This window comes from Doryrhamphus excisus, linkage group LG3 (genome assembly GCF_037039965.1).
Source record: "Doryrhamphus excisus strain RoL-2023G ecotype Guam linkage group LG3, RoL_Dexc_Guam_v1.1, whole genome shotgun sequence".
Taxonomy (NCBI): domain Eukaryota; kingdom Metazoa; phylum Chordata; class Actinopteri; order Syngnathiformes; family Syngnathidae; genus Doryrhamphus; species Doryrhamphus excisus.
This window is the reverse complement of record NC_136359.1, coordinates 7,039,288-7,324,632: the sequence shown is the minus strand read 5'-3', so window position 1 is coordinate 7,324,632 and position 285,345 is coordinate 7,039,288. Positions and strand designations below refer to the sequence as shown.

The following is a 285,345-nucleotide window of genomic DNA, read 5'->3' as shown; positions in this document are numbered from 1 at the left end:
CCGCCTCTCTCCCGAAAACAGCTGTGATAGGCTCCAGCACCCCCCGCAACCCTTGTGAGGATAAGCGGTAGAAATGAATGAATGAATGCTGTACATATATGTATAAATGCTATATGTATATATAATTATAAATGATATATATAATTATAAATGATATATATATATATAACAGAGAAAATGAATGAAAACATAAACATTTTCAATGTTTAATGAATATGTAAATTGACTGCTTCTTGGTGGATCACGTGACAAATCCTGTGGCGACTCGTGCTGCATGTGACGTTGCATTCCACGCGTCCATCTTTGTCAGCCGTCTCCAACACTGCCGCTAGATGGCAGCAGTGTGACGCACCCGAGCTGTCGGCTGCGGTAAAAACCTCCACCGAAGAAGAAGAGAAGCGAGTCTGGAAGCGGAAGTCGCCGTCCAGTGGTGCGTGTGTGGAGTTGGTAAAGGAAAATGGTAAAGGTAAAATCAGAAAAGAAAGAAAAACTAAAAGTTTTTAGGAAAAGTTTTTGACGTTCCAAATGAAGGCAAGTTGTGGGAAGCGGACTGCATAGCTCTCGGCCGACGGCCTGTATAGGCCCGGTATGGCGAGACCTGTGTGCCGCAAACCACAACTTGCTAAAACACAAACAAACAACTGGTAGTGCCAAGAAAAACAAAGGGTGGATGCAACCAGGCTAATATCGTGAGTGTAACAATAAGCTGCAACTCAGAGAATGATAGTGACGAAAGGACTAATGAAATGGAGTATACACCGGTAAAAATGGCAAGGACAATCGTGGTCAGAGGCAAGCAGTGGAGTAGATGACCATGGAAGACAAACTAATAAAAAATGTGTGCAAAAGTAAGCCATAAAGAAGGCCCTGGGGACGAATGGAAAGTAATTGTCACAATGACTAAGATAAAGGACACTTTCACCCAGTACATCTGACCAAAGCAATAGAAAAAGAAATAGGGAAAGTATGCCAAAATGCTCAATCATAGAAGAATACTCATAGCAGCAACTAATAAAAAACAACAAGAGAATATAAGAAAAGGCCCCAGGGCAGACGTAGGACACGCTGGAGAGATTATGTCTCACAGCTGGCCTGGGAACGCCTTGGTGTCCTCCCGGTGGAGCTGGAGGAGGTGGCCGGGGACCGGGAAGTCTGGACTTCCCTACTGAGACTGCTGCCCCCGCGACCCGGACCCGGATAAGCAGAGGAAAATGGATTGATGGAAGATAATATAATGAAACTGAAATACCTTGATGGTGGTCAGATAAAAGTACATATACCAGGAATCGCAGCAGTCAGAGGAGTTATATCTTTTTTTTAAAGTTATATCAAATGTACCATTGGAAATGACAACAGAAGAAGTCAGGAGAGAAATTCGAGGAGGAAAAATAATTGAGGTCAAAAGACTTCAAACCAGCAGAGGAGGAATAAAATCTGTACTAGTTGTCTTTGAAAAAACAACGCCGGCTGAGATCCATATAGGCTGTGTGAACTTTAGGGTGAGGGAATACATCCCACAACCACTGAGATGCTTTAAATGCCAGAGGATGGGACACACCGCACAGCAATGTCATTCGAGGCAAAGATGTGCAAAATGTGACGGAGAACTTGATTATGGGAAGTGTACTAGTGACGTCAAGCTTAAGTGCTGCATATGCTGGATGTGAAGTCCAAAGGCATGCCAAAGAAGTGCAAAGATGTCAAATCGAGAACAAGGTATCGTATGCTGAAGCAGTGAAGAACATAGGTGTGGAAGTAAGCAAAATAAAGCAGTAGACTTGCCGGAAACCAGTAGTGAGTGTACAGGACATGCAGTAGGGCTGCCTCAGAGAACAGGCCCTAGAAAACCTCAAATAGAATGGCCTGCCCCCCAACAGAAATGTAAACGTAAGTGGCCAATAGAAGAAGACACCTTAGTTGTGAAGAAAAAATATAGCATTCATATGCAAAGTTATCGATGTGGCCATTAAGCAAGAAAGGAAAAGTGACAGGATTAAAACGGTTGTGGTAGCAGCAGAACAATTCTTAAACATCAAGGACATAAAAGCAGAGGAAATGCTAACCATTCAAAATGATGTAGATTCTCAACAGGTTCACTAAAATCATAATGGTACTCCGCATCATTCACAGGGCACATATAGACAAACAACCATTCACTCTCACATTCATACCTATGGACAAATTGAAGTCGCCAATTAACCTAGCATGTTTTTGGAATGTGGGAGGAAACCCACGCATGCACGGGGAGAACATGCAAACTCCACACAGAGATGGCCGAGTACTCCACATCTTACAATGGAATGCAAGACGCTTGATAGCAAATGGACAATAACTCAAGAAATATAGAACAGAAATGGGGGGAAAACCTGATATTATACGTATGTGTGCAAGAAACATGGCTCAGACCACACCTAGACTTTATAGTACGTAGATGGATATCAGTCAGTGAGATATGACAGAAAGGAAAACCAAGGTGGAGGTTGTGCAACATATGTGAGGGATGGAATAGCATTTAGTAGATTAACAGAAGTGTACCAATCAAAAGAAGACTAATAATTGTTCATATTTATAACCCATGTAAATGATTAGATATAGAAACATTAGAGAAGTTTGTGACGAAGACAAGCAGATATGGTGTGGGGACTTTAATGCACATAATAATCTATGGGGTAGTAGGCAAACAGATCATAATGGAACTGTTATGGAAGAGTTTATGGATATCAGTATATATATAAATATACAGTGCATCCGGAAAGTATTCACAGCGCTTCACTTCTTCTACATTTTGTCATGTTACAGCCTCATTCCAAACTGAATTAAATTAATCTCTTACCTCAAAATTCTACACAAAATTCTCCATTATGACAATGTGAAAAAAGGTTTTTTTGACATGTTTTGAATTTATTAAAAATAGAAAAAGAAAAAATCACATTTACATAAGTATTCACAGCCTTTGCTTAATACTTTGTTGATCCACCTTTGGCAGCAATTACAGCCTCAAGTCTTTTTGAATATGATCCCACAAGTTTAGCACACCTATCTTTAGGCAGTTTTGCCCATTCTTCTTTGCAATAAGTCTCAAGCTCCATCAGGTTGGATGGGAGACGTCTGTGCACAGCCATTTTCAGATCTCTCCAGAGATGTTGGATCGGATTCAAGTCTGGACTCTGGCTGGGCCACTCCAGGACATTCACGGAGTGGTTCTGAAGCCAATCTTTTGAGATCTTGGCTGTGTGCTTCGGGTCGTTGTCCTGCTGAAAAATGAACCTTCGCTCAAGAGCGCTCTGGAGCAGGTTTTCATCCAGGATATCTCTATATATTGCTGCATTCATTTTTCCTTCTATCCTGACTAGTCTGCCAGTTCCTGCTGCTGAAAAACATCCCCACAGCATGATGCTGCCACCACCATGCTTCACTGTAGGGATGGTATTGGCCTGGTGATGAGCAGTGCCTGGTTTCCTCCAAACATGGCGCCTGGCATTCACACCAAAGAGTTCAATCTTTGTCTCATCAGACCAGAGAATTTTGTTTCTCATGGTCTGAGAGTCATTCAGGTGCTTTTTGGCAAATTCCAGACGGGCTGCCATGTTCCTTTTACTAAGGAGTGGCTTTCGTCTGGCCACTCTACCATACAGGCCTGATTGGTGGATTGCTGCAGAGATGGTTGTCCTTCTGGAAGGCTCTCCTCTCTCCACAGAGGAACGCTGGAGCTCTGACAGAGTGACCATCGGGGCCTTGGTCACTTAGTCCCTTCTTCCCCGATCGCTCAGTTTAGAAGGCCGACCAGCTCTAGGAAGAGTCCTGGTGGTTCCAAACGTCTTCCATTTACGAATAATGGAGGCCACTGTGCTCATTGGGACCTTCAAAGCAGCAGAAATATTTGTGTATCCTTCCCCAGATTTGTGCCTCAAGACAATCCTGTCTCGCAGGTCTACAGACAGTTCTTTTGACTTCATGCTTGGTGTTTGTGCTCTGACATGCACAGTCAACTGTGGGACCTTATATAGACGGTTATTATATTTCCAAATCATGTCCAATCAACTGAATTTACTGCAGGTGGACTCCAATTAAGCTGTAGAAAGAGCTCAAGGATGATCAGTGGAAAAAAGATGCACCTGAGCTCAATTTTGAGCTTCATGGCAAAGGCTGTGAATACTTATGTAAATGTGATTTCTTAATTTTCTATTTTTAATAAATTCAAAAAAAGTCAAAAAAAAAACTTTTTCACATTGTCATAATGGAGTATTTTGTGTAGAATTTTGAGGTAAAAGATTTGGAATGAGGCTGTAACATGACAAAATGTGGAAAAAGTGAAGCGCTGTGAATACTTTCCGGATGCACTGTACGTAGATATAAGTATATTAGTAAGTATAAGTATAAGAAGTGATCATTTCCCAATTCTATGTACAATAAACACTGAAATAAATATACAAGGTAGGCCCAGACATAAAAATGGAGATTCTCTAAAGCAGATTGGGGGAAATTCAGAGAGAAATGCTCAAATAATTCCAATGGAAGGTGGTATTGAAGAATGCGTTTCAAAAATCACAAAACCCATATTGAAAGCAGCAATGGAGAGCATCCCTGGTAGAACAGTCGATGGGGGGGGGGGGGGGGGATTATGGTCCCATGTTGGAATGACAAATGCTCCACGGCCATAAAAGAACGGAATAATGCGCTAAGAATGTTAAGGAAGAATCTCAATCAAGAAAACCTAATAAAATATCAGAGGAAGCTTTAGCTCAGAAAGTAATGAAGAGCAGTAAACAAAATGCATGGAGGGATTACTGCTCTTCTATTGGAAGGGAAACCAAGATGGGGGCTGTATGGTTAATGCTGAAGAAGATGAGTGGGGAAAACCATTGATAAAATACCTGTATTAGAAGATGATGGAGTAATTGCTCTGACTGATTAAGAAAAAGCAAATGTGTTGGGGAAAAAGTTGGCTACTCTACATGGTGATCACCTAGATGATAATCATAGAAGGAGAAAAGAAATAATGATAGTAGATAATAGGACTGTGTATATTAAACAAGATCAAGAAGAAGGTGTGACGGATACTGAAATTAATAGGAATGAATTGATAATAAGATTAAATGGAAGTAAAAACACTGCTACAGGAGAAGACCAGCTGAGTTATGTTATGTTTTAGAAATTGCCGGAAAATATGATGGAAAGAATACTTTACCTATTTAATAAGATACGGGAAGAAGGAAAACTACCGGAATATTGGAAAAGTGCACTAATACCATTTAATAAACCTGGCAAGGATCCAAAGCGTCCCGAAAACTACAGACACATTGCTCTAACCTCACACCTATGCAAGTGGATGGAGAAAATAATAGCCAGGAGACTCCAGTACTTCCTGGAAAGTCGAGAGCTGTATGCACCATACCAGTGTGGCTTTAGAAAAGGACGGTCAACAATGGATGCTGTAGTCAAAGTATGTAATGAAATAGAGAAGACCTTTAAAGTGAAGCAGCTGATGAATATTATATTTTTGGATATGGAAAAAGAATATGACTCTATGTGGCGAGAAGGGCTATTGATCAAGATGAACAGGATGGGAATAAAAGGCAGGCTCTATAACTGGGTTCTTGATTTCTTATCTGAGAGAAAATTTAAAGTAAAGGTTGGAGTCGAAATACCTGGCGAATATCATATAGAAAACGGCATCCCACAAGGCAGTGTTATTAGCCCAGTATTATTTAATATAATGATAAATGATATAATTATGGATATTTATGGAAGGATCGGATCCGCCCTATACGCAGATGATGAGGCTATATGGGCAAGGGGACGAGACCTCTCAAATGTAATCAGCAAAACTAAAGAAGCAATTAAGAAAGTGGAAAAATGGTCGTATGATTGGGGCTTTAGGATATCGCCACTAAGTCTTGCTACATGGTCATAACCAAGAAAAAAGGCATTAAAAACCAGAACCTGAAGCTGTATGACCAAAACATGGTTAAAGTGGACGCATTTAAATATCTTGGGATATGGTTGGATCAGAAAGGTACATGGAAAATACATGTAGAAAAGGTAGTAGATGAATGCAAAAAGATAATAAATGTAATGAGAGCTGTTACAGGTACGGAATGGGGAGCAGATAAACAATCACTGATGTATATAGAGAGCGTTGATGAGAGCAACAATAGACTATGGCAGTTTTGTTTACGGCGCTGCAGCTAAAACACATTTATGGAAAATAGAAAGAAATATATAGAAAGCATTCAGCATTTGTACAGGTGCAATTCCATCAACTCAGATTAAAGCAATGCAGATAGAGGTAGGAGAAGTACCGTACGATCTCAGAAGAGACCAACTTATGCTGATATACTGGAGTCGACTAAAGGATGCCGACACGGAAACTTGGCTAAGCATGTGATCCAGGACTGCTGGCTGTATAATTCAACTAAAGGCAATAACTTTGGATGGAAAATGACAGGCATAGCAGAGGAATATCAATTAAATACTATAGATATTAATAATCTAACACCCTAGTTGTGTTCCTATCTGGCTTTTCCCAAAACCGGAACTAGATATAGATATAAGTAAGTGGGATGATGGAGGGAAAGGAGCTAAAACAAGTCAATATATAAGAAATACACATTATAATTACTTAGCTATTCCATCAGCTCCCTCATTCCCCTCCACTCCAATATGTGCAGGCACCCAGCAGAATCGTATTTCTATTTTCAGCATTCTTAATTGGAATAGGCTTTGGTGTATTTCCAATTATAAATCTTCTCTACTTGATTTCATACTTTTGATACTGTATAGCTGACAAAGAGTCTACGCAACATAGCACTCTCTCTGGTTTAACTTCCTCTATCCATTGCAATCCCATAATGATTGCCATCATTCCAGCTGTATAAACTGAGAGCTGATCTGGTATTCTTTTTGCAATACTATAATTCATTGAGGGTATATAAACTCCAATCCCAACCTTCCCTTCTTCCTTTTTTGAGCCATCTGTAAAAGAGGGACTAGAATGATGGACATGATCAATGTACCTATGGGTAAAGGAGAAATAAAGGCAGTTATCAAAAAGCAAATCATGGAAAAATGGCAAAGCAGAAGGCAATACGACAAAGTACAAAAAGATGTTAAAACACACGGGGTGAAGATGAAAAACAAAAAAGAGGAAACTACCTTAACAAGGTTGGATCATACTGGGTTAAAGCACATTTTTAGTAGGTAAAAGCACATGTGAAGTATGTATAGAATGTAAGGTCATAGAGAATGTGGAAACATGTACTGTTACATTGTAGGAAATATAGGGAAGAGCGAAGTTGGTGAGGGTGTTAGAGATATACAGAGGATGGTGATAAGGTATTTAAAGGACACAGGACTGTATAAAAGAATATAGATTATTAAAATAATGATGACCATTATCAAGATTATAGAATATTAGAATATTTATTAACATAATATGTAATGTGCCCATAGATACATACTCTGGTGCAGTAGGTGGCGGTATGCACCTTTTTTAAAGTCATGGTTGCAACCCGCCATTAAACCAAAGGAAGAAAATGCCGCCGCCGCAAGATGGCGACAGTGTGACGTCACCGATGTGTGGCCGCCGTAAAACCACCGAAGAAAAACAAAGGCAGACGCCAGACAAAGGGCGAAGGCGACGCAGTTTACCGAGTAAAGAAACATACAAAATGTTGAAGGAGCAACTGATGGCGGCGGCCGATGAAATATTGGCGCTGTTTGAAAGAACCGTAGCGTCCTACGAGGAGGAACTTTCTCGAACGAGAGGGGAGAAGGAGCGACAACAGGAAGCCTTTAGCAAGACTGCTAGTGTGTTACACGCTGAAGGTATTTTCACTTTCCTTGTTCTTTATGGCACACTGTATACTGCACGTTTGATAGTAAACGCCCTGTGTGTTAGGAAAAGTGCTTTTATTGTCGATGTCATCTTCCCGTATATCTTGGCAACGTGGGCGCCATCTTGGTGCTTTGGTGTTTGCACCCTGTTTGTTAACTCGCTGTCAATCAAACTCTTCTTTGGACGGAAGTCACCAACGCCGAGGGTCTATTGTTGGGCCACGTGGTTGCCGTACAGGCTGCCGTAAAGTGTGGGCTAAGTATCGCGAGATGTAGTCTTAGCCGTGTGATCCAAGATGGCCGAATAACCCAAGAAGCACAAGTACCGCATCTGTTTCGTGTGCCATATCGTACACTAACAAATGAAACATTTTGGTAGATATTGAAGATAATTCTATGGAGCCTAATGGTGTCATTGTCGTGTCCCGGATGCTACCTGTCTGATGGGTGGACCAAGTCAATCACGGACCTTATGCCATATTTCCCCCCTTGGCCATGCTGGCATCCATTTCAAGTCCTTCACGACCATTCCAGCGCATCGAACGTATAAAAATCCAATTTTTATCCCGGCAACGACCAGCATGACCACAGAAGCTGGCGGAGACCACCGTGGAGGATCCCCAGCAGACGAGGTTTCGGCGCCACAAGACTGGGACCCCACCCAAGGAGGTCTGGGCAGCGAAACGAGGACTCACACGGATGGCAGCCACTCCGAACGCTAAAAGGAAGACTGGTAAAAATGCAACTTGAACCATCAAGTGTTGACCGACGCGGGAAAAACCTTGTGTTGTTCCGTTTGTGATAAAACGTTTACGCATAGGTTGACTTTGATGCAGCAGGAGAAAAAGCTTTTAGTTGTTGGGTTTGTGGCAAACATTTTTCTCGAAACTCACACTGGCTATCACACATGGGAATGCACACACAGCAGCTCATGCCAGAGAAAAAAGCTGTTGACAGCTGACAGCTGTACCGTTTGCGACAAAGGATTCTCTCAAAGGTCACACATGGAATCTCACATGAGAACTCACACGGGAGAAAAACCTTTTAGCTGTTCAGTTTGTGCCAAACGGTTCTCACGAAAGACACACATGGAATCGCACATGGCAACCCACTCCAGAGAAAACTCTTTACAGTTGTTCAGTTTGTGGGGATCGGTTTTCTTTAAAGTCCTTTGACAAGACACCTGAAAACGCACACTGGAGAGAAACCTTTTAGCTGGTATGTAACCATCAATTCTCTCGAAAATCACACTTGGCATTGCACATGACCATTCACACCAGAGAGAAACCCCACAGTTGCTCAGTTTGTGGCAAGACATTTTCTCTAAGGTACTACTTGACACGACACATGAGGACTCGCACTGGAGAAAAACCTTGTAGCTTTTCTGTTTGTGACAGACGATTCTCCCGAAGCTCACACGTGAACTCGCACATGACGACGCACACTGGAGAAAAACCTTTTAGTTGTTCCGTGTGTGGTCGGGAATTCACTTGGAAGGACGGCATGTTGCATCACAGGAGAAAGCACAGAGGATGAAAAGGTCAGCAAGAAAGGGTTGGGCTCGGCCTGGGAGGAGGAGGAGTTAAACCCGGAGGGGGTGTGAAAACAACAAAGCGGTCAGCAGAAACAGGATTGGAACCAAAAACCCTTGGACATTCGGTCGTAGCACATCGGCTACTGTTTGTATCGTTTATTGATGCGCCCATCGTCCTGCTCTCGGACATCAAACTCAGATACTCATCAGACAAGGTGGTGGTTTTGACTCAATGTGATACAACCGATGACCACAAGGATGTTTTTGACGTACATTTTGTTTGTGCATGGAACGGCTGCTTATCTAGCGTACGGGTCAGGGATTGATGATGGAGGAAGAAGCCCCAACTGGGAAGTGCCTGCTCTATTATCCTCTTCTTGATGTCCGTCCATCCACCCACGTATCTGAGGTCGGGTTGGGGGGATAGCAGCCTAAGCAGGGAGAGCCTGACTTCCCTCTCCCTGGCTACTTCGTCCAGCTCTTCCCAGCAGATCCTAAGGCGTTCCCAGGCCTGAAACATTGGAAAAACCAGTTTACTTGCAACCACACGGTCGCCTGGACGCACAGAAAAGGATGCAATGCTCAACTTTTCTTCAGACTTCCTCTGATTGGTCAATCAGAGCAATGCTGTCCAAGCCAAGCTCTACCCACAACTGCAGACTGATGAATATTGATTGTGTTGTCCTTTGGTGTTATTTCACTTTTATTTTGAAACTGCCACAGCACAAACACATTAGCAGTCGAGTGTTAATCCTAATCCTGTGTTAAACAAAAGAACGAGGGAACCGGTGTCACACGTCATCACTTCCTGCTGCGTCACAGTTCCTCCTCTTCCTCTTTAAAGTGGGGGGGCTGGGGATCCTCCTGCTTCACTGCGGAGGCCCCTGCCCGCATCTGAGTGGTACGTTGTTCTTGTCCACCAATCATCTGCTGGACGTCTGCAGGACACAAACACACTTTAGCTCAGGCGCATCAAACTTGACCCAGGAGGACCTGAAAAGGATGGAACGGCTTTGTGGAGCCTTGACAACCACCATGTGGCACGCCGTGCATGACTGACCACCACGGACTGACGGTACACGACCATATATTCCCGGACCTCCAAGCGTGGCTCTTGTTAATGCCGTCACTGGGAAGCACTTGACCCCCCCCCCCCCCCCCCCCCCCCAGGGCAGCCAACGATAGGACGAGAAAATGAAGCGATATAAAGACCAAATTATGGTTTAAGAACGTCATCATTCCGATAAAACGTCAAACTTAGGAGATAAGAAACTAATTAATTTCATTACAATTAATGAGATTAAAAAGTCCAAATTACGTAGTCATTTTCGGCATTCACAGCCGAATTGACCATTTTATGTTGGTTTTGATGGGGGGGGTTATTCCCCAAACGCTTGCGAATTCAGCAGAGGCTGGCGTCTCGGCAATTCGGAGCTGGGCATCGTGTTCAGCGAGTGGTATTACGGTATCATCATCATCATCGTCATACTGCTGTTCTTCATAAACGTACAAACCTCCAGCGTCTTGCAAGGCTTGATGCTGGCGAACATCTTCCAGTTGCTGCCGTTGCCGCTGGTTCTCCTCTCTCGTTCGAGAAAGTTCCTCCTCGAAGGACGCGATCGCTCTATCAAACATGTCGGATATGTCGTCGGCAGCCACCATCAGCCGCTCCTTTACAAACTCTTTGTTAAACGACATTTTGGTGTTTCGCCTGGTTTCGGGTCCTCTTGCTAACTTCCGCCTTTTCTTCTTCTTTTGCTTTAATGGCAGATTCGTGCTTACCGCCACCGACTGTAACGGAGTGTGCGACATGGGCCGTGTAACCATGTAACCCCGCCTTTTCTTCAATTGGGTTGTGCGCCGCCATCTTGCAACGGTATTGAAGACGATTTGTGATGCACACCAATAGCTGCAAGTGTTACGCTGTTGTGTTTACCGCCATAAAGCACATCTTGTGTTCGTGTTGAACAGATTTCCTGCAATAAAGTTGCAATAAAACTGTTGTTGTGGGCCCTTCTTCTCGTGAGCAGTCTTCGACACCGCTGCAAGATGGCGGAAGCGTGGCCTCCTTGAAACTAGGCTGCCGTAAAACCTCCCTCGAAGACGAAAAAAGCGAAAGTTCGCAGCAACACTTCAAAGGGACTTCCGAGTAGCGCCAACAAGACATAGAAAATGCTGAAAGAGTTGGTGAAGAAGCGGCTCATGGCGGCGGCCGATGAACTACTGGCCTTGTTTGAAAGAACGATCGCGTCCTACGAGGAGGAACTTTCTCGAACGAGAGAGGAGAACGAGCGGCAACGTCAACAACTGGAAGCTTTTTGGAAAACGCAAATGGCGATCCACGTTGAAGGCATGTTGGCTTATTCATCCTATCTTCCGTTTAATATTGTACCGGACCTGAGATTACGGTACCAAAATATGTAAATATGTATTCCAAGATGGCGGTCCTGGTACATACGCTACTCGTGTATCAGGTTGTGGGTCTTAGTCTCCGACCTGATGGAAGCCACCCAAATAGCGTAGTGCGTGTGGGGGTCCTGTAGGGTCCTGGGAGCGGGGGGGGGGGGGGTATTTGCTGGGGGGTTACTTGGTATTATATATGGTCGCAGTACAAAGAAAAAGCTCTGACAGGATGGTTCTTTGCTCCAATGATCTTGAGCAAACTCTTGTGATGTGATTAGCGAGTCCGGTCCGGAAGGGTTTGCAGGGCGTCGAGTATAAAACATTAACAAACAAAAATATGTAATCCACAAGGTGAGCTGATGATCCAGAAAAAAGGAAGGCTGAAGTTTTTCCAAACGGCTGAAAAGCAAAGAAGGTAACTTAAGTGAAGTCTTCATGTTGTGTCCCGCAGACGTTGGTCTTCGGGAAAAGGGTCGCCCCCAGACCTCCCACGTGAAAGAGGAAGAGGAGGAACTGTGGGCCACCGAGGAAGGCGAGTATCTTCCAGGGCCGGAGGAGGCCGCACCGACGGGCGTCTCCATGAAGACTGGAGAGCGTGAAGACCGACCCCCCGAGTCCTCACAGCTCCATCACAGGCCGAGCGAGAAGGGAGGGGCGGAGCCTCGGAGCGGCACAGCAGACGCTGGTGGAGACCGTGAGGATGAAGACCACGGGGATGAAGACCGTGGTCCGAGGCCTGAAAAGAAGACTGGTAAGAAACGTCTGACCTGCTCTGTTTGCGCTCAGAGATTCACTCGGAAGGACAATTTGACTCGACACATGAGAACGCACACGGGAGAGAAACCATACGCTTGTTTGGTTTGCGGCAAGCGATTCTCTCTCAGCGGAACGTTGCTGTCGCACATGAGCACGCACACGGGAGAGAAACCTTTCAGCTGCTCGGTGTGCGGGAAAAGCTTCTCCCTCAAGGACAGTTTGAGCCGGCATATGAGGACGCACACCGGGGAGAAACCGCACTCCTGCTCCCTCTGCGGCAAAACATTCACCCGGCACGACGCCTTGACGGCGCACGTGCGCACGCATGACAAAGAGAGCAGCTTTTCCTGTCCGGTCTGCAATGAAAGGTTGTCCGATTTCGGAAGCGTGATGTCGCACATGAGAGGTCATCTGGACAGCCATGACGGGCTGTGCGTGTGACGTCCCTTCGTCCCAAAGCCTGCCCGTCTGCTGCTGGCGGACGCGCCACACTCGCTGGAGGAAGACGCTTGGCCGCCCGATGCCATCATGGCCGCCCTGACCAATGGAGATACCAAATGAAAAAGACGTACTTAACTATGGATTATTACATAAGAGTCAACTGTCATCAGTAGGAAATAAAAATCATGATGTGAGATAAAAGAGTGTAAAGTTTGACATAAAAAGATGAAACTACGAGATATAAAGTGGAGTCTTAGTCACATGGCAGGAAATGCTGCAAACGTTTGACAGGACCAAGCGCCTGTGAGAATATGCCACCTTGACAGAGTGAAAGATGACGTATTCAAGGAAATATTGCATGTTTGTTATATTATTATGATTAAGATTATTATCATCATCACAGTATAATTAAATTTGAACCTTAAGTGCTAAAGAAGACGCTAAAATGCTTAAAAAGAGACGCGTGGGTTCGTGGACTACATTACCCATGCGGTTTAGCGCAGAGAGGAACCCGGAAGTGTGTGGGGTGGGGAGTGAGGGATGAATCAATAAAAGTGTGACTGCCGCTGTAACGCTGTTAATTTGAAATGTATACTTTTATTTTGAACTATAGCAAACTAAGTTCATCACTTCCTAAAGTTAAGGACAGTTACGGCCGTTAGGTGGCGCTCGTGCATTTTGAGAAAGGTATAAGAAGGACAACTGCTCAAGAGATGTAAATGTCACTATAAAAGGATTCTAGACACTGTTAAGAGCAGAGTTTTGTAGAGTTGTGACTCCGCCATTGATTGAGAAGCAGCCTAAAGTGGTGAGTGCTATTTATATTTGTTATTAACTTTGACACGACAGTGCCGCTGATGTTTAACTGCCGTGTGAATTTTCATGTTATTTTTTGTACATTAGTTCTACGAGGTTCCACGACGAAAGGAAATCAACATTTGTAAAAGGAACTGGAGTCTATGGATCAATCGAGTGGCGGCACTGTAGAACACTTCTGCATCGACGAAGACTCGAGTGGAAGACGGCAAGTTACAAGCCGCAACGGGAGCGAGAAGAGCTACATCGAGGTGTTGTGTGAAGGACAAGCTACAAGGTTACACAAGCAAGCACACAGAAGAAAGGTGTCTTGGAAGTAACGCAAGTATTTGCTAGCTGTCATTAAGTTTATCACTAAGACATTTAATTTGTGCTCTTTCTTTAATCAGCAGTGGGCATTTTCTCTGCAGTTAGTCACTAAGAAACAAAGTGCTTTAATTTCTGAGTATCTTAAGTATTGCTCTTCCAAGTGAGTGGTTCATATTATTGCTCATTCAAGTATTTTATGATAATGTGTTATATGTACATTATGCAAAGGTCAAGTTAGGAGACAAGGAGATTTACATTAGCATAGTTTAGAGAAGTGAATTCATTTTATTAATACTTCATCACATCATACACTGACACATTCAACATGCCGTACAAAAAAGAAAAGACCCTTCTGCCAAATGAAGAGGACACACATGCAGACAAAGTGATACAAAGCAGATGACCCTATCACAGTACGTGGATGTGAGTGAGCTCAGTGAAGACACACAATCTCAGGTTGGTATGGATGACGCACAAATCCCTCCTGAAATTAAGAAAATTGGACACACGCGAAAACTCACTGAAAAAGGACGTTCTCTGCTAGATGATAAAGTGACCAATCTGAGCACAAAATTTGTGAAGCTGTATACAAGATGGAAATATCACATCAATTGATTGAAAAGGTCCATTAAGAGCAATGATGCCGAGGACCTGATTGATGAGATCATAAATGGAATCAACACCTTCCAAGTCGACATTGACAATACCTACCTTGAGATAAGATCAATTTCAGGTCCTGAATCTGACATCCGGAAAATGAATGACACATGCCAAACACTCACCAAGATTGCGAATGTAAAGGCTCAACATTTTCAAGATACGTGATGTCCTTTTGGGAGGATGGCTGGATGTTTCACGTGGGGATGGAGTGTTGCTTGTGTTAATCTTCCCCCCCACCCTCAGGATATCTTTGCTGTCAATGAATGGGTCTAACCTGTACAGCTGAGTTGACCCTTTGACCTTTTGTAATCCTTTCTTTTGGACTAGAGACCTGATTTAATCTCTGAATGCATCTTGTTGAACTATATGGATGATGAATTGTTCAGCACTCGTTCTTTCTTCAAGTGTCGTTTCACTGCAACATTTAAGCCTTGCTATGGCCCTCACGGCACTCTTCCAGTCTGAAAACTTATCAAGTCTGTCTACAAGAGACCTTTGTTCTTTTGTCTTTGTTATATGAACCAGTGCTCTTTTGATCTCTGGCTCGTCGTCTTTGAGTTCTCCCACCTTAATTTCTTCCTCTTTAGGAAGTTCATTTTTCCACAAGAAGCTAGGTCCAGAGAACCAGTTAGACTCTGCAAGCTCCTTAGTAGAGAGTCCACGAGAAGCATGGTCAGCCGGATTATTTTCGGAAGCGACATATCGCCACTGACTTGGTTGTGTCCTTAATCTTATTTGCTAGATTCAGTTAGCGACGAATGCATGAAATCTCTTTTCCTCATTATTAATGTACCCAAGGACAACCTTGGAGTCAGTCCCAAAGTATTCCTGTAAAGATTCCATCTCCATCTCTCTCTTCAGCAGATCACTTGTCCTCGTTGCCACTAGTGCAGCTGAAAGTTCTAGCCTTGGGATTGTTGTCATCTTTGTTGGTGCAACCCTTGCCTTCCCCATGACAAGAGCACAATGGACTTCTCCAGACTTGGAAACAGCCCTGAGGTAAGAACACATTCCATAGCCAGAAACACTGGCATCCAAAAAATGGTGAAGTTCATAGCACTGAACTTCCTTGGTTGTTAGTGGTATATAGTGCCGTGGAATCTCAACCTCAGACAGATTAAGGAGGTCTTGGAGCCATGCTTCCCAGTGCGGTCTGAGGTGATCAGGAAGTGGCTCATCCCATCCTACCTTGTCTTGACACATCCGTTGTAGAATCTGCTTACTTTTCAAGATGACCGGTGCCACAAATCCAAGAGGATAAAAAATTGAGGCAACTGTCGACAATACTCCTCTTCTAGTAAAGGTATGATCCTTTATCCTCACACTAAACTGGAACATATCGGAGCGAATGCACCACAGGACCACAAGAACCCGTTCCATTCTTTGTTCTCCCAGGGCCAGATCCAGATCAGCTGCACCTTCTGCCTGTTCTTGCTTTGGGATTGTGTCAAGCAAAACCGATTGTTGGTGATGAATTTTTGCAAGTGGAGCTTACCAGCACTGCACAGTTCTCTTGCCTCTCTGACAAGCTGGATGGCTTCTGCTTTACTGTCCAAACTTGTCAATCCATCATCGTCATAAAGGTCGCGCTGTATAAACCGCACTGTGACTTCACTAAAGTTTCCTGCTCCTTCTGCAGCCAGGTGCTTGAGGCAAAGTTTGTGCATCCAGGTGATGACGCAGCTCCAAACAAGTGAACTTTCATGCAGAACACTGACACTGGAGCTTTTATATTGCCCTGTTCCAACCACAGGAATCGGATGTAGTCTTGGTCTCTTGGTGCATCATGAAATTGATGGAACACCCGCTCCACATCACACATGAGGGCTAATTGTCCTTTGCGGAAGCGAGACAAGACCCCAACAAGGGTATTGGTAAGATCTGGTCGAGTAAGTAGATGCTCATTCAGCGATGTATTCTGAAACTTAGCTGAGCAATCAAATACAACACAAATCTTCCCTGGCTTGTGTGGGTGGTAAACCCCATGGTGAGGGATATACCATGTGGTGTGGTCGTTTCTTTCTGGCTCTGAAACCTTTTCGGCGTCGCCTTTTGCTATTATGTCCTCCAATAAAGGCCACATAATCCTTGTGGTATACGTCATCTTTCCTAAAACGTTTTTCCAGACACCTGAGTCGATGTTCTGCACATACTTTGTTGTTTGGCAGCTTGGGCCTCTCTTCCTTGAAAGGTAATGGCATTTCGTAATGTCCATTTGGCTTTTGCTTGATGCCTTCTCTCATTGTCGTCAAAAACTTAATATCTTCTTGTGATATTAGAACATCTTCACTGAAGCTTTCAGTAAAGTCTGACTCAGATACTTTAAGTATTTCCGCTGGAGTGATAAAGAACTTGAGTTCTACAAACAAACTGAACCTCAGACTTGATCTCATTACTGCTGTAGCCGATAATGCTCCAACCCAACACAGACCTTTGCGCATAAGGCTTCGGGACAGTTGTAGCCGATTAACAATCCAACTTCACAGTCAAGCTCAGGAGACATTTCATCTGTTAAATGTTCCAAGTGAGGCCAGGCCTTTGCAGTTGTACATGTAGGTATATGAGATCTATTAGCTGGTATGTAACTTCTGGTGTAGGTTGTTGGGAGTTTTATTTCTGTGTCCAAGCCGATGCCTCTTACTTTGTAGTCCTTGCACCCTTTCGCTCTTCACCACCTTTGTTTTTGACGTTATTGTGGATACTTTAAGTTTTACTGGCTCTTTCTTGATGCACGTTTCAGCTACATTTTGCAAGATGAAAGTTGTGTCACTTTGACTGTGCAGGAAAGCATACACTAGAACTTTCTTGCCTGGTTCCGTTGACGTGGACACATAGACTGGAACAATAGATGAAGTATGAGTTTCCTTTTTCTCTTGAACAACTCTGTTGGAGGTAACTTGCTGCATTTCTATGGATTCAGACTGCTGTTTTTTCTCTCCTTTGTTTTCATCTGTCGTGGTTTCATTTGTTGCTTGCTTTTTACTTCTTCCTTGTTCTTGAGCTCCCTTTTCACGGTCTTGATGAAGGCATGTGGGGTGACGTTTTCCACATAAGTCACACACACTCCTGGATGTACAGGCTTTGGAGTTATGACCATTCTTGAGACAACCAAAACATAACTTCTCCTGTTGTACAAACTTGAGTCTTTCTTCTGTTTTTTCCATAATTTTGCGGCACTTGTTTTGCTTCCTACAGGAAAGGCATGTGATGTTTGTTCTCTCACTTGCGTTAGTTGTGAAAGTCTTAGCACTTAAGTTTTGATTTCTTTGAAACTTGGACTGTTCTCGTTCTATTGGCTTTGTTCTTGGTCAGTTGGCTTCATTACATTTAGTGATGTAATAGGATTGCATGCGATTCGAGCCTCCATGTTGAGAAATTGCACAAAATATCTGAAGTCAGGAAACATTTTGTGTTAGTCTTGATAAATTGTAACTTCTCTGTTCCAACGCAAGCTCAACCAATCTGGTAGTTTGTCAATAATCCTTTGGTTTTCTACACAGTCGTTGAGTGTTTGTAGGCCTTGAACATATGGCATAGCTGATTCCACACTGTTTAGAAAATCAACAAACTCACAAAGGTTCTCGCTGTCTTTGGGGCCAATTTTGTGCCAAGTATATATCTTCTCACGGTATGCTTTGGCAACAATGAATGGATTACCAAATCTGTCTTCAAGTATGCCCCAGGCAGCATGATAAGCCGTTTCTGTTCCTGCAAGGAAATGGCCTTCAATAGCTCTCTTAGCAGTTCCTCCAACTTACTTGCGAAGAAAGAACAGTTTTTCTTGAGTTGGTAGGTTTTTACGATCAATCAGAGCACAGAAAGACAGCTTCCAATCATTGTACTTGAGGGGATCTCCTTTGAAGATGTCAGGTTCTGGTATTGGAACTCGGTTAGCTATGATTGCTTCAGCAAGTGTCTTCACAAGGTCAATGGAAGCTTCATCAGAGGTCGAAAGGTTGACTGCTTTAGTGGCTGGAACTTCCTTGGTTGGTTGTGCAACAGAATATGAGGTGCGCACAGAGGGATACTGTAGAGCAGAGGTAGGGAACCTATGGCTCGGGAGCCAGGTAGGGCTCTTTTGATGACTGTATCTGGCTCTCAAGCATTTCTTACCACAATAAAAATGTATTTTTGCTAACATTTTAAAGTAAACATCACAGAAATGACTGTTAAAAATATTAAAAATCAACAACTTTTTTATGCATTTTAATTCGTCCATCTATTTTCTACTGCAATACGGCCGACCATATCCATCTTTCCTGATATTTTCCAGGTCAAACACCAAAACTCGATTATTACTGGGTAATGCGGTAGTCTACCTCGGTCATTGAGATGTCAACATGTAAATATAAACTTTTCTCCTTTAGTCAAATAGTCACCTAGCTAAAGCTGCAGAACCAAGCCTTCTGGCAAAGATGGTCAAAAGAATGAAATATACTGAGTATGGTGCAAAATTATGCAGCAGCAGAAGTTGTATTAATGGCAACAAGTATTTGATTTATTATTAGACACTGCGCTGCTCACGAAAGTGTGCTGGCCACACCCCATTGGCGTGCGGTAGTGTGCCTGGTCTACACAATTAGAGCCCATTATCTAAAACTGTTGGTCTTACATAAAAATGCACACATTTTATTGCATTCAATGTTTAAAAAAATGTATATGGCTCTCACAGATACACATTTTAAAATATCTGGCCTTCATGGCTCTCTTAGCCAAAAAGGTTCCCGACCCCTGCTGTAGAGGGAACTTTACCTCATGTTGCTGATGGACTTGACTTGCTTTGGCTGCTTCCACAGGAGGATGGGAGACTTGTATTTGATGTGATGGAAAAGTGGTTCACTTAAAGGGTTAAGTGCAACTGGTGGATGGAGAGATTTTGAATAAACTTGAAGTCTTGCTTGTGCTGCAACATGCCTTTTAAGTTCTTCTAGTCGTTCCACTTCTCTTCTTTTCTTTTTCATCCTCATTTTTCTCTCAGCACTTTCTGCTATAAACTACACTCTTGTTTTTAGCACTTTCTGCTTCAAATTCCCTTTCTTTAGCTTCTGTATCAGCTTTTAAGACTTGTTCTTCCACCTCATGTCTTTGAATTTCTTCCCTTTGTTGATTTTGTACATTTACTATTTTTATCACCTTTTGCGTAGCCAAAGCTTCGGCTGCTGCTTGTTTAGCATTGAGGGACAGAATGGAAGAGTGTTGGGATGATTTGGAAGAAGTCACTGACTTTGCGGTTTGAGCTGAGAATACACTAGACGCTACTGTGCTTCCAAACACTGATTTATCATCAGGCCACGGTATGTCTCCTGAATCATATCCATTGTGAAAATGTTGAGCCTTTACATTCGCAATCTTGCTGAGTGCTTGGCATGTGTCATTCATTCTCCGGATGTCAGATTCAGGACTTGAAATTGATCTTATCTCAAGGTAGGTATTGTCAATGTCGACTTGGAAGGTGTTGATTCCATTTATGATCTCATCAATCAGGTCCTCGGCATCATTGCTCTTAATGGACCTTTTCAATCAATTGATGTGATATTTCCATCTTGTATACAGCTTCACAAACTTTGTGTTCAGATTGGTCACTTTATCATCTAGCAGAGAACGTCCTCTTTCAGTGAGCTTTTGCATGCGTCCAATTTTCTTAATTTCAGGAGGGATTTGTGCGTCATCCATACAAACCTGAGATTGTGTGTCTTCACTGAGCTCACCCACATCCACGTACTGTGATAGGGTCATCTGCTTTGCATCACTTTCTTTGTCTGCATGTGTGTCCTCTTCATTTGGCAGAAGGGTCTTTTCTTTTTTGTACGGCGTGTTAAATGTGTCAGTGTATGATGTGATCCTTTTACAGTGACATTTACACTTCTTAAGCAGTTGTCCTACTCATACCTTTCTCAAAATGCACGAGCGCCACCTAACGGCCGTAACTGTCCTTATCTTAAGGAAGTGATGAAGTTCATTTGCTATCATTCAAAATAAAGGTATACATTTCAAAATAACAGCGTTACAGCTGCAGTCACAACCATTCTAGAAATCCCATCAGTCTTGGAGAGCATTATCCTTCTTTGTAAGGTGAGGTCCTTCTGAATATAGATTTAGCCCTTCACACTTTTGGAGAGAAGTTCTCAGTTAGCCGCTCACTTGTAGACCTATGGATTGCAACCCCAAGATACCGAAGAAAGTTTTTAACTGTAATTCCGCAGACCGATTGCTTGTCTGTCTCATGAATGAACAAAATTCCACATTTCTTTCTATTGATGACTAAACCAGAAGCCTTGGAAAAAGCCTCCAAACCCTCCAAGGCTGATGGGATCTGCTGATAATTTCTTAGAAATATACATGTATCATCTGCTAGTTGACTAATTAATAATGAGTGCTCTCCAATACTGATCCCTTGCACATGAATACAGTTTACAATGTGTAGGTTCAACATCTCAGCTGCAATTAAAAACAAATAAGGAGAAATTGGGCCACCTTGTCTTATACCTCGATTAAGAGGAACCTTCAGATGAAGCAACGCTACGATTAATACCTTTTTATATATAGTCTGGACCACCTCCAAAGCCCAGGTGGCCCAGAGCTGTATATATGAACTCATGTTCCACAGAGGCAAATGCCTTGTAAAAATCTAAAAACAGAATGAGTGCTCCATCATCAACAAGATGTGAATAATCTATCATATCCAGCACTAGACGGACATTGTCAGATATGTGATGGCCTTTCATGAAACCTGACTGTGTAACTGAGATGATCTCTTCCAAACAAGGTCGTATTCTTTTAGCATATAGGGACGTCAAAATTTTGTAGTCTGAATTCAGCAAAGTAATGGGTTTCCAATCTTCAATATAGAGAATATCCTTATTGGGTTTCGGCAAAAGAGTAATGATGCCCTGTTTCATTGTTTCTGGTAATTGGCCTCTAGGTAGAGCTTCACTGAAGACACACAAAAGCAAATCTTTGATCTCATTCCAAAATGTTTTGTCGAATTCAAAAGGTAAACCATCAGGGCCAGGCCAGGACTTTTATTAAGGGGTGCTTTGTTTACAATGTTATCCATTTCATTTATTGTTATGGGGCTGTCACATTTGGCAGAGTTATAAGAAGATATTTTTGGTATGAAGGGATGAATTGTTTGAAAAAATCATTTACATTCCTCACTATCAAAAGATGAGGAGTACAGCTTTTGATAAAAGTTTGACACATATGTTTAAATTGCTTTGTTATCGGAAAGAATATAATTTATGTAAAGTTTATCAATTCTTTTAGTAGACCCACGTTTCTTCTCCAAGCTATAAAAATAAATTGAATTTTTCTCTTGGTAACCCAGATGTCTGAATTGAATGATGTTTTCCCCCTGTCACTTTACAGAGTTAGAGGGAAACAGTTTTTACATTGTATGCTGAGTGACAAACTCTGAAATGTAAAAATCTAACACAGATTTATCCTATCTTCTCAAAATGGACCAAAAGTTATTGCTGAGAGTTGTCATTGATGAAGAAGATATTAGAAAAGTAACTTTAAATGAAAGACCTGATTCCATTGAAGATTTAAAAGTGCAACTGAAGGATAAACTATTGCTGCAGTATGACTTTAAACTGCAGCATGAAGATCAAGACTTCAGTAATGCTCTTTGCAATCTCACTGAAATAACAGACTTGCCTGATAAAGCTACACTGAAAATCATCCCTCTCGTGACTCTGCATGTAACAGCCCTGTCATCACCAACCACAACTTCAGACACAGAGTGCAGCACCGCAAACACTGAGATCCTCTCTAGTGCTGGAACATCACCATTGTTGAGGGAACAGTGGCCAGATTTCTTTGACATACCCAATTTCTCAGGTGATGTTGCATACAGACTCAGACAAGGAGATCTTGCTTATATGAAAGATGGCACACAAACAGCTCTGACAAGAGATATGAAGCATGACATACTGGAAAAGCTTACAGAGACAATGTACTCTTACAAGCCTTATCCTGAAGACGACAACTTCAAAAGCATTGATTAGTAAGCACCCTGGTCTAACTGAGCCTGGTCCTCAGCCTGGATGGTATGGCTGGAAGAACAGTCTTAAATTTAAGATGGCTAACTACCGAACTAAGCTTCGAAAAGCTGGATATGAGGATGTCTCAATCAATGGGGGTAAAAGGAGCAAAGGCATCCCAGAGGGAGACTCATCCAGCAAGAACATTAAACGGCCAAAAAGGAGCGAAGTGGGAGCAGACATAGACGCACACACAGACACACTCCCAGACACACTCTCACACACCCCGGGGTCTATGACCCCAGCCTGAACAGCGGCAACACCCTCCCACTGCCCGCCTGCTCTCTCACCTGCCTCACCTAAACCTGTCTCCCGTCTGTCGCCAACGCCAGCGTCAAGCAGAAGCAGTCCAACCAGCATGGGCGGCTTGGAGGGACACAAGTAGCAGCTGCCTGGCCGAGCAGCATGCGGCGCCAGCTGTGGTCGTGGTAAAAACTCAGGTGTGGAGGAGGTGGTTGGCCTGGAAGAAGTTCTGGCAAACCGTCCAAAGCAGCGCTCGGTCCGCTGTGACAGCGGGGACAGTAGGGGCTTTGAGGCCCTTCTCAATTCCACTGACATACCGTAACCTGAACAGGTAATTACTTGCACACACATTATTATTATTTTATTTATTATGTTATTATTTTATTATTATTATTTTATTATTATTATGTTATTGATTTGCCATTAAAAAAATAATAAATTGGGGGACAACTATTTTACAATGTAGCACACACACCTTATGTGATTTTGTGAAGTCTTTGCATGCAGGCCAGCTTGAGCAGCCTTCGATACATCCGCAAGATGGCGACGGTATGACGCAATGGACGCTCGAGCTGCTGTAAAGCCGCCATAGAAGACGAAAAAGGCGGAAGTCCGCAAAGGAAGACGGTCAAGGCGCCTTGCGGACGAGGGTTCATCGCGAAAATACGACCTTAAAATGCTGCCTACCAAAGACTTTGTAAGGCAGAGACTGATGGTGGCTGCCGATGAAATATTCGGCATGTTTGAAGGAACGATCGCGTCGTACGAGGAGGAACTTTCTCGATTACGGGGGGAGAATGAGCGGCAACGACAACAACTGGAAGCTGTTAGCAAAAGTCCAAATGTTGTCCACGTCCAAGGTATGCTGACATGTGACAACTGTTGTTTATCACAAACACAACGGTGGACCTGTGGCTCGATTCGTGATCGCGTCTGGCTCTCAAGACGTTTATTAACGTTTATTCATAGTTTCATTTCAAACTTCTTAGCCTATGTAGACGTGTTGCCTTGTCCCAAGTGTAGTCCGGGTGCTTTTCTTTGGGCCCACGGTGCATTCTAAAACAACATTCTTCCAAATAAAGAAACAATTTAAATCAGTAGTAGTAACTACCAGAATAAGTAACAGTAACAGTATCGTGATAGTCCAAAATTATGGTGAAATTATGAGGAAAAACGTGTCATTTTAGTAGCACAGCGTTGAAATATGAAATAAAATATGTTTCTTAAAATGCAGTCAAATTATGAGAAACAAAACAAAGTTGGATTTCCAAGAAAGTTGAAATATTTGGAAAAGTAAAAAAAAAAATTTTCATTTTCTGAGTCGAAAGTCAAAATAATAAGAGGAAAAAAGACGTAATTTCACGGTTTAATATGAAACAAATGAATATTTACTTGTCATATTATGAGAATAAAGTAAAAAATATTTTCAGAATAAAGTCAGAATATTTAAAAAAAGAAATAGCTATTTTTTGGCTGACACTTTAAAGTCAAATATCAAAAAGGTCTGTTCAAATATGACAATAAAACTATTTTATTCTAAGTTGTTGGTCATGCTTAAACATGTACACATTTGGTCGTATTCATTGTTCAGAAATGCCATCTGGCTCTCACGGAAATCCATGAGCAGCATAGGGTTAGCAAAGGTTGGCAAAGGTTTGGGATGTTGGGCCCACACCAGTCGGTGAGAAGGATCCGTGCCAGCCTTGTGCGGGTCTGTGACTCCTGCCTCCCGGTCAGCCTCACCTGCCGCAGTGTGACAACACTTTTCGATGGTCTAATGTCCAAAAAAACATTTAACGCTTACATTAATAGTTGCAATTGGAAAACATCTTGATATGATTGCAAATTGTTGTTCTGGAGGGACTATGTCATATTTGTGTTGCTTGTGCCTGCAGGTGTCCAGCAGCCGACTGGTCTCCAAGAAGAACGTCCTACTCCCCAGTACTCCCACGTTAAAGACGAGGAGGATCCCCAGCCCCCCCATGTTAAAGAGGAAGAGGAGGAGCTCTGGATCACTCAGGAGAGAGAGTGTCTTCTAGGCTCGGACAAGGCTGATCTCTCCAAGCTGCCGCTGACCGTTGTCTCTGTGAAGACCGAAGACCGTGAGGACAAACCACTCGAGTCCGCACGGCTTCATTGCAGTCTGGGTGAGGAGAACAGAGGGGCGGAGCGTCCAGAAGCTGATGGAGACCACCGTAGAGGATCACAAGCTGACAACCTCTTAGCTCCGTTATCAGACAGTGACGAGGATGAAGACGGGGACGACACCCGAGAATTCGCAAGCAGCGATACGGACTGTGACGGTGATACGAGGACTCGCGCTGGCAACAAACGCTCTGAATGCGCTAAAAGGAAGACGGGGAAGAAAGATTTGACCTGCTCGGTTTGCGATAAAAGCTTTTCTAAAAAGCGCTATTTGACTCGGCACGTCAGGACGCACACGGGAGAAAAAACCTTTGGTTGTTCAGTTTGCGGTCAAAGATTCTCTCAGCAGACACACGCGCTCTCGCACATGAGAACGCACACGGGAGAAAAACCTTTTAGTTGCTCAGTTTGCGGCGACAAATTTGTGCAGAGTTCCACCTTGACCAGACACATGAGAACGCACACAGGAGAAAAACCTTTTAGTTGCTCAGTGTGTGGCGACACCTTCGCTCAGAGGAACAGTTTGAATAGACACATAAGAACGCACACTGGAGAAAAACCCTTTTGTTGCTCCTTCTGCGGGAAAAACTTTTCCTGCAAGAACAACATGAACGTGCACGTGAGAACGCACACGGTGGAAAAACCTTTCAGCTGTTCAGTTTGTGGGGAACGGTTCTCCCAAAAGTCAAACATGGTGAAACATGTGCGAACGCACACGGGGGAAAAGCCTTTCGCTTGTCCCGTTTGCGGAGAGCGCTTCTCTCAGAAGTCCAACATGGTGAAGCACATGCGGACGCACACGGGGGAAAAGCCTTTCACTTGTTTGGTCTGCGGCGAAAGATTCTCTCAGAAGTCCAACATGGTGAAACACGCCAGAACGCACACAGAAGAGAAAACGTATTCCTGTTCTTTTTGCGCCAAGGCCTTCACTCGGCACGATACTTTGGTGGAACACATGCGCAATCACACAGGATAACGAAATGTTTCATCCTGATCCATTACATTTCATCCCTAGTTAGCCCCTAGAAACACCAATCGCCAATAGAAACACGTTTTCATCTGTAATAATTGGTGGTAAACAATGCTATATGCAACTCCAACCATAACTCAAATTGTATTGAAGGGATATCACATTTGGGAATGTGGGCCATTATTTTGTTCCAAAAATATAATATATAGTTAGAAATCCCACCTTTTTTGCATGTTTAGTGCAAGTGCTGATTTGTCCCACTTTGTTGGACAGTCCTTGAACGCACCTTCAGGGCTAATGTGCATATTGGTGTGGTACACCTCTCTGAACAACAAACTCCAGGCTGGTGGATGCTGTCTCCATATTCATTCTGTTAATTTGATGTTGTTCCTGTCAGTTTTACACAATACATAGTACACAAGATCAGTTTATGGCTATAATGTTTGTATGGTTTGCTGATGTGTTGAAAATCTTTCCCGGTGACGAGCTAGCACGCTGCTAATGCTATTTACACCCATTCTCCTCCTGAGACACCAAAAAACCCACACTGGAGAAAAACTTTTTGTTGCTCAGTTTACAGTAGAGGTTAGTAAGAAAAGTATTGACAGCCCACACAGCGGACAATATAATATATATATATATATATATACTATATATATATATATATATATATATATATAAATTGTAATGTCACACTCAGCTGTGTCTGAAAGTTAGTGTGCTGCTAAAACGTTATTTTGAGTACTGTTACTATTCATATAATTATCATGAAATTGTGTAAGCTGTGGAATTTTTACAATTGTACTCAAATAAACTGAAATAAACCTGAAAACTTCAAAAGTTTGTCTTTTTCAGATGTAGGCTACCTGGCATATTATTGGACAGCTCATATGCGTTCCGTGCATACGTAAGTGGCAAGATATTTCAGAATTTGAGAGCCAGTTTACTTCCCATTTGTATGGAACATGCATTTGTGGAAAAGCACAAGCTGCCGTAGTTGGGAGGGCAAGGTGAGTAGCGGAGAGGAGACGTGAAAACGGCAGAGCATGTGAACATTGTCAGTCCAATGAATGGGAAATTTACATTAAAAAAACCCACATTGACACAAATAAAGTGATGTGCCCTCTTTGACAGGAGTTTGCCTACCAAGTTTAGCCAAGCACATCAACTCCGGTTCTCTGTGAATTTGTTTGTTAGGATGTTTTTCATGATATTATGCATGCTCGTTGGGTTGAAGGCTTTTGCTCTTGTCAGATGCAGATGCCTTTGTGGGACAAATGTTTCCATATTGCCCCGCAGATGGACAGAAAAAGTCCCAAACTCACAAGACGTTGGACCGTGGAAAATCGGGTCGCGGTGGCAGTAAGTCAGTTCACATTTCTCCTGCTGATAAGCTCCATAGTAGCCAGCCAAGTGCTCGTGGGGGCTAATGCACTTCTATTTCCTAAATGACGTGCTAGCTGGGCAGCTAATCTGTCCTTATCACTGTCAGAAAAGCGTATCAAAAATTGAAGGAAAATTGGAATCAACCAAAAAAGGTTGAGCAAGTGATTGCAAAGCATGATTGAAACGCATGGTAGAGTGTCTATCAATGTTAATACTAAAATGACTGTTATTATTTTAGCATTGCTAATGTGCTAACACTTAACATGCCAACACAAAGTGTTTCTCTGATTTATACTTGTATAAACGGTTAAAATTGGTAATGTTAATATTAGCATGCGGGGCGGCACGGCGGTTTAGTGGTTAGAGTGCAGACCTCACAGCTAGGAGACCAGGGTTCAATTCCCCGTGCATGCGTGGGTTTTCTCCGGGTACTCCGGTTTCCTCCCCCATTCCAAAAACATGCTAGGTTAATTGGCCACTCCAAATTGTCCATAGGTATGAATGTGAGTGTGAATGGTTGTTTGTCTATGTGTGCTCTCTGATTGGCTGGCGACCAGTCCAGGGTGTACCCCGCCTCTTGCCCGAAGACAGGATATGCTCCAGCACCCCCGCGACCCTTGTGAGGAAAAAGCGGTAGAAAATGAATGAATGAATGCCAACATAGTAACACTTAACATGATAACAAAGTGTTTCTATGATTTATACTTGTAAAAACGGTTAAAATTGGTACATGCTAATGTTACCATGTGAGCCATGCCAACATGGTAACACTTAACATGATAGCATGAAGTTTTTCTATAAATGGCTAAAAATGCTAATGTTGACATGCAACACCTAGCTTAGTAGCTAAGTGTCTCTCTATGTTGATGCTCATAAAATTGGCACAGAAAGCTATTATTTAAATGTTAACTATCAATGTTAGCATTGTCATCAAAAACGAGAAAGACGAAAGTTCGTAGAGGCTTCTTAATCTTGCCTATGAACATTGGAATACACTATTTAAGAGCCCCAAACATAATGTTTTTTGGGAAAGCGCCGTTTCATTCAATGCCCGGGACAGCAAATCCTTTTCCTGTTTATATTCTAATGTCCAATCACGGAAAAGAACGGCGTCATGTGGGTCTTGTGACGCCTTTGGACTCGCTCAGAATTTTACCCGCATGCATAGGGAATCAAACCGAGAAAAGAACACAATTGAGGTGTTTGCTGGGAAAGAACCAAACATCTCCATTGCAGCTCGTTTGTCTTTGTCAGCGTTCGCCTTGAGCAGATTTTCTTACCACCGCAAGGCGAAAGCAGTGCAGCGTCGTGGATTCTTTTCCCGCCACGAAACGGCAATCGAAGAAGTAAAGGCGGAAGTTAGCAAGACGACCCCGAGAAGACAAAGCCCTCGGTTGACGGAGTCGCGAAAAGCAGCATCAGACATGTTGTTCAACAGAGAGTTCATTAGGGAACGATTGATGCAAGCAGCCGATGAAATATTCGGGCTGTTTGAAAGAACGAAAGCGTCGTACGAAGAGGAACTTTGTCGAATGAGAGAGGAGAACCAGCTACAGCGACAACAACTGGAAGCTTTGTGCAAGACCGTCGAAGGTGTGTTTTTATCATACTTTGTGTCGTCAGTAATCTCAGAGCACCATTTGCTCTTATTCGACAACAAGCAGGCTGTTTAGAGTCCTTGAGTTCAGATGCGTTACGTTTGCTAATGCTAATACTCTCCGGGGGTCCCCAGGAGCCCTCCCATTGGCCGACTGACACGAGTCAGTCACAGACACGCGTTCCAATAGCAGTTCGAATTGTTCCCTCGGCACTTGATATGACGTCACGCGAAGGCCACTTGCGGAGCGGAGGGAAAGGAAATCGGAAAGACTTGGTCTTCGGACTTTACCCAAAAATGGACGCTGACTGAATTCATTTTTCCGATAAGGAATCTCATCCATTACAGAAAGCCAAAAATACCAACACAACTCGTTTTTATAGTTTCAGTCATATTAATTATTAGTTATATGATTCTAGCTTTACACTCACATGAACTATAAAGGCATATAAACTATAAATAAACTATAAATGAAAGGGATTTCTTTTTTAATGGCCGGTTCAGGCTCCCAGGTGTTTCTTCAGGGGGACCTATGATGCTTTTTCCACATTTCTGACCTATAAATGGAGTTAGAATGTTGGGTTCTGATGTTAAACAATGGCAACATTTCAGATAAGGAGGTTTGCACATTTCGAAGTGAGTCTTGAAGTAACCTCTTTTCTTGAGAAACCTGTGCATTGTCCAGCCTCTACTTCCGAATGGGATTGGGGGTCCAAACATGGCTGGATGTTGAAGCCCACATTTTAAAAAGATACATTGTCCTTTATTATCAACAGCTATCAAGTCAGTTTGGCAGCTAGCGGCACAACACCGGAAGTCCTCCTGAGCAGTCGGGAGTGTGACCAACCGTGGTGGAGTGGGCGTGCCTGGAGGTGGAATACATTAAGAAAGACCGTTTTCATGGGAAGCATGACATCCAAAGAAATACAGCCGAATAGGTGCAGACTATGGAAGATCTAGAAAGTTGTGTGTGCTCGGGGGGCACCTCGCAGCTTAAGTCTACAAACGCTTTTCGAGGTAGACGGTGGACTTGGTTCAGTATATTTTTCATTAAAATAGTAGTCATGCCAAAACATCTTGTTGCTGCTGGATGTTCACAGTACCCCTCAATTTTGTTTAAAATTCATCCTGTTTATCTGTGGTCATGAAAGAGTTGCTAAACAACAAATCAAATAGCGGCCCAAGACGATGGCATATTCCTGCATGTGGAGTGGTTGGGACTATATTACATATCTGAGCTAAAGTGCGTTTGTGTCCTGCAGACGTCCAGCAGCTGACCAGTCGCCAGGAAGAATGTACATCCCAGGCAAAGTTGGGTAGCTCCGCTTTGGAACAGGAGGATCGCCAGCCCCCCCACATCAAGGAGGAAGATGATCCCCAGCTCCCCCACCTTAAAGAGGAAGAGCAGGAACTGTGGACCATGCAGGAGGGAGAGCGTCTTGTCGGACTGCAGGAAGCTGACCTGACTGTTGTCTCTGTGAAGACTGAAGACGATGAAGCAGAAAACCTCTTAGCACCACTGTCAGATAGCGACGATACGTCACGCTCCCCTGATGCGGGAGACGGGGACCACGCCCGAGAATCTGTGAGCGGCAATGTGGAATGTGAAGGTTCTCCAACAGGCAGTACGCAGCCTGCTAAGAAGACGGGTAAAGAACGGCTCACCTGCACAGTGTGCGACAAAAGCTTTTCTTATAATTGTGATTTCAATCGCCACATGCGGACACACACCGGAGAGAAACCCTTTGTTTGCGCAGTTTGTGGTCATAAATTTGCGGAAAATTACATTTTGACAGAACACATGAGAACGCACACAGGTGAAAAACCTTTTAGTTGTTCATTTTGCGAGAAAACATTCTCGCAAAAGTCAAACATGGTGTCGCACATAAGAACTCACACGGGGGAGAAACCTTTCAGCTGCTTGATTTGCGGTAAAATCTTTTCTCAAAGGTGCAACCTGAGCTTACACATGAGAACGCACAGCAGAGAAAAACCTTTTGACTGCTCATTGTGCGGCAAAAGCTTCACTCACAAGGTCAACATGCTGTCACACATGAGGACGCACACGGGGGAAAAACCTTTTAGTTGCTCAGTTTGTGACAAAAGATTCACTCACAAGGTGAACATGCTGTCACACATGGGGACACACGCATCGGAAAAACCCTTCAGTTGCTCCATTTGTGGTAAAAAGTACATTTACAAAGTGAGTATGGTATCACACATGAGGACGCATACGGGAGAAAAACCTTTTAGTTGTTCCATATGCGGTGAAAGTTTTTCTCACCAGTGGCATTTGACTCGACACACGCAGGGACACACGGGAGACAAATCCTTCAGTTGCTTAGTCTGTGGCAAGAAATTTGCTCGAAAGGACATCTTGATTAAGCACAGACGAACGCACACGGGCGAAAAACCCTTCAGCTGCTCGGTTTGCTGCGACAGCTTCTCTAATAAGAGCAATCTGAATGTGCACATGCGGACGCACACCGGGGAAAAACCCTACAGTTGCTCGCTTTGCACAAAAACATTCAATCAGAAGGCGCACATGCTGTCACACGTGAGGACGCACACGGGAGAGAAACCCTTTGTTTGCTCGCTGTGCGGGGACAGCTTTTCCTGTAAGAGGAATTTCACTCGGCACATGAGGGGACACACCGGCGAAAAACTCAGCTGCTCCGTTTGTGGTAAGAGTTATTCTTATGAGAAAAGCTTGGCAGCGCACTTGCTGACACATGATGGAGAATAAAGGTTGAATGCCGCACAAGAGAAAGCGCCGAGAAGGTGACCATGTGCCGTGAGTATGACACCCGATAATGGGCACCCCTGATGATTTGCATCATTTCTGTGAATAAACCAATCCTTACTTGGATCTATTATTGCTGTCTGACATATGACATGCTATCTGATGTGCATGCGTGGGATGCAGCAAATCCAAATTAGGGAGGTGCAGACATTTGGGCACCCCTGTCATGTTGATTCCAACACCTCTGTCCACAAGCACCGGTTAATTAGGAACACAAAATGGCTTCTGTGTCCTCATTCAGCCTTGAATTTCTTCGCCGGATGCATCCAATCATTTAATCAAAGGTATTTATTAAGGTTGGTGAAGACGGGCAATGTGGGTGGGGGCTCTCAAAATCAGCTGTCCAATGACCTGAAAGTGAAGATTGTTCAACATCATGGTGTACGTGAAGGTTACAGACAGGCTACCTCAGATTTCAGTTGTGAAGAACATAACAAGGAAACGAAAGATGACAACATGCTGTTATTGTTACGGCCAGAAGTGGTTGGTGAGGTGGTCGGTCAGTGAGGCGAAGGATGGTGAGAACTGTCCAAGACAAGTCACAGACCACAGACACACAAAGAACTCTGACATCACCTTGGCTTCTGTTAAAATGCTGAAAATGATGGAAGTCACCAGAGGTGCCCAAACTTCAAAGGGCCCCAATCCTACTCATTTCAGGGACGTCTAAGATGATGTTGGGTCTCAGTGTGGCACAATAGGAGGTTGCTTTAAAAGGAATCGGCCATAAATCTCAGGCTTTGTACCTTTGGGCCCAAACGCTCTGTTGCCATTGATAAGGGCGTACCCAGCTGTTCTTGTCCTATGGGTCACTACCCCCAGCTTGTGACTGCAGGTAAGTGTAGGAACGTAGAGTAGATTGGAAGATGGGGAAGGAACTCCAGTGCATGGTCCCTGACTTGGAGGTGCTGATCCTGTTTTTAGTACAAAAACGCGTCCAAACCCTCGCACCCTCGTTACCCCGGGCGTGCAAGACCACACTCCTGTTTCAAGCAGCCTGAGCGCTTCGAGCGTTTAAAGGGTCCAGACGTCCAAGTCAGGGCGAGGGGAACTTCCTGTGTAGAGACGGCTTTGTTCCATCCAGATCGACCCCGACCCCAAAAGGGGCTTCCCCTCCACTTTGGTTTGTTGCTCTTGCTAAGGACCTGGGACTGTTTACTCAACTGTTGTTTTTTTTAGGGTATATACCGGAATTGCCTGAAGAGAAGTCTCATTTGTCATAGGACAATTTGTCACTTCTGTGAGAATCCTGTTTGGTTTATTTGTTATTTTGCTAAAACCAAATGGCTCAGTAACATAATGCATCACTTGCATTAGCTTGGAGTCGGCTAGCATAAAAGTAGCTTGGCTCGACCGCAGCTGCCTATGGGGGCCCAATCTGACTTTTTATTTATTTGGACTATTTCTTTTTTGCCACAAGCTCAGAAATCCTGTGGAAGGCACCCCCGCCCCCCTTCATGTCAAGTAACTTATTCTGCTGTTTGTTGTTTTTTTACATGATGTATGTAATGTAATGACATTTTATGTTTGTGCCGCACACGTTCTCTGTAATAAAAGACTTGGACAGTCCTTCAACTCCACCGCTAGATAGCAGCAGCGCGAATTGATTGGCATTAAAGCCGCACGCGAAGAAGCTGGGTGGGGAGGGAAAGGCGGAAGTCAGCAACGAAAGAACAACGCTCGATGTTTCCCTAGTGGAAAAGCTGCTGGAAAATGTTGAGAAAGTTGGTGAAAGAGCGGCTCGTGGCGGCGGCGGACGAAATATTGGCGCTGTTCGAAAGAACGCTAGCGTCGTACGAGGATGAACTTTGTCGAGCGAGAGAAGAGAACGAGCGACACCGACAGCAACTGGAAGCCGTTAGCAAGACTCAAATTGTGCTGCACATTGAAGGTATTTTTACGAACCTTTCTACGTCATCATTTCCTACTAATACATTTAAGAGGGATACTTTATTTCGCTCCTATACGGAGGCGGGAAGACGACATGAACGAGTAGGGTAAATATATAATCCAAGATGGCGGCCAAGATGGTACGCCATTGACGTGTCATGTCGGGTCGCACATTCTGAAAATCCAACAAAGGTCAATTTTCTATATTTTCAACCTTTAGGCCACGTTAGACCTGGTCCCCTTGTAAAACCACTAGCCGTAGTATTCTCAAAATTGGACTGGATTAATAAACAGACCCATAAGGTTCATAAAAACGAACCTTTATTCTACTTGTGAAAATCCAACAAAGGTCCATTTTCTATGTTTTCAACCAAAACTGGACTGGATTAAAATACAGACCAATAAGGTTAATAAAAACAAACCTTTATTCTACTTGTGAAAATCCAACAAAGGTCCATTTTCTCTGTTTAGTTCCCTTTAGTCCACATTAGACCTGGTCCCCTTGGAAAACCACGAGCCTTATACAAACACTCCCCTTACAAACACTTCCCCTTAAGCGCCGAATCGGAAGCCAAGCTCAGCATTGAACAATGAAATCAACCGCAGTTTTTGCCTCCGCCCCCCCCCCAAAGCAAAATCTACATATTGGATGTACGTGTATGATCATGTTATGCACGTTTGAGCTGAAGTGTGTTTGTGTTTTTCATGGGAAGCATGACATCCAAAGAAATACATCCGAATAGGTGCAGACTGTGGAAGATCTAGAAAGTTGTGTGTGCTCGGGGGGCACCTCGCAGCTTAAGTCAACAAACGCTTTTCGAGGTAGATGGCGCACTTGGTTCAGTATATTTGTGATCAAAATAGTAGTGATGCGAAAACATCGTGTTGCTGCTGGATGTTCACAGTATCCCTCTATTTTGTTTAAGATTCGTCCTTTTTATCTGTGGTCATGAAAGAGTTGCTAAACAACAAATGAAATAGCGGCCCAAGACGTGGGCATATTCCTGCATGTGGAGTTGTTGGGACTATATTACATATCTGAGCTAAAGTGCGTTTGTGTACTGCAGACGTCCAACAGGGTCGTCAAGAAGACCGCCCTCCTCCGTCACAGAGCTCCACTTTGAAGCAGGAGGCTCCCCGGCCCCCCCACGTTAAAGAAGAAGAGGAGGAACTCTGGGTCACTCGGACGGGGGAGTCAGAGGAGGTCGACCTCACCAAGTTGCCGCTGACTGTTGTCTCTGTGAAGACCGAAGACCGTGACGACGCATCAGCTGAGTCTTCACAGCTTCATCCCAGGCCCGGTGTGGAGATCAGAGGGGCGGAGCTTCCAGGCAGAAGCTCGCCACAACACGTGGAAGAAGCTGGCGGGGGCTCACACACAGACAACCTCCGAGCGCCACTGTCCGATAGCGACGACACAACATCTCACTCCGCCGAGGTCGGAGACCGGGACCACAGCCAGGAACCTTGGAGCAGTGATGCGGACCGTGAAGGCAGCACCCATTCTGAATGCTCGAAAAAGAAAATGGGCAAAAGGCCCGTGGCCTGCTCAGTGTGTGGTGAAAGTTATGCTTATTACTGTGATTTTATTCGACACATACGGACGCACAAGGGGGAAAAACCTTTCGGTTGTTCGGTGTGTGGCGAAAGATTCTCTCAGCAGTCTGTCATGGTGTTGCACATGAGAACGCACACAGGAGAGAAACATTACCGATGCTCACTCTGTTGCGACAACTTTTCCAAAAAGAGCAGTTTGAATGTGCACATGCGGTCGCACACGGGAGAAAAACCCTTCACTTGCTCGCTTTGTGCAAAAACATTTAAGCAAAAGGCACATATGGAATCACACCTGAGAACGCACACTGGAGAAAAACCTTTCAGTTGCTCGCTTTGTAACGAGAGGTTCACCTGTAAGAGGAATTTTACCCGACACTTGCGGACGCACACAGGAGAAAAACCCTTTGTTTGTTCCGTTTGTTGCAGGAGATTCTCTCAAAAGTCAAACATGGTATCACACATGAGAACGCACACGGGGGAAAAACCTTTTAGCTGCTCAGTTTGCGGTGAAAGTTTTGGTCAAAAGGTGTCTCTGATCGCACACAAAACGGCACACACGGGAGAAAAAGCCTTTGATTGCCCTGTTTGTGGTAAAAGTTATTCTTATAAGAAAAGTTTGACAGCACACATGCGGACACACAACAGCGAGTAAATGTTTTCCTGTCCGGTTTGTGCTGAATGAAGGTCAAACCACCAAAGTGTAATGGAACCTGTCAAAAGTCTATATCATATGATATAGAACATAATGGAAGATGTCTTCATTGTCAAACTCACGTGACTGTGTAGAATGTAAACAAATACATCTTACTCTTGTAAATTACAATTTGGACTGACTTCTTGCAGCTTTTCCTTCCTCCTCAGCTCTCATCTTGAGCAGTGACCATTACCGCCTCAAGATGACAGCAGCGTGATGTCATGCACCCTCCAGCTGCCGTAAAGCCTCCGTCGGTAGACGCAAAAGGCGGACGCTAGCGACGCTGCTCCAATCAGAGACTACGACTAATCTGGTTAAATTTAAATTAATTTAATTTGGTTAAAACAGTAAATAATGCTGAAAGAGTTGGTGAAGGAATATTATACAACCGGAAGCTGCTGTCGACACTTTACGACCCAGCTGCCGTAAAACCCCCTATCAAAGACGCAAAAGGCGGAAGTTAGCTGCCTCAGTGACGACGGCGATGCGGAATCGGGTTCAAATATTACAAGACAAAATGTTGAAAGAGTTGGTGAAGAAGCGACTCATGGCGGCAGCCGAGGAAATATTGGCGCTGTTTGAAAGAACGGTAGCGTCCCACGAGGAGGAACTTTCTCGAACGAGAGAGGAGAAGGAGCGACTACGACAGCAACTGGAAGCTGTTAGCAAGACTCAAACTGTGTTACACACTGAAGGTATGTTTACGTGTCTGCTAAGAAGCTACGTAACCAAAACAAATACGTTAACGATTGTAGTTTTATGAATGAAATCACAGTAGCGTAAATGTCGAATCCAAGATGGCGACCAGTGTATATACAGCATGTACACACATTGTTCTGCTTTGTCCAAGCAGTGATTCCATACAGTCTCTTGTAAAATAATTAATAATTATTCACTTTCATGTAAAAGTGAAAACAGAGTTTTACAACGGGTGTCAAATCATTCCAAATATATCTATTAAGACAAATGTGTATAAAGATTAGTCCCCATGGACCAGAGGATAAAACAATTCGATTTAGTACACATATTTCTGTTTTACATTTAATCTTAGTCCTTGCCTACTTAGAAATACATCAAAAGGCACAACCAATCATGATCGTTCCAACCTATTGCATGTTCTGCATACCGCTGATGGCGCCACACCGCTTGCTGATCGGTCTTGTTTCCGAAAGGACATCATGGGGGTGACACCTCTCCGCTAAACAAAGGAAACAAAGGCTTCTCCGGGTAGATGCTGGACTTTCTTCAGTATATTTTCATCCCAATAGTAGTCATGCCAAAATGTCGTGTTGCTGCTGGATGTATCCCAGTAATAGTCCAAGTTTGTTTTCTTTTTCCATCCCCTTTCAAAATGTGTTTATGGTGTACTTTGAAGACAAATGGTTCTTGTCAATCCATCTGCCTCTTTTTCACTGCACTTTCTTAGCCCATTGTTGTCTTAAAACTTCCTCTTACAGCTGCTGTTTGTGTTGCTTTCATCTGGCAGACATCCAGCAGCCCCCCCACTTGAAAGAGGAAGAGGAGGAACTCTGGCGCACCCAGGAGGGAGGGTGTCTTCTCGGGTCGGAGGAGGCGGATCTCACCAAGTTGCCAGTGATTGTCGTCTCTGTGAAGACCGAAGGCGAGGACGAGCCACCGCAAGCGGCCAACCTCTTGGCGCCACTGTCCGATCGCGACGACATGGCATCACACTCTTTTGGGGATGAAGACGGGGACGACACCCGAGATCCTTTGAGCAGTGATACAGACTTTGAACGTGATGCGAGGACTCCCGCTGCCAAGGAACACTCTGAATGCTCGAAAGACGAGACGGGGAAAGAACGCTTTACCTGCTCAGTTTGTGCGAAAAGTTTTTCTTATAAGAGCGCTTTGACACGACACATGCAAACCCACACGGGGGACAAACCCTTTGGATGCTCAGTTTGCGATAAACTATTCTCTCGAAAGCAACACATGGTACGACACATGAGAACACACACAGGGGAAAAACCTTTTAGTTGTCCCACATGTGGTAAAAAATTCAGCCGAAAGTCTATTATACTAACACACCTCAAAACCCACTTGGCAGAAAAACCTTTTAGCTGCTCACTGTGTGGTAAAGGGTTTACTCAAAAGGCACACATGGTGTCGCACGAAAGAACTCACACCGGAGAAAAACCCTTCAGGTGCTCACTGTGCGACAAAAGCTTCGCGCTGAAGAGCCGTTTGAACGAACACATGTTGACTCACACGGGAGAAAAACCTTTCAGCTGCTCAGTCTGCGGAAAAGGTTTCTGTCAAAAAGTAAACATGATATCGCATATGAGAACCCACACAGGGGAAAAACCTTTTGTTTGCTCGATTTGTGGCCAAAGTTATTCGTACAGGCGCGCTTTGAACGCTCACATGCAGACACACACATGAGAACAAATCTTGTGAGACTCAAAGGTAGCAACAGCAGCCCTTGCAGCCTTTCTGCTGGTGGGCTGGGAGGGAAGGACGAGGGACGGGGAACACGAGCGGGGTTGGGCATCCAGGGTACCCCCACATTCCCATTCTCTCAGGATCGTTCAAATTATTTGATTTTGATGTCTCCTTTTTATGCTCACTTCACCGACAGGAAGAAACAGGCGTGGGACGGAGCAGCCACCATCAGGGAAATCCAACATTAACGACGTCGGTCTAATGCCAACCTCTGTTCGACGTGCCTTCAAAATAAGAGTGTGGGCTAGATCCTCTTAAATTGTGTTTTAAACAATGAAATAGCCCAGTGAGAAATTCCTAATAAAGTTGATTTTATAAAAAGTAGATAATTAATGCAAAAATTCAGACATCACATCCAATAAGAATTGCATCTTAAAAGCGTCAGAATTGAGAATCGTTCGGAACCAGATTGGTTGAAATTCAAAGGATGCCCAACCCTTGACTGAACTTTATTCCAAGTTGATGAGGATGAAGGCAGGCCAAGAAGAAATATTACTGGACAAACATACAGTGCATCCGGAAAGTATTCACAGCGCTTCACTTTTTCCACATTTTGTCATGTTACAGCCTCATTCCAAATTGTATTAATTTAATCTCTTACCTCAAAATTCTACACAAAATACTCCATTATGACAATGTGAAAAAGTTTTTTTTTTACTTTTTTTGAATTTATTAAAAATAGAAAACTAAGAAATCACATTTACATAAGTATTCACAGCCTTTGCCATGAAGCTCAAAATTGAGCTCAGGTGCATCTTTTTTCTACTGATCATCCTTGAGATCTTTCTACAGCTTAATTGGAGTCCACCTGCAGTAAATTCAGTTGATTGGACATGATTTGGAAATATAATAACTGTCTATATATATATAAGGTATATATATATATATATATATATATATATATATATATATATATATATATATAAGGTCCCACAGTTGACTGTGCATGTCAGAGCACAAACACCAAGCATGAAGTCAAAAGAACTGTCTGTAGACCTGCGAGACAGGATTGTCTTGAGGCACAAATCTGGGGAAGGATACAGAAAAATTTCTGCTGCTTTGAAGGTCCCAATGAGCACAGTGGCCTCCATTATTCGTAAATGGAAGACGTTTGGAACCACCAGGACTCTTCCTAGAGCTGGCCGGCCTTCTAAACTGAGCGATCGGGGAAGAAGGGCCTTAGTCAGGGACGTGACCAAGTCAGAGCTCCAGCGTTCCTCTGTGGAGAGAGGAGAGCCTTCCAGAAGGACAACCATCTCTGCAGCAATCCACCAATCAGGCCTGTATGGTAGAGTGGCCAGACGAAAGCCACTCCTTAGTAAAAGGAACATGGCAGCCCGTCTGGAATTTGCCAAAAAGCACCTGAATAACTCTCAGACCATGAGAAACAAAATTCTCTGGTCTGATGAGACAAACATTGAACTCTTTGGTGTGAATGCCAGGCGCCATGTTTGGAGGAAACCAGGCACTGCTCATCACCAGGCCAATACCATCCCTACAGTGAAGCATGGTGGTGGCAGCATCATGCTGTGGGGATGTTTTTCAGCAGAAGGAACTGGCAGACTAGTCAGGATAGAAGGAAAAATGAATGCAGCAATATACGTATAGAGATATCCTGGATGAAAACCTGCTCCAGAGCGCTCTTGACCTCAGTAGACTGGTCATGTACCTTGACCATATAGACAGGAGACATTAGCACACAGCCAAGATCTCAAAAGATTGGCTTCAGAACCACTCCGTGAATGTCCTGGAGTGGCCCAGCCAGAGTCCAGACTTGAATCCGATCCAACATCTCTGGAGAGATCTGAAAATGGCTGTGCACAGACGTCTCCCATCCAACCTGATGGAGCTTGAGACTTATTGCAAAGAAGAATGGGCAAAACTGCCTAAAGATAGGTGTGCTAAACTTGTGGGATCATATTCAAAAAGACTTGAGGCTGTAATTGCTGCCAAAGGTGGATCAACAAAGTATTAAGCAAAGGCTGTGAATACTTATGTAAATGTGATTATTTTGTTTTCTATTTTTAATAAATTCAAAACATGTCAAAAAAAACCTTTTTTCACATTATCATAATGGAGTATTTTGTGTAGAATTTTGAGGTAAGAGATTAATTTAATTCAGTTTGGAATGAGGCTGTAACATGACAAAATGTAGAAAAAGTGAAGCGCTGTGAATACTTTCCGGATGCACTGTATGCTCTGAAAATGTAAAAGCATATGTAAAGAGTGGAAAATGCAGTAAAAAAAAGACAAATATTTTGTCATTATTTCTGTTTCACATGTCAATGCTGAATTTTTAAAGGATATTATTTCCTTGGCTATCTTTTTATTCGATATCGTGAACGTTGCGTTTTACTCCCGGTTTCCCCCCGCACGTACTGTGACAGACTCACCCCGATCCGGCAGTGGGAGCCTGGAGTTTGTTTTCGTTGTTTTGGAACAGGCCATTGTGCTAGCTTGAGGTTGTGAACAGAAGAAATATGCACATTAGCACTCAGGTAACGGAACTTCCAACCTGCTAACCACCAGGCCGCCGTGCAACTGAGATCCCTTGTGAAAAATGGACTTCATCCCGGCTCTGGTGATGGATAACATAAAGTAGCACAAAAGACAGCTGGGATAGGCTCCAGCACCCCGGCGACCCTCATGAGGATAAGTGGTAGAAAATGAATTAATGAATGTTGGAGTCAACAGGCCTCTCCCCTTGAGCAGATAATCATAACAAATCATAGCAAGTCTGTGTGACAATCCTAAAGCATGTCTGTGTTGCTTGTCCTGCAGACGTGCAGCAGCTGATTGGTCGCCTAGGAGAAGCTCCCCCACCCTCATCTGCAGGTGGTGGGCTCCACTTTGATGCCGGATGAATGGAAGTACACATGCAGACACACGGTGCAGAAAAAACATTTTGCTGTTCAGTTTGTGGAAAAAGATTCTCTCAAAAGACAAATTTGGTATCACACATGGCAAGACACACGGGAAAAAACCATTTGGTTGTACTGTTTGTGGTAAAGGATTTACTTAAAAAAATACACTTGGGGTCACACTTGAGAACGCACACTAGGGAAAAACCTTTCAGCTGCTCTGTCTGCGGCAATAACCTTTCTCAAATGGGCAATTTAAATCGGCACATGTGAACGCACAGAAGAGAGAAACATTTTGCTTGCTCAATTTGTGGCGAAAGCAAATTAGTCTTGCATCACACATGCTGAGACACATGCGCTTGCTAATTTTGGTGACTTTTCATGCATGTTAGGGCCCTCAAAAATGGGAGCAAATGTTTCTCAGTGGCTGCTCGGTGCTTATGCCCGAATACAGTGCACCTTACTGGGCCACAGCAGGTGGCTCCTCCCCCTCTATCCTATGGTTTTCCTGGGGGGATATAGTAATTCGTGATATTTGAGGAGGAGAAATTAACAGGTACAGTTTGTCACATTTGTTGGGGTAAATCTTACCTTCAGGTGAGCACAAAGTAGAGTACAATCTCAATGAAAAAGTAGACATGGAATCTGTTATCACGATCTTGAAAAGCAGAAACGGTTTGAAAAAAAAGATATTGTGCATCTCCAATTTCAAGGCCGGCAAAAATGATCCAGTTTATGTTCATTTTTTGTGCGATTAATTCATTGATTTATTATTGACATTTGTTTTCCTGAAGGGAAAATATTTTAATCTTTTTAATCACTTATAATCTCGGGAGATTTCGAGACACGGCCAATTTGTGTGTGTCTTATGTGTGTGTTTATGCTTCCGTTTAAGGAGCATATTATGTAACTGCATACTAAATCACGTTGTTGCAGACAACAAGTCTTCGATGCCGCCGCAAAGTGGCAGCAGTGTGACATCACGACTGCTTTCACGACCGTAAAGCCTCCATCAATGAAGAGAAAGGCGGAAGTTGGGAGGATACAGCCCCCCCCCCCCCCCCTCCCCACACGCTCATCCAACAGCTGAACAGCTGAAAAACATTCAGGGCCGAGAAGTGTAGTCGAGTGGGTCAAAAAAACATTAAAAATGTTGAGAGAATTAATAAGGGAGCGACTAATGGCGGCGGCTGATGAAATATCGGCGTGTTTTGAACGAACGATAGCGCCCTACGAGGAGGAACTTTCTCGAACGAGAGAGGAGAACGAGCGACTTCGACAACAACTGGGAGCTTTAAGCAAGACTCAAAATGTGTTCGGCGGTGAAGGTACGTTGACAAACCTTTTAAATCTTTTCAAATCCTCATCTCTTTTACTCTTACTGTTAAATCACAGTACGAACGTAGAACCCAAAATGGCGGCTACGTTGCACCGTTGACGAGCATACGCGCACATTGTACTACTTTGTGTTTATTAGCAGTACAATTCGAGCATGCTTACAATAGTACACTGTACAACATTAAACGTTCACTATTTTTTTATTTCAAAGAAAAGACAATATCAGATGCTAAAAACATGCTAAAAGATGCTAAAAACAAGCAGCCACCGCCTACTTCCGGAAGATGTCCAAATAATATAATAATAGATTACGTCCAACCGATGCATCCATTACTATGTCACATTCACAATTTCAAAAGGTTAATAAAATCCTACATATCATTCTGTCATTCAAATTACTTTGGTAATAAAGATAATTCCACATAATTTACCAAAAATTTGCTCAGAATCTCAATATTGTTTCAGTCAGAAGTTCATGTACAACATGTACACAGATCATGTACAACTTGTACACAAATCATATACAACTTGTACGCAGATCATGTACAACTTGTACACAGGTCATGTACACAGATCATGTGCAACTTGTACACAGTTCATGTACAACATCCAGTTAGCATTTGCCATCAAACGTCACAGATGTCCAAAAATGAAAACCAGTATTCCAAAGAAAATGCAGCCAGAGTCAAGGCAACATGATACTATTCGACATGAAATAATAATTTTAACAAAGAAAACTGTTGAAAAACACCTTGCTATAATGGAGTTGCAGATGCGTAAACAGTACATTTTTTGCAGTGAACTCCCACTCCCACTTTGCAGTTTGAAATGAACTAAAATACAAATGCAGTTTGATCTCTGACATGATCCATCATATTGTTTCATTTTTGAAAGCGAATGGTAAATTTGTCCAAAAGTGCCATCTTCAGGGTGAGTAAACAAGCGCTTCTGTAGGAAGATGGTGGCCTTGCATTAGCATATTTGTCATCGAAATAGTAGTCATGCCAAAATGTTGTGTTGCTGCTGGATGTTCATAGAATCAGAGTGATACGTGAAGTTTCTTTTCTTTTTCAAAAGAGGGAGTTTTAAGACAACAATGGACGAAGCAAGTGCAGGGAAGGAGAGCGATGGACGCCCACCTCCAGTTCTGTTCTTCCATTTCAGTGATGACTGCTTCAAAGGAACGCCTCGAAAAAATCATATGTGCAAATTGAGTGACTGAAGTCATGGGAGATGCTAAAATCCTAGCAGGATCAATATGTCGTAAGAAGGGCGTCTGCGCGGCCGCTGTGCACCTTATTGCCATAGTTACTTGAACTGTAGAAAACTAGATGGACTATATCTATACATGTCCACTTGTCAAATATTCATATAGTTGATGAACGATATCATATTTGAGATGTCTAAGCTTGCTGGTGTTCCGCAGACACCCAACAGCCCCCCCTCGTTAAGGAGGAAGAGGAGGAACTTTGGATCACTCGGGAGGAGGGAGAGAGTCTTCTCGTGCCGGAGGACGCGGATCTCACCAAGTTGCCACTGACTGTTGTCTCCGTAAAGACTGAAGAACACGAAGACCAACCACAAGCAGACTGCCTTTTTGCTCCGCTCTCAGATAGCGACGGCACAACATCACGCTCTCCTGAGGCCCAAGACAGCGGCGACACCCAAGGAACTATGAGCAGCAACACAGGGAGTCAACCAAGCAACAAACACACGGGATGCTCGGAAAGGGAGACGCGTAAAGAACATTTGACCTGCTCAGTTTGCGCTAAAATCTTTTCCAAAAAGAGCGATTTCACTCGTCACATGCGGACGCACACCGGAGAAAAACCTTTTACATGCTTGGTTTGTGGTAAGAAATTCTGCCAGAAAGAAACTATGGAATCGCACATGAGAACACACACGGGAGAGAAACCCTTTAGGTGTTTAGTTTGCGATAAAAGATTCTCTCACAACGCTTCTGTGGTGTCACACATGAGAACGCACACAGGAGAGAAACCCTTTCGATGTTCCGTTTGCGATAAACGCTTTTCCCACAATGCCACCATGGTATCCCACATGAGAACGCATACAGGTGAAAAACCCTTCAGTTGCTCAGTTTGTGGCGAGTACTTTTCTTACAGATACAGCTTGACCCAACATATGAGAACACACACGGGAGAAAAACCCTTTATTTGTTCCGTTTGTGGTAAAATGTTCTCCCAAAAGGTAAACATGGAATCACACATGACAATGCACACTGGCGAAAAGCCCTTTCGATGTTCAGTTTGTGACAAAAGATTCTCTCAAAAAGAAACCATGCTATCACACACGAGAAAACACACGGGAGAAAAACCCTTTCAATGCTCAATTTGCGATAAAAGATTCTCTCACAATACAACCATGGTTTCCCACATGAGGACGCACACGGGAGAAAGACCTTTTAGTTGCTCAACTTGTGGCGAAAGCTTTGCTTACCGATACAGTTTGACTCAACATATGCGGAAACACACCGGAGAAAAACCCTTTGGCTGTTCGGTTTGCGGTAAAAGATTCTCTCAGAAGGTAAATATGGAATCTCATATGAGAACACACGCAGAAGACAAATGCTTGAGTTGCTCCGTTTGTGGTAAAAACTATTCTTATGAGAAAAGCCTAACCACACACATGCTGACACACAACGGAGTATAAACATTTTCATGTCCACTTTGTGCTAAAACTTTGTCAAATCATGGAAGTGGCATGCAACATGTTCTCTCTCTCTGTATCTCTTTGTACTATGTACATACAGTGTGTATGGAATATATTTTTTAGTATGAAGTACTCTGAAAGGGTTCCTGACAGGATTCATCAACTTTGCTGGCCAGCCGTGATGAGCTAGCGCTCGCTGTTCACTCTCATTTCCGCAAGTACGACCACTCTGGAAAACAAACATGACGGTGTACGAGACGGAGGTCATTTGCACTGATTATCGAAAAGATTTCAGCAATGTGTCAATCATTTTCAAGGAATGGAGAACTTGCAGAACATGGCCTTAAGCCTTAGGACATGAGGATTGGTGGCCTTCCGCCTCGAAATGACCCTTTAAGCTCAAGTCGTTATGTGGATAAAACACCACAATGGGCAAGACCAAAGAGCTGCCAAGGGACCTCAGGGACAAGAAGCATGTGACGGAGGGACCGCTTGTGCAAAATTTCTCCATCTGCCATTAAGACGACGAGAGAGGTGAGGAACCAGACAGGAATTACAAGAGAGGAGCTAGTTAATGATGTCAAGAGAGTTGGGAGGTCATCAAGGAAAGCATTTTGATTTTTAGCATTTAGTGTTTTGGTTTGTTTGAGTTGGACCTTCTGGAACAGATTAATGACGCTAACCAATGCACCACTGTAATGTTAAATAAAGTGTCCAACCACACATCCACGGCTAAATTTGTTTTTCACACCTGCACTAGTTGGAATTGCCGTCAAAGTTCCTCAAGTGGCATTTTTGGTAGGTCAATTGCCGCTACGGACGATTTTTTGGTGTGTCTTATGTGTGTGCTCTGTTGGTAGTTCTTTTTTCATCAGCTCTGGCTTGAAAGGTCTTCAATGCTGCCCCAAGATGGCAGCAGTATTGCCGCGGAGTCTTCAATACCGCCCCAAGATGGCAGCAGTATTGCCGCGGTATTTTCAGTACCGCTCCAAGATGGCAGCAGTACTGCCACGGAGTCTTTAATACCGCTCCAAGATGGCAGCAGTATTGTCGCGGAATTTTTTAATACCGCTCCAAGATGGCAGCAGTATTGCCGCGGCGTCTTCAATACCGCCCCAAGATGGCAGCAGTATTGTCGCGGAATCTTCAATACCGCCCCAAGATAGCAGCAGTACTGCCGCGGCGTCTTCAATAAACGATAACAGTGTTGAAATGTCTTCAATACCACTCCAAAATGGTAGCATCCTTGAGTGCTCGGGCTTCAATGCCGCTGCAAGATGGCGGCAATACTGAAGCGTCTTCAATACCTCTGCAAGATGGCAGCAGTGTAGCCTCAGGACCCTTGTGTAAGCCTTTGACCTCAATCGAAGAAGAAAAAAGCGGAAGTTAGTCACGCTTCACAAGGAGACGTTCCCTTTAACACTCCTAATGCCGAAACCCCCTTAAAGAGGGACGAGAGGTGAAAGCGAGTGAAACTATCACATTGAAAATGTTGCAAGTTGTGATAAGGGAGCGACTAATGGTGGCAGCTGATGAAATAATCGGATTGTTTGAAAGGACAGTAACGTCGTACGAGGAGGCACTTTGTCGAACAAGAGAGGAAAACGAGCGACAAAGACGACAACTGGAAGCTTTTCACAAGACGCAAGTGATGTTAGAGGTGGATGGTATGTTTGCCTGTTGTTAACCTTCCACTTCCTCATTTAAATGACTTTGCATTACTAATAGATACATAGAGCCGAACACACGAACACCGAGGCAGGGACTTGTATTTTAAAACACAGTGCCATACCGGTCAGCAAGTGTGGATGTGGATTGTGGCCTCCCCATGCAAAAGGAGAATCAAAAAGATGAAAAAAAACTTTCTCATAGTTCTCTCTTCTTTAAATACTCTCCAACTGCAAATTTTGCTAAATTTGAATCTAGAAGGCTGGACACAAGTGACTTTGACTCTGACTGTACCTCGTCATCCTGGCGGCGTTTGGCTGTAGCGTTTTTGTATCCTTGTTAAAACTTGTTGCTCCTGCCATGTATTTTCCTCCTCCTCGCTGAACGGAAGACTCATTTTCAGTATTGTGTAATGGCGCCCTACAGCCGCAAAGAAGTCCAACTTTTTGTGTGAAGACTGGCTTCCTCCTCCATTTGGGTGCAGAACGCTTGGTCAACGTTGCAGGTTTTGTTGGGGAGAAACCCTGCAACCACACAGCCTTCGGAGTCACACGCGGTTAGCTTCTCTGCTGTACTGGCGGTTCTTCTTAAAGGGCTAGGCTCGGCCTGTAACATCATTCATATGCTGTTTTACTTCAAAAATCTGCGAAACAGAGTCCACAAAATGTGAAGCGCAATGAAACGAGGGAACAATGTATCTTTATTTCACTTGAAATCATGAAAACTTGAAAGTCTTAGATTAGGTCACGGTGGATTAACAGTTGCATCTATTTTTAAAACGGTGTACTACGCTGGCAGCATGTTTTTCTGATGGGGAAGTGTTGTGTTCAATTCTTTTACAAAGTCACGGCTTGCCTGTTGGAAAAAAGATGCACTTTCATTTGCTGTTTCTATGGCCGGATTCTCTGCTGCAGCCGAGTGAGTGAGGCCGGAAGACCAGCACCTTGCCGGTCTGTGTGTGAGGGGGAGGGGCACGGCAAAGGAGCCAAGAATCTCCTGCAGCAAAAACAAAGTGAACATATCGGTTACATATTCACCAATGTTGATTCATCACCGATGCGTCATCATCGTCCCGATTTGTCAGGCTGTATAAATACTATTTGCCATGTCTGAGCTAACGTGTCTTTGTGTTATTCAACATCCTGCAGATGTCCAGCAGCCCCCCCACATCAAAGAGGAAGCGGAGGAACTCTGGATTGCTCAGAAGGAAGCGCGTCTTCTCGAGCCGGAGGAGGTCAATCTCACCTCTGCTGTCCCTGTGAAGACGGAAGACCCCGAAGATGTACCACGAGCCGAGCGCCTCTTCGCGCCGCTATCAGATAGCGATGACACGACGTCACACTCTCCTGAGGCTGGCAACCAGGGGAGGACCCGAGAACCTTTGAGCAGCGATACAGACTGTGAAGGTGACATGACTGACAACAAACGTTCTGAATGCGCTGAAAGGGAGACAGGTAAAGAACCTTTTACCTGTCCGGTTTGCACTAAAAGCTTTTATAAAAAGAGCGCTTTTACTCGACACATGAGAACACACACAGGGGAGAAACCCTTTACATGCTCAGTTTGTGGTAAAAGATTCTCCCAAAAGGTAAATATGGACGCACACATGAGGACACACACAGGGGAAAAACCTTTTTGTTGCTCAGTTTGTGATAAAAGATTCTGTCACAATAAAAGCATGGTATCACACATGAGGACACACACCGGAGAAAAACCCTTTCATTGCTCATTTTGTGGGAAAAGCTTTTCTTACCGATACAGTTTAACGCAGCACATGCGGAAACACACGGGAGAAAAACCCTACAGATGCTCAGTTTGCGGGAAAAGCTACTTTCAAAAGAAAAGCTTGACAACACACATGCTGACACACGATGGCGAGTAAATATTTTTCTGGGTGATCGAATACTTATTTCGAAATCATTCTAAGCCTTAGTTGATGTTTTTTTTGTATTCTGTCTCTGTTATAATAAAACCAAACTATTCTGGACTGTTTATATCTTTGGAAGTGGGTCGCCACACCAAGCTACCGCGGGGGGGGGCAGCCGGATGGAAGGAGGCGGTGCCCGGCATCGACACCACACTGACCCCCACCTGCGACCTTTTTGTCACCTACCGACAATCGGCCATGATGATCTGGTGAAAATGAAAGAGATCAAGCCATAGGCAAAATTGAGCTAAAGGACTCGAACACAAAACCAACGGCAGCCAAGACTGAGTGGAGCCACCCTGAAGACAAATCTGGTAACAAAGACATTTCTATTTCCTGTGATTTGATTTCTTTGACCTTGCTGCTACTGCAAACGCCACATTGTACGTTCTACGTTGCACGTTCCGTAGGCGCGTCACCACTATCATGGTAGGTGTTGCATTAGCATGTTTGGTGTTAGCATACATTAGCATATTTGCTGCTTGGCGGAGGTCTGCTTTTCTGGTCATTATTATTATAAATGTTCCTATCAATGTAATTAATTATCTTTATTCTCAGCAATGTTATCATTATCATAATAATAATTATTTGTACCCCGCCTCACACAGCTGACAGCTGGGCTAGGCTCCAGCATGCCTGTGACCCTCGTGAGGATAAGCCGTACAGAAAATGGATGGGTTGTTATTATTATTATTGTTATTATTGTTATTGCTCCAGTGCTGAGCTAATTCCAACCAGTGATAAAAGCCTGTGGTTCTGGTGATCGGCTCTGCCGTTTGCATCTCTTATATTTAGGCCAACAATACTTTTGTTGCTGTTGTTGTTTTTTTACTAATATGCCATATTTAACCACAAGACAGCATTATTTATTCATTTGGTTATTTATTTGGGAAAAACCATGATTGTTAGGCCTCCAAATATTGAATGAATGTGGATGAATTGATTGAAGACCTATATTGAGATGGATTAGCATTCATAACCGTGACAGCCCCAATGCTAAATGAGTAAAGAGCTTAGCTTCCAGAAGCCTCAAAGCAAAGAAAGAAAACACACCATGTCCAGAAGTAGTGGGACCATGTGACTGGCAGAGAAGCGCATCATCAGTGTCCTGTCTCAAAATGAAGGACATGGGAGGGTTGTGAGGTCCAGCTAGCTTCCTTGGCGTTGTGGAGCGTCACTGCAGTGGTGTGTGTTCTCTGTGAGCAAAGTAAGCAAGTGTGTGTTTTGTGCTTTTGTTTCAGATGCCCTTGCTTGGCAGTTTGGCACTTATGCCTTTGCACAAGCGGTGCAGAAAAGGCTCCGATATGTGCCACACCAGACTGGAGGGGTTAGTTTGGGTTGGGTTGGGTTGGGTTGGGTTAGGGTTAGGTTGGGTTAGGTTCAGCGAGGCCATGAATGAAATAAAACCTTTTGAAGTTTAGTTCCACTAGTCTGTTGTCTGTGGTTGTACTCCATAAAGCACATTTTCTAAGCCAATAGCATCCTGGCTTTTAATGACATGCCCTATTTCTTCTGGCATCATCATTGCAATATTGAAAGGACCACTAATCTGCAGTCATGCGGGGGCTCCGGAGCCAGTCGCGGCTCTTTTGACCGTATCCGGTTCTGGACGTTTCTTAACACAACAACATGTATTTATTTGTAATTTCCTTTTTCTTCAACTATGTAACTTGTTAGCATATCTACTGCCCGTGTATTGCTTTACAACAGGTGTGTTCAAAGTGTCCCACGGTACATTCTAAAGATACAATGGAACAAAAAAAAACACAGCTAAATTGACGCAAAACTCAAAATCTGGAGAAAGGTTTTCATCTCGTGAGAAAAAGTTGTGTTTTTTACGAGAATGACGTAATAAGAAAAATGTCATTTTAGTAGAAAGCAAACATGTTTTTTCAAAAGTGGTACAATGGAACAACAATAGAGTTGTTGTTTTGGGAATTGAGGTTGCAGGAATGGTTATAAGGTTAGAATAACAAAGACAAAATATTACAGCAATAAAGTCATAATTACGAGAAGAAAGTTGAAATATTTGTAAAATGACAAATGGGGCTAAGTGTGGCGAAATGTCGCTCAGTGTGGTGACAGGTCTGGAGCGCTTCTTAAATCCGTACCTGGTTGCAAGTCGATGAGCTACTTCACGTGAACCCCATGGTAGTGTGGCCGAGCGGTCTAAGGCGCTGGATTAAGGCTCCAGTCTCTCCGGGGGCGTGGGTTCGAAACCCACCGCTGCCAGCCTTTTCCTGACAAAGGGATCAGTGAAGTGAGGTCCTAAATAATTGAAGTACCCGTACATTGAAACACCAACAACTGTTGGTATACGATGGCAGAGAAAATAACGCTGAGCATTTGTGAGGTAGCCACCAAGTGGGGGAAGGGGTCTGCTATGGAGGACCAAAACTGCCAAAATAATAAATAAATAAAAGTGGAAATTGAAAAAAAAAATAAATACAAAAATTAAAAATAAATGTAGAAATAAATACAAAAATAACTATATAAATAGAATTACATATCAATAAATAAATAAAAGCACTCTGCTCTCATATGTATTTATTTCATGCTGCAGACAATGTCAGCTTGAAATGCAGAAGGAAAAACTATTCAAACGAGGGGGCGGTCCTAAGTGTGTCTTGGGTTGAACTGTTCGCCCATTGGTTGATCGACATGTGAGTGCGAAAATCGACTAGGTATGCCTGCAAACAGCCACAGCAAGAGGAAGTATACAGGGAGAAAAGTATATAAAGGATATAAAGAGATCCACGCTTGTGAAGTTCTTCCCTGCACATTACAAATTGGTGCCGAAACCCGGGATTGATCTAAGAGAAAATGAACAGATTGTGAAGAATCGTGGATTTGACTGAAGCTGCGGGGAAAAGACAAAGAGAAGTCATGGCGGAAAGTGGAGCATGACTGAAGAAGATAAGAGGAGCCATGCGGTCTTCTACGACTAAGCTTTTGAATAAGCCACATAACCACATATTCATTGTAAAGTTATACAATATGACACTGTCATGCAAACTCACCTGATACCATGCTCCGCTACGGTGCAGTGTTGTCTCGCTCACACCGAGCAGGTGGGCTATTTCGTGGATTTTCAGACCCGCGAACAAGTAAGTCTCCACGGCTTGCATGGACAGCTCCAGCGGTGGACGACCAACTTGTCCACTGTCACCAGAACTTGCGATTTGAATGTTTAGGTACTACCACAACTTCACACAAGGTCCTGTAAACTACAGGGTCGACCTCTGAGTCTGTTGTTTCATTTGTGTGAATTAACTGCTCCAATAAGGCTGCCACCCGGAAAAGCAGGCAATCCGGGGAAGCATTATCCGAAATATCTGCTAGCAAACGGAGATCCCTGGAGATTGCAGCCATATTTACCGCCATTGAGAGTGGTGTGGTGACTTCCTCTTGCTGTGGCTGTTTGCAGGCATACCTAGTCGATTTTCGCACTCACATGTCGATCAACCAATAGGCGAACAGTTCAACCCAAGACACACTTAGGACCGCCCCCTCGTTTGAATAGTTTTTCCTTCTGCATTTCAAGCTGACATTGTCTGCAGCATGAAATAAATACATATGAGAGCAGAGTGCTTTTATTTATTTATTGATATGTAATTCTATTTATATATTTATTTTTGTATTTATTTCTACATTTATTTTTGTATTTATTTTTGCTTTTATTTATTTATGTATATATTTTTTATTTTTGTTTTTATTTCCATTTATATTTATTTTTTGTAATTTATTATTTTGGCAGTTTTGGTCCTCCATAGTCTGCTTGTGGGGGTGTCATGCAACTTGACGTCAGGAAATGCCAACTATCCATTCAAGTCTTGGAAGCCTGCAATATAAACCTTATTCTTATCATGTGTAGTGTTCAAAAGCACCACCAGGTGACAGCGATGTGACGTCACGGTTGCATGGCTGCTCTAAAACCACAGAAGAAGACAAAGGCGGAAGCTCGCAACTGCCAAAAACGAATGCGACGTCGTGGGATCGACCCAAACGTGAAAATGTTAAAAGAGTTGCTGAAGGAGCGGCTCATGACGGCAGCTGATGAAATATCGGCCTTGTTTGAAACAACGATCGCGTCCTACGAGGAGGAACTTTCTCGAGCAAGAGAGGAGAACGAGCGACAACGACGACAACTGGAAGCCGTTAGCAAGACTCTAAAGTTGACACACGTTGAAGGTGTGCTGATGTGTTTACTGATCTTCTGCGTCGTCTTTTAACACACCTCGTATGTACGCAGCCAGTGAGACGACAAGGAGGCGTTTTATTTCTGGAACCGCAGCACCGTAAACGTGTCACCAAGATGGCGGCCATTGTAGTGGTGATTACAATCACTGCTAATTGTAAAAACTAAACAAAAACATACAGATGTGCTTTGTAGCCTACTTCCAGAAGTTGCAAGTTGTTCAAATACAGACGATTTTTTGTGTAAATTGGAGCTTTGACGGAAATTAGCACTTGAGTCACACTCTTACAATGTACACAGAAGGACGTAAAATGCAGAAAAAACACAAAATACAAAACACGGTAAATGGAAAAAGATAGCAAGGACAAGAAATGACTATACTGCCTTGATCATGCTCAAGGATACTGCAGCCACCTGGCAGTGAATATCCCAATGGAAAAAGCCATCATTTTCAGATCAAAAGTCAATATTTGAGAAAATCCTAACTATGAAATAAAGTCATAATTGCAAAGTAAAAAGTTCTGAAATAGAAAATATGAGATGAGAAAGTCACAACATTAGCTAAAAAGTCTGAATATGAGATATGTATTTGAAATGATAAAATAAAAAGTCATAATTAGGAGAAAACAAATCAAAATTGAGTCCTAATTTTGAGATAAAAAGTCGAAATGACTAATTCAAAAAGTGCTGATTATGAGATAAATGGAGCAGGTCCTTGAACATGCTCAAGGATACTGTAGCAACCAAGCAGCGATAGAAGGTATTTTTTCGCAATAGAGATTGTCCATCAACCACCTCCTTGTTATCCTTGCAACATCCGTGTAGCCGCTGCAATACGGTTCTGATCCTACGATCCTCAGCGATGGCCGCCACATCTGAGTGCCGAGTGTAGCGTGCGTGTAGAAAGCAAGATCAAAGTCCGCTCACTCACACCAGTCATCATAATTAGAGATGTCCGATGCTATCGGCCAGGAAGGCCAATGTCTGACATCCCTGATGATCATAACCAATCGTGTTGATTCCATGTCTGCTGTTCATCCACTTGGAAAGTGTTCATGTTTCCTGCACTAGAGAGGACTTGACGTGTCCGAGCTGAAGGGTTTGCGGTGTTTGTGTCCTGCAGATGTTCAGCAGCCCCCCCACATCAAGGAGGAAGAGGAGGAGCTGTGGATCTCCCAGGAGGAGGCATGCCTCCTGGGGCTGGAAGAGGCCCATTTGACTGTTGTCTCTGTGAAGACCGAGGACCACCAAGACGAACCACAAGCAGGCAACCTTTCAGCTCCACCACCAGACGGCGACGACACCCGAGAGCCTGTGAGGGGTGATGGAGATGTTGAAGATGATACGAGGACTCACAGTGACACGCTGATGCTCTCGAAAAGCGAGAGCCACAAGGAACGGTTGACCTGCTCGGTTTGCACGAAGAGGTTTTCTTTTCAGAGCCACTTAAGCGAACACATGCGGACACACACGGGTGAAAAGCCCTTCAGCTGTTTCGTTTGCGGTCAAAGATTTTCTCACCGTTCGACGATGGCGTCACACACCAGAATGCACACAGGAGAGAAACCTTTTGTTTGCTCCGTTTGTGGCGACAGCTTTTCTCGTACGAGCAACATGACTCAACACATGAGGTTGCACAATGGAGAGAAACCTTTCAGCTGCTCAGTTTGCGGTAAAGGATTCACTCAGAAGGCACACATGCTGTCGCACATGAGAACGCACACAGGAGAGAAGCCGTTTAGTTGTTCCGTGTGTGCTAAAACCTTCTCTAAAAAGGCCAACATGATTGCGCACATGAGAACACACACCGGGGAAAAACCATTCATTTGCCCCGCTTGCGGCGAAAGTTTTGTCGAAAAGGTCTCTTTGATTGCACACAAAAGAACACACACGGGAGAAAAACCTTTTAGTTGCTCAATCTGTGGTAAAAGTTATTCTTATAAGAAGACACTGACGGCGCATGTGCGGGGACACTGTGCAGAATAAACCTTTTCCTGGCCAGTTTGAGGTAAAACCTTATCCTTGTCCTTGTTTTCATTAAAAAAATAATGACGTATTTTTCCAGGGGGCCTTTGAATTGTCTGATGGCGGCCAACAGCCAATAACTTGAAAAATGGCTGTTTAATCCCTGTGATCGTATCGGCCCAGCTCACTCATGGATGATCGGGAGCCTTTTTATCACACGTGATGTTGATTCGGACTTTTCTCTTCTCTCTATTGCAAATTTGAAAGCTGGCACGTGGTCTTCTCTTATGCTGTGATTTTAGCTTGCCTTGTCTTATTTCTTCGTCCTTTTATTTCACTTCCTGTACGTGTGCTTGTAGCGTTGGGTTTGTTCAGCACCCGTTCTTTGCAATAAAGATGCTGACTTCCTTGGAGTGCTACTTTCTTCCTCCGCTGTCATGATATAAAAGAATTACAAATTAAAAAGTCAAAATTATGAGATAAATTTATAATTATGGGATAAAATGTTATTGTGAGAAAATAATTTAAATTCCCAGATAAAAAGTCATTTTATGAGATAAAAAACCTCATAATTATCAAATCAAAAGTCAAACTTGTCAGATAAAGATAGTTATGAGATACAAAGTTGAAATTATGATATGAAAGGTCAAAGTTCTGTGAAAAAAATTCTAAATTACAAAATAAAAAGTCGTAATTATGAGATGAGAAAGTCATAATTATGAAATAAAAACCCAAAATTGTGAGATGAAAAAGACAATTATGAGATAAAAGTGGAAATGACGATAAAAAGAAAAAAATGTGAGATAAGGTTTGTAAAATGAGAAATATTGCAAGAAGTAAATTGATGGAGTTTGTATTATATTTGAAAAATTTGAAAAAAGGGAAAAGCAGAAGTAATTTTCCAAGAATAAATTCAAAATCTAGAAAAAAGGCTTCATTGAGCAAGAAAAAGTCATAATTTTATGAGAATAACGTGGAAAATTATAGTAGTCATTGTAGTACCATGAAGATTAAATATTTAAAAAATAAGATCTTATTTTTTATTAAAGTCGTAATATCATGAAAAAGATGAAGAAGATGAAGATTCCTGAAAAAGAAAATGCAAGTACTTGCTTTGGGAATTGTGATTGTGACCTTCCAGCAGCTCATTTCATCTTCAGCAGTGTTGAAAACCGCCGCTAGATGACAGCAGTGTGACTCAAGTTGATGCTGCCGATAAACCTCCATCGAAGAAGTCAAAGGAGGAAGCGATTAGCAAGGTTTAGGGCGAAATAAACAAAGCCTGAAATAGAAGTCGCCGCTCCAAAACTACCAAGATGTTGAAAGAGTTGGTGAAGGAGCGACTCATGGCGGCGGCCGATGAAATATTGGCGCTGTTTGAAAGAACGATAGCGTCCTACGAGGAGGAACTTTCTCGAACAAAAGAGGAGAAGGAGCGGCATCGGCGACAACTGGAATCTGTTTGTAAGACTCACATTGGGCTGCACGTCGACGGTACGTTCACGACCCCGTTACTTGGAACACTCCTTCCTTTTGGTGCCGTCATTGCTGCGGCTGCGTACAAGAACCTTCAGCAGTAGCGTAGCGACAAACGATAAAACGATACGTTTCCTACTTTGACCTTCAGTGGGGATTTCAGCGACCCGACCCCCCTCCGAAGACCACCACTCTAACGTCACAATTATACCAAAAACATAAACAATATGCAAAATATGGTGTGTGTGCCCCCCCCCCCCATTTTTGCTGTTGTTTTCACTCTTTTCGTAAAATTATGAGGTTATTATTGAGGTCTTTATTTTCATAATATAATCACTCCCCCCAAAAGAAAATAAAATATTATGTTTCTCATGATATTTACCTTTTTTAATTTTATATAATTTTTTTATTTGAATTTTTTGAATGCCTGTCATTTAATATTTGACCTTTACGCTACTCAAATGACACCTCATACCATTAGCATGCTATTCCTATAAAATGACACATTTTGGGCATGAGATTACACCTCAGTATTTTCTGCAGCTGTCAAAACTTTGGAGCAGAGATGTCAGCGGTAACACTGGAGCTTCACTGAGCAGCTCCACTGAAAAGCTCCCTTTTTTAGCTCCCTTTTTTCACTGGAAGTCACCGAATTTTTTTTGAGTGTCTAAAGGATACGTGAGGTTTTATTTCACATGTCTGAGCTGAAGTGTTTATGCCCTGCAGACGTTGAACAGCTGATCGGTCTCCCTCAGTCCCCCCACGTTAAAGAGGAAGAAGAGGAACGAGAGTGTCTTCTCCTGGCGGAGGAAGCCGATCTCACCAAGTTGCCACTGACTGTTGTCTCTGCGAAGACTGAAGACCTTGAAGATGGAGCAGAAGCGGACCACCTCTTAGCGCCGCTATCAGACAGCAGGGACACAACTTCTCGCTCTCTGGAGTCAGACATGGAGCTGTCAGGGGAGGAGGTGGAGGAACGCCGGATGAAGGAGCAGGAAGGTGACGTAGCAGCCTTTGAGGGACCAGGACCTATTGAAGGGGCTCCCCGTCTTCTGTGGACACAAAACCCAACGTAAGCTCCGGTTTTGGACATGTATCGGTTATTTTGGTCTTTCAAACTGTTTTTTCGTACTCATGAGCGTACAGTGATTTATTTAACTAGAATGGAGCACATTTACTTGGGAATGGCTTGCACAATGGGCGATTTGTGCATGTTTTCATACGATTGTCTGTCTACACATTAGCCATACCTGACATCAGGCCAATATCAAGCAAAACATTCCATTCTATCAGCCAGCATCTCACATCTTTGATATTGATACCAGCACGTCCATGATGTCAGCCGGGAAAATCTTGTCAAGCACGAACTTCGCGTGTGGGCACAAAAATGTTTCAAAACTCCCACGGGGTGGAAACAAAAGTCATGGAACGGAAAAGAGCGTGCCCCTGTCGGCGCTCTTCGCGTGTTGGACCGCAGTGCGCCATGGAAAATGTCTTACGGTACAATTCTTTTTTTCCTCAACTACAGACCCTACCGCGAGATGAATCCCGGAAGGCCAAAGCGGCAACCGTCTCCTGAAGCAGAGCGGGAATACGGGAAAAATGCCCCCAAGTCAAAGAAGACGCAAGCAGAGATCCAAAGAGAGTACAGGCTGAGGTTGAAAGCCGATGCTGACAGGTACCACAAGCAGAAGGAGCGCGACCAACTGCGATGTCAGCTATGGCGGCTGAGTCGGTCCGAAGAACAGAAGGAACATGAAAGGAAACTGGCAAAGGAAAGGTCGAGAAAGTACAGGCAGAGGAAAAAGGCATCGGGAAGCGCAACATTGAGAACGCCGAGCAAAAGGCCGACTAAATCTACACAGGGTCAGGTCCAGAAGTGGAGGGAGGCAAAAAGAACTCAAAGAGCATCGATGTCTGCTCAGGAGAGGAGAAGCGTAAATGAAAAGAGGAGACAAAAATATGCAGAGAAGAAGGCTGAGAAGGTCTGCAGAAGTTACCCCTGTGGAGGAAAAGACATGGCAGAAGTATGAAAATCTGTTGTGTGTATGCTAGCAGCCACGCCTCCACCCGCAGAGACAAAGGGCTCGCTCTGTTCATGCCGTTGTTCTGTGCTGAAAGCCTCTTCCTGTCTGGTTGACACGTGGAAGTATGTGCTGACACCCGGAAAACCATCCAGTCTGTCTTCATTTATTTGGTGATGGATCGATTTATGGTCCATGATGAATCTCGGCAGGTCTTGTGACACTCTGAGCAGAGACCGCTTGGTTCTTGGCAACCCCCCAGTAATCCCATGGCAGCTTATCGTCTCTGCGTTCCATTTTAGCAGCAAAGCGCAATGAGATGATTCTTTGTCATCCTTCAATGTGGTTGGAAGTCGGCGTGGCACCACGGCATGAAAAAATATGTACATACGTACATAGACAGACATAATCCCTCCAGCGTGTTTTTCTTGTTGCCGTGTGTTTATATTGGTTTATATTCTTATTTTGTTGCTTTTGTGTTTTTTTCCCCAACAAAAGTCTGTCAAGTGATGTTAAATGTTCCGTTGTCCATTCATTTATTGAGTGTAATTATTTTTTCATTCTTTTCTGCATGTAAAATTTGAATTATTGTCCATAAAAAGTGTTTTTTGTTTACATTTATGGAGCAGATTTTTTACATTTCCATTATTTTCTGTGGGAAAATTTGCTTTGGTTAGAGTCCGTTTTGGTTTCAGTCAGACCTTCTGGAACGAACAAACGATTTTAACCAAGGCACCACTTGGAGTCATTGAACTGTCAGCACTTGTTATTCATTTAAAAGCCACAGTATTCGGGTGTTACATATGATATGTGTTGAATATGGGAATCAGTCACGCCTTAACTGTAAGGGACATTTGATGAGGCATAAATAAATAGCATTTAGGAATGGCTTGTTGTTGGAATATGCTTCTTTCGACTACAAACCATCTAGGGACGATGTCAATAATTTAAACATCGAAAAAAATTATGGGGACTCATCTTGAGCAGACTTCAATACCGCCGCAAGATGGCAGTGGTGTGACGCAATGGGCGTTCAAGCTGCCGTAAAGCAGCCATTGAAGACGAAAAAGGCGGAAGTCGGCAGGAGGAGGAAAAACAAGGCAGAAGTTAGCAACCTTTTCCCGTGTGGTTTCAGTCACCAAAATGTTGAAAGAGTTGGTGAAGGAGCGACTCATGGCGGCAGCCGACGAAATATTCGCTCTGTTTGAAAGAACGATAGCATCCTACGAAGAGGAACTTTGTCGAACAAAAGAGGAGAACGAGCGGCAAAAACGACAACTGGAAACTGTTAGCAAGACTCGAACGGTGCTACACATCGCCGGTATGTTGACGTATTCACTTTCTGTCGCTTATGGTGTGGTTAAAATAGTCGGACACACGAATGTATTCCTTGTATTCCTCCTGCGTGAGGAGGCATTATAGCCCCACCCCCCCACGGCACCCCCCCACATCGAGTTGTTTCCCCTTCAGACTACAAATATACCGAAAAAATAGCGTTTGTGTGTTCTTTGTTTTGGATTACTTTTGTGTTAATTAACTGCATGTACAGAGCGACTGTTTTTTGGGACACTTCTCGATGTGGAAACATTTGACCTTTCACAAACAAACTCTTTTATGAACCTTCTATGGACCTTTAATCTCTGTAGATTAATCCGGTCCAGATTTGAGTAGTCTAAACCAAGTAGTTTTCAAAGTGGACGAGGTCTAATATGGACTAGGGGCGGAAAATGTAGAAAGCAGGACCTTTGTTGCATTTTCACAAATACATAAATTGTGTTTTTATCAACCTTTTGTTCTCTTTGGTGATCCAGTCCAGGTTGAGAGTTCGAGGCCTCGTGTTTTTCAAAGTAGACCAGATCTAATATGGACATGTTTAAATGTGCCTTTATTGGTTTTCACAAATACAGTAAAGATTTCACAAATCACAAACTGTGTTTTCATGAATACGTGCGGCCTGTAGGTTAATCCAGTCCAGATTTGTGAAGTCTAGGTCTAGTGGTTTTTCAAAGTGGACCGGGTCTAATGCAGACAAGTTGCAAAAAAAAGAAAAAAAAAACATCTAATTGCGCCTTTATGGCTTTTTCACACATAAGTGTCAGCTATGTTTTATCTGAAATGGCTCAAATGTTATTGCATTAAGAAGTGAGACAAAAAGCTGGAAGGACCTGGGGCAGACCTAGGACACGCTGGAGGGATTACGCCTCAGAGCTGGTCTGGGGAAGGAGCTGGAGGAGGTGGACGGGGGAGGCTGCTTCCCCCGGGACTAGCGATGGAAGGACGGCAGGATGGAAGGATGGACAAACACGCTCCACCTTACACTTCCCTTTTGGAGCATGTGGACATGGCTGCCCTGTGCGGACCCCCCCCCCCCCCCCCCCCCGCCTTAAGAAGAACATTTTGGAGCTCTTTCCAGAACTAATTTGTGATGATGAATGTTATTATGAATTTGTGCAAATAACAAACCGAAACGTCCCCGTTTGCAGCGGTTGGTTGCTTCCAGACTTTGACTTAATATATAATAAAATGATATCATATCATATACAAAGAGCTCAAGCCAAAAATCAGTATGCGGATCAAAAAGATCTGCTGTGGCCACTCCGTAATCAGGAAAAGCCGAAAGAAACAACTAATTGAATATGCTTGAACTAGTTGTTTGTGTCCCACAGGCGCCCAGCAGCTGTTCGGTCATCAAGACGAAGAAGAAGAAGGGGGGGGGAGCGTCACAGGATCCGCAGAGGATCCACAGCCCGCCTACGTTAAAGAGGAGGAAGAGGAAGTCTGGACCACTCAGGAAGGAAAGTGTCTTCTGTGGCCCGAGGAAACTGATCCCACAAAGCTGCAACTGACTGGTGTCTCTGAGAAGACGGATGCGCTTGATGACAAACCTGCGTCCTCAAGTGAGGAGAACAGAGGGGCGGAGCTTCCGCGCAGTAGCTCACCGCGGCACATGACATCAAAAGCTGAAGGAGACCACCTCTTCGCTCCGCTCTTAGACAGTGATGACGGAACGTCTCAGCATCCAGAGGACGACACCTGGGAACCTTTGAGCAGCGACACAGACCGTGAAGGCCATGCAAGGACTCACACTGACGATAAACACTCTGAGAGCTCTCAAAAGAAGACAGGTAAAGAACGGTTTACCTGCTCCGTTTGTGCTAAAACGTATTCGTTTAAGAGCGATTTGACTCGACACATGCATACACACACCGGAGAGCAACCATTTCGATGCTCCGTTTGTGATAAAAGATTCACTCAAAACGTTACAATGGTGTCACACATGAGAATGCATACAGAAGAAAAACCTTTTAGTTGCTCAACATGCAGTAAAAGATTCTCTCGGAAGTCCAGCATCATCACGCACGTCAAAACGCACTTGGCGGAAAAACCTTTTAGTTGCTTGCTGTGCCGTAAAGGATTCACTCAAAAAGCACACTTGGTGTCGCACAACAGGACTCACACGGGAGAAAAACCGTTTAGATGCGCAGTTTGCGACAGGAGATTCTCTCACCACTCATCTATGGTCTCGCACGTGCGGACGCACACGGGAGAAAAACCTTTTAGTTGCTCATTTTGCGGAACAAGATTTACTCAGAGGGCACACATGCTGTCACACTTGAAAACGCACACCGGAGAAAAACCGTTCAGCTGCTCAATCTGTGGGAAAAGCTTCTCTTATAAGAAAACGTACACGGCACACATGCACACACACAAAGGAGGATCGTTTTAGGTTGGCGAGCATCACCTGCTTCATCTTTACTTTTCAAAGCTCAACGATACATGAAAAGGAAACGCTTCCTTTGAAGGGCCGATTATGTCCGCAGTCGCCACCCCCTAGCTCCGTCCCTTCAGAGGACAAACAGACTTGTTGTTTTAGTGAATTTTCTAACCCTCCGTTATGTCTCACACATATAAGGCAGACTTTTCCGAGGACAGCTGGTCACAGAAAAGCATCAGGTGGATTCAGACACGATAAAATGCTCAGAAAGGGGAGACCAAGATTGGCCGCATGCGGTCGTTCGGGGGGATCTCAGGCAGGGGGGCTCCAAATGATTTCCCAGTGAGGGCCACATCGTGAGAAATGCAAGGATGCAAGTTTTCCACTTTGATGTTTTGTAAATATGCAAAGACATTGTTTTTATTCTTCACATAAAAGCAGAATCTCTGATTTGTCGTCCTGCAGGGGACATTTATTTGTCCCAGCAACTCTGTTGGTGGTTATTTTCCAAATATTCCAACTTTCTTCTTAAAAGAAACCAGAAATATATTACTTTATTTCCATAGTATTCCAATATTTCCCCAAGCTGTCTTTCCGTTGACTTTGTTTTCTTTGTTTCTGACTGAATATTTCAACTCTGCCACTAAAACGGTATCATTTTCACTCGTATGACCACTTTATTCTCCTACAAATCATATTTTGACACTTTTTTCAATTTTCCATCTTCAACTTCAAATTTTCATCTTGTAGTTTGGACTTTATCTGTTTTTTTTAATTTTTCCAATATCTTGCTCATAATAAGACTTTTTTTTTCTTGAATATTTCAACTCTACTCTACGCAACTAAAATGACCAACTGTGTTTTTGTAAGTCTTGGGAGTCCAAGTTTGAGAGGTCTAAGCCTCGTGGTTTTCAAAGTGGACCAGGCCTAACGTAGACTCCAGCCTGGAGAGACAGGAAGCTCTACATTTTATCGCCTTTTCACAAGTAGAATAAAGGTTCCACAAATCACAAACTGTGTTTTTGTGAGTCTTTGTGTTGGGGTCGGTAGTTGAATCCAGTCCAGGTTTGAGAAGTCTGAGCTTAGTGGTTTTCAAAGTGGACCAGGTCTAATCAGGACCAGAGGCTGATTAATACTTAACTGTGTTTGTGTTGCTTGTGTCCCGAAGATGTCCGACGGCCAGTTGGTCGTCAAGAAGAACGCCCGCCTGCGACACGTCAGGAGGATCCCCAGCCCTTCTGTGTGAAAGAGGAAGAGGAGGAACTCTGGACCGCTCGGGGGGGAGAGTGTCTTCTCTGGCCGCAGGAGGCTGACATCACCGAGCTGCCACTGACTGTCGTCTGTGTGAAGACTGAAGATCAAGAAGACAAACCGCAGGCACGATCAGATAGTGACGACACTGAGGATGACGACTGGGACGACACCCAAGAACCTTTGAGCAGCGATGCGGACCCTGAAGGTGACATGAGGACTGGCGCTGACGGCAAACGCTCCAAATGTTGTAAAAAGCGGACGGGTAAAGAACGCTTCACTTGCGAAGTTTGCGGTGAAAGCTTCTCCTTTAAGAGCTATTTGACTCGACACCTGCGGATACACACGGGAGAAAAACCCTTCAGCTGTGCAGTTTGCGGCGAACGATTCGCTCAAAAGTCCAACATGACCACGCACATGAGGAAGCACACGGGGGAAAAACCTTTCAGTTGTTCCATTTGCGGGGAAAGATTCTCTCGTAAGTACACGATGAGCATGCACATGGTGACGCACACGGGAGAAAAACCCTTTCACTGTGCGGTTTGCGGCGAACGATTCGCTCAGAAGTCAAACGTGAAGGCGCACATGAGGACGCACACGGGAGAAAAACCTTTTAGCTGTCCGGTTTGTGGCGAGAGATTCGCTCACAAGTCGAACATGCTAAAACACGCGAGGACGCACGCGGCAGGCTCAGTTGGCTCCGTTCATGACCAAGGTTCGCCTATCGTGAGGATAAGCGGTGGAAAATGAATGAACGAATCATCCCAGCGTCATGTCCAACCTGATCATCTGCTGATCCCAGATTGGGGGTGCAAATCTAAGGATCCGGGGGCCATATGCTGAGATGTTTTTTTCATCTTTAAAGAACAGCCTGGCTCTCAGCTTCGTTAGGGTGATAAAGCGTATTATTGATATGTCTTTTTCCATTCGTATTTATTTTTTCTCTTACAGGTTTCTATATGCTCATAATATTTTTACATTACATTTCCCCCCTCTTTATGCTCATATTTTAGCTTTACTATTGTAATATTTGTAATATTGCAATACCAACATTTCTGTTTATCAGAATATGAGTTTCAAAATATAACATTTTTAGCCATTAATATTTCAACTTTATGCTACTTTTCCCTCCTAATATAATGACTTTTTCCCGACGTTTTCGTTTGGATATTCCTCTTTCTTGTATTTTTGAATGTGCTGCAATCATAACGTCTTACTGAAACATAAACATAAGCGAACATTGGGTCCGCTTGAGAATCCATTCACATGTCATTGTGTAAACAAGTCCTACAGAAACAGTAATACATCTTAACATTCATCACTTTAACGCACACTAACTCATCATAATTCACTTATATGTAAAACGCTCGCTCTTATGGCAGCTAAAATTAAAGTTATTATTTTAAACTGCAGGAGTGTGCATGATTAGTTATGGAAAGGAGTTTGTATTGTCTGAGCTTTTTATCTTATTGTAAAAAAAGCCACTTAAAAAATAAACACGATTCCGATTGTGTGACCTCTTCGCTCTTCTCTCTTTCTCGGTCGCCATGTTGAGCAGTCTTCAATATCGCCGTAAGATGGCAGCCGCCGTGACGTCACGAATGCTTGCGCTGCCGTAAAGTCTCGTTCGAAGAAGAATGGAAGAATCCAAGTTCCAAGAGACGGCTAACTTAGCAACACTCGGTGTGTGTCCGGTGGAGGCGAACATGTTGAGGGACCTGATAAGGGAGCGACTCATGGCGGCAGCTGATGAAATATTCGGCCTGCTCGAAAGAACGATGGCGTCCTACGAGGAGGAACTTTGTCGAACGAAAGAACAGAACGAGCGACAACGACGACAACTGGAAGGTGCTAGCAAGACTCACACCGGCCGACGAATCGAGGGTATGTTCACCATGAGGTCTTTAAACGCACCTTCGTCTTCTAATAAGATCTCGATGGCGAAAGCTTTGACCAAAAGCCCGTTTTTTGAGGAGAAAATATATTGTTCCCGAAACATGGGAGTATGGTTAGTCAACATTATTCGAATCTTCTCGACATGAACACCTTTATACTGGCATTACCTACGTTTGTACATACTAGTAAAACAAGACACACAAAACCTGTTTGCCACCTTCCAAATACACGTTTTAACATGATTAGAGCCCTCTAGACATGAAATAACACCCCTATAGTCACCGTTACACTCCTCTTAGCCAATATAGTTGACAAAACAAGACACACAAAACTTGTTTACCACCTTCTAAAAACAGCCCTCTAGACATGAAATAACACCCCTATAGCCACATTTATATTATATTGAGGAGAAAGATAACATCATTGAGCTGAAAATGACAATGGATGACATGAATCAGAATACAGGGATGAATGACATCATAGTGACAGGGCTGAGGATGAAACCCAGGTCTTATGCCAGTCCAGTCAGGAACGGGGAGGAAGCAGACCAAACGGATGGTGTGGTGTGTGGTTGGTTTGCTAACATTAAAGAGATCGATGTTGACATCCAGTCCATGGACTCGACCCGCTGTATGGCGGGAACAGAACCACGGCCATTGTCGTCGTCAAGTTCACTAACAGGAAATCCAAGACCACTGTAATGAAGCAGAGAGGAAGCTGAAGGTACAAACGTCTTCATGAATGAGCACCTGACAAACATAATGCTGAAATCGCCCAGTATGTGGACAAACAACTACACTCCAAAGTGGTAAAGAATATGTCAGTTGCCATTGACAATATCTTAGAATGCATTACTTATTGGCATTTGTAAAGAAAAAGCAAAGACATGTTCATCAGTTGTTTATAGAGAATAGAAACGTTGGAGGATTGGATCAAAACAACCAATTTCCATATGTGGAGACTTTTAATATTGATCTTCTAAATCCACACAAGAAGTCATGGATGATTTCATAGACCCGATGTACAGCTTGGGTTTGTTCCCCAAATGACCAGACCACTGTGCCTCCTTCGTGGACAATAATGACTTTCCAATGACTTTGGTAACGATACCACTAGTGGCCTGCTAATCAAAGACCTCATGATCACTTCCAGTCTTCAATTTCGAACCATCATCACAACAAACGACCAACCAGAGGATGGAGTCGGTGCCTTCAGGAAGGATCTAGAACAGGGGTCGGCAACCTTTACTATCAAAAGAGCCATTTTACCCCCTCGCTCACTGAAGAAAAATAGAATGGAGCAGCGAAACATAATTTAACAGCAGAATATAGGGGCTGCATAGCAGTCGACTGATCTAGAAGAACCAAAATGGGAGTGTGTGTACGGTGGATGTGGATGAAGCATACAAAGACTTCCTACATGCTTCTATGAAGCTGTAAGATAAGAACCGTCCCTGGAGAGAAAGGTCCAATAAGCAAACGAAAAACAAGCAGCCATGGATGACAAAAGGACTAACCAATACTTGTAGAGGAAGAACAGGAAATTCATCATTCTACAGACGACTCGATTTATTTCATGGTGGGAAACACCCATAATGATGATAATGATGGATGACAGATGAAAAGTTCAACAACTACTTTGTCAATATTGGTCCCAAGCTGGAAGAAGGGATTCCGAAACAGAGAACAAGGGAGGAACGGAATGAAACTATAGAACGGAATCCTAATCCTATGCTTCTGACAAATGTAACAAAAAAGGAAATCAACTGAAATTGTCAAAAATTGTAAAGGAAAAACAATCCAAATGGAAAGTATAAAAACGGTAATCAACGAGATCGGAGATCGCCGTCGTAGATCAGTCATTTATCTTTTCATACCGGAAGATTCCCCCAAGAAATGAAAACGGCTGAGGTTGTTCCAATTATTAAAAATGGAGACAAACACCAATTTACAAACTCCTGCAAAAAATGAAAAATATTTCAATATTGAACAAAGCAAAATTTGTTCTCAATCAGAAATCACTCCACACTCTTTTGCTCTCTGGTTCTACCATATCTTACTTATTGTGTGGAAATATGGGCTAATAACTATAAAAGCAATCTTCACTCGCTAAATGTACTGCAAAAAAGGTCAGTAAGGATAATTCATAATGCCGCCTACAGAGAACATACTAACTCCTTATTTCTAAAATCACAAATACTGCAACTTGCTGATATAGTTCATCTTCAAACAGCTAAAATAATGCATAAGGCTAAAAATAACCAATTACCTAAAAATGTCATCCAATACTTCTCTACAAGAGAGGAGAAATATGATTTCAGGGAAGAACTAAATGTGAAACACTTATATGCTAGGACTACGTTAAAAAGCCATAGCATTTCAGTATGTGGAATCAAACTATGGAATGGATTGCGTAAGACCCTCAAACAATCCACAACGATGAGCCAATCCAAGAAACAATACAAGCAGTTGATGTTTGCTAAATACAAGGATGATGAGTCTTGAACCAGTCATGATGTGCTATATATATCACGATATTGACAGTTACTATGGTACCCATTATGTCATTGTATGGTCATATCACCTCATACTTCAGTACGAGACAAAAAATTACAAAATTAAAAAAAAACAACAACCCTAAACTGTATTATGGAAAGCAGGAAGTGAACAAATGTAACAGTTACTGATTGTAAAAGTATCAGATGGAGGGGTAGGATTTAATAAGCTTTCCTTCTTCCTACTCCTTTTGGACATGTGGAACTGTGAACTGATTATGGGATGCATTCAATTGTAATCTGATGCATCTTCAAATGAAATAAAACCATTACCATTCTGTAAAACGATGCAGAAGCTATTCAACAACAGGTTGGATGCATTTATCCATGCCAGTGAATCAGGAAGTCAGTACGGATGCGGAGCTAACATTTCCACCTCCATGCCTCTGATTAAAATAAAAATTACAGACGGCGGTTCCCAACCCACGGACCGTCTCATGTTCTCATGACTCCCCAGCAGCCAGCAGAGGATTAGTATGTCACTGTTTGCTGCGTGTGGTAAAAGGTAGCATGCTAGCATGAATGGACATGAGTTTGCACACATTATTATATATTAGGGTGGGAGAAAGTGAGATGGTGCCTTCAAGGACCATCTAACAAAGTGGGACTGGTCACCGCATGCAACAAACAACGCAAACATGCAAAAACTTTGGAACTATGTGTAACTATGATACAAAATATGATAATGTTTCTGTAAAATGTGATTTACAAATGTCCTGTGTGTATTTCTTTAAATCCATCACTGCACCTGAAATAAACAATTTCGTGTTAAAATGCTTGCTATTGCTGCCTTTCTTAAAGGGACCTATGGTGCTTTTTCCACTTTTTTGAGCTATGGATGTCATTAGAATATTGGATCCTGGTCTTGGACGTTTCAGATCATGAGGTTTACGTATTTGGAAGTGATCCCTGAAGACATCTGGGATGGCTCTGAATGCTCGCTTTCAAAGGGTGTGGTAAAACTAGACACATGTGATGTCACACATGGGCGGGCTTCCTTTATTTGGCCGTGGCGGTAGGCCCGATATGCTCTCTGGCCTCCCCCGAGCTCTGCTTCCATGTTTAGCGATCGCGCGTGTAGCGGCTCTATAGGAGTCCACAAGTCGATACAAAGGGCCCAAAAAGGAATCATTGGTCCCCTTTAAGATATGGTACGCCGACATTCCGTTTTATATTCACCTCTAGGTTTTATTTTATACTTACTGACGTGAATTCTCTTGTTTTTATATCTCCACCAAGACTGACTCAAATGTGACTACATTTTCATTCAAAAAACTAAATCATACGGAATATGCTTTATTTGAAAGCTGGATATGATATACGTTATATGGCCTATATGATATTTAACATAATTCTAGACTTGAGCTAAAATGTGTTTGTGTCGCTGGTGTCACGCAGACGTCCAGCAGCTGGTTGCTGCTCAAGGAGTTTCCCTTCAGCCGCAGTGGGGCCGCTCTGCTTTGAAGCGGGAGGATCCCCGGCCCCCCAGTGTTAAAAAGGAAGAGGATCCCCGGCCCCCCAGCGTTAAAAAGGAAGAGGGTCCCCGGCCCCCCAGCGTTAAAAAGGAAGAGGGTCCCCGGCCCCCCAGCGTTAAAAAGGAAGAGGGTCCCCGGCCCCCCAGCGTTAAAGAGGAAGAGGATCCCCGGCCCCCAAGCGTTAAAGAGGAAGAGGATCCCCGGCCCCCCAACGTTACAGAGGAAGAGGATCCCCGGCCCCCCAACGTTACAGAGGAAGAGGGTCCCCAGGCCCCCAACGTTAAAGAGGAAGAGGGTCCCCAGCCCCCCCACGTTAAAGAGGAAGATGAGGAGCTAAGCATCAGTCGGGAGGGAGAGTGTCTTCTCGGGCCGGTGGAGGCCGATCTCACTGAGCTGCCAATCACCGGTGTCTCTGTGAAGATGGACGGCCAAGAAGAGAAACCACGAGCAGACCACCTCTTGGCTCCGCTATCAGATCGTGACGCCACACCTCCTGAGGCCCAAGAACCTTTGAGCAGCGATACAAACCGTGTTGGCGACGTTTGGACTCACACTGGCAACAAACGCCCTGAATGCTCCCGAACGGAGACGGGTAAAAAGCGCTTGACCTGCTCGGTTTGCGGCGAGAGCTTTTCCTTTAAGAGCTATTTGACCCGACACATGTGGACGCACACGGGAGAAAAACCGTACAGCTGCTCAGTTTGCGGTAAAAGATTCCCTCGCAAGTCAAACAGCGTGAGACACATGAGGACTCACACGGGAGAAAAACCTTTTCGCTGTGCATTTTGTGGTAAAGGATTCTCTCAGAATACGGTCATGATATCACACATGAGGACGCACACTGGAGAAAAACCCTTTAGTTGCTCATTTTGTGGGAAAAGATTCTCTCGTAAGGCGTATGTGGTGTCACACATGAGAACGCACACGGCAGAAAAAACATACTCTTGTTCTTTCTCCTTGAGTTAAATCGTTCACACAGCACACCAACGTCTTGTGGGTAGGATATCAAAACGTGTGTACAATAAATTGGACAATGACTTTTTTGGACTACTTTTGTCCAATGAAAATACATCTACAGCTGTATTTTATCCATCAGAAAATGATGTATTATCTTGTTTTTTTCTAAAATGAATAAGCTAAAGAGAGTAATAGAATGGGTATAGTGTCAAAATTTGATGGATGGCCCCCTGGAGAACCCAGGTGACCTTTTGACCCCGGTATGTCTTTCCAACCCTGTCAAAATGACATTTATGACCCCCCAGGGCACCCCAAGGGCGGCATCGCATGTGATTTATGAACCCCCAGGAGCGATATTGTTTCCTTTGCTGTAGATTCTTGATCGTCTTGTGATTTACGACGCCCCCAGAGTGGCATTGCACCCGCCGCCGCAGCTGTATCAGGATATGACGTCATCACCCGGCCAAGGCCTAGCATCAAAAACACCGGAAATCAAAGGATGATTCGGATTAAACATTGGAGTTGGCTTAATATATGCCCGTGTGTATGTGTGTGGGTCTCTTGCCCCCCTCTACCCTTTTTTTTAACCTTGTTTAAATTAAACAAATGAATATCAAAATTAAAAAATACATGATTCAATTAAAGAAATAATTCCTACATTACCTTGTAGATCCTCTGGCGGTCCGTCCATCCAGCGTGCGGGGTATAAAGTGTGACAGAATCGCTATCGGACCCCCTACCCTTAACCTAAGAGCCGCCCACTGACACGCCCCTTCGGCTTCAGACCCTCCCACCATCACGTCCCACCGATACGCCCCTCCCACAAACACACCCCTGAGCTTCAGACCATCCAATCAACATACGCCTTAGCTTCAGACCCCTCCTCCCCTCACCTACACCCACCAACAAGTACCACGTCATGGACGCCCCTGATATATGAATATCCGACACATGTTGAAACAAAAACAATCGTAGGCCTCAAGTTGGGATCAAGATGAGTCTCGTAGGAGTGTAAGATATACAACGCACTGTAAGACAAACGAAGCGCTGTAAAATATACGGCGGGGACATGTTTTTTTGTTTTAAAAACAGAGGTGAACTCGACTTGCAGGGATCATGAGAAACTTGTGTGGAATATAACCTTTAGTTTGGCCATTTTGAAGTGAGTAGCAATGATCAGGACTAATACAGTATGTACAACTTTGTTTTTCTTTTAAGACTCAACTTTTCTCAGCAATAGTTTCATATCCGGGGTTCATTTGATTTCTGTTGGGCTCCACTGTTGACAGGCCTTGATGGAAAAGGTTTAATGTATTTTATTTTAAAGGTATAATGTAGTTTTTCTCAGTAGCCCTGCTACCATCATGTTTCTACAATGTGGTTTAATTTGATTTCAACATGCATCAACATACAAGGGAATACATCCCATAATCAGTTCACAGTTCCACATGTCCAAAAGGAGTAAGAAAAAGCAAAGCTCATTGAATCCTACCCCTGCATTGATTACTTTTACAGTCCATAACTGTTACTTTTGGTCACTTCCTGCCTTCCTGGTCTAATTTTTTTTTACACATACAGAAGTATAAGGTGATGTAATCATATAATGATGTTATGGTAACCATAATAACCATCAAACTAGTGATATTTAATAACAAATAAACATAACATGACTGTTTCAAGACTCTTCATCCTTGTATTTAGCAAACATCAACTGCTTGTATTGTTTCTTGAATTCCCTCATCCTTGTAGTTGTAGTCAAATGTAGTTTTCCCCTGAGATCATATTTCTCCTCACTTGGTGAGAAGTATTGGATGGCATTTTTAGGCAATAGATTATTGTTAGCTTTATGCATTAGGTTGTGGGCTAGATCATGTAAACCTGCGTGTTTCTTGCGAGAACTACTTTTACCAAACAAACAGGCCAATAGCTACAAATTTTTGTCCCGTTTATTTTCATAGTTTCAACCCAAACAAGCCAAATATGCGTGTTTCACCAGAACATTAAAAAAATACCGGTTGCCACAACTCACATTTTGTATATCAGAATGCATTTCTTTCTAGCAATCTTACATATCTTACAATCTTACACAATAATCGGAAACCGAAAGAAAAACCATCCCAGGTCATGAGGGCTACCTGCCCACGGGCACCACATTGGCCCCTTTGTAAATGTTTGAAAACGACTTTAGATACAAAACAGTAAAGCTCTCAAAATATTTGCTGGTGAAGTCTATTCTATATTAGTGCTGCTGTTAAGCTCCTACAAACTGGCGTCATTCCTTTTGTGCGTTTCCAAATCCAAATATTTCATTGTTAAGGCATGAGATCTGCTTCTTAGACATGGTAATCCTCTGTGATCCATTCAATGAGCTCGCCGCTCCTTTGTCTGCCACACTGCCGTAGCCCCGACGCCGTGGTCGAGGGCGGTCTGGGGGTGCTATCCCTTGGCGGTCCGTATCTCCCTGGACTCGGGGCCTGGTTGTGGGTCTGGGTCCCCCACCCTATGACGCCCCGGACGCCGTCACGGTGTGTGCTTGCGTGTGTGCATATTGAGTGGATGGGGTGTGCGCGTGTTTATTGTTTTAAATACTTAAATAAATAATTATTAGTTTTATTATAACTATACATTCGGGGGCGGGTCTTGGGGAGTCGGCCCTGGCTTTGCCCGCATGCACGGGGCCAGGGGATCTCTGGCGGTGGGGGCTTGACCTGGCTGCGCGGGGCGGGGTTTACTGGGTGGTAGAAGGCAGTCCCCCCTTTTGTCATTCTCAGTGAAAATTACACATTCACACACACGCATTCACATAGACGAGCACACTTACCACACATATATGAATATATACACAGAAGTACACACCTCCATATGGACACTCACAGCACATGGGTGCTTCTCTACACAATCTACCATCTTATCCCTGATGTCTATATGCTATTGGTATGCTATTATTACAGTAATAATTATGTCAAGCAGTGAGATTTTAATTACTGTAACTAAATGGCTGTAATTGCGTTTACTATCACGGTTCATGTCTTCATTGTTACTATTACTACTGGTAAGTTGGACTGTTTCATTTCACTGATATCATCTCCATTGTGACCCTTAGCCATCATTGACATTTAACTGATGCAGTTCTGTTTGTCACTGTTGTTGTTATGGGAATTCTTGTTGTTGCTGCTGTTTTTGTCTCTCTCTAAATTTTGATATTCATTTGTTTAATTTAAATGAGGTTAAAAAAAAAAACAGGGAAGAAGGGGCAAGAGACCCCCCCCCACACACACACGGGCATATATTAAGACAACTCCAATGTTTAATCCGAATTATCCTTTGATTTCCGGTGTTTTTGATGCTAGGCCTTGGCCGGGTGATGATGTCATATCCTGATACAGCTGCGGCGGCGGGTGCGATGCCACCCTGGGGGGTCGTAAATCACAAGACAATGTCGTCATAGCTACAGCAAAGGAAACGATATCGCCCCTGGGAGGTCGTTAATCACATGCGATGGCGTCATATCGACAGCAAAGGAAACAATGTCACCCCTGGGGGATCATAAATCACATGCAATGCCGCCCATGGGGTGCCCTGGGGGGTCATAAATGTCATTTTGATTACTCTCTAGCTAAATATGCTAAAAGTGATGTTTGTGTCTATTATCGCTATTAAATGATGGTACAAATACATAATCCAAGATGGCGGCTAATGTACACGTGCATGTGTAGCAGATTGGGTTCCATCAGGGGTGCAAAAGCAAAAAAGATGTACTTTTCATTAGTTTTTGCTGTGGGTTGTTTCAACGCTGTAATTATCATGACTTTATTATTTTTGTAAAAGTGCGTCAATGTTTGACTTTATTCCCATAAAATTGCAGCTGTTTTTCTCCTATGCTGTTCCTTTTTTATTTTCCGACTATGCCAGTTTTCTTCTTGTATTTCTGACAATTTTGAATTCATTAAAAAAAATCCAACTTTATTGATTGTTTTTTTTCATCATAGTAGGACTTAAACTCGTATGACTTCATGTAACTGGCCAAATATTTTCCCAAATATTCAATAACAACGATATCAGCCGTATCCGTGTATGCTTTTATGAACCAATAATGTTCATAGAAGGAACAACAGGATGAAGCACCCATGGAAGAACGTCTGACGCTGCGCCATCACCCTGCCACTGACTGGTCTCCCTGTAAAGACCAAAGGCCATGAAGAAGAACCGCAAGGAGACAACCTTTTTGCGCCGCTATCAGACGACACGACGTCACACCCCCTGCGGCTGAATACGCAAGCGATGTCCAAGAACCTTTGAGCAGCGATACGGACTGTGAAGGTGATATCAGGACTGACGACAAACACTCTAAATGTTTTGCCTGCTCGGTTTGTGATAAAAGATTTCGTACACCACTTGATTTAATACAAAAGCAATGTAAAAAATGTAATTAATTGATTTAGTGTTGGAATAATTGTACATAAAGTTATTCTATTTTTACTATATTCTTATGACCTATTTTTACTATATTCTTATGACCTATTTTTACTATATTCTTATGACCTATTTTTCTTTATGACCTACAAACATTTCGTATCACTCACATAACAAAGTAAGATTAACGCTGTACATGTGCTTGATATCACTCACATAACAATGTAAGATTAATGCTGTGACGCCTGCACTCGTGAGTACATCGTGATTAAGGGAAGACAGAACATCCCTCAGCAGATAGTTTTTAACACCCTGAGGGGACACAGGCACGGGTCAGAAGTAGATGACCTCAAAGGGTATGTGTGTATCACCAGAGAATCACATGTCAAGGATGAAGATTGTCCACACATTATGGATAACATGTTGTACAAAGAAACTGGTTTCAACTGGAATAATTAAACCCCCCTTCCCTCAGAAAACTGATTGTAACCAGGGCCTTCCTTCAATAAAAAGGCAAGAGGGCAGGAACTGCTTCAGAGTGAGGTGGCGAATTGTTACTGAACGGTTCCTGATCACTCTTCTTGCAAGTAAAAAGAAACCATCTCTCTGCGTCTTCTTTTGTACAGACAGTGTTTTTACAAGTGTTGGGGTTTTCAACCTGACATTTAGATAAACTTTCAAAGTTGCTAATTTTATTTTTTAAGTTATGTTCAAATAATAATGTTGGCTATTACATGAACTTAATTTAGCATGTCATATACACTCAAATTTTATTGTTGGTAAGCTTAAAACAAAATTTTTGAAGTTGCCATGACTTAATAAAATGAGCTTGGTAACATAATTTTTCTCAACATTAACCTTTCCATTTTAAGTTCCATCTCCTACTGTCACAGTTCTGCTCCTGCCTCCAGCTTGCTAGTTCCTGCCTTCTCCTGGTTTGTTTTTCCATGTTTTCCGATGCCCTCCAGTGGGACGTGGAGAGGCAAGTGGCCGACGCCATGGAGAAGGTCACCCTGCCCAACGGCTGCCCGGCGGGGCGCCTGTTCGTTGTCCCAGGACTCCGACCTGAGGTCCTCCGCTGGGCACACGAGTCCAAGCTGGCGTACCATCCGGGGGCGTTGCGCACCGCCTTCCTCTTGGCACAGCGGTTCTGGTGGCCTTCCTTCCGAGCGGACGTACGGGAGTTTGTGGCAGCCTGTCCCATCTGTGCTCGGAACAAGTCCTCCCACCAGCTTCCAGCTGGGTTGCTGCACCCACTACCCATTCCCTCCCGCCCGTGGTCCCATGTGGCTCTGGACGTCGTCACTTGCCTCCCTCCATCCAATGGCAACACGGTCATACTCACGCTGGTCGACAGGTTCTCGAAGATGGCTCATTTCGTCGCCCTCCCCAAACTCCCGTCTACCCTGGAGACGGCTGACCTGTTGGTCCACCATGCCTTCAGACTGCATGGTATCCCCTTGGACATCGTCTCGGACAGGGGCCCCCAATTTACTTCAGCAGTCTGGAAGGCTTTTTGCAAGTCCCTTGGTGCTTCACCCAGCCTGTCCTCGGGTTACCACCCCCAGTCCAACGGCCAAACGGAGAGAGCCAACCAGGACCTGGAGGCGGCCATCCGTTGCGTCTGCCATCAGCAACCCGCCTCTTGGTCCTTTAATCTCCCTTGGATTGAATACGCTCGCAACTCGCTGGTCAGCTCAACCACGGGCCTCTCACCATTCCATGTGGCATATGGATACCAACCCCAGGCTTTCCCCTCACTGGAGTCAGAGTCTGCTGTCCCTTCAGTGGCAGCCCACCTTAGACGTGCTCGCCGGGCATGGCACAACACCCGGGCCGCGCTGGGCCGCACCTCCGAGCGGAACCAGCGGTTGGCCAACCGCCACCGTTCGGCCGCCCCAGATTACAAGATTGGACAGAGGGTGTGGCTCTCGTCTCGGGACCTACCGCTCCACACGGACTCAAAGAAGCTCCAACCCAGGTACATCGGCCCATATCCAATTGTACGTGTCTTTAGCCCTTCCTCTGTGCAGCTTCGTGGGCGGGAGTGGACTGGGCACACCTGAAGCCCATCTAATCAACTGCCCATTTAAGGCCGCCGCTTGCAGCGGGATTTGCTGGTTCCTCGTTGTTGTTTCCTGCTAACCTATTGGCGCATCAGTGTACCCAGCTCTCCCAAGCCGTCCAGCCAGTCTCCCGCTGTCCTATATGATAATCTCTGTTAGCTGTGCTCTGTGGCGAGATTTTTTGTTTGTCACCGTGCCTTTCCTCGCCACCACCTTGTGTTGCCCTCTGGGCCGTTTTGTCTTGGACTTTGCCTATTAAAAGACTTAAACTGCAACTCCTGTTGGCCTTCCTCTGCATCTGGGGCCCAACCCTGGACAACCCGTGACACCTACAAGACAGTGCAGGAGGCTGAAGCAACATTTCATGGTGAGTAAAATGTATTTCTAATTGTTACTGAAGTGATGGGTTTAAATAAGTCACAGTAGACTTCATTGAGATAAGTAAAATTTAGCTTGTTTAACCATGTGACAGCTAGCTTCTATAGCACTGTTACCACATGTTAGTTGTATTCTTTCCCTGAGCTAGTTTAGCTGTGTTCATTCACATGTGTAGCTGTGCTCTTCCCCAGAGCTTGTTTAACCATGTGACTGCTAACTAAGTTACAGCACTGTTACCTGAGTACCACATTTTTTCTACATATATTTAAACATAATTATATATATATATATATATATATATATATATATATATATATATATATATTTTTTTTTTTCCCACATGTGCAGCTGGACTTTCCCCCAAATCGTGGTCTGATGTTCTTAGAAGAATCAAAGTAGTAAGTAAATTCTTTATCTTGTCTATCTGTTCTGGAGGTGGAAATTTATCATCATGTAAATGCAATGATGTAAACTTACAGTGCATCCAGAAAGTATTCACAGCGCTTCACTTTTTCCACATTTTGTCATGTTACAGCCTCATTCCAAATTGTATTAATTTAATCTCTTACCTCAAAATTCTATACAAAATACTCCATTATGACAATGTGAAAAAAGTTTTTTTGACATGTTTTGAATTTATTAAAAATAGAAAACAAAAAAATCACATTTACATAAGTATTCACAGCCTTTGCCATGAAGCTCAAAATTGAGCTCAGGTGCATCTTTTTTCCACTGATCATCCTTGAGATCTTTCTACAGCTTAATTGGAGTCCATCTGCAGTAAATTCAGTTGATTGGACATGATTTGGAAATATAATAACTGTCTATATAAGGTCCCACAGTTGACTGTGCATGTCAGAGCACAAACACCAAGCATGAAGTCAAAAGAACTGTCTGTAGACTTGCGAGACAGGATTGTCTTGAGGCACAAATCTGGGGAAGGATACAGAAAAAGGTCCGAAAGCCATCAGACCAGAGAATTTTGTTTCTCATGGTCTGAGAGTCATTCAGGTGCTTTTTGGCAAATTCCAGACGGGCTGCCATGTTCCTTTTACTAAGGAGTGGCTTTCGTCTGGCCACTCTACCATACAGGCCTGATTGGTGGATTGCTGCAGAGATGGTTGTCCTTCTGGAAGGCTCTCCTCTCTCCACAGAGGAACGCTGGAGCTCTGACAGAGTGACCATCGGGGCCTTAGTCACCTCCCTGACTAAGGCCCTTCTTCCCCGATCGCTCAGTTTAGAAGGCCGGCCAGCTCTAGGAAGAGTCCTGGTGGTTCCAAACGTCTTCCATTTACGAATAATGGAGGCCACTGTGCTCATTGGGACCTTCAAAGCAGCAGAAATTTTTCTGTATCCTTCCCCAGATTTGTGCCTCAAGACAATCCTGTCTCGCAGGTCTACAGACAGTTCTTTTGACTTCATGCTTGGTGTTTGTGCTCTGACATGCACAGTCAACTGTGGGACCTTATATAGACAGTTATTATATTTCCAAATCATGTCCAATCAACTGAATTTACTGCAGGTGGACTCCAATTAAGCTGTAGAAAGATCACAAGGATGATCAGTAGAAAAAAGATGCACCTGAGCTCAATTTTGAGCTTCATGGCAAAGGCGGTGAATACTTATGTAAATGTGATTTCTTTGTTTTCTATTTTTAATAAATTAAAAAAAAGTCAAAAAAAAAAAACGTTTTCACATTGTCATAATGGAGTATTTTGTGTAGAATTTTGAGGTAAGAGATTAAATTAATACAATTTGGAATGAGGCTGTAACATGACAAAATGTGGAAAAAGTGAAGCGCTGTGAATACTTTCCGGATGCATTGTATATGACTTCAATCAGATTTACATTTGTCACATGTGTCATTGTTTTGAAATATGGGTTGTGAGTGCAAACTTTGTAGATATGATACTTCTACACAAACTGGGTTGCTAAGATATATATATATATAGTTACTGGTACTTAAAAAGCTGTGTGCATTGTTATTATAATTAAGTAAACAACAAATGAAAACTACTTTGAATAAAATGATTAAGTCAGTTGACTTAACATATTTTTTTGAGATACGAACTTTTAATAACGAACAATTATTCACTAAGCATTACTTAAAATAATCTTTGAGTGAAGAGGAAAAGCTAATTCGTGCAATGCTATATTGTTTGTTTGTTCAAAGCAACTTCAAATTAAGTTGTCATAACTAAGGCTAATGGAAATTGTTGGGTTGATTTTTTTTGTTGTTGAGGCTAAACATTTATTTTTTGAGTGTATAAAGGCCAATTTAAACCGACACATGCCGACGCACACAGCGAAAATACCCGCTACTTGTTCCGTTTGCAGTAAAAACCTTCCACAGGAAGTCGAATATCATCACACACGAGGACGCACACTGGAGAAAAACCTTTTTTGTGCTCAATTTGTGGGAAGAAATTTGCTCAGATGTCCACTTTGAAGAAACACATGACAACACACAGTTTAAATCGTGGCCTAAACAAATTGGTATTTACTATATTGTATGATTGTACCCGATTTTACTAAAACTAGACTAAAATGTTTTTGTCGACTAAATCGCTGGTCGAGATGTTTTCCTTTAGCCGCAGCGGGGTCCCTTGGCTTTAAAGCCAAAGGCCCCCCCTCGTCCGGATTATGGTCCCTTGGGCGCTGATGCTCAGCTAAGTATTCCAGGTAGTCACCACTCTTGACTCCATCAACCTGGATGTCCGACCGAGGTTGAAGCTGCTGTCCCAGCTACAAGCCCCCATGTTATCCCTCATGCAGGAAGAGGTAGCGGTCAATCAGCTGATTCAGGAAGTCCACATCATTCCACAGTTGGTAAGTTCTACAACTAAGACTGGGTGCCCTTGTCCATTTTCTTTACTAATGTTTCCAAGCTGGGCCGCTCGCACTGTCGGTGAGGAATCACAAGCTAGGGAACTCGCCACGTCGGAAATCGCAGGAGGTCATTGCTCAATATAAGACGCTAAAATAATCCCACAGCAACTCGGAGTATCAGTATTTAAAATAACAAATTATTTGAACTTTTTCCCATCATGCATTCCATCGGCCACGGCCCTTCTCAACCACAACCCCCCAGCAGCGCTTCCAATGATTTGAGTTCAGTGGGACACGTTTGGCCATTCCACGTCAAGCCGATACTTTGCTTGTCGTACATAAATAAATCATATATTTATATTAACAAAACCTGATTTCCAAAGTCACCGTATAACGATTACTTCGACACCCCATCGCCTCTTTCTTCCCCACCTGTCGTCGTGAGCAGTTTTCATTAAGGCCGCAAGATGGCGGCAGTGTGACACCACGGATGCTGTCGCTCCCGTAAAACCAAAGAAGACAAAAGGCGGAAGTGGGAAGGAGAGATCGACAGTTATTATCGGCGACGCTGTTCAAGTGTGGTCGATAAAGGACAGCATTAAAATGTTGAAAGAGTTGGTGAAGGAGCGACTCTTGGCGGCAGCCGAGGAAATATTCGGGCTGTTTGAAAGAACGATCGCGTCTTACGAGGAGGAACTTTGTCGAACAAAAGAGGAGAACGAGCGACAAAGACGACAATTGGAAGTTGTCTGCAAGACTCACGTTGAAGGTATTTTTATGCGTGCACTGATCTTCTGAATCATTTAAATGGCCTTGTATTCATATTACCGATATTATTCATAATTTAAGGCCAGTGTTGACATATAAGGCAAGATGGCGGCCAGTGTAAACCTGTACAGGACACATTTGTATTGCCTTGTGTTTGTTCGGCTTATACGCATTTAGATACACGGGCTATAAAAGTAACAGAACGATAAAAAATAATTGAGTCATGATCTGCGGTTTTCTATTTCATCTCCGAATGTTTCTTCCTTGGAGAAACTTTGGCTATAATCACTGTAAACATCCCTTGTGTCGTAAACCGCCATGTTCCCCGAGTGAGACTACCCCCATGGCATTGCTTCCGGAAATGAGGCCGAACTTGGAGAATTTGTGGGACAGGGAACGTTTCAAAACACGCCCGCATTGTTTTGGTCCTCAGTTCAGTTGAAAAGTTGGTCCAGTCATTGATTTTCTTGAACCGAATGTTAAAATCTCCTCGTCAGAGTTGTGTGTCCCTAGACTCCCAGTAATCCAAGGTCAAAGTTCACAATAATTCACAATTAATTAATTAATAATTTCATGTAGAAGATCTCTTCGTGAAATATTCCGATTTGTGTGTGGCAGACGTCCAGCAGCCCCCCCGTGTTAAAAAGGAAGAGGCGGAACTTTGGACCCCTCAGGACGGAGGGCGTCGTCTTGGGTGGGAGGGGGCCGATCTTGCCAAGTTGCCACTGACGGTGGTCTCTGTGAAGGCTGAAGACCACGAAGACGAACCACAAGCAGGCGACCTTCTGGCACCGCTATCAGACGGAGACGACACAAGGTCCAACTCCCGCGGCGGGACCCAGGGACCTTTGAGCAGCGACACAGACAGTGAAGGTGACGTGAGGACTCGGGGCGACAGCAAGCACTCTGAATGCTCTAGAAAGAAGATGGGTAAAAACGGGTTGACCTGCTCAGTTTGTGCGAAAGGATTTCCCAAAAAGGGCGATCTGGGCCGACACATGCTGACGCACACGGGAGAAAAACCCTTCATTTGTTCGGTTTGTGGCAAAAGCTTCCACCAGAAGTCAAATATCATCACACACATGAGGACGCACACTGGAGAGAAACCTTTTGTGTGCTCGGTCTGTGGCGATAAATTTGCACAGAGGTCCACTTTGAAGAAACACATGAAAACACATACGGGAGAAAAACCCTTTAGTTGCTCAGTTTGCGGGAAAAGATTCCCTCATAAGTATACAATGGTGTCCCACATGAGAACGCACACGGGAGAAAAACCCTTTAGTTGCTCGGTTTGTGGCGAAAGATTCTCCCAAAAAGCAAACATGCTGAAGCACAGGAAAACACACACGGGGGAAAAAGCTTTTAGTTGCAGCGTTTGCGGGAAAGGTTATTCTTATAAGAAAGGTCTGACAGCTCACATGCAGACACACGATGGAGAGGAAACGGCCATTTTGGGATAAAAGCCACGTAGGAAGGAAGGGAGAGCTGCTGCCGGATTCCCTCTTGGGCTCCAAGATATTGTGGCGCCACAAATGGAAGCTGTATGAATCTACTATTGACAGTGTCACCATTGCTGTTACTATAATTATTACTATTAATCAGGGGGGTCGCAAGAGGTTGCAAGACTAGAACACCCCATCAATGAAAATAGCCTGGATAATTTCGCCGGCCTCCATATGTTTTTTTTTTTATATTTTCCTCGTCTCTGATATTTTTATTCACATTTTTTTCCATGTGTTCTCCATCCGTGAATGGCTTCCAGACTTGGACATTTTCTTGCTAAATCTGGCAACTTTCCAAATCCTCTTGGCGAGTGTGATGGAAAATTTTATATTTCACAGGTATAACATAGGTTACACATTGTGTGAATTACTTTACGGCCTTTTGTAGAGCTTCAACGCTTGCATCCGAGCACATCCTGCTGTTCCTTCAAGGATGGTGGCACAGCAGGAGGCTATCTGTAACCTGGGGTTAGGGGCAGTGTCGGAGGAGGTCATTCTTTGATCAAAGCTCTACCTTCACGGGACAGGGGACATCAAGAGGTCCCACTAAATGGTTGACCCTAGGAGGTTATCTCACATGGGTGTGACAAACCGTGCCAGAGGAATGGGTGTGTAGGCTAACCCCCATACATGAGGGTGGCATTGGGGGAGTGACATGAATGTCTCTTTTCTATTGTAATGTAATTCATTTGCATGCTATGGAGTATAAAAGTTCCCGCCAAGAGGCCACTCTTGGCCAGACACCTACAGACCGCCATGCATACTGTGTGTTGTCTGACCCCTTTGTTTTGCAAAGGTAATAAAAACTGCCAGAGGTATATATTTAGTATTTCAGGCATTCTCTATCCTACTTAGGATGATAGAAAAAATTTCCACAATAGCGACCTTTTTTACTTTTATTTTGTATACTTTTCCTGCTGGCGTTGGGAGATTTCTCTGGTATTTTGAGACGTAAAAGTCCCAGCATGTATTTTAGGGTTGCTGCTGAGAGGTCCTCCTTGTCCTTTCCTCGTTCATCCAATCAGCAGTCAGAATGCATTCACAGACCTACGGTGAGTGGGATAGTTGACTTTCTTTCCTCTTTCAGTATACTTGCTATAGTATTTATTATTTAAAGGTAACGGAACTAAGTTGCTCACCGGGGAAGAAAACATGGAGATGCAGAGTAAATCCAGACGGACCAGCGTAAAAAGTGGTGGTGTGCGTTGAATACAGTTGTAGCAAGCGTTTGACAGACAGTACAGAAAACATATGTCACCAACGCCAATTCCAACAGTGAAAAATGACTTGTTAAAGGAAATATTGCATTATTATTATTATTATTATTCATGATCATAAGATTAGTGGTTTATTTGGTCTCAAAAATGTGGACAATTATATAGTTTTGTATCATTTGTGAGACAATAAACATTTCAACCGCACCCGCCTTGATTTGTTACGCAGTTGCGACATTTTTCTTCATTTCACTTCACTCAAATGAATGTCAAATCTAGTGACTCCCTGAGTATTAATACACTGACATATGCAGTTAATATACGTACATATAGTATGTATAATATACATAATACATTGAAACTGTGCAATTTTGACCTGGCTGTTATAAATCGGCACCAAATGTTTGTCTTTTGCTTCCGTCCAACCTAACAAGCGTTTGTTACGGCGAATAAACCTTCTTTCAGGCCTCACTTCCAAATACGCAAACCTCATGATCTGAAACGTTGGCATGGTTTAACACCAGAATCCAACATTCTGGCTACATTAGTGGACAAAGCATTGTAGGTCCCCTTTAACGTCATGAATCCCTTCCAGACGGTCCGACTCAGTGATGCGGAGTAAACAAAACAAACGCGATTTTTGAGGCTAAACAAGAGATCAAAAACGTTGGAAGTTAACTGAAAAATGTGCTAACTGAGGCGGATGTTAACCAAAGCACCACTATATGAGTACACACAGGAGAAAACCTTTTGATTGCTCACACGAGAAGATCTGCATTTTTTTGGATGCTGAACAAAGAGGGCAAAATTTCAGCAAAAATTTTGATGTTAACTGAAACACTCGCAAACCGAGGCGGATGTTAACCGAGGCGCCACTGTGAGTACACACAGGTGAAAAACCTTTTGATTGCTCACACGAGAAGATCGGCTGTGTGTACGATATGGGATGTGTCCAAGTGTCCAAGTCCGTGTACTAAACAACAACTGAAGCAAATAAGAAATCTGAATCAGAAACTTTACAGGGCTCTACATTAAAAACCAAAATGACTTGCCCATAGGGAATCCTTAAGGTGAGAACTACTTGCCCGAACTTGCCCCATGTAAAATGAAAAGACTGCCATAATGAGAATTTCAAATAAATAAAATAAATAATACCTTACACATCGTAGTCGTAGTAAGCAGTGATATAAGTTGTGCACCACAATGAAACATTATTGAATAGACACATTTGTGTACTAGTAAAGTGTTTTTAATCCAGAAAAAAAAGCTCAATGGTCAAACAATAATTTGTGAAGCAAAGGTGAGGAAAATCCACAGAGAAATGGAAGCGCTAGATTTTGTAGCTTGTGCAAAATCAGCACTTGGTATTGGATCTAATGGGTGGTGTTTCATTGTGACCACTTCAAATTGTCACAGCAATGTGATTCACTCACCTGGGCCATCATTTGATTTGCTGCCGCTAATAAAATACTTGTTTAGGAGGCACTGGTTCATCACTTTTTGCTGTTTCCTTCAGAATTAGACGATGTTGGCCTCGACGCCATGATGGATGTTTTCGTAGTCAAACGATCGCTGATTGGTTGATCGCAAACAACGGGTGTGGGTAAAACGCGGACTGTGGATTGCGGACCGCGGTCTAAATAAACGATTCTGATTGGTCCATTTCAAGATTTGCAAGGATTGGTTTGCAAATTACCACCGGAATTACGCAGTCCGTGTTTTACCAACACCCAACAAGAACCGCTTTAAAAAAAACATGTATGGCATGCTAAAGTGCACTTGCCCGACGGGAATATCACTGATTGGATTTACTTGCCCGAATTTTGTTTTAACTTGCCCCGGGCCATCGGTACATCGTTATTGTCGAGCCCTGCTTTATTGTCTCGGTACGGGACAACCAAATTATGTGCAAACATCTTTCTTGCAAAATAAAAGAAGAAAGACAAATAATAAAACCATTTTAAAAGGAGTAAAGACATATAATAAAAACATAGTTAAAAAAGAGAAAATAAAACGGAATTTATATTCTGAATTAGCTGTGGTGTATGAATTCAGAAATATTGCACATCTATATTAATATTGTACCATGGCGTTACATTAACAGCTCTAAAAACAAAAAAGTTGATTTTCTAACAAGGTCTTCCTTTCAGACTACACGAGTGTGCGTCGAAAATCAGGGCGCAAACGGCTCACATCCTCTGAGTAAACGCAATTTGGGTTGTGGCGATTTGGCGCAGTCTTCGGTGCGGCCGCGAGATGGCAGTGTGCCGTGGCGGATTTTTTTCACCCGCCGTCGAAGGAGAAAAGGGTGGAAGTCAGAAGAGGAAAACAGGCTAAAATTAGCAACCCATCAAGCGGCTGTTTACTGGAATTGATGAGAGGAAACACCAAAATGCTAAAAGAATTGGTGAAGGAGCGACTCATGGTGGCGGCTGACGAAATATTCGCGCTGTTTGAAAGAACGATCGCGTCCTACGAGGCGGAACTTTGTCGGACGAGAGAGGAAAAGGAGCGGCATCGACGACAACTGGAAGCTGTTAGCAAGACTCATATGAGCCGACCTGTGGAAGGCATGTTTACTGTTCTTCTTTTTGCAACACATTTATATTATAATAGGCTTTTCTAAAAAGTCAGTATTAGTGAGATCAAAACTCAGAGAAAAACGTTTGTGCTTCGTCTTCGACATGTTAAAACGGGTGGCAGCCATGCTGACATTTCGATCAACCAATTCTTAAAACTACTCGGTGGTCACGTGACAGCTCTGCTGCTCGTCATGGCAATTCCGGTTCTTTTTAGAGAGCCGGTTCTTTTGGCTCGGCTTATTAAAAAGTGTCTCAATCGTCGCTGCATGCTTAGGATCTTGGACCTCCTGAAAGATGACCCCCCGCCCCACTGAGGTCAGGAGCATTTTTTTGAGTGTCTCAGGTCCTGATGTTGATGATGTTCCCGCCATCGTGCATCACTGTAGGGATGGTACTGGTCAGGTGATGACCAGAGAAGGTCCAAGAGTCCTCCGTTTGCGCCCTGTTGGAGTGCTCGCTCTTGTTCTGCCTGCCTCTCCCGATTGCCCGGTTGAAATGGTTGTCCAGCTCTAGAAAGAATCCTGGTGGTTCCAAACGTCTTTCCTTTCAGGATGTTGGGGGCCACTGCCCCCGTCGGGACCCCCCGTCGGGACCCCTTGTCGGGACCCCTCGTCGGGACCCCTCGTCGGGTTTGCTTCACCTTGTGATGTAACATTCATTGCCCACGGTGGGACGTTATATCGATGTGTGTTCTTTTCCAAAGAGTTCTTGGCTGAGTTTTATTTTTCTGACCTTTTGAGCTGCTCGAACGTATTTGATGGATGATGTAATATTTGACATGTTTGGGTCGCTTGTGCTCTGCAGGCGTCCAGCGGTTGATTGGTCGTCAAGAAGGACGCCCCCCTCGGCTGCAGGAGGATCCCCAGCCCCCCCACGTCAAAGAAGAAAAGGAGGAAGTCTGGATCACTCAGGAAGGGGAGCGTCTTCAAGAGTGGGAGTTCCCACTGACTGGTTTCTCTGTGAAGACGGAAGACCATGAAAAGGAAGCAGACAAGCTCTTCGCCCCTCTATCAGATAGTGACAACACGTCCGACTCCCCCGAGGCTGAAGACGGGGACGACACCCAAGAAGCTTTTGAGGAACCTTTGAGCAGCGGTACGGACTGTGAAGGCAACACAAGGACTCAGACTGGCAACAAACACACACGTAAAGAACGTTTGACTTGCTCCGTTTGCGCTAAAGGATTTCCTAAAAGGGGCGACCTGACTCGACACATGCGGACTCACACTGGGGAAAAACCTTTCAGCTGCACAGTTTGTGGCAAAAGATTCCCGCGGAAGTCCACTGTCATCACGCACATGAGAACACACACTGGAGAAAAACCTTTTCGTTGTTCGTTTTGTGGTAAAGGATTCTCTCAAAATGTCGCAATGGTGTCCCACATGAGAACGCACACCGGAGAAAAACCCTACAGTTGCTTGGTTTGTGGGAAAACATTCTCTCGGAGGTCATACATGGTGTCACACGCCAGGACGCACACAGGAGAAAAACCATACTCTTGTTCACTTTGTGAGAAAACCTTCACTCGGCACAACAATTTGATGGCACACTTGCGCTCGCACAATGGAGAATAACGTTTTCCTAAAAGGTCCAACTGAGCCATGGTCGCCTCGGAAGTCATGATCCTTGTAGCTTCCAACCATGTCTTAAGCTCGTAAGAAACACTGACTTGCTAACAACCTCGGTTCTGATTGGCTGAGGACGACACGGATGGACCTCGGGGCTCCAGACGGCCACTAAAACAGGAGACATGGCGAGAACATAGAATATGTTGGAAAGAGTGACGGCGTCGTACAAGGGGGAGCTTTGAACCAGCGACCACAACAGCGACTGTCGGAATTGTGGGTATCACCGTATGCAAAACACCACAGACTTTTTTTTGTCACTTCGGGGTGGGGGGGGATCCACGTCTTTGCACTGCACCGACACATCAAGTTTATTTCAGCGACTTTACTTGATAAGAAGCTTAAGCAACACTTAATACGGTTCACTGCTGTAATTAGCATCTTCGTGATGAAAAACGTCCGTCTCAGCCTCATCTCTAGAACGAACAAGTCAAGTCCTCTATAGAACGAGTCACGTCCTCTATAGAACGAGTGAAGTCCTCTAGAACTAGCCAAGTCCTCTAGAACTAGCCAAGTCCTCTAGAACTAGTCACGTCCTCCATAGAACTAGTCCAGTCCTCCATAGAATGAGTCCAGTCCTCCATAGAATGAGTCCAGTCCTCTATAGAACGAGTCACGTCCTCTATAAAACGAGTCAAGTCCTCTAGACCTAGTCACGTCCTCGATAGAACAAGTCACATCCTCTGTAGAACGGGTCAGGTCCTCTGTAGAACGGGTCAAGTCCTCTATAGAACGAGTCAATGCCTCTAGAACTAGTAAAGTTTATTTATATAGGCCTTCATCGCAAAAGAGCCTCAAAGGGATATGCCTGCATATGCCAAGAGGAGACCCCCCGCCCCCGCCCATGTTTGTTGTTATTTTCCAAATATATCAACTTTCTTCTTAAATATTCTTTGGAAATGTTGTTTTTGGGATATTTTGGCTGTCATCCCATAATATTATAACCCCCCCACCACCACCACCACCAAAAATGACAACTTTTTGTTTTGTTTGTTTCTCAGAATATTAAAACGTTTCTTGAAAATATTTTGTTATTTAATATTTCAGCTCCATGCTCCTAAAAAGACATTGTTTTAGTAGCATGGTTATTTTGTGTAGAGGGCGCTAATCATGTTAGAAATTGTATTTCGAAGGTAGTAAACAGGTTTTTTTTTGATACCATTACTGCAAACATATGTCTCCAGTTATTTTACCTGAACTAGAAAAGGACAAAGCTTTGGAATTTTCTCGTTGGGCACAGTTAGACCGCCAATTATTTCTACATTTTATTTTACTACCTGTACTGTACCTCATAAGTTCCATTTTGTGCTTATTCTGCATTTATTTCATTGAAATGTGCATCAAATCTAATAAACAAAACAACCAGGATGAACTCTAAACACGATGAAACTGAGTATGCTGCCTATGAAGTAGAGCAGTGATTTTCAACCACTGTGCCGCGGCACACTCGTGTACCTTGAGAAACCGTCAGGTGTGCCGTGAGGAATTATCCAATATCACTTTTTTATCATTAACATTTATTAATCATCATTTGCAAATATTATGTCAATAGCTATGAATATGGACCCAAATATTACAATTGCATTTGGTTTATTTGCTCAAACAGAAAGAATTGAACAGGGATGGAATATTCCATTAACCAATCCGATTGAGGCATCTTGTGCCCGCTCAAACGGAAAGTTGTCAGGGTGTCTTCTTCTTCGTGGTATTTTTCTTCTTCTGTTGTTTATTGGCGGTTGGCAAGCAGCTTTTGTGTGCATTAGCGCCATCTGTGAAACAGAATCTAAACCAGGGGTGGGCAAACTACGGCCCGGGGGCCACATCCGGCCCGCCAAGTGTTTGAATACGGCCCGCCCAATCTTTCCAAAGTATTTCATTTAAACTCAACATACAACCTGGCATCATGGCCTGAGCCAACCTTTTGATGGTTTTATCAATTTCGTTTTTTGACATGGTCTGTTGTTTACAAAGTGCTCCTGAAAAAAGGGACACAAGCACATAATAATAATAATAACAATAATAATAATTATTATTATTAGATTATTATAATTATTATTATAACTATTATGATTAGTATAATTATTATATTAATGCTAATTATTATATTAATTATATATAATATTATTGTTATATTTGCATATTTTACATAATAATAATGTAATAATTATTATTTTAATTTTATTGTAATTATTATAATATTTTATTATTTTTAAAATATTTAAATATAAATATGAAATACTAAATAATAATAGCAGATTGCATGACAATTTTACAGATACAATAATACCAGGTGGACTGTTACGTGTAAAATATATAGTCTGCCCCCCCGTAAATTTTGTCATATCAATGCGGCCGCGAGTCAAAAGTTTGCCCACCCCTGATCTAAACCCTTCTATACTTTATTCACAAGTGCAGTTTTATTAAAAAAGAAAATACATATCTATATAAAACATGTCCTGAGTTTAATTATAAAATATTAGCAAGATTGAATTTGATCTTTTCCTGTTTAAATTTATCCCGGGTGCGTTCTTTCAGCGCATGCTCAGATATGACGTAACACGCAGATCCAGGCGTTCTTCAGTTTTAAAAATGGAGGCGAGCAATCGGCACTGGACTAAGCAAAGTTTGTTTTTGATTCAAACTAAATTTCAAGACTGGACAGACGAAAAACTGACTACAGAGTTATTCCAACAAGTGGAAGAAAACTTGGGGAAGTCGGTATCACGTGATGTTGATGTTTACGTTTTTCTGCGCATGCCCCATTGCCTATTCTGGTTGATTTTCACGGCGCATGTAGACAAGAGATTGGAATATTCCATTCTATGGATACCATTGTTTCCCGAAAGGTCATTTGGAAAGAGAAAAACTGGTCATGTAAAAACGTCGCTACTGTCGAGTGTCTGTGGTGTAAAGACTGGCAGAGCAATGTAATATTGGTCCGTGTGGCAACACCAACCTTGTTCCTCCGATAGACTTATTGGTGCACGTGTGAGGTCGTGGTGACATTTTGTAACATTTTTGGTTAGTGGTGTGCCACAAGATTTTTCCAATGTAAAAAAACGTGCCGTGGCTCAAACAAGGTTGAAAAACACTGAAGTAGACAACGTTGCAGCTGCAATCTTCAATACCACCGTCAGATGGCAGCGGTGCGGCTTGGATGCTTTAGCTTCCGTAAAGAAGAAAACTACGGAAGTTGGCATAACACAAGATAAAAGGCGAAGGTGACAAGGCGGACTTGAGCAAACAATCAAACAAACCACAAAATATTGAAATATTGTAATAGTTGTCGAAGGAGGGGCTAATGGAGGCAGCCGATGAAGCATTCGAGCTGTTTGAAAGAACAATGGCGTCGTACGAGGAGGAAGTTTCTCGAAGGAGAGAGGACGAGGGGCGTCGGCAACAACTGGAAACTGTTAGCAAGACTCAATCTGTGCAACGCAATGGAGGTGTGTTTAACGTGTTCGCCGTCGTTACGGCACTCTTTCGGTCGCAAATATACGGAGCCAAAGAGGCGGCGTTAACCGGTTCTACAGTTCAGTTGGTGTAAACTGCAAGATGGCGGGTTAGACGTTTAAGACCAAAGCTGGAGCTGGCAACATGGCTTCCGGTGCTACCGTGGCACACAGGAACTCGTCAGATGGAATCTGCAGCAACAAAACAACAATGCTATTTTACGTGATGGGTTCACCTGCTGTGGATGCGTTGTGTTGTTTTGTTGCACCACGAGGAAGTATGTCGTTCAGTTTGATGACCTGATGAGAGGCGGCCCCTCTGCCAAGTTCTTTAACCCCCGTGTGCCATCAATTGTAGGCGAAAGTTCACTTGGGGGGGGGGGGGACTTCAGGCTAGTAGAGTATGAATGGAGGGACTCTGTCATCTTTGACATGTTTGACCTAAAGTTGTTTGCATGTCCTGCAGACGTCCAGCAGCCGATCGGCTGTCAGCTGCCGTGTCAGAGCTCCACTTTGAAGCAGGAGGATCCCCGGCCCCCCCATATTAAAGAGGAAGAAGAGAAACTCTGGATCACTCAGGATGGAGAGTGTCTTCTCGGGCCGGGGCCATTGAGTGGTGTCTCCGTGAAGACGGACGACCGTGAAGACGTACAGCAGCTGATGGGTCATCAAGAAGAACGTGCCGCTGAACTGCAGGTGGGGAGCATCCCTGTGAAGCAGGAGGATCCTCGGCCCCCCCACCTTAAGGAGGAAAAGAGTCTTTTAGTGCCAGAAAAAGCTGATCTCACCACGTTGCCTCTGACTGGTGTCTCTGTGAAGACCGAAGAGCATGAGGACAGCCTCTTAGTGCCGCTATCAGACAGCGACGGCACAACATTGCACTCTCCCGAGGCTGACGGCAGCCAGGAAGCTTTGAGCAGCGATGCGGACTGGGAAGCTGATATGAGGACTCACACCGGCAACCAACACCCTGAACACTGGAAAGAGAAGACCTGCTTTACCTGCTCCGTTTGCAGTGAATCTTTCTCTTCTAACAGCGATTTGACGCGACATGCGAGAGCGCATCCTGAAGAAAAACTCTTTAGTTGCTCAATATGCGGCAAAAGATTTTCTCGAAAGTCAGTTCTCGTAACACACACCAAAACACATTTGGTGGAAAAACCTTTCAGTTGTTCAGTTTGTGGTAAAGGCTTTGCTCAGAAGGGCGTGATGGTGGCACACAAGAGAACACACACGGGAGAAAAACCCTTTAGATGCTCCATTTGCGGCCAAAGATTCTCTCGGCATTCGGGTGTGGTATCGCACATGAGAACACACACAGGGGAAAAACCTTTCAGATGCTCAGTTTGCGGCGACAGTTTTTCTCGAAAGCGCAATGTCACGCAACACATGAGAACGCACACTGGAGAAAGACCTTACGGCTGTTCGCAGTGCGGCAAAAGATTCTCCCAAAGGTCAAATTTGGTAGCGCACATCAGGATACACACCGGAGAAAAACCTTTCATGTGCTTAGTTTGTGGCGAAAGTTTCGTGGATAAGGTCACCCTGATTGCGCACAAAGGAATACACACCGGTGAAAAACCATTTCATTGCTCAGTCTGCGGTAAAAGCTATTCTTATAAGAGAGATCTGACGGCGCACATGCGGACACACACGGGAGAAAAAACTTTTAGTTGTTCGCTTTGTGGTAAAAGTTATTTTTATAAGAGAAGTTTGATGGCACACTTGCAGACACACAACGGCGAATAAAAGATTGTCACATCCACCAACGTCAGACGCCTTCGCTACACCGAGCGACGGAGATCCCCGCTATGGAGATATGGCGGTGGAGAGGCTGCCTGGCGGGAGTGAAGCACCAAAAAGACGGTATTAAGGTTGCTGTGTATCAACCATCTTTACCGTCTGTCGTCATGGGAATGCTAGATGGAAGCGCTAACGGCGCTAACCCGTCTGCAGAGACGACCGGGACTGCAGCAAGATTTCTGTATTTATTTTAACAAGATAATATGTACTATTTTATTTCAGCGGCTATTTTTCTCGAAGATTGTTTACATTTTAGTAAAACTTTGCACATATATTTGACTTTTTTCTAAAAATATGGGGATATACGTATATTGATATTCAATATCCCTCTGCCCTACGTCAAACCGCTAAGATTAAAAATAGCTGTGATTTCTGTAAATTAAAAAAATGCTCCAACAGGCGACATTACTCGGAATATGCGAGGGTTTTTTTCCTGCCTGATCACAAACGTTCACTTGAAGAAGAAGGCCCGACGTTGGGCGGAAAACCTTATCCGCCACCTGGAAGTCCAATGCCACGGCATTTGAAAAGTGCAAAAGGTTTGCCTCCGTGGAGTCACGCCGACTGCTCGGCGCATGTGCCCGAATACAGTGCACCTTGTTGGGCCATGCCAGGTGGCTCCTCTCCCTCCATTCTCTGCTTCTCCTGTGCCGGTGGTAAATTCATGATTGATTAGGATAAATCAACAGGCCCCCAAATTTACCTCCAAATGTGCACATAAAATCGGTATGTCAGTCTTGAGAAACAAAGTTATGGGCTTTGTTTTGAGAAAAAGGGATGAAGTACAACATACAAACGACTTTTGCTGTTGATGTTTTATGTTCTATTATCTTGATGTCATGTTTGAATGTATTTTATTTGAGGTTATTATTATTATTATTCGGACATTTTATTCAATTCCTTGTGTACTTCTTTTCCATGCACCGCCATGACTCATTTTATTGCTTGTCTCGACAATAAAGACGGCGACATCTTTCCAACTCGGCTCCGCTTTTGAGCAGTTTTCCATAATGCCGCAAGATAGCGGCAGTGTGTCGTCACGTGTCTCTCGAATCGAAGAAGAAAAAACGGCAGAAGTTTGCGTCTGTAAAAAAAAAACGACAAAAGGGACGAAGTCGACTCAAGTGGGGATCGAGTACATTCCGTACATTGAAAGAGTTGCGGAAGGAGCGACTGGCTGATGAAATACTCGGGCAGTTTGAAGGGACGATGGCGTCGTGCGGGGAGGAACTTTCTACCCCGGAAGCTAGCAAGACTCCCATCGTGCTAAACGTAGAAGGTATGTTTGCATATTCGGTAACCATTGTGTCGCAGACCACGCGAACCGGATTTATATTTGAAATTACCGCACAGTTGTTTACCAAAATCCAAGATGGCGATGTAAACAAATGTGCATCACATTGGGACACGCATGCACCGTACTACTTGGTGTTGGTGGCGACTTTATAGGCAATGGTTCCATATGATCCTACTTGTACTAAACATACTTTACACCAAATCAAACATTAAAGCTAGATAGATGGCTAGAGTAGGTAGATATCCCGCCCACTTCCTGCTCTGACGTGACACGCACGTCACATTCGCTGTCAATTCGTTGTTTTTTTTTTCTTATAATTTTGTGGAATCAAATTTTTAACACGATTTTATGCTGAACATTTTCATGAATTAATTTTTTAATTCATTTTATTGAAGGGGACCTATGATGCTTTCCCCCCTGTTCTGACCTATAAATGGATTAGAATGTTGGATTCTGGTGTTAAACCATCCAATGTTTGCGCCTTTGGAAAAGCAAATGTGGCTTTCCCTTACGCATAGACAATGTTAACACATAAGCAGAGCTTGCAGAGAGACCATTTCATCCAAGAAGAACTCAAGTTAGTCGACTTTTATGACCCCGCCTCTTAAAAGCATCGGATCGAGAATTGCATGGAGCCGACATGGAAACAAGGAAATACAATCGGTGCAGACTGAGTTGTGCCTAAAGCGCATCTGTGTTGTTTGTGTACCGTAGAGGTGCAGCAGGTGACGAGTCGTCAAGAAGAACATCCCCCTGAGCGACCGCGGGTGAGCGCCATTGTGAAGCAGGAGGATCTCGGTGTTGTGCCGAGTTTTGCATGCCTGCCGGTGTTGTGCCGAGTTTTGCATGCCTGCCGGATTTTGCATCCACCTCGGGAGCGCGCACGCTCAGTTAAAACCGAAAATATGTGACGCTGCGGTGTTTTTTCGCCACAGGACTTCACGATAATGAAGATATTATACTTTGTGTCTCCTTTATCAGTTACTATGAGATACCTAAAGCACACAGTATATGAAAACTTCGATTTATTGGCTTGGTATTTGTTTGGTATGTCAAGCATTTGACGCATGCGTATCCAGGAATACGGTGAGTGGAGCGGGTTAGACATTTACAATGTAATTGTGGCGCTTTGTAACACATTTCTTCCGCCAATAATATATTTCTGCATAACTAATGACAAATATGTAATGTGGAAGTATTTACCTATTCATTTTGTGGCCAGGAGCTGACGTAATTTCTATGAGGCAGTCGATCTCACCCGTTTGACATACTTTGGACTGTAAAATGACAAATAAAAGTGTTGAACTTGGGGGCTCCACTCATTCATTCATTATGTGGCAACACCATGGTTATTCCGGCCCTCCAGGTCAAAGAGGAAGAGGAGGAACTCTGGATCGCTCAGTAAAGAGAGTCTATCCCTGATCTCGCCGAGTTGCCACTTATTGTCGTCTCTGTGAAGACTGAAGACCACGACAAGGAGCCTCCCGAGTACATGCAGCGTCATCCACATCCAAGAGAGGAGGAGAATGGAGGGGCGGAGCTTCCAGACGGCGGCTCCCCACACCACACAACGACAGAAGCTGATGGCGACCGCTGTGGAGGATCACCATCAAATAACCTCTTAGCCCCGCTATCCGACAGTGAGGCTGAAGGCGGGGACCAAATCCAAGAACCTTTGAGACACGACAACAAACCCTCTGAATGCTCTCAAAAGAAAATGGGTAAAGAACGTTTCACTTGCTCAGTTTGTGCGAAAAGCTTTTATTCTAAGAGGGATTTGACTCAACACATGAGGACACATACAGACGAAAACCCTTTTAGTTGCTCCGTATGCGGCAAACTAATGTCTCGAAAGTCAAGTATCATCACACACATGAAAACACACCTGCCGGAAAAACCTTTCACTTGTTCCGTTTGCGGTAAAGGATTTACTCAAAAGGCAAACGTGGTGTCGCACTAAAGGACACACACGGGAGAAAAACCTTTCAAATGCTCAGTTTGCGATAAAACATTTTCTCACCGCTCAACGATGTTCGCACACACGAGGACGCACACGGGAGAAAAACCCTTCAGTTGCTCAGTAATCAAAGGCCACACATGCTGTCACATATGAAAACGCACACCGCGGAGAAACCCTTTGGCTGCTTAGTTTGCGGGAAAACATTCTATCACCATTCAACTTTGGTGTTGCATATACCCCAACGCACACAGGCGAAAAAAGGCACATTTGCGCCGTTTGCGGCGACAGCTTTTCTCGAAAAAGCAATGTCACCTATAACACATGAAAATGCACATGGGAGAAAAACCTTTCAGTTGCTCGGTTTGCAGCAAAACGTTCATGAAAAAGACCAACATGCTGTCGCACAGGAGGACACACACGGGAGAGAAGCCTTTCACCTGCTCCGTTTGTCACAAAAGCTTCTCCAAAAAGACAAACGTGGTGTCGCACATGAGGATACACACAGGAGAAAAACCCTTCCTTTGCTCCATTTGTGGCCAGAGTTTTGCTGAAAAGGTCGCTTTGATCGCACACAAAAGGATGCACACCGCACTGAAAAAAATAACTCATTGGACTAACGAAATTAAATTGTTGGCAGAATTTCCATCCAATTAAAATGTTTAGCCCCAAGTCACAAAAAGTATGTTTGTACATTGTAATATATTTGTGTTAGTTGATCGTGTTCTTTTCCTGTTAATCCAACTCAAATTAATCTAAATGAGGTAAAAAAATATAATTGAGATGGGTCTATCAACTCTACAGGTAACACAAATTAATTTCATTAAACCCTCCAAAAAATAACGAATTGGACTAACTCAATTAAATAGGAGGCAGAATTTCCATCCAATAAATATGTTTAGACCCAACTCAAAAAAACTATGTTAGCACATTGTAATATATTTGTGTTAGTTTATCTTTTTTTCTGTTCATCCAACTCAAATTACAGCAATTGAGGTAACAAACTGTAATTGAGACAGTTCTATCAATTTCTACAAAGTACAGTTAACACACAGTAATTTAATTAAACTAATGAATAGTTTTTACTTCATTTTAACTAAAAATGTGTGATTAATACTATTAGTCAAATTAATCCCAAACTCCTGAAGAATATACAGTACAAGGAACTACACCTGACAAGGATTTATTTAAAACAAGGGATAAAGCCACATTTCTGTACAACATAGCCAAAACTTCAGCTTTTTACAATAAACATGTTAGAGATGCACTACAGCTTTCCTTCCAAAATTGTCATTATTAGAAATAACAATCCGAAAATATAATTTAACCAGATCAACCACTGAAAGTGCAACCGCTATCATTTGTGAGTTACAAAGTGCTAATATGTCAAATGCCACATTGTCTGCTCATGATGGGCTGAGGTATATTGTTAATATTGGCGTCACTACTAATATGGTACCTTTACATTTCTACTTATGTGCGGTGGACCAAATGGGACAAAATTAAATAAATCAATCTCTAAAGAACTAAATGTGTCAAATAGTTAATAGTTAAATTTTATTATTTCATGGCTCTGGGGTGCAGCGTCATGAATTATGTATCACAAACACCCATCAAAATCTGTGGGTGTGACTAACGTCAATCTGGTCGAATGGTCTGAAGTCCAGAAGTTATACAAACTCCTAACTTTCTCGGGAGTTGGTGAAAGGTAGGATAAATGAACATTTGAGGTTACTTTTACCTTCACTGTAAAACTGAAGGTGGTGATATTTGATCCCACATTGACAACAGTCACGTCTTCAATTAAGGCAGAAGTAACCTTACATTATTAATTTATTCCTTTCATTGTAGTTTATATTACGCATTTACAATTGTTTTACACATGTAACATAATGTTAACATGGGGTTAACATTTTTGAGAGTCAACCATAGATGGTCAATGTAATGTAGTTCAGTTTGCCAGCCATTTTGTTTAGTTAGCTAATAGGAATTCTAATAAAATTGATGTTTTCTGATAAACATACATCAAGAACAAAGATGGGCAACAATGCATTAACAATACAACAATGTACTGTATGTCAAGGAAGTGAACAAATGTAACAGACTGTAAAACTGGAAGGGTAGGATACAATAAGTAAGGTGATGCGTGTTTAAATTAATTAAACCATGACCATTGTATGATAACCAAAACATGCATGCAATTCAAGGAAAAATTGTACATAGATTTTTGACTAATCCCCCCCCCCCCCAAAAAAAAATTAACACTAACACTGGCAGACACTACCCAATGTTCTGCTATTAATTAAAGAAAACAAAGATTAAACACTGGAACATACTACCAGTGCTAAGACATGCTCTTTTGTTAAAAGTGAAATTTACCAGGTACTCCTTGACGAGGGAAGCTGGATCCTCGTTGAGGTAGATAATCAGGCTCTTCAGAACACACTCCCTCTTCGCATCTATTTCATCACACTGAAACACATGTACATGCATTTGGCGTTAATAAGTGGGACTGTGGCAGAGAAGAGAGGAAACCTCAAATAATTCTGGCCACCTGAGCAGGAGAAGGAGGGGGAAGTGATTTAATTAGGGGACACCTGTGAGCATGGAGAGAACAAAGGGCAGAGGAAAAGGAGATTCCGTGTGTGAAGTGAGAGTGGAAAAGAAAGGAGACGATCAGAACTAATAGCAGATTATTTTTAAGTCATTCAAGATCCTAATCGAAAAAGGAATGAACTCAAGTAAATGTGGAAACTGAAGGAGAAACTGAGACAAGACAAACTATCAGCGGTAAAGAAGAAAGTTTCTTGAAGCAGGTTGGATCTGAGTCTCTGTTGGACCTGCTGTCCGTGGCTGTTTTGTCCCTCCTCTGTTGTCGGCAAAAGCTAAGTCTGGTCTCCTGCCTTTGACTCTCCTGGCTTCCTCCATTTTCCTTTCTCCTCACATTCCCCTTACCTTCTGGTTTCCTCAGCTCCTGGAACATTACAGCTCCCAACCCATACACCTACACTAATCATTGCCCCTTCTTTCATATCGAACTGGACTGAACTGATTGTGAAAGGACTTGTGAACTATTTAACCCCCTGCAAACACTACACACACACATACACATACACACACACACACTCCCACGCCTCACAGAGGGAAAAGACTATCTGGGTTCCTAATTTATCGGACTTAATTAATGGACATTTAATTTATTTTTTGTGAATCCGCTTTTGAGTTTGCAGTAGATTATTTTGTGAATATGACTTTTTTCATTATGAGAATTTGAAGGATTTTTTGTGATTACATTGAATATAAATGATGATTTGAAGGATTCTTTGTGATTACATTGAATATAAATGATAATATGAAGAATTTGATTTTTTTTGAAGGAAGTAAATGCAAATGATGATTTGAATAATTTGAATGTTCTTTTCCTGGATTTGAATATAAATTATATTGACTTTGAGTATCTTATGTATTTTTTTTTTCACTTCTGTAGCACAGGTTAAGCTAGCCGGATGAATAAATCCAAAGGTTATCTTGTAAATTGACAGGTCAGTTTATCTTGTCCCTGTCTGGCGCCCAACCATTGTTCCTATTTTTAATCGTTTTGATACCTTTGGTAAAAGCCTACGCTACAGAAATGGCGCCCAATGTGGGGCTCGAGGCCATGAGTTAAAGCTGCAATTGTTGTTTTGATGTGCTATACTATGCAATGCTTATGTTTTTGCTAATACTCTTGCATGTTTGAATGTTTTTGTCAATGTTATGCATGTTAACTGTTCTTTGATGCTATCCTGCATGCATTAAGGGTTTTCGCAAGCTACTTTGGATTGCTGCTGTGGGTATACTGCTTTGATTGCTGTGATTGACTCTGTAATGCTGCAGTTAATGAAAAATGCACATCTCACCTAATTTATTTTGATATATCACACAACTTACATTATGGATAATCAGCAGACTTCTTCAGTGTCGCCATCAGTTTCTCTGGATATAGAAGCTCCTGATGTTCATACCCCTGTCCATAACTATGGTGCAAATAGTGCACACTTACAGACTTACTTCACAACTCCCCATCAGCCACAAGGTGGAATAACTGACGCCTCTGGCCATTATACGTCTGTTCCCCCACATGAAAATATTTCTTTTGTCCATCAATCTCTCGCTTGGGAATCTGAAGCAGTGTCCTCTTCACCTGATCCAGAAAGCAGACATCTGAATCTCAATGTTTCTCCTTCTTATTCCGTATCTCCAGTACAATGTGATCTTCCACAAGCCATCCCTACTCCTGCTCGGAACTTGAATCAACTGGTAGCAAAAACCCAGGAGGGTTGGGACCGAGTTAATAAAGGAATAGAAGATCAAAGTTTAGCCCTTAAAGACTTAACAACATGTTTGAAAGAAAATCAACATACATCAAATGACCACCTTAAAGAACTTAAAGATCTTATTAGCACAAATCATCGCCAACTCATTACAAATATTGTCTCTTACAAAGAAGGAATGGAAAGAGAAATTGATAATATTGTGAAAGGAACCAAACTGATCCTGGAAGAGGAATTGAAAAATTCTGAAATCTCTCTTCTGTCAGAGATTCGCTTTATGGTAGAGCAACTTCAAGCTGAAGTTCAAGGAGAGCTCAAGTGTTTTCATACAGATACTCAAAAAAGCATCTATGAGTTGTCAAAAATGATACAGGCAGCTAATGTGGAGCTAACAAAGCTGACTAATAATCTGGAGAAAGTAGAAGCTGAGAGTAAAGAACAATTACAACGTCTGGAACAAAAAACCTCTTCTTTGGAGAGAAAACTTGAAGCTATCATGACCAAAGCCACTCTTAGTCCCTCTCAAGAAAGCTCTCTTTCTTGTTCAATAGAAAAACCTTCGATACCTATTCACACCACATCAGCTGTGAAAAGTGATCATATCAGGTTGACCTTTCCAACCTATGGTTCAACTGATGATGATCCTGATCCTCTCAATTATCTTTCCAAGTGTCATGATTTTCTTGCCCTACATCCCTTATCCGACACTGAGATTTTAGCAACTTTCAGAACTGTACTCCAGGGGACTGCTCGTGACTGGTGGGAAATCGCAAGATCTAAAGTGACTACTTGGAGTCAGTTTGAAACTGTTTTCCTTTCTGCTTTCTTATCAGAAGATTATGAAGACGAGCTGGCTGAACGGGTCAGGACAAGAAAACAACAAGAGAAGGAAACTATCAGAGACTTCGCTTTTTCTTACAGAGCCCTCTGCAAAAGATGGAAGCCTACTCTAACAGAAGCTAGCATAGTGAAAATGATTCTGAGAAATATTAACCCTCTTCTTGCCAGTCAGCTCAGAGGCAGAGTTGACACTGTTGAAGATCTAGTCCGCCTGGGTCACCAAATAGAAAAAGACCAGGAACAGCAGTTGGAATACAATCAGAGAGTGAATGTTAAACATGTCAACCCCGTTCCAAAAAATACAAACTCAGGTCAGCCGGTTGACAAAACCAGACACCCTGTTTTATGTTGGAGATGTAATGGTAATCATCCTCCGGGTTCTTGCCCACATTACAGTACACCTGGCCGTTCCATTAATCCCCAGCAGGTGTCCAAACATCCTCCACGAGCTTTAAAACCAAAGGGAATGCCTGGGAATGGTTCTGTATCACTGATAAAATCCAAAAAATTCTTCCGACCAACATCTTCACGAGTCCGGAAAGCCTCAAATGAGGCAAGGTCAGAGGTTAAAGGTGAGCCCCTTGGTGCTTTGTCTAGTCCCCAACAACTCCTAGTGCCAGTTTCAATCGGTACATGGCGTGGAAAAGCCATAGTTGACACAGGAGCTAGTTACACCCTCATTCATGAGTATCTGTGGGTAGAATTAAAGGGCTCAACAGCTAATCTTCAACCATGGGTAGAAGGCCCCTTGTATTTAGCTAATGGGGAAGCAGCCACTCCAATTGGGTGGGAAAACCTTTCTATCGATCTTCAAGGGCACATGACCAGTTTACCAGTAGCTGTACTTGGGCCAGAAGCTCTGGCTTATGGTATAGTTCTTGGCCTTGATTATATTTCTAGCGTCGGAATGATAATCAGTGTGGCTGATAGAGTTTATAGCTTTAAGTCAGACCCCTCTCTTACTTATCCCTTTCAGCCAGGTAATGCATCCCTCCCCCAGAAGAGTGATAAGGCAGGGTCATCACCTCTCCTAAGCCATCAGGGTCAGAAACTTTCGCTTATAAGTTCAGTACCACCTCCCAATCTCTCCCTCGAGCCAGTGCGAATGGAAGTCAAAGATTACATTAACATTGCTGTATCTGAGGCTCATTTGCAAGATGGAGAAAAGAAACACTTAAAACAGATTCTTGAGTCTCACCCACAAGTCTGTACAAATAAACCAGGAAAGACTGATGTTTTACAGCACACCATATATACCACTAATGTCATCCCAATCAAACAAAGACCATACAGGTTGTCACCTGCTAAACAAGCAATCGTTGAGGAACAGTTAAGGGAGATGATTTCCACTGGAGTTGTGGAACCCTCTCATTCTGGATGGGCCTCTCCTGTAGTCCTCCCACCAAAAAAAGATGGTGGCCACAGATTTTGCGTGGATTTTAGAAAAGTGAATGCTGCAACTGAAACAGATGCATATCCTCTGCCTAACATCAATGAAATTCTGGAGTCACTGTCTGGAGCCTCTCTCTTTTCCACTATTGACTTGAACAGCGGATACTGGCAGGTGCCCATGGATCCTGTCAGCAAAGCGAAAACTGCTTTTGTCACCCACTCTGGACTGTACCACTTCAATGTCATGCCTTTTGGTCTAAAGAATGCACCAGCCACTTTCCAAAGACTCATGGAAAGAGTCTTGGAGGGTCTGCGGGGAGAGATTTGTCTAGTTTATCTAGATGACATAATTGTTTATTCTTCATCTGTCACTCAACATTTTGAGCGTCTGCAGATGGTAATAGATCGACTCCAGAAGGCCAATCTGACCATCAATCTGAAGAAGTCCAAATTCTGTCTCAGAGAAATCAGATTTCTTGGTCACATTGTTTCTGGTAAAGGAGTCAGAGCTGATCCTGACAAAGTGGAGGCCATTCAGGCCTATCCAGTGCCAACAAATCTCAAAGAAGTTCAGAGATTCTTAGGACTTGCCGGATGGTATCACAAGTTTGTACCGGACTTCTCAAAAACTGCTCAACCCTTGAATGACCTTAAGAAAAAGGGAAACCCTTTCATCTGGAGCCAAGCTTGCCAGCAGGCCTTTGACCAGCTTAAGTCCAGTTTGACCTCTCCACCTATCTTAGGTCACCCAAATCCAGACTTGCCTTTCTTCGTCTACACTGACGCAAGCAATACTGGTCTAGGAGCAGTGTTAACACAGAAGGAGAACCGTGGAACTGAAGTGGTTCTGGCATATGCCAGCAGGACCTTAAACAGAGCTGAAATGAATTACTCTGTAACAGAAAAAGAATGTCTTGCAATCATTTGGGCTCTAGAAAGATGGCAACACTATCTTGAACCAACGCTCTTTACCGTAATCACAGACCATTCTGCCTTGAAATGGGTCCTCTCATCCACAAAAACTACTAGTCGGTTGATCAGATGGGCTCTGAGATTACAGAGATTTGACTTTATCGTAGAATACCGCAAGGGGAAACTTAATGGTGCTCCAGATGCTCTTTCCAGGATTCCTTGCCACAGCAGATGTTTTCTGTACTCTAATAAAAAAGAGGAGAACCTTCAAATATCCCTTGACCGGGTTTGGGAAGAACAAAAGAAGGACATAAATGTGGAACAAGTCATGAAGCAGCTAGCTGAAGGAAACAAAAAAGTAAAACAGGAGTTTGTCATTCTAGAAGACAAATTGTATCACAAAAAGCAAATGTCTGAAAATGAAATCCACTATAGGCTTTACATTCCTCGCAGTCTGGTTCAGGAGATTCTTCAGAACTATCATGAGAACCCTTTAAGTGGACATGCTGGAATTTTCAAAACCTATAAACGACTTTATGAAGTGGCATATTGGCCTGGAATGTGGACTGATGTAAAAAACTTCATTAAGACATGTCATGTTTGTCAAAGTCTGAAAGCAGATAACCAAAAACCTGCTGGAAAAATCCAACAAACCACTGTCAAAAGCCCTAATGAAATGTTAGGTATTGATCTTATGGGTCCTTTACCAAAAAGTCCTGATAGAAATGATTATCTGTTGGTTGTGGTGGATTACTTTACACGTTGGGTTGAATTGAGTCCATTACGAACTGCTACAGCCCAAACAGTAGCCCGATTCCTGAGAAAAGAAATCTTCACAAGATGGGGTGTACCTGATTACATCTTGTCTGATCGAGGATCACAGTTTGTGTCAGCAGTTTTCCGTGAACTCTGTGAACAATGGACTGTGACTCCCAAACTAACCACTGCCTATCATCCACAAACTAATATGACTGAAAGAGTGAATCGTAATTTGAAATGTATGATAGCCTCTTATCTGGATAATAATCATGCCAGGTGGGATCAATACCTTCCTGAATTTAGATTTGCAATAAATTCTGCTGTTCAAGAAACTACTGGTGTAACCCCTGCAGAGTTGCAAATTGGTAGAAAGCTCATTAGCCCAATAGACAAAGTTCTCAAAGGACAGATTTATCCCCCTGATAAACCAGCCTATGATGTGGTCCACCGCATGAAACAACTCAAAACCGCTGTTGAGGAAAACATAAGAAAATCAAAACTTAGGCAACTGAGAAATTACAACAAAAACCGCAGAACTGTTAGTTTCAGACCTCGACAGAGAGTGTGGGTAAGGAATTTTCCTCAGTCACAGGCAAAGGATAAGTTCACCTCCAAACTAGGAAAAAAGTGGAAAGGACCCTACCGTGTAGTTAAACAACTTGGACCCCTGAACTACAGAGTGGTTTTAGAGGATACAGGTCAGGATGTAAGAACTGTACATGTTTGTAATCTTAAACCTTTCTACCCTATTGCTGAGGACCTGGAACATATGGAAAGACGAAAAGTACTCGATATCCTGCAGGAAAGCTCGGAAGAGGAGGATTTCCCAGGGTTCTCGGACTAGAATTAGACTGATCCACCAATCTCGGCATTACCACTATGCGTGGTCTTGTCAAGGGGGGGAGATGTGGCAGAGAAGAGAGGAAACCTCAAATAATTCTGGCCACCTGAGCAGGAGAAGGAGGGTGATTTAATTAGGGGACACCTGTGAGCATGGAGAGAACAAAGGGCAGAGGAAAAGGAGATTCCGTGTGTGAAGTGAGAGTGGAAAAGAAAGGAGACGATCAGAACTAATAGCAGATTATTTTTAAGTCATTCAAGATCCTAATCGAAAAAGGAATGAACTCAAGTAAATGTGGAAACTGAAGGAGAAACTGAGACAAGACAAACTATCAGCGGTAAAGAAGAAAGTTTCTTGAAGCAGGTTGGATCTGAGTCTCTGTTGGACCTGCTGTCCGTGGCTGTTTTGTCCCTCCTCTGTTGTCGGCAAAAGCTAAGTCTGGTCTCCTGCCTTTGACTCTCCTGGCTTCCTCCATTTTCCTTTCTCCTCACATTCCCCTTACCTTCTGGTTTCCTCAGCTCCTGGAACATTACAGCTCCCAACCCATACACCTACACTAATCATTGCCCCTTCTTTCATATCGAACTGGACTGAACTGATTGTGAAAGGACTTGTGAACTATTTAACCCCCTGCAAACACTACACACACACATACACATACACACACACACACTCCCACGCCTCACAGAGGGAAAAGACTATCTGGGTTCCTAATTTATCGGACTTAATTAATGGACATTTAATTTATTTTTTGTGAATCCGCTTTTGAGTTTGCAGTAGATTATTTTGTGAATATGACTTTTTTCATTATGAGAATTTGAAGGATTTTTTGTGATTACATTGAATATAAATGATGATTTGAAGGATTCTTTGTGATTACATTGAATATAAATGATAATATGAAGAATTTGATTTTTTTTGAAGGAAGTAAATGCAAATGATGATTTGAATAATTTGAATGTTCTTTTCCTGGATTTGAATATAAATTATATTGACTTTGAGTATCTTATGTATTTTTTTTTTCACTTCTGTAGCACAGGTTAAGCTAGCCGGATGAATAAATCCAAAGGTTATCTTGTAAATTGACAGGTCAGTTTATCTTGTCCCTGTCTGGCGCCCAACCATTGTTCCTATTTTTAATCGTTTTGATACCTTTGGTAAAAGCCTACGCTACAGGACATGGTAAACAACATAAAAAGCCAGTTGTGGAGATAATGCCTTTTTCTTATTTTTATCAATTACATAGAACATTGCAGTTTTTAAAGGGTAACTGCAGTTTTTGGAATTTTGCCCATCATTCTCAATCTTTATGTGAAAAATTAACATATTTCTTTCCCTTTTCTGTGCATTATAACACGAGAAAACAAGTTAAAATGAGCTAGCTTACAATGCTGTCATTGGGATACAGCTATTTCAACTATGAATACATCAGTCATCTTCCAGTTTTCAAAGCTCATTTCAATTTAAGAGAAATGGAAATACTTCTGCAGACTGAGATAAAAAGTTCAAGTTAATAATTATCGTGTGCTGGGGATCAACCATAATTACACCAAAATGATCAAAAAGCCAAAAAATTTACAATTGAAAAACATGTTTTGACTTTGACAAAAAATAATGCACAGAGTAGTGAATTCACTTCAAATCAATTCATTCATTCATTCATTCATTCATTCATTTTCTACCGCTTTTTCCTCACGAGGGTCACGGGGGTGCTGGAGCCTATCCCAGCTGTCTTCGGGCGAGAGGCGGGGTACACCCTGGACTGGTCGCCAGCCAATCACAGGGCACATATAGACAAACAACCATTCACACTCACATTCATACCTATGGACAATTTGGAGTCACCAATTAACCAATTCCTGTATGATAATTTGCCACTTGGCATTAAAAATTAAATTTCATACCGGAACAGCTGGGATAGGCTCCAGCATGCCCGCGACCCACGTGAGGGTGCTGTAGAAAATGAACGAATGAATGAATTTGATAACATCAATGTAATTAAAACCCACCTCATCATAGACTGCCAGGATATTCTTCATCTTCTGTCCCTTCGCTCCTCCTTTGGACTTGAAAAGGGAGTTGAGCTTTGGAGTAAAGTGGTCAAGCTGGGCGAAAAACTTTGACAGTAGTGGTTTTGTGGTGATTCTCATGAACTCATCATTCACCTGTGGGGAAAAAAAAAAAAAACTAATTAAATGTAAATACAATCACATACAGCAAGTGTGTGGAACCAGGACCGGACGATCGGACCTAAAGCTAGGAGAAATAACAACAACAGCTGAACAGCTGTCAACAACCCAGTTCTAAACCATATCAAAATGCAATAGTCCACCGTGGTGTATACTTACACCACTCTCCTGAAACAAGGCTGGCCATCGGTCTTTGAAGTCTTCGATCATTGGTCTCTCATCCACAATTTCCAGTCGTCTGTGGGAAAAAGTCTTTTCCATTTTTGTCTTTATCACCACCTCATTGAAGCGTTTCTTCATTTCTGATAGTATACTGATTCGCTCCTCCTCCAGACTTTCTGCAGTCTCGACTTTTGGGTGCAAAGGAATGTAGTGAACTTCTGCCTTCCTTGGCTTCTTTATACTGGCTGCTGCTTTTCCTTGTCCCTTCCTCTTGTGTTTTAAGGAGTTCACATGAATTTCAGGATCACCTAGCCGCCCCAGTTTTGTCCGATAGTTCTGCAGTTTGTATTTCAGTGATTGTTTCCAACCCCAAAATCCTGTCCTGTTCCCCAACTGCCCCAGACAAGGATGGGCTCTAGTTAAGGCTTCAGCCACCTCTTCACACTGATAATCTTTGGGATACTTTGTGTATTTCATTATTTCTTGAGCCAGTCCATCAAGAATTTGTCCTTTAAGTTTTGGTCCTGGGTAGAAATATGCGCCATCTCTCTCAAACTCATCATTTTTCAACTGCAACTCCAAGTCAGCCTCATATGAAAACTTTGGGACCACAAAAATCTTAGGCCAGCAGGAGCACTTGGAGAGCTGTACTTGAGGTGATGAATGTGGTGTTGATGTGTGGACTGTATCATCACTGCTGGATGAAGCCAATGAAGTGGTTTGGGGTAGCAGGGAGTCGGGAGATGTTTCAGGAGGTGAGGTTGGGTGTGGATTCAACTGCCCTGGGTCCACTGGGTACAGCATATGGTAGGTTCTTCAGGCAGCATCGTTGTCGTGCATATTACCTTCACTGTGCCTTTATCTTGAACATCTGACATATCTGTTAGGTTCATGAAAGCATTGAAGTCAGAATCCATATATTGGAGGCGGAAATCTTCTGCCAGCTGAAAAAATGTCTTTAACGTTGTTTGGAGCTCTTCCACAGTTGCTGGAAGTCCAGACACCAGGGGTAGTCTTCTTGAGTCGGAGTCATCACCGAAGATGATTCGCAGAACAGCAGGACATGTCATTTTCAAACACTTCTTACTCTGTGAAAAAATGTTGTAATTTTAGCACATCTATCACTGCAAATAAGCTAGGACTACCTCCTTTCACTTGTATAGTGCTTTTCCACCTCCAAGGCTCTTTGATACTGTTAGCACATTTACCTACTGATGCATCAGGAGCAAACGGGGGTTTAATATCTTGCCCAAAGGATATTTAGAGACATGGGAGGATGGAGGATCAAACCCACAACCTTCAGGTTGAGAGACAACCACTCTACCTCCTGAGCCATGTTGCCTCCTACAGTCAACATTAGGGCTACTCCTAGACTATAATACTAAATGAGGATGAAAAAAGCAGCATTATAAGTTGATCAGTGGCTGATTATTAAAAATGGTACTAACCTCTGACAATGATTAATCTTTTCAATATCAACATCCGCAAACCCCCAACCATATACTCAACAAGGGGATCAGGTCAGCCTCTCCAGTGCTTGATGAAGATAGCTTACTCCATGTGTTAAATGTACAAGGGCAATCGGTGTAGGGACATGGATATCGATAACTACCTCGAAGATGCCCATGCACCTGCCTAAAATGTTTCAACACCAAGTACCTGGTATCCGCTTCCAAACTGCACTCTTTGCAAGTCCACATTTATTAACCTATAAAACAAAAACAACAAATCACACACAGTAAATTAATAGTGTAGATAAATTAAAAAACTATATACCTAAATACTTACAAACTGTGAGAGGCTGCAAAAAGAGAGCTTGGTAACACAGCAAACCATATTGAACATTGAGCATCCATATTGAAAATAGGACAATGAAATAGTGACGTGCAGTACTAAATCCAGGTCAAAAACATTTTGCACCATCAGATTTTACTGAAATTTCATCTGCAGATAGATATTGACGTCAATTTATATCCTACACACTTTTTATCTTGTCCTGAAGCTCTGATTCATTAGTTTCAAAGGCTTAATGTAATGGACTTAATATTCAAAGTATTCTTTTCAGATTATGTGGTCCAACACACAGTATATTTTAAATTGAAGCTTTACCAAACGAACATCTATATATCTTTTCCTGTGAAAGAAATGCATTTTTACCGATGTCCCCTGCACGGACTCGCGCGCTTGCATTGTCAGATTTTAGCATCGCTACACACTTGTCGGCTCAGGCTAAATATGCCTGGGCAAGTTCACAGCAAGCCTGTAAGCAATGACATGCACACGACATGCATGAATGAATGAATGCACATAGTCTTCTTAGCGGACTAGATCCGCTAATAACAAAAACATGTCCACCGTACACGAAACTGCAACGCCATGTTGTTTGAATATACACAATACGTCAGTCTATAAGCGCGCCCACAGGCCCTGCCGTAGCTTGTCGCCGTGGCGTGAAAGCGAGAGCAAAGTACTTGCAGCAAAGTAGCAATGCTAGTGTTAAAATGAAGGGATAACTGCCTTTTATTAAAGTTATTGGACAACGAACTTCGCTTCGAAATTAAATAATGGTTGAATACGTTTGTAAAGCGAACCAAAAGAAGCAAGCATGCACACAGTATAGTCAGAACAATGGCGGTGGCAACTCTAACTTACTGTCCTGCTCAACAACTAACCTCCAGAACATTTCACAATACTAAAATATACTTACCCAAAACACAATGTTGTTTTCCCTGATCCAACGACGCTGACTTTGTAAAATTGCTGAGTCCCAAAATGGCGGACGCGGGTGCTCGCACAAGTAGGGAGAGAATGGCCAAGGTGTTTAGGGGCGTGGTCTTGCCCCGACACAATATTATGGTGTTACAGGTCCAAATGAGATTCTCTTCAGTCACACTTCTTAATTTTTATTGAATTTTATTTGAGGTAATACATTTTCACTGGACTAACAATGTAATAATGTGTTACCTCTAAGAAGGGCTTGAGTCTGTTCTTTTGTGTGACCCATTGTTTTTGTGTTACAGGTCCAAATGAGATTTACTCCAGTCAGACTTATTATTTTTTTTTTAGTTTTTACTGTAGGTAATATATTTTCACTGGACTAATAATATAAAAATGTGTTACCTTTAAGATTGGCTTGAGTCGTTTTTTTGAGTGCGGAGAAAAACCTTTTCATTGCTCAGTCTGCGGTAAAAGCTATTCTTACAAGAAGACCCTGAAGGCACACATGCGGACGCACAACGGATTTCGGTGAGTGCGGACAATTTAAAGGCTTGGAAGGTTTTGACAGCAGAACCTTGGTTAGTGTCATTACTTCATATCCAGATGTTCCGACTCTAACCAAAACAGACTTTAACTGAATCAATTGTTCCTGTAAGAAATAAGATAAATCCAATTAATCTGTTCCAGACAGCCAAAAATGTTCAAAATAGAGATGTCCGATGTCGGACATGCCGATAATGCCCAACTCTCAATTTCTGATATCAATATGTGTAACATCATATACAGTGAAGAAAATAAGTATTTGAACACCCTGCTATTTTGCTATTTCTCCCACTTAGAAATCATGGAGGGGTCTGAAATTTTCATCGTAGGTGCATGTCCACTGTGAGAGAGATAAACTAAAAAGAAAAATCCAGAAATCACAATGCATGATTTTTTAACAATTTATTTGTGTGATACAGCTGCAAATAAGTATTTGAACACCTGTGTATCATCTAGAATTCTGACCCTGAAAGACCTGTTAGTCTGCCCATTAGAAGTCCACCTGCACTCCATGTATCATCCTGAATCAGATGCACCTGTTTGAGGTCGTTAGCTGCATAAAGACACCTGTCCACCCCATACAATCAGTAAGACTTTAACTTGTAACATGGCGAAGACCAAAGAGCTGTCCAAAGACACCAGAGACAAAATTGTACACCTCCACAAGGCTGGAAAGGGCTACGGAGCAATTACCAAGCAGCTTGGTGAAAAAAGGTCCACTGTTGGAGCTATCATTAGAAAATGGAAGAAGCTAAACATGACGGTCAATCTCAATCGGAGTGGAGCCCCATGCAAGATATCACCTTGTGGGGTCTCAATGATTCTAAGAAAGGTGAGGAATCAGCCCAGAACTACACGACAGGACTTGGTCAATGACCTGAAAAGAGCTGGGACCACCGTTTCCAAGGTTACTGTAGGTAATACACTAAGACGTCATGATGTGAAATCATGCATGGCACGAAAGGTTCCCCTGCTTAAACCAGCACATGTCAAGGCCCGTCTTAAGTTTGCATATGACCATTTGGATGATACAGAGGAGTCATGGGAGAAAGTTTTATGGTCAGATGAGACCAAAATAGAACTTTTTGGTCATAATTCCAATAAGCGTGTTTGGAGGAAGAAGAATGAAGAGTACAATCCGAAGAACACCATCCCTACTGTGAAGCATGGGGGTGGTAGCATCATGCTTTGGGGGTGTTTTTCTGCACATGGGACAGGACAAGTGCACTGCATTAAAGAGAGGATGACTGGGGCCGTGTATTGTGAGATTTTGGGGAACAACCTCCTTCCCTCTGTCAGAGCATTGAAGATGGGTCGTGGCTGGGTCTTCCAACACGACAACGACCCGAAGCACACAGCCAGGAAAACCAAGGAGTGGCTCCGTAAGAAGCATATCAAGGTTCTAGCATGGCCCAGCCAGTCTCCAGACCTGAACCCAATCGAAAATCTTTGGAGGGAGCTCAAACTCCGTGTTTCTCAGCGACAGCCCAGAAACCTGACTGATCTAGAGAAGATCTGTGTGGAGGAGTGGGCCAAGATCCCTCCTGCAGTGTGTGCAAACCTGGTGAAAAACTACAGGAAACGTTTGACCTCTGTAATAGCAAACAAAGGCTACTGTACCAAATATTAACATTCATTTTCTCAGGTGTTCAAATACTTATTAGCAGCTGTATCACACAAATAAATTGTTAAAAAATCATGCATTGTGATTTCTGGATTTTTCTTTTTAGTTTATCTCTCTCACAGTGGACATGCACCTACGATGAAAATTTCAGACCCCTCCATGATTTCTAAGTGGGAGAAATAGCAAAATAGCAGGGTGTTCAAATACTTATTTTCTTCACTGTATCTCCTTTGGTGGAATTAACACATGTATGTTGTGAAGCTAATGGATTCAGCATCAGCAATTAGCTTGAAAACAACATTGTACAACTGGAAGCTAACATGAGAGAAGTTTGGCGAATCCTGCGTCTTGCTAGATAGGAAAGGCCTGCTTGTCCAGCCAGGGCGACACGCTCCATGATTTTCCCGATTTGGCCCTGGGAATTGGAAGGATTGATGGACAAATGCTTTGCAGTCATTGCAGACCGTGAGTAACGTTAGCCAGAAGCAAATTAGCTTCTTACTCGCCACCCACGGTTGTTTACACGCTTCAGACGTGCTTTGATGAGGTCATCATCTGCATGCTGGAAAATAGGGGAGCTCGTCGACCGATGTTTAGCATTTTTTAAACCCGACATTACCCGATATTAGACTTTTATTCCAATATTGGGCCAACATTATCGCATCTCACAAAAGTTGTTCTTAGCGTTTTCAATTGTAGTTTGGCATGCGGAAAACAATGGCTAGGCACATAAATGATGAATGAAAGCTGACATTTACCTTCATTGGAAAAAAAACAGGAACATGGTGGAGGTTATAAAACTATAAAAATGTTTGAGAGTCGCGGCGGTGACATCACCATGTATGTAGCGGTTGCCATTGTTTAGCTCGCTGATGTATGTAAAATTGTATATCTGTATAATGTAGCTGAAAATGTATTTTATTGTTAATTTAAAAAAAATACTAAATAATGACTTTGATTGACATGACTTGAAAAAAAAGAAATAACTTTGAACTAAAAGTTTTCAATCTAAGGGAAACACATTGGTAAGTCCATACATCGGATTATTTGACTTGTGAGCATTGCTTGTTCGACAAAAAAAACAGACATATCAGATGCTCTTAATTTGAAGTTTCAACGCAAACATCCGCTCTGAACACGCACGTCCGCCATGTTGGGGAAAGCAGCGAGCCGGGCAAGGTTCAATAAAAAATATGCCCAATGCGTACACTCTGATGAAATGGATGAATGTTATTCAACGAAGATGACTAAATAACATGTCCTCGGTGTACTGTGGAAGTAGCAGTCAAGTAATTTGTCTTACGGGTTGAGTCTCGGGTCTTTAATACCGCTGCAAAATGGCAGAAGCAGTAAAACATTACGGGTGACGCCTGCAGCTGCCGTAAAACCTCAATCAAAGCCGTAAAAAGGCGGAAGTCGAGACTCGAGACGACAAGAGACAGGTCAATATCAAGACAGCATCAAAATGTTGAAAGAGTTGGTGAAGGAGCGACTCTTGGCGGCGGCTGAGGAAATATTCGGGCTGTTCGAAAGAACGATGGCGTCCTACGAGGAGGAACTTTCTCGAACGAGAGAGGAGAAGGAGCGACATCGACGACAACTGGAGGCTGTTAGCAAGACTCACCAGAGTGTGCTCCACGTTGAAGGTATGTTGACTATCTACTTTTTACTACTTCTACTGTTTACTATCCCACTACTTTGTCCCGTTTGCGAACAGGGTCTTTCTGGGAAAAGTTGTCCGATAAAAGTCATTTAGTCACCTCGACACCAGGTTAGGGTGACCATCTAAAGCAGGGGTGTCCAAAGCCAGGCCCCGGGGGCCATTTACGACCTGCAGCTGGGGTAATGTTACAAGAATAAAGACAAAATATTAGGAATAAAGTCATAATAGAAAGGCGGCTATTAAAAATGAGCAGAAAGTAACAAGTACATCCGTCATTCATTCGCCGAACTTCCTTCCTGTGTTCATTGAGTTCACATCCTGTTTTTGCGAATGTTCACATGAGCAAAATACTGGAAGTATTACATGTTATCAAGAATGTACTACTGCTACTACATGCTCACAGCATGGATATAAAACCTTGTTGGGGGGGTTGTTAGAAGGCTTTATAATGGAAATAAGCGTATACCTATTTTGACCAATCAGGGAAAAATACTCAGCTTTGAACTGCTTCAAAGTTGCATTTGACATGTCTGAGCTGAAGTCTGTTTGTGTCGCTTGTGTACCGCAGACTCCCAGCAGCCGACTGGTCGTCAAGAAGAATGCTCCCCTGGGCCGCAGGAGGGGAGCTCCACTTGGAATCAGGAGGATCCCCAGCCCCGCCTCCTTAAAGAGGAGGAGGAGGAGGAAGAGGAGGAACCCTGGACCTCTCAGGAGGGAGAGTGTCTTCTGGACCCGGAGGAGGCCGATCTCGCCAAGTTGCCACGGACTGTTATCTCGATGAAGATTGAAGAGCATGAAGACGGACCACAAGCAGACAAGCTCTTAGCTCCGCTATCAGATCGCGACGACACAACGTCAGACTCTCCTGAGAATGAAGGCGGGGACGACACCCAAGGACCTTTGAGCAGAGATATACACTCTACCTCGACCTTCACAGATATACACTGTGAAAGTCTGACCGCTGAGTGTTCCAAAAATGGGATGGGCGAAAAATGTTTCACCTGCTCAGTTTGTGCAAAAAGCTTTTCTGATAGGAGTTATTTTCCGCTACACACGAGAACGCACACTGGAGAGAAACCCTTTAGCTGTCCAGTTTGTGACAAACGATTCTCTCAAAATTCACATCTGCTTTCACACATGAGAACGCACACCGAAGAAAAACCTTTTAGTTGCCCAGTTTGTGGTAAACGCTGCACTCAAAAGTCAAACATGCTGTCACACATGGTCACTCACACAGAAAAAAAACCTTTTGGTTGCTCATTTTGCAGCAAAACATTTGCACAGAAGATGTCTCTGATTGCACACAAAGAAAAACACACTGGAGAAAAACCCTTCAGGTGTTCTGTTTGCGGCAAAGGCTTTTCTTACAAGACAAGGATGAGAGCGCACATGCTGACACACGATGGAGGAAATGGCTTCAGTTGCTCCATCTGTGGTGAAAGATTCCCCCAAAAGGCAGAACTGCAATCACACATGAAAACGCACACAGGAGAGAAACCCTTTAGCTGTCCAGTTTGTGACAAAGGATTCTCTCAAAACTCACATCTGAGAGCACACATGAGAACGCACACAGAAGAAAAACCTTTTAGTTGCCCAGTTTGTGGTAAACAATGCACTCAAAAGTCAAACATGCTGTCACACATGGTCACCCACACAGAAAAAAAACCTTTTGGTTGCGCAGTTTGCGGTAAAACATTTGCGCAGAAAGTGTCTTTGATTGCACACGAAGAAAAACACACCGGAGAAAAACCCTTTAGGTGTTCCATTTGCGGCAAAGGCTTTTCTTACAAGACGAGGATGAGAGCGCACATGCTGGCGCACGATGGAGGAAATGGCTTCAGTTGCTCAGTCTGTGGGGAAAGATTCTCCCAAAAGGCAGAACTACGATCACACATGAGAACGCACACAGGAGAGAAACCTTTTGATTGTTCACTTTGTGATAAAAGTTACTCTTATAAGAAAACATTGTCAGTACACATGCGGACGCACAATGGAGAATAAACATTTCCCTCTACGGTTTGTTGCTAAAAGATCCATTGATTTAATTTCTGCATTATTTGTATGCATGCTGTTGTGTTCCTCATTTTGTTGACTTGAAAATGCCTTCATAAACTCCTAAAAATGCACCTCAGACATGTTATTTCAGTATGTGTATTCATGTTTAAATACTTACAAATGACATATATATATATATATATATATATATATATATATATATATATATATATATATATATATATAAAATGAATAAATAAAGATAACATAAAATAAGAATACTCACTTGCAGGCATCAATACCGTCGCAAGATGGCAGCAATGTGAATCCACAGTGGTGGTGGCTGCCATAAAACCATCGAAGAAGAACAAGACTGAATAGGAGAAAAGAGGGCGAGAATTAGCAAGGCTCCAAGCGTATTAACCGCCCTCGGTTAAAACGTCAAACATGTTGAAAGAGCCCGCAAAACGTCCCAAGAAGAAGAAAAAGGCGGAAGTTGAAGAGCAGGAGGCCCATCGCTTCACTGTTGGTGCACACGCTAACCAAAACAACAATGTTGAAAGAGTTGGTGAAGGAGCGACTGTTGGCGGCAGCTGACGAAATATTGGCGCTGTTTGAAAGAACGATGGTTACATTTTGTTTTGTTTCTTTCCAAAAAATATTGCGTTGTTATTGTCATACAATTTTCACGTAATATTAAGACTTTATTTTCATTCATTTGCAATCAATTTTGGTTTGTGTGATCTTGTCGTTCTTCCTCTGCGCTCATCTCGACCACAAGATAGCAGTATTGTGACGTCACGGACGCCGTCGGTTCCGTAAACGCCCATCGAAGAGTGACAAGGCGGAAGTGAGCGTGCTCAGGGAGCCAGGGCTAAAATTAGCATCAGCGGCCCTGTTTAGTGTACTTCGTGGAGGACAACGCCAGAAATGTTGAAAGAGTTGGTGAGGGAGCGGCTCATGGCGGCGGCCGATGAAATATTCGAGCTGTTTGAAAGAACGATCGCGTCGTACGAGGAGGAACTTTCTCGAACGAGAGAGGAGAACGAGCGACAACGACGACAACTGGAGGCTTTTTACAAGAATCAGATTGTGCTACCAACGGAACGTATGTCCGCCGGATTTCTACTTCATATCTTCTTGTCTTCGCAACTCGGGTAAAAATCAAGATCAGCGAACCAAGATAAAGGCCTATTATTAAGACTAATTGTCCATGTAAACATGCGTTTATAGTCAAGCCGTAGGTGGCGCTGTGTCGCTAGCTGGGACATCATCTCGCTGTAAGCTTGTTGGCTATCAGATAAGGAACAAACTAAAACTAACTGAAAGAGACGGTTACGTAAGCACGAAAATACATCCGTACGTTGAGTACTATTTAGCATATTTTGTGCTAAATATAATGTCTGTACATTGGAAGACCGTGTGCAATTCCTACTTTCAACCACAAGATGGCACTATTGGCACACTGATGTAATAGTTTACCTGCGGGCCCGAATCCTAACGCAGAAGAAAAAGTGAACAGTGTGTTGCTTGTTTCTCATACTATTAATTGAAATATAATAGCATCTGTTTTTATATTCCAATGCTATGCTCCAAAAATGAATTTAAACATTTTTTTATGTTGCATCCTGCAGACGTCCGAAAGCTGATTGGTCGTCAAGAGGAACGTCCCACTCAGCAGCATTCTTTAATGCGGGGGGGCTGGGGATCCAAAGTGGAGCCCCCCCAAGTTAAAGACGAAGAGGAACCCCAGCCCCCATGCGTTAAAGATGAAGACGAGGAGCTCTGGATCACTCAGGAGGGGGAGTGTCTTCTTGGGCCGGAGGACGCTGATCTCAGCAAGTTGCCGCTGACCGTTGTCTCTGTGAAGACCGAAGACGACGGAGACGAGCCACAAGACGTTTTCTTTGCTCCGCTGTCAGACAGTGATGACGCGGCGTCTCACTTTCCTGAGGCTGAAGGCAGAGACGACGGCCAAGAGCCGCTGAGCAGCGATTCAGACTGCGAGGGCGAGACGAGGACTCACACTCGCCTCAAACACTCTGAAGGCCCTGAGAAGAAGACGGGTAAAAAATGTTTGACCTGCCCCGTTTGTGCAAAAAGCTTTTCCGATAAGAGATATTTCCCTCTGCACATGAGAACGCACACCGGAGAAAAACCCTTCAGTTGTTCCATTTGTGACAAAAGATTCTCTCAAAATTCACACATGCTGTCACACATGAGAACACACACGGGAGAGAAACCTTTCAGCTGCTCAGTGTGCAGCGAGAGATTCTCTAAAAAGTCAAATATCGTCAAACACATGAGAACGCACACAGGAGAAAAACCCTTTAGCTGCTCAGTGTGCGGCGCAAGCTTTGCTCAGAGGTTCACTTTGAAGAGACACATGACGACGCACACGCGGGAAAAACCCTTTAGCTGCTCTGTTTGTGGCGAAGGTTTCACCGTGCAGATGTCTTTGATTCGACATCAGAGGACGCACACGGGAGAGAAACCTTTTAGCTGTCTGGTTTGCGATAAAAGGTTCTCTCATAAGTCAAACATGACGGCCCACATGAGGACACACACGGGAGAAAAAGCCTTTGTTTGCTCCGTTTGTGGGAAAAGCTATTCTTACAAGACAAGTTTGACAATACACATGCGGACACACAATGGAGAATAAACGTTTTCCTGGTCGTTTCCATCTGAGCGATTGTCATATCTTGCCTTCTGTGATCTATGGGCAGCAGTCATTGCCGATGGGAGTTTTTTTTAACGCTTCAAGAGATATATTTGAAATAGTTGTGGGTTTCCTGAAGTGTGTGTGATGTTTTGCTGATGTTTATCATCAAGGGAACGGAAATGCAATTATATGCTTCATGCTTCATGGCCAATCGGATGACGAGGTTATTAACAGCAGTCTAAAACATGTTTGTGGTGATTCCATATATCACTGTAATAAAACTCACAATAGTAACAGGAATGTTTGTTTCATTTTGGGGAGTGCTCCGGGAATCCATGATTGGTGACGACCCTGGTGCCAATCTGTCCTCCTGCAACTGGAGGAGGTGCCTCGGTCTCAATGTCCAGCCTGTTCCCGGTGAACTTTGGCCCCCGCCAAGGCTGCCCTTTGTCTCTCATTCTGGTCATCATTCTCATGGACAGAACTTCCAGGCGCAGCTAAGGCGTCGAGGGAGTCCGGTTCCTAAGGGGGCCTTAGGATCTGGATGTTTGCATCAGAGTGTGAAGCTTCTGAGATAGGACTCAGCCGCTCCACATCCAAGGCCATGGTTCTCAGTCGGTTCTCAGGGTGGAGTGCTCCCTCCGGATTGGGAATGTGGTCCTGCCCCAGGCGGAGGAGGTCAAGTATCTTGGGGTCTTGTTCACGAGTAAGGGAAGGCTGGAGATGGACAGGCGGATCGACATGGCTCCTGCAGTAAGGCGGTCCTCCCAGACCGTTGTCCACAACTTTCTTACTTCAGCGGTCGGTGTACGTTCCTAGCCTCGCCCACTATGACCCCACGTCTTGGGGTATTAGCCACTGGAAGGTTCCTCTTCAGGGTGGCAGGATGTATCTTAAGAGGGAGGAGCTCTAAGTGGAGCTGTTGATCCTTCACATCGAGAGAAGCCATGATGGCTGATGGCAGTTCACCATTGAGGTATCAAACCATATCAACTGTCTTACTTTCACATGCTGGGATGGACAACAGATGGACAGCAACCCGCATGCGTATGTGAGCAGTATTCCAAGCCGCCGGGGAATGGCGACAGTGTGACGCTACCGTAACGGTAACGACCGCAAAACGTCCGTAGAAGAAGAAAAAGGCGGAAGTTGAAGGAAAGACGAGGCCTATCGCTTCACTGTTGGTGCAGACGCTAACCAAAACAACAATGTTGAAAGAATTGGTGAAGGAGCGACTGTTGGCGGTAGCCGACGAAATATTCGGGCTGTTTGAAAGAACGATGGCGTCCTACGAAGAGGAACTTTCTCGAACGAAGGAGCAGAACGAGCAGCAACGACAACAACTGGAAGCTGTTAGCAAGACTCACATTGTGCTACACATTGAAGGTATGACAACGTGTTTCCAACATTTTACACATTTGTCCATGAAAACGCCTTTTTGTAGTCATACAAAACTTGCTCTCCGACATTTTCGTGCTAAAGTCGAAAACCAAAATCCACAAACTTGGGCCTGTACGCACGGGAATTTATTCAGGCTGAAATAGCAAAGTGTTTCATCGCCGTGGGTGAAACGGTATTTTATGAAAGCGGCTCCAAAAGCCGCCAACTCCATCTCGTCGTTTCTTGTTCGCTATCGTCTTCTTCTTGACTCGGGTGTGGAGCGGGGAACGGCGGGTCGTATGCGCATGCGTTCTGCCAGTGTGCTTTACAGCATTAGACCGTCAACACGTGAAGTATTTACAGTATTGTTGATTTTTACGGGAAAGTGAAAGACAAATAAACCCTTTCATTCTGCCAACTTTCTCCTGCGGGTAGTCTTGCCTCGGCGGAGGACTTCATCTGTCCCCTAGGCGTGGCGAGTGCCCCCGAGGGGGGAGTCAGGTTCCATCAGCAGCGACGATAACCAAATCAATTTTCCCCATAAGAAATAATATAAACAATTCTAATTTGACATGCAGAAACCAATTCCAAATGAATATGCATGATGAATGAAAGGAATACATGGACATTTCCTGACTTTCCTGACAGCTCCCTGACTTGATTAACCAGCTTTGCTTCAACATCATTTGTAATGGTGTTTTACCTTCTTCGATTTTTAGAAAGTGAACGCTAAATCAGGAAAAAATGGCGTTTATAGTTCGTGACGCCAGCCATGACGAGCTGGCTCTCGCTTTTCAGCCTCATTTGCGGAAGTGACGCCGTCGGGTCAACAAAGATGGCGGTGTTGCCATGTGTCCACAGTTTACTAGGAAGAAACATGTGGAGTTGAATATAGAGAGCCTGGAGAACATGGACTTAAACCGTAGAACATGGAGATGAAGATTGGTGGCCTTCATAGCACAGAATGGCAAGCATAACCGAGGTTGCTTTTTAATGAGCTTGGGGGGGGTCTTTATAGCCTGTTTGATTGTATATGTGGATATTGTAGACGTTCATAGAAGACGTATAATGCTTTGCAGCCTTGTCGCTATCATGGAATATTGTTTAGAAGACATTATTCAACACAACATGACTTACTCGTTTGTGCCAAGTTTCTACATAATAGTCGTTTTTTTCCCGTGTATGCTTTTTGTTAAGGTGTTCCTTCTTAGCAGTCATCAGTGAAATGATCAATACGAAGAACGGAGCTGCAGGCGGGCGTCCATCTGTCTCTTGCTCGCTGCACTTGCTTCGTCCATTGTTGTCTTAAAGCTTCCTCTTTTGGTAAAGAAAACTAACTTACAGTATCGCTTGGACAATGTGAACATCCAGCAGCAACACCACATTTTGCCATGACTACTATTTGTATGACAAATATACCGGCGCTGCTCCAGCATGGCCCGGGAGAAGCCTTTGTTTCCTCTGTTTAGCCGAGAGCTGTCACCCCCAGGGAGTGACTTCCGGAAATGGGCCACACTGCGAGCTCGTTTCAACTGTAAATGTCGTTTTGAAAATTTACAGTTGGCTTTCAAAAATGGCGAACATAATTCCAAACATATTTAAGCAAAGTTTACATTCACGTGATTCTCGATGCAAGTGATTCGAAGACGCAATGAGGCAGTGAGGCACCACACGGACACCACCTTCCTGTTTTGCTATGAGTTATGTCTTCAATTTAATCGTATTTCTCACCCCAATGAGCCAAAATTGAGCCACAGAAAGTTTAGGGGTTTGGGGAAGGTTTTTAAATATTTAGCAATTTGTCCTGTTTTGAAACGGGATTTTTGATACGTGAGCTTGCTTGCGTCCTGCAGACATCCCAAAGCTGTCCAGTCGTCAAGAAGAACGTCGGAGCTTCGCATTGAAGGAGGAGGAGCATCCCCAGCCCCCCTGCATTAAAGAGGAAGAGGAGGAACCTGGGATCGCTCAAGCAGGAGGGTGTCTTCTCAGGCCAGAGGGGGCTGATCCGACCAAGTTGCAACCAACTGGTGTCTCTGTGAAAACTGAACAGTGTGAAGACAAACCACCTGAGTCCTCACGACTTCCTCACCGTCCAAGTCCTGGCAGCAGCTCACCACGACGCAACACAGCTGATGGAGACCGCCGTGAAGGATCAGACAGCGACGATGCGAGGTCCCTTGCGCCCGAGGATAAACACGCAAGCGACGCCCAAGAACCTTTGAGCGGCGATACACACTGTGAAGGTGACACAAGGACTCACACTGACAACAAACATTTGGAACGCTCTCCAAAGACGACAGATTTTGCGCTACACTTGAGGACACACACCAGCGGAAAAGAGAAACCCTTTACTTGTTCAATCTGTGGTCAAATATTCTCCCACAAGTCAAACATGTTCAGACACATCAAAGCGCACAATGAAGCCAAACCTTCCAGTTGTTCCCTTTGCGGTAAAATGTTCTCCACCAAGTCCAATATGCTCAAGCACAAGAAAAGACACACGGGAGAAAAACCATATTCCTGCTCACTTTGTGCGAAAACCTTTACTCAGCGCAACTATTTGATGGACCACATACGGATACACACGGGAGAGAAACCTTTTAGTTGTTCAGTCTGCGGTAGAAGATTCTCTCAAAAGTCCAGCATGATGTCGCACATGAGAACACACACGGGAGAGAGACCTTTTTGTTGTTCGGTCTGCGGCAAAAGATTCTGTCAAAAGTCCAGCATGACGACACACATGAGAACGCACACGGGAGAAAAACCATACTGTTGTTCATTGTGCGCTAAAACTTTCACGCGCCATGACAATTTGACAACTCACATGCGGACGCACAATTGAGATGAAACAGATGCTAAAAGTTGGCAAACCGTACAAGCGTAACGTTAGATGTGAGGCGTTGCCTAGAAAGTGATGATGTGCCGTGTGCATGATGCCGCATTCCCTCATCACGAATCCATCTTAGCGTTATTGTTATCATGTCCATGATAATGAAACGGTATTTGTGTTGGGAGAATACTCTGTGGTTTGAACTTTTTGGAAGGTGTATATCCCATTACATCTGACGTAAAAGTAACATCATGGTAAAATACGGTGGTGGTAGTGTGATGGTCTGGGGCTGTTGTGGTGCTTCAGGGCCTGGAAGACTTGCTGTGATAAATGGAAGCATGACTTCTGATGAAGGAGAATGTCCAGCCATCTGTTGGTGACCTCCAACCAAATGTAGACTTTGGTCTGGCCTCGTCTAAGTCTTGACCTGGATCCATGCTGTGGCATGACCTTAAAAAGCCTCCAATGTGGCTGAATGACAACAATTCTGCTAAATTCCTCCACAGCTGGAAGAGACTCATTGCAAGTTAACATAAACGCTTGATTGCAGTTGTTGCTGCTAAGGGTGATTTAAAAACGGCATATTGTTCAGCTGTGTTGTCACTGACTAATATGTAATGAAATAATGTTTGTGTCGTGGCATTTTTATGATACAGTCATAAAACAGAAACAAAACCTGTGGTATAGCCGAGTGTCTAAACGTTTTTCAGCAATGGCCACGGAGGAAGAATGAATGCCACTTTGAAAAAAAAGTGCATTTCTGATTTGTCATAGAGTGGAAAAAGATGATTATTAATATCAACTCCACTCTTTGTTCGCTCTTTCTCCCCATTTTGCTCTTTTTTCCTCCAAAATATTTTAACTTTCTTAAATAATCCTTGTCATTTTCTTCATGTAATATTATGACTATTTCCATAATATTTTATTCCATTAACCTTAAGAATTAGAACTTTATTTGTTTTGGATTTGTTTCTCTCTTCTTTAATATTTCAACTCTGTGCTACAAAATAACATTATTCTCATAAAATGACAACATTTTATGAACTTTGTAGAATTATTTTATCTCAATAGTTTGCCTTTATTCTTGTAAAACTACTGAATTTGCTTTTGTTGTTTTCTTGTAAAATAATATTTTTAGAAAACCACAACGATCTGGTGGCACTTCCTCTCCAGTACCAGGATGTGGTCTACCTTAGCAGGAGTCCCACAGGAGTTGGAACACACCCTAAAGGGGAACCAGGATGTTCATGCAATGTTGTCAGCCCCACAGCGTCCAGGGCCTTGAGGAACTCCAGGCAGATCACATCCATCCCCGGGCCTCTTCACTGAGGGCCTTTTTGACCCCCTTGGCAACCGCAGTCTCCCCCGGAGAGTCCCCGGACTTAGTTTCCTCGGTGGAAGACCTCCTCCACGGTCGTGGTTCAGGAGGTAGAGCAGATTGACCAGGAACCGTAAGGTTGGCGGTCCGATCCTCGCTCACTCCACCTGGTCGTTGTCATTTTGTCCCTGGGGAAGGACACCTCACCCACCTTGACCCGTATGGGGTACAAATGTTTCACTGTACAAATGTACACTTGTTTCATTCAAGGAGATAGGAAATATCGTTGAACTTTGTGCAGAGTGTGCAGCATGTAGAGAAGGAAGAAATCTGGAAAGGAGTTTGAGCAAAGAAGAAGTGAAACGTGCCAGGAAGAGAGGATCAGACAACCGAGACTGTAAAGTCCGGTACGACCGGAAAGAAGAAGAAATATTGGAGAATGATGTTTGGGTACATCAAAATAGGACAGCATGTCGAACCACACTGCTTACCACAAGGTGGCGGTAATAAGCACCACAAGATACCTGCCAATTAAAAATAGAAGAGGAAGAAACAACTTTAAGTCGAAGAAGAAAAGGCGGAAGTTCGACGTCGAGCAAGAAAACGAGAACGAGAAGGACAATGAGCAAATACCTATGCTCGCCATTACGCTATTCGCCCCAAAACAACATTGAAATGTGGAAAGCGTTGATCAGGGAGGCGCTAATGGCGGCGGCTGATGAAATATCGGCGCTGTTGGAAACAACGATCGCGGCGTACGAGGAGGAACTTTCTCGAACGAGAGGGACAAACGAGCGACTACGACGACAACTGGAAGCTGCTAGCAAGACTCGCACCGAAGGTAAGTCGACAAGTCTCTAAACTCTCGACTTTTAACCCAAACCACACTTAACTATTTGTCCTTTGTAGTCTAAAGTCACGCGTGAAGACAGTCCAGCATAACTTTGTCATCTACACGTGTTGCCTTCCAAATATCAAAGTAGCAAATTTACACATTTGGAAAAGGTTTGGCCACCCTTGCCCCCATTAGGCTAGCAATTTGTCCACCAGATGGCGCTGGTCCGGTCTTGCTGTGAATAGGAAGTGTCAGCATGCTAAAAGTAATGTAGAACGACCATCCCGTAGATCGGGCCTAGAGACGAGTACTTTCCACGACATTACAGCAGGCCGGGAGAACGCAAGCGGTACTTGATGTTGCTTGTGTCCTGCAGACACGCAGCAGCTGTTTGGCCTTCAAGAAGTACTTCCCCTTCAGCCGCAAGGGGAAGAGAGCCCCGCTTTGCAGCAGGAGGAACCCCGGCCTCACTATGTGAAAGAGGAAGAGGATCCCCATCCCCCCACCGTTAAACAGGAAGAGGAGCAACTCTGCATCACTCAGGGGGGAGAGTGTCTTCCAGGGCTGGAGGGGGCCGATGTCGGCAAGTTGCCACTGACTGTCGTCTCTGTGAAGACTGAAGACCATGAAGACCAACCACCAGAGTCCTCCCAGCTTCATCACTGTCCGACTGGGGAGATGGGAAGGGCGGAGTCTCCGAGCAGTAGCTCACCACAACACACGACAACAGAAGCTGGCGGAGACCCCAGTGGAGACCCCCATGGAGGATCGCAAGCCGAGAACCTCATAGCTCCGCTGTCAGATAGCGACGAGGCGACGTCATTCTCCTGCGGGCCTGAAGGCGGGGACAACCGGGCTCACCTCGACTGCCAAGCTTGTGCGAAAAGCTTTAGCGACAAACAAGATTTGACCCGTCACATGAGAACACACACAAAACCTTTTACCTGTTCGGTTTGTGGCAAAAGATTCTCTGACAAGTCAAATATGGTAAAACACACGCAGGCACACACTGGAGAGAAACCTTTTAGTTGTTCCGCTTGTGGCGAAAGATTCTTCCAGAAGTCCAACATGTTGAAACACAGGAGAAAGCACACCGGAGAAAAAACGTTTAGTTGTTCTGTTTGTGGCGAAAGATTCACTGAAAAGTCAAGTATTGTAAATCACATGCGAACACACACTGGAGAGAAACCTTTCTGCTGCTCGGTTTGCGGTAAAGGCTTCTCCCAAAAGTCAAACATGGCCAAACACGTGGCAACACACAAAGCTTACTCCTGTCCGATTTGTGCGAAATCGTTTACTCAGCCGGCCAAGTTGACAGCTCACACGCGCATGCACAATGGGGAAAAGCCTTTTCGCTGCTCCGTCTGTGGTAAAGGGTTCTCTCGAAATGTACATGTGGAATCTCACATGCGGACGCACACTGGAGAAAAACCTTTCTGTTGCTCAATTTGTGGCAAAGCGTTCAACACCAAGGTGTCTCTGCGCGGACACCAAAGAACACACACCGGAGAAAAACCTTTTAGCTGTTCCGTTTGTGGTAAAAGTTTCTCTGAGAGGGCAAACGTGGCATCACACATGAGGACGCACACGGGGGAAAAACCATACTCCTGTTCACTCTGCCCTAAAGCGTTCCGTCGGCAGAGCAATCTGACCGTACACATGCGGACACACAGGTCAACAGGTCAAGCGATGTTGTCCCGTCCAGTTTGCGCTGAAAGGCGTCAAATGGTACTTGAACCGTACAGGTGTCATGGTCCCCGGAAAGTATGATACCAGATTCCTGCATGACTTCCAAATCCGCGTGCCTCCAGTAAAAGTCAATAATTCACAGCACAACTGAAGCAGTTACCCTAGTGGAGCATGGAAGACGGTGTGGGGGCCCGGAGGATTAGGGTATTTAAATATGGCTATGTAACTTTCAAGGGGGTGGGCGGGTCCCAAAGACTGGGTCCGATAAGCATTGGGAGACCACTCGTGCCAACCATACTTAATTGAAAAATTCCAACATCCAGTAGCACGTATTGGAATACTATGAACGGCTATATCGTTATATCGTTATGGGAAAAGATCATGGGGGTGTCACGGGGTGTCGGGCAGGAACGAGGCAGCCAGAAGTCAATCAGACCACCTTGTCTTGCTACCGCGAATGAAAATACGTGTTATATAGTTCGTATTGTTATTTTGTCATCGATACGGAGTGCCTGTGGGCCAGGCAGCATTGGAAGCATACATTGTTTTGGACGCTCACTAGAAACCGTCCAATCATAAAGCCATCGTCATGTAGGGTGACGCCCCCACTGAGTCAGACTGTGTAATATAGAAATATTTCAAGGGACTGTTTGCAACTCTCAAGGTCAGCCAAGAAATGGAAGAACGTCAGCATGTTAGCCATGGTGCTTTCAAAGAGAAACCATTGAGTTGTCCTAATTGGCATCAGAATGATCTGATATTGACTGACAATCTGGAATAGATTCGATGATAGCTAACATTTGCAGCTAAACTGAGTGGTCTAACATAGCTGAGGCTTACAAGATGTATTACTGCAACACCTTCCAAAGTTCCAAAGCGCCAAAGTTGGCCTGGTTAGGTTGCAAGCAGTCCCTTCAGGATTGGATGTGAAAAGTACACGGAAACATTCAACATCACATGTGAATATTTAGACTTTCTCATAAAATTAGCTGCTGGAGATGTAGAAGATGAGTTGAAGTCCAACAAGTGATTGAATGGTAATGCGGAGTTGGTTGATCTTGTAGTGAATGGATTCCTCTCCTGTGTGATCGTTTGTTTGTTCGCTCCTGAACTGAATGCAAATAGTCCCAGCTGTTTGGTCTCTGGTCTTGTAGATTGTTTGTTGTTGTGCACGTGATGATCTTTCAGCACATTTTCAGTAAATGCATACAAAATCTTTGAGTTCATTGCCTGTGAAGAGATCGGGAAGGGTTGTTAAAATCTCCATGAATCCTGAATGCATCCCAGCAATCTCACTTGTGAACCAGATCTCCACGCAACAGAAGCGTCTGAGATATTGGGCTGGTCTTCTGTCCACCCAGCATCCTCTGCGGACGTCTCTTAGTGCTCCTTCACGGCAAACAATATACTATAACACATATGAGCAAAGTTGATGTATCATGTCAGGGATCCTTTATTGGTACAAGCGTACCTTTCATGGTTAGATTCCTGGCCTGGGTTGCATCAGGAAGATGATTTGTCTTGCTGTGGTGACCCCTGGAAAAAAGGGGGAAAGCCAAAAAGAGAGGTTGATAATAAGACATGTTGACTTGGTTGGAATTGAAAATGGAATGTGGAATTTTGGAATGTCAACAAGACCTCGTCAATAAAAGCACATGGAATGGTGGGAAGACACCGGAAGAAAAGCAGCCAACAATATTGACTCAAACCACGATATAGGGAGGGACAACATTAAAGAAAAACATTGTTGTATTAGTGCACAGACAATTTCTAAGCGGTTTCCTTCTCAAGCAAGTCTTCAATTCTGCCACCAGATGGCAGCGGTGCTGCGCCAGCCATGTCTCCGTTGGCTCCCCCGCGCTGCCATTGGCTGTCTTGCCAGCGAGTCTTGGTGTCTCAATGGACGTCAATCACGAGCACGTCATCACCGCCGGGTCGTTTTCCAGTTTTTCAATCCTTTTGGCCAGAAGTTGACACAATTCGGATGGCTTTAGGACAGATTAGACTAGGGTTGTCTTTTTTTCCAGAGAAGGCTGACTAATTTTGGTGGGCTTCCGATCTTTGGGATGATATTGACAAGGTCCTGTCTGCTGACCAGATCAAAGCTTTGGTGATGATGAAGGCGGCATACGATGTTCTGTTCTCCTGGAGTTGGCGGATGGAGAATATCATGTCTGCCGTTGACCGATTGAGAGACACGTTCGGCAAGGTTCTGTAGACAAACTCATATTTTGCTCGTATGACTTCAATACATCACCTTCATTCGACTGAATTGAGGTTATTTTTCCTCTTTGCATGACATTATTCTCAGAGAATGCCGACTTTGGACTGATTTTTCAATTTTTTTAGTTTGCTTGTTAAATTCTATTCTTGGAATCCCGGGCAGCGCTTTGGCCAGCTCTGGATTAGACCATCGCAAACATCACAGGTTCCTCATTCAGACAAGTGTAGTCCAAAACAAACAACAACATCGATCCAACGTTACCACATTTATTGGCTAAAATAGGACAGAGACCTCATCCAGCAGACATACGTTTCCTGCCCTTTGGAGGTGTGCTATCAAGGGTTTGTGTACTTCCACGTCGCCGATAAACACCCAGAGAGCGAAGAGCTCCAGCGTCTGTGTTGGTTCGGTGCAAGCGTGGAGCGGCGACGTTTATTCTCCGCCATGCGTCCGCATGTGCGCCGTCAGACTCCTCTTTTGGGAGTAGCTTTCGCCGCAGGTCGAGCAACGGAAAGGTTTCTCTCCCGTGTGCGTCCTCATGTGTCGTTTCAGAGTGGACGTCTGGGAGAACGTGTCACCACAGATGGAGCAACTGAAGGGTTTCTCCCCAGTGTGCGTCCGCATGTGCGACAGCATGTGCGCCTTTTGAGTGAAGCCTTTGCTGCAAAATGAGCAACTGAAGGGTTTCTCCCCCGTGTGTGTTCTCATGTGCACGGTCAGTATTTTCTTCAGGGAAAACGCTCTGTTGCACAGCGAGCACGTGAACGGCTTTTCCCCCGTGTGCGTCCTCATGTGTCCGATGAGAATCTTCTTCAGGGAGAAGGCTTTGCCACAAACCGGGCAGCTGAAGTGTTTTTCTTCTTTGTGCGTTTCCATGTGGAGATTCAGGGAGAACCTGTGAGTGAATTTTTCGCCGCAAACGCCACACCTCAGCGCTTTTCTCATCACGTGCGTTCTCTTGTGTGCGACCATTTTGGACTTGAGGGCGTAGCTTTTACCACAGACCGAGCAGGCGAATGGCTTTTGTCCCGTGTGGATCGCCACGTGCTTCACCATGTGGATCTTCTGAGAGAAAAGCTTGCCGCAGAATGAGCATCGAAAGGGTTTTTCTCCGGTGTGCCTTCTCATGTGTCTGTTCAAGGTGGTCTTGTGGGCAAACCTGTCGCCACAAACGGAGCAGCCGAAGGCTTTCTCGCCGCTGTGTGTCTTTCTGTGTTCGATCAAGATGTCCTTTCGGGCAAAGGTTCGGCTGCAAACCGAGCAACCGAAGGGCTTGTCCCCCCTGTGAGTCCGCATGTGGCGAGTCAAAGCGCTCCGGAAAGAAAGGGTTTCGCCGCAAACCGAGCAGATGAAACGTTCTCTCGCCGTCGCCGCCTCCACGTTGGTGTGTTCAGAGCGTTTGTCGTCGGCGTGAGGCCTCACGTCGCCCGTCTCTCCCCTCAGCGTCCCGGCAGCCCTGCCCTCGGCCTCGCTGTCGGATAGCGGCGCCATGAGGGCGTCCGCCTGCGGCTTGTCTTCGTCGTCTTCGATCTTCACCGAGACGACAGTCAGCGGCAGCTTGGTGAATTCAGCCTCCTCCGGCTCGCCCTCGTGGGTGATCCAGAGTTCCTCCTCTTCCTCTTTGACGCGGGGGGGCTGGGCGGCCTCCTGTAGCAAAGTGGAGTCCCCCTCCACCTGCGCGGGACGTTCTTCTGGACCACCGATCAGCTGCGGTACATCTGCGCGTTACACAAACAACACGTTAGCCCGTTCGCTCCGTTCTCATGCACTCATTTCCTCTTTCTACTCAGTTGTTCGTATCCGCCTTTGGGAATTCAACCCACCATCCACAATCCTTCTCTTTTGTGTGTGTTCTAAAGATATACAAGCAGCTAAAAAGAGGCAACAATGAATGCACCTTTTTGTCATATTAGCGGAATAAAGGGGTAATAGTCCGTGACGTACATGTCAGAGGGAAAACTACCCGCTTGCTTCAGGCAAGCTTTTATTTATAAGGTGGGTAGCATGGGTTAGCATCGCCTCACTTCCGCTTTCCCACTCCACATGACCAAGGCCAAAAGTCACATTCTTATTCTCTTAAATTTACAAATTTTATTCTTGTAAGTTGATGCCTTTATTCTAGTAAATTAATGATTTTTTTGTAAGTTTACACCTTTATTCTCCTTAATTTATACCGTTTATTCTTGTTTGTTTATGTGTTTATTCTAATAAATGTATGACTTTTTTTCCTCAGAGATTTACGACTTTATTCTGGAAATGTCAGATAATTTAGTACAAGTACTTTGTTGTAAATTCTTCTATTTAAATGTTAATATTTGTAGATATTTATGTCTAAACTAAACTAATATTTATGAGTTGATTTAGGGATCATTTAGGTGTAATATCCCAACTGACTAAACCCTGTAACCTTACATAATCGTGTATTGTTAGTGTTTAACAATCTAATTCCTTGTGCCAAGCAATAGTAGTTTTTGCTTTTGTTGCATTATTGATCGCTATTACACTGAAATAATAGACGGGAATAAGGGAATGACGACTATTTTATTGATCAAATGACTGAGTTTTTGCTGTCTTGTGCTTCATCGTGATTGCAGTCATGATCAACAGATGAATACCAAAGTCCTTCAAAGGAAAATGTCAAATAAAAAGGATCAATATCTGCAATCCTGGCCCTGCATTTAATGGGCATTGAATCGATACACGCCCACGTCTATCACGCCCAGACTCATTAGCATTAAAGCTACAGACACAAAAACGTCGTTTTCTCCATTAGTGCTAACTAAACGTACTTTTAAAGTGTGTATATACTCCAGCGTCGACGCTTAATACACTAATGCGGAACCTCTGGCGCCATAATTAGCGTAAATACTAGCATATAGGCTCTTAGCATAGCTAATAATAATGTCGCCTCGTTGTTAGCGATTTGTGTAAATGTGTTCGGAACATACCATCGACGTGTAGCACAGTGTGAATCTTGCTAACAATTTCCAATCGGCGTAGTTGTCGCTCGTTCTCCTCTCTCGATCGACAAAGTTCCTCCTCGTACGAAGCTATGGTTCTTTCGAACAGCGCGAAGATTTCGTCAGCCGCCGCCATGAGTCGCTCCCTCACCAATCTTTTGAACATTGTGATGCTTTTCAGTCGATATGTTCGTCGCCGTCGCCCTTTGTCTCATCCGTATATGAGCGTAATATGACAAGGCAAACGGATCCACGGGCGGAAAATACTACGGCAAAGCCGCTGGGTCAATCGCCAATAGTTCAAATATCGCATTTGCCATCAAGTACATACGCAAACCCCGAAGTTGTTTTGTCAACTACCACGCACCGTAGATACTTTTCCAACATGGCGGCGGAAATACGCATCCCCAGTTGGTTCGTTGACCCGATAGCACACGGCTGCCATCTTGGAACGGTGTCGAGGGCGCTCTGTCTCGGCGTCCTGGTTTCAGTGCATTTTAACGTCGGGGTGACCACGTGTTACATTTTCTCCGTTTATGTTCACTTTGTGAATCATATAAAAAAGTCGCCTCATCTCGTTGTCATCCAACTCTCCGTTTAAGTGCCGTCCCGTTACCGTGTTGTCATCGGCGACTATTTAATGCTACTATTGGTGGGTTTTATACGCATCAGTAAAGTAGCGCCGCTGATTGGTCGAGCCGGTCTATTGCATGTCCAGTTGGTACGGCTTTTGCGCGTACATTTATTAGGTTATTCTTGTACATTCTTGTATTTACAAATTTTTCATCGTAAATGTGCGCCTTTTTGCGACTTTATTATTGTAAATGTCCATCTCATAAATGTATGTCTTTTTTTTCTCGTAAATTTATGACTTTATTCCTGATGCCCAAAATATCCCGCTGTGGCCGTAATACTCTTATTCTACTCTCTAATACGACAATAAATTCGTAAATATATGTCATACACCCAAAAGCGGTTAAATATACATTTTTGGTTGGTCTAATACAACAAAATCTCAGAAGTGTATTTTATTCTATTTATACTGTGAAAATGTAAAACTAATAATATTATGCAGTGTGAGCAGTACTCGGGTGGAACCTTTGTTTCCGTAACTGTTGTGCCAGGGTTGCACTGGGTGTGGACTTCCGGCATCGCCCAGACACAATCTGGACGAAGAAGTTGGTGCGCCGTGTCTAATATTAGTATCTAGTATTTAGTCTTGTATTGGTGGTGTTTTATGTAGTATTTGATCTTGTACTGTTGGAGTTGTATCTAGTATCTAGTATTTGATCTTGTATTGGTGATGTTTTATGCAGTATTTGATCTTGTATTGGTGGTGTTTTATGTAGTATTTGCTCTAGCAGTGTTAGTGTTTAACAACACCATGGAGTACTTCCTTGTACCCAAGCAGCCTTGAAGACAATAGTAGTATTGAGACAATAGTAGTATTCAGTCCTTCTTGAACTAGTGATTTAGTCATGTGACAGTCATGTGATGATCCCAGGATACGGCTTCGCCAGAGCGGCAGTGTTTGACATGATTATAGATTTGACACGATCACAGATTTTTGACATGAATTAGTATTTAAAAAACCCATCAGAAATATGTTCCTCTTGGTTTGTGCTGCTGTATACAAACGTGTGTACCGCATAAAGAAGTACTGTAGGTAGAAACGTCTACACCGGAAGTCAAGCGTCTGACACTCCAGATGATGTCATGATATGTCTACATGACTGTTTAATAGCCAACAGCAAAGAAAATCTGCTCCACACCAACGACTCTGTTTGGTCTGATGTGCGTGTGGCTGTTTTCCCCCCATGTCGACCCTGTATAGCCCAAACGACACTTCCACGCCTAGACCATCTTTTGGTGTCTTATTCTCCATTGTGTTTCCGCATGTGCGCCGTCAAAGTGTCGCGTCGAGAGAAGGTCTTGGCACAAAGCAAGCAGGAGTACGGCTTTTCCCCCGTGTGCGTCCTCATGTGCGACAGCATGTGCGTGTTCTGGGTGAATCCTTTGCCGCAAAATGAGCAACTGTAGGGTTTTTCTCCCGTGTGCGTTCTCATGTGCATGGTCAAAATTTTCTTCAGCGCGAACGATCGGCCGCATATGGAGCAGGCGACGGGCTTCCTGTGGCGCGTCCGCATGTGTCCGTGCAGACTGGAGCGGTACGAAAAGCTTTCGCTGCACACTGAGCAGCTGAAGGGTTTTTCTTGGTTATGCGTTTCCATGTGAGCGTTCAAAGACAACCTGTGAGCGAAAGCATCGCCGCACACAGAGCAACTGAAGGGCTTTTCCCCCGTGTGCGTTCTCTTGTGCGCAATCATTTTGGACTTTTGAGAATAGCTTTTACCGCAAAGCGAGCAGGCGAAAGGCTTTTCGCCCGTGTGCGTCCGCATGTGCGCGACCATGTGGATCTTCTGCGAGAACGCGTCGCCGCAGACGGAGCATATGAAAGGCTTTTCTCCGGTGTGCGTCCTCTCGTGGGCCAGCAAGTTGGACTTCTGAGAGTAGTTTGCGCCGCAAATGGAACAGGTGAAGGGTTTCTCTCCCGTGTGAGTCCGCATGTGTCGAGTCAAATCGCACTTGTAAGAAAATCTCTTAGTGCAAACGGAACACCTGAAGGGTTTCTCTCCTGTGTGCGTTCTCTTGTGCGCAACCAAAGTGTCCTTGCGAGGGAATCCTTTGCCGCAAACTGAGCAGGCGAAACACATTGGACCGGCGTCGTGTCTCTTTGGCATTTGGGAAGTCGTCTCTTTTTCAGAGGATGTCGTGTCGTCGTCCGACAGCGGTGCTAAGAGGTTGTCCTCTTGGGATTCGTCTTCGTCGTCTTCCGTCTTCACAGACACAACGGTCAGCGGCAAACTGGCGAGGTCAGCCTCGTCCGGCCCCGGAAGACGCTCGCCCTCCTGAGTGATCCAGAGCTCCTCCTCTTCCTCCTTGACGTGTGGGGGCTGGGGAGCCTCCTGCTGCTGGACGTCTGCAGGACGCAACACAAACCCACTTTAGCTCAGACAATCCAATCAAATCTCACTAAAAATCCCAATCGGAATCCAATTGGAATCCCTGCAAACAAAACGATAACTTTTGTCATTTTTAGAAAATTTAAGGTATAAAGTCCTAATTATGAAGACATTTTAAAGAAGAAAGTTTTTGTGGAAAAACAGCTGTAATTTTATGAGAATAAAATCTAAATATTACAAGAAAAATGCATATTCTAACAAGAAAAAAAACTTGACATATTCCCAGAATAAGGGCTTAATATTATAGAACTTGAAATAGAAAAAAAGCAGTACAAACAATTCCCTCAGATTCAAAGGGAAACAACCTGAATAACCTTGTTATATTATGGGGAAAACTACTTCATTTTAGTAGCTTAAATATTAAAGGGCAAATGTGTTACTTTTTCAAAGCTGCTCTTATGAGAAACAGAACAAAATAAAATTGTAACGTTTGGGAAATTAGGTTAGCGAGAAAGTGAGCATATTGTGGGAATGAAGTCAAAATATTCTGGTCAAATGGAGTAGTTTTCCTGCTTTTTGTGAGGAGTGTATATTACAGCAAAAACAGTAGTACTGCATGCGCACCGTCATGACGACGAAGTGGTATGTGTTGACATTTTGAAGGCATCATTTTAGCAGTGTTGGGGGGGGGGGGTCAACGTGAAAAATCACCTTCCGTTTGCGGCAAACTGGCTTCCAGTTGCTGTCGTAGTCGCTCCTTCTCCTCTCTCGTTCGAGAAAGTTCCTCCTCGTACGAGGCTACTGTTCTTTCGAACATGGCGAATATTTCATCGGCAGCCAGCATCAATCGCTCCCTTATAAACTCTTTGGTAGACGCCATTTTAGGAGACGCTTCCCTGCCGCGACCGAACCACTTTGTCTTCTCCGGTCCGCTTGCTAACTTCCGCCTATGTCTTCTTCGCGGCTAAAGGGGCCAATGGCGTTACACTGCTGCCAACTGGCGGCAGCATTAGAGACTGCTTCATAAGAGAAGAGTTGCACAATGCCTACCATTTCTCAAACGAGAAAAAAAGTTGTAATTGTATTGCCCGGTAATATTATGAGGATACAGCAGAAGCGGGAAAACAGATACTTTTACGAGAATATATTCGTGACATTAAAGAAAAGGATTAAGGAAAAGAACGTCATTTTTTAGCATAGACTTTGACTATTAAAGAAAAAAAGACATACTTTTTAAATAGTCACATTAGAGTAACAAAACAAAGTTGTAAACTTTGGAAAATCAGGTTGAGGAAAAAGTTGTTTTAGTTTTGGAATTAAGTAAAACTATTATCAGGGCTCGACAATAACGATGTACCGATGGCCCGGGGCAAGTTAAAACAAAATTCGGGCAAGTAAATCCAATCAGTGATATTCCCGTCGGGCAAGTGCACTTTAGCATGCCATACATGTTTTTTTTAAAGCGGTTCTTGTTGGGTGTTGGTAAAACACGGACTGCGTAATTCCGGTGGTAATTTGCAAACCAATCCTTGCAAATCTTGAAATGGACCAATCAGAATCGTTTATTTAGACCGCGGTCCGCAATCCACAGTCCGCGTTTTACCCACACCCGTTGTTTGCGATCAACCAATCAGCGATCGTTTGACTACGAAAACATCCATCATGGCGTCGAGGCCAACATCGTCTAATTCTGAAGGAAACAGCAAAAAGTGATGAACCAGTGCCTCCTAAACAAGTATTTTATTAGCGGCAGCAAATCAAATGATGGCCCAGGTGAGTGAATCACATTGCTGTGACAATTTGAAGTGGTCACAATGAAACACCACCCATTAGATCCAATACCAAGTGCTGATTTTGCACAAGCTACAAAATCTAGCGCTTCCATTTCTCTGTGGATTTTCCTCACCTTTGCTTCACAAATTATTGTTTGACCATTGAGCTTTTTTTTCTGGATTAAAAACACTTTACTAGTACACAAATGTGTCTATTCAATAATGTTTCATTGTGGTGCACAACTTATATCACTGCTTACTACGACTACGATGTGTAAGGTATTATTTATTTTATTTATTTGAAATTCTCATTATGGCAGTCTTTTCATTTTACATGGGGCAAGTTCGGGCAAGTAGTTCTCACCTTAAGGATTCCCTATGGGCAAGTCATTTTGGTTTTTAATGTAGAGCCCTGATTATGTAAATAAAATCATAAGTACAATTTGAAACAATGTAGTAAATTCAGTGCCATGCATTGCTGCCATGTAAAACCGAACTGCAATTGTTCAGAAATGCCATTAGTACAGTTATTAGTAGTACAGTACTAAGGCATGCCTGCAACTGAGAGTGAACAACTTTATCCGACAACTTAGAAAGAAAGAGGAGCTTAGAGATTGGCCTTAATTGGACAGCATTTTGGGGTCCAAATTGGGCTTTTTAATGAGCTGTTGCAGTGTAGCCTGTTTAAAACATGGAGGATCACAGCCTGAAGCAGGAGAGGCATTAGCCTCGGAATATAAGTCAGAAAACTCTTGGGTAAAATTGTTACTAAAGTTGGGGGGGGGCTAACGGTTATGATGGCAACACTGACGGACAAACTGAAGGATGAACAAATTGTTGAAGTTTCGCTTCAATTCTTAAATCTGACATGTCGAGATGTTCTCTGTTTCTGGAGCAGTGATGGCTTTTGACCACGAGAGGCAGCAGTGAGCTTGCCGGAGAACACGACCTACAACATGGCGCAGGTAAAATATCATTATTTATTATTTCATTAAATTGACTTGTATGAAAGTGTAAAAATAATGTAAAACTTTATAAAGCAGTGTAAAAAATAGAAAAATGCATTTTGAATTACTTAAATAAAAGTGTAGAAAAAAATAAAACCCTTTCTTGTAGAAAATAATAAAAAATAAATGAAAAGTGTCGAAAGTAGTTAAATTAAAAATGTAATCTGTAAAATATTTACATATGTCGCAAGTGCAGAAAATATATAAAAATAACGTAAATAAGTGTCAAAAGAATTTAGAATAACATGAAAATAACTTAAGAGGATTTAAATAAAAGTTTAAAATATAAGGTACGATAAGATCCATAGGTATGAATGTGAATGTGAATGGTTGTTTGTCTATATGTGCCCTGTGATTGGCTGGCCACCAGTCCAGGGTGTACCTCACCTCTCGCAGCTGGGATAGGCTCCAGCACCCCCCGCGACCTTCGTGAGGATAAGCGGTAGAAAATGAGTGAATGAATGAGTGAAATAAAAGTGTAAAAAATAATAAAAACTGAAGTGGGTCGCAACTAAATGACCATTGGGAAATGTGTTGAGACCATCTCTAGATATTGTGAAATATCACACACATGGAAAAAAAGCAAGTCGTAGGAAAAGATCTCGTTAAGTGGACTTCCAAGATCAAGCATCTCCATGAAGATCTGGATAAAGGACTCAGCTTGATTGTTCTGTGGTTGGAGAATCATCATCAGTCTTTTTCCCCGAGCGCCCCGTGCGTCCGTGTGCGCCCTCTGAGACCTTCTGCTCCGTGACGCATGCCTGGGTCAAGGCGGGTGGTGGTACGCTTATGGGCGAGATCGTTATCCTGGGTTACCGCGGGCAACGGAGGTGAGGGCGGTCTAGTGTGACGTTGTTGATGCGGGAGGGGAAGGTGAAGCCCTTTCAGCCGATGACTTCCTGTGTCCATGGCCACATGTCATCCTTACACGAAGCCTCCATGGCTTCCCTTCCATGTGTTACCTTGTGCACGCTACACGGCTCCATGCTTTTCCACTTCCTGCTTGCTCGGAAGATGCATGCCGAGCTTTTACTGATTTACTGACTTTTACTTACGCCACCTTGTGGCCGTTTTTACGGCTTGAAACCAAACATGATCTCTTCTATCATGCACTTGCATCATCATCTTGCGCAAAGCAACATATACGTACAAATATGTACGAATAGGAGTTCATGTATTTGTATCACCACACATCCGTGCTGGCTGCTCCTGAGCTTGTGGATGCATGGAAACAGGAAGCGGAAGTCAGCTCTGTTGTGCGTCTATGATGTCGGCAGCCTTAATAGACCCAATGACAGAGTTAAATGAACATCTCTGGCTACTTCACGGAAGACGTGGCCATTCCCAAAGACACAATGCGGCGGCGAGATCAACGGACACCACCTTCCTGTTTTGCCACGAGTCACGTCTCCCATTGAGTCGTGTTTCTCGCCTGAAACTCTCAGTGGCGCCATTCCGGGTGATGGACGTGAGAATTCCAGAAATAAGTCATAGCAAAACCAGAAGGTGGAGTGTCTCTTGGGATGTCCCCCGTCTTTAGTGAAGGTAAACGTGACCTAAACGTTCATGCATTCCTTTCTTTCATCATTTCTATGTACTTCCATGGTCTTCTGCATGTGAAATGATGCAAGCCAAGGTTCCACTGTAGCTAGTTATGCTAACATAGCAAATGATGCGTTACTGCGCAATGTTTGTTGTCACAATGAGGTAGCTCTCTTGTAGCTCAGAAGATATTGACCTACATGGGGTTGGTTTAGCATCAGAATAAAGCTTTTTCGGCCGCGGTTTCAAGGTCTGTGGCGGCGCTGATTAGAAAGCAGGTCGGCATGAGGAAGCAAAGAAGATCCACCGAGGCTTTCTGGGGTGACTTTTGGATAGAAGTGCGTCACGAGTTACACAAGGCCTCGTTGTCATGGTTTCAATTCCTGTACATGTGGCAGGTCAGCAAGAGAGACACAGCCTGTTGGGGGGGGGGGGGGGTCATGAATCACCTCCCACGCGGAGAGGAGGGTTCTTCTTCTTTAGCTCAGTGTGAGTTCAGTACGATCTGACATTTGTCACCGAGACATGAAAATTTTTGAGAGCAGAGTGGACGCTTGTCGCTGTTTGGATAGCGATAACGCCAACTAGCACGCACATGTGCAGCAATGTGGGCTATTTGGTTACAGTGGGCTGGGCTAATATGACACAACCAATAGCATGCTCCACATGCTCCAAGTTCACTGCTCGCCGTGTTGACTTCACCAGCACCTGCACTGCATGCAAACACTAAGCCCCCCCGACTCCCTCGTTGGGTTATTCCAGCATGTTGGATAAGGTGGGGAGCACATATTGGACTTTCCCGTCAGGGGGTTGTTGTGGAAAGATGAGTGTGGAAAGAAATGTTTGGAGATCAGCAATGTAGCCGTTGAAGTGTTGGGTTATTTATGGCTGTGCTTGTAGTTTGCATCTCTCGCTTTCGCTTTACAAAGCGATGTGCAGGTGTTCCAAATCTTACGATTAGTCGATCTTTGAGGTTGCAAATGCTCCACAATTGTACTCTTATTTAATCAAACACGTACAAGGTAGCGGGATTGTTCACTGTTTGTCATAAACGTGCACACCCTCGGTTATACGAATCCTTCAGTGGCTGGATGGTTCCAAACCTTCCAAAAGGGTCGTTCCAAAGGAGTGAGAGAAGCCGAGTCACTCCTCAACCTGGCGGGACAGCGCCAGAAAGATGGAGCGGACTTTTTTTCTTGTCATTTTGATATGGATATGCATTTCCTGTGGTGTACTGCATGTCAAACTGTGTTTGTGTTAAGCTCTAAGGATTGTGTTCGATTTTCATGATTTCTTATGGAAAAACTGATGATGTTTGCGATGGTTTTGGGGTGAGTCGGCCCTCCTGGAAGGCATCAATGACCCCCACCAAGGTTCCTGGGTAGGATGTAGCAACATCAGCTTGTCATTTTCCCCATTTTTGCTTTAATGTTAGCCTTGTAGTCGACGTAACAAGATACTAGCTTGCAGAGTTTGTCTGAAAACAGATGTTCCTTGTCTGGATGATGAGACAGGAAAATTTCAGGAATGCCACGCCCCCCAACCCCCACTGTGTCTCAGCCAAGCATACGTGGAGACTACGGGGGTGAGGGCTACATACGTAGTACATGCTGCAGGGTCACGAGGGGGGGACGGCATGGTTATGGAGGACCCTTGGCCATTCTTTTTCTATGCCACTTATCCTCACTGGGGCCTCAGGTATCTTATCATATATCATACCATATACCATATACCATATACCATATACCATATACCATATATTATATATTTCAATGTTATACTACTAAAGATTACATAAATATTCTCATAATGTTATGACTCGATTCCCATCATATGTGGATTTCATTCATTCATTCATTTTCTGCCGCTTTTCCTCACGAGGGTCACGGGGGGTGCTGGAGCCTATCCCAGCTGTCTTTGGGCGAGAGGCGGGGTACACCCTGGACTGGTGGCCAGCCAATCACAGGGCACATATAGACAAACAACCATTCACACTCACATTCATACCTATGGACAATTTGGAGTCACCAATTAACCTAGCATGTTTTTGGAATGTGGGAGGAAACCGGAGTACCCGGAAAAAACCCACACATGCACGGGGAGAACATGCAAACTCCACACAGAGATGGCTGAGGGTGAAGGGTGGAATTGAACCCTGGTCTCCTCGCTGTGAGGTCTGCGCGCTAACCACTCGACCGCCGTGCCGCCCATATGTGGATTTTATTTTCATAATTTCATAATATACATTATACATGTATTATATTGTCTACTGTAGTCTACTGTAGTTTTAGCATTGAATTGTACGTCCGTCACCCCCCCCCCCCCACACACACACACCCCGCCAGTCAGGGCAAGTTGGAGCAGTTGAGGTCGTGACTGCACTTTTTCTGAAGGTGGGGTGGGGTCATTTCCTGGGGGGAAAAACAGAGCTGTAATTGTAGGACTGGGAGAGCAAAAAAGGGCAACCGGTCATTTGGGTGTCAGAGGGTATTAGTGGGGGGGTTAGAACTACAAAAACCAACCGAGCCAGTTTGAACTGTCTCGGGCAGTGTTGCCGTCGCCCCCACGCTGTTGATTACGTCTCATGCAGGTCACGTGATGAGATTGATTGATTGGGATTGATTGGGACGTGGACAATGGTGACGCCTTTGCTCCGCCTAGTCACCCACAAAGCGTCTTACAGGAGATCCAAGCATGCCATCGCCCCCTCCTTAAGCCCCAAAGGGGTCAGGTGACTCACTAAGCGGGTTCGGCGTCACATGACATCCTTCTCACCACCTTTGACCTCCTGTTTGATCAGCTGCGGTTATTCTTGTCGCCTGCATTCCAACTCGTAATCGGGGAAGTTTTTGTCTGGCTGCTTGGAGAAGTTAAAATTTCCCTTCCATGTGTTACCTTGTGCACGCTACACGGCTCCATGCTTTTCTACTTCCTGCTTGCTCGGAAGATGCATGCCGAGCTTTTACTGATTTACTGACTTTTACTTCCGCCACCTTGTGGCCGTTTTTACGGCTTGAAACCAAACATAATCTCTTCTATCATGCACTTGCATCATCATCTTGCGCAAAGCAACATATACGTGCAAATACGTACGAATAGGAGTTCATGTATTTGTATCACCACACATCCGTGCTGGCTGCTCCTGAGCTTGTGGATGCATGGAAACAGGAAGCGGAAGTCAGCTCTGTTGTGCGTCTATGATATCGGCAGCCTTAATAGACCCAATGACAGAGTTAAATGAACATCTCTGGCTACTTCACGGAAGACGTGGCCATTCCCAAAGACACAATGCGGCGGCGAGATCAACGGACACCACCTTCTGTTGTTCGTGTTGACGATGCCATTGCAAGTCTCAGTGAGAAGCAAAAGTCGGTCCTACGATGCAGTCCTGCAGAGGAAAGCACAAACTCTCAATGTGACATCAGCAGAGCAGATGTGTCTCTAAAGGAACTTCAGCGCTGAATGCATTTTGGAAGAGTCCAATTAGTAACAGCCTCCGCTTTCTCATGCACTCCAGTCATTATTGAAGCCAAGGACCGGCCAGGTCTGCATGGTGCTAGCGTTGACGCCTGGCTTGCCAGGTTATTGTGGTGTACTACTGCACTTCCGTGAACTCATTGAGCAGATGAATGACTTCTGATGGAAAACTAAACCCCAAAACAAAACACAAAAATGTTTTGAATGATGTGATATGAGAAACAAAAATATGGTTGTAATTTTTAAATATTAGGTTGCGGAAAAAGGAAGAATATGAGAATAAAGTTGATGTTGCCCCAATGGGAGTAAACGTTTGCACCCCCCACTAAAAAGGGTTTTCGTTCTCCGGCCCGGTCCTAACAATCTGGTACGAGTGAGACCCTGTTGAGTGTGGTGAGCTCGGCGCCCAGGGCGAACGTGTGCGATGATAGCGTTTGGGTAGCTCCCAGGTTTTAGCGAGTGGGGTGGGACTGCCAGGAAAGTGCAGCATTATGTAAGAGGAGCACTTCCTGGAAGCGAGGAAAGGAGCATAGACTGCCAACACGACCGCTGGCTGCACTTCGCCATGATTGCCCTGTTGTGGCTCATCACCGTTGATTCGCAGGGACACCTCTCTAAGCATGCTATCGCTCATCTCCATTTTGCTCCACATAGACACTCCTCTTGGAATTGCATCATTTCCTGGGTCGTTATGTTTGCCACTGATATAGTGGCATAACTTTATCCTTGTCTCAAAACCTGAAGCGTGATGCAATGAAGACCAAAAAATGCGATGCAAAAGTTTTTTTAATGCAGTAAATTAGACAAGGAGAGCACGCAACGTATAGAAGGTGCGGACATGGAGCGACCTACAAGCAGAATACAAATAAATACTATTTCATATTTAAATGATCACCCCCCCCCACAATTGACTGAAACACCGGATTGCGCCAACAAAACATTTGTGAGCAATCAAATCCTCGGCAGTAATAAAGCGACATTGCAAACTCATATCTCCCATGATGCATTGCGGCGTGGCTAGCAGTTAGACCTGCTGTAGTCCGAGATCACGAGGTTAGCTAGCAAGTACGAGCAGGTGCCACTGACCGGTTAGCTAGGCGCTACATGTATATATAGTTTTTAAATGGCAGATTGTTTGGGGGTTCAGACACTAATGAGTTGGGGAAAGAGTTCGTTGGCGAACATGTCGTCCCACGGGCTCTCGGAGCACAGCGGCGATGACATGTCGCTGAAGGGGGAGGGGGAGCCTTCATATCCCGAGTCGCTGTAGGTGTCCGCCAGGCAGGCTTCCTTGTCCAGGCCGCTGAGGGCGGGCGAGGAGGCGGTGCAGAGGAAGTCATCATCCATCCGGCCGGGGATGACCACTTCCTCCGGCTCATCTTTCACGCAGACGCGCTCGTCCTCCTCCACCACCACCTCGGCCACAGGGAAGGAAGCCATCCCGTCTTCATGGTCGCTCTCCTCGCCGGCCACCTCCACCGGCTTTGTGTAGAGGTGGTCAAAATGGATCAGCCCATTAAGGGCCTCCAGCCTGACTGGTGGGGCCCCCAGAGGCGCAGGTGTGGCGGCAGGTACTGGGTCCCCCCCTCCGACCAGCAGCACCCGCGGGTCCTGGCACTCCTGCTCGCAGGTCTTGAGGAAGAGCTCCGGGTCGAGGATGTCCAGAATGCCCAGGAGCAGATCAGACTGTAAGGGGGCGCAAGACCAGATTAGCCTCTTCACTCACCCCCCCCCCTCCCCCGAAATGTCTCATAAATTGGCTGTTTTTTATTCCACTAATTTTGACATTTTTAATGTGACATTGGTGGAAAATTAATATTGATTAATTAACTTAATAATGAATTATATTTGTACCCCCCCCCCAATTTACCTAATTTACATTTGTCTAATTTACCAACTTGATTATTTTTATTTGTTAAGCATGGCATTCCGAGGCCGGCCTACCTCATGGTCTGTAGCGTCAGGGCCATCTGCATCCATTGGGAGGTCTTCAGACTTGGGAACTGCTGGGCCTGCACCTGCTGCGGAGGCACACATAGCCTGAGTGCTGCGGACTCAGAAGACCCGATTCCCAAACCTGCGTCGTTCCCGGCGGACACAAACACCTGAACCTGGAGTTTAAAAAAAAGGGGGGGGACGGTTAGTCTCCAAAAAGCTAACCCCGTCCCTTTGCAGTCTCACCTTCTCCTTGGATTCAAGGGTGTGCAACCCAAGTCTCTGCTTCAGTTCCTCATTTTCGCTCAGCAAGCCGCTGGTCTTTTCCCGGAGCAGCCTGTTCTCAATGTGAAGTTTCTGGTTCTGGGAGGGGGGGAGGGGGGGAGGGGGTTAGCGGCTGTGCTATTACATACTAGTTTATCCTGATCTGGAAGACAGGAAACGGGCAGGTTCCTGTATAAAAGTTGCTAAGGCAGATTATACTGTAGTTCCATTAAAATGGGCGATTGCAAGGCGGAATGTAGCTACACCCACAACACGTCACAACATCAAATTAGCACCTCAAGCTCTAACTCCAAGACCTGCTGTTCCAGTTCCCCCATTTTGGCCTTTTTCCTGTCCCTGGCGGTCTGGGCTGCAACTCTGTTCTTCAGTTTCCTGCAAAGAGGGAGGGGGGGTTGGGTGAGGAATAAGTGAAGGCATTCTTTCCATGATGCCGAAAGCAGCAATTGGCGCAGATGGAACGACCATCGCCGGCCATGTTGCTGCCACGTAGGCACGTCAAAGTCCCGCTCGGTCGGGTCCACGTAGCTCAGGTGATAACCGTCACACAAGTTTAAAGTCCAACTGCGCGGGCTGTGAGCGTCGAGTAACATTCTAACCAACGGTTGTGGTGTTACAATTCAAAATACGAACAATGTTGCCGGGAAGTACAAGTTTCCCCTCGTCAATAATCTTTGAGTGAAACGTCACCGCCATTTTGTATGATTAAATCATTACCCTAGCTGCCCACTCGTCACTATCAAGACAAAATGTCGACCCCCCCCAAAGACAAAATCGTATTTTATTACCTTCGAAGTGCTTTCTCCTCGGGACTCAAGTGTGTAAGCCGCTGCCTTTTCCGCACCGGCGGCCCAGCGGAGCTGCTCGACTCGGAGTCTGACGACGCCTGGCTGCAGGCGGACGGCAGGACTACCGAAATGGGCCGGCCGAAGTTCGCCGACGAGGAGCCGCCGCTCTGCTTCCCGGAGATCAGGAGCAACTTGGGGGCTCCCCCGGTCGCTGCTGCTGTTACCACCACCATGTTAGAATGATAATCCTTCTCGGTTTAAGATCCCAAAATAAACGAACGAGTGTCCCCTCTGGCTTCGCGGAGGCCTCCTTCACAGGCCGAGGAGGTTCGTTGGCTTCCTTACTGACGAGGAGAGCTGCTATGGCGATCTTTTCTACTGTCGTGGTTGCATCTGATTGGCTGCGAGTGGGAGGAGACGTCACAGACATTCGGCCTGTGATTGGACGAGGCGGTGACGTAACCTGCCTTTCAAGTTTCATCTTATTGCAACAAAAATGCCCCAAAGTTCAGTTCCCTTCTTAATCCAACTTGTTGCATCAGCCTTTATGCTTGCATTTTGTGCAGGGGTGTATTTAGGTTTTTAATTTTACATGTTTGCAATTTGAAATCTGTTACAGTTACCTGTCACCTTGAGTTGCTAGTTAAATAGCCATGTTTAAATACCCCCTCCAAAAAAAAGCACAATTTGAAATATGAATGTTTTGCATCTTCTGGCGAGTGTGAATATGAGGAAATTCTTCCATTTCCTGAACCAGATAAAGTGCTCATTGTGGAACACCACATTATGTCATAATATGTAATGCATTTGTATATATATGTATATATTCTATCTATTTATTCTCCACATTATTATTATTTATTATTACTTATCTTCTTTTGTGTCTGTTATTATATGGGAGCCAGGCAACGACATTTTGTTGGCAATTTCTGTGTTTTTGTGCAATGACAATAAAGGGAGTCTATCTATCTATCTATATGGAATACATGTAATACATTATGTCATCATGCCCCATTTTGTAATAAATTTATTTTTATGTAAAAAGTTATTACAAAATGCAAATGCTGCATTTTGCTGCAGTTTGCCAAAAAGTTATTATAAAATGCAAATGCAGCATTTTGCTGCATTTTGTCATAACTTTGCAATATGTGACAAATTGTTACAAAATGTGTCGAAATGTATGTGAAATTGAACGTATTTTGTCAACATTTTGCTGCATTTTGTCATAATTTTGGGATATGTTACAAGTTCTTCCAAAATGGGAAGATGTCAACATTTATGCAAATGAAGCAAAATGTTAACTTGCTGCATTTTGTAATAAATGTTTCCACATTTTGTTACACATCTGGATGATTGAAATTTCAAGTCAATCCGACTGTTTAACAACAGCGCAGTGGGGATCTACTCTACGTTCTAATTCTCCACGATTCATGCCACTTATCCACTGTTCTACTACTGTTCTACACTGTTCTACTAAGTTTCTATTCGAGCAGGGGTGTCCAGTGTGCGGCTCGGGGGTCGTTTGTGGCAAAACAGAATAAAGTAGTCATTTTTGTAAATTTAGGTTTGGGGGAAAAAAGTTAGGATGTTATGGGAATAAAGTCAAAATACGAAAGGAACATTGATGAAGATTATTTAAGAAGAAAGTAAAAATATTTAGACTTGTTTTCAACTGTAATTTCTGACACATCCTGCACTCTCATAATCTGCCTTGGAGGGCCCAGCATTGTGTGCACAACAAACTGAGACCAACACACACACAAGATGACTTCCTAACAGCAGAGGTGGTGATCCACCCTGCGGGGCTCAACGTGTCATTGAAAAAAAATATTGTGGAAATAAAATCTGAATTATGAGAAGAAAATCGACAAGAGGAAAGTTGAAATACAGGCGCCCCCCGTCATATTGTTGTGTTTCCCAAAAAATAATTAATAATAATTGACCAATTATTACCACTATTATTCTGCCAATTATTCCCTCCTCGTATTCTGTGTGGAAGTGGTAATTTCTTTGTGTCTTTGTCCTTCCCTCCCCCTCCGCTTGAAACACTTCCTTAACTTTAGAATAAGTCAGTTGGAGAGGCTAACTAGTGAGCTTGCTAGCTTGCTCTCCTAACGGCGGACGTGTGTGTGTCCCTGCAGCGATCCCGTAAAATAAAAAAATATACATTTTCTCATAATATTACCATGTTTTTCTTTTCAAATTGCCCCTTTTGTCTTGCAGGAATACTTTCTTCTCTGTTATGATATTTTTCCAAGGTGCCTGTGTGCAGTTTGAAGTGGCATGAAATGAAGAGTCAACAACAACACCCATGTATGCACACTGAGGCGTGTCCCGGTGTAGTCAGAGGGTCCCGCCCTGGGACACCGGCCAGCTGCAGGGGTGGGGGTAGGGGGATTCATTTTGTTTGCTAACCTCCTCCAACATTTACACATTGCACTCCCTCGCCAGCATAGACTGGGGTGTTGTTTGCTTCGTCTGGGGTTTTCCCACAGCCTCTACTGTGTACAGTATCTCCATCATTTACCATGCTCTATCCCTCCATCATTTACCCTATACTCTATATCTCCATCATTTACCCTGCTCCATCCCTCCCCATGCTCTATCCCTCCATCATTTACCCTACTCTATATCCCCATCATTTACCCTGCTCTATCCTTCCATCATTTCCAAGAGACTCTGCATTAAGGATCGACCGATACATCGGCCGGCCGATATTTGCGTTTTTTCCTTGTATCGGTATCGGCCATTATGCACGTGGGTTCGCCAATGTATTTTTTCACTGCATGATTTACAGTCAGGCATCTGCCAGGGCTGCAGAGTACCCCACCCCCACTGTTGAATCCATCAAGAGCGCGTTTTCACAAGTAATAGAGTTAGCTTGCTTTTAACACTTTACCAAGCCCATCACATTTCACTGGGTGATCGCTAGGCATAACAGTTTAAGTCATGGTGTGACAACAAGAAAGCCCAAAAACATCACATACCAACGCAACAGACGAATAAAAGCACTCTCACTAGTTGAGCAGAACAAGAATGAACAACTATGCAACTTTAAATGCGCTCTCTCTGAGTACGCACACACACACAGAAGGAATTGGAGCAGCCGTGTCTGCTTATGAGAGGTCTTTATCGTGCACAACACGAACTTTAATGATGAGAGAAATGTTTTATATATCGTACTAAATTGTGTCAGTGTGATGTGTTTGTGTGTGTGGAGGCGGGGGGAGGATGCGCGTCACGCTGGGATGAGCAGTCATCACATGATGCTAGATAAATTTAAACTACGACAGAAATGTTTTGCACATGGTTGAATATTTATTCCTTTTAAAGTTGCTAATGCAGTTTAAATGTGTGTTTAAGAAAGCTGAATCCTACTGTGTTCAGTGTTTACATTTCAATAAATATTTGTTTAAACATGAGACCTGTAATATTTGTTATCATGGTCATTTTTTCATGGAAATTGAGGGATCAAAAGCAGTATCGGCCACAAATATCGGCCCAAGCAAAATCGGCCATCGGCGAAGGGTGATGGAAAAAATCGGTATCGGTATCGGCCCCAAAAAACCATATGGTCGATCGAGCTAGAAGTGATACTTACCGTCTTACAACGACATGTTAGCAGAGATGCTGATGGGGAACTGAATAGGTCGTGCTGCTCTCTGGTGTTTAAAACATGGAGCTACCACGGAAAAAGGACAAGGTGCCGCTTTTGGTGCCCTGAATAAATAAGATGAAAATGATTGATTTTATTCCTGTAATAATACATCTTTTATTCTATTTTTAACTTTTTTCTCATTAATGTACAACTTTATTCCTGTATTAATACAACTTGTCATTAACGACTTTATTCTCCTAAATTTATGAATTTATTCTTCAGAATTTACAACGTTATTCTTGATTTCACCTTTTTGTAAATTTGTGACTTTATTGGTAAGTCGGAAATGTACATAGAGTCAGGACTTTATTCATTTATATTATGGCTTTTTTCTTATAGATTTCCCACTTTATTCTTGTGATTCTATCCCTTTGTGTATCATGAAATTACCGCCTTATTTTCATATATTTTCAACTTTATTCTCTTATTACGCCTTTTACTCGTAAATGTACACATTTTTACTATTTTAATTCCCATTATATATGACTTTTTCCTGTATATTTATGATTTAATTTTTGTGATATTACACCTTTTTACATGTCAAGTTGTGATTTAATTCTCATAAATGTACACATTTTTATTTGTGAATTCATGACTTTATTCTCATAAATTGATTACTTTATTTTGGTAAATTTAAGACTTTATTGTCGTTATATAATGACTTTTTTCCTGTAAATGTATGAGTTTATTCTTGTGATATTATTGCTGTTATATGATATTTTTTATATATTTTTAAAATTCTCGTAAATGAACACATTTTTACTAGTAAATGTACGACTTTATTCATAAGTCATAAATGTACGTAAAGTTACGCCCTTTTCACGAGCATAAGCTGATCACGTGCTTGGCCGATGGATGGGAGCATTCCTACTTCCAACTCCTCCACAAGCGCCGAGATGGGACCTGTCCGTGCTCGCCAGCCTTCCCGGTCTGCACTTTAAAGTCCACTTGCACCTTGAAGCCAGATCCGGGGCCGCCCATCAGGGTGGTTTGATCTTCAAAGCTTCCAGGCGCGGAGGGATGTCTGATAAAGAAAGCACGGTTCCTTTCCAGGTCCAGACCCAAATTACAGCTTGGCTTTGGACTGAAGAGTCCGCCGGGTCGGTCCAGTTCTGGACTTTGAAGCCACTTGCTTCACTCAATCGTCTCTTTGTTGGCAGGCCTGTTCCGGCCGCTGACGGTAGCTGGAACCAAGAATGACGGGATCAGGAAAGGGGGTTGGGCAACTTGTCATTACATAAAGCAATTCATAGGGGGTCCTCGGGATCCGCTGGGGCCCGCTGGATGATGTGTGATGCTTGGCCCACGATGGTGACCACACTCCCTGAGTATGTGGCATGTTAGCCATGATGTCATGGCGGCACCGTGGGAGGGGGCCCCGGGGCCTGTTGCCACGTGACGTCCATTGTTGGAATATTTCAAATAAGCCTCAGAGGTCCCACTATGATGGATTGGAACTGGGATGTCCAAATTCCAAAATGTTCCCATTTGTGTGTCTGTAGCTTTAATGCTCATGAGCTGCGTTTGTCCATGCCCACAAGGTCTCCCATTATGCTAATGTCGAAGTCCGAACACTGGGGTGTCCTTTTCTTAACTTGCTATTGATAGGCTGACCTAGCATGATGTTGCTGTTACACTGTGGTTCTAATGTTAGCATGGTAGCACACATAGCCATGCTATTGGTAGGCTAACCTATAGCATGATGTTGCTGTTACAATGTGGTTCTAATGTTAGCATAGTAGCACACATAGCCATGCTATTGCTAGGCTAACCTAGCATGATGTTGTTGTTACAATGTGGGTGTAATGTTTTGTAGTTAGATTGTATGACACAAACACGGCTTACTAGCATTAAAGCTACAGAATACACAAAAGGCAGGTTGCCATATTTGGCCGACCAGTAGAGGGGGGTGTCGTACGAGAGATGTCCTTCATTCCCGGCGGGCGTGACATGTTGAACTCAGGCACTGATCTCCATCACCGAACCGCCAAAGTGACGTTTCTAAAGTTCCACTTTCCACGCCACACCGCAGGATGCTGGCGTGACAAACATGACGCAGACGTGTGGCGTGCACGTTTGGCACGTCTCCCTTCCAAAGACGTGTGGACCATCACCCCATCTTCCTGACAGTTGTTTTCAATAAGTGACAGCAAGATGAGCCGATGGGCTTTTGATGAGCGCCGCCGGGTTTGTTTTGCTGTAATTGGAAGCAGACTTTTCCATTTCTTGACGTTTTCTCTGCTTGCAGATGGAGGAAGGTCTTGCAAGGCGCTGGCGGGCTGGCGGCAGCACGGATAGGATTTTTTAACTACTATGACGACTAATGGCCATGACAGCGGCGGTGATGTGGTGGTGAAGCTGTGTTTGTAAACAATCTAAACAAAAGTTAACATTTGGGGGGGGGTCTATTATGCGAATAAAGTCAAAATAGTATAGATAGAGATATAGTAGAAAATGCAAAAGGATTATTTAAGAAGAAAGTTGAAACATTTGGAAAATAATAGCAGTAATGGAAAAAGCAGCTGTATTTTTACAAGAATAATGTCAAAATATCAAGAGGAAAATGTTTTACTCTCATGGGGAAAAATACATTTTATGAGAATAAACTCATAATATTATGAAATCATGCAATGAGGAAAAGCAATGAGGAAAATATCATTTTGGTCGCATAAAATGAAAGTAGTAAAGAATTTATAAAAAAGTAATGACAAACAAAACCAAATAAACTTTTCATTGGATATTAGGTTGGGAATATTTTTATAATATTATGGAGATGAAATAAAAAATATAATGACAGAACATTTATGGAGATTATTGAAGAAGAAAATGAAATTGAATTGAAGAACGGGTTTTAAAGGTTCTTTGTCACGTCTTTTTTTCCGGAAATAGTTCAACTCCTCATAAAGCCCACTGATAGCCAACAGAATAGCACTACTTGCTTTTCTTTCTAGGTTTCATATTGGCTCTTAATTTCTTTTGACGGTTTGGAGCCCAGATAACCGCTGCTATAAAATACTTTGGGGCATAAAAGAGTGTGAAACATTGCCCTCTTGTGGCCACTTTACCCCACACTATAGTAATGTGATTGAAAATTAGCCCTGTTCGTATCCTGAAGTTTATTTTAAGGTGGAACGGTATGGTAAAAGTCAGAGTTGCACTAAGACGAGAATATTCTCCCACCAGAGCGACATCTATAAGATTAGATATGAAGTTATGATTATTCCTATTGTTTGTAGTTTTTAACATTTTTTGAAAAACTTCAAAGTTTGAAGATAGCGGCGCCTCCCCCCACGAGGGCCTCCTTAACCCACTCACTTGAGCGTGAACGAGGGCGTGGTCACCAAGATTTCTGGGCGGTGCCTTTTGCAGTGGGAGAAGAAGAGAAAAAGCTAAAAATCACGTGTTTGGAGATCAAAGCAGCCGCGCTTTGTAGAGAAGGAGAGGGAGGGGTGAGAAAGAAAAAGGGGTGGAGGAGGGAGGGATTGCGGGGTGGTGGCGGTGGGGGGTGCAGTGTCATTGACAAGACTCCACTGGTGAAATAAACACGCTCCTCCACGGCGCACTCGCTGCTCGCCTTTGCGCACATTTTCGCTCCTTTTTTCGGCGCAATCGGTCGGACCTCGAACGCGAACTGTTCGAACTCGGGTTCGAAATTATGTTCCGATCGGCGCCGCAGATCCTGCCGGCGAGGAGACGATGACGACGACGCCGATCGTAAGGATGATGATGATGGTGGTACCGCGGGGCGGCTCGGATCGGGACCCCGGCGGCGGCGCCGTCCTGCCCCTGCTGGCCGTGGTGGCCGCGTCTCTCCTGGGCGCCGCACTGGGCAAGGATACGGCCTTTGTGGAGGTGGTTCTGTTCGAGTCCAGTCCCAGCGGGGATTACACCACGTACACGACGGGCTTGCAGGGACGCTTCTCCAAAGCCGGAGCCACCATCAGCGCCGAGGGGGAGATCGTCCAAGTATGTGTGAAGTGTCCCCTTTTTCCCCCGCCTCGCTTTTTTTGTCTTGAAAACTTTGACAGGAGTTGTGTGTGCGTGCGTGTGGGCGCGTGAGTGAGGATGGTAAGACTTTGCGGCCCAATGCGGTCACAAGATGGCTCCTATCCTGTGAAATTCATTGACGGGGCAACACGCTGCTTTGCTTTGCTGCAACTTTTAAATTCCAACTTGCAACTTCTGGTTTGCTCGTGGGGCGCAATGCTGCGCTCATTCACGGAAAAAGTGTGCGCGCGTTATCGGTGCACACTTGCTTGCAAAGTTGCCAACTTTGTTTGTGGACTGACCCAGTGTGTGTGTTGGGGAGGGGGGCTACTTCCGCCATGTAGGCTGCTTTCAAAGTTACGTCTTGTCTGATGGAGTGTGTGGGTGTGTGTGTGTGTGTGTGTGTGTGTGCGCGCGCGCGCGTGTATGTGTGTGTACAACTACAAAGAGAACCCCCCCCCCCATGCCAAGTGCTAATTTGTACTTTTTATGATGGTTGCTTCATCATCTTGGCCACTGTGGCTTTTGATGTTGCAACTTCCTGACCTTCTTAGTGTTTGATTTGAGGCTGATAGCTGGGAGGATCAAGACCAAAATCATTTGGAGTTTTCTGACTTGTCATCCTAGAGGAGGGCACACACTGTTGGGTGTCGTGCTGGAATGTATGTCCACAGTTGGTTAGCATTGGCGTGAGTGTACTTCTGTTAAAAAGTACTATGGGTAGTTACCCTGGCGAGTAGAGTAGGTACGGTGCAGCGGGGAAGCGGCTTTAGTCTTCTTCTGTGTTGCTGGTGTTGTGGTATATTTTGTTGGTTTACTCACTGGGAGGTCCTCCGAGGTAAACCAAGGGTCTGGGGTTGCAGCTACATATTTAGAAATGATCTGTACACCTGTAAGATACCATGTTTACATCATCATGTACCTCCAATGGACCATGTTTACACCATCATGTACCTCCAATGTACCACATTTACATAATAATTAAGGTACCTGTCATATAGTACATGTACCTCATATTTAGCAGTCTATCCACTTCTAACCATACGTCATCCTGTACAACTAATGTACCATATTTACATCATATTTTATGTACTTCTAATGTACCATATTTACATCATGTGTGCAGCTGAGAGTCAGAGTAGTGACTGCGTCGTCCAGCCTACACAGTATTGTTGTTTGCGCATGTGGACGTGTGTCGCTTGCGCATGTGGACGTGTGTCGCTTGCGCATGTGGACGTGTGTCGCTTGCGCATGTGGACGTGTGTCGTTTGTGCACGTCGACGTGTGTCGTTTGTGCACGTCGACGTGTGTCGTTTGTGCACGTCGACGTGTGTCGTTTGTGCACGTCGACGTGTGTCGTTTGTGCGTGTGGATAGTGAGCTGCTGACGCCCTCTGTGCTCCATAAAGCTCCATTGTGTCTCCATCCATAAAGTGCATTCTTGTCCTCAAGAAAGAGCGAGTGACGTGCGTGGATCAAAGAGCCACTGCAGCCAACAAGGCCCTTGTTTATGCACGGCGATGACCATTTGGCGCCACTTGCAGACCGCACACAAGCGGCGGACGTCAGCTTTACATCGGAAAACCACGTCTATTTAGGTTTGCTTTCTTTTGCTAGCATAGCCGGTGACCACTTCGAGGCGGCCCGTGTTTTGTCTCACTGTAATGAGCGGGGGGGTGTCCAGCGCGGCGCTCCGTCTTGACGTTTTCTCCCTGAAGATTTATGAATCTGCAGACGAGCGGCAGCCATACGACCTGAGGAGTATAATCATGACTTGCTATGGAGTCGAACGCTCGTGGAGCGACACGGAAGATGCTGCGGTGCTGTGACGGCTATCGTGTGGCTCTAGCAAAAATACTTGGCTTCCTTGTTGCAGTTGTCCGTCCTGACCTCTTTGGACGGTGCTGCGCGTGCACGTGGGCCGTCCCTGGAGGTCGTCGGACACGGGGATGGCTGATCCAGGAACCCTGGGAGCTTAATCACGGCGGCGGTCCTGCATCCAAAAAAACAACCTTGCAAGTTTGGATTGCATTAAGCCTGTTAAGTGTCGCCATGACGCTAGCAAATCAGCCCGATGACGTCGCCGAGGTTGTAGAGAGTGGTTGGTGCACTCTCTTGCTTTGACCTGTAAAGCCTGAAGCTTTTAAAGAGGACGCTGCAATTAGAGAGAGGCCCAAGTTACCTTTTTAAAAATGATTTGGGGTGCATGAGAAAGTGGCACAACAGAGTAGCAACAGAGCCAGTGTTGTAATAGGTGCTATTACTATCACAAACAATAGTTTTATTTTAAAGTGCATGTAGAGGTTGGCAAAGATGATTAAAATACCTACATCAGGAGTTTGCCAACAGCCACAGTTGGTAGTTGTATTCCAGCTAAGGTTATCGGAAGACAATTTGCACATAGACCACGTGTCCCATGCATCAAAGACAGCCAGCATGAGCAAGCAGTAGGCGACCGAGTCAAGGAGAAAAAGCCTCCAAAGTCACATGACTTTTGCTGAGTTGAGGAAGACGGCGGAGCTGCTACCTTGGAGCTGGCACGACTTGTGTCGCGCCGCATTTAGACTATAATGAGGGCTCTGGTGGTTGAAGGCATGCAAGCGCTCCTTCTTCACCGCACGCTGGAAAGCCCGAGAGGCCAGAATGGGGCTGGTCCCAGACGGGAGGTGCCAGGGAGCTGACTACTCCCAAAGCAGCAGCAGCAGCAGTAGCACCGCGAGCCTCCTTTTTGAATGTCAAAAAAACGTAAAAGTGCTGCTCGCCATTTATCGGTTTGGCAGTCACAGTTGTATTTTTTTTGAAAGTGTGATCGTCTCCGAGTCGCCACCCTCTTTGATTTTCATGTCCGGGCCAAAGTCATTTGAAGCTGAACCCCCAAATGGCAGGAAGTTAGTTAGCGTTATTGCTGGTTTCCCCCCGCAAATCCTGCTTCTGCACAGTACAGGTAGCATGTTAGCATCCTCGACTGTCATACAAGTGTAAAAAGAAGTTAACCGTTGAACCGTTCAAGCAGACTTTTGGCTGCGTTGGCTTTAAAATGGATGCCCCCCCCCTCACTCTTCGTATTGCCAGCGGGTGGAAAGACATTAAACGCTCAGGCAGGAGACAAGTTAATACAAGAAAGTTAATAGAAGCCGCCTCTCCCCGCCGTCTCTCCGAGCTTCCCATTCCCGCTCTTCAACATGAAACAGGTGCACATGTCGGTACTGGCGGCCCCGGTGGCTATGGGAGCTGGTCTACGTGAAATGAACTGGGACTCGCCCCTGCCTGACCCGCTATCGATCTCCTGTCAGTCTGAGCTCGTTTGAACGAAGCTCTTATTTTTTTGATGACTGTTTTCTTTGAAGCCCTTTGAGGCCAAAGGCTTGTCCAACATAGCGTGTCTCACATCGTGAGCAACACATGCTGGCTTTGGGCGCCACAGCGATAACATTACATTCACATATTAAGCGACATCCGGCTAGGTTACTAAGCTAGCTGTTAGCCTAGTCAATATATTTTTTAAAGATGATTAGAGAAGCCTGCTTTTTTGTACGACTTTCTAGGGACACAATGTTAGCAAGAGGAGCATAGTAGCTTTGTGCGCTACAGTTACACTCATATAATTAGCATTAATTGTATTTTTAAAGCTGTGTAGCAAAGCCTGTTTTTTGTATGACTTCCTATGGAAACATAGGAAACACCTTTGGCATTGTGTAGAGAAGTCTGCTTGTTATCGCCCCGAACCAAGTGCTTGCAGATGGAACCAAATACTACAAGGAGCAAATACTTGTGTGGATGATATGGTAGATATTTTATGTGAAAAGGCGACGTTGAGCTGACTTCTGAGCTCCGGGCTTTGTTTTAAGATGTCTAGTGAAGCCTGGCTTTTGGGCGTGCACATGTGACGTACAGTGAAGAAAATAAGTATTTGAACACCCTGCTATTTTGCTATTTCTCCCACTTAGAAATCATGGAGGGGTCTGAAATTTTCATCGTAGGTGCATGTCCACTGTGAGAGAGATAAACTAAAAAGAAAAATCCAGAAATCACAATGCATGATTTTTTAACAATTTATTTGTGTGATACAGCTGCAAATAAGTATTTGAACACCTGTGTATCATCTAGAATTCTGACCCTGAAAGACCTGTTAGTCTGCCCATTAGAAGTCCACCTGCACTCCATGTATCATCCTGAATCAGATGCACCTGTTTGAGGTCGTTAGCTGCATAAAGACACCTGTCCACCCCATACAATCAGTAAGACTTTAACTTGTAACATGGCGAAGACCAAAGAGCTGTCCAAAGACACCAGAGACAAAATTGTACACCTCCACAAGGCTGGAAAGGGCTACGGAGCAATTACCAAGCAGCTTGGTGAAAAAAGGTCCACTGTTGGAGCTATCATTAGAAAATGGAAGAAGCTAAACATGACGGTCAATCTCAATCGGAGTGGAGCCCCATGCAAGATATCACCTCGTGGGGTCTCAATGATTCTAAGAAAGGTGAGGAATCAGCCCAGAACTACACGACAGGACTTGGTCAATGACCTGAAAAGAGCTGAGACCACCGTTTCCAAGGTTACTGTAGGTAATACACTAAGACGTCATGATGTGAAATCATGCATGGCACGAAAGGTTCCCCTGCTTAAACCAGCACATGTCAAGGCCCGTCTTAAGTTTGCATATGACCATTTGGATGATACAGAGGAGTCATGGGAGAAAGTTTTATGGTCAGATGAGACCAAAATAGAACTTTTTGGTCATAATTCCAATAAGCGTGTTTGGAGGAAGAAGAATGAAGAGTACAATCCGAAGAACACCATCCCTACTGTGAAGCATGGGGGTGGTAGCATCATGCTTTGGGGGTGTTTTTCTGCACATGGGACAGGACGAGTGCACTGCATTAAAGAGAGGATGACTGGGGCCGTGTATTGTGAGATTTTGGGGAACAACCTCCTTCCCTCTGTCAGAGCATTGAAGATGGGTCGTGGCTGGGTCTTCCAACACGACAACGACCCGAAGCACACAGCCAGGAAAACCAAGGAGTGGCTCCGTAAGAAGCATATCAAGGTTCTAGCATGGCCCAGCCAGTCTCCAGACCTGAACCCAATCGAAAATCTTTGGAGGGAGCTCAAACTCCGTGTTTCTCAGCGACAGCCCAGAAACCTGACTGATCTAGAGAAGATCTGTGTGGAGGAGTGGGCCAAGATCCCTCCTGCAGTGTGTGCAAACCTGGTGAAAAACTACAGGAAACGTTTGACCTCTGTAATAGCAAACAAAGGCTACTGTACCAAATATTAACATTCATTTTCTCAGGTGTTCAAATACTTATTAGCAGCTGTATCACACAAATAAATTGTTAAAAAATCATGCATTGTGATTTCTGGATTTTTCTTTTTAGTTTATCTCTCTCACAGTGGACATGCACCTACGATGAAAATTTCAGACCCCTCCATGATTTCTAAGTGGGAGAAATAGCAAAATAGCAGGGTGTTCAAATACTTATTTTCTTCACTGTAACTTGTGGGTGGGAGGCGGTTCCTCAGCATCACGTTTGAAGCGGTGTTTGGAGCTCATGTTGGAACCAGCAGACATTTGACCGCCGCACGTCCGACGTCCACTTCACCGGTGATGGCTGGCCACGTTTCCATGCGGGGTGGGGCTGAAAGAAAAGGCGGGATGGGGTGGAGGGTTAGGAGATGACAAAGCTCCCGGCGGTCCGTCCAAGCAGAGGCATGCTTTCTTGTCCGCCAGGAATGTGCTGACTAACAGCCGAGGGCCACAGCGCCAGCCGCCTCCATTGTTTTTCTTTTTGGCCCGATGGACTGGCGAGGTAGCGGCGCAGGCTTATTGCTTTCATGCCGCGTCTTATCGCCCATGTGGGCTGCTTACTCAAGTTCAAGAACATCAGGTTCAAAGGTCTTTCTTTTGTGTACATCGTTGCATAAGAATCATCCCAAGTCAAAGAAAAAAAGGCAGCTTTTTGTCCTATTGTTCAGCGCGGAATTGCTTTCCTTATCATTTCCGAGGCCTCGTTGCTCTGCTCATGTGCACGCTTAATTCATCATATTCATGGGGGGGGTGCCATTATTCTTTCTCCGCCTTTTGTTTCCTTGCGTGGATCCCCACACAATGGTGGCAAAGGTCATCTTACAGTGGTGCCACACGGGGACACGCCCTCCTTGAGGGGCTTCCGGGGGCTTCCGGGTCTTGATGGATGGTGTCAGCTCGGTCTGAAGGGAACAAGCCGGGTGTCTGCCTGCGGCAAAAGCGTCCATGAGTGTCCCGTACCCCCCCAATTTCTTTTGCTGAAAGTACGCCCTAGTTTTTTGTTTGTTAATGATGCATAGCGTCATCTTTCCGGGTCACGGGGGACGGATGGGAGGCTTTCTGTTGGCGGCCGTTGTTTCCTACACAAATACAAAAAGTACAACTGATGATTTCTGCTACCGATATTTGCCATAAAAAACATGAACTAAGTAAGCATAGGCATAATAATCACGTGTATTGCTAATTGCTCAACTGCAGGGAGTGCCAGGGATCGGGGGGAGGCATTTTATTATTATTTTCACAAATTTCCGTCATTTAAGTTGCATAGAGTGGATATATGAAAAAGTTTTCTAATGAAAAGTAGATGATTTTTTGGAAAAGTCGTAATATTGTGACAAAGAAAATAAATTTTGTAAAAGGATATTATCATATTATGGTCATAAAGTGAAAATATTATCGGAATCTAAATTTACAAAGATTATTACGTCCCGTCTCAGCATCTCCACTTGCTTTCGTTCCCTATTGGCCCTCGCTGGGAAAAGTCTGGACACCCCCGGCGTGGACCTACCAACCCCTGAACCCTGAACCGGGGCGGGGCCTGCGGGGCTGCGGGGGCTGTCGAATAGCCGGCGGGAGGCGTGCTGCGGGTGTGAACCACATGAATGTGCAGATAGGATCAGGCAGGGCGGAGGCCCGGGAGGCCATGATGCTCGGCGCTGCTCCACGCGCTGACATCAAAGACGGTGCCGTAGGGCGGAGAAGGGCAGGCGGAGGGGAGGAGGGAAAAAGGGGAGGGAGGGCGGTGCGAAACTCTTCAAAGTCCTCTCGCAGTAATGGTGATCGTGATACACGTCCCTGCAAAGGCGAAAAAGCAGCTCTGTGATGATGTAATGCCAGGTAAGCTTGCCAGGTAAATGTGGAGGGAAACACATTTGGACGCGATGGTGTGACAGCGTATCTCGCAGTTACAAAAAGCATTTTTGCCAGTGACAGGAGTCATGTGTCTTGTGTCTGGACTCTCTCACACAGATCCTCAAAGCCGGCATTTTGCAGAATTTCAGAAAGAAAGTTAAAGGGAGAGGCGTACCAAAGGCGGGGCCGCGCCTGTGGCAGCTTGTCACTCAAGATTCTGCTCTATGTAGATCAAAAGCCGGGTTACTCTGTGTTATGCCAGTCATGTGTCATGGTAGACCCTTTCACACAGCCGCTAAAAGACGGCAAATTTGCTGAACTTGAGGAAGGCAATCCACCCGCCATGTTTCCGGCTTTGGAGGAAGCACCAGAGACAGGATGGCGTGTGTGGAATTTGTGTTACATGACGTCCCAGTAGAACCTTTTACACAGCAGTTAAAAATCAGCTTTTTGCAAAAATGTGGAAAGGAAGTCCCCCCGCCAATATCCTGACATCTGCCGTGATATCAGAGCTGCATCAGAGGCGGGACAGTGCCTGTGTAAAAGGGTATCCTCAAGCGTATTACTCAGCATCTGGAATTTATATTGCGCAATAATGTGTCACAGAAGACCCTTTCACACAGCAGTGAAAATGCCATTTGCCCGAACTTGAGGAAGGAAGTCCACCTGCCACTTTTCCAGCTTTAGCGGGATGCAGTGTTACGCGAGTGATGTGTCACAGTGAACCCTTTCACGCAGCATTTGCAACACGGCATTTTCCAGAAATGTGCCGTAGCAGAGAGGCGGGACGATGCCTGTGCAAATGCATATTCCTCGGCGTAATCCTCGGCATCTGGAATTTGTCTGATGGGAGTCTGATGTGTCTCCGTTGACCCTTTCACATAGCAGTTAAAAGCCAGCAATTTGCTGAACTTCAAGAAGGAAATCCACCACTTTTCCGGCTTTGGTGGTAATACCAAAGGCGGGATGGCGTGTGGGGGATGTGTGTTATGGCATTGATGTGCCACGGTAAACCCTTTCACACAGCATTTTACCAATTTCCTGACTTCTTCGGGACAGTGCCTGTGTGAAAGCCTATACAGCAGAGAGGGTAGTAGTAGAGGCGAGACGGTGCTAGCTTCCGGAATTTGTGTTACACAAGCAATGTCACAGAGGAAGACCCTTTCACACAGCAGTTAAACCCGAAATTTGGCAGAAATAGGAGAAGTAAACCTGCTTTGAAGACCACAGCCGCACAGCCGCACTCTGGTGCCTATGCCAAAGTTGTCAATGTGCGTTCTGTGTGAAGTGCACAGGTAAATAAATGCATCTCCCTTTGAACTTCCAGTGGATAAAGGGCCAGCATTTCAGAGCGCATAGCACAGCAGTAGCCCGGCCGTAACGAAGCAGCCACATTATTTGTCCTTTGACGGATGGCCGATTTTTGGCTTGGCTCACACTAGCCCGACAGCGTCTGATTCTCTGCGTAGAAGGCTCTAATGGTTCTAGCAGGCTGATCCAGGAGAACGGGGAGTTCCCCGACTCAGGCTTGGGTGGCAAATGAATTTTCTAGTAAATGAACCAACTTTAGAGAAGTTCACAGATATGTGTGTGTGTGTGTGAAGTCAATAATGGTGTGAAAGCCTTTGAAAAAAGGCCCCCGCGATGTTCCGGCTGATAACTCATTGACAGCTCTTATGACGCCGCCGATTCGCTCTATCAAAGGTTATTTGCTGGCCTCTGTTTGAAGCCGCGGGCCCGCCCCTTGCTTTGTGATTGCGCGTCCATCCGTCCTCGGCGTTAAATAAGCGGTAAACAGCTGCGCTCGTATTTATTCAGAGTTCACGGCGAGGTCGGGCCGGGTAGTCGGGGTCTGCAGCACAAAGCCTTTGTTGGCGCCTTGTAAAGAGCTGAAGAGCCGCTTGTGTGCCGCAGCGTGTACGTCACAGGAGCGTCGGGCCCGCTGGTGGCCCGTGGCCGCAGACAGAAGACGGCTAATTGTCACATTTAGCTCGCATTTAGTTTATTGGATGGGTGCTGTCCAAAATCTACCCCGGGTGCCGATATTGGGACAGTGGAACATGTCGTGTTGGGTGTCTGTTGCGTTTATGCTAATGAGCACGGAATGTTTCTCCTCGAAGTGCCATTGCAGCCCAGACACGTCCTTTAGCTCCTTCGTTTTTCATTTATTGCATTTAAAATTGTCTTAGCGGCCATCCATAATTTTCAACATTTTCACGAGCGTACAAACCGTACTCTTTTGAGCAACCCCCCCCCTAAAAAGAGTACAATCCCAAATGAAAAATGTTGATAGGTCCATGACCAACTGACCCAATACAGCCAGGAAATTCGAACATATCCAATCCAATCCAATAGTGTTCTCTGGCTGTATTTTGGGACTCTGGTCAATCAGTCACTGCCCATCAACATTGTATTGAACATGAACAAGATAAAAAATTATATCAAATGCCTCTTTTTTGTACAGCAAACCTCGTACGGTTTGTACACTCGTGAAAATGTTGAAAATTATGGATGGCCCCTTAGTCTGTTTGAGAGTCAACGTTATGTAACTTCCGATTCCGGTTGCCATTTTTGTTTGTGGGCTGATGCGATGCTAACAAGGAAGGAAGTTTTCTGATTAAAAAAAAATAAATTAAGAACACGTATGGACTAACAAAGTTTATTAATAACACGTAAAGATGTGCGTCATATTGTACGCTAACCAGAGATCGAGGCAAAATTGTGGCAAAAATATTCCTTGTTAGCCCAAAAAACATGCTAACCAGGGCGGACGCTAACTGAGTTTCATCAATAAATGTAATTTAACGGACAGACCTTTTACTCACTGACACAAAAGGCAACTAAAATAAACATAAAAGGTAAAAAATAAATGGAATTTGGGAGGGAAAAAATGTTTTTGATAGACGGCTACACAAGCTGACAGACGCACGATATTAGGTTAGCAAGAAAAACGTGTTTGGAGCTGACTCACGAATGGCTAGCATAGCGACAGGTTGCATTTTAAGATGTGTAGCGAAGCCTGCACAGTGCCCCAAATGGCCCTCAGGCCGCACTTTGGAAACCTTAGCTTAGCGTTTGAGACCAAAAATGGTTCCCAGGTCAGCTTTTGGTTTGCCAAATGCAGTACGCTGTTTTAATCATCAGTCTTTGACTGAAGGCTTGTGGTGTTGTTTTGTTACCGAGCTAGCTGTTTGCTAATTTATTAAGCAAAAAATTATCATTAGCGTGTGGAAACAAATACGTCATTATCCGAAACGTCTCCTTCACCTGCAAAGCTGCATTTTTCAGCAGTCCAGAAAGTAGCTCTCAGCTTGTTTGTTGGAAGGATGCTAATTTAGCGCGGAGGGAAAAGCCTGCGTGGATGAGCGAATACGGGAAAGGATGGACGGAAAAAGACGGGCCAAGACAGCCCTTTGCTGTGTTTCCATCTGCATCTCACAGGCATGTGACACGGCCAAATTGTCACCCCGAGGGTGACACGCATCCCGCAAGCATCTGGAAGTAAACACAGCCAGGAATGTGACATTTGGATTGCGGCTGCCTCGGCCGCTTTGAAGCGCCTCTCGCTCGCGTACAAAAGATCAAACGAGCAAGAAGGAATCTTTCATTTGCACGTCGCAGATTAAACACTGGAGATAATGCTCAAATATAGCTCCCAGTAGAAGTGAGGGCATTTTTAGAAATTCTCCTTTTGTTCTTTGGAAAGTTTGAAGGCCGCTTCGCCGAGCCTAGCGGGGGTGTCCAAACTTTCCCAGCGAGGGCCACGTAGTGAAAAATGAAAGAATGCAACTTTGTCACTTTGATATTTGCCAGATATGTGAAGAAGCTTTATATATTTCAAGAAAAATTAACCATTATAATGAATAATTTGTCTTTAATGTGTGATTTCTGTAATATTTCAAGGCTGTGCTAAGATGACCTTATTAAACCTCATGATATGGCCTGCTCATTCTCCTCAAACTGTTTCCTTTTCCTGCCTAATATTTTGACTTGATTTTGACAACTATTTCAATTTTTTCTTGTTATTTGACTTTCTTTCTTAAATAATCTTGGTCGGTTTTCTCTTTTATTTCCATGATATTTTTACTTGAATCCCATAATATTATACATTTTTCTAAAAGGATTGTTTCCTAATATTCACTTTCATTAAAATAGACTATTTTTTTGTTAGAATATGACTTTATTCCCATAATATTTTGACTATATTCTCCTAACATTACAACTGTTTGCAAAAAACGACAACTTTCTTTGTTATTTTGTTTCTTTCTCATAAAATTACTTCAGATTCTTCCATATTTTTGCCTTTTTTAAATAAAACTTGTTGAATTATTTTTTAGAATGTGTCAAAAACAGGTGCCACACTCTGGACACCTCTGGCTCGGCCAGAGCAGTTTTGGCTTGTTTACACATTTTGTCGCATTTAGCATGCTGCCTTTGTATGTATTCCACTATATAGTGTAAGTATTTGATCTGTAATTACACAAATGACACATTCTTGTGGGCGTGGCCATGTTGTGCTGAGCAGCCAGGACAGACTGCTCTATGATTACCCCCACCCCCCAAACCCTTAACCTTTATTGAATGTCAAGATGCATGATGACACTTTGGGCTCTGGATTTGTCTCTCCTGTTGTCTTCTCCCCTTCGTCCCACCCCCCATCCGTCCCGTCCAGCCAGCCAACACATGCCACACCCCCGTCTCGGCTTAGAGGGTCCTCTTTAACAAGAGGATATCCGGTATGCAAAGAGCCCGTGGATTCCTGACACGAGTGGCCGACTCAAAGGTGACTTTCAGGCTGGGCAGACAACTGCTGGATTAGCGGGACACTTTGCTTTGACTCTCGGCCAGCGGGAGGGACGGCGTCCAAAGGCTTGGCTAATAGATCCTATTTAGATGTATTTTTGATTACACTCATTCCTGGCATCACTTTTTGTTTGTGAAGATGAAAGAAGAAGCTCTGTGAGGGGTGGTGGGGGGCGCACCAACAGGACCAACTGGTTTGGCGTCCATCTTGAAAGGGGACACCGCTATGGGATGCATACGTCCCGAGAGGGGCGGTGGGTGGCGGCACCTGTCCCCTCCACTCTGAGCCCACGTCAACAGCTCCCATTTATTTACATTCACGCCAGGAGGAAGGCCACAAGAAGGTTTTCAGGGTTACTAGGAAAAAAAGGGGACAATACTAGACAAGGAAACTGGAATTATGCTGTAGAGTAGTCAGTGTGCAGCTTGTATAGATAGCAGTGTAGATTTCATGTCCACTGAAGGTGAGCCAACAGCCAGACGTTATCTAATTAGCAAGAACACCTCATGGTCAACAGTGTGTCCTTATTCCCCTTCGCCGGTAGCACTCGTGCAGCCCCAAACTGTGATGGTGCGACCACCGTGCTTGACGGGAGAAAAAGTCACCAGTTTTGTTGCTATTGACAACACTGTTTCATAATCTCACAGTACATGTTGGAATTCCACCGGTGATGGCAGCACTCGTGCAGCCCCAGATCACCATGGCTGACTGTAGTCTAGACAAATTTGTTTTGAAAAGTCGCTATTGACAATTGAATTCAGCAATATTGAGGAAATGTGTTTGAGTATGCCCTCAATGAACCACAGCTCCCCTGGTGATGGTAGCATCCCCAGACTGCAAAATTCTTGCCACCTCGACTGACTGTAGACGCAGCACATTTTTTAAAAATGTCACCAGTTTTGTCACTATTGGTCATTTAGGTCGGCAAGATTGAGGAACAAAGTATGTCTGGAGACATCAGGAAGATGATGCATGATATGCTGCATGCTGTTGTGCCTCTGTAAAGTCAAAAAGTTAAATGAAGGGTCATGATGCTCTGCGCCATGATGTAACGTGTTGGAATTCAAGTTACACCTCAATGAACAGCAGCTCCACCAGTGCCAGCAGCACTCGTGCAGCCTCATGTCATGACGGTACGACCACATATTTTTAAGAAAGTTGCTATTGACAACTTGGCTTCATAATGTCAGCTTACATGTAGAAATTCAGGTTACCCCTCCTCTGTGGGGGATTTATTTACACCAAGCTACTCTCAGTATTCACATCACTGCCGTATGATAATTATATGGCAGTAATGTGTGATGGCAGCACTCGTGCAGCCTCAGACCACCATGCCTAACTGTAAAATATTGGCACTTTGGTTGTTATTGACAATGAAAGTGTGTTTAGTGAGCGGCTATGTTAAGACGATGCTAAGATGATGCATGGTATGCTGCATGCTGGTGTGCCTCGTTAAACTTGAGAAGAAAGGGCGGTGATGCTCTGCTTCAAAATAATGCCACAGCAGCTCCTTCAGTGACGGCAGCACTCGTGCAGACAATAGACAATGTTGACTCATTCTCTGTGGTCAGTTGCATTAATTACACCCACAGCTTCACACAGACTACTCTAAGTTGGGTACAACTTGACTTTCTTTGAATTGATGATGCGTTCGTTTAGCCTTCATGTTAACGGGCCTGAGCAGACTCTTCACAGCTGCGAGGTAGGATGTTGTTGAAAAAGGAAAACACACGCCACCCGTGTGGTTGTCCCGCTGCAATGCCCCCCTTGCACACTTAAACATGCATTGTAACATCAAGCATCATGCAGGCCAGTTCATTCCTCATGCATGTTTGCTTTGCTGCAGCGTCTCAGCATGGAGGTATCGGAGCGGAGAGGAAACGACCTGAAGGACAAAGCCCGGGCGTGCAAAAGCCTCAAATGATATCGCTCTTTGATAACTTTGGATTCTTGGAATGCCTCGCATGGCTGCTGTGTACGTTTTGTCTTTGTCTGCTGGAGGATGAATAGAGGCCTCTGTGGTGGCGATGACAGGCCTCTCGGGCTGGAGGTGGGATGCTGGTCGCCGGCCTTGCTTTTTCCTGACAAAGGAGGCTCTGTTTTAGCTTTGTCCCTTCCTAAAACCTCCTGTACCTGGCGAAGAAACAGGAGAGTGTTAATAAACTGCTCATTGGGTTGTGTGAGTCACTCGCTCGCATGCTAGCAGTGCTTCCCGGGAGCGCTTAATGACCAAAGCTAGCCGTGGTCTTTTCCATGTTTTTTGGAGTTATTAACAAAATTAAGCTAAGGCAAGATGTACATTTTCCAAGGAGGTGATGTAGCGGATCAAAAAGAGCCGCTGTGGCGACTCCGTAATCAGGAAAAAGCCGAAAGAAACAAAAGACAATATCAATTTTGTAAATATTGTCCATTATTTTATTGAAAAAATAATATACAACTGGAAACCCTGCGGTATTTGCATGTTTGTTGTTTGTTGCGAGCGGTGAGCCGGCCCACTTTGTTCAGTGGTCTTTGAACGTACCATATAACTTTCTCCCACACCCACGCACTGAGCCGGATGGCGGCGGGGGCTGGCGGAGTGTGGTGAAGGCGGGAACGAGTGGCAGTCAGTGGGTCCAAAAGGTTGGGGACCACCGCCAAATGTCACGGACAACAACGTAACTTTTAAGGAGTGGTACAGGAAGACACGAACATTAGCGACACTAGCATAGCGATGTATGAGACAGCGCTAACAATACGGTTACATTTGAACACTTTCAGCTCCCATGTCTGCAGCTGATTGCAATTGGCAGAGCCGCAGGCTGCATTGTAAGATGTGTAGCGAAGCCTGAACTTGCTGTTGGTTGGGGGGTGCTGCCTGGGGCTGGCTGCCACAGAGTGTTGTTGCGGTGGTCGGCGGTGCCCATGAATGACCCTTCTCGGGGAACAATGGCCGCTAACGGGTTGTTTTGGCACCAGCAAGGTGAATGACCCATCGATGTTTAGAAGTGAGCCAAATGCTCCCGGAGGTCAGAATCAACGCTAAGCGGTTCCTTGTCTCGAATAGAATCTAATAACGCAGATCCTCATGGGTTTAAGACGTTCAAGTCTTGAGCTCTGTGGCTGGATGCCTTATAAAGGCAAGGTCGTGGGAAGGACTTTTACTGGTACAATTTGGTAGTGGGTCCAGGAGCCTTGTCAACAGCACTTTCGACTGTGAAATGATCTGATCTACAGAGGTTGGCCGTTATCTTTTGTAGCACACCGGGCAGGAAGTGCTTGGGTGGTTTGATGTTTAACTCCTCGGGGGCGTTTGTCTCTGGGGTCCGCTTATTCCCAGACCCTCAGGTCCACAGTTAGCCTCATTCTCTTCAGCCCAGTCAGCTCAGACCTCTGGCAGGGTGGCCAGCGAGAACAGAGGGAACAATACAGCGTTTGTGCGCGGCTCTGCACTCGGCCTGCTCCTAAACAAATGTTCAGAAGAATCCTGGTGGTGGGACTTGCCCTCCGGCCCAGGCTGATCCACAGTGACTTCATAAACCCACACATGAGTCTTTATGGGGAGCAACTGTATGCGCACTGCGGTGATTTCACGCGACTGGTTATTTTGCTCCTGTGGTAACAAACCTTTATCTGCGGGTGACGTGGGGGCACAGTGACACGGAATTTGAAGGAAGAGCTTCTGCCTTCCACCCCCCACGGTGGAATGTACACAGTCCAAAGCTCCTGTCCGCAGGCGCTGGTGTGGCCTGACAGGGTTTGCCATGAAGTGGGGATTGAATGGCTGGGCGACACCGATCCACACCCAAACCCTGGGCCCTCATGTCCCTGAGGTGATCGCTGAAAGGATACATCCCAGCAAGAAAAACTCACTAAAACCCCAAGAGCAGATCCTAAAAGTTGGGTCGCCAAAAACATTTACTGAATGGTCGATGTTCAAATGAGCGATTTTTGGCCGATTCAGCACCAAGTCCTTAAAAATGCCGACTACATCAACGTTGAGCCTGGAGTCATTATTGAGTCATGTTGATAATCTTTAGGTTTTAAGAATACCTGATCTTTTCCTGGGACGCTCAGTCGTCAAGAACGGTGATGAAATGAAAGTTCGGAATTAGCACGAGTAATGGAGTATTTTCACTTTGCAAAAGTGACTGTTGGGTTATTATTCTGCCTCTGTGGAGTGTGACCTCATCCAAACTAAATCTCTTCTTTGCCAGCCCGGGCTTTTTTTCTTTCCCCTTTTGTCCACAGCGCTGACCTCCGAGCCCACAGCGAGCGCACCTCAACGAGGCCTGGCCCACAGCCGGACGCTTGATGTGGACATTGTTGGAGCAGCGGGTTCCCCTCACCCGGGCAACCAAGCCCCTTTTTGAGCCCTCACCCCTTGCTGTTTGCCCAGTGCACTCTTTCCGTCTTGAGCCCCACTCATCCACCCCCCCACTGCCCCCCTCACCGTGGGACTGGACCAGATCTTGAGCGATGTTGTTTTGTGCTCTGTTGGGCTGCTGGTGGCCGGCTTCCTACGGAGCACCAAAGCCTCACATTCACTTTTTCTTTTCCTTTGACCTCCTCTGGGGAATGGACCGCTGTTTGATCACATTAGGGGGGCGTACAGAGGGACCTCAGTGGTTGGACATTCCCGCTCATGTTAGCTAGCTGTTTTAAAGTTTGCTCAGGTGTGCAGAAGGGGATATTTTAGCTGATTTGCTCCAGCAAGTGGTCTCCGGAAGCACTGATTTTGTAAGACAACTGTTGTGGACTACCCTGTACCACGCCTCACAAGTCAAAGCAGTTTGATGTATCGGTCCAAAAAATGTGTTGTTCTTGTGAAAAAACAATCTTGTGCCAAAAAATGGTCGTCCACAATGTAACCACCCTGAATGTCAATTTAGGTCATTTTTTACCCTCACAAAAGCCCTGGACTTGGAGGCTGTGAAGCAGAAAAAAGCTGATGTAATGGGTTTAAGAAAATCTCCAGGGGAGTCAAACTTCAAACCCCCCACCCCCACCACCACCAAGGACACCACCCTGTTTCAACTTTGAAGCAGTCACCACCCCTAATATGGTCACTTGGATCCCCAAAGTTGAAGAGAAAAGAATTTGGAGCAAGGGTTTAGACGGCAGTGGCGCTAGACGAAAAAACAAAGGACAAAAAGGTTTATAATTCGCTGATTTATTGTTTTGGTTTGTAGGGGGGAAGGGGAACAGAGGATGAAAAAAAGAGGGGCGGGTTTAGAGAAAAGAAATCCCAGCCTCACTGCGCACACACAAACACACACACACACACACAGAGCACAAAAGAAACCTGTAACGCCTCCAGATTCCTTCTAGTCGGGTATCAAAGACATGCTTTGCTTTAGAACAAGAGACTAGCGGGTAAGATAGCACCAAGCGAGCCAGTGAACCAGCACTGGCCCGGCTGCGTGCTGCCAGTTAATCTCTCAGATAGGATTTTCCCCCTGTCACTCCCTCCCTCCCTTCTTCTTCTTCTTCTCCTCCTTTTCTCTCTCTCTCGTTGGGGATATCGCTGTTACGGCGAGGCTGTGAATGGAGGGACTTGTCTAACCTGATCACTTGTCAGAGTGAGCATAGGGAGAGGCTCCCTCACCATGCAGCCATGGAACAGTTTTCATAATGAAAAGGTGGCAGATTGTCAGCTCGTAGTTTAGTTCAGTTACTTAATCAGCATCTTGCCGAAACCATGAAATGTACCCACCTGCAGTCCAAAAAATTCCCCAAATATCTGGTTCTAGCGTGGCCTCTGCTCCCAGTTTGGCGTGAATGGTACAAGGTGGTCCTCATCCTGATCTGTGTCTTATACATCATGTCTTGGGTCTTGTCAACATGGTAGCCTTCACCTAACTGGGGTCCCTCACCCTCATCCACCTCCAGTCCAAAACATTATCTGGTTATATCTTGGAACATACTTCCCATCCGTTTGGTGCAGATAGCCCTGGGTAACTCCACTCCACCTTCAGTCCAAAAATGCCCCACCCTGACTGTACTTTGTGGGGGACCTAAATCTGGCCAACATCAGTCCTGTCAGTCTTTCCTTTATCTGCATCAACCCTCACTCCGAAAAGCCAAAATGGGGTTTGTCCTTTGTCTTTACTCCGCGTTTGGTGGAAATAGTCCCAGGTGGGCAGTATTCATCCACATCCAGTCCCAGCCCCCCTATCCCCAAATATCAGGTCCTACCTTGGCCTCAACTGCATCACTACTCTACTTTTTGGTGGGCTTCGTCTGAAGCCGTCATCATCCTCTGGCCATCATCAGTCATGGTACGCTTCCCTTCATTCATATCTCAAATCCCTCACCTGGTCTCTACTGCAGGTTTAGTGCAAATAGTCCAGGGTCATTCTTATCACTGGTATCTGGTTCTACCTTAGCCCATACTGTATCTCTTTGCTACTTTCTGGTGGGCCAATGTTGTCTTAACCCTCGATGTCTGGTCAACATCAGTCCTGGTAGTCTTGGTTGATGCAGTCCCTGTATCTGCATCAACCCTCACTCCAAAATCCTCAGTCCGTCTCTAGCACTGATTTAGTGCAAATAGTCCAGGGTCATTCTTTTGACTGGTAGTATTCCTCTTGTCCTTGTTCACTTTCAGTCCGAGGTAACCCCAAATATATGGTTCTCCCTTGGCCCATACTGCACCTCTTTGCTACTTTTTGGTGGTCCAAGGTAGTCTTCACCCTCAGTCTTTAGTGTGGTCAGCATCAGTCCTGGTAGTCTTTCCTTTATACGCATCAACCCTCACTCCAAAACCCCCACATGGTCTGTACTAAAGTCATTCTTATCCCTGGTGGTCTTCATCTTCCTTATTTGCTTTCAGTCCAACCAAATACCTGGTTCTACCTTAGCTCGTACTGCACCTCTTCTTTTTGTTTGTCCAAGTTTGTCTTCATCCTAACCCTTTTTACCATGGCCCAGACTACCCCTCTTGTCCAAGTTCTTCCAGCATAGTCTTAATCCTTCACAAGCCAGTATTTTTGATCTTCTTGCAGTGTTCCTTATTTGCGAATGATGCAAGCTTGAGTCTCAGTGTGGAGAACCTGCATTGCTTCCGGTGCTGCCGTTCTTGCCACTGAAACGTGTATCTTTTTGAAAGCTGAACCCGGAAGACATCTTGTCCTGTGCGGTTCTAGCAACTCAAGGTATCTGGCATGACTCCTGGAAAAAAGACCCCAAATTTGTTTTCTCACATTGTCATTTCCTCTAAAAGATCATTGGCTCCTCGGAGGTAGCTGGAGCTACTCAAAGGAGCTTTCCTGCTGTCCCCCCAGGTTGACTTGAAAGGTGATCAGTCAGCCATTCACAGGCAAAGAAAGACGGGGTGGGGGGGCGGATGGACCATGTCACAACTTGAATTCTACTAAGTTTGCACAAGATAAATCAACACTTGATCCTCTTGTTTTTTGCGTGTGTTTGCGTAAAAAGAGCTACAGAGTGCCACAGTGTGCAGAATGCTGCAGAGTTTTAAAACTTTCCACATGTAGTCCAGTCGCACTCCAGGTCTTCTTCCACCCCACCCCTCTACTTCATGACCTCGGACTCCAACCCGGAAGCTGTGTAGGTGAACACTTCCTGCAGTGTGCTTTGGAGCCCCAGTAAGAAAATAATGAAGCAGGAGCATGTGAAAGCTGAAACCAGCGCTAATGCTGGCTGGCCTCACTGAACACTCTGGCCTGGAGGGGGGGTGGGGGGGCAGAGTTGCTTGGGCTGGATGGTGCTCCCTGTCAGATCCAAATCGTGGACGGGCGGATACACCCACCACTTGAGTAGGCACACAGAGGATGATGAAAATATTGATGGTGTCTGGAAAAGTCACTGTTCTATATAAACAAAGTTTGGTGGTGTAGTGGCACACACGGGTTGGATTCCTGGGTTGCGTCAGGAAAGGGTCATCCAGTGTAAAAACTTGCTGGAAGCATTCATGTGATTGGGGGGGGGCAGACCAATTGGCAATTTTCTGGCTTGGAGCGTAGCATCTGAGGCGAGAGGCTACGCAACACCTCCCGCCCTGTTTGATCACATTGGGGGGGGCATACAGAGGGACCTCAGCGGCCTGAAGCAATTGTCATTGTGTGACAAGTATTTGTCGTCAGGCGTCTTAGCGTCCCATCGCTGGAAGCTGAGGCACGCAGTTGTCCTGACAGGTTTTATTAAGATGTGCAGCATTTTCGTCGTCATTAGTGGAATATTCTCCTTCATCCGTGTCATTGTGTTCTCATGGCTTTGAATCATCGATCCCAACTGGGCTGTTAAGGTTTGGGACTTGTGGTGAAAAGCTGTAACTTGAAAAGTGAGCACCTGAGCGCCTTGTCTCTCAAAAGTACAGCACACGGATTGGATGCTCATAGACGGGATCTAAGTACACATAGAACACCACTACAACATCACTTTCGCACAAGTGTGGGGCATTGAATGAGTTTCCTCTTGGCCCGCAAGTTTTGTCTGCGTCTTAAACCTTGGCTTAATGGTAAAAGTTTATATAATCCTGATCACAGAAAATGTATTCAAAGAAATGTATTCCAACATTCTATAAACTAGTACGAAGCCAAACTATAAAGACAATGTTGCCTCCATGTTGTCCAGTGAGGGGAGGAGGAGGTGGCGAAGGAAGGGCAGTTTGAGCCCGTCCTCTAATCCCATTCCAGGGGGCAGAGTAGCAGCAGCTTGCGCCACATTCCACAACTGTGGGGGCTTTTGGGATGGGGGTTGGGGTGGAGTGTGGCGTGGCATTCCTCCACAGGCCGGGGCCATCAAAGAGGCAGCGCTGCTTCAAAGGCCTGTCAGAGCCTAGGTGTTGATGACTGCAATCCCCCAACCCTCCCTCCTCCTCACTGTGGCTACTTTTAGCTTTTGGTTTTGTTTTTTTGTATTATAGTGAGCAATAGCTGACTTTGTTTTGCGGGGAAAAATAACAATGGAAGGAAATATTTGTCCAGGCTGAACATTGAGTGCTTGCTCTTGAAAGACCCGGGTTCAATTCCACCCTTGGCCATCTCTGTGTGGAGTTTGCATGTTCTCCCCGTGCATGCGTGGGTTTTCTCCAGGTACTCTGGTTTACTCCCACATTCCAAAAACATGCTAGGTTAATTGGCCACTCCAAATTGTCCATAGGTATGAATGTGAGTTTCAATGGTTTGTCTATATGTGCCCAGTGATTGGCTGGCCACCAGTCCAGGGTGTATCCCGCCCAGGGTGAAGACAGCTGGGATAGACTCCAGCACCCCAGCGACCGTCGTGAGGATAAGCGCGAGAAAATGAATGCTCTTGAAGGTGAAACCATATACTTCTTGTCATTAAGTTTTTTGATTAAATGTTTTTTTTTTAAGTTAGCTAGAGTTAATGTTGTTAAACAATATATGTTTATGGTTGTCAGGGGGATTAATGTAACCAAAAACTTGTCCCCACATTTTTTGATGACGCAATATTGTTTTTGTGCATTAAAGTGTGGTAGAATCGACCTATCTTTTGCATGATAAAAACCTACGAGTCTCTTTAGTTTTAATGGAAATAATACTTTAAAGCTGTTTTTTGGTTGTCAGCACTAAAACTCAGGAGTGTGCGAATGGACAGATGGAACCCAATACTTGTACCGCAAAGTTCTTTGATGACATGATCAGCTGGAATTTACTTTGTTGTAATTGGCAAGGAAAAATGCATGCAAATGGATAAATGAAACCAACTACTTGTCAACACAAAGTTTTTTGATTGTTTTTGTGGATAAATGGAAGCAAATACTTAACAAATACCACCAAGTTTTATTGTGATAGGATTGTCATAGGTGATAGGATAGTTTTTTTTTGTATGAAAGTGAGCTACAGTTGACTTTGTTTTTGCAAGAAAAAAATCATTGGTTCATGGTTTGTTGTTTTTTTAAGGGTGACTTTAAAGCTTCAGACTTGATTTTAAGATGAGTAGCGAAGCCTGCTTTTTTTGTGTGGAGCAAACAAAAACAGGCTCCAGGGATCGTCATGATCATCAGTTAAGTGGAAATATAAGACGTTTCCCAAGAGTCTGCTTGGTTTTGTATGCCGGATGTTAGTATGCTAATGAACGCGAATGATGCTGCCAATCCTTGTCCTTGTCGTGGGGTGGCAGCAGTGTGTTCTCAATGCAAAGATGCTGTGATCTCCTCAGGATGCTCCCTTCCTCACAAAAGAAGTTTGGCATCCCGCCCGATGTTGACCTCTGAACTTTGTCGGCTTGTCCTTTGTTTGTGTCACTCTGGATTTGAAAGCATGAAGAGCTAGAAAGTGACACCACACGCACGCACACACACACCATGGGTACTTCCTGTGAGAGAGGCACAGCCCATGCATGTTAAGGCACAGGCCATGCATCGTCGTGGTGCTCAGTGTTAAAGCTGTGAAGCCTCTGTGGCGCATATCAGGACATGGACAAGATATTTGGTGTCCTCTCTTGCCTGTGAAACCGTGACACTCATTTGCTTGTTTGTCCATCACCGTGGATACCACCTCACCCTCGCCAACGCCTGTCGGCAAGCTGGCATACCCCTTCAAGCGCAACATCATGTCCGTTTGTAGTCGTCAAGACGATACCGTTTGTTTACACTGAATGAGCTCACAGTAAAGTGAAACCCGGTGACTTGTAGTGCACATGGCTAGGCTAGCCCAGCTAGCAGGTGGAAGTGTTGCTTTTTGTGACGAATCACCACAAAGTGCTTTATCCCCTTGGACTGTATCCAAAAACATCTTTAAATTTCCTCAAAAGTTCATCACCAAGCTTACTACTTGTTATCCTAGAATCCATTTTGCTATTTTGCCGAATACAAGCTAGCGTAGCATCCCAAACTGAACGATTTTTAGGAGGTGGGAGGGAAGGGTCAGCGGAATCAGGAAGTGGTTGAGCTAGGTTTCTTCTTGGTGGGGTGAACTTGGTAGTGAGACTGCTGGCCTGCGGGGAGGCAGGTGGGTGGGAGGACTGGCGCCTGGCCCAGGTTTGTCCTTCCCGAGCTTTTTGTGTGCGTGCGAAAAGGGTGCCAGCATCCCGACAAGAAAAGACAACACGTTGCTTCCACTCTTCCAATCCTGCTTCTCTGTGGTTTTTCTCTCCGTGATGATACACATACTGTAACATACAGTTAGTGCCGATGCAATTGCTAACAGCAATAGCTGGTCCACCAAAACCAGCCACCAAAGCAAGCGGGCCTGGGGCTTGTCAAGACAACAACGCTGTCTCAACACCTCTCCTTAATGCAAGCCAGCATAGCATCTGTGTGCAAGTTGCTAAACTAGGTTAATTATTGCTAAATTAGCTTAATAAAAATTAGAAGAGCACCCAAACTGTTTCAATGTTATTAAGCTAGCTTAATGCAGCTGAAATGCCATGCAGCATAGCATTCAAGTTGTTTAACTAACTTAACGCAAGCTAGTGTAGCTAGTAGATTCAAGAACAAGAACAGCAGAGTGCTCCTGTCATGTAGAGGATCTCTGAGTAGTGTAAACATACGGCGTGTGTTTTCATGAATTATGTTATTTATGAGTATGTTAGACATTTGCTGAGGTAAGCATTTTACAGTATCTGACTCACTCTTGTGCATTCAGTTGAATAATAAAGTTGTGTTTGTTTCTTTCGGCTTTTTCCTGATTTTAGAGTCGCCACAGCGGATCAAGTATGTAACGTATTTGTAACATATAGGTAAGGTATAAGTAACATATAGGTAAGGTGTAGGTCACACATAGATAAGGTATAGGTAATGTGTATGTAATACGTAATGAATAGGTAAGGTATATCATTAAAACCCTTAAAAGTGCAGTCTCTGCGCTGATGTATAGGTATGGTGTATGTAAGGTGTAGGAGACATATCGGTAAGGTATAGGTATGGTGTAGATGACGTATTGGTATGGTGTATATAAGGTATAGGTATGGTGTATATAAGGTGTAGGTGACGTATAGGTATGGTGTATGTAAGGTGTAGATGACGTATAGGTATGGTGTATGTAAGGTATAGTTAAGGTTTAGGTAGAGTATAGGTATGGTGTATGTAAGGTATAGCTATGGTGTAGGTGACTTATAGATAAGGTGTAAACATGGTGTATATAAGGTGTAGGTGACGTATATGTATGGTGTATATAAGGTATAGTTAAGGTGTGGGTGACGTATAGGTATGGTGTATATAGTTAGGTATAGTTAAGGTGTAGGTATGGTGTATATAAGGTATAGGTATGGTGAATGTAAGGTATAGTTAAGATATAGCTATGGTGTGTATATAAGGTATAGGTATTGTGTACATGCAGGGCTCCTTCGGCTGCTAGCGAGCTGTGTAGGGAAGATGGTGCATCCTCCCAGCCGTGTTATTGAGAAAGTGTTTGGAGAAGCTTGTGTGGGAATTTGCAGGCAGCCGACTTTGCAAGTTTTATCTTCTTCTCTGCTAACATTTGTCGGCGTGTGGGAGGGCCGAGTAGGATGGGGACGAGCGTGTCGGCACGCAAAGGCGCCCTGTTTCTTCAGCGTGTCTGATGCTCCTCATCATCACAAGGCATGGTGTGAGAAACCCCCGCCACATCAGAGGGAAAGGCCAACTTTCTCCAAAAAACACTTCTTCCCTTCCCTCGTTTATATTTCATCCCTACACCTCATCCTCTATACGTATGTCCTCGCTCAACAACAAAAAGCCCAAACCCTCCAGTTAGGTTCTTGACCCCTTGGCCTGCTGCACCACCAATCTGCACTTGGTGAGATAAGATGGGGTTCAAAGGTCGGGGGGTCCCCAGAGGGAGAAGGGTACCATCCAGGGTCATCTGCAATCACATCAGAGCGGCTGCCAGGGTGTGGCGCCACGATGCTCCTGCAGTAGGAGTTTAGCGCTAATGCTAATGGTACTAATAGTTTGTCTTTACACTCATTAATCCATCATTCTGGAACTTCAATCATCATTTAGTGTGCATGAGAAAGTGGAAAGGGAACCATACCGCCATGACAACATTGTTTCTGTTGTTGCTATATTGTGCAACATATCCAGTGGCGACACTCCACTGTCCACGTTCTCATGCACTCCCAGCGCTTTTAGAGCTCAGAAATGAACTTGTACATAAGACTTTTCACATTGAGGAAATACCCACCCCTCTACAACAACCCCGCCTGCACTGATCCCTCCTTTTATGGCGGATAATCAGAGATGATCTTTGATTAGCTTTTTTGCAGTAGGTCCTTAAGAACTGCAGAGTGCAGAGTGATCTTTGACTATAGAAGATCTTTGACTAGGCAATCCTTAAGAGCAGCCGATTTCTTCTGTCCTGAAGAGATAGCCGTAGGTCCTTCACAACAGCAGAATGTCATATTGTATAGATAATTTCTGACCACAGAAGATCTTTGATTAGTGAGTTATTAAAAACAGCAGTGTACTCCTGTTGTATATAGGATCTTTGAGCATAGAAGATATTTGATTAGTGTATTCTTGAGAACATCACAGTGCTATTTTCATATAAAGGATCTTTGGCCATAGACACTCTTTTGATTGATTAGTGTTGTTGCAATCTCCCTAAGAACTGCAGAGTGCTGCTATCATATAGAGGATCTTTGACTCATGATTTTGCAGGAGGTCCTTAAAACCATAAAAAAACATAGGGCTCCTCTCATATAGAGGACCTTTGACTGTAGGGGATCTGTGATGAGTGCCTTTGCAGTAAGTCCTTAAGAACAGCGTGAGTGAGAGTGTTTCTGTCATGTGGAGGATCTTTGACTTGCATTTTCTTAAGAACATTAGGGTGCTCTTGTCTTGTCTAGATGATCTTTGACTTGAGATACTGCAGTAGTTAAAACCTTTTGCAGTAAAACCTTAAACACCAACAGAGGGCCCCTGTCATGTAGAGGATCTTTGACTACAGAGGATTTGACTAGCATTTTTGTGATAGGTCCTGCATCAGAGCACCTCTGCCTCATGGAGGATCTTTGACTGCCGTTTCTTTAAGAAGAGCAGAGTGCTCCTGTCATATAGTTTTTTTGTATCTTTGATATCTGTATGATCAGCATGTTTTGGGCAGCAGTTGCTCAGGGGTAGAGCAGGTCAGTCGGAGTCTACCCCAAGGCAACGGTAGCTAAAGATGGAGATCACCAGCAGCAGCGGGGGGCCGAGAAGTGAATGAATAATGTGTTGAGTGGGTACCTTGAAAGGCACGATATAAATCTAATCCATGAATACATGTTCTTTCCAGATGCACCCTTTGGGATTATGCAACAACAACGACGAGGAAGACCTGTACGAGTACGGCTGGGTTGGGGTGGTCAAACTGGAGCAACCGGAGCTGGATCCCAGTTGCCTGACTGTGCTGGGAAAGGTAACCACGGCAGCAATGCACGCGTGTTTGTCTCTGAGTGGGAGAATTACAGGAAATGTGCAGGCTTGAGACTACAGAAGTGTTCCTGTCGTTTAGAGGATCTTTGACTGGCGTTTGTGGCGTGTGGACGTGCTAATGGCAAACTTTGACTGGTGACGGATGCTGATGTATCTTTCTGAGCAGGCATTCTTAGGAAAAGATTTGACCAAGGAGTAAATGTTGAGTTCTGTCAGTGCTCAGGCGGGTTTAGTCAAGGCACCGGTCGTCACACAAGCGTAAAAAGTTATAAACCACTCCTTCTCACCGGAAAACATTGCTCACATTTTGACTGAAAAGATTGGGATTGGGATTGATTTAAGGCTAGCATGGTGTGTGGCTACCGCTGTTAGCATGCTAGGATGATCAATCCACCACAGGAAGCATAAATGCTACTTTTTCATTTATTTGCCTCCATTGTAAAGTGGGCGGGGTCTTTATTGAAGACAGGTTATTGTTTACATTTATATTTATTTGTATTTACAGTATGCAAATAAAATCCCCACCGTCTGCTCGGTGGAAGCAGGATGGCCATGGAATGGCGTATTGGCGCCATCTCTTTCCTCGTAATTAGAGGCGGGAAAGCCCATTGTTGCATCTCGACAGAGCGCAGGCCGGGCCCTGGACACAGCTGCACGTCTTTGCCAGACCAGCCCCCCCCAAACATGCCCCACCCTGGCCCGGATACCCAGCCGGCTCCCACTCCCACACAATCCTTGATCCTTCCAGGACCATCCGCTCGCCCGCCCACACTGGGCCACTTTGCCTAGCTGGAATCTTTTCTGGTCAGTCTGGGTTAAATTCAATTACAACATTCTTCCTGCAAGAAAAAGGTAAATGAGTGAGAAAAAAGGCTGTTTATGCTGAGCCCTGGCTAAAAATAAAACGTGTCTGGGAACACAATGCCCCCCAGCTGTGCTTCGAAGCTTCGCCACATAGCAGAGGGCATTTGCCCCTCTATTTAAAGTCGCCTTTCTTTTAAGTGGCCCAATTGGCTGATGCATATGCTCAGATACCACAGGGTGACATCCCACTCTGATGTATATGGTCAGACACCAGAGAATGACATCCCACTCTGATGATTAAGGTCAGACAACAGAGGATGACATCCCACTCTGATGCATATTCTGACATACCAGAGGATGACATCCCACTCTGATGCATATGGTCACATACCAGAGGATGACATCCACTCTGATGCATATTCTCACATACAGTGCATCCGGAAAGTATTCACAGCGCTTCACTTTTTCTACATTTTGTCATGTTACAGCCTCATTCCAAACTGTATTAAATTAATCTCTTACCTCAAAATTCTACACAAAATACTCCATTATGACAATGTGAAAAAAGTTTTTTTGACATGTTTTGAATTTATTAAAAATTTATTAACATTTTTTTTTATTAAAAAACAAAAAAATCACATTTACATAAGTATTCACAGCCTTTGCCATGAAGCTCAAAATTTAGCTCAGGTGCATCTTTTTTCCACTGATCATGCTTGAGATATTTCTACAGCTTAATTGGAGTCCACCTGCAGTAAATTCAGTTGATTGGACATGATTTGGAAATATAATAACTGTCTATATAAGGTCCCACAGTTGACTGTGCATGTCAGAGCACAAACACCAAGCATGAAGTCAAAAGAACTGTCTGTAGAACTGCGAGACAGGATTGTCTTGAGGCACAAATCTGGGGAAGGATACAGAAAAATTTCTGCTGCTTTGAAGGTCCCAATGAGCACAGTGGCCTCCATTATTCGTAAATGGAAGACGTTTGGAACCACCAGGACTCTTCCTAGAGCTGGCCGGCCTTCTAAACTGAGCGATCGGGGAAGAAGGGCCTTAGTCAGGGAGGTGACTAAGGCCCCGATGGTCACTCTGTCAGAGCTCCAGCGTTCCTCTGTGGAGAGAGGAGAGCCTTCCAGAAGGACAACCATCTCTGCAGCAATCCACCAATCAGGCCTGTATGGTAGAGTGGCCAGACGAAAGCCACTCCTTAGTAAAAGGAACATGGCAGCCCGTCTGGAATTTGCCAAAAAGCACCTGAATGACTCTCAGACCATGAGAAACAAAATTCTCTGGTCTGATGAGACAAAGATTGAACTCTTTGGTGTGAATGCCAGGCGCCATATTTGGAGGAAACCAGGCACTGCTCATCACCAGGCCAATACCATCCCTACAGTGAAGCATGGTGGTGGCAGCATCATGCTGTGGGGATGTTTTTCAGCAGCAGGAACTGGCAGACTAGTCAGGATAGAAGGAAAATGAATGCAGCAATATATAGAGATATCCTGGATGAAAACCTGCTCCAGAGCGCTCTTGACCTCAGGCTGGGGCGAAGGTTCATTTTTCGGCAGGACAACGACCCGAAGCACACAGCCAAGATCTCAAAAGATTGGCTTCAGAACCACTCCGTGAATGTCCTGGAGTGGCCCAGCCAGAGTCCAGACTTGAATCCGATCCAACATCTCTGGAGAGATCTGAAAATGGCTGTGCACAGACGTCTCCCATCCAACCTGATGGAGCTTGAGACTTATTGCAAAGAAGAATGGGCAAAACTGCCTAAAGATAGGTGTGCTAAACTTGTGGGATCATATTCAAAAAGACTTGAGGCTGTAATTGCTGCCAAAGGTGGATCAACAAAGTATTAAGCAAAGGCTGTGAATACTTATGTAAATGTGATTTTTTTGTTTTCTATTTTTAATAAATTCAAAACATGTCAAAAAAACCTTTTTTCACATTGTCTTAATGGAGTATTTTGTGTAGAATTTTGAGGTAAGAGATTAATTTAATACAGTTTGGAATGAGGCTGTAACATGACAAAATGTAGAAAAAGTGAAGCGCTGTGAATACTCACATACCAGAGGATGACATCCCACTCTGATGCATATGGTCAGACACCAGATAATGACATCCCACTCTGATGCCTATTCTCACATACCAGAGGATTACATCCCACTCTGATGCATATGGTCAGACACCAGAGAATGACATCCCACTGTGATGTTATTCTCACATACCAGAGGAAGACATCCCACTCTGATGATTAAGGTCAGACACCAGAGGATGACATCCCACTCTGATGCTATTTTCACATACCAGAGGAGGACATCCCACTTTGATGCATATGGTCAGGCACCAGAGGAAGACATACCACCCTGATGCCTAGTCTCACATACCAGAGGATGACATCCCACTCTGATGCATATGGTCAGACACCAGATAATGACATCCCACTCTGATGCCTATTCTCACATACCAGAGGATGACATCCCACTCTGATGCATATGGTCAGGTACCAGAGGATGACATCTCACTCTGCTCAGGCACCAGAGGGTGACATCCCACTCTTATGCATACGGTCAGACACCACAGGAAGATCATTTCTCAACACCTTTGCTAGAGAGTAGGAGTGTAACTGCTTGCAGTGGTGCCTTAAAAACAGCTGAGTGTTCTTATCATAGAAGGGATCTCTGGCTAGAGGATCTTTGACTAGCGTTTTTGCCACACATACTTCCAAAAAGACAAAAGTGCCTGTATATAGAGGATCTTTGAAAAGCATTTTTGCAGTAGAGCCTTGGAAACAGCCGAGGGCTATAGGATCTGTGACTAGTGTCTGTGCCAAATGTTCTCAAAAAGAGACAAATGCTCCTGTTACATAGAGGAGTACTGTCTTCGGAGGGCGTTCTTAAAAACAGCCAAGCCCTCCTCTTGTATAGAGGATCTTTGACTAGCGTTTTTACAGCACATCCTCAAAAACACTCCCATCCCAACAGCCGAGCGCTTTCCACTATTGGACTAGTGGATCTTTGACAAGCATTTTGCAGCACATGCTTAAGTATGGCAGATCTTTCCTGTCCTATCAAGGATCTTTGATGGGATGGTCTTTTTTGCAGGACTTTTTTTTACTAACAGCCGAGTGCCCCCGTCAGGTGGAGGATCTTTGATGACCGTTTCCGCAGCACATCCTTAAACATAGCAAATCTTTCCTGTCCTCTAAATGATCTTTGATAGGATGAACTTTGCTAGCGTTTTTGCAGAGCTTTTTTTACAAACAGCCGAGTGCTCCTGTCATATGGAGGATCTTTGTCTCGCATGACGAGCATTTTTACTACAGAGTGCTATCGTGGTATAAAGAATCTTTGACTCGTGTTCTTGTTGAGGACTTTATTGTTGTGTGACGTGCTGGTGAAGTTGGGCAACGCTGTGGGACATCCTGGTGAAGTTGGGCAACGCTGTGGGACGCGCTGGTGAAATTGGGCTACGCTGTGGGACGTCCTGGTGAAGTTGGGCTATGCTGTGGGACGTGCTGGTGAAATTAGGCTACACTGTGGGACTTGCTGGTGAAATTGGGCTACACTGTGGGATGTGGTGGTAAAGTTGGGCATCGCTGTGGGACGTCCCGGTGAAGTTGGGCTACGCTGTGGGACGTCCTGGTGAAGTTGGGCTACGCTGTGGGACGTCCAGGAACTTTTTTTAGGTTGCAGGTGTGAAATTTGTGTTCCCAAGTTTAGTGCTGCTGCTGCGTGCCACGCAGCAGCAGAGCAAAGGGAGTAAGCGGGCGGCCGGCATGTGCTTCCCACTGGCTCAAAGATCCTTGCCGGCCGGGCTGGCATGTCCAGCGCTGGTATGTGCATGTTGTGTGTGTGTGTGTGGCCTGGGGGGGCGCTGCCCTTCACCAGCACCATCGGTTCCACCGTGAATGTGCGCCAAAGACAACATTTCATCGTGGCATAGCGCAACTGGGCCGGGCCTGGCCACTACAAAGTGCTTGAAAATAACCGAGGAGAAGAGTTGAAGAAAAAGATTCCTCATGACATCTCCTCCCAGAAATAAACACACGCCGCTTTCAAGTTCCTGCCAGAGGCGTACGACCATAAAATGTGCATCCTGCATGGGGCGAGTCCTAAAACCTGGCTTGCCCTGGAACAATGTGTGTGGGCAAAGGAGCGGGATTTCATCCAACGGTCTTGACTCTACTTGACGCGACGTGCGTCCCTGGCCGAGAAATTTCTTTGAACCCTCTTGTGAAAAAAAAACACCTTGCTAAACCAGCTTTGGTCTTCCAGAGGAATGTCTGCACCTCCTTTGACAACATAAAGAAGCCAACGCCGCCCTCACAGTTCATTTATTCTGTCATGTCAAGGATAATTCCATAGAAATAAGCTAGGACCGCATCTTGTATGGCAGGATACATTTGCTATCCGCTGAAACTGAGCATGTCTCAGCTTCTGGCAACACACGTGCATGCGCCTCACAGTGTCGACATTTCCCTTGGTGCTCCGCAGTTCCTACCGTTGCTGGCAGCACTCGTGTCACGCTGTGACCGCCGTTCTTGAGAAGACACAGTACAGTCGTCTCTGGCCACTTCCTGGTTGGAGAAATATATTGACTAATAAATCATGCTGTTTTGTGGCGGAATATGGCCTGGAATTGGACGTGATTTGACATCCCGTCTGGAAGTTTTTGGTTTCTTTGTTTCAGAAGAAATAAATTCAAGGCTAAGTGGATAGCTTGATAGCTTGCTTGTTTGTCATATAGCTAGCAAGGTAGCTAGAGTCGCTGCAGCATCAGAATTGTGCAATACGTTGTAAGCCTTGAATAACAGGAGTGTAAAGGTGATTGTAGGGGTGTTACTTCAGGTCTACGGGGCTCTTACACCAGCTGTGGGCCACGAATGGCCGTTGGGCTGCACTTTGGACACTCTTTGTATTGTATGGATGCAATGTCCACTGAAGCTGAATCAACATGCAGCCATTGTTGTCTAAACATCTCACGCCGAACAAATTATGTGCAATTACCACGCCAGTGAATTGCAGCTCCCCCTGCACTCATGCGGCCCCAGACGGAGGCATTTGATTGGAGCCAAGGCAGAGTTATCATGCCAGCTGTTTAGACAAAGTAAGGGTGTGTTGATAGTAAACGTGTACTGCTGTACAAGCAGTAGGTAGTGTAGTATTACCCAGGACAAGGTACTTTGGAAGCTGGCTGAAACGGGCAGGCTGTACGGCCATCAAATCAAACAGCCGCTGCCTCTTGGTGCTAAGTAGCTTTGGGCGTGAAGCCTGGCATGTCCCAAAAAGCCAATAAAAGCGTATGGAATGTTGTGGGAATGATGAGGAAAAGTGGACTGAAGGAGGGAAGACGTCAGCAGACAGACAGGATGGAGCGTGATACGCAGGAGATGGGCTCGGAGCCTGCGGCAACCTTCTGATGTCCTACGCACTCAGGTGTGTGTTGGAGGTCGTCTGGAGGCCACGGCGGTGCCAGTGGAGTGTCATTCCCACTGAGCGCATTGGCCGACCAGGACTGGCCCGGCTCTGACCTTGTTCTTGAGACGCCTCCTGTCGCGCTTGTTTGTCGGCCACGGTCGGCAGCGCCGTCTGCTGGGTGGGCGTCATGAGCGTGTGCACGCGTTAGCTGGTCTGCTGCTTGTCGGCGTGGCGAAGGCGAGCTGGGAAGCCTGGCTGATGGCTTTGTTTTCATGCTGGATGACTCACTGCGGTGTCTCGCCATCCTCTGGCGCTCCCTTTTTGATGCTCCTTCCTTCCATCACTGCAAGAAGGCGAACTCAGTGCAGTCAGTCTCTTGATTTTATTTATTGGGTGTCCAAACGTTTGCCAGCGGGGGCACATGGTGAAAAATGAAGGGATGCGACTTTGCCCCTTAGATATTTAGCACATAAGCTAAGAACTCATCTTTGTCATTTACTGCTGCTAAAAAAAAAACTATTTTTATTAGCAACTTTACTCTTTGCGCTTTTTTAAAATTTTCTAAATATTTCTTCTATGACTTTATTCCTGTAATATTAATAACTTTTCCCCAACCTAAATTGTTCATCATAATGTTACAATTTTATGAACATTTTCTATTTGTTTTCTTTAGTATTTCAACTCTCTGCAGCTAAAATTACATATTTTTAAAAATTAGAATATGACTTTATTCTCGTTTTAACTGTTTTTTTTTTTTAGATTTGGGCTTCATTCCCATAACATTATAACTTTTACCACCACCTAATTTTCCAAAAATGCCAAGTTGGTTGCTCTGTTTTCATTTATTCCAACCCACGGCCCGCCTCCAGGCATGCCCACTCTGCTGCGATTGGCCCCATTCGGCTTGTATATAAGGAAGTCGACGGCTGGAGGGCTCATAGTGAGCCAATATTAAAATAAACTTTAGTTTATGGTGACATGGGTTCATCATGGCAGAAGCGACAACTACAGTCTTGTACACAGCATTAAAGGGCAATTATGATGCTTTTTCCACTTTTCTGACTTATGTCATTAGAATGACAACCGCTTACGTCGACGTGGGAGGTGGAGGGGGGCGTTGACATGAATGGTGCCAACTTGCAATGTTGTTCATCACGACAGAATGTTGTTAACGTGGATTCAAAACCGATAACGCTAACGCTAGCTCCTGGGCCGCCACTTCACATGCCCACACGCTGCGCTGGTGAACCCGGGGTGCAGGGAGGACGAGGAATTGATAAAGAGGGGCATCGGCAGCGGGAGGTGCCCCACCCCCCCCAGGATGAGAAAGCTTCTCCTCTCTTCAATCACGGGCCCACGAGAATCCCACTGCGCCGGTTTCCATGGTCACTGGGAAGCTTCATGTGTCATGCGGCTCCAAGTGAGCCGTCCCCGGTGCCGATTCCCCGCCTTTTGATGCGGGGGGGCAGATGCATGAAGGGAGGAGAAAGGAGCCCAGGTGAAGTGGAGCTAGGTGAGAAAGTGGTGCCTTCATACTTTGTTTTGTTACATGCCAGTGGAACACCACTTTCATCTCAGCCGGAATGTTGCAGCAGATCAAAAGCCCGGCTGTGGAAAAAGTCAATCTCTGCAAAGATAGGAGCAGACGTTTAACCCAGTCCCGGCAAAGCCCCGTCGTTCCCTCCCTTTATCTCCACCTAAGCCCGCTGCTTTGTTGGGGAATGTGCATGAGAATCCTTGTGGCCCGCGCCCCCCTGTGTCCGGCCTGGCATGGGATCTGGAAGGGCCCACCGCGCTGCTAATCTGAGGCCTCTCCTATCTAGAGATGCTTCCACCACTCCAGGATTAGTGGGGGCGTGAATGGCATCCTGCTCTTGTGCTGCTTTTATGCTCAGCCAGCGAGCCTGTGTTTGCCCGGCAACATGTGATGGGGAGGAGGAGGAGGAGGAGGAGGTGCTGTGTGGGTCGATGAAGAAAGCATGCAGAGACAAGGCCAATTGCTTTACACGGCCAGAACATTAGGTACACCTGCATGGTGTTATGCCTTCGCACTGGCAGCTGTTGCTAATATTCCTGATCCTTAGCAACAGTCCTTTGCAGGTGATATATAGATATGATATGATATTAGAATATTCTTATATATCTTATATTATAAGAATATATATATATATATATATATATATATATATTATATATATATATATATATATATTATAAGAAAAAATGTAAGTGAAACGTAGGTTTAGTTTGGTTTAGTTAAGTTTAGTAAGATGTCTCATGTCTGAGAAAGAGTGGGATTATTCAATCCTCTGGCTGAGACGGACATGCCATGACTGAGATCGAATGAAAAATAGGTTCTCCTCTCATGATGTGTGGAAGTGGTATGTTTTTGTCTTTGTTGTCCTTTGTTCCACTCCTTTTGAAACACTCTTAAGTCTAGAACAAGTAGATTGGAAAGGCTAACGAGTTAGCTTGCTGGAGAGAAACCGTGACCTGCATAATGTTATGTCAACAAAGAATAAAAATGGACTCTTGTGTGTTATTTTAAGTCTACAGGGCTCTAGTAATGTTACAATCAGTGTTTATTCTGTGCTCTAACTGTGAAAAGATTCCACTGATTATTATTGAATCATACTTGGTGGAAATTCACCTATCACTGTCGAGTCTGGAACCATTTAATCGTGATAAATGAGGGACAACTCTCCACAAATTGTAAAAATTGTCCCCCTCCCCCCACCACACCTGGTCAACAAGTCTGGTTTATTACCGGCGGCGTTTCCTGCTCTGATGTTAATCTTTATGGGGAGGAGAATACACACATGAAAAGGAGTACTGTCCGCCTTGGCTGATTAGATCTTCTTTCATCACTCTGGCCTCATTGTGCTCACTGTGATCACAACAAACAATGAGAGCATTTAAGACAGGTGAGGCGGCCACCTCCCATGTCCCAGCTGCTAATGTCTGCCAATTATTTCTTTGGGAGAAATGCATTTTGGTGTGGTGGAGATGGCATCCACTCTCTGGAACGGATGTCCATTTTTGTAAATCCGTCTCCAAATGTTGTCCACTGGATTTAGATGTGATGCCTGTGACATCACTTAGCCATCTGGTGTTTGACGCCCCTGCACAACCTGAAGCTCCATTTTTCCACTGATGGATCATGATGGTGCCCACTCCGCTGTGCTGTGTCGGGTGGGTCTCCTTGCCATGGCAGGAACCTTGAAAGCCAGCAGAACTTTCTTCCACATTTCCACTTGTCCCACGTTTGGCGCTCTCCTGTAAACGCCCAATGTTGTGACCTTGAAAAAGATGACCTTTCTTCTCTGGCAGATGTTATCTGATGCTATTTGTTCCACCCTCGGTACCAGCAACAATCTTCATTTGGGCCGAGGATGGTCAGCCAATGGGATCATCCGGCCTTTCTGTTCCACGAGTCCAACTCCAGTAGCAATGGCGTGCTGCGAGAGGCCTTGGTGATGCAACAACCCCACCGCGCTGTGGCGTTGCCATCAAGAGATCATGGCGGTGGGAACACCTGACACATTTTGGCCAAGATTTGTTTTTGTGAAGTGTTCCCGACAAGGACGAGGGTTTTCAAGGCCTGGCTTCTCCTTGGCACTGTTGCTAGCTGTGACTCTGTGACTCTTAAGCAGGGCTGTACTGTATTTGTTTACGATTGTTTACAGCAAATTAAGGCTTCATCAAACCTGTGCTAACATCATGGCCGCTGCACACTGGCAGCCGTGTAGTTTTCCATGGCAGGAACTTGTCTGAGCTATGGGGCGATCTCGGTGTGTGTGTGTGTGTGTGTGTGTGTGTGGGTGGGCAGGCTTAACGGGGGCCCGCAGCTCGTTTTGCCCTGTGACCTCGTCGCAACGCAACCATTAAGGCCTCATGTGCCCTTTTTTAATTTTTGTCAACGCCGTAGAGTGACTCTGTGACTGTAGTATTTTTCTTTATTGGGTCGTGCTGCTGGCATAAGCTGTTATCCACACCTGATAACACGCTCAGAATGCTGTATTACATCACACATGCTATTCTACGCAACGTATACTGTACAGTACGTGGCCTATGAACAGGACTGAATGAGTACTTTGAGGATTGTCATTGTAAGAATGCTACTGCAAATGGGAACACATGCACAATACAAGTCGTCCCTTGCTATATGGTGAAAAAATCATCTCTGTTTTGTGGTTGAAAATATATATACTAGAAAGACAAGTTATATGTAGCGTTGTGGCCACTAGGAATCACTAATGTTATGAGACATGACTTTAGATGCCTTACCTTTCACACTGCATAGAGACTGGCTACTGAGCCAGCAGAGCCCAGCCTACATGCCATGGCCAAGACGGACGTGCCATAGCTGAGACGGACTTGCCATAGCTGAGATGGATGTGCCATAGTCGATATGGACATGCCATATTGCTGAGACAGACGTGCCATAGCTCAGACAGACGTGCCGTAGCTCTGACAGGTGTGCCATGAATGAGACAGACGTGCCATGGCTGAGACAGACGTGCCATAGCCGAGAAGGATGTGCCATTGATCATTTGTATGTTTGGCTCACGTGATGGGGGCTTAAACCGACGTTCTGTGGGAGTGTATCAGAGTCAGTTTTCGTTTTATGGCAGTTGTCTTGGAAATGCCTGAAACTGAAATGTACGTTTGTTTGCGATGTCGCTGTGCCGTAAAAAGGATGAATCTTGTTTGGATCCAAGTGTTGATGGGCTGTTCTTGAACGTAACACTGACATTGCAGCTTCCTCCTCTTCCATCCCATCTGGCAAACGCTCGGGTAAAACTATTTCTGGCCACAGATTGGGATTTTCTAGAATTTGTTGTTGCATATTGTTGATTCTAGCCTGGAATGGAGTCGCTGTCATGAAAACGTCCTCTCGTCCTGTCGCAGAAGAGGCCTTTTAAAAAAGCGTGTTTGTTTTCCTGTAAACCCCAAAGACAGGCCCTGTAGCGGTAAGAAAACAACACAGGAGGAAAGTGGAGGAAATTGAATTAGCGGCTGCTCCACGACTCTGTAGTCGGCGCGCTCGGGTCAGCGCGCTCGGGTCGGCGCGCTCGGCCTGCTGTGAGCGTGTGAAGTGAGCCAGTGTGACGCCGGCGAGCACTCAGGGCGTCCGCAGAGGCAGGAAGCGGTGCCCGTGGTGGGCTGCAAACAAGACATCATGTCTTACTCAAAAAATCCTGGCAGACAAGAGGCAAGCATTCTCTAGCGCCACCCACTGGTGATGACTGGTGACTGAGGTCACGGTGACCTCACTAACCTCACAAAACATTTCTATTATTCTACAAATCAAACGTCTAGTATCATTCATTCAACACTGTCGTCGCACAGTCACACCATATTAACATATTTGCAGTACTGTTACAACACTGTAGTACAGTGGTGTCCAAAGTGCGGCCTAGGGGCCATCTGCAGCTCGCACCACATGTTACAAAAAAAAAAATGGAAAAATCAGCACTAATTTTACAAGAATAAAGTCAAATTAATAAATAAATGAACGAGACCTCCGTGGCGTCACACCAGCTGCTCAGAGAGTGTGTCCGAATGCAGTGCACCTTGCTGGGCCCTCTGCTGTATACTCTGGTTCTCCTGTAGTAGTCATTGACTTACCTGGTGAAATAAAAGTACAGTACAAGATTACTAAGTAATATTATCTGTCTGGGGGCATATTCATCACACAGTAGCCATCAGCCAATCACTTGTACCACATGTTCATAACGCTAATGGAACGTAGCAAGAACATGCTGCTACTTCATAATGACAGTGCAACATGTATGCGTGATATTTTAGGAGTTTTCTGCTTCCCATCTTTCTGACTTTGCTGAGTGCTGCTGGGAGCCTCTCAGAGGTGTTCCACCCCCTCCCTCACCACACACACACACACACACACACACATACACACACACACACTGTGTTGGATAGCATGGTTCACTTGGATAATTGTGGTTATGCAATGGCCAGTGAATGGCTGCCCCACATTGTGTGCTGAGGGAGGAGGAGGAGGAGAAGGAGGCTGGTCAGGAAAAGTTGGGGCGAGCGAGAGGAAATGACACGGAAATGAGCCGTGTGTTTTTGGAAAAACTTCAGACAAAAAGTAGTGAGTGGAACATGTGATGACATGTGATTTTTTTTTTCCGGTTGTGATTCCATCTGATTAGGCAGCGACGCGCTGCTGCTGCCCACATCGCAGGAAGCTAGCGTAGTGTAGCACGTAGCCGTCGTTGACAATCAATTGGAGGACAGGTTTCACGTCTGCTTTTTCTGATATCAGCAACGTCCACTCAGCCCTGTGAGGAACTCAAGTGTCCTTTCCTTTTGATGTTTACATTGGCTTCGCGCCAAGCTAAACTACTCCACATTGAAATGTATCCTCCAAGTGTGACAAGATAAACAAGTCCAGCCTACTGATTCTGCTCGAGAAATATGTCCACACGTGAAAGCAGCTGAAACTGCAAACATGAGGTGTAACGTTATATGCATGTTGGAAACACACTGAAAGCATTAGCATTAGCATTAGCAACTTCACTCCTTCACTTCTCTTTACGCCACTGTTCATGCGATTTGTTGCATGGTTTGTTTAATTGTCTTCCAAATAACATGCCACAGATTAACATGCTTGCGTCTCATAATACGGTAAAACTTGTCACCCAGCAACACTATAGCGATATGATAGTAACACTCTTGGGGTTCTAGTTCTACCATTCTCAGGATTCTTGTAACAAGCTATTAATACCATTGTAATTCTAGTAATACATTAACACTTTAAGACTGCATTAATGTTCTTAACTGCTACTGATGTAGCGCAAAGTAGGATAGGAATACTAGTAGCATGCTGATAACATGCGCACCCTCCATGTATAACTCAAGACCACAAGTGGTGCTACTATAGTAACCATGTGTTACATGCTAACAACTAGTCATACCAACATAGTACAATTCAATACCTGTCAACTCCAGCAGCATTGTAGTAACACTCTCAGGAGTGCTTCTAACATGTCAGTAACACATTTAGGGTAGTTGTAACCTGTTAGTAATACATTTAGGGTACTTCTAACATTCTTGGAACACTATAAGGGTGCTCCTAACATTCCAGTCACACTCGTAGAGTGCTTCTAACAAGCTAGTAAAACTCTTAGGGTGCTCATAACATGCTAGTAGCACTCCCTGGGTACTCCTTAACAAACTAGTAGGACTTTTAGGGTACTTGTAACATGCCAGTAACACTTTTAGGATAATTGTAACATGCTAGTAACACTCAAAGGGTGCTCCTACCATTCTAGTCACACTCGTAGAGTACTTAGTGGGCTTTTAAAATGCTAGTACACTAGTTTTAGTTTTAGTTAGTTTTAAATTTAGTTTTAGTTTTAACTCACTAGTTTTAGGGTACCTGTAACATGCCAGTAACACTCTAGGGTACTCCTAAGACGTTAGTGACACTCTCAGGGTACTCCTAACATGCTAGTAACACTCTTTGGGTGCTCCTAACATGCTAGTAAAACGCAACACTTAAGTAATACAGTTGAAGTAATCCATTAAAGGTTCTTGTAACATGCTGGTAACACTCGTAGAGTGCTCCTAACATGCTAGTAAAATGTTACTGTATTACTAATGTGATGCTTAAGTAACAGAGATATACAGATGATATAAAAAAACAACAACAACTGAGATGAATGAGACGTAGGACTTGCACAGCGTCACCAAAATTGTTAACTTAACAAAGCAAAACAAAGATTGGCAAATCATGGCCGTCCTGCTCTGGCTGGCGCTGCCACATGCCGATGTTGCTTTGAAGCGCTTTGTCACCATGATGTTAACAACAGTAGAAGTTACTGGCAGCTTTCTGGGTAAAGTTGCGGGAACCAGGAAGTTGGCGCGGAGCCATCACTCAGCTCATCAAGTTGTGTCAGGTGTCAGTGAGCGGCATTGACGAGCTATGACAGGCTAATTGGCCGTCGATATCCAACGGGCTGAGACGGCGCCGCGTCACGTGTTTTAGTGGCGCGTTGGATGGATGGCATGGCATCGCTTGATTTTATTTTGGTGATCTGTGGCTGCTCCGAGAGGGCAAGAAGGGGGAGCAAAACACTTGACCACATGTGAGAAACACCCGTGGGAGAAAAGTATGCCTTTATCTTTTCATAAGGCCAGGAGGCAACATGGAATTACAGGATAATAGCAGTCGAGAGTCTTCTGAAGACTTAATTGCCTTAATTATAGCAGTGACTGGTGGAGGGAGGGAGGAAGGGAGGGGAGTGGGAGGCGGAGCCACGGTGAAGAAGAAAGTAGGACTTACAGAGGGAGTGATGTGCAACATGATCCAGATGTTGCAGGTGTAGTCCAGGTGAGCGTGTTTCTACGTACGCTGGAGTAAAGGACCGTGTCTAACAAGATGCTGGCAGCTGCACCGAGGGACGCTAAAGATAGTGCTCAATTTCCTTGCTGTCTAGACGCCAGCTTTGCGGCGGCTGTGGTTTGCGTCTTCTCAAGAAAAAGATTGTGCTCTTGATTGTCGGGCTGCCCAAGCCAGCGGGAAGTTGGTGCGGCCTGCTGGAGCGCAGCGGAACTCCCGAGCTCGACTTAGCACAGCCCTTCCCATGCCCGACACATGGCTGTTGTCCAGACGAGCAGTGGAATCATTCGGAGTGGGTCTGTGTTTTGTGAAATAGGTTGTTACAGGTCCGGAGAGATCGCAGCAGAGAAATGATCACAAACAACGACTGTATGTACATTAATGATATTTAATGGTAAAACACACAGCAGTTCACAACACTTCCCCTCAAGTTATTATGCTAGACACAAGCTGATCACCCCTATGCCCCCACATAACACTCCATCATGAGTTATGCTAGACACAAGCTGATCACCCCTATGCCCCCACACAACACTCCTTCATGAGTTATTATGCTAGACATAAGCTGTCACCCCTATGCCCCCACATAACACTCCAATCAACACAGTTCGAATCCAGAATAGCATACCTTACCGTTGACAGAGGGCGGAGAGCCAAAAACCCCGGTAGAGTAATCTGGAAACCGAAAGCTGGACACTCGTGCACAGTTCACAGCAGACTCTCACCGGGATTGAGAAAACAAATGCTTTATATGCTCGCTCGTGCGAAAACAGGTGGCCAGCCTGTCTCCGCAGGAGGGGAGTCATCGCCTCCATCCTCTGTCTCAGGCACCTCAAGGTAACATTTTTCTCACAACCTTCTAGTTCGTTTCTCACAACATTCACAACATTCTATATGGGCATAATATTTATCCCGTTGCCGGGACCAGTGAATATTTAAGTGTGTGAAGTCAAAACAAGTCAAAAAGTGTGCAAAGCAAGTTACATAGCTGTAATAGCTGTAATAGCATAGCTGCAAAAGTACAAAGTTATATAGCTGCGAAGCAAGTTACATTCAAAAGTACAAAACAAGTGGTATAACCATTGGTATATAACCATGTGGTGGGTCAGCACAGGACAACACACCTAAAAATCTCTTCCTTCACTCCACCCTGTGGCCTGAGCTGAAACCACCACTTAATTGATAAACCGTTCAGGTCGATCGTCTTAATTTTCAAACATCCAATTAACATAGGCATCCCCCTGGAGCAACAACACCATGATGTCATGATTCCCGTGTAACATGTGCCCAATAACAAACTGATACATAGAAATACGATCAGGAAACGTAAAATGCAGGGGGTCCGAACGCCTTGGCCACCAGGATGCATGATGACCCGGAGGGTCAGCTTTCACAAACATCTTTGTTATTTCCCTCCCAAACGGCCCCAAATCATCGTATAGTTCTATTTTCATAATTCAAGAAACTGCGTTATAAATGCGTCGCGACAACATAGCTCGGGTGCGTCTAATATACCAAAACATGCAGAAGTTAACCAACGTTAGTAAAGCTAAGCATATGATAAGAACCAATAATGGAGGGACTAAGTGTCGTCGTGCTGTTATCGACATTCCTGTAAATATATCCCACCAGTGATGAGCCGAAGATTGCTCAATTGTCCTGGTGGCATGTACCACCTCATTCCGGGCGATCATGGTGGACACCTGCAACCTGGACACATCTGTCAAATGAGTTTTAACAAGATGCTTAAGTGTCTCCGAACGGTTCAGTGCGCTGCTGAAGCGTGTCAGATCCACCTGCCAAGGCAGCGATAGGGCTTGCCATTGCACAGTAGACAGTCGGTTTGTCCAACTGAAATCTGTCAATCGAAACGATTGATTGTGCCAGGTAAACAGATGCACGTCCCATAAACATCCGGAAAACGGTGTCGTTGGCAACTGGGGATGTGGATTCACTGTTGCTACACAAATAGAGTGGGGCCCTACCTGATATAGCAAGTCCTCAGGCTTCTCCACATTCCAATCACACAGTGCCGTGTCATTCGTAAAACATGGGTCTCGATATATTTGCATTTGTAAGCATACAGTCCCCTTGTCCATTACGTCACAACCTTCCAGATCATAAGTCAGATTAGTCTGTGGACTAAACCAGTCCCCATGCGTTTTCAAGAAATAATAATGGTTTCCCACTATTAATGGCAAAATCCGATATCTGCATATGGTCATGGGTCGGGTTACGTTTACTTCCAACCACATCCCTTGACAGTGTGTTTCATTGCACTGAGTCAGGCTAGGTTTAACTTGTAACCATACGCGGTCCGATATGTTCCATAAGTGTCTCCACGGCTGCACTGCTGAGGAGGTCAATGTTCTCAACAGACGTTCTTGCTGAACTTTAGCACTAAGCATTTGCAAGGTACATTTGGTACTATTCAACGTTGCAACCTTGTGTAAAACTTCTGATGTTGCATCCCACATATCAACGTTCCAACCCAGAAATGTGTCTACTACATGAGCTCCCCCTTTCTGTATTTCTACAGTGGTAGGCATCCATTGTGCCACCCTGCGGAACCCATGAGCTGTCGCCTGACCTGTAGATGATAACATAGATCGTGTCACTTCCCCATCAATGGTGTTGAATATTCCTAACAAAGTTCCTGTTCCCCCTAACAGTGTATCATACCATGCTCGTTTGTTCCTTCGTGGCTTGCAGGTTGGTATCGATGGTAACCTTATCTCCCAATGAATCTCATTATGTGTCGCCTGGTAAGCCATGTGTGTGCATGATGTCACTATTGGCACTAACGTAGGGTGTGTCACCTGCTGATGTGGTGGTACTACCAAGATGACCCAGATTGTTGACCTGCGTCCCGTGATCTCAGTTGAGTTTGAAATCCAGATGTCAGTGTCGCCTGACGTTACCGTCCATTGAGTCCCCTTGGTCGATGAGCATGATACGTCCTCACGAAGTGTGAAGGGATGTTCCGTCAGGAAGGGATTTCCTGTTAATCGACAGAGGCTTACTTCAGCTTCAATGGTAACGTTGCATCCCGTTCTCAGGATCATGGACCACGCATGTGGTCCTGGGTAGGGGTCGCAGTCCATGGTGATGTTTGCAGTCTGGCAGACGGACCACGCAGGGCAGCGGAAGTTATCCTGCGTGCGATTATTGGTGCTGTTCTTCCATCCCACTCGAACCACGCGAGGCAAGCGAGGAGCTCCTTCCACCGGTGTCACCCAAGAGTGGGCGTTCCTTGGGCCGCATGCAGGCAGGACAGCCAGGAGAGTGCCCCAACAACCGACATGGCCATCTCCTGGGTGGGACCCCATGGTACGATGATCCTCGGGCCCCTTCTGCCAGACGTCCCACCAGCAGCCTCAACATCCACACTCCAACGCTCGCCACCAGGCTGTGACTGAAAAACAAAACACATGCTCCTCCCAGTCCAATCATGGATATTTTCGGTCCCTTGAATTTAGCAGGATTGCCTGAAATTATCGTGGGCTCCGCCCTTGTATCAACTAAAGCTCTTACTTCCTGATCTGAGCTTTTCCAATGAATAATCATATTTACATGAGGCCTAGGGTCTTCTTGTGACCAGCGGGGTACAAATTTGGCCGCTGCCTCCGGGGCTTGACCCCCATCCTATTCAAACTTGGCTAAGGAGGGGTAAAGACCACCGCCTTCCGAAAAGGGGTTCTTATTCTGCCTCCCCTTCCGATTCTGTTTTTTGGCCTTACTCTTTTCTTTTCTTTCTTTGCATGCTCGCTTTAATGCAGCTATTTGATGCTTTTCCCGTTCGCCTTCTGATGTAGTTGAGTCTGAATCGGAATCATCAGAGCTTCTAACAGGCACACCAACCTCCTCCTCCCTTGGTGGCGGATTGGCACGCATCCATTTACACAGTGCATCATACAACTGCTGACCTTGAGCATCGGTCACCCTTTCCTCAGCAGGGGGCATCGCTCTTTGTACGCGTCGCCGACGCTGTACAGGTCTAGCTACACGAAGCTCACCATCACCCTCCCCCTGCTCTGGGTCAGGATACAGATCAGGGAAAAACTTCTCCCAATCCTCCTCTCGATCCCAGGCATCGGGATTATCCTCCCCACTTATCACAAAAGCTCGTATTTTCACCTCATCACCCCTGAGATTTTTCCTCTGCTTGCGAGTAACATGCCTCGTGCTAGCAACAGCCTTCTCACACATCCGCTGTAAATTAGCTTTTTTGCACTCCAGCAATGTTATTTTGGTTTGTAACATCTGATTCTCTATTTTTACTCTATCAACTTGTTCTCTTAGTTTCAACGTTTCATGCTCCGGGCTAGTATATTTTTCTGGCTGAATTTTCCATGCCTGCGCGCATGCCCACATGCACTTAACAGCTCCTCCAAGCGGAGCTTTGGGTTTCACCACAACCCTAGGAACACCAGCGGTATTTTCTGTCCATGCTTCCGGACCAGAACTTCCCGCTTGCAACAACTTATCAGCTACCATCTTAACAGCTCCTCCAAGCGGAGCTTTGGGTTTCACCACAACCCTAGGAACACCAGCGATATTTTCTGTCCATGCTTCCGGACCAGAACTCCCCGCTTGCAACAACTTATCAGCTACCGTCTTCCACGGCGCTGCCCCCCACCCCGGAACAACTCTGCTCTCCGCGGCGGGACTATTTTCCTTTTTCCTAAACATTTCTCTCACTGAGTCTCTCCTTTTCAAAAAGTTCCAGGTTCGTGACGCCAAATGTTTTGTGAAATAGGTTGTTACAGGTCCGGAGAGATCGCAGCAGAGAAATGATCACAAACAACGACTGTATGTACATTAATGATATTTAATGGTAAAACACACAGCAGTTCACAACACTTCCCCTCAAGTTATTATGCTAGACACAAGCTGATCACCCCTATGCCCCCACATAACACTCCATCATGAGTTATGCTAGACACAAGCTGATCACCCCTATGCCCCCACACAACACTCCTTCATGAGTTATTATGCTAGACATAAGCTGTCACCCCTATGCCCCCACATAACACTCCAATCAACACAGTTCGAATCCAGAATAGCATACCTTACCGTTGACAGAGGGCGGAGAGCCAAAAACCCCGGTAGAGTAATCTGGAAACCGAAAGCTGGACACTCGTGCACAGTTCACAGCAGACTCTCACCGGGATTGAGAAAACAAATGCTTTATATGCTCGCTCGTGCGAAAACAGGTGGCCAGCCTGTCTCCGCAGGAGGGGAGTCATCGCCTCCATCCTCTGTCTCAGGCACCTCAAGGTAACATTTTTCTCACAACCTTCTAGTTCGTTTCTCACAACATTCACAACATTCTATATGGGCATAATATTTATCCCGTTGCCGGGACCAGTGAATATTTAAGTGTGTGAAGTCAAAACAAGTCAAAAAGTGTGCAAAGCAAGTTACATAGCTGTAATAGCTGTAATAGCATAGCTGCAAAAGTACAAAGTTATATAGCTGCGAAGCAAGTTACATTCAAAAGTACAAAACAAGTGGTATAACCATTGGTATATAACCATGTGGTGGGTCAGCACAGGACAACACACCTAAAAATCTCTTCCTTCAGTCTGGAATGGCATTTTGTCAATGGGGTGCTTGGTGGATTCCGCACATGAAGTTAGGGACAGGAAGTAAGATCTCCCTCTCCCCGTCCCTCGGCGAGTTGGCTCTTCTGCTCTTCTTCTACCCGCTGAAGACCGACACCTCCGGCGAGCCTCCCTGTCTGTCACTCATCAGTTCACGAGAGGAGCGATTGCATGAATGAATACACTTTACTTTGTCTGATTCCTCTGAAAAGGGAGGAGCATGACACACAGACTCGTAGCTATGACCATATGAAAATATAGAGTGGAACCTTGTTCAGCGTTGTTGAGTCGTCAGACTCTAACCAAAGCGGACGCTAACTGAATAAATATTTCCTATAAGAAATCACGTCAGTCAACTTAATGTGTTCCAGAAAGCCAGTAATGTTAACCCAAGGAACACATATGAACATTTAAGGTGATGATTCTTCACGTGAGCGTTCCTAAAGATGCGACACGGCAGTGAGACAAACCACGGACACCACCCTCTTGTTTTGCCATGACTTATTACTTGAATTGTTTCTCACCGAATAATAACACTCCGAATGGAACCACAGAAAGTTTTAAGTGCCAGCATTATGGTAAAGAAGGGAAGAAAGAGTATTTGAATTGAACCAAAAATTCTAAATAAGTCATGGCAAAACAGGAAGGTGGTGTCTGTGCGGTGTCTCCCTGCCACGTGGTATATTTGGGAAGCCTCACGTCAAGAATCAGATAAAAGTAAGCTTTTTTAGCCAGCTTCTTTGTTGGACACTAAAGATGTTTTGGGATTAAAGCACATCAGGCCATGTATTCATAACCCGTATTCTATGCTAACTGGAAAACGAACGCATTTTTTCCTTGAATATTTCATCCCTCTACTACTAAAATGAAACAGTTTTTCCTCATAATCATGTTTTAATATAATTATGACTTTGTTTTATAAAATTAAAATGTTTTCCTCTAAATATTATGGCTTCATTCTTGTAAAAATTACATTTTCTATTCATACTGTAATTATGACTTTATTTTTATAGTATTTTGACTTTATTCTACATTATAACATTTCCTGCAACCTAATTTTCCAAAAGTGATAACTTTATTCATTGTTTTCTTTGTTTTCATAACATTGCAACTTTAAAAGTATTCCTTTAATATTTGTACTTTTTCCCGTTAGATTCCAACTGTTTTTCTGAACATTTTGACCTTATTTTTGCAAAAGGACTTTTCTCATTTTTGCTGTTTGTTTTTTGGGGTTTGTTTGTGTTTTCTTGGGAAGTGGTCAGGGCTCGACGATAACGATGTACCGATGGCCCGGGGCAAGTTAAAACAAAATTCGGGCAAGTAAATCTAATCAGTGATATTCCCGTCGGGCAAGGGCACTTTGGCATGCCATACTGCCAAGAGTTTTTTTTAAAGCGGTTCTTGTTGGGTGTTGGTAAAACACGGACTGCGTAATTCCGGTGGTAATTTGCAAAGCAATCCTTGCAATGGACCAATCAGAATCGTTTATTTAGACCGCGGTCCGTAATCCACAATCCGCGTTTTACCCACACCCGTTGTTCGCGATCAACCAATCAGCGATCGTTTGACTACGAAAACATCTATCATGGCGTCGCTGCCAACATCGTCTAATTCTGAAGGAAACACCAAAAAGTGATGAACCAGTGCCTCCAAAACAAGTATTTTATTAGCGGCAGCAAATCAAATGATGGCACAGGTGAGTGAATCACATTGCTGTGACAATTTGAAGTGGTCACAATGAAACACCACCGATTAGATCCAATACCAAGTGCTGATTTTGCACAAGCTACCAAATCTAGCGCTTCCATTTCTCTGTATTTTTCTCACCTTTGCTTCACAAATTATTGTTTGACCATTGAGCTTTTTTTCTGGATTAAAAACACTTTACTAGTACACAAATGTGTCTATTCAATAATGTTTCATTGTGGTGCACAACTTATAAATATCACTGCTTACTACGACTACGATGTGCAAGGTATTATTTATTTTATTATTTTGAGATTCTCATGTGAAGCCACAAAAAATGACATGATATCATTATGGCAGTCTTTTCATTTTACATGGGGCAAGTTCGGGCAAGTAGTTCTCACCTTAAGGATTCCCTATGGGCAAGTCATTTTGGTTTTTAATGTAGAGCCCTGGTGGTATATATTTAGAAAGTGCCACAGGCCGATTCACGAAACACACTTTGGACACCCCTCATGTACGTAAACTGAGGTATAAATATTTGAGGTTAAGTGAAAAACAGGAGGTTGCACACACATTGAATACACATTGACTAAAGTGGAGAAAGAGCGTGGAATACTTTCTTGGGGTCTGTTGCGTCTAAAAGGCGATCTGAAGTCAACTTCAGCCAGTGACGCATGTTAAATGTGCACAAATGTTCTGTGGAGTGAGCGAGTGCACCATTGTTTTGTACCTGATGGATTATTTTCAGTCTTTCTATCCAAAAAAGAATAACTTTTCTTGTGGGAAGTTTGTGGATGGCACTTGTTTGATACGTTTCTATTTTTAGCCTCTCTTCTTTGCCTAGTGGCAACATTGCAAAGTCCTCCTTCGAACAATTCCCCCCCCCCCAGCCGGTTTGCCTGCGGGGGCATTTTTGTTGTCGTCAGGCAAGTCGCTGCACTGCAGATTCTTGAGGAGGGAGCTTCTTTTTCTAGAAGCGTCTCAGCCAGAGCCATTAATTATTAAATGGGAGAGCCGACTTCAAAGCGGCAGACTAGTGCTGAATTAAGTGTTTGTGTGTCTGTGTGTGTGTGTGTGTGTGTGTGTGTGTGTGGAGGGAAACTGGGTGAGAGGGGAAAAAAACGCTTGTGGAACGCTTTTGAACTTTCAAAGTGCAAGAAGAAGCAGCAGCAGAAGTGCTGTGAGTTTTAGCGTGCAGTCCCACTTTGTCATGTTTGCCTGACTTTGGTGCGTTTGCTCCGTTTGGAACGCTTGTTTTGGTCCAAGTGTACGCCATCATCCCGACAACCGAGTGTCTGGGTCAATCGGGTTGGGTTCACTTGAGATGCCGTGTGAAGGCGATGGATGAAAATATTTTGGGATTTAGAGCATAGACACAACTTATGACTTTTTATTATTAGAGCCTTCAAGACATGAAATAACACCCCTATGGTCACCTTTAGACTCCTGCTGCCCAATGTAGTAGACATAATATAAACTCCAGTATGTGCAGTATTGCCTGGTCCATGTAACATGACTACCACCTGGTTTCCAATGTAGAATATGACGTATCATCACAACGTCTTTGAATGTGTTTTGTTTCTTTTGGCTTTTTCCTTATGGAGTGGCCACAGCGGATCGTGAAAATTCAAAGATTTTTGCGCAAAATATTACTTTTGCTTTAGTCCTGTAAAATTCAGCCCCCCACCACCTCAAATTTAAAAGATCTTGTTTCCCATTTTTTTTTTTTTGTCTTGGAAAAAAAACCTTTTCCCTGAATATTACAGCTGAAATATTATTACTCCAGTTTTAGAAAATGACAGGGTTATGGTTGGGGTCGGGAGTTATTTGCAAAAACATTTTTATAAGTGTCACAAGGTCAGATTTTTCAAAAGTTTCTTAGGGTTAGACGGATAGGGTTAGATGGTTAGTTAGAGGGTTAGGGTTAGACGGTTAGGGTTAGGTGGTTAGTTAGACGGTTAGAGTTAGATGGTTCGGGTTGCAAGGTTTTTTACTTAAAATATTGCCTCCATCCATCTTCTATACTAAGATGTTGAATGAAAACTGTAAAATGTTTTTGTTTGCAGGCCAAGAGAGCCGTGCAGCGAGGAGCCACCGCCGTCATCTTTGACGTGTCAGAAAACCCGGACGCCATCGACCAGGTTGGTACACACTTGTGTCAAATATTAAAAAAACCCTAAACATAAACATTCAAGTCACATCAAAGTCACACCAGGGAAGAGACACATGTTCTATTACATGAAATAAAATACAGTATATACTACAGTATGTGTGTAAAAGCTGTACAGCGTACTATCACAGCCTCCACTTTACACACAAGACCTTTTTATAGAGCTAGCACAATAGAATGCATTATTGCCATTTGTCTTTATTATTATTATTATTATTAGCATTATTACTCTTATTAGCCTGTTGTTCTTTCCACTGCCATAGGTGGTGCTGTTTCTCTTTTTTGGTTGATGTATTACATTAAATTATATGGCAAAAAAAGTTTCTCCAATCAGAAATCAGAAGTTTTTTTTCTACAAATTACCATGGAAGATTTTGACTTTTTCTTGAAATGTGCTCGCTAAAGATTTAACTTTTAGTTATAAAAAAAATCTTGTAAAAAAGAAACTCAAATCCTGTAAAAACAAAAAATAAACAGGACAACATTTTAAAAAATGAGAAAAAACGAGACATTTTTTAATATGAAACCACTTTTTTGAAAGAAAATTAAAAATTACTTTAAAAAAATCATGTAGGGTAAATTTCTTTCTATGAAGCAAAAATCTTTACTAAAATTAAGGTAGTTATGTAGGTACGAAGGTAGGTGGAGGGAGGTAGGTATGTAGATGTAGGTAGATGGGTAGAGGTCGATAGGTAGGTTGTTAGGTAGACGTGTGTAGGTAGGTAGGTAGAGGTAAGTAGGTAGACGTAGGTAAGTAGATAGGAGTGGGTAGGTAGGTAGAGGTAGGTACGTAGGTACGGTAGTAGAGGTAGTGATGTAGGTAGGTGTTGCTTCAGCAACATTTTAAAGTCAGAGCAAATTCCCCCCAGGCCAAAGCACACCCTCCATGTGATAGCGTCCTCCACGTCTACAATGCCCCTACAACGTTGGAAGCATCTTCCTCCGCTGACTACCTTCCTCTTTCAGCTCAACCAGGTGGCGGAGGACCCCCTGAAGCGGCCAGTGGTCTACGTGAAAGGCAACGACGCTGTCAAGTTGATGAACATCGTCAACAAGCAGAAGGTGGCTCGTGCCAGGATACAACACCGACCCCCCCGGGTAAGACAAGACGTCCAGCTTTGACTTCAAGACGTTGAAGGCACTTGCTTGTTCTTTTGAAAGAACAACAATGGAACATGACAAAGTCCTATTCTATTTATTCAAACATATTAGTTTTGCGCAAAAAAATACTCTTACTCGTTTTTTCATTTTCACATTTTTAGATTGACATAAAATCATTTTGAATGTACTTGCTTTTTTGTTTTTTTGAGTAAAAATCCATAATTTTACTTAAAGAAAGTGAAAAAATATTCATCCTAATTTTATGGTTAGTTTTTTTTTTTTAAGTTTTAAAGAATAATATTTATAAGTATATTCGTACAAGGATTTTTTTTAAATTTTCTTCGGATCTTGAAATGTATAGTATTGGTCATGTGACAAGAAAAAAAATTAATATATTTTTGTGTTTTGTTTTTTCAAGAAAAAGTCAATATAGTTTGATTTTAATTTTAGTTTAATTTGTTTTTAATTTTAGTTTAATTTTCAAGTAAAATGTGTACAAGAAAAAAGTTTATTTTTGTGGTAAAGGAGGAATTTTCATCCCAACTTTACAAAACAAAAAATGTATTTCCTTAGTTAAAAATGTAACTCTACAGAAAAAATGTAAATGTTCTTTTTTTCAGAAAGTGTTGATTTTGCAAGATTTTCTTTTTGAAAGCAATTCAGTCACCAAATATGTATATAGTGTGTGTGTGTGTATGTATATATATTTATATACATACATACGTGTATATATATATATATATTTATATTTATATATATATTTATATTTATATACATACATACGTGTATATATATATATACATACATACGTGTATATATATATATATATATATACAACTACTAGTAAAACAGCATGGACGTTCGCAGGCAAGCAGCAGCGAGGAAGTTTCTATATTTAACACCCCCCCCCCCGCAAATTTAACATATTAGTTTTGCGCAAAAAAATACTCTTACAAAATGTTTTTTCATTTTCACATTTTTAGATTGACATAAAATCATTTTGAATGTACTTGCTTTTTTGTTTTTTTGAGTAAAAATCCATAATTTTACTTAAAGTGAAAAAATATTCATCCTAATTTTATGGTTAGTTTTTTTTTTTTATGGTTAGTTTTAAAGAATAATATTTATAAGTATATTCGTACAAGGATTTTTTTTAAATTTTCTTCGGATCTTGAAATGTATAGTATTGGTCATGTGACAAGAAAAAAAATTAATATATTTTCAGAATGGCTTGTGTTTTGTTTTTTCAAGAAAAAGTCAATATAGTTTGATTTTAATTTTAGTTTAATTTGATTTTAATTTTAGTTTAATTTTCAAGTAAAATGTGTACAAGAAAAAAGTTTATTTTTGTGGTAAAGGAGGAATTTTCATCCCAACTTTACAAAACAAAAAATGTATTTCATATATATGCATATATATATATATAGTATATATATATATATGTGAGCTTATATATATATATGTGCATATATATGTGGGCATATATATATATGTGGGCATATATATATATATGTGCATATATATATATATGTGCATATATATATATATATATGTGCATATATATATATATATATATATATATGTGCATATATATATATATATATATGTGCATATATATATATATATATATATATATCTATACGTATATATATATATATATATATATATATATATGCACATATATATATGTGCATATAGCATATTAGCATATTACTATTAGCAAAGACTGACACCGTAGGTCAACTCGAAAAATGCTTGAACTTTTCTAGCGCCTCCTGTGCTCGTGTTGGGGTACATAAATGCTAATAACAAATCAGGGGCAGCGCCTCCTGTGGTCGTGTCGTGTATATACAGTACATGCAAATAATAAAGTGGGAGTGGCACCTCCTGTGGTCGTGTATGGTACATACATGCTAACGATGATGATAACATACACGATAACATGATAATGTTGTCTATGAAGACGTTGGTTTGAGAGCCGCATGCTGTTGTTTTTCTCCACAGCAGCCCACAGAGTATTTCGACATGGGCATCTTCTTGGCCTTCTTTGTGGTGGTGTCGTTGGTCTGCCTCATTCTGCTCATCAAGATCAAGCTGAAGCAGAGGAGGAGTCAGGTTTGTGTCTCCCAGCGCACACAGCAGTATTTGGGCGGAACCGCAAAACACTTTATTTGTCACGCCCAGAAAACACACACACACGCACACACACAGCATGACATGGCAGGTTAGGTCATATCTTGAGGGAGAAAAAATGAAATATTATGAGGGGAAAAAAGTTGTATTTTGGTCAGATATTTTGGGGGAAAATAATACAATTTGTTTTCAGAAAAAAACTGTATTTTTTTTTCCAGAAAAAAACATTTTTCCTAGTAAAATGTATTTCTTCTGAAAAAACTTTTCTTCAAGACTTATTGGTATTTTTTGGAAGAAAAAACAAAAAAGACGAAAACTGAAATATTCTGACAAAAAATATTTTTTCTAATAATTTTCTGAAGAAAAAAAAAATATTTCACCAGAATTTTTTTCCCCCAAGAAAAATTTAACTCAATTTTTTTCTTCTTCAAGGATGTATTTATTTATTATTTATTTATTTTAAAGAAAGTCATGTTTTGAGGGAGAAAACAAATATTCAGAGAAAAAAGTTAACTTTTTTCAAATATTTTTGAGGAAAAGAATGTAAGTTTTTTTCATCCCAATGGAAGGATTTTTGAAAGGAAAAAATATTCTGAGAAAAAAAACAACCTTTTAAAAAAACATTTTGGAGAAATAAATGAAAATTCTACCAGAATAAAGTTTTTTTGTTTTTCAAGAAGACAGTCACCATAAACGTAATCATGTTTTTCTTCAACAAATTAATTTTGAAATTATTTTTTTAAATAAAGAGGTGTGTGTATTAACATTATTAACTGTGTGTGTGAGTGTGTGTGTGTGTGCGGGTGAGAATGAAACTTCTTAGTTGTTAATAAGCAGCTGGTTAAAAAAAATAAAATAAAAATTAAAAAAATAATAAGCAGCTGGTTTGTCACCCTTTTGTATGTTTTACTGTCCTCCCAAAAGGAGTAATGACTGACCGAGTGAGACAGTAAATGTTTTTTTCTTCTTCTTCCTTTTCTCCGTGATGGCGTTGTCTTCCCAGAGCTCCATGAACAGGATGGCGGTGCAAGCGCTGGAGAAGATGGAGACGCACAAGTTCAAGGCCAAAGGGAAAGGCCAACGTGAGAGCGGCTGCGTGCCGACTGACTCGCTGAGCGGCAGCTCCACGTCCGACTGCGCCATCTGTCTGGAAAAGTACATAGACGGCGAGGTACGCAAAATACTTCCTTTTTACACAAAACCTCCAAACATTCAGGAAAGAATCAAAGAAAAATACATTCCAAGCACTTGTGCCCTAAAAATGAATTGTTTTGTTTTTGCTGACTTTTTAATGGCGAGATGAGAGCAAAGTTGGCTTTTCTTTATTTTTATTTCATCCATTTTATGAGGAAAAATGTAGCATCGTTCTCAGAAAAGTGTTTTTCTTCTAGAAATCTCAATTCCCCAGAATAAAGTTGTTTTTTTAAATAATTGAATTGAAAGCAAAAAGTCACAATGTAACAAGACAAACAATCACATCATGAAAAATTATTTTTGACAAAATATTTTTCCTAAAAAGTCTTAATTTTACCAGTGTAAAGTTGCATCTATTTAAGTCTTTTCCCCCAAAAAACATGAATCGGGATTTTTTGTGTGTGTGAGAAAAAACGGCTTTTTAATGGTGAGATGAGAATAATGTTTATTTTATTATTTTATATTAAAATACTATGGAGAAAAATAAGCATTTTTATGAGAATGAGTTTACTTATTTTCAATAAGCCCCCCCCAAAAAAAACAGTCAAATGCCTTGAAAAATAAAGTGTGACTCTTTCATGGTGAGAGAGGATTAAAGTTGAGTTTTATTAATGATGAATGAAATATTACAGACAAAAAGTAGTAGTTTTAGGAGAAAATCGTACATCAGCCGCATAAAGTTGCATTTTTATTTTTTCAAAAAAACTCATAAAAAGGAAAATAACTGCAAAAAAATGAATTAAGTTGTTCTTTTGTTCGAAAAGCACCATCTTTTTCATGTTAAAATGTGAATAAAGTCATAATATGATGGAAAATAATTATATATGTTTTTTGTCAGATAAAATGTTCCATTAACAGGAAAGAGGGAAAAGTTGTATTTCTTGTAAGGAAAAAAACTTATTTAAAAAAAAAAAAAATTTTAAAAGTAAGAAAAATGTTGTGTTGTGGGACTGGCCTGGCGTTAAAGTGTTTACAGGCCGACCGGCGTGGAAGATTGTGTGGCGGCGAAGCACCAACAATGGAATGGAAGTTCCCCTTGGCAGGCTTCACTTGTGTTGTTTGGGTGTCGGAGCGCGGCACACCTGACCAGATAACGCTGCCTGTCTGGGACGTCGTCACGGTCTTCCTCTTTTCCCGGCAGGGCCAAAGCGGCTTATTGTCATCTCCCGCTTACGGCTCGCCCTCATTAACAGGACTCTTCTTCAAGTCAGAAGGTCAAAACACAACAAAGCGCTGCTGCGGACAGGAAGTGGCCGCGCTTTCAAGCAAAGAAAGGATTTGCTGCCACCTTGTGGCCAAGAGGTGGAAAGGGAGCAAAGGAAGACTGATGGTCTGTTTGTGTTCCTGCAGGAGTTGAGGGTCATCCCCTGTGCTCACAGGTTCCATAAGAAATGCGTGGACCCCTGGCTGCTCCAGCATCACACCTGCCCCCACTGCAGGCACAACATCATCGGTACGCCGCCTCTTCAAAGATATAGTACATATCTTACAAGACAAAAGTAGGAAAAGTTAGAGAAGGAAAATCTTTTATTTTGTTATCAAGGGGTAAAAAAAAGTTTGAGGATTTTTTTTTTTTTTTTTTAGAAAAAGTACAAAAACAGCCAAGGTATTTGTCAACAAACTAGGCTGGTGTAAGAGGAATAAAGCTTTCTTCTGTTTCTGAGAAAAGGAGCTGTGAAATGAAGCGTAGGAAAGTTATCATAATTACGCTAATAATAAAGTTGCCTTTTGTTATCAAAAACATTTTTGGAGGAAAAAATGCTAAATAAGACAAATCTCACAAACACTATTTAAAAACTAAGATAATAAGATATTAAGATAAACAAGCCGTTGTTGGAGAATAATTTGATGGATAATAAATGAATAGAGAGACTTTTTGACCACGAAAAGACAATAAAAAAAGGCTGCGAATGAAAGACAACTGAAAGCGATGTGCTGCTGTTCCTTCTCACAGAGCAAAAGAAGGGAAATCCTGGACCCTCATGCATGGACCCGGGTAACCCAGTCCATGGGCGCCAGCAAAGGGTGGTCCTGCCCGTCCACTATCCCGGAAGAGTCCACCGTGCTGGCCAGGTGACCGCCTACCCGACAAGAACCAGCATGGACCCCCACGGCAACACCGTCACAGTCCTCACGGTGGACCAGCACCCGGATCCTCAGGGTCTGTACCCGCCCCCATCGACATCTTCCTTCCTGCGGAGCTACCACCCCGCCCTCCACGTAGACCACACCCTCAACCCCCACCACTGCGGACTAGAGCACCGGGGACCCCCCGCCTACCAAGCACAGCCGCACCACGCCGCCTTCAAGCGGGCCAAGTTTCACGGCCGCAACTTCTCGCGAGCGGCGTGCTTCTCGCAGTACGAGACAATGTACCAGCACTACTACTTTCAGGGCTTGACTTTCCCCCAGCAGCCCGAGGGTGGCCCAGGACCCGCAGGTCCGGGCGGGGCTCCCAAAGCCCACCACAGCAGGGCCTTCCAGCAGGGCCTGTTGTACCCCACCGTGGTGCACATGGCGCCGGCCTCCTCCTCGAGGATGGGGGACAGCGGCAGCATGTCCGGCCTGAGCTGCTACCACGGCCATCGCTCGGTGTGCAGCGGCTACCTCGGCGACTGCCCGGGCAGCGACAGCAGCAGCAGCAGCTCAGGCCGGTGCCACGGTTCCTCCAGTGACTCCATGCTGGACTGCACCGAGGTCAGCAACCAGGGAGTTTACGGCAGCTGCTCCACCTTCCGCAGCTCCCTGAGCAGTGACTACGATCCTTACGTCTACCGGAGTAAGAGCCCTTGTCGGGGCTCCACAGCGGAGGTGCCGGCTTCAGCTTGCCCCCCAGTTCCTCCTGAGGAATCATCACCGTCCCCCGGACTCTTGGGACACGACTGTCTCCAGCTTCCTGCCGGGGCATCAGCATACAACACGGGGGACCACCTCTCCAACTGCAGCAGTCAATCATCACTGGAACCCAGGGAGAACTGCAGCACGTGTGCTACCTCAGGCGCCGCTTCGGAAGCTCCTGGGACAGACCGCCTGGCGAAGGTGGCCCACGAGGAAGCGGGGGAGCCAGGCGCTGTGGCCTGTAGCTGCTGCTTCGAGGTGCTTCCTCAGAACACGGACTCGGACCAAGCGGGACGGTGTTGCAGGGGGGTTGACTTTAAGAGCTCCGCCACCAAGAACTACTTTCCTTCTGAGCACTCTTGCCCCCCCCCAGAACCCATAAGCTACGACGGATTACCTTGCTGTTTTTACAAGGAGATGAAGGTCCACAGGACCACGACGGGTCGCTACGCGGAAGACTATGCCGTGAACGTGCAGTATGCAGACTCTGAGGCCTGCTCGGGTCAGGCCTGCTGTGAACTCAACCAGAGAATACCCATAATTCCCGAGGACATGGATTGTGAAATGGGTGAGGAGACGCATCGCATCAGTTTGTTGCATGGCGGCGTCACGCTGGAGACGGAGGCGCAAAGAGAAACCAGAGAGGACTACTTCACCTCAGGACACTTCAGAAGACAGACGGAGGAGACCCGGGCTTTGTTTCAACCTCAACTCTCGCCATTTGGCACAAGTACCGAGGGAGGGGTGGGCGTGTAAGAGTTAGCATTTTTGGTACCACATCACCTCCAAGTCCGAGTCCATGGTGCCGTGCCACCTCGGGGTCTTGTGCACGAGTGCAGGTAGGATGGAAAGCGAGATGGACAGGTGGATTGCTGTCACCTCAGTGATGCAGACTCTGCATCGGTTGTGGTGAAGAGAGAGCTGAGCCGAAAGGCAAAGCGCTCGATTTACCTGTCGATCTCCAATCCTACCCTCGTCTACAGTCATGAGCTTTGGGTAGAGACCAAAAGGACAAGATGGAGGGTACAAGCGGACGAAATTAGTTTTCTCCGTAGGGTGGCTGGTTCCTTTGAGATGAGCTGTGAGGCAAGGTCATGCAGGAGAAACTCAGAGTAAGAAGCGCTGCTGAGGTGGGTGGGGCCTGGATGCCTCCCCGGGGAGGTGTTCAGGGCACGTCTGACCAGTAGGAGGCCTTAGGAAAGACCCAGGACAGGGCGAGACCATGTCTCTCAGCTGGCCTGGGAGCGCCTCAGGATCTTCCGGGGGGGTGTCAAAGTGGCCTTGGAAAAGCAGTAGAAGATGTATAGATGGATGGAAGGTACCACAGCAGTCAGTCATTCAAACCTTGAGTTGCCTTGCTCTGTTGAATGTCAGCACGTCGGAATGTGCCATCACTCACCTTCATTCTGGCGGCCCCAACAAGCCGCTCTTTAAATCAAGAACCAGCAGGCTTGACTTTTCTTATTGACGTTGTCATGGACACCAACACTCGATGCCTATCAAGCCGGGCGTAGTTTGTATGGTCATAGCGAAACCAAAAGTATCATATCACAGCAGGGAGCCTGTCTGAGACACGTTGGCTCTGGCGGGGATGGAGGGCGAAGAAATGCCACCAAGCGGTACGGTTTGCTTGGCTTAACTTTGGTACAGTCAGGGGATGGGCGCTGACATCTTTTCATCAAATGTAATCAATATCGGTTCGATACGCGCGGTTAGAACTGCTACCTGGAGGTACCACGTTCCAGTTGGGGTTTTTAACGCTTGCAGCGGGACGCAGTTGTACACGTTAGCCTAGTCACTCACGGGAATGATTGGACTTTACTTTAAGATGGAGGTAAGTGATGGAGGGCCTCCTCTCCAAAAGTGGAGCACACAAGGGAGGGAGATGATCTTTTATTAGAATTAGCTGCTAGCCAACTGTACGACTGTGCTACGGTGTTAGCTGCTAGCCAACTGTACGGCAGTGCTCCGGCACTTCTTCTGCAAATCAATAGGTGACAACCAAGATCATTCCAAACAATAACAATATTCCAGCATACCGTAATGAACCGTACTGCTTGTTGGCTCCCCTGACACCCCCGCTCTTGCAGCACAGTGGAATACTCTGTTGGCGTCATTAATCCGTTCCAGAAGGTCAGATTCAAACTGAAACGGGCGCTAACTGAGTCCATTTTTCCCAGAAGAAATCATGAAAATCCAATTGAACCGCTCCAGACAGCCAACAAATTAACACAAAACACGTTTTCATGGTTTTACCCGCAGTAAATAAATGGAAAGGCATATACTAAATGCCACATAAATACACATCGTGAGGAATGGATGGGCTTTTAGCAGACGTGACTCTGGGTGGAACCGAAGAAAGGAAGGTCGTCTTTGAGAACAGTCATGTCTTCAGTGACGACAAAAGTAACATTAAATGTTGATTTATCCCTTTCCTTCCTCATTTTATGCATTTAGAATCGTTTCACGCATGTCCACTTTGCGTTTCTGGTTGCCATTTTGTTGCCTACCCGTGCGATTCGTGCCCGAGCAAGGGAAGCGGCTAAGCTGCTCGTAGTGACGCCTACTGCACAAGAATCCCTGCATTAGAAAGTCTGTTTCCACTGATGGCCTCCATGCTAATGAAAAGACTGTGGTGGTCCTAGCATTTAGCAAAAACTAACAAAAAGGCCAAAAGGAAAAGTAGCTGATGACTCAAAAGGGTTCCTTTTTGTACTGTGACTTTTGATTTCTTTTTAAACAATGCAGTTGCAGCATAGCACAGCTTAAATCACAATGTGCCATGTCTCTCAGACACACACACACACACTCAAATGCTTGTGTTTGTCCTGCAGACTGTCCTTCTACTGTTTCTATGAAATATACACACATTGTCTACGTAGCGGACGACCTTCTTCCCAAATAATTTATAGCCTGTCATCAGCTAATCTTGCCTTTTGCATAGAAATGTGTACCACAACGTTGGTTTTTTTTTGTGGGGGGGGGTGTACTTGAGTCACTATTTAATTTTTTGGTTTGTTTGTAGCACTTAAGAAGATGAAAATGTGTACAAAAAATATAATTATTGTCTGTCACGACCATTGCAGATGTTTTTGTTTTTTCCAAGAAAGGCTTAGAGATCAATCTGTGTATATTTCTGTACCTGCATAGCAACACATTTCATACATGGAAATATGTTCTCGGAATATTTATTGACTAATATATTTATCTTGAAGCCATGTCTTATGTTCAGAGTTTATCGACGAGCGAGCAGAATCACTTACATGAGACGTTGTACATACGTGGTAATTGCACACGAGACGATTCAATCTTCTGACCAAAAAACAAAAAAACATTTGAGAAACTTTAGTACTATACAGTTTTTGTAATGAAAGTGTACAAAGATGTGTAAAATATACAGTTTTATTCAAGTACTCCTGTTGTGTGTCATTACTAGCGGGTTGGCGGTGTTACTCCATCATGGCGGCAGGGACGTCCCCGTCAGGCCGCCCATTCTGATAGCGACCCCCTGGGAGTGAGATCCGCCGTACGACGAGCCACATTGAGAAACAAAAAGTCTGCGATTTCGAGAATAAGGTTGGAAATTGTGGGGAATGAGGTGGTAATATTAGTCCAGCTTCACTGCAGCTTTTATTTACAATGTGGCAGCAAAACAGCATTTAGCGTTTAGACTAGCATGGCTAGCCCTTCTCGCTTCCTCCCTCCACATGCCCAAGGTCAAAGGTCACATCCCCCCCTTCATAGCTGACTCAGGCGGTGCCTGGAACACAAATTTACCAACCTTTTCCCCGTAAACGTACGACATAATGAGTTTTTTCTCTGCTATGTTTACGATGGACGTTATTCTCGTGAATTTACCACCTTATTCTCGTTCTTGTAACATAACTTTATTCTATGATTATCTTTTCACAAGGATGGAATTATTTATGATGAGTTGTACTAGCGAGGGTCTCTGTTAGACAATTTCAAGCATCCGTGGCTAATTATTATTACAAAATAAGGATGGCTTTTATCAACATGCTGATGGGTGTTTTTTATGGAAATCGGAAGCGAGCATCCCAAGTTTTCAGTCGTGTTCGTTAGAAAAAGGAAATATTGTCTATATCAAGGAAGCGTTAGGAACTCGATGTGAGCTGAAGCGTGGAGCTGCTGTCTTCTCGGTGGCGTCTCCAGCAGATATCTGCAGCTGTGACGGCACAAGCTTGACAAAGTCGTCCGAAAACAGCATGCACCCCACGGCGGCACAGCAAGCCAGCAGCACAGACATCGGGTAAGTTCACATTTTTTGCCCGCGTACAGACCCGTGACCCACTTTTGGAACCGGACCCCCCAGTTGACAATCCCTGATTTAGGCAGGTTTTCCTTTACTCCAACAGACGTTATGATTCCAACCGCGGAAAACAGTGACATCTCACCAGCTTGGTGGTGTGGGGGCAGAGAGGTACGGTCCAGGCGGCAGAAGGGGACGAGCGGAGGACTCATGCATCCAAAGAGGCCGCCGATGCGGCGCCTCGGTCCCTGGGTCCCCCGGTCGGTGGCGTCACAGCTTGAAACCAGAGTGAAGGGAGACCACTCCTCCGGTCAGGTTGTCGTAGCGCACACAGTCGAAGCCCGCCTCCTCTATCATGTGTGTAAACTCCTCCTGCGGGGGGGATTAAAAGGTCATCGCAAATTCTTACATGTGAATAACAAACTTGATATTTTTTTTACATTTTTGCTGTTTTTTTTTATATATTTCAACTCGTAATTTTCATACACTCATGACTTTATTCCAAAAATTACAACTTATTTTATTTTGGTTCTTGTATTACAACCCTTAAAACTTTTTCGTGTAATACTTATTTTATATATATATATATATATATATAAAATTGTTTTTTTTTACATCTTTATGCAACTAAAATGATTTTACTAATAAAATTGCAACTCCTTTCTCTTCCAATGTTAACTTTATTCTCATTAAATTACAGCTATTGTTTTTTGTTTCTGCTGCTCTTATTATTTTACATTTCCAACTATTTCAAGTTTCTTTTTGTAATTGTGACCCTCCCGCACCCCCATTTCCCCAAATGACAACTTTAGTCATTGTTTTGCTTGTTTATCATATTATTGCAACCTTAAAATGTTTTTTTCTCAAATATTTCAACTCTGTGAATAAAATAACATTATTTTTCATCACAATATTACGACTTCATTCACGAAAAATTTAATTTTTTTCTCTTTTTTTGGGTATATTGTGACTTCATTCTCATGTGAACTGAAACCTAATTTTCCCCAAATGACATTGCCATTATTTGCTTTGTTTCTGATAACACTAGAGATTGATAAAGATGTTTTCAATTTAATATCAATTAAAGTATAAAACATCATTCTCCTTCCTCACAATGGTGGAGGCCCCTGACCACCAGGCCATGGCCGGTGGACCGGTGAACTTTTAGGAGAAACGATCAAAAATAAATCAAACACTTGAAAATATAAATAAGTAAAATATAAATAAGTACATGAAATTTGATGTAAAGTACCCTCATGCTAGCTAGCACATCCAACAGTGATGTGGTGATCTTCTCTCTAAAAAAACAAAGTCCAGGCTGGTGTATGGTGGCTCTGGATTCAGTGCTTTTCACGTCTTGAGATGAGAAATAATGTCCTATGTAGTTTGGCTTCTTGGCCGCTTGAGGGCAGCAGAGAAGTCCTGACCAGTGTTTTGCCTCCAAGGTGAATGTCTTCTCACCTGAGCAGGAAACTTGCGGATGCTTTCCACTAAATATTGGTAGGACTTCCAGTCTCCAGCAATCACTTCTCCCAAAACAGGGATGACCTGGAAGCTGTACGCATCATAAAGCCTACAAAAAACACACAGAATACTGCAGTTATCACTCCTACCAAACCTTAGCACCAACATTAACCTTAAACGCTAACGCTAACTGGAAGCCCAGCCTTCACCCAGGGTACATAGACTACTTGGATATTTTGTGAAGCAACACATGGAGCTACGCTAGCAAGTTATATACAGCTGGGTCATATCAGTGACAAATAATATCAACTTCACACATTCTAACTTTTCCTGCATGCAGCCAAAATATGACAACTTTGATGCTTTGTTTTCTCGTAATATTCATTTTCATATTTCAACTTTGTGACAAACATTATTTTGTGTCTTAATATTACAATATCTTGGAAAAATAAGATCATTTTTTAACATGACAGCTATTTTTTATTATTCTTTTCTATCTATTCCAACTTTCTTGTAAATAAATTTCTCCTGGTATTTCTGACTATATTCACATAATATTTTAACTTCATTCCCATAATTTTACAACTTTTCCCCTCAACCAAAATGTCCAAAAATGAGAACTTTGCCTTTTTTGTTTGTTTCTCATCACTGTGCGACTTCAAATAAATGAAAAAATAATGAAATATGACAATAAACTACTAAACATTTACGAGTAGAAAGTCTTTAAAAAGACATTCTATTAAATTGACAACTTTTTTTTCTTGTTCATTTACTGAGGAAATTTGGAAAGACTGACTTTCATTCTCGTTCATTTAAGAAAAATTTACAGAGAAAAGTTGCAAACCTATGATGATGACAAATGTGTACATTTACAAAGAAAAAAGGTATACATTTACGGAAAACGAGAATAAAGTCGTACATTTACGAGAATGTTATATTTTTAAGCATTATGGTTAGGATTTTTTTTCTTCAAATGTCGCATCATCACAGTCGTAATTTCGGACTCACAGAAATAAAAGTGTTGCATGGACACAAACAGCAGATGGCGCCACGCGACCCCAGCCAGTGCACGTGAACTACGCGTGCACAAATTCATGGTACCATTCAAGTTAGTTCAGGTATTACTGTGGTATTACTTCACTGGAGGATGATTTGGAACGTTGACTCACCTTGCCAGCACGGGATTGGTCACTTTGCTGAACTCCAGGCACATGAAGCGGCCCCCGGGCTTCAGGACCCGCAGCGCCTCCTGCAGGGCCTAAACAGACACGCGTCCGCCACCATGGCCATGCATTAGTTGTCTCTGGTTACCATGGTGACGCCAAAGCCTCTCACCTGCTCCACGTGGGTGACGTTACGAATGCCAAAGGCGATGGTGTAAACGTCAAATTGGTTGTCGGCAAAAGGCAGCTCCTCTGCGTCCCCCACCACCCACGACAGACCTCACACACACACACACACACACACACACACTATGGTTTGTGTATGGCAGACAGATTCAACCCAATGTGGTCCATGGATGGCTACTTTCATTCCCCCCTCCCCCCTCTGTCGTTTTGTACTCACCATCCCCGACTACCATGTTGTCAGCCTTCTCCTTGCCCACTTTCAGCATCTCCTTGTTGATGTCACAGACCACCGCCCTGCCGTCCTGGGACCCTCCCCCTGCTGCGTCCCCCCACTCCCTATTGTCCTTATCGGAGTAGTCATCCGAGATGTCCCGCCATGACGGCGTCTGCATGGAGCGCGCCACACGCCTCTTCTGACGTTCCTTCTGAGAGCGGATGTAGTCCAGGAAACGAAAGGCGATGTCACCTACGTGGCACAAGAGGACACATCATTAGGTACACGTTGATGACGATACGCTCAGGTAAGGCGGGCACCTGTTCCGCCGGCCACATCCAGCAGACGTGTCCCGGGTTGGGGGTGCATGGCGTGCAGCAGCGCGTCTTTCCACAGGCGATGAATCCCCAGGCTCATGGCGTCATTCATGATGTCGTACTTCTGGGCCACATTCTCAAACACCTGATACACTGAACACAACATCCAAAATACATAATTCCTTATCACGATAACGCCGTCATGTACACATGTCTTATTCGACCGATTCTTTATAATTCGGCATTAGTTTGCAGGCTTCAACGTGTGAAATCAGCTCCAAACCCAATCCTTTCTACAGCTAAGAACTTTTGTTTTGTTTCTTTCGGCTTTTTCCTGATTACGGAGTCGCCACAGCGGAATAATTTGTGTTATTGTGTTTATTATTAATAAATAATAATTTATGGGTGGCTGCAAACGACCGAAGAGGCAACCATTCATTCATTTTCTACCGCTTTTCCTCACGAGGGTCGCGGGGGGTGCTGGAGCCTATCCCAGCCATGAGAGGTTTAAATGTAGCTCGCCGACACCCACCTCTCGTCGCCTTCTCAGCTTCCGGGACACTCTCAAAACCGAAATGAGTGTTTTTCTCTCCGGTTTCATGGCTGAAACGACGACAGGACGGCGGCGTCCAACGTCGACCCGACGGGAGGGACACAGCGGCAGCAGGAACGGAGACACCCGCGTAAGTCCGACGGACAACTCTCCGAAATAGCGTTCTCACGGAGGCCGCCATCTTGACCAACGTTCCGCAAGTCCGCGACGCCGTGACGTCACCAACAAGCGACAATGCAGTCTCAATTGTAAAACTACTTCAAGAATATTTTGTTCAGAATAAACACACAACTGGCAGGAATAACATAAGACTTTTTGGCCATCAATGACGTGATTATGTCATATCAATGCTGATTTTGACATTCGTTGGGGTTAAATGTTTCTCTTTTTTATTCAATAAATAGTCCATCTGTAGTTTGTCTCTGTACGGTTGTACACATTGTACAGAAACAAATGATCATCAAATAGCTTTCAGTATTATTCAGTGGTGAGAAAGTTGATTTTTCAGAGAAGTATAAATAGTATAAAAACTACGAGAAGTGGAGCTAAACCATGTTAAAATAAATAATAATAATAATAATAATAATAATAATAATAATAATAATAATAATAATAATAATAATAATAATAATAATAATAATAATAATAATAATAATAATAATAAATAAAACAATCGATAAAATAATTGGATGGATTATACTGATGATAATAATAATAATTGCGATCATTATTATTATTAAATAATAATGATAGTTATGTATGATCATATACAGCATATGATACACATCTATTAAATTCTTTAAATAGTAATCCAAAATGTAAATATAATATGCATAAATAAACACGCACAATTCTTAAAATAAAAATACATATTTTTAAAAACTTGAAGGAGTTTCCCTTGAAGGACTTACAGGTTAATGAATAACAGACATATAAGAATATTCATAAGAAAAACACTCGTCAGCAAGATGTTATGTGCAGCTGTGTCCACTAGAGAGCGAAAGAGGGCCATTGTGGGGTTATGTTTCGTCTATTTCTTTCACAGAATGACTCCGAATCAATAAACTGTATTTTTGCTGATCCGTGGTTTGCCTTTTAATGTATTAAAAATACTGGTCCACTTCTTGGTCGTTGTTTTTTATATACTTCATAACATATAAAAAAGACAGACATCTTTGCTGAGATAAACAAAAACTTTTGCACAAACTTTGTTTGCTGCATAACCAGCATTAAAGTATGTCATGTGAAGACAGCTGGGATAGGCTCCAGCACGCCCGCGACCCTCGTGAGTATAAGCGGTATAAAATGGATGAATGTTTCTCATGGATTCCCACGGGGCCAACTAAACAGGAACACGGAGCAAAACGTTTTTAAAGCTTTACATGCACAGTGTTCCCGTTTTTCCCGTTCCAGGATGAGGGCCACGTGACCCTGTGTGCAGATCTGGGAGCCATTTTCCGTATCTGATCAGCGCTTAAAGTCATGCTGAATTCCCCCCCCCCCCCCCCCCCAAGCCAAAGAAAGACACGATGGAGAGTTAGGAACACATGCATACGGTATTTATTTCTGCAACACGTGAAATAAAACCAAGCAGGTACTGGAATTGTACAAAAAGACTCACATAGAAAAGAAGAATAATTTAGTGTATAAATTATAAATCTCTTTATTTCTGCTATGTACACACGTTTCATGACCACAGAAGCCAAAAGTGACGGGGCTTGTCCACGTCGCCTCCCACTGCTGCTCATCTCACGGCGTGCCGGGATGTTTGCATAACGAGGCTCCAAAACCAACCACAGCCTGGACTGCTTCATTTGCTCATTGGCATTTTTAGTCCTCTTTTGTCCCTTTTTCACATCCCGGGTACCTCGGCTCCACCGGCCGTGCCGTTGTTGACTCAAGCGCAGAAAGTGGCAGGCAGCAAGTCACAAACGCTGAGGCTGCAAAATCTTGCAATTATTTGTCAAAACCTAAGCTTATTAGAATTACTTTATTTTGTTTTTCCATAAATTTAGTTTTCCTTCAAAAATTTCTGGAAGATTCAAATTTTATGCTACAAAAATGATTTTTCCTCATATTACACATTCATTCTCCTACTTGAACTTTATTCTCAAAAAATGACAGCAGATTTTTAAATTTTTGCTGTTATTGTATTTTTCATTTTCAGAATATTTTGAGTTAATTATTCAACAATCTTAGTACATTTTCTTCTCGTAATATTCACACTTAATTCCCATAATATTATTACCCCCAACCTAATTTTCTAAAAATTCCAACTTCATTTGTTATTTTGAATGAATGAATTTAATTTCAATTTTACTTTTCCCCACAATATTATTTCTAATATTATTTATTCTTGCAAAAATACAACTTTTTCTTGTTTTAATATTTTGACTTAATTCTTGTGAAATGACTGTTGCTGTTATTATTATTATTAGTAGTTTTCTTGTTAAATGATGTTTGTATAGATATCGATAGTTCTGTTGTACACAGAACAAAGTATGCATGTGGAATTCACACCTGTGCATGCGTGTTACCGCTATGATACGACATTCCAAGGTGGACAATTGCACACAGAAGCCCCGCCCCCAAAGGTGGACTGTGTGTGGTTTGGAGATAAGAGCGAGACAGAAGGGAAATGTCCGACTGTGTGAGAGGAGCCTGAACACGTCTAGTGGAGTCTAAACTTGCTGCACGGCTGTAAAACCGTGCTGCTAATCAACGTTTGGGAGAAGGACACAGGAATGACTTTGCTGCTGCGTTCAAGTGCTCGGGTCGTTGGAAGTACTTGATTTTGGATTCTTTCTAAGTGCGTTTGGACCTGAAATGCAAGAAGACAGGCAGGGAGCATAAGAGTAGACGTTTGACCAAAAACGTAGAACCTTCAGGGGGCAGCTGACGAGCAAAAGACACGGCAAGGAACCTTTCGTCTTTTTGACGGGTCGACACGCAAAACAACGGCGGCGCTAAAGTATCGGGAAATTGCGTTTTCATCAAAATGTTCAAAATGGTAGATGTATTTTGTGTCTTATGTTTATGTTTTTGTGTTGTGTTTTATCTGGCTCTGCATTCGCTTTGAAATGTCGCTGTGTTAGCCTTCCGCTATCTCATGCACTCCAAATGATTGGACCTCAGCTACCTCTTCACATCCTGCACTGTGAGGTGTCCCAATACTTTTGTCCACACATCACGGCAGGATTACATATAATACAACAGGGACCCACACGCCCCACCCCCACCCCCAACCCGTCACAGCTAAAGTGAACAATATGTTCAGTAAGAGAAATCAACCGAAGGTCCTTGAATGCCTCATTTCATCAGTCTACAAAAAGATTCTCATCTGGGATCCTTTCACTGCAGTCCAAGAGGGACCGGGAGATCCTTAAGGCACTTGAACGCCACACACAACGAAGAAGCGATGCCGAGTCCCAATGAGGATGAAGGAGTCGCCGCCGGGAGGCTTCCCGCCGTGCAGAGTCAGCCCCGCCCCCCGTCCCTCCGCAGGACGGCGAGGGCCCGCCACTAGTCAGCTAAGCGTTCCATTATCCGAGGGCGCTTCCGTGACAGCCGCTGGGCGGTGTCGTGGCTCACGTTCGGTCCCGACAAGGCAGCTGTGCCGCTAGTTGCCCACCAGGGGGCTGAGGTCGCCGTGGTGGTTCTTTAGCTTCTTCTTGAAGAGGGAGATGGTGGAGGGGCGGTACAGGATGATCCAAGGCTCCGACACCGCCGCGTTCTGGCTGCAGCCATCCGAGCCACTCACCGTGGGGATGCCGGGGGACCTGGGGGCCACACGGCACACATTGAAGCACGGGGGCATTCATGAGCGCCGCAACGACCGCGTCAACCACCACAATCAACCTCACCCAGATTGTCCTCACAAAAAATGCACAAAAACCTCCATTGGTCATGACAAAAATGTCAAAATTCCCCCCCCCCCCAAGAATAAATACATCCTAAATTGTTAAAGTGATTTACAAAAAACCCATCGCCATCTTTTATAGTGGAGGTATCAAAATTAATACATAAATAAATACATTCATTAAGAATACCCATCTACCATCAACTAAAAATATATCAAAGCTATAAAAAAACAATATCCCATTTTAAAAAAGAAATACTTATATTAAAATTAAATATGAAAAATCTTTTTAAATGGGAGTGTTTAAAATATTTATATTCCGAGAATATAAATATATTTATTAAAAATCCGCAACTAGTATAATGTAAAAAAAAATTAAAATCTGAAAAAACAAAATGTAAAAAATATTAAAATAATTATTTAATTCAATATAAACCTTTGAAATGGGCTGTTTAAAATATTTATTATTATTATTATTATTATTATTATTATTATTATTATTATTATTATTATTATTATTATATGTATTACAAGAACATAAATATATTTATTAAAAATCCCCATCTCTTATAATATCAATTAAAAAAATATCAAAATAAATCTATAATATACATTATACATTTTTCATTTGTAAAAAATATGTTTTAAAAAATCTATATTACAAGAAAATAAATACATTAATCAAATATCCCCAACTTTTATGGCGATATGTTTTCTCCATCTTTCATAATAAGGATGGCTAAAAAATCAAAATGACAAATAACTGAAAATAAATTCTAAAAATAAAATGATCATATTTAAATGTGCTGCACGAGGATTCCCTTTTTAACTTCATGCATTTATTGCATTTCCTCTCTATTCTTTCTGTGACTGTGACTTTTTAAATAACTTTTAGAGTCCTTCGTGTGTTTTTATTATTTTATATTAGGATTACTTTCTTTTATATTATATGACGGCACACTCACTTGAGGGTGACGTGCAGCAGCAGCTTGGCCAGCATGGCCACCACGGTGAGGACGAGGAGAGCAGCCAGGGCGTAGATGGTCCACACTGCACACACACGCACATACACACACGCACACACACACACACACACGCACACACACACACACACACACACACACACACACACACACAATGTTATTGTAGTAGCCTCGGCCATCAGAAAGAGCAAAAAGTGCAGCAGGATGAAAAGGACGAGGACACCTGCTAGCCAAGCTCTTAGCTAGCAAAGTTGATACGTCACCCTTACACAGCCGTGTGTCGGTGTGTGTGCATGTGTGTGAGACACAATAATTAAGTTCATCACAAAGTCCCACCCGTGCGTTAACATTGCGTAACATCCTGCACATGCTTTTCCAGCGCGTTATCACACAGGAAAGATGGATGCCCAGCGCTTATGACACGTTCTTCTGCCACCTTGTGACCGTTTTTATGGCTTAAAACTGTACCCAACATGATCTCTTCTATTGTTCTCTTACGTCATCACCGTCATCTAAACACGTCTGTGGTAGCCAATGAGTTGAAGGTAAGATTTGATGTTTAGCTTCTCTTTGCACATGCATGACAACGAGGTGTGCGTCTGTTCCTAATGTTGTGTCCATGGACACCCGGCTGTTTGGCAAGAAGCTAAGAGTGCAGAAGAAGGTAAAGAAGGAAAGAAGGTAAAGAGCTTGTGGTGTAGAGGATCACAGGGACATACTAGCGCTGTGGCCGGTGGTCTCGCCGGGTCCAGCCCACTGACCTGGCATGTTGTGGTCCGGTTTGCCGGGGCTGGACGTGATGACGTAGAGGATCTGCGAGGAGCGTCCTTTGGAGGTGAGGTTGGACCCGTTGGTGACGGTGTGGGGCGTTTGGGGGGGTTCCGCCGTGCTGGGGAAGCCCTCGTCTTCATCCTCCGTCGTCTCGCTGGCGTCGTCGTCACAGTCTTTGTGAGTTGTCAGTGCTGCGAGGGGGGGGGGGGGGGGGGCACAGAAGAGCGTTTGTTTGTGTCGTGTCCCTCGGCTGAGCGAGGTCGAGACTCGAGACGTTCAAGTGTGTCAGGACACGTGGTGGCCACTCCAGACGCTCCTTCTAGCCTGCTGAGCAGCAGCTGGCCACACTGCGCCTCATAAAACAACAGCTTTGCTCATTTGGGGACCCGGACGAACGCCACATGCGTTTACCGATATAAATAAATATAAAAAACTCATTTCATCATGGAGACAACAAAAATCACAATCATAAATAATCTTCAAATGGGAAAGGCTTGGTTTCTATTATTAGTAATTTTATTAATATGCTAAAAAACATTATCATATTGTTTTGGAGGGCTGCACAGCGGCCATCCATTTGTCCATCCATCCATTTGTCCATCCATCACACCGTCCGTCCATTCCACCCATTCATCAGTCCATCCACCCATCCTTCAGTCCATCCATCCATCCTTCAGTCCATCCATCCATGCATCCGTCCATCCATCCATTCGTTGATCCATCCATCCATGCATCCATCCATGCATCCATCCATGCATCCATCCATCCTTCAGTCCATCCATGCATCTGTCCATCCATCCATTCGTTGATCCATCCATTTATCCATCCATCCGTCCGTCCATACTTCAGTCCATCCATTCGTTGATCCATCCATCCATTTATCCATCCATCCATCCATCTGTCCATCCATCCTTCAGTCCATCCATGCATCCGTCCATCCATCCATTGATCCATCCATCCATCCATTTATCCATCCATCCATCATCAGTCCGTCCATCCATCCTTCAGACCATCCATGCATCCATCCATCCGTCCATCCTTCAGTCCATCCATGCATCCGTCCATCCATCCATTATTTGATCCATCCATCCATTTATTATCCATGCATCCATTCGTTGATCCATCCATCCATCCATGCATCCATCCATGCACCCATCCATCCATCCATGCATCCATCCATGCACCCATCCATCCATCCATCTGTCCATCCATGCATCCATCCATCATCCATGCGTACATCCATCTGTTTTCCATATGCGTGTTAAAAGGGAGCTTGAGGTCTCCATGTTTTTTGAGTGTTGAAAACAAACATGTGGTGTTCACATGTGACTGCGGTATCCCAAGTGTTTTACTTTCTTTCCATCCTCGTCTCCCCGTCCGACTTTGACGAGTGTTCTCTGCATGACAATGATCAGCTGCGTTGCTTTGAAGTCTCTGGGTTGTAATGACGGCGTTTTAAGCCGTTCTGATTGTCAACGTCAACTGAAATCTAATGTGGGTGTGTGTCCCGTGTCTGGCTGACGTCTGCTCAGGTTTCTGTCTTGTCTTCCTTCCATTAGCCTTTCCACAAGCGTCCACATGAATGTGGAACGAGTGCGAGTGAGGTCACGACTCTCTCAGGCTTTTTGTTCTCGGCGCGATCATGCAATCAGGGAGTCGCAGTGTTCCCGTACGTGGGCGGCGTTCTAAAAGCCGCCGTGCATTTCATCAGGCCAAGTGACGCGGGCTCCCTCCGCTCGATAAGAACGTTTGAGAGAGAGGAGCCAAAATATGACTTCAGAACGCCGCATCACCCGAGGCCGCGAGACGCTGACGAGCTAATGGAAAAATCATAAAGGAGAGACTTTTTAAAAACTCCATTTTGGTGGAGGTGGAGCCCACCCTGAGGCTCAAACCCAACATGGCCGAGTGGGACACTCATACTACAGATATGTCAAAAATGTGGAGACACTTTCTCATTCAACAGCATGGGGAAGTGGGTCTAAACATCTGACTGCTACTGTCTGTGACGTCACCCGTCATTCTAGACAAGCCTTGGATGGGAGGATACTTCATGGGCATGCGGTCTTTCCGCTTCTCCAGTTCTGGTGTCCCGTGCTGTCCCGTCTGTGTGTTTGTAGGTGGGTTTACCTTATGGGTGACATAGTTTCTCCCAGTGGTGCATTACCGTCTGGATGCAACTCCGTGCTCGGCAGCCGGGGAGAGTGAAGTCTGGGCTTCCCTGCTTCGGCTGCTGCTCGCAACCCGACCTCAGATGTTTTAGAAACTATTTAAAATGGTCGACATCTGAATGAACCAAACGTACGTGTTTCATGAACACTGAAGATCACGTAGAGTCATTGCAAAACCCAAGGTCTAAGTTGAGTCTAAGTTGAGTCATTAAGGTAAGTCAACAGTGACGATGCTTTGTGGGTCTGTTTGTACACATTTAGTACGGAAGAAAAGCAACACACTAAAAAGCGGAATCTTACCTTGGTAGAGCAGAGCGAAACCCTGGGCTTGGTTGGTGCGATCCGAGTAGAAGTAAACGATGACAAAGTCTCCAGTGATGTTGACCACCTCCCTCGGGGAGCTGCCCCAGTCAAAGCGCGCCACCACCTGGTTGGTGTAGCCGTCCAGCAGCTCCACCATGTCGGTCTGATCCGAAATGTCGAAGAAGGTGAAGTTGAACAGGATGGCGGAAGATCCCGGCACCTGCACTGTCCAGTAGCAAACACGACTGGCTCCATATTTGTCCGGAAAGTCAGGTGAGTAGATGACTCCGGACGGGGAGGTGTAGTTCCCCCCGCAGGACCCCACCTGGGCTGTTATAACGAAAGCAGAGCAAAAGCTTAGGGAAAAAGAGCAATCAGCTTGGATGTTTCGTGAAACTCAGCCACTGACTGTCGAAGACGATGACCCAGCCGTCTCCGCCACACGGCTGCGTGTGGTCGCCGAAACAAACGTGGTTACACTCCATGCCGGGGGACTCGCCGTGGTCCTGCAGGTCCACGTTGTTGCCGCAGAAACAGGCGTACCCCGACTCCATGCCGGCAAGCTGCACAGAGACGAACTGTTCAGTGTTCCATAAACACGTTTCAGATTAGCTTTAGCCCGTTGTTCCTGTTACCCCCCCTCCGGTCTGCCTAGATCTCCTACACACTCTTGGCGCACCACATCCTGATGCCGCTGAGTAACGTAACAAATGACCATCCGTTTTATTTATTTAGAAACGCCATCCAACCATCTTCCGCTTAGCCAAGGTCAGGTTGTGGGGGCAGCAGCCTGAGCAGAGAAGCCCTGACCCCTCTACCGCCGGCTACTTCTACAGTTCCTCCCAGCAGATCCTGAGGCGTTTCCCAGGCCAGACAGTCTCTCTCCAACGTGTCCTCCTATTTATTTCTTCTACATTTTAGAAGGCAAAAATGTACCACTTCCACATGGACTGGGAGGAGAAAATTTTTTTTCCATGCAGTGTTCAGGCAATGCACACTGCCACGCCACGCCTACCACCATCTGCTGCCATCATTCATCTCTGAATGACCGTGGTGTCATGGGGGAGCGATAATCAAACGAAATGATATTGGGACGGCTGTATGGCCATCTTGAGGAGAGGAGGTTGCCCACAGCCACAGCTGGCAGTGCTCATGTTCTTCAAGCAGCGCTAATTCGAGGTCCCAGTGGTTATTTGCTCGTGTCGTCCACCCACTGAAGAGACTCGGCAGAATGGAGGCGTTAATGGGAGCATTTACGGAAACTACTGTTGCGTAAGGAATGTTATGCAAACCTCTCAAACGCATTTTTAGAATTTTTGTATAATTTCAAGCCCTCTAAGTGTTTTTGGTATGAGTCAGAATGAAATCTGTCTGTTTTTTATTGTCTTCTTTGTGAACATGTATCGCCATGAAACAAAATGCTTTTCTTCCCTTCTCCAGATGTTAGAACAAACATTACTGTCAATAAATTTGACTGAAGCGTCGCAGGCCTGCAGGAATGCCAAACGTCAGAAATCCTCACACGGATCAACAGCCATTGTTCCTGCATCCAAAGGGAAACCGTTGTCCGAGTTCCATTCACGCCCAACGCCATGGAGGTACTGCGTCACGGGTGAGGAATTTATGGCCACGCCTCCCGCTCCCGCCAAGTGCTGTCACTTAGAGCTTTTTTTCCCTTCATAAAGGGTCGCTTTTGATTTGGCTTCGTTTTTGATGTCGGGTTTCCTTCTTGACGCAATCTTTATCATTTATCCGGGCTTGGGGCCAGCACTGACATCTGGGGGCCTGACCGGGCGATGGGCCTCTCATGATAATCCATTCATCCGCCAATTTTTAAATCTGTAGATCTGTGTAGATGGACAATCTGTGTAGATGGGTGTAGATTGGTAGATGGGTGTAGATGGATAGATGGGTGTAGATGGACAATCTGTGTAGATGGGTGTAGATGGACAATCTGATGGGTGTAGATTGGTAGATGGGTGTAGATGGGTAGATGGGTGTAGATGGATAGATGGGTGTAGATGGGTGTAGTAGATGGGTGAAGATGGGTGTAGTAGATGGGTGTATATGGTAGATGGATGTAGATGGATAAATGGGTGTAGATGGATGTTGATGGGTAGGTGGGTGTAGATGGGGGTAGATGGGTGTAGATGGCTAGGTGGGTGTAAATGGTTGTAGATGGGTGTAGATGGGTAGGTGGGTGTACATGGGTGTACATGGGTGTAGATGGGTAGATGGGTGTAGATGGGTAAGTGGGTGTAGGTGGATGTAGATGGGTGTAGATGGTAGATGGGTGTAGATGGTAGATGGGTGTAGATGGGTGTAGATGGGTAGATGGGTGTAGATGGGTAGGTGGGTGTAGGTGGATGTAGATGGGTGTAGATGGGGCAGATGGGTGTAGATGAGTAGATGGGTGTAGATGGGAAGGTGGGTGTAGATGGGTGTAGATGGGTATATGGGTGTAGATGGTAGATGGGTGTAGATGGATAGATGGGTAGATGGGTGTAGATGGGTAAGTGGGTGTAGATGGGGCAGATGGGTGTAGATGGGTGTAGATGAGTAGATGGGTGTAGATGGTAAGGTATGTGTAGATGGGTAGGTGGGTGTAGATGGGTGTAGATGGGAAGGTGGGTGTAGATGAGTAGATGGGTGTAGATGGGAAGGTGGGTGTAGATGGGTATATGGGTGTAGATGGTAGATGGGTGTAGATGGATAGATGGGTTTAGATGGTATATGGGTGTAGATGGGGCAGATGGGCTTAGATGGGTGTAGATGAGTAGATGGGTGTAGATGGTAAGGTATGTGTAGATGGGTAGGTGGGTGTAGATGGGTAGGTGGGTGTAGATGGGTGTAGATGGGAAGGTGGGTGTAGATGGGTAGATCGGTGTAGATGGGTAGATGGGTGTAGATGGGTAGGTGGGTGTAGATGGGTGTGCCTCCAAAGCGGCGTAGGAGGTCAGTGAGCTCCAGCAAAGATCTGAAGGCGAGTGGGAAGAATTCCAGAGTTCTGATGAGTGTAAAAGTCTAAAGGGGTAACGCCTGCTGACGTGGGGGCAGGAAACGGTAGAGTGGGCGTTGGATGGTGGCGGTCGCAGCAGCGGTGGTAGTGGTGGTGGTGTGGTGGTGTGGGGGGGCTATCAGTGTATGTCAATGCAGCCCAAGCCAATGCAAATCTGCCGAGATGTAAAACGAACAGCTGGCACAAACAAGCGCAGCGAAGAGGAGGCGGCCGATGGGCTAATTCCTGCTCATTTCCAGCTGTCAGCCCCGATTGCCGCCACGATTCGTCATCCTCTGCTCGCCCTCAAACAAGAACTTCAAAAAAAAAGGAACAGGAGCACGCCGGGCATCATGATGACGACTGAAGGAATTGTTCCGCTTTTAGACGCAACGCGCACAATGAAGTGAACGCTTTGTCGGCCCAAAAGTGGCAGCTGGCAGTGTGACATTTCTGGACGCCATCAATCCGGGTATCTTGGAACTTGTGAGTTGTGTGGAAACTTTACAGTAAAAAATGAAAGCAACGCATGTAGATAGTCTAAGAAGTTATTTTCTCTATATTTCAGACAAAATGACAAAAAGTGACTTCAACTTCAACTTTTTGCTCTTTTTCTTTTCAAAGGGAGAGTCATAAAAGGTTTGTGAGGGCGCTAACCAAAGTTCTTGGATGAAATGTCTGCCTCCATGTTTTTTTGACATCATCAGACCTAAATATGCCTCGGGTTTTTTTTTGCACAAAATGGACGAGCAAACGACAGGAGCAGTCTTGTTAGCACAGAAATATAATTCCCATTTAAAATATCACATGTATTTATTTATTTCTAGCAAAACTTTGTTTAGTACAGGACCATGTACCAAAGTAAGTTGAATATATATCTTTTTATTATTTATAATTTGTATTTATTGTATGCAAGTTTCCAAATTTTCTTTTCAAATTTATAATGAATTAATGAATTTTGAGATTACAAGTACCAGAAGTCTGGGAGATTTTTGCACTTTTCACAAATACTGTATATGTATATTTTTGAATATTATGCATTTATATTATAATCACTTTGAGATCATTTTAAAGGAGTAAAGGCGGGACCCTCACGTAGCCACGATCACCTTCCCCCAGCTGGGGAAGATCAACGGAGGCACCAACAACCAACATCGGCCATTCCTCCTCCCGGGCTCACCTTATATCGCTGCTTCCTGCAGAAGCTGATGCAGTTCTGGATGGTGAGCTTGTTGGAGGTCTCGGTGGCGCCGGAAAGGGCGGGGGGGTCGCCGCTGTCTCGGAAGCAGCCCAAGTTACCCGGCACTGCAGGGGGGGGGGGAGTAGAATGAAGTAGTTTGGTGTGAACTGCATCACAGGTGTGATGATAACCATAGAATATTTGATAAGGTGGACAAAAGAGCACTTCAGGAGCCACACTAGTAGAAAATGTTCAAATGTAAACGTTACACTTAATAAAGGAAATAGGATAGCGGCAGTTTGACCATGGAACAGATGACTTGCTCTCTGGGAAATGTGAGGTCAATCCACCGTTCTCTCATGGAGTTCCCCAAAATATTAGGAGCTGCCAAGTACAAGCTACAAGCAGAATAATACACACGTGGTGAAAAAACAACGCAACATCTCAAGTGTCATCTGCTCTGTAAACGTCCCGGCCTGGAAGGACCGTCAGCATAAAACGCAAAGAAGAGGAAAACAAGGAGTGACATATATATATATATATATACTATATATATATATATATATATATATATATATATATATATATATATATATACACTATATATATATATATATATATACATTATTTGTCCCATCAACACAAAGAGAATGAACTGGCCTGATCCATCCCGCCACAATAAAAGCTTTTCCACATGTGGAATAGATGTTGTACTTTTGTTTTGTTTGTGTAAGAATGAGGCCGTAATTCTGTGTGTGTGTGTGTGTGTGTGTGTGTGTGTGAGATGCGAATCAAGGTCACACATTGTGTTTGACAGTTCCCCATCTCTTATTTACGTTGTCATTCATCACTGGGCTACAAGGCCATGAATCTTTTTCTTCAGCTTTTGATGCGGGATTTTCATCAAAAAAGCCAAAATCAGATGCCCTTAGTTATGGTATTTGTGCGTGCTATGTGATAAATAATTGTAAAATAATAAAAGCCTATCGTTGCCGGTCAAGTCTGGTGCGTGCACAAGCGGCCAGTGTTGACTACAGTTGATCAACATCCTGTGTTGCCATTTTGGGGCCTCATATCGAGTTGTGACTCCTATCGAGCAGCTCCACACAATAACCAGCACAGAAAGCTTTCTAGATCCCCCAGACTCTGCACCTCTTCCTGCAGCGTTCCATTGGGTTTCCTGCCTCCCGGCCAAAAGGTCTGTGGAATTTCCTCCACCCCCAGCCCTCCTCCAGTTACGCCCCCGCTGAGCCCACTCTGCTGTGATTGGTCACACACCCAAGAGCTCCAGAGGACTTCCACGAACATAGGTCCGCGTTTATCGAGTGCAGGCAATCTTGGCGCCCATCGGTAGTGAAATGGGGTGATCCCAGATTTCTTTGGGGCTACCGTTGGTTAAAAAACTCACACCGCTTGTGGTGGACAAAGGTTATTAGCAGCTCATTTGCATGCATGCAGGAAACACCCCCTCCTATCCCTGAATGCACACTCTATAGTGCAGGGGTCGGGAACCTTTTTGGCGAAGAGAGCCATGAAGGCCAGATATTTTAAAATGTGTATCTGTGAGAGCCATATACATTTTGTTAAACATTGAATACAATAAAATGTGTGCATTTTTATGTAAGACCAACAGTTTTAGATAATGGGCTCTAATTACGTAGACCAGGCACACCACCCCACGCCAATGGGGTGTGGCCAGCACACTTTCGTGAGCAGCGCAGTGTCTAGTAATAAATCAAATACTTGTTGCCATTAATACAACTTCAGCTGCTGCATAGTTTTGCACCGTACTCCGTAGACGCATTTCATTCTTTTGGCCATCTTCGTCAGAAGGCTTGGTTCTGCAGCTTTAGCTATTTGACTAAAGGAAGAAAGTTTACATTTACATGTTTTTTTGACATCTCAATGACCGAGGTAGACTACAGCATTACCCAGTAATAATCAAGTTTTGGTGTTTGACCTGGAAAATATCATCAGGAAAGATAGATATGGTTGGCCGTATTGCAGCAGAATATAGATGGACGAATTAAAATGCATAAGAAAGTTGTTGATTTTGAATGTCATTTCTGTGATGTTTACTTTAAAATGTTAGCAAAAATACATTTTTATTGTGGTAAGAAATGCTTGAGAGCCAGATACAGTCATCAAAAGAGCCCTACCTGGCTCCCGAGCCATAGGTTCCCTACCTCTGCTATAGTGCTACACAGACAACCGCTTATTTACACTAAATAAACGCAGTTAGGACACAAACTTTCTTACTGCTGGTCTTCTGACTCTTCCACACGACCAAGTAACATCGGAATGGTGCCGGACTTCAGCAACAGTTGGCGGATAGTCCAGAATCGTATTGGTCCGTGTTCACAAAACATTTCCGTGTGAAGTGGCGTTGATTTTTCTCTCGCTGGCTGGGAATCAGACCTCCAACCACTTCTGCCTGATGCTTGCCTTAGATAAACCAACTTAGCTTAAATATGTTTTTTAACTACTGCTAGGCCAATCGTTTATGACGTTTAATCAATCATCTTTGCGTGACAGCAACATTGCCAGGGACGACTGTATCGCCTTTCCTGATGCGCAGTGGCAGGGTTCACTTCCAGGAAAGTCGTGAAACTTTTAGTTTTCAATCGATCCTTCCACTTCAAACAAGAATCATCTTGGATTGTTTTTTAAGTCGTTTAGCCGCCACAAAGCCTTGGAAAGACTCCCAGCAGCCCATTAATTAATGAGCACACACACTGTGAGCCCCTCACGCCCCCGCCCCGTCTCTCGGGACGTGAGGCTTATCGAAGACAGAAAAAGACGTTTCATCATTCTTGGTCCCCACAGAGGACCACCAGTTCTCCATATTTTCATGCTTTTCCTCTCACCGCTCGTCATGGTGATCGTAAATTAGCCTGGCATCGTACACGGGAGCAGTGAGAGCGGAGCGTGGACAATGAGGACGTTATCATGGGCAAGAAAGGGACAAGTGTTCTGACGCTTTGACAGTGGGAAGTTGGGAATATGATGCTGGTGTGTGTGGGCGGCATACTGTGTGTGTGTGTGTGAGACATGCTTCTTGTTTTCAGACGGTTATAATTTGTCTCTGAGAAATGAAGGTGAATAATGTCCCCCGATGGGACGTGTGTGTGTGTTTCACAAGAGCTGGTTTAGGGATTAACGCGAAGCAGATCAACGACCCAGCCGGTGGCCCAGGGAGGGTGACGAACCGTCTAATTAAAGGGAAGAGTCGTCACTTTTAAATGAAGAAGAAGAGACAATGCCCTCGCCTCGCTGGGCCTCACCTGACTCTCCAAACAGGCGGCGTTCCCCGCAGGAGGACCTCCAGGCTGGGAGGAGAGATGATTGGATGATGATGATTGGAGCCTCCTCAAGGCTCCATTTGACAAAACGTCCACTTCCCCACGACCTCCTTTAGCTATATGACTTGACTGTCCATGACCCCATTGTTGCCGGTCCAAACACGCTCAACTACAGCCGTTGCTTATGTTGACGTCAGTCAGCCAGTCCTCGAGGCGTCAGGCTATGTTTGTGTGCGTTTGTTTGCTAGCTCGCAAGTTACTTCCTGCTTCACGGAGGATGACGAGCAGGCCAGAGGGGGCCACTATGATTTGGAAAATCCTCACTCCTGGACCCTCTGGACCCTCTGGACCATGCACCCCCACACTGCAAAGTTTGTGGGAATATTTTGGTGTAAGCCTGCTCAATGAGATCAGAACCACAAAGCCGAGAGCCAAAATGTTTTTTTAGGCAAAACAGACCAATAGAAGAGCTCATGTTTGCAGTTTGAAGCTTTAAAAACGGCCACAATGTGGCAGGAGGGCGTCCGATAAGAGCTGGCATGCATCTTTCCCCATGTAAGTAATGGAACGCTCCACAGGAAGCAGGAAGTCAGAAAGCATGGAGATGAGAGTCTCATCTTTCTTTTGGTGTTGTCCATCTTTATCCAGCCCGAGGACGCAATATTCTGTGTGCCTTGAAAAATGATCTTCAGTTTTTGGTCCCAATGGTACCATCGTCCATGTAGATGACCAAAAACAGTAGATGGTGTAAAAGCTGCCTCCTGGGTGGCGGTGACTCCATCTCATCCATCTCATCCATCTCTCCATCTCATCCATCTCTCCATCTCACCCATATCTCGCATTGAGGATTCATTCCACCAAACGTAGAATCGCTTCACCATCTAACTCCCCCACTTTTTCCCCCCAAACAAGGACCATCTTCTTGCTCTCATTGGCAAACATTAGACCAGGCCGGGCGGCCTTGTAAGCAATAGCTTTAATTCCCTAATGGCGCCGGCTAAATGAACGATGGCCATTTTGAGAAGATTACATCTACCTGATGCCTTCTGGCTCTTTGCTGTCACGGCCTCCACTTTCTGTCTCAACAGTCGCACCCCCCACTGCCACTCCACTCCAAGTATTTCCCCCGAGGGCGTATGTGGGTGGAGTTGGGAGGTAAGGGGGTCAGAGGTCAGAAAACTATAGCTTGTCCCCCGCACAACCCCTCCCCTTTTTGCTCCAAGACCAGCCCAAAGCGAGGCAATGACACTGAGGACGACAAACCAAGTCAGATGAATTTGTGAGATCGCCTCGCAGCGTTTAAGTATTTCTCCTTTTTGGATAATAGCACGTGGTCAACACTGACAGTTGATTCGTGAAAACATATTTTTAAAACCACAATGGAGTGATGGAGGGACGACTATATTACGATATCAATATTTTCTTCCACCATGGAACAAACGTGCTGGCAAAATTGAGCCACAATCACAAACGATAAAACAACAAAATGCTTCATTTGGGCCAAAGATTAGGTACAATTAGCTAAAATATGCAAATGTTGTTTTGGCTAATAACAGAGTGTATTAAACCATAAAACAGTCATCATTTAGAAGTCGGTTGTGAAAACCTGTGACGTTCAAACCGCGACCTAACGACTGCACACGCTACTTTGAAGCAAAGTCTTCCAGAATGTCATGGAAACCGTTTGAACAAGGGTTTAAACGAGGCTCCACTGTTAGCAAGCAGGCCTTCATTAGCCGGGGCAGCGAGGCCAAAAGTTTTATTTAAAGACCCTAAAAGCATCACAGTACAAAGAGCCAATATTTTTACACAACATGTCGTAATAAGACTCGTTAGTTTGTATATGACTCATAGCGTAGCATACAGCCTCTTGCTGAAGGTCTAAATCCAGTTTTTATGAAGTCAAATTACAGGAACCAGCATCGTGAGGCTCGGATTACAAGTCCCGGCTTCTGACCACCGGCGGGAAAATATCCAGCCACGCAAAACAAGAGCGAGCGACACGAACGTTGCAATAACACAACATGAAAGCATGGGGGGGCGAGGCGAGGCTGTGGTTTTCCGCAGCCAGACCACATGTCCGACATGTTCCACTTGTGTCGCTCGCTTCTTCGGACTTGTTTTGTCCGTCATTGAGCCATTTGCCTTCCCGTCGTTCCCGTCACAGACGTGCTTCTCCCCACATGTTGTTTTTTGAACAATTAGTATTGCTAATTTGAGACCGGGAGGATTTGGGCGGTTTTAGAGCAGAACAACATGTGGTGCACCTGCTCGTGACTCAAGCTGCACCGCCGCTCTGCAGACGTGATCTCAACTTGGAGGTCTCCTCAAATAAATCAAAACATAGTCGAGCCGCAGACACGTTGAAAATCAATCATTCCTGAAGGTCTTCACAACATAAACTTTTCCCTAAGGAAAGTCAATTTATTTGCTGTTATCTTGGACATCTTTATTAAACGTACACGTGGTTCCCAATATATGTTAACCGCAGCCGGCTGGCGACTAGCTTCGGCACAGTCGCTCACACTGCTTCAGGTCAGGAGCACAAGGGAAGGCGACTGTTGGAGCTGCCGCCCATGCTGCCGTCTTTTGTTTTGAAGTTTAGATGCAGCGTTCCTTTGGATCAGCGCACCCAGGAGCAAAGGTCCCTGTTACTATGTGCTGACAGTGTGGAGGGGAAAGCATCAAACACCACTGGAAGTTTTTGGAGGGGTTTTAATGGCAGGCTAATAGCAGATGGAATTGGTGTGTCCCATAAGATGCATTAATTAGCCGTCCCAATATCAAATTAATATCTAATTAGTCCCAATATTTTTAGAACACACGAGTCTCACGTAAGGATCGTGGATGATGTGATGATTCATTCATTCATTTTCTAGGGTGGCGGGGATATGCTGGAGCCTATCCCAGCTAACTGTGGGGCGAGAGGCGGGGTGGACCCTGGACTGGGGGGCAGCCATTGGCAGGGTACATGAAGACAAACAACAATTCACCCGGAGGAACCCGGAGCATCCAGAGAAGAGCCACGCCCACACGAGGAGAACATGCAAGGAAAGCAAGGAACTGCTAATGTGTGAGTGTCCGATTATATCACTATATTAGGTCATGGAGATGTAAAGGTGACTATAGGGGTGTTAGTTCATGTCTTGACGGCAAACCCATATTTAGAAGATTGTAAACAGGTTTCTTACGCCAAAACTACAAAAATACTTTGCGGAAATTCACTCGTCATGGTCGAGTCTGGAACCAATTAATTGCGATAAACGAGGGACGACTTAAACCAATGAAACAAGACGCTCACCAAAGTCACAGTCCCGGTATGTTCCGGTATGACCCTTTTCCCTTTTAGCGTCACTGGTCCCCTTCTGCAAAAAGGCCAATGTCCGTGGCCATTTTTACCAAAAAAGAGGGAGTTGAACTCCACATTGTAGCAGTTTTTTCTGTTGCGCTATCTGGATTCATTCAAGTTAGCGCAGATGTTGCGCAACTTCAAAGCGCCGTATAGCGGCTTTATAACCCAGCCTTAATGAAAGCAATGCCTCGGCGCCGTGTACTTTGCTCAGCATTAAGACTGTAAAATATTATTTTCTGTCCACCAAACACAGAGCTGACTTTGTTTTAATGCCTTCAAGCTGCCGCAGCCCTCTGCTTGAAAGTCTTCCCGTATCATAAGGGGTGTTATCCCAATTGATTCCAAAGTCGACATCGTCTTACACCAGGGGTCTCAAACACGCGGCCCGCGGACCAAATGTGGCCCGCAGGACACTAGTTTGAGGCCCCCGCCTTGATATGAAAGTTTAATGTTAGTGCGGGCCGCGCAAGTTTGATATGGATGCTGTATGGTATCATGTACCCAGAAAAAAATATGACGTTTGATTAATGTTCATGTTAAAGGTTAAATAACTGTTAATAGTTATCCTCCCTATCCGTGTGGAAGTGGTAAGTTTTTGGTTTTTTAAGTTTAAAAGAAATAACTTACCGTTTAGGTCGCTAGCTCTCGAGTTTGCGAGTTAGCATGTGTCTCAAGACCCTGCAGTTGTACAATATGTTGTAAATAAAAAGAGTATAAATGTGACTATAGTCGTGTTTTGTCATGTCTACAGGGCTCTAATAATGCTTTGTTCATTTTAATCTGAAAAAAATTACTTGTCTAACCACCAACTATATGTGGTTTCTTAAGTTTTTATTATTTGCCGTTTTATTATTATTATTATATTTATTTATTACTGTTTGATTGATTTTCTTTATTCTTGATTTGTTTATTTATTTTATTTCTTATTTTGTGTAGAAAAATAAAAATTAAGATATTTAAGAATAGTGGAATGTTTTATCAGAGCTTTTCTTGTAGAAAATCGGAACCAAAGCAAAGTTTATTAATTTTTCTGTTTTTAATAAATGCGTTTTTTTTTTTTTGGAAAACCTGATGCGGCCCAGCCTCGCCCAGACCCTAGCTCCAGTGGCCCCCAGGTAAATTGTTTGAGATGTGAGACCCCTGTCTTACACCGTTTCAAGCGATGGCTTTCAAGCGATGTAACGTGGTTCTTTTTTTTATGGTGTGGATGATTACTATGCAATTAAGCTAACACAAACTACAACAGCAGTTTATCAGCCCTAATGATCTCCTTAATGACAAAACAAATTCAGGAAGAAGAATGAAGCAATAATCAGGTCATAAATCTTCAACGACAAGACAGTAAAGCTAACAATGATTCTCGGATAAAAGAGTTTTTTGTTGTTGCAGAAGCTCCGTATGTCTCAGCGCAGAGAAGTGGTGCGACAAGTTTTTCCTGCTGATGCGCCGTTGAGGGACGAACACTTGAGACGCGAACATCAAAGCATCTTTGTCTTGGCAAACGCTCAAGGACTTATTACACTGACTCGGTGTCGGTCCGCTTCAGACGACACCAGGAGTCACGTGGAAGCAACATTTTGACAACCATGCTGGTATATGTAACATAACACTAGACAATACTTCACCTTCTACAATCTAGACTGAAGGGAATCCTTCTGACCTCTGACCTTTCCCTCTTAGCAGGAAGTGGATTAAGGGTGCGGTTTGGAAACGAGCCAGGAGTCGGTTTGTACCTCACCTGACATTCCTCAAGATAATTCCGGTTACGCTCGCCCATTGACCTACACCACCAACCACACTGACCACTTTGACCCGTTAGTGTAGCATGACCCCCTCCCCTTGCACCAGGAAGTGCCAACCCCGCCACGGTGGCGTGACCCCAGGTGAAGGCGAGTCGTGCTCCGACACACGACACGGAGCGTGAACGACAAAGACAACAAAAGAGACGGAACATTAGAAGTCAAGTGTACTAAGACGACACTTTCCTGCCACGCCACATTGGTATCTCCGTCGCCACAAGGGTTCTGTGGTACAAGGAAGACTTCCTTGTACCACAGAACCCTTGTGGCGATGTGGACGACTTCCTTGTTAGCACGCCACCCTTCGACAAAGCATCCGTTCCTCGAAAATACCAAGATAGGGAGTTTCACACAACACCACAAAGCTTCCTTGGGCATTGGCAGAAGTTCAAAACTACCTCAAGTGGTCGTGAGATGAAAAGTGATGTTGTTTTGGTCTTTGAGGTGCAAAGATGGCTGAGGCCAACTTTCTGACTAGATGGTGAGATCTTGCCTGATGAGGAGACATTCCTTGGCAAGAAGTGTTGCTTTTCCAGAAAGTGGAACCTTGCCAGGTCCCCAAAAGGTAACATCTTCCTTGGCAAAAGGTCGGTCCATTCCAAAAAGTGGAACCTTGCCAGTGGGTGAGACTTTCCTTTCCAGAATGCTTTGCTTTTCCAGGAAGTGCAACTCTGTCATAGGATAAGGCCTGGCTGGAAGGTGAGAAGGTGAGTCCTTTCTTTCCAGAAAGTGTGATCTTTGTCAGCCAGAGGGTAGGATTTACCCGAAGATAAGCACTTCCTTGACAGATCGTCCCTACGAGACTTCCTTTGCTAAAGTTTAGATGCTCCTTGACAAAACATCCAGCCGTTCCTGAAAGTGGAACAGATTCAGGGCGTGAGGCCTTCCAGAAATGTGAGGTCTGGCTAGAGGGTGAGATCCTCCATCCAAAGGTAAAAGACCTTCCTTGGCAAAAGGTGAGGCCTTCCCAGAGACAGCTAGCTTGTCCGGCGGTGTGGCCATTTAGGAAACCCTGGCTCGAGAATCTTTTGCCCAAAGGTGAAAGTTGGCGAAAAACATCTCTGTTACAGAGTGTGCAAGGAAGCTAGCTGGGTTAGCTTAGTTTAGCAGAGCATGCAAGTGCGGCTGTGTGTGTGTGCGACTCCAGCTAAATGAAAGTGTTGTTTTACCGCTTGTTAATGTGGGCAAGCGCGTCACGATGCCCATAACGATGTCGTGCACGTCCTGACTGAAATAAACAGAGAGACAAATAAAAACAGTCTGTGGATATTCTTATCCCTCGCTATCGTAACTCGTATTACAGAAGTACAATTTGTTGAAGTACGCTTGGAAGTCCTGGGAAACTCAAATTCAGTTACGTGGTGTCTTTGAACGCATCCCTTCATGGATCATAACAACACAGAATAAGTGTGTGATTCAAATGTTCTGCTACAATCTGCTATAGTATGGACTAGTGTTAGCCAAATACGTTTTCAGACGCGTGTCTTTAATTTTGCAATTCATTTGGAGTGATTAATGCATACAAATGTATATGTAACTTTGTCCTGTCAGCAAACATGACCATGAATCACACATAGTGGCAAATGGTGATTAATCATGATTAATGAAAACTGTGACTGTAATTTCATTAAAATTTTCATTTCATTGAAATCATTTGGCAGCCCCAGGATTTTGAGCAATAAAAATGGGCATAATTCACACATAGTGGCAAATAGTGATTAATCATGATTACTTCATTTGAAACCTGATTTCATGAAAATATTCGATCATATTGCAGCCCCCTTAATAAGGGATTCCATTATGTAATAAGGGATTCCGCTTATCCTCACGAGGGTGGTGATTAATCATGATTAATTAATTGGAAAACTGTGATTAATTCCATTCAAATTGTCAGTAATTTGGCAAGACTAAAAGTGACTTCACACAGCCCTGGGGAAAGTGGGAATGTTGTGGAGGACACAACAGCAGTGACTGGGATGGCGGCTGCCGGATTTGAACCACAGACCCTTCAGTTGCTGGACAATCCGCAACAAGAGATAGACCATGCCCGGCTACAAGAGCCTTGACAAAAGTCCTTGCCAGAAGTTAACCTTCTAAGGGGTGAGGCCTCCCCCAAAAGGTGAGACCTTCCTTATCAGAGGGTGAAGCCTTTCCAGAAAGTCGTGAGTCGTGACCTTGAAGGCAGGTGAGGTCTAATGACGTGGGTGTGGTTTGATAATAAAGTACAGTATGTTAGTGCCTGCTGGTGTCTTTCATGAACAGGCATGTTTTTCATGCCTTCCAGCCAACATCATTTGTTTTTTGCCCAGGCAGTGTTGTGCAAAACACTTAAAGACTTGAAAGCAAGGCAAGCGTTTGTGTGCGACGCAGAGAAAATGCTGAGGATGTGTGGCCTGGATGCTGGACAAAAACCAAGCTGAACCAGCTCGTGGTCACAAAGCCTTTTGGAACAAAGACCGGCCTCATTCGAGCACAGATGAGAACCCGCCTGGCCCTGGACAGAGGTGCTTTGGGACATCAGCCAAGACACCAAATGGACAGTTGTTTGAAGTAGGTCAGGACGGCGAGCCGCGATTGACAGCAGCTCATCAGTCACGTGCACACAAATACGCCACTGCACGGAAGCCCAGCAATGCAGCCAGCAGGCATGATTAGATGGGTTAATGGCTGCTGCTCCATTCACACAGCAGGATTTAGTCCAGTGTACGACTCAGACTGGATAATAGCGGGACGGGGGGGTTGGGGTCCTCCTGAGATCTGGTGACACAGAGTTAAGTCGATCAGCGGAATGAAATTTTCATGTGTTTAGCTCAGGTTGGAGTTTGCTGCAGCAGGAATTACAGAAGACCGTTCCAGTAAATATTCATACCACAGATACTGTAACAATGCAGCAGTCTGGAGTCCAGGTAGAAGTTTCAACTCAAATGACGACAAACCAAATGAATATACTGCACTTGTCCCAAAGGACAATGTAACTGTATCGCCCTTAACCCTTAGCCACACCGCTACACTGAGTTTGGGATATACGGGAGACAGGAGTGTTACCTTTTGGGGACAGGAGCAGACCAAAACGACCCCAAGGGCGCAGCCACAACTCATCCAAGAGGTCACAAAAGACCCCACAACAACATCCAAAGAACCGCAGGCCTCACTTGCCTCAGTTAAGGTCAGTGTTCATGAGTCCAGAAAGACACTGGGTAAAAACGGCCTGCATGGCAGAGTTCCAAGACCAAAACCCCTGCTGAACAAAAAGAACATTAAGGCTCATCTCAGTTTGATGATCTTGATGATCCCCAAGACCTTTGAGAAAATACTCTGTGGTCTGACCAGAAAAAAGTTCAACTTTTTGGAAGGTGTGTATCCCATTACATCTGACATAAAAGTAACATCATGGTAAAATACGGTGGTGGTAGTGTGATGGTCTGGAAGACTTGCTGTTATAAATGGAAGCATAAATTCTGTTGGGGACCTCCAGGTGAAGCCAACTTGGGTTGTGCGGCAGGACAATGATCCAAAACACACCAGCAAGTCCACCTCGGAATGGCTGAAGAAAAAACAAGTCTTTGGTCTGGCATTTTGTGTTGAGTTGTGTTGTCATTGGCTAATATTTACATTTGTTTGATCTGAAAGATTGAAGTGTGACAAAAAAATGCACAAAAATAAGACATTAAGAAGGGGGGAACACTTTTGACAGCACTATAACTATAATTGTAAATATAATAATGTATAACACCATGGTTATCCATCAATATGGTGGACTGGCCAGGAAGAGTGGAAGTGAAGTTGGATCTGTTTAATAGGAGATAATAGGCCCCATGGTGGCGAGTGGTTAGCATTTCGGCCACACACGCGATTCTCCGTGTGGAGTTTGCATGTTCTCCCCGTGCATGCGTGGGTTTTCCCCGGGTGCTCCGGTTTCCTCCCACAGTGGGAATGGTTGTTTGTCTATATGTGCCTTGTGATTGGCTGGCCACCAGTCCAGGGTGGACCCCGCCTCTCGCCGAAGACAGCTGGGATGGGCTCCAGCATTCCCCCAGCCTAGTGAGGATAAGCGGCCTAGAAAACGGATGGATGGTAACGTAGTTTGAAAAGAAGGTAAATATTGACTTGTTGGTTTCATGTTGGCCAGAGCGAATCCAGCCGCTACGGTGACAAAAACAGCAGTTCGATGAAACGTCTAATTAGCTTGAAAACACAAACACAAGCGCGCTCTTGTCCAGAAGCAGACCAATCAGTCAAAAAGCTGCAGGCGATCAAGCACAGTGTTTAAAAGGTCAACGCTATAAAAGTAATTAATGGCGAGCACTTTGTAAACGCACATTCATCAACGGGCATACGCCACATCTAGAAACGCACACTCCCAAAAGGGGCGTGGCCTCGCGTGGCAGGTTCCAAAGAATGACGGGATGTAATTAGAGGCGGGGTTTTTTTAGATGATAATGACGGTGTACAAGCATTACGGTCCATAAAAGCTATTCATAGCAGGCTGGCAGATGAGTGAAGCGGCGAAAGCGTCCGCTTTGGATGTCAGTCAAATGGCAGTGTGGACACAAAGAAGTGGTAGAGCGGGAGTCCATTAAGGACCCGCAATCTGATTACTGCTCTGAGGGGGAACTACGCCCCCAACAAGATTGTCACTCACTCTGGCAAGTTGGGATGTCGCAGTATCGCCAGTAGATTCCGTCTTCGTGGTCGGCGATGTAGCACCACGGCTGGACGTCCCCGTCCGGGTTCCTGCCGAAACAAATGGAATCAGAAGCAGTGAATTTCCCCCCCGTTGTGAAACATGTAAACATGAAATAACACCCCTACAGTAGAGAAAGTAAGCCGCTAAAGACACCCACTGTATTTACTGTTTATTTCTTTCATCATTACAGATGTTAGGGCTTTAAGTGGCATCTTCTTGGTGCTTTTCATCCTTAAATAAAACAAATATGTCATTCATTCATCATTACTATATGGATTAAAACATTAATAAACAATTGAATGCTATTCTGATGAATAATATCGTTATTATTTCAAAGCGTGCCCGAGATAGGATGAGACGTACAAGTGCAGACGTCAGACGCCAGCAGTCGTCTAAGATGACTCCGCCCTCTTCTTCTGCTTTGACGGTAAGTGCCAAAGATCTTTTTGTCTACTTTTTTGACACACCTCATCACGTATCTCAGGGGGGTTAAAAAAAAAAAAAGGCCCGGCGGCGCTGCACTATCCTGTTTCACCCTTTGTGTAGAAAGTTGTCACGGGTGCTCCTGTTGCCTTTTCTCCCCCCCCCCCCCCCCCCCCCAGTTTCATCATTTCCTCTCATCCTTTCACGCTGGGAAAGAGGTAGTGACATACAAAAGGAAGAACAACATTCTGAGGTGCCCCCCCCCACTCCAAAAGCTTCTCAGTTAGCGCTCATACTTCATACTTGGCCTTTGTCAGTGATAACACAAAGCTTTCTGGAGTCCACCGCACGCGTGGAGCTATAAAAGGTGTCAATGTGCCCCCCCCTATCCTTTGGTTTGTTGGTTGTTAGGTGATTCTGCCGTAGAGTAAATATTCACAGCGACTCCCCAGCGTTGAGCGATGCAGCTCTCATAAAAACCTCACCATGTGCCCCAGACCGACCTGCCCGCAAACTCTTCATCCCTCACCTTCACCTGAAGACCTGCGGGAGTCTACGGGACGGGAAAAGGTCTGGTGATTTGAATAGCAGGATGTGCGTCATGCAAATAAGCTGATCTGTAAAGCAAATGAAGCCACACCGGCCGAGCATGGCTGGAACATCTACTTTCTTCATGTGAAGCCTGAACGGCAGCAAGGTCCACAGTGTGGTAGCGGACCTTCACTCCATCTGCACTGGGATCTGCATCTGTAAACGCTGAGGAAGCAGTCAAATAATTCCTGGATGTTTTCATCTGGTGTGCTCCACCTCCCCACACAGAAATGTTCTGTGTTTTTATGTAATCCTGCTATGAAAGAGCGAAGTGGCAGATGCGTATACAAACACGCAACCTTCAATAAACCACTCATCTTTCCCCGCTTGGCCTTCGGGTAACCTGCCCCCCTGCGGCACACACCTCAGCGATGGGACAAAAATAATCCCGACGCTAAAGCCGTGACCTGCTATCGGGGGTGGGGGGAAGAATGAAGATGTCCATTTTGCACGGCTGCTTGGACATAAAACATTCCTAATGCGACTGCAAGCCTGGCGTGATCCGCCGCATGTATCCGCCTTGTAAATCTCCCGATTTCCCGTCCAGCGCGAGCACCACTTCAAAGCATTGCTGCATTACGACTTTACAAGCGTGACTTAGAAGAACGTTTTAGAGGCTTTTGGGGCCAGGGAGGCGGGTGGATATTTTGCTTCCTACGGTCTCCGTCTGGGCCAAGCCACCGTGCTGGACGCCACGGCCCAGCTGCGAAGGCGAGGCACGAGCCTCCGGATGCCGGATGCGGACGATGTCTGAGCCTGTCCTCGGGACTCGCAGTGAGGGGACATCAAATAAAGCAAGTGGAAGAATGACACAAACACGACGACCGCCAACACACTCGGCTAAAGGGACGGTCCTGAGAAATGACAGGGTGGTAAAGTACGAGTGGATCCTGGTCTGCGGTTGCGGTCGTCAGTGACATCGCCAGTCCGGTGTGGAGTGATCAACGGTACCCCCCGTCATGCTGGACTTGAGGAAGGACGCAATCATCCGGCCAAAAGACCAGAAGACTTTGCCAGTTTCCTCGCTATTAAGTCACCAAGATGGAGGAAGAAAGTCTGTTTGATGTGCGACTCCCTTCATGTCCCCGCCAGTCAGACCATGTATGATATGCTGCATGCTGATGTTCCTCATTAAACCCCAGAAGAAAGTGAGGGGGATGATCCTTCACAGTGAACCGCAGCTCTCCCGGTGCCTGGCAGCACCCATGCATCCCAAAACCGGGACGGTACCCCCACCATGCTTGACTTTAGGAAAGACCAAAACAATTTGCCACTTTCTCACTATTTGACAATTGAAGTGGCCAAGATGGAGTGTTTGATTCTTGGATGTGCCGATCTGTAAGACCATACATGATATGCCGCCTTGCCTCATTAAACTCAAATAAGACCAATAAGGGAGGGGGATCATGTCACAGTACACGTTGGACGTCATCTTTCCCTCAATGAACCGCAGCTCCCCCAGTGCTCGGCAGCACTCGGGGAGCCGCAGGCCTCGCTGTTGGTTTCAGGCTATTGGTCTCAGTTTCAGGCTGTTAGCGCCGTTCATTTCCGGTCTAATAGCTTCCCATGGAAACCTTCATGACACACTCACGTAGCACAATCACAGGTGTGCAACTGTTACATATGACTAATTGGAAAATACTGGAAGAGGCAGATACGCCAGAGATGCACAAGCGTAGCCGTCCCTTACTAGAGGGGTGCGGCAACTAGAACATCGACCATGCACTTTCATTCTTCATCTTCCTCATTGATGCTCTTTTTGCTTCTCCGATAGCAACTCTGCCCCAAGAATTGGAAGAAAAGCCAGGAACAGGAAAATAGCTGTGACCCTTTTTGCCTTTTGGAACAAATCCACTGTACTCTGAGGCAGTGGTTCTCAACTGGTGGTTCGGGACCCAAAAGTGGTCACGGAGCGATCTTCCTTGATGGTGTAATATCTAATATCTGACTTTGTGTTCTAATTTTGTTGTAATTTTTGTTTATTTTCAATTAAATTTCAATTAAATCTCATTGATGCGTTATTTGGATGCAGTTATGTCCTTTGTCATTTCCTTGACAAAATGCCCAATAAATACCACCGCGCAGGCCTCACAGCTAGGAGACCCGAGTTCAATTCCACCCTCTGCCATCTTTGTGTGGAGTTTGCATGTTCTCCCCGTGCATGCGTGGGTTTTCTCCGGGTACTCCGCTTTCCTCCCCCATCCCAAAAACATGTTAGCTTCATTGCCCCCCGCCCCAAATTGTCCATAGGTATTGTGGGTGTGGGTGGGAATGGTTGTCTATATGTGCCCTGTGATTGGCTGGCCACCAGTCCAGGGTGGACCCCGCCTCTTGCCCCAAGACAGCTGGGGTAGGCTCTAGGCGACTAAAGTCGGGTGTGGAATGATCCAAAATCACCTTTGGTCCCGTTTACCAATGCATCGGCATCCATGGTTTAGCATGTGATGCTCACCTGCAGTAGTTGTGGCTGCCCAGGCCGCCCTCGCCGTTGGGGTACTTGAGCGTGTTGTAGGGGTGCTGGAAGGTCTGGTTCCAGAAGAGACATGGTTTCCCGCCATGCAGGCTGGTCTGGTTCTGGAAGCCCCTGTAGTCCTCTCCGTTGGCCGTGTAACACTCTGAAACCAAACAGGGCGGAGCAATGAAGCCAAATGAAAGTGATTCCACGGCAAACATTTGCGCTTACATACGACACACAAAATGTCTGCTTTCGCAGGAATCTGTTTGGAGTGGAAATCTGCTGCTATGAAAACATTTTTGGAGTGATTGTGGAAAAGAGGCTTGGAATAATGCTTTTCTTTGCCGCGGGCTGCTTTCATCGTGGCCAGAGCCAAACGTGTTAAAGGCAGCGCGGTATTGTTTCAATTAACATCAAGGCATGGCTCCAGTTTCCAGGAAGTGTATGACAACCATATGGACGAGCCGGGCGGAGTAAAAACAGAGAGTGGGTTCAAAAAAACATCGGGCGATGAGAGCACGAGGAGCTGCCAGAGCTTGTCATTCTGGACGGACGCCTCTCTGGGCAGCTTCTATATGGCAGCCGTTGACGCCGTTACAAAAGGGGGTGATCCCTCGCGCTGCAGGTGCTCATCACGCCATTGACAGAGTGAGACCTCCCTGCTGGGACGCAGGTCCAAACTGGATTTGCGTGTCAGAAACTTGGATCGGGGACGGGCCAACATTTAGACATTGTGATCCAACGATGAAAGCAGCCATCACTGATGATTCATACGGCATTTTACAGGACGGCATTTTACGCTTGACTCCACCCACTCCGCTCCTGGAAGACTTGACTTTGAGTACCCTCAGGGCCTTCAATCCATCGCGGTTGGACGGTTCAGGTTGTCTCCCGTCATCAGAGCAGCTTCATGACTTCATGCTCAAGGACGAGTGGGACACACACCAGTCAGACGACGTCGGCCCACGTGGATGCCCGCTCCTTATCCAACGCAATACAATAGAGCAATGTCCATCCATCCATTTTCTACGCTCCTTATCCTCACTAGGGTCCCGGGTATGCTGAAGCCTATCCCAGCTGACATGGGGTGAGAGGCGTGCATGCTTCACTGCTCTCCATCTGTACAGGACGGACAAAATATGTAAATCTCTAAAGGTATTTTAAATGGGGGGAGTGAATCCATTTCTGTCCCTTGGGGGGGTGGGGGGGGGGGACAGAATATAACTGAGAACCATGTCCCCACCCTAACACTGCATGGAGTCAGTCATGCATCATGACAAAAAGTTCTCCCCTCGTTCTGTGTGGAAGTGGTTTTCCCCACTCTGTTTCAAACCCTTTAAGTTTAGAAGAAATACATTGGAGGCTAACGAGTTAGCTCGGAGCTTGCTCTGCTTAAAGCGGCGGCCATCTCTTGTGTCCTTGTGGTACAAACAAAAAATAATAGGAGTGTGGAGGTGACTCTAGGGGTGCTATTTGATGTCAAACAATGCACAACGATGAGCCAATTCAAAAAACAATACAAGCAGTTGATGTTTGCTAAATACAAGGATGAAGAGTCTTTAACAAGTCATGATGTGCTATATATATATATATATATATATAGCACTATATTGACATGTCATTGTATGGCCATATCACCTCGTACTTCAGTACGTGACAAAAAAAATAAAAAATTAAAAAATATTTAAAAATAATAAAAAATAAAAACTTAAACTATATTAGGAAAGCAGGAAGTGAACAAATGTAACAGTTACTGATTGTAAAAGTAGCAGATGGAGGGGTAGGATTTAATAAGCTTTGCTTCTTCCTACTCCTTTTGGACATGTGGAACTGTGAACTGATTATGGGATGCATTCAATTGTAATCTGATGCATGTTCAAATAAAATAAAACCATTATCATTACTATTTATTAAGACTGATTCTTACTTTGCATAAAGTCACTTATGGCGTGCGGGTCTGGAACCAATTAACCGTGATGGATGAGGGACCACATCCCCAGGGCCCATAAAACCCAATTACAGGTGGTGACCTTGGACATCTTGTGTTGACGGAAACACACTGTAGGCCACGTTCTTTCAAATTCAGCTGTTACACTGATTACACTGGTTACAGCTGTTGGTTGAACCCCAAAAGCGAGAGCTAAGATTTTCTCTTCAGGGTAAAGTCAGCAGGCCAGGCCGTGTTCAATGCGTGAGGCCAAGTTGCTTTTAATTAAAGTCGTTGCTGCTCTGCTGTCGACGCGTTGGTCGTCTGGCTGACGTCCGGAAGCTGAAGGGTGTCAAGTTCCTGCGGTTAAGATGACACTCCATGTTAAAAATGCCTCACGCTTCCTTAGTACATGAATGCTGCCCACGTATTCCACCTATTCCACGCATCCCAGTCAGCGCTTTAGTCCACCTTGTCAACATGGGTGCTCAAACTTTTTCCCAGCAAAGGCCACAAAGTCAAAATGAAAGGAGTCAATTTTACCACTTATAGTTTGGAAAGCAACGTACGGAGATATGCTAAGACCATTTTCAACTTTCCTTCCTCTAATGGTCATACATTTTCTTCTCGTTCTATTATGACCCAGGCCGCACTTTGGACTCCGTGTATTGGTGAGGGGGCGGCGGAGGGAGGAAAACTATTGTAAGAGTTTGGCAGCGGCCCAAACTGGCCAGAAGCAAGCCGACCGCCCGCGCCCCAGGATAACGTCGGGGGCAGGGCGACGCCAACACCATCCCAAATGAGCTGACATCCTTCAAATACCCCCCCCCCCAATGAGCTAGTTTTAAGAATGACACAACTTCGCTGTAAAAAAAAAGAATAGACTTTGTGAACCTCTGAGGACCAACTTTTCCGTGGACACGAAGTCGGTGTCTGGCCACCGGCAAGGAGACGGAGGGGTGTCCCGTGCGGTTCGAAGGCACCGCAGGCTTGCGGCAAGAATGAGAAGTGGCAGATGGAGGTAAGTGAAGGCAGCATGAAGATTAATGCAACACAGAGGAGGCCTGCGGACGGCCGCACATCTATCAAGCTGGAGAGGAAGGGCAGGTTTCAAGAGTGGAAACAAGACGCTTGGAAGGAAATGAGGAGCTCTCGCTGCCAACTGACCCCCCCCCCTTCTTCTCCACACTTGTCGTCACAGCGCTACTCTCGTCACTAAAGTCGGTCTTTCTTGTGGTTTGATCTTGGACTGTGACAGGAAAAGAGTTGAATGGAAGAAGTGGAAAAGGGGGCTGCCGGGAGGCAAATGAAATATTAAAAAGCATGAACCAAAAACAAACTGAGTAAATGGCCCCGTTATTATATTTGCTGGGATTTGCGGCTCATGACTTCCACGTTGCAAATAAAACCGAAGGGGAAAGACCAGGGAAAGGACCTTTGGGTCATGTGATCCTGGAGAAAACAACACAAACAAACCAGCCCTCGAACTAACAGTCTGGTTGAAAAAAACCAAGATGGTTGTCAGGTCATGTTTGCGAGCAGGGATGAAAAGCAGCGATAATTACAGACGATGGCATTAAGAGCTTCCTTCTAATTTTATGATATGCTTGGAGCTCTAGCGTGCTCAAAGAAAACACATGCAGATTCAGTTCTCAACGGGGGGGTAAACACCTATTTGGAAGTTCATATTTTATTATCTCATTGCACCCTTATCTCATCTCATTTAGCGCAGTTTTGATTTTCACTTTTCATTTCTGCATTATTTGTACGGGAGGAATGGGGAAGTATTTCCCTGGCGGACTGCTCAGTCGTGGCCAAATCTCATCACAAACACTAACCCGCCTCCTCCTGAAATAAGGTTTTAATCAAATGGAAAAAAGGAAGCTGTGCTTGGATGCACGGTGGCCTGGTGGTTAGTATGCCGCTGCACCGTCAGGACAACGAGGGTTGGAATATCTTCGCATGTTCTTCCTGGTGAAATACAGATGTTAGGTGAATTGTCCCGAAATGTCTATCTGCTCTATGATTGGCTGGGATAGGCTTCAGCCGACTGCGACCTCAAAGAGAACAAGCGGCATAGATTCGCCACACATCTTCAAATAAAAGCATCATTGTCTGATCGCCCTGTCGAAGGTCAAACCGGATGGACTGAAGGTTTGCCAAGCGGTCCCGCCTCATTTCCCCCACAAAGCCAAGACGACCCGCTTCCAGCGATGCTGATATGGCCCCTCCGAGGTGCTTCCATATACTCCTGATTGCCTGGCATTCAATTTGAAGGCAAACTGAGTATGACAAGCGACTTCAAACGCGTATTGTCGGAGTGTTGCAGCGCTGCCGGCAGATTATTTCCATCGCTGAGTTAAATAACAGAGGCCAGGTTTTATAGGTGCTGGGCAGGGAGTCCTGCGGCTTGTGCGGCGGCGGCGGAGCACAGGAAGTCAGGCTCAAGCTGAGGCTATTCTGAGCTTGAATGAGGTCCTGGTTTACAGCCCCGTAATGCGTGGGGCTACAACCAATGACAAAGGCATTAAATGGAACGAGCGACTGTTAAATCCCATTGAGAAGTCTTTGAGTGAAAAATGAGCCTGCTCATCGGCATGTGTTCCCGTCGTCCCTCTTTGCACTTAACCCTCCCGCTCCAGGCAACGGAGGCAAGCGAGGTGAGGACCACCATCCTCCCCCTCTTATCCACTTTGACACATTAACCCTTTGTGAGAGCCCCCATAGGCGTCTACTTGCGACCCACGGTCTGCCCGTCAAGCACAAATAAGGAGAAAAATGTGAAATGGGTTCCCTCCCGCCCCCATCCTGGTTTGGAACACATCTGGTCCGACCCTGCTCTCTGTTCCTACGACATTAATGAGCACCGCGACCTTAATGGCTACCAGCATACAGATGTGCATTCATATAATCTAAAGTTGTATACGCTATTCCCACATGCTGGCAGATTTTGCAGGAAAGGATTTCAAATTAGGACAGTCCTCCCGACAATTGCTAGTGGAATTGTTGTGTTTTGAGCTAAAATAAATGTTAAAGGGTGCTGATGATTGATCAACCTTGCCTGAATATGTTATATATTGTTTGTAACTATACGGTAAATTAATAAAATATTAGTCCTTTATCTATCATATTTAGATTCTTTGACCATGAAAACGTACCATGGAAGGGTTTAAATGACTTAAACAACACTAAGATATGCCCTTAAGATATGCCTTTATTCGTCCCCCAGTGGGGAAATTTGCTAATGTTAGCATGTTGACCCCTCGCATAGTATCGTTTGACAATGATGATAGCAGTAAGCCTGCTAAAGTTCATCCATCCATTTTCTGTACCCCTCACGGGGGTCACAGCATATTCATGAAAATCCAAAAAATGCCACCATGCTTATGTTGGAATGTTAGCCATACTAACATACAAGGCTAACATACCAAGGTTAGCATGTTAACACCTCGCATAATAGCGTTTGTACTGTATGAGTGCCTACCTATGAAAATGCTAAAACTGTTGGTATAATTGTATACTGTCATGCTAACACCTAGCATGGTAGTGGTAAGCCTGCTAAAGTTCATCCATCCATTTTCTGTACCGCTTACCCTCACGAGGGTCGCGGCATATTCATGAAAATCACAAAAAATGCCACCACGCTTATGTTAGCATATCAGCCATACTAACATACAAGGCTAACATACTAAGGTTAGCATGCTAACACCTAGCATTGTCACACAAGTGTCACTTAGCAATTAGAAACATGCCCTGAATGTTCATGAAGGTTATACGATAGCAATAGTGTGAACCTTCAAGTGATTATTTTTATTGTCATGATTTGCTACGTGAGATAAGCCAAACAAAAGCTTCCAAAAGTGAAAGCAGCCGCTACGAGCGTGAAGTCACGGGGGGATTAGTGCAGATAAGGATGCAGACGAGGCCTGAGTGCGTTAGCTTCAAGGTCCAACGTGCACAATCCCTGGGATGGATCCATGAGAGATTAAAAGCCCAAACAGCAGACTGGGAGGGACCCGGACAGACAAAGACGATGAGGGTGGGACGATTGTTGACCCAGACACTGAAAGACTCCCCCTCGCATGGAAGAGATGTCACGGTCGGAGGACGGCAAAGTTAACAGCAAGGGACCTCATCTCCAAACGCACACTCCCAGGCAGCGACCCACACCAGACTCCTCATCACGTACGCCCCCGTTTGTTATCTATGCCATCGCCGGCTGGCCAGCATGGGAAGGTGGATGGTAAGATGATCTGCCAGCCTACGTGCGCCATCACAAAGCCACACAAACACTACCATGACAACCTACATCTTAAAAACACAACCCACTTCACATCTGGCCCAGCGTAAACGACTCTGGTCTTGCTTGTCCTACAATTATTCTTTCAAATCGGCTCCTTAATGAGCATAAAGGGATCTTTATAGCCGCATGTTGAGGATGAATGTTTGCCGCTGCTGCTGCCATCCCCCACCGTAAACATGTGGCAGTGAAAAGACGTTTATAGAACACGTATGTATAATGCTTTTCAGCCTTGTCGCTATCATAGAATAGTGTTTACAAGACATTATGCAAACAAGACATGGCTTTGACGTAGTGGTATTTGGTATTTGAGTGATATTTTTTCCTGTGTTCCGGTTGAATAGCATCCTAGCGTACTTTCAAGCCAAATGCTTCTTGCAATGATGACTGAAAAAACAGAACTGGAGGTGGGCGTCCATCTGTCTCTCGTTCTCTGCACTTGCTTTGCCCACTGTTGTCTTAAAGCAGGGGTGGGCAAACTACCGCCCAGGGGCACATGCGGCCCACCAAGCGTTTGAATCCGGCCCGCCAAGCGTTTGAATCCGACCCGCCAGTTGCTTTGTAAGTATTTCAACTTTTAACATACAAACTGGCAACACGACTTGCAAATCGGATGTCTTATTTAGTAAAAAAAAACAACAAAACTGTAAAATTAAATTACATAGTTTGATGTGGTCTGATGTTTAAAGTGCTCTGAAAAAAAGGACATGAGAACATACAGCTGATAGTATAACACTTTTACAGATAAAATTAGACAAATATCTCGAGGAAAATTATAAGCATAAAACAGTGTGTGTGTATTAAATATATGTTCTGGCCCCCCAGACAATTTTGTTAACTCAATGCGGCTCATGAGTCAAAATATTGTGAACATCTTCTCTGTGAACATCCAGCAGCAATACAACATTTTGGCGTGACGATTATACTGATGAAAAATACACTGAAACAAGTCGACAAACTACCTGGAGAAGCGGTTGTTTACTGCTTTAGCTGAGAGGTGTCACCCCCATGATGTCACTTCCGGGAATGATGCTGAACTGCAAACTACTTCCTCACGGCTGGTGAGAAAAGAAGCGAGGAAAAAGGTGTACTGTCAATCCATAAGATGTGTGGGTGTCAAACTTGAGGGTTTCGCTACCAAATTCCGTGAAATATACTATAAGTATTTAGAGGGTTTTTTTTCACCCGAACGCCCAATCCCATAAATACATCTTTTAAAAAGAGGTGATGATGCAAGTGCACAATAGAAGAGATGATGTTCGGCATCGTTTTAAGACGTAAACACCGCATCTTTCCCATGTGATAGCGCTCCAGGGGAAGGAGGAAGTGGAAAGCATGGAGGAGTGTAATGTGCACGAGGTTACGCTTTGAAGGGAATTGGTAACCACACACAGTTCAGTTCCAAATGTGACGAATTCCATGACGATTTGTAAATAAACTGTTACTTTTTGTGTAAACTAAACTTTTTTTGTGTTGTTTATGTTGTGGCATTGTAGATATTTGTTGTCATAGTGGATATTTTTTACGTAGTCGATATTTTGGCTAAATATATATGTATGGCGACATTTGTGTCCAAGTGAACGCTATGCTAGTAATGACTGTTTTTCTCCCTTTTGTTTGGAAGTGATATTTTGCTGAAATATTTGACCTATGTTCTACTGCTGATTAGTAAAAAACAGTAGAATAAAAGTTTTTTTTCCTAATGAAAGATGCGAGTCGCATCTTTCTTTTGGTAGGTTACATGTTTACATCGCCCTAGAACACAATGTTCTATGTGCCCTGACAGATCAGTCAAAACTCTCTAAAATGGCCGCTATCAGAGGTAAGAACAATAATAGCCCAAGCAGCACAGTAGGGGGGCGTGTCTTGACAAATGTGAGTCGAGGAGGTAGTTGACCTAATGAGTGCGTCTGCACGCCACCTGCCGCTTCCTCGTAACGAGTGCAGACAGCTGAGGAGTCAGGCCGCTGTTCCATCGATTTTAGAAAAACAATTTAGTCTGCCCTGACTTATTTCATAGCTTCCAACAGGGTGTGAGGGAGTTGAGTAAAAGTGCTTCATCCATTGGCAACTTCACCACGAGCAGGTACTGCTGCTCTCCATTGCTCACACAATGACACTGTTGCTGCAAAGGCGGCGACAATACGTGCTGCTGGGCCTCCAAGCAGACATCAAACGCAGGTAGCACCCAGACAACGCTAAACACGCTAAACACACCTGTTTTCCATCCTGTGTTTGTGCTCAGCCCGGCCGGCATGTGAGGAATGTAAATTACATGTGCTTTGGTTCTGCTGCAGGGGGGGTGTTGCAACCGTTACTGAAGAACCCTCCGTCAAGCACTGCTGTCCTGCTGCCTCTTGCAAGGTGATTACAGGGTCCACGGACGACCAGGCCTGACAGGGAGAAATCATAGGTGGAAGGAGGCGAGGCAGGCACAACGACCCGGTGAAAAACTCTTCTTGTTTTCATTCCCGTCCAGCGTCATTACCGCGCTGCCTGCTCTTGTCCCCTCAAAGACACTGAGGCCATTGTTTCAAAGTTAAACAGGAGCTGTTTTTGTCCACTCCCGGGACTTTAACAGTAAACTGCCCACCCCTCATGTTTTGGAATTCCTGCTTTTTGCACCGAGGGATGCGGGCGAGCTGATCAGTATCTTCTAAAGACGAGGCAGAGTCCTCATCCGGCAGCACGCTGATGACGTTGCTTCTTTTTCTGCTCTTCAGATTAGACGCTTCCTGTTGTGGCCACTTCCTGTCAGCGGTTTTTGATTTTTGTTTCACTCGCTCACAGCCATGGCATGTCGGGCTGGGCTGTGCCAGCTCGGTGGCCGGTCTCCATGCAGCGTGAAGGTAATGGCATTGAACGTCATGTCTCATAACATCACCACCATGATACGTACATACAACTTGTCTTTCAATTATTCTTGACTCATAATAAGCCATAGTCAACCACAAACCACCAGTTTGTGTCAGCTAACTCTTCCTGTGCTATTATTGTTCTGACAAATAGGTCACATGGTGATGCTGCTATTAAACCCCAAGTTTAAACCCCAAAGTTTAGACCCCAATGTTTACACCCCAAAGTTTAGACTGACTCCAAATTTCTCACACAGCTCAACGCGCTATGCAAAACAAGTTGGAGCAGGAAGGTGTTTACCTGCATCACCACAAAATTTGGTACACAGCTTTGGGAGACTGACAAGCAAGATTGGTTGACAAACATGGCTGCCATGAAGCCAAATGTTTTTACTACGCAAAACAACATGCATAGTAGAACGTAGGGCTAAAATACATTGTACTGTCCTCCAGTACAGCTGCAGTGATTTACAATACAAATGGATTGTGTGTGTGGGGGGAGGGGGGGCGGCTGGGGCAGCAAACATTACAGGGAAGCAGCAGCTATTCTCAAAAAATGACTTGTTAGATTCCATTCAAACTTTTTTTTCCTTATAATATATATATTATAATAATGTAATATTTTGACTGGTTGCTTATAAAATTACTGCTGAATTTTCCATTTTTTTTGTTTTCTCAATAAATTATATTTTTAGAATGTGCCGCAAGCCAATAATGAGTGGCATTTCGGACACCCCTGGCATACGAGATGTGTTTTTCATTTTAAGCTGCGGGCCAATAAGGAATGAGCTTGGTGCTACAAACGGCCCCCGCCATACACTCTTCCATGAGCCTGTACTTGACTCTTCTTCTTTTTATTCAGAGACATGAAGACATCGCCCGTTTCCAGCGTATCAGATCTCCAGCTGAGCTAAAAGAGTTTTTATTGTGTCCAAAGTCACAATAAGAGAGCCACAATGGCGGCTAAAGAGGCCACCGCAACGTTTCAGAGCTCCCTTTTTAAAAGAAGGCAGCGTCTCCGATTCCTGATCCTGCCTGTGAAAGCGATCCTCTTCTTTCACTGCGGTTTGTGTGACTGTGGGAAGATCAGCGGTACCAGGAACCAGATGGCTCTGCTAAAGAAGACGGGGGCATCCCACCGGCCTCCCCCGAGCAAGGAGCTCCATTACGGAGGATCCATTGAGGGCAGGAAGATACTGTTTCATGGCATCGGCAGAGTGTGACCACCCCACGAGTCGGGGTCTGCCGTTTTATCTTTGACCTCGGACAAACAGGTTTGAAGGACAAGGACTGTTTGTGGACGCCTGGGACAAGTTGAGGCCAGTGAAGTTCCAGTCGTTGTGACTCAACGGAAACACATCAACCGCAGCACTCATTTGTTTTCTCACGCCTGAATCGGTTGTTAAATGAGCTAAGCTAAGCTAACCGTTAAAGCTAATCAAGAAGACAATTCCGGTGGACTAAGGATTGTTCAAAATGACAACAAAACCGCAGGACCATCCTACATTACAGGATTCTAACATGCAGTTCATCCACTTTGTGCAGGCAAAAAGTTCTCCCAGATTAAAGACGGATCTCATAGCAGTCGCTCTACGTCCCCTCTCTGCGATGAGTGGAACCCGCATTCCTTCAAAAATGACCCAGATCGAGGGGTTCAAGGGTGGACTGATGTGAATGAAGGAATTATCCCTGGACTGTGAAAAGAATGCTAGCCGCAAACATGCTAAACCAAAGACTTATTTGGGAATGCCCTTGGCGTCATGAACTTCACTGAAGAAACGTCGATGCTTCCCCTTTACGAAGCTATGATCGTATTTTCCGGACTATAAGTCACACTTTTTTTCATAGGTTGGCTGTTCCTGTGACTTATACTCCAGAGCAACTTATAAATGAAAAAACTGTTTATGTTCCATAAACACTGGACACCTTTTCTGTTAATGTTTATTTTTGGTGTAGCTGAATAAGCATTGTGTTAGCATATCTTACACCTATTCAGCCTGTTCTCTATTCTTTTATTGTTAGAACTTGCCTTCCAAGAGGACGTAATGTCTGTTTTGGTCAAGTAGTTTGGAAAATAAATTACCCGCAAAAAATGCCACTTATACTCCAGTGCGACTTATGTATGTTTTTTTTCTACCTAAAGATGCATTTTTGGCCTTGTGCGACTTATACTCCGGAGCGACTTATAGTCCAGAAAATACAGTATTTCATGACGAATTGGAAAACGTGCCCATTGCTGAAAACCTTTTGACCCAATCACCATCTTTTCAAAAAGACTTTCACGGGAGCTACTGATCAAAGTCACAAAGCATCTTGTGTGTGAATGGTATGTCTGTTCCAGCAGGGGGCAACACTTCTATTTTCCTCCGATCCGCAGCAACAGCTTGAAGAAGAAGACGGAAGACAGCAGACGGAAATGGCAACCAATCCAGCAGAGACCAAAGTACACGCAGCTTAGACTGGCACAGAGTTCGTCTGGCCGGGGATCTGACGGCATCGGCAAGGATAGGTGTGACGGTGGTGACGCCGTTGTTGTCGGTCGTAAATAGTTTGCACGCACATGCAAACATCTGTAAATCGATGATAATTTCGGGTTATGTTGTAAATGTAGCTATTTTGTCCTTTTTCCTGTGTTGTTGTTGTTGTTCCATAGAAGTAAACAACTCTTCCGATGTTTGAGGTGTCACTAAAACAACAAATACAGACCTCAGTCACCGCTCTGCTGGAATATACTTCTCTGCAGAAATGTTCTGTGCTTTTTGGTCCAAATCATGTTCTACTGGCCATTTATAAGGGCAGATGAAAGACTGATGAAAGAGAGGGTCTAAAGTTTCTTTCCATAATTTCAATGTTTATGTAGTCCTCAAACTCATTCTGTGGGTCTTGAAAGTTCAAGAAAAAGCAGTATTCTCTGAATGTGCTGGTGGTCAGTGAGTTCATATGTTGCCTTGACTGCATTGTCTTTTGCACCGTCTGCTAATGTTTGGTAGCAACTACAAAGCGGATGCTAAAACTACTACGTAGCCATTTTCACTGATGAAAACCCTGCTGCATAGCAAAGCTGAGATCCAGCTTATTCTTGAAATATACGTAAGTAACTTCTTGGCATATCTTTACCAAATATCAAAGTGGCATAGTTGCACCCTTTCATTTTCCACGACATGGACACCCCCTGTATACTTTCAACTGTATTGTTCCTTGAGCGCCGTTGAGGGTCAGACTCAGTTGGTTGACCAAAACTAGTCAAAGCGGTTCATTATGTCCGTACACGAGTTCCGTTCCCGTGTTGACACCTGAACTAAACAAAGGGGGGGCTAGAGTTGTATTGAAATGGACTGCAGGGTCCCGGCTGGGCGGCTTTGTCCGTTTGTTTGCCGTCCACTTAGTGTCCTCTTCTTGTTCAAACGTTTGCTCGGCCCACTCAACCGCCACTTGTTTGTCAGACGCATCCCCGTCCGTGGGCGTTTCCTGCACCGCAACGGAGGAAATGTGTCTCTCTGGCCGCAAACAGATGGACACAAAGCAGAGGCGAGGACGGGCGCTGTGACAGGACTCTCTCTGGTTTATTTCAAGTGGCTGCCGTGACTCCGCTGCAGCGCAGAGCAGACCTCAGTGGCCCCGGCCCAAACACAACTGTAGTATAAAAAGCAATGAAGTTCGTCGGACGGGTCACGTCCCGCAGACGAGCAATACAACATCCTCCAATCGTGTGCTGTCGGTCACGCTCAGAAGGCAGAATTCCGCACTGCACCACAAAATACATGCTGTTTTCTCTCTTCCCAAACCAATAACTGGCAAGAAGTGCGGAAGATGTTTGAAATGTCACAAGCTTTAATAAAAGCTGGAAAAAACATTTTAAAGGCAAGGACGAAGCTCAAAGGAGTCAGAAACACTTTTTAGGCCGGGATATAAAAAGAAATCAAATTGCTGCACTTCATCACCCAGGGCTGCTTGGAAAAAAGGCAACTTTAGAGATTGTGTAATGTTATCAAGCCACCTTCTGGCCACCCCCTGGGAGGGGGGGTTACTCCACAGTAAAATAAAATTGAGTTTTTATAATGAAAACAATTGTTTGTGTGAGCGTTAATAGAATTCATGGAGGGACATAAGTCGCTGTGGCATTTCATTACTGTTCTCCCGCTATTTGATTTAGACCTCCCGCCTCTGGAATTGTGTTCCGGTTTGATGGGCTCACACGGCTGCGGCAGGCTGAGACAGAATGTCATCCGGAATTAGGGGTCTGTCCGTGCATACGCAAAGGCCAGGTACACAAAGACGCCAAGTGGCACGACACAGCATGGCCCAGCACGGCATAGCATAGCATGGAATAGTATATCACAGCATAGCATAGCATAGCATAGCATAGCATAGCATAGCATAGCATAGCATAGCATAGCATAGCATAGCATAGCATAGCATATCACAGCATGGCATAGCATGGCATGGCATAGCATAGCATAGCATAGCATAGCATAGCATAGCCTAGCATAGCATAGCATAGCATAGCATAGCATAGCATAGCATAGCATAGCATCCCTGCTGGAAAAAAACAGCATAGACCAGCTACCAGCATGACCAGTATAGACCAACATACGTTGTGTTTTTCACTGGTAACTGGTCATGCTGATAGCTGGTCTTCAGACCAGCATGAAAACACAACGTATGCTGGCCTATGCTGGTCGATTCTGTTTTTTTCAGAAGGGATAGCCTAGATTAGCATAGCCTAGGGATTTGCCTAGCCTAGATTTGTATAGCATAGCATAGCGGTTGCTTGTAAACTGATTTGTCCACGACATTGAACGCGCTGTGACACTCAGACGGGGTCTTACCCGACACTTGAGTAGAGCCAGCCCAGTTGACAGCTTAATCCCATGTTGACTCACGGGACCACCTCTGCGGTTTCAGGACGGCGGTGACACTAATGTTATGTTTCTTTTCCACTGCATAGTACCTACTCACGATTTTTGGTACCCACATGGGTGAACCACTGCTGGTGAAGATTCATCGCTCACATCTGAGGATACGCTAGAAATGACAACAATTAACACCAATGGAAATGTAGTTAGAATGTTGCATTCTGGATCTAGAAAGCTTTGTGTGCGGGTCATTGTGTGTAGCTGCTCTACAGGAGTCCACAACTCAATACAGAAATGAGCATAATAGGTCCCCTTTAAATAATTTTCATACAATTTTTCCTCATAATAATTCCACCTTATTCTCATAATATTACGGCTTTTTCTCATGAGACTATTAGACTATACGCTACTTGTAAAATGACTGCTAATTTTTGCTGTTTTTTTCATTTCAAATGTACGGCGGGCCACAGGTGGACACCCTGATGAATGGCATTCTAATACACTATAAGCACCATAGGTGTTCCTATATTGAAGGAGCAAATTGATCTTGGTGCAGCATATTAGAGATAAACGATATCAATTGAAATCAGGATATGAATCATTTAGTCATTGCTTACAATAACCAAGCACAAATCGCGCCATTCGGCCATTATTGTTTTGGGCGAAGCAACGCTTAGGGCGTGCCTGCTTTGCATGCTGGGTGGACAGGTGTCGCTTTGCGTGAAATGTAAAATGGCAGAACAGGGACAGGAGGCGAGCGCGGAGGTAGCGTGTTCAAAGGAAGGCCTTTGAACATGACAGGCACCGCATCACCATGGCAACATAATAAGCACCACTGTCTTTGTAATAACCGGGTCCCTTTCTCAGTGGTCGTTTGGGGTTTGGGCTTTTTTTTCTGTCTGGTGGTATATCTACGACATGGGAGAATGATGGAGAACCGCGTTTAACTTAACCCCCACGCCAGAGGTCAACAGGAAGTAGATGGGCAGAATGCGCACACATTGCTGGATGACCTTTTCGACGGCTAGCGTGAACACAGTCTCTGTGAGTCAATTATTCAAGGTGGCATCAAGAGAGTTGGAAAAGGTCCACGGCACATTCAAGTCCAAATATCAAGGCAAGAAAATTCATAAAAACAAAGTTGAAATGGTTAAAAAATGTAAAAAACAACAGCAGAAATAAGAACAACTGAAATGTTACAACAATAAAGTCAAAATATTAAGACAATAAGTTATATTGTAATGAGAAAAAAAATCAAGAGAAGAAACTCTGAATATGTAACTAAATATGTAACTATTTATTTGGGGACAAAATAAGACCGTGGAAAAGTCCAAATATTAGGAGAAAAAAAGAGAAAAATGACCAAGATTATTTAAGAAGAAAATGTAAATATTTACATTTGTTTTATAGTCATAAAATAATATTTTAAAATATTTAAAATTACATTCAGAAAAAGTATATTTGTAATTAATATTTAGAATATTCAAACTAAAAATCGGATAAAATGGGGGAATAAACAGCAAAAGAGCTGAGATGGATGTTTTTTTTCTTGAAATACATATATATAACTTATATGGCACCTTATGGCAGTGTCACGTGTGTACATAAAAACGTACACAATAGCGCCTCTTTGCGATGACAAACACAACTCATTAGCATGAGCAGCTGCAAAGGGGTCACATGGCGCGTTCCGTCTGCATCAAGGCGAGATTTTGGACAAGGGTCTTCCCATTCCAGGTGACGGAATGTCAGAGTTCACCGCCAGGACAAAAGACCTTTCGGGTGAACTCTACAAGCTCCCAGGACAGGAACAAGCCCGGGAGGGGGGAACCGCAGGGCCCACATGTGAGAGGGAGGCCTCATGCGCCCTCTTGCCATAATGCCCTGTTACGCTCCCGCATGACGGCCTTGCACCCGCATGCCAAGAGGCAGCGCTCCATTGCCCTCACCACCGCCGGCTCAAGTTTCAGCAAAGTGCAGAGGACGCTCTGTTATTATCTCCCGAGGAGACGCTTGAGAGAATCCCTACTCCCCCTCCTCCTCACTGACAAAGACACGTCTGTAGTGGAGCGGCGTAGTAAAGTGTGCTGAGCGGGCTGGGTCAGCGCTGATAGGAAGGATTCCAAGTGTGTGACTTTTGAGAAAGTGTCCTAAAGAGCTGGCCTTCAACGTCCGATGTGGCCTCTTTCAAACCAGGGGCCAGCACAGTGGACGTGCCGAGGCTCCGAGACGCCTCATGTGGAGTCCGAAAAAGAGCCACAACAAACACACCATCAAGCGATCGTCTTTCCTCGCTTTCATTCATGCTACCTTGGAGAGGATCTGTGGTCTGACGGCGTGCGCTTTAACTTTTCACAACACGCTCGGTGTGGCAGGGATCATGTGACCATGTGAGGCTATGCTGAAGACAACACGCCACTGCCATGGAAGAGCTACGCAGACGACACCCACATGGAGCTACTTCCTTCCTTCAGTCACCTCCAGCAGTGACACCACCAGAGTCATACTTTATATACCTATAATCTACCGTGTATACATCATATTTCATACTTTATATACCTATAATCTACCATGTATACATCATATTTTATACTTTATATACCTATAATCTACCATGTATACACTGCATTTCATACTTGATATACCTATAATCTACGGTATATACACCAAAGAAGCTGGAAAGATATGGGATCAGAGGTATAGCACAAAGGTGGTTACAAGATTATTTAAATAATAGACAACAATATGTGCAACTAAATGATAATAAATCTGATCTGAATGATACTGAATGTGGCATGTGGGGTACCACAAGGCTCTGTGCTGGGTCCTAAATTATTTATTCTATATATAAACGACATCTGTAATGTATCTAAGCTGTTACATTTTGTTTTGTTTGCCGATGACACAAATGTATTATGTACTGGTAGGGATCTGAACATCTCCTGGATACAGTGCAGAGGGAGCTTGGAACCATAAAAAGATGGCTCGCTACAAATAAATTATCACTAAACCTACATAAAACCAAATATATTATATTTGGAAACCATAAAAATAAAACAAACACAAATTAAAATAGAGAATACTGAAATTGAACGAGTAAAGGAAAGCATTTTTTTAGGAATTATTGTAAAAGACAAACTAAGCTGGAAATCACATAAAAAATCATATAAAAAACAAAATATCAAAAGTAATTGCAATAGTACATCAACTAAAGTACATCCTCAATAAACATTCACTACAATTACTATATTGAACTTTTATAGAACCATATATTGTTTATGGCATTGAAATCTGGGGACACACCTACAAAACCATTGCAAAACCAATTTACATGGTGCAAAAGAGAGTAATAAGGATAATCAATCAAGCTGCTTACAAAGCACCAACAAGTCAATTTTTTTTTAATTCTCAAATTGTAAAATTTTATGATCTAATTGATTTCCAAACTGCGTAAATGATGTTTAAGGTAAATAAAAACATGCTCCCAAATGTTGTCCAGGGGATGTTTCAGATTCGTACTAGTCAATATGATCTACGAGGAATGAGTGTGTATGCAAAAGGGAAGGTACGAACAAATGTAAAGCAGAGATGTATGTCAATCAAATGAGTAGATATATGGAATGATTTAGATTTAAAGATGAAAACTTGTGATACGCTAAATAGATTTAAACAACTATTTATAAACAATCTTATGAGTAAATATGAAAGGGAATCGTGAGTACCAGAAAGCAAGTTGTATACCGCATTGTATAGATTACATAACAGTTGCTGTGAGCCAAGTTGCAACCATTCCTGTTGTTATGTTTACATCATGATAACATCATTTATAGGCAGACAACATGAGGGGTGGGTGATGTCGGGCATCTAGGTGAAGCTCTGGGATGGGCGGGAGTGTGCTGTAGCCTTGTAAAGTGGACCCTGCCTTGTCTGGCCTTCCCTGGGCTACTGGGGGTATGAGTCTGGGTCTCGGGTGCTTCAGCACACTTGCGCGGCTTGCTGCTCTCTGGCTGGGCTGGGGCCTCAATAGCCGCAGATGGCGCTTGGGGCGCCCAGGCTTGGTGGGTGCTTCTTATGGGAGCATTCCGTGTGGCCTCGCAATAATGAGGTAAAGTGATGGTTGACATCGGGTGTCACGTTGACCACATGCTGGTGACATGTCGGTGGCACGAGGAAAGAGGTCTGTTGAATAACAGAACAAACAATTCATCCAAATGTAAGCCCGCCCAGGGATCACACATACTTGTGGGTTCCCAAACCCCGGCTCCCGTGCCAAGCTGCGTGACGCCCCAGAATCCTCCGGTGCCCAAGCCACGCAGTCTCAAGGGTTTCCAAACCCTGGCTCCCGTGCCAAGCTGCGTGACGCCCCAGATTCCTCCGGTGTCCAAACCACGCAGCCCCAAGGGTTCCCAAACCCCGTCTCCCGCGCCAAGCGGCGTGACGGCCCAGAGTCCTCCTGTACCCAAGCCGCACAGCCCCAGGGGATCTCAAGACCCGGCTCCCGTGCCAAGCTGTGTGGCGCCCCGGATTCCTCCTGTGCCCAAGCCGCGCAGTCTCAGTGGTTCCCAAGACCTGGTTCCCGTGCCCAGTGGCTTAATGCGCCAGACCCCTCCAGAGCCCTCCAGAGCCCAAACCCTGCCTAAGGCCTTGTGGAGCTCCGGTCAGAGAGGCAGAGCAACCGGAGCTCAAGACCCTCCTCCAGGTCCCCTCCCTTCCTTCCCTGGTTCCACGTCCAGCGACATACGGCGTCTGAAATCCACCTTCGGAAGGGGGGGTACGACCAGCCGTGCGTTGGAGGACGCACATCACACCCCGTCCGTGGAGTGTAAGGATGATGCCCTCTGTTGGTCGCCTGAGGAGGAACAGCCCGCGCAACCGTCCAGCCAAGACCGAGGGTCCGCTCCTCCTGTTCCGGTGCCCACTCTTCCACAGCGGGACACCATGCCGCCTCCTCCGGCGCCACCTCTTCCACCCACCTCCTGTCCTCCCACCTCCCTTCCCTCTTCGTTTGTGGACTCTTTAGGGCGTCTGGGATCTGTCCTGGGGGGGGGGGGGTACTGTCACAATCTGCTTCTCTTCCTGTGTGACAGTTTTGTGTTTTGTGTTTCTGCCTTAGTTCCTGCATTCATGCTCTTATTTTGTAGTTCTTCCTGTGTTGGTCTGTCCTGTTTTCAGTCACTTACTTTCTCTCCTAAGCGCACCTGTTTGTAATTTGATTGTTGTATTTAGTTCAGCCGGGTGCGTCTTCAGTTGTTGGTTCATTGTTCTTTTCTATGTGTTGTATGCCAGTGCTGCATTTGCCTTTCTCGAAAATAAAGCCAAGCTTTTACCTGCACCTTCCCTTCATCTCTGCATCCTGGGGTCGCACCGCAACACCGACATGCCAAACCGTGACACTTTATATACCCATAATCTAAGGTGTACACACCATATTTCATACTTTATATACCTATAATCTAACGTGTATACACCATACTTCATATTTTATATACCTATAATCTACCATTTATACACTATATTTCATGTATATACCATTTTATATGTATGTCTAATGTACCATGTAGACGCCATTTTTCATGTACGTATACACTCTTATAAACCTATTTATATTACCTCTAATGTACCATATTTCATACTTTATCTACCTCTAACATTGGAGGTACATTCCAAAGAAGGGTACATTAGAGGTACATTACAAAGTAGATAAGTATTCCAAAGTATTCCAAAGAAGGGTACTTGGGGTACATTCCAAAGAAGGTAAGTACGCTACATTGAAGGTGGAGCCACTAAAAGAATAAACATGAAGGTTTTAAAAAGGTTTGTGTTTCATGAGCATGACACTTAACATTCTCATCCGGTTCTTTTTATCAGCTGTGTGTGTGTGTGTGTACAGGTGCCAATCAAGTGTGTGTTTGCTTCGTCTCGCCATGTGTGCAGCTGCAGCTCAAACACACACACACATTACACACACACATTACACACTGAGAGAAAAAACACCTACACAACCTGACAACTGGAGCCAGACTCGACAGACTCGACTCTCAGCGTTTGGGGACACACCCCGAAAGGTTGAAGAAGAGTTCATGTTTTTCTCACAAAACAGCACATACACAAACACCCCCCCACACACACACACACACAGCCAACACCGTGAAACCAAATATTACAGTATAAATACAGCATGTATTTTTCATGAGCACTACTCTTCCTCACCATTACTACAAATAAAAGTTTGTGCCATAAATTCCAACTACGCTTAAATGTCTCATCAGTCAAGTCCTGAACATGTCAAAGGTCACACGGCCTCCTGGATCAGATGATAATGCATTTTAGTCAACTAGCTTTGTTCCAGAAGAGGAGCCATCACTATTTGGTGAAAAAGTCAGAGAGCAAATGTTTAAGAAGCGTTCACATCAACATGTCAATCAAAGCCATGGCGCTATGAGCGCCTGTCGGGCCCTTCCACGTCAACGCGGGCACGTATAAGCGAGGAGACACCTGCGAGGCACCTCCTAACAGCCGATGGCGACTCTGACGTCTCCAGTCATCGTGTCTGACGGGAGAGCATTCCACGTTGCCAGGAAGCCGCCAGCAGGCCTCTTCAAGCCTCTGCACGACGCTCACCAAGCTAGCCGTTTAGCCTCGGAGGTGACTGGCAGAATGTGACGCGCCTGATGCTGGATGCCACACAAAAATGGAAGGAATCCTGGAGGGTTTTTTTCAACTAACTCTAATTAGCATCAGTTTAGAAAACAATGGCATTAACAGCTGTGGCTGTAGGCAACCTCCATCCTCACACACACAGTCAGGACTGGTGACAGGTTCATGGCTTCATATATATTATATATATAGTATATATTTCAGTATATATTTGATTAATTTAATGATATTATCATTGTTATGAACTCATTCGCTACCAAAGAGCTATTTTTAGCGCTGGAGGCAAAAAGAGGGGATGTTGCAACGATAAAAGAGAGCTTGGTGAAGTTTTAAGAAAGAAAAACCACCACAAGGTGGCAGCAGTTCCTTTTATAAGAACTCTGCCTGCTGCTTTGCCATGGAAATACACTTGCACGGCAACCGGGGGTTAAAAAGCATTGAAGACATTACACAATGAGGGGAACGCATTCACACGTGTGCACGCATGCACAACCACAAGCACACACACACTTCTGTTCCAAATGTGAAAATTGTAAATAGTTCATGGTGTTATATTTGTAAATAAGTGATTACATTCATGTAAACAACCATTTTTGTGTTGTTTATGTTGTGGCATAGTTTATATACATGGCTACATTTGTGTCCAAGTTATGCTTGACATGTGTCGTCACAAAAAGATATGTTTCTGCTTTTATTGCTGATATTTTGCTGAAGTGAATGCTCGACTGCTGATTACTAAAGAATGGAAAAAGCTAGAAACAAACTTTTCCTGATGAAAGAAGTCTGTGTAGCTCCAGAAGACAATATTCCGTGTGCCTTCAAAATCAGTCAAAATCATCAAAAATGGCCGACACTGGAAAATGGCTGGGATTAAATGAGTTAGCATTGTTACGCCCAAGAATTACACCACTGCCGTAGTGACACCTTGCCACCCCACCTAGCCTCGGCGCCCACCCACTCACAAAGCTCCAGGCCACGAGTGAAATGTAACGCTGTTTTTGTTTTGGTCCTTTCTATGTTGCTGTGTGAAATCAATGCGCCGAGGAAGGAACTTCCCAAAACACTTCAAGTACTACATTCATGAATGTACCTGCTACTACATGCTCCCAGCGGAATAGGTGTGTCCCATTAATTAGCTGCCTCTTTATAGCTGTTTTTATATCTTTAGATACACACAAAAGAGAAATAAGGATTGTGGGTGGTGGGCAAAATTTCTAAAAAAAAAAGCCTAGTTTTCCTTGAAAGGATCTGCCTCTATGAAAGTGAGAGTAATAACTAAGCAGTGTGATGTTTTGGATTGCTTTTTTATTACCGTTTCATTGAATTCTTATATTTAGGCCCCGTCTGTTATGAGAGGCGTGGCTCGCATGCTCGGAGCATGTTTGAAAGTCAGCAGCCTCGAGGCAGCCACGCTCCCTTTAGGAATGTTCAAAGGTTAAAATTTAAAATGAGTGAGGCGCATCTCCAAACTCCAAAATCTGATTTCTGCATTTCTGTAAGTACACGTTCGTCTTTGAGTGCACTCGAAATGGCCACCCTCCATCCTCCATCTTGGGGAGGGACTACCAAAAATAATGTGATTGTCATTTAATGTGATGTAATCAATTTGGGACGGCGCTACACGGTACACAGTGTACACCAAGTACACTTATGTTTTAAAATGAACAGTGCTAAACTTATTTTTACTAATTTTAGGACAGCCAAGAATGTTCACATTGGATGTTCACCAATAACGGCGATTTACTTCTTCCTACAGCTGTATGACAACATATACAGCTTGTTAAAATGTTGCCATGGCCACAGCTTGACCCTGGAACAGATTATTTGGGAGGCTTTTGGTGCATCAGGTTGGGGCTATTTGACTCAGTACAAACCCAAACAAGTTGTGACTGAAGTGGGGAATCCCACAATGAAACAATATCTCTTTGCTCACAGAGATAGCATCACAAGCGAGCGTGACATGATACACACACACACACACACTTATCTCCACTACATCAGTATGCAGAGGGAACCCAGAGTAGTTTGTGTATCTACTGCACTGTGTTGTCCAGGAATCAAAATCAAACTATGAACGTGTTGTGTTTGTGCGCATGCAGAACCTTTTGTGTTTTTCACTTTTGACCTTTTTGGTCTAAATCTACCCCAAAAGGAGCAAAGCCAACATGGAGAGTCAGTGCAGAGTCTTGTAAGGACATGGAGAGATGCTCTGACACTTCAACTTGGCTCCTTGTACCTCCCTGCCGGTGTTATGAGGGGGAATACCGTGGCTTTAAATACTTTGTTAATGCATAGGTACACATGGGAGTACTTACGCACCAGCCCAGATGGCGGACCCTCTAATTTGGAATCCGAGGGTGTAATTAAGAGACAAAAAAATTAAAAAGGAAAGCCTGTGGATTTTGCTGCTTTGACATGAAACGCGGGCACAAATTACAGCAGCAGCAGCTAGCGGGGGGAGGGAGGCTGGGTTTGTGTGGTCGCCCTTATTAGATATCTGCTCACTTATGGAACCATGGAGCGTGGGAAGCAGCTGGGAAGGTGGTGCACGCAACGCACGCTTGAGAACATCTGATGCAAAACCAAGGCTGAAACGGACAAACATTCGGGTTTTTTGCACCGCATACCAGTTCAGACACTCCCGTGAAAGACTGCACTTTATTTTAAAGCTGTGCAGCAATGGAACCCAAGGTCCCGCCCCCCACCCCCCTACACGCACAACACACGCTGTGCGTAGGACCCCACCGTCCGTGGGACTCCTCGTGCATCGCTGCTGACAAAACAAAGACGAGTAATCTGACACCGCACTCATTGCCGCAATGAATGACAGCACCCGTTCTCCTGTCAGTCCCTGCTGGTGTCATGGTACAGCTGCTGCCTTCAAAGCCAGAAGCGCCGGTTCAATTTTAATTATTTTGCTCAATACCACAATAATTGACAGCACATAGCAGAATGAAAGGATAATGTTTCAGAAGTCTCCCATTGGTAGTCCATGGTGGTGTAATGGTACAACTGCTGCCTTCAAAGCCAGAAGTGCCACTTCAGTGTTAATTATTTTGTAATATAGCAAAATAAGAGAATAACATGGCAAAATTCACCCCTTGTCAGTCCCTGCTGGTGTAATGGTATAGCTGCTGCCTCCAAAGCCAGAAGCACAGGTTTGATGTGAATTAGTTGTTTTGCTCGTTGCCACAATTATTGACAGCACATAGCAAAATAAAATACATTTTTGGTACATTTCTAAGGATGTGGACAGACGATTCTCCCCAAAATTGCCCGTCCTTTCTGCCTTCTTGGACCGCATTGTTGTGATACTTTTCACACAAGACTACGGCATCCTGTAAGGTGCATTCATTTGGAAAAGTCACAGGAGAATGTCAGCAATAAGTTCCATCCTGGCCAAGAAAGAAGAAATCAAGGAAGCCATTACTATTATTATTTTTTTTATTATTTTTTTATTATTATTTTTGTTATTATTATTATTATTGTTATTATTATTATTATTGGCACTTTGCAAATACAGTTTAGGCCTTTTAGGAGTAAGTGACACAATTCAATGAGACGCTAATTATGTTTCAATGATGTTTTTGCAATATAATTAGGTTTTATGCTCAATGATGTGTCACCTGTGTGTATTCCTAAACGCTGACCAGAGGAGATGAGTTTTGTGAGTTCTGGATCTCAGGATGCTGTTTAGATGAAGCAGATTTGGACTCAATTAAAATGTTAAAAAGTAGTCACGTAGCCGGCAGTATGCAATAATAACGTTCATAACCTTCATAGCTATATAGTAATAACCATGCATGAGTAGGGAAACATCGCTGGATGTGTCCGCCGCGGCGAGAGGAGCTTGCGGACTCACCCGTATCGAAGTGACTGAGAGCCGCGGAAGAGAGGGCGAAGGCGGCCACAAGGAGCGCGGAGGTGCCGGTGGTCAACAGGTCCATGGCGCAAGCCGGGGAGGGCGCCCAGGTGAGCGGCTGAGTGAGTGAGGCGGCTCTGCTCGTCTCTGGTCGGGGAAGTCCGTCCCGTCCACGCTCCGAGCCGGCACACAGCTTCTGGCGGAGCGACACCTCCGAGCCCGGGACTAGATAGCACCGCGCAGGGATCGGATTTCCAGCAGGCCACGTGACAGGAAACACGGCCAACACTTTCAACCTGCAGCGAGGAGGAGGAGAAGCGGGAAGAGAAGGAAGAGGAGGGAAGAGGAGGAGCTACATGTTAGCATCGTTCATAACATACTGCACGATAAACACTCACTGATTGTTCGATAAAGTTAACTCAAGTAATTCTTCACACAACGCCATGCTCTCTTCTGTTCTAAATGTCATCGGCACTTTTGGTTTCAGATTTTAATATCAATATTTAATATTTTAAGTCATTTTTACTTTACTTTTAATAGTATTGTTTTTAAGAGTTTAAATATTTTCATTTCAATTTTGCACCTCTGGTAGGAAGCAAAAAGTGGAAAACGTTAAGTCGTTAAATGAAATAAAATAATGCGCTTAATGACTATAATGATATTTCGTAAAAAGGTGTGATGACGTTGAGTCACAGCGTATTGACCAACAGGTGCCCAAAGACGATGGCTGGCCGATGAGGTGTGAAACAGCACCCTCTGGTGGTTGGCTAACGAAAGCATTGCTTAAGCGCTCAGAAAAGGCAGCAAGAGATGGAAGTCATTAAAAAAGTCAGGGGATTATAATACTTATTTGTTTGGACTTGTGGATATTTATAATATTCATAAGTGAATGATTCTGGAGATGATACAAAGCAAACTGCATAAAAACAAATGATGATATAAAACAGGAAGCTGCTGTCTTGTTACGACTTTTTTTCTCCTAAATGTACTACTTTATTTTCGTAATATTATGCTCTTCTTTCTCTTAAATATACCACTATATATATATATATATATACTTTATTTTCGTAATATTACAATTTCCTTTCTCTTAATAATTATTCTCGTAGTATTTCAACTTTTGTTTCTCTTAAATTTACGACTATATCTTATTAATGTGTAGGTAGTTGCACAATTGTGGGGGGATGTGCACATGTGTTGTGTAACGGCATCCCAGGCTGGTCCGCAGACGGTAGCATGCAGGTGACATTCTTTGCAATGACGACAAGTGCACGAGAAAGCAAAATGGCAGAGCTACGAAACCGATGCTGTGATCAGCATCGCTAGCGTTGATGAGTCCATTGTAAACATTGTGAAGGCGTGACCGTCAAACCAACAGCGACGTTTTAAAGTGCATGCAGAGGTATGTATGCTGAGCTGAGGTTACCTACAGCCACAGCTGTATGAAAAGGAATAAAAGGGAGAATGCATGCATGAAAAGCCGCCAGGCTGTGAAGTGTGTGGACGGGAACTCGTTGACGTTGTTTAGCGCTGACATCTCCCCACGCCTGCACGTCATTGGCTGGGGCTGTACAGCGTAAAAAAAAATCCAGCCCCCCGCCCCCCCCCCCCCCCCCCCCCGCAACAGCAGGGATATACGGCATGAAAGGATTGTTCTTCTATCCTGATGTGTGCCTTGCTGAGCGGGTCAGTGGAAACATACGTTCTTTCCTTAAAGCCTCAACACTTTCAATCAAATCCTATGTGCTTTGTTATTTAGGAACTAAAAAACATCTTACGGCCTGAAGTGGGCTTTCCATTTCCTGTTTTGACAGGATGCGGTCTCATCCTTGGACATCACCCCGCATTGTCAAAGAATCTCCTCACAGCCACATAAAAGCTAACATGTCACGCATGAGCATGAGGGACTTCCCAATGATAAGTACAAGGTAAGCTGCATTCACTTCCCTCGTTTAGCGCTGTTAATTGATTCCAGGCCCGACCAGTGATAAGTGAATTAGGATTCAGAACATTAAGAAATGGAATATTTTCATAGAGCATAGAAAACCTGTTTATGACATTATTAGAGCCCTGTAGACATGATATAGCACCCCCATAGTCAGCTTTACACTCCTATTACTCAATAGAGTAGACATGATAAGTGATAATAAGATATAATGACTCATGTTATGCACTACCGCTAGCTTTGAGTCTTACACAGGCTACGGGACGTCTGCAGGGACATAAGAGACAGCTGACGCTTGAAGCATAGCAAGCGACCAGGCTAACTAATTAGCCTCAGAATGTATTTATTGTAAACCTAAGAAAGGCTTTGATACGTACCACTTCCACACGTACCACTATGTTTGTGCGGCTTATGAGTTTTAAGGTTCGACCCCAGGATGCAGAGATTAGGACCCAAATGCAGGTAAAAATATATTTATTTATGCTATGCAGCAGAACGATGCACTAGCAAGTACAACTCAACACAAGACAACGAACCGACAAAGAAGGGAGTGCGCACCTGAACTAAATAGGCAACACAAAATAGGAAACAGGTGCGGGAGATAATTGAAAGAAACGGAAAACAGAACAGAGCAACAGAGGAAGTGAAATAGAAAATAAGGGCATGAACAAGGAACAGAAGAACAGAGGAAGACTAAGCTGTCACGAGGGGTGAAGCCCGATCGTGACAGTTTGTTTCCCATATTATTACAATTTTTTAAAACATTGATTTTTTTCTAAAATATTTCCACTGCATGATACTAATATATTATTTTTCTTCTCACTGTATTTTTGTAATATTAAAGCATTTTATTTCTGTTACTTTTCTTTATTTTCCAACCCTTTCAATGTTCTTATAGAACATTTTCTTCTTGTAATTACGACTTTATTCCCATAATATTTGGAATTTATTCTCACAACATGAGAACTTTTCCCTCTAATTACAACTTTCTTCTTGTTTTTGGTACTATCTTTTCAATATAATAAAATAAATATTTTTACTTTTTGCATCTTGATTTATGTTGTTTTTCTTGACGCAATGTAAGGTCGCGTCTCATCCATGTAACATTACTGACACCTAGTGACCAGAATACTACACGCAGCATGGCCACTAAACATTTCATTTTGGAAAAATGGTTTATGTTATGGGGTCATAACCCAGCGTCACATAGGTCATCAAACACAGCGACATGCTTGCTCACGGTGCACTGAAACAAAAACAAAACACATTTACAATCAAAAAAATGTTCCTATCCCCTGCCGTTATTGTCAACACCTGGCAATGCAAGTGAGTAGCTAGGTGATTGCGTCTCATGCATGAGTGCTGCAGGCACTAGGGGAAGCTGCGGTTCCTCCTCATGGGAGAACACGTGAAAACGGAGACTGAGGCCAGTCTGAACCAAAGACAGGACTTGTGTGGTTTGAAAAACGTGATACCCCCCCCCCCCCAATGTGCACGCATCGCCACAGGAATCCCACGCGGTGGAGATTTACGAATCCGTGCACCGCTCTGGAGCACGATAAAGCGTCAGGTGGAGGGGGGGGGGGGGTTCCCCAGACGCCTTTTGAAGTGGAAGCGTGGGGGTGGGGGGCTTGTTAAGCGTCTCTCCCAGGCAGGCCCATAACATGACTTGGAGATTCCGCAGATGGAGCAGCTGGCAATTCCGTCCACCTTCAGGACCTTCTGGAACACGCAGGTGCCGTCATAAATCTCCCGTCATGCGAGAAGCCACGAAGCACCTGGGGAGGACATTTGCAGGTCGGCGGGTAGGACGACTCGTGTGTTTTAAAGCCACAGATCTACACCAAAGTTGTTTTCTGGTTCGTAGTGTACTTCCTAGTTCATGGAAAACCATCAACACAAGAACACAAACGGTACCTTTATTCCGATCCTCACTAAAATGGCCACCATGTTGGAATGCATCTTTTCTCTCCATAAACCGCAGCTCCCCCAGTCTCAGCAGCCTCGGTGAAAGACACAATGATCTTGCTACTGCTGCGTCAACACAAAGGGCTATCATCATTTTCAGTAAATCCATCCCGCGACACAAGCTGCACACTGACTACTCTAAAGCAGGGGTGTCCAAACACTTTTGCAGTGAAAAATTAAAGTATGTGACTTGGCCAGTTCAGCTTTCTTCCTGGAATTCTGACTTTGCTCCCACAATATTTGGACTTCAGTGTCATAATATTAGAACTTCTTCCTCAACTTAATCCCCCCCCCCAAAAAATCATAATACAATAACAATATTAATAATTATTATTATTAATAATAACAAAAATATTACAAGATTATTTTCATAAAATTAGGACTTTTCTTGTGAGAGGACATCTTTTTGTCAATATTTAGACAGATTTTTGTCAACTTTAGATTTGGTCATTTTTGCTGCTGAATGTGCCGTGGACCAATAAACAAACAGCCGTGGGTCCCCGATGGCCCCCTGGCCCTACTTCGGACACCCCTGCTGTAAAGTACGTATATTGGTATACTAAACTGCTGGCTCTTCTCACTTTTATTGAATACTCCACCTAGGGACGAGGGAGACTTGATCTACTTTAGAGGAGTCAGTGTACAGCTTGTATCGTGGGTGCATAGTGGGTATAGTATAGTGTATAGTGTGTGTATAGTGTATAGTGGGTATATAGTGTATAGTGTATAGTATATAGTGTATAGTGTATAGTGTATAGTGTATAGTGTATAGTGTATAGTGTAGTAGGTGTCTACCCCTGCTGAAAAGGAGCCATTATTGTTCAAATAAACACATATCAGCAACCTGAGGGAACCAAAAGAAAAAGGACTGTTGTTCCAGAGGGATAGCTCAACAAGCGACGCTGCAAATGAGGAGTCTAAAACTAATCCACCAATCCTTCCTTCGCTTCGGTCAGCATTTGTGTTCCAAATCCGTCAAATCGCTTCTTACGGAAAGAAAAAAGTCCTCCGGGAGGCCGGAGCTGCGCAGAGCGCCTCACTCCCTGGGGGCAGCTTCTGGTCTGAAAAGGCAGTACTTTTAATAAATAAAGTAATATTTAATCATATTTAATAAAGTTCTAATATTATGAGAAGAATTCAGCTGATTGTCAGAGCATAAAGTATGCGGATCAAAAGAACCGCTGTGGCGACTCCCAAATCAGGAAAAAGCCCAAAGAAAGAAAAAGGTGGAATATGAAAGAAAAAACTGAAACAATCAAAAAATAGGTTGCTAAAAAAGTTCTAATGTTATGAGAATAAAGTCAAAAGGTCTTAATGGGAATAAAGGCATACTACTATGGGAATATATGTAATAAAATGGGAATATAGGGCGGCACGGCGGTCTAGTGGTTAGCGTGCAGACCTCACAGCGAGGAGACCAGGGTTCAATTCCACCCTCGGCCATCTCTGTGTGGAGTTTGCATGTTCTCCCCGTGCATGCGTGGGTTTTTTCCGAGTTCTCTGGTTTCCTCCCACATTCCAAAAATATGCTAGGTTAATTGGCGACTCCAAATTGTCCATAGGTATGAGTGTGAGTGTGAATGGTTGTCTATATGTGCCCTGTGATTGGCTGGCCACCAGTCCAGGGTGTACCCCGCTCCAGCACCCCCGCGACCCTTGTGAGGAAAAAGCGGTAGAAAATGAATGAAATGAATGAAAATGGGAATATAGTTATGATCAATTGGGAACAGATTTTGACTATTATAAAGTTTATATTATTATAATAAATTATAAAGTTATAATATTATGGGAATACATTTCTAATATGGGAATAAAGTTGCACTATTATGGGAATAATGTTATAATATTATATTGAATAATGTGGGCATAATAATATTATGAAAAGGAAATTTACAAGAAAAAAGTTGAAATATTTGGGCCAAAAAACGAAAGGGAAAGTTGATCAGAATCTTCTGCTGTTTTCAGTTCCAGCGATGACAAAACTGAAGTCAAATACGTAAGTAAATAAGTTCTTCGCACATGGTTAGAAAATAGCAATGTGGCAAATTTGTGCTTCCAACTAAACTCGAGCGCCTGCAAGGTGGGAGCTGAGATGAAGGCGTCTTTCTTCCCAACCCAACCATCAGATCTCCAAGACGGTAAAAAGTATCCTCGTCCAAGCTTCCTCATTAGAGGAGGCGATGAGCTGATAAGTCACATGCAAAACAGCGTGCAAGGACGAGATGCTCGGGCGGGCACATGAAAGCCGGAGAAACATTTACCCAGTTTGGAGATTCCGCCAAGAAGAAAGAGGGGAAAAAGATCCCAGACGTCCGAAGGCTGGAGGCTCCGTCGTCCTTAGGAGCAGCTTCCTCGTGCGGGGACATGAAAGCCAAATGCACAATAGCCAGAAAAACAATAGCGTCCCCCAAGTCGCCGCTGCTAACGGATACCACGCTGGCTTCAAAGTCACCACACAGGCCAGGTTATTCCAATTGCCCCCCCCCCCCCCCCCCCATCAATAAGCTTTCTTCTTCTCCAGATGGACCCCCACTTATCACTGCCAAGGATCAAGCACACGGCCCCCCCGCCGCTTCCTCCTCAGGTAGGACAACCGACCACACGATGAGTGCCAGCCTACTCACGGCTCGCAATATCTCATCTGCAAACTGCGGCCCGCGGGCCACATCGGGCCTGCCAAGCGTCTTCATTCAGCCCGCAGGGCGTATCCACATTCCTTTGTGTTTGTTCCAAAATCATTGGCCATCCTGTGAGACCTCTTTCTACACACTGCGATCAACAAATAACCCGGACTGCATACAGGATTCTACAGGACCCTTCCCACGCGCTACACCCCGTGTTTGAGTGGCTTCCATCGGGTCGCAGACTAAGATGCCCACGATGTAGAACACAAAGGAGGAGGGCTACCTTTGTCTCTACAGCAGTCCGGCTTCTGAACTTGGACCCCTCCCTATCCAGATTTCGCACAACCTCCCTTTAGCTTGTTATACTTTTTAAATTATTTAATTACTATTTATTCTCTTAGGTACATGTGTGTTCAGTAGTGTCTTCTCTTTTACTTGACCTTGTCTGCTTTCTACATTTTTTATTCCATATGCTGCTCTCTGTGTCCTTTAAATTGCCCCTCGGGGATAAATAAAGTGTTTTTGAACTTTGAACTTTGAACTTTTTCGCATGGTTTTAACACTAAAACTGTAGCCGGCGACATGCCTGGCAGTGCTGCTGCGGCACGCTTGAATGGCCAAAATAGTTGGACTCAATCTGGAACAGGGAGAAAAAAGCATAACAACGCAACATGTCAACACACACCACGTACAAAGTAGCATACCTCCTGCACCACGTGGCCGTACAAAGAACACAAAACACCCACAACAAAAAAACACCCATATATTCCCGCCACAGAGCATGCTGGGTAGCTTGTGATACTCTTTTTCCTTGTTGCTTGATCGCAAAATATAGCAAGGAGGTCGCCCGAGAAGTAAACAAAGAAGAGTTAACATCCTCTTCATGTCCAGAGTTCATATTGTTGCTGCTGGACTACCCAGCATGCCTTAAGGTCATAACAGGCATAGCCTGAGACGCTCAATGAAAGGGGAGACCTTTGACTGATGTGACCTTTGTCCTAGGGAAAAGGTCACATGATGACTTATTATGAAGTCTTTCCTAAATTTATGAGAATCAAGTTTTAAATTTAAAAGACAAACATTGTAAATCTATGATAATCAAGTTGTGAATTTACAAGAATGAAGTTGTAAATGTACATTTTTGGTCTATTTTTGTTTATTTTTGTCATAAATTCATAAGTTAAAAATTTGTAAATGTACAACTTCATACTTTTTTTTGTCTGGTAAATTTACGACTTGATTCTCATAAATTTCAAATGTTTTCTTTTAAATTCCGGACTTTATTCTCCATAATGTAAGAAAGACGTTGAATGACGATTTACGACAAAAATTGTTCTTTTAAGTTTAGAACTTGATTTTTCCTAAATTTACATTTTTTTTTCTTTTAAATTCACAACTTGATTCTCAGAAAAAATAATTTCTTAAAAATGTACAACTTTTTTTCCTGTAAATTTATGACTTTTTTTCTTAGACATATGCGACTTTATTGTCGTAAATGTACGACTTTTGGTCTTGGAAATGTATGACTTCATTCTTGTAAATGTCCTTAAATGACCTTTTATTGTAAGTTTACAACTTGATTCTCCTGATTCTTGATTTTTTTGTCTTTTCAATTCACAACTTGATTCTCGTATATTTACGGGTTTTTTTGGTCTTTTAAATTCATGACTTGATTCTCATAAAAAATATTTCTTGTAAATGTACAACTTTTTTCTCAGACGTGCAACTTTATTTATTTTTTATTCTTTTTTATTTTTGCATTTGCATTGCATGCTGATATCGGGACATCCCTAATGACAACTTTTCAAAACAACATGTATGAGGTAAAAATGTGAATATTTTGAATAATTTTTGACTATAGCAACAGGGCATAGCCAACCACACAGTAATTATGAAGTATTAACACAATATAGCAATAACCTCTCAGTAAATATTTATATATATATTTTTATTTATATATATATATATATTATATTTGCAAATATCCAAGTGTCAAAGTGTGTAGGCCTCGCCGGAAAAGGTGTGGACTCTGGTGTTGTAGAATTACTGCTGTTTTCTCCACGTTTGCTGTTGGTTTTCCGGTGAAAATGACATTTTGACAAGGTGACTTGTGCGAGCCGCACTTTGGAGACCCCTGGTTTGGATGGTGGAAGACATGACTTGTATGACTTCCAAGCAGGGAAACTTCCAAGCTGCTATGGCATTGATGTCCTAACGAAGACGGAGAAGCAAAGCAGTTTATGTTCTTAGTGACTTACGACACCAGCGCGCAAGAAACGTCTCCGCCTCCTCCTGTCCTCTTTCAACAACTTTCCACTTTCAGACAGAAACAGCCCCCCCACCCTCTATAGGCTTTTTGATGTGCCTCATCACACACACACCCGATGCTGTCATGAGAGCCGCCAGCAGGCTTGTTGAAGCCTGCAGAGGAACCGCTCATGAGGAAGGTCCTGTGACATGGAGCACGTCTTCCACATCTACCTGTTACACACACGCACACTTCTTCAATCGAACTCTTCTACTCCTAAAGTGCTGCACAAAGATACATGAAAATGTGTCAAAACACGCCCCTCTACCGTGTTGTCTGTATTATTACTTCTCTGACAGGTACGCCACACGGTGGCGGCGTCATTAACTCCCATACGTGGGAATCCCAGCTCTACAAAACACCCGCGGCAGCTTCAGGATGTTTACCCGGATCACCACTAAAACTGGCGCACGCGTTTTAGGGCCCGACGAGCACACGTGTGTCAAGTTTGAGCATGTTTGGTGGGACAACATGGCCGCCATGAGGCAAAATGTCCACAAGTCATTGAGCATGATATCTGTGTGACATGTGTGCTAGCGTGCATCCCCAACCGTTCTGACCGCAGCCCATAGGGGGCGCCACATCACATGACCTCAAGAATGCATACAATTGGCCCGCCTCCGAGACAATGGTGTGGTTGGGAGCGGCGTGTCACGACCAGGCCCGACTCCCCCCCCATCTGCAGACCCTCTGGGCACCTCAAGAGAGGACAGGTGTGCTCACTGCGAGCAGGTGCCCCCCCCCCCCCCCCGACCCCACCAGCTGTGGAAACAGAGCAGGAGGAGCCACGCAAAGCCTTTAATTAGCCTGCAGGCCCGCCAGCTACACAGCTAGCATAGCATGGTGATCCCGCCATCCTGGGCGATACGCTCATAAAGACAATTTATGAGTTGAACGTACGTCATGCGTGCGGGCGCAACGCGTGGCTTTTGTGGTGCGTTTCTTCTTTGCCTGTTGGCACAACATCAAGGCTCTTGTTGCTAGTTAGCGCGAGGAAGTGTGGCAGGAAAAACCTCGAGCGATGAGCGGCTCCTGTTTCCATGCTGCCATCTGTCAATCTTTATTTAAAAGGCATTGATTGGACGTTTATTGACGTTCTCCAAGAAGATGGCTACACGGCTAGCGAGGCGACTTAAGTCGCTTTTACCAAGAAACCTTTTTGGCCCGCGGCTCATTTCTCATGCTGTAAAAATAAAAAAAGTTCACAATGAATGAGATATATTCGTATACATGAGAAGTATTGGATATTAGATATTACAGTCGTCCCTCTGCCACTTTACGCTTGGAATTTCCAGGCTTCAATCTATCACAGCTTTTCAGTAGGATATGAAGGAATGAATCTTGCTGTGTTGGCAAAATGTTTTTCAATATTTTATTTACATCTTATTTTCTCTCTTTATGTGTACTATGGGGGTGTTATTTCATGTTTAGAGGGCTCTAATGTTACAAACTGTATTTAGTTTCTATATTTTATGTCTTATTTTCTCTCTTTATGTCTACTATATCGTGTTATAGGAGTGTAACGTGACTATGGGGGTGTTATTTCATGTTTAGAGGGCTCTAATGTTACAAACTGTATTTAGTTTCTATATTTTATGTCTTATTTTCTCTCTTTATGTCTACTATATCGTGTTATAGGAGTGTAACGTGACTATGGGGGTGTTATTTCATGTTTAGAGGGCTCTAATGTTACAAACTGTATTTAGTTTCTATATTTTATGTCTTATTTTCTCTCTTTATGTCTACTATATCGTGTTATAGGAGTGTAAAGGTGACTATGGAGACTATGGGGTGTAAGTAAATGGAGTCAGCCACCAGCAGAACGGATTAGGAGGTGTAAACAACACAAACACACTCATCATCATTATCATTCCAGTGTTGAGCAGCATGCCAACGCACTATTGCCATCACCAAATCCAAGACAGTTTTCATAACCTCCACCCTCAGCTTCGCTCTTATCACCCTGAGCGTTTGGGAAGCTAAGCCAGCCTGATATCATCTGAGAATATTTAGACTATCTTCTGTCATTCACCACCACGGCCATCTCAAAACACCAAATGTTCTTCCAAAGCCGCATCAGCCGCGCTTCTTCCCTGACGAGCTGGTATCCGCGCCGGCTGGCTTATTTCTATGCAGACGCTGTGGCAGCACTTTATGAATATGCAGAAGCAGCAGCTCAGCCAGATAAGAACGTCACTGATGATTAGACTCAGTTTCCTCAGTCAACCTGCTCTCGCTGCTGATGCTGGTCCCTGAAGTATGCACGCTTTTACTTCATGACTCAACTCCCTCCTGTAAAACCAAACGTCCTGCCCAATTAGACTTGTCTTCTGGAAACATTTGGATACTTTGGTCTGATTATTACCAAGGTCATTAGGGCAAGTCCTAAGTCCTATGGAAAAAAACTTCCTCAAAATGGCATCTTATGAGAATATTTTCATCCAGAACTACAGCTGTCCTTTAGTCTTTAAGCATGAACTAGACTACAGCTGTCCTTTCTAGTCTTTAAGCAGGAACTAGACTACAGCTGTCCTTTAGTCTTTAAGCATGAACTAGACTACAGCTGTCATTTCTAGTCTTTAAGCAGGAACTAGACTACAGCTGTCCTTTCTAGTCTTTAAGCAGGAACTAGACTACAGCTGTCCTTTAGTCTTTAAGCAGGAACTAGACTACAGCTGTCCTTTGGTCTTTAAGCATGAACTAGACTACAGCTGCCATTTCTAGTCTTTAAGCAGGAACTAGACTACAGCTGTCATTTCTAGTCTTTAAGCAGGAACTAGACTACAGCTGTCCGTTCTAGTCTTTAAGCAGGAACTAGACTACAGCTGCCATTTCTAGTCTTTAAGCAGGAACTAGACTACAGCTGTCATTTCTAGTCTTTAAGCAGGAACTAGACTACAGCTGTCCGTTCTAGTCTTTAAGCAGGAACTAGACTACAGCTGCCATTTCTAGTCTTTAAGCAGGAACTAGACTACAGCTGTCATTTCTAGTCTTTAAGCAGGAACTAGACTACAGCTGTCCGTTCTAGTCTTTAAGCAGGAACTAGACTACAGCTGTCCGTTCTAGTCTTTAAGCAGGAACTAGACTACAGCTGTCCTTTCTAGTCTTTAAGCATGAACTAGACTACAGCTGTCATTTCTAGTCTTTAAGCAGGAACTAGACTACAGCTGTCCTTTCTAGTCTTTAAGCATGAACTAGACTACAGCAGTCCTTTCTAGTCTTTAAGCATGAACTAGACTACAGCAGTCCTTTCTAGTCTTTAAGCAGGAACTAGACTACAGCTGTCCTTTCTAGCCTTTAAGCATGAACTAGACTACAGCTGTCCTTTCTAGTCTTTAAGCAGGAACTAGACTACAGCTGTCCTTTCTAGTCTTTAAGCAGGAACTAGACTACAGCTGTCCTTTCTAGTCTTTAAGCAGGAACTAGACTACAGCTGTCCTTTCTAGTCTTTAAGCAGGAACTAGACTACAGCTGCGGCCACACCACGTTTTTTTGCCAAGTCTCCATGCCTAATATTCTGGCCACAATAATAAACGTGTTTTTAAATCATTACCTCATCGTTATCATTTCAATAGCGAAATAGTTTGTCTCGTGTAGATCATGAGGGTGTGTACGTGATGAGTGGCCGGTGATGTCATGGAGGAAAGATTGTGAAGGAAACACTGACATCTAGTGGCCGAAACTATTAATTACATAAAATGACTTTCTCGCTGGTTAGTTTCGAGTGA

General features: G+C 44.2%; 21 protein-coding genes, 2 long non-coding RNA genes and 1 other non-coding gene across 29 annotated transcripts in view; 16 read left to right on the top strand and 8 right to left on the bottom strand.

Moving 5' to 3' along the window:
• The window catches only part of LOC131127594 (uncharacterized), a 10,575-nt gene extending 10,446 nt beyond the window's left edge, over positions 1-129 (top strand). The window contains exon 5 of the mRNA XM_078789264.1: positions 1-129. This exon is cut by the window's left edge and continues 2,087 nt beyond it. The gene's annotated coding sequence lies outside the window, so the exon portion shown is untranslated.
• Positions 130-8,758: 8,629 nt separating this feature from the next.
• LOC144898265 (uncharacterized) lies at positions 8,759-11,809 on the bottom strand. Of its 2 annotated transcripts, none has more exons than XR_013627168.1 (3): positions 10,885-11,809; positions 9,958-10,308; positions 8,759-9,881 (listed from the first exon to the last, which is right to left on the bottom strand). XR_013627168.1 is itself a non-coding variant. In XM_078789586.1 (3 exons), exons 1-2 carry the CDS (start codon positions 11,195-11,197, stop codon positions 10,187-10,189), a joined length of 435 nt encoding a protein of 144 aa, XP_078645712.1. In that variant the 5' UTR covers positions 11,198-11,809; the 3' UTR covers positions 8,777-9,881; positions 10,168-10,186. The 2 variants fall into 2 exon arrangements, 1 of the variants encoding a protein (XP_078645712.1); XM_078789586.1 differs by having other exon boundaries at positions 8,777-9,881; positions 10,168-10,308.
• LOC131127575 (uncharacterized) lies at positions 11,428-13,607 on the top strand. Its single transcript, XM_078789580.1, has 2 exons — positions 11,428-11,720; positions 12,225-13,607. The coding sequence occupies exons 1-2, from the start codon at positions 11,543-11,545 to the stop codon at positions 12,968-12,970; spliced, it is 924 nt and encodes a 307-aa protein (XP_078645706.1). The 5' UTR covers positions 11,428-11,542; the 3' UTR covers positions 12,971-13,607.
• A 9,930-nt stretch (positions 13,608-23,537) lies between these two features.
• On the top strand, positions 23,538-26,903 carry LOC131127602 (uncharacterized). The gene is made up of 2 exons (XM_058069660.2): positions 23,538-23,903; positions 24,939-26,903. Exons 1-2 carry the CDS (start codon positions 23,720-23,722, stop codon positions 26,162-26,164), a joined length of 1,410 nt encoding a protein of 469 aa, XP_057925643.2. The 5' UTR covers positions 23,538-23,719; the 3' UTR covers positions 26,165-26,903.
• A 1,801-nt stretch (positions 26,904-28,704) lies between these two features.
• Positions 28,705-36,216, top strand: LOC131127592 (uncharacterized). Its single transcript, XM_058069643.2, has 4 exons — positions 28,705-29,137; positions 30,404-31,875; positions 33,640-33,835; positions 34,902-36,216. Exons 1-4 carry the CDS (start codon positions 28,705-28,707, stop codon positions 36,041-36,043), a joined length of 3,243 nt encoding a protein of 1,080 aa, XP_057925626.2. The 3' UTR covers positions 36,044-36,216.
• Positions 36,217-36,361: 145 nt separating this feature from the next.
• Positions 36,362-39,372, top strand: LOC131127613 (uncharacterized). The gene is made up of 2 exons (XM_058069672.2): positions 36,362-36,780; positions 37,572-39,372. Exons 1-2 carry the CDS (start codon positions 36,570-36,572, stop codon positions 38,486-38,488), a joined length of 1,128 nt encoding a protein of 375 aa, XP_057925655.2. The 5' UTR covers positions 36,362-36,569; the 3' UTR covers positions 38,489-39,372.
• Positions 39,373-42,483: 3,111 nt separating this feature from the next.
• Positions 42,484-46,131, top strand: LOC131127601 (uncharacterized). The gene is made up of 2 exons (XM_058069659.2): positions 42,484-42,737; positions 44,174-46,131. The coding sequence occupies exons 1-2, from the start codon at positions 42,560-42,562 to the stop codon at positions 45,415-45,417; spliced, it is 1,422 nt and encodes a 473-aa protein (XP_057925642.2). The 5' UTR covers positions 42,484-42,559; the 3' UTR covers positions 45,418-46,131.
• Positions 46,132-46,775: 644 nt separating this feature from the next.
• Positions 46,776-50,208, top strand: LOC131127624 (uncharacterized). Its single transcript, XM_078789585.1, has 3 exons — positions 46,776-47,084; positions 48,234-48,539; positions 49,092-50,208. Exons 1-3 carry the CDS (start codon positions 46,907-46,909, stop codon positions 49,223-49,225), a joined length of 618 nt encoding a protein of 205 aa, XP_078645711.1. The 5' UTR covers positions 46,776-46,906; the 3' UTR covers positions 49,226-50,208.
• LOC144898269 (uncharacterized) lies at positions 47,834-52,673 on the bottom strand. Its single transcript, XR_013627176.1, has 4 exons — positions 52,033-52,673; positions 51,124-51,825; positions 48,331-48,464; positions 47,834-48,081 (listed from the first exon to the last, which is right to left on the bottom strand). It is a non-coding gene; the product is annotated as an uncharacterized LOC144898269 (long non-coding RNA).
• Positions 51,163-51,244, top strand: trnal-aag (transfer RNA leucine (anticodon AAG)). The gene has a single exon. It is a non-coding gene; the product is annotated as a tRNA-Leu (tRNA).
• A 137-nt stretch (positions 52,674-52,810) lies between the features above and the next one.
• Positions 52,811-55,583, top strand: LOC131127615 (uncharacterized). Its single transcript, XM_058069675.2, has 2 exons — positions 52,811-53,203; positions 54,334-55,583. Exons 1-2 carry the CDS (start codon positions 52,933-52,935, stop codon positions 55,194-55,196), a joined length of 1,134 nt encoding a protein of 377 aa, XP_057925658.2. The 5' UTR covers positions 52,811-52,932; the 3' UTR covers positions 55,197-55,583.
• Positions 55,584-56,398: 815 nt separating this feature from the next.
• LOC131127617 (uncharacterized) lies at positions 56,399-59,531 on the top strand. The gene is made up of 3 exons (XM_058069677.2): positions 56,399-56,669; positions 57,378-57,723; positions 58,180-59,531. Exons 1-3 carry the CDS (start codon positions 56,492-56,494, stop codon positions 58,682-58,684), a joined length of 1,029 nt encoding a protein of 342 aa, XP_057925660.2. The 5' UTR covers positions 56,399-56,491; the 3' UTR covers positions 58,685-59,531.
• A 197-nt stretch (positions 59,532-59,728) lies between these two features.
• On the top strand, positions 59,729-89,558 carry LOC131127621 (uncharacterized). Its single transcript, XM_078789263.1, has 15 exons — positions 59,729-59,996; positions 61,342-61,800; positions 63,559-64,380; positions 64,444-64,450; positions 65,263-65,525; positions 69,490-70,512; positions 73,874-73,884; positions 75,905-76,939; positions 80,063-80,209; positions 80,269-80,284; positions 80,658-80,978; positions 81,596-82,422; positions 84,289-84,301; positions 85,931-86,263; positions 87,080-89,558. Exons 1-15 carry the CDS (start codon positions 59,819-59,821, stop codon positions 87,847-87,849), a joined length of 6,225 nt encoding a protein of 2,074 aa, XP_078645389.1. The 5' UTR covers positions 59,729-59,818; the 3' UTR covers positions 87,850-89,558.
• A 1,507-nt stretch (positions 89,559-91,065) lies between these two features.
• Positions 91,066-94,128, top strand: LOC131127599 (uncharacterized). Its single transcript, XM_058069655.2, has 2 exons — positions 91,066-91,346; positions 91,819-94,128. The coding sequence occupies exons 1-2, from the start codon at positions 91,202-91,204 to the stop codon at positions 93,099-93,101; spliced, it is 1,428 nt and encodes a 475-aa protein (XP_057925638.2). The 5' UTR covers positions 91,066-91,201; the 3' UTR covers positions 93,102-94,128.
• Positions 94,129-97,565: 3,437 nt separating this feature from the next.
• Positions 97,566-110,825, bottom strand: LOC144898267 (uncharacterized). 2 transcript variants are annotated; one of them, XR_013627171.1, is made up of 6 exons: positions 110,525-110,825; positions 109,477-109,525; positions 108,781-108,905; positions 107,815-108,697; positions 107,476-107,631; positions 97,566-98,881 (listed from the first exon to the last, which is right to left on the bottom strand). It is a non-coding gene; the product is annotated as an uncharacterized LOC144898267 (long non-coding RNA). The 2 variants fall into 2 exon arrangements; XR_013627170.1 differs by having other exon boundaries at positions 107,815-108,905.
• Positions 110,826-113,862: 3,037 nt separating this feature from the next.
• LOC131127611 (uncharacterized) lies at positions 113,863-116,527 on the top strand. Its single transcript, XM_058069670.2, has 2 exons — positions 113,863-114,348; positions 114,934-116,527. The coding sequence occupies exons 1-2, from the start codon at positions 114,168-114,170 to the stop codon at positions 116,364-116,366; spliced, it is 1,614 nt and encodes a 537-aa protein (XP_057925653.2). The 5' UTR covers positions 113,863-114,167; the 3' UTR covers positions 116,367-116,527.
• A 643-nt stretch (positions 116,528-117,170) lies between these two features.
• LOC131127610 (uncharacterized) lies at positions 117,171-119,314 on the top strand. 2 transcript variants are annotated; one of them, XM_058069668.2, is made up of 2 exons: positions 117,171-117,468; positions 117,995-119,314. In XM_058069668.2, exons 1-2 carry the CDS (start codon positions 117,291-117,293, stop codon positions 119,020-119,022), a joined length of 1,206 nt encoding a protein of 401 aa, XP_057925651.2. In that variant the 5' UTR covers positions 117,171-117,290; the 3' UTR covers positions 119,023-119,314. The 2 variants fall into 2 exon arrangements, with proteins under 2 accessions (XP_057925651.2, XP_057925650.2); XM_058069667.2 differs by having other exon boundaries at positions 117,190-117,517.
• Positions 119,315-120,159: 845 nt separating this feature from the next.
• Positions 120,160-132,036, top strand: LOC131127786 (uncharacterized). Its single transcript, XM_078789262.1, has 5 exons — positions 120,160-120,408; positions 122,256-123,239; positions 124,592-124,660; positions 125,062-125,391; positions 125,762-132,036. The coding sequence occupies exons 1-5, from the start codon at positions 120,231-120,233 to the stop codon at positions 127,153-127,155; spliced, it is 2,955 nt and encodes a 984-aa protein (XP_078645388.1). The 5' UTR covers positions 120,160-120,230; the 3' UTR covers positions 127,156-132,036.
• LOC131127598 (uncharacterized) lies at positions 129,548-132,557 on the bottom strand. The gene is made up of 2 exons (XM_058069654.2): positions 132,247-132,557; positions 129,548-131,016 (listed from the first exon to the last, which is right to left on the bottom strand). The coding sequence occupies exons 1-2, from the start codon at positions 132,422-132,424 to the stop codon at positions 129,731-129,733; spliced, it is 1,464 nt and encodes a 487-aa protein (XP_057925637.2). The 5' UTR covers positions 132,425-132,557; the 3' UTR covers positions 129,548-129,730.
• A 186-nt stretch (positions 132,558-132,743) lies between these two features.
• Positions 132,744-136,195, bottom strand: LOC131127607 (uncharacterized). The gene is made up of 2 exons (XM_058069665.2): positions 135,933-136,195; positions 132,744-135,238 (listed from the first exon to the last, which is right to left on the bottom strand). Exons 1-2 carry the CDS (start codon positions 136,099-136,101, stop codon positions 134,133-134,135), a joined length of 1,275 nt encoding a protein of 424 aa, XP_057925648.2. The 5' UTR covers positions 136,102-136,195; the 3' UTR covers positions 132,744-134,132.
• Positions 136,196-143,787: 7,592 nt separating this feature from the next.
• On the bottom strand, positions 143,788-146,394 carry xbp1 (X-box binding protein 1). The gene is given in 6 exon segments (XM_058069799.2): positions 143,788-144,705; positions 144,964-145,071; positions 145,074-145,130; positions 145,201-145,317; positions 145,515-145,611; positions 146,025-146,394. Coding segments are annotated over 6 exon segments (1,155 nt in total). The 5' UTR covers positions 146,258-146,394; the 3' UTR covers positions 143,788-144,162.
• A 6,791-nt stretch (positions 146,395-153,185) lies between these two features.
• znrf3 (zinc and ring finger 3) lies at positions 153,186-214,722 on the top strand. 3 transcript variants are annotated; one of them, XM_058069797.2, is made up of 8 exons: positions 153,186-153,648; positions 179,800-179,922; positions 203,905-203,979; positions 204,975-205,106; positions 207,117-207,224; positions 208,246-208,413; positions 209,787-209,889; positions 210,391-214,722. In XM_058069797.2, the coding sequence occupies exons 1-8, from the start codon at positions 153,379-153,381 to the stop codon at positions 212,028-212,030; spliced, it is 2,619 nt and encodes an 872-aa protein (XP_057925780.2). In that variant the 5' UTR covers positions 153,186-153,378; the 3' UTR covers positions 212,031-214,722. The 3 variants fall into 3 exon arrangements, with proteins under 3 accessions (XP_057925780.2, XP_057925779.2, XP_057925781.2); XM_058069796.2 differs by having other exon boundaries at positions 207,114-207,224; positions 210,391-214,721; XM_058069798.2 differs by lacking the exon at positions 179,800-179,922 and having other exon boundaries at positions 207,114-207,224.
• Positions 214,447-219,652, bottom strand: coq5 (coenzyme Q5, methyltransferase). Its single transcript, XM_058069800.2, has 7 exons — positions 219,421-219,652; positions 218,892-219,041; positions 218,575-218,823; positions 218,344-218,450; positions 218,178-218,266; positions 217,006-217,117; positions 214,447-215,916 (listed from the first exon to the last, which is right to left on the bottom strand). Exons 1-7 carry the CDS (start codon positions 219,620-219,622, stop codon positions 215,815-215,817), a joined length of 1,011 nt encoding a protein of 336 aa, XP_057925783.2. The 5' UTR covers positions 219,623-219,652; the 3' UTR covers positions 214,447-215,814.
• Positions 219,653-220,991: 1,339 nt separating this feature from the next.
• Positions 220,992-274,635, bottom strand: kremen1 (kringle containing transmembrane protein 1). Its single transcript, XM_078789572.1, has 10 exons — positions 274,551-274,635; positions 272,773-273,068; positions 248,313-248,475; positions 244,802-244,893; positions 231,707-231,831; positions 227,938-228,091; positions 227,526-227,858; positions 225,003-225,245; positions 224,266-224,350; positions 220,992-223,220 (listed from the first exon to the last, which is right to left on the bottom strand). The coding sequence occupies exons 1-10, from the start codon at positions 274,607-274,609 to the stop codon at positions 223,061-223,063; spliced, it is 1,710 nt and encodes a 569-aa protein (XP_078645698.1). The 5' UTR covers positions 274,610-274,635; the 3' UTR covers positions 220,992-223,060.
• Between the last annotated feature and the right edge of the window lie 10,710 nt (positions 274,636-285,345).

Coding starts and splice junctions, on each gene's coding strand:
- LOC144898265 (XM_078789586.1), bottom strand. CDS start 11,197: ATGGTTACACGGCCCATGTCGCACACTCCGTTACAGTCGGTGGCGGTA. Junction 10,309..10,884: donor AGCCTTGCAAGACGCTGGAG/GTTTGTACGTTT, acceptor TGTGTCCTGCAG/ACGTCCAGCAGATGATTGGT.
- LOC131127575 (XM_078789580.1), top strand. CDS start 11,543: ATGCTGAAAGAGTTGGTGAAGAAGCGGCTCATGGCGGCGGCCGATGAA. Junction 11,721..12,224: donor AATGGCGATCCACGTTGAAG/GCATGTTGGCTT, acceptor TGTGTCCCGCAG/ACGTTGGTCTTCGGGAAAAG.
- LOC131127602 (XM_058069660.2), top strand. CDS start 23,720: ATGCTGCCTACCAAAGACTTTGTAAGGCAGAGACTGATGGTGGCTGCC. Junction 23,904..24,938: donor AAATGTTGTCCACGTCCAAG/GTATGCTGACAT, acceptor TTGTGCCTGCAG/GTGTCCAGCAGCCGACTGGT.
- LOC131127592 (XM_058069643.2), top strand. CDS start 28,705: ATGCATAGGGAATCAAACCGAGAAAAGAACACAATTGAGGTGTTTGCT. Junction 31,876..33,639: donor CAGCGCACTTGCTGACACAT/GATGGAGAATAA, acceptor ATGTTTCCCTAG/TGGAAAAGCTGCTGGAAAAT. Junction 33,836..34,901: donor AATTGTGCTGCACATTGAAG/GTATTTTTACGA, acceptor TGTGTACTGCAG/ACGTCCAACAGGGTCGTCAA.
- LOC131127613 (XM_058069672.2), top strand. CDS start 36,570: ATGCGGAATCGGGTTCAAATATTACAAGACAAAATGTTGAAAGAGTTG. Junction 36,781..37,571: donor AACTGTGTTACACACTGAAG/GTATGTTTACGT, acceptor TTCATCTGGCAG/ACATCCAGCAGCCCCCCCAC.
- LOC131127601 (XM_058069659.2), top strand. CDS start 42,560: ATGTTGAGAGAATTAATAAGGGAGCGACTAATGGCGGCGGCTGATGAA. Junction 42,738..44,173: donor AAATGTGTTCGGCGGTGAAG/GTACGTTGACAA, acceptor GGTGTTCCGCAG/ACACCCAACAGCCCCCCCTC.
- LOC131127624 (XM_078789585.1), top strand. CDS start 46,907: ATGTTGCAAGTTGTGATAAGGGAGCGACTAATGGTGGCAGCTGATGAA. Junction 47,085..48,233: donor AGTGATGTTAGAGGTGGATG/GTATGTTTGCCT, acceptor AACATCCTGCAG/ATGTCCAGCAGCCCCCCCAC. Junction 48,540..49,091: donor ATGCGCTGAAAGGGAGACAG/GTAAAGAACCTT, acceptor TATCTTTGGAAG/TGGGTCGCCACACCAAGCTA.
- LOC131127615 (XM_058069675.2), top strand. CDS start 52,933: ATGGCTGCTCTAAAACCACAGAAGAAGACAAAGGCGGAAGCTCGCAAC. Junction 53,204..54,333: donor AAAGTTGACACACGTTGAAG/GTGTGCTGATGT, acceptor TGTGTCCTGCAG/ATGTTCAGCAGCCCCCCCAC.
- LOC131127617 (XM_058069677.2), top strand. CDS start 56,492: ATGTTGAAAGAGTTGGTGAAGGAGCGACTCATGGCGGCGGCCGATGAA. Junction 56,670..57,377: donor CATTGGGCTGCACGTCGACG/GTACGTTCACGA, acceptor TATGCCCTGCAG/ACGTTGAACAGCTGATCGGT. Junction 57,724..58,179: donor CTGTGGACACAAAACCCAAC/GTAAGCTCCGGT, acceptor CCTCAACTACAG/ACCCTACCGCGAGATGAATC.
- LOC131127621 (XM_078789263.1), top strand. CDS start 59,819: ATGTTGAAAGAGTTGGTGAAGGAGCGACTCATGGCGGCAGCCGACGAA. Junction 59,997..61,341: donor AACGGTGCTACACATCGCCG/GTATGTTGACGT, acceptor TGTGTCCCACAG/GCGCCCAGCAGCTGTTCGGT. Junction 86,264..87,079: donor TATGAGCCGACCTGTGGAAG/GCATGTTTACTG, acceptor TGTGCTCTGCAG/GCGTCCAGCGGTTGATTGGT.
- LOC131127599 (XM_058069655.2), top strand. CDS start 91,202: ATGGAGGCAGCCGATGAAGCATTCGAGCTGTTTGAAAGAACAATGGCG. Junction 91,347..91,818: donor ATCTGTGCAACGCAATGGAG/GTGTGTTTAACG, acceptor CATGTCCTGCAG/ACGTCCAGCAGCCGATCGGC.
- LOC131127611 (XM_058069670.2), top strand. CDS start 114,168: ATGTTGAAAGAGTTGGTGAAGGAGCGACTCTTGGCGGCGGCTGAGGAA. Junction 114,349..114,933: donor GAGTGTGCTCCACGTTGAAG/GTATGTTGACTA, acceptor TGTGTACCGCAG/ACTCCCAGCAGCCGACTGGT.
- LOC131127610 (XM_058069667.2), top strand. CDS start 117,334: ATGAAATATTCGAGCTGTTTGAAAGAACGATCGCGTCGTACGAGGAGG. Junction 117,518..117,994: donor TTCTTGTCTTCGCAACTCGG/GTAAAAATCAAG, acceptor TGCATCCTGCAG/ACGTCCGAAAGCTGATTGGT.
- LOC131127786 (XM_078789262.1), top strand. CDS start 120,231: ATGTTGAAAGAATTGGTGAAGGAGCGACTGTTGGCGGTAGCCGACGAA. Junction 124,661..125,061: donor CCACGGTCGTGGTTCAGGAG/GTAGAGCAGATT, acceptor GGCGGTAATAAG/CACCACAAGATACCTGCCAA. Junction 125,392..125,761: donor TAGCAAGACTCGCACCGAAG/GTAAGTCGACAA, acceptor TGTGTCCTGCAG/ACACGCAGCAGCTGTTTGGC.
- LOC131127598 (XM_058069654.2), bottom strand. CDS start 132,424: ATGTTCAAAAGATTGGTGAGGGAGCGACTCATGGCGGCGGCTGACGAA. Junction 131,017..132,246: donor CACTGTGCTACACGTCGATG/GTATGTTCCGAA, acceptor TGTAACGCGCAG/ATGTACCGCAGCTGATCGGT.
- LOC131127607 (XM_058069665.2), bottom strand. CDS start 136,101: ATGGCGTCTACCAAAGAGTTTATAAGGGAGCGATTGATGCTGGCTGCC. Junction 135,239..135,932: donor CAGTTTGCCGCAAACGGAAG/GTGATTTTTCAC, acceptor TGCGTCCTGCAG/ACGTCCAGCAGCAGGAGGCT.
- znrf3 (XM_058069796.2), top strand. CDS start 153,379: ATGACGACGACGCCGATCGTAAGGATGATGATGATGGTGGTACCGCGG. Junction 153,649..179,799: donor CCGAGGGGGAGATCGTCCAA/GTATGTGTGAAG, acceptor TGTTCTTTCCAG/ATGCACCCTTTGGGATTATG. Junction 208,414..209,786: donor AAAAGTACATAGACGGCGAG/GTACGCAAAATA, acceptor GTGTTCCTGCAG/GAGTTGAGGGTCATCCCCTG.
- coq5 (XM_058069800.2), bottom strand. CDS start 219,622: ATGGCGGCCTCCGTGAGAACGCTATTTCGGAGAGTTGTCCGTCGGACT. Junction 218,824..218,891: donor GGATGTGGCCGGCGGAACAG/GTGCCCGCCTTA, acceptor TGTGCCACGTAG/GTGACATCGCCTTTCGTTTC. Junction 218,451..218,574: donor CAACATGGTAGTCGGGGATG/GTGAGTACAAAA, acceptor TGTGTGTGTGAG/GTCTGTCGTGGGTGGTGGGG.
- kremen1 (XM_078789572.1), bottom strand. CDS start 274,609: ATGTCCAAGGATGAGACCGCATCCTGTCAAAACAGGAAATGGAAAGCC. Junction 273,069..274,550: donor TGGAAAGCCCACTTCAGGCC/GTAAGATGTTTT, acceptor TCCTCGCTGCAG/GTTGAAAGTGTTGGCCGTGT. Junction 231,832..244,801: donor CGACATCCCAACTTGCCAGA/GTGAGTGACAAT, acceptor CCCCCCCTGCAG/TGCCGGGTAACTTGGGCTGC.